General features: G+C 41.7%; 14 protein-coding genes and 1 long non-coding RNA gene across 30 annotated transcripts; 7 read left to right on the top strand and 8 right to left on the bottom strand.

Moving 5' to 3' along the window:
- Positions 1 to 13,280: 13,280 nt before the first annotated feature.
- sox17 (SRY-box transcription factor 17) lies at positions 13,281 to 15,407 on the bottom strand. The gene is made up of 2 exons (XM_047612110.1): positions 14,909 to 15,407; positions 13,281 to 14,540 (listed from the first exon to the last, which is right to left on the bottom strand). The coding sequence occupies exons 1-2, from the start codon at positions 15,204 to 15,206 to the stop codon at positions 13,636 to 13,638; spliced, it is 1,203 nt and encodes a 400-aa protein (XP_047468066.1). The 5' UTR covers positions 15,207 to 15,407; the 3' UTR covers positions 13,281 to 13,635.
- A 19,953-nt stretch (positions 15,408 to 35,360) lies between these two features.
- Positions 35,361 to 36,769, bottom strand: sox32 (SRY-box transcription factor 32). The gene is made up of 2 exons (XM_047568541.1): positions 36,326 to 36,769; positions 35,361 to 36,093 (listed from the first exon to the last, which is right to left on the bottom strand). Exons 1-2 carry the CDS (start codon positions 36,633 to 36,635, stop codon positions 35,441 to 35,443), a joined length of 963 nt encoding a protein of 320 aa, XP_047424497.1. The 5' UTR covers positions 36,636 to 36,769; the 3' UTR covers positions 35,361 to 35,440.
- Positions 36,770 to 42,673: 5,904 nt separating this feature from the next.
- Positions 42,674 to 45,961, bottom strand: mrpl15 (mitochondrial ribosomal protein L15). The gene is made up of 6 exons (XM_047568198.1): positions 45,938 to 45,961; positions 44,748 to 44,962; positions 44,444 to 44,601; positions 43,983 to 44,148; positions 43,207 to 43,330; positions 42,674 to 43,117 (listed from the first exon to the last, which is right to left on the bottom strand). Exons 2-6 carry the CDS (start codon positions 44,850 to 44,852, stop codon positions 42,780 to 42,782), a joined length of 891 nt encoding a protein of 296 aa, XP_047424154.1. The 5' UTR covers positions 44,853 to 44,962; positions 45,938 to 45,961; the 3' UTR covers positions 42,674 to 42,779.
- lypla1 (lysophospholipase 1) lies at positions 45,632 to 49,321 on the top strand. Its single transcript, XM_047568199.1, has 9 exons — positions 45,632 to 45,975; positions 46,106 to 46,137; positions 46,258 to 46,323; positions 46,474 to 46,521; positions 46,596 to 46,666; positions 46,757 to 46,830; positions 47,683 to 47,784; positions 48,084 to 48,260; positions 48,348 to 49,321. The coding sequence occupies exons 1-9, from the start codon at positions 45,907 to 45,909 to the stop codon at positions 48,405 to 48,407; spliced, it is 699 nt and encodes a 232-aa protein (XP_047424155.1). The 5' UTR covers positions 45,632 to 45,906; the 3' UTR covers positions 48,408 to 49,321.
- On the bottom strand, positions 48,569 to 56,576 carry LOC124995658 (regulator of G-protein signaling 20). 2 transcript variants are annotated; one of them, XM_047568201.1, is made up of 5 exons: positions 56,427 to 56,576; positions 55,309 to 55,469; positions 52,219 to 52,302; positions 51,870 to 52,104; positions 48,569 to 50,166 (listed from the first exon to the last, which is right to left on the bottom strand). In XM_047568201.1, exons 2-5 carry the CDS (start codon positions 55,464 to 55,466, stop codon positions 49,978 to 49,980), a joined length of 666 nt encoding a protein of 221 aa, XP_047424157.1. In that variant the 5' UTR covers positions 55,467 to 55,469; positions 56,427 to 56,576; the 3' UTR covers positions 48,569 to 49,977. The 2 variants fall into 2 exon arrangements, with proteins under 2 accessions (XP_047424157.1, XP_047424158.1); XM_047568202.1 differs by lacking the exon at positions 56,427 to 56,576 and adding an exon at positions 55,547 to 55,602.
- A 21-nt stretch (positions 56,577 to 56,597) lies between these two features.
- LOC124995659 lies at positions 56,598 to 63,966 on the top strand. Its single transcript, XR_007110747.1, has 3 exons — positions 56,598 to 56,750; positions 56,963 to 57,141; positions 63,852 to 63,966. It is a non-coding gene; the product is annotated as an uncharacterized LOC124995659 (long non-coding RNA).
- A 36,574-nt stretch (positions 63,967 to 100,540) lies between these two features.
- On the top strand, positions 100,541 to 107,676 carry LOC125024419 (delta-type opioid receptor-like). Its single transcript, XM_047612166.1, has 4 exons — positions 100,541 to 100,718; positions 101,037 to 101,304; positions 104,263 to 104,615; positions 104,928 to 107,676. Exons 2-4 carry the CDS (start codon positions 101,057 to 101,059, stop codon positions 105,455 to 105,457), a joined length of 1,131 nt encoding a protein of 376 aa, XP_047468122.1. The 5' UTR covers positions 100,541 to 100,718; positions 101,037 to 101,056; the 3' UTR covers positions 105,458 to 107,676.
- Positions 107,677 to 109,056: 1,380 nt separating this feature from the next.
- Positions 109,057 to 112,174, top strand: chmp5b (charged multivesicular body protein 5b). The gene is made up of 8 exons (XM_047567945.1): positions 109,057 to 109,222; positions 109,807 to 109,911; positions 110,303 to 110,349; positions 110,492 to 110,585; positions 110,661 to 110,732; positions 111,173 to 111,281; positions 111,615 to 111,730; positions 111,828 to 112,174. The coding sequence occupies exons 1-8, from the start codon at positions 109,154 to 109,156 to the stop codon at positions 111,876 to 111,878; spliced, it is 663 nt and encodes a 220-aa protein (XP_047423901.1). The 5' UTR covers positions 109,057 to 109,153; the 3' UTR covers positions 111,879 to 112,174.
- Positions 112,175 to 112,218: 44 nt separating this feature from the next.
- Positions 112,219 to 116,207, bottom strand: fastkd3 (FAST kinase domains 3). Its single transcript, XM_047567944.1, has 7 exons — positions 116,113 to 116,207; positions 113,960 to 115,450; positions 113,784 to 113,872; positions 112,910 to 113,084; positions 112,757 to 112,826; positions 112,548 to 112,662; positions 112,219 to 112,470 (listed from the first exon to the last, which is right to left on the bottom strand). The coding sequence occupies exons 2-7, from the start codon at positions 115,419 to 115,421 to the stop codon at positions 112,372 to 112,374; spliced, it is 2,010 nt and encodes a 669-aa protein (XP_047423900.1). The 5' UTR covers positions 115,422 to 115,450; positions 116,113 to 116,207; the 3' UTR covers positions 112,219 to 112,371.
- Positions 116,208 to 117,037: 830 nt separating this feature from the next.
- On the bottom strand, positions 117,038 to 120,047 carry myl12.1 (myosin, light chain 12, genome duplicate 1). Its single transcript, XM_047567947.1, has 4 exons — positions 119,922 to 120,047; positions 118,251 to 118,450; positions 117,723 to 117,884; positions 117,038 to 117,547 (listed from the first exon to the last, which is right to left on the bottom strand). Exons 2-4 carry the CDS (start codon positions 118,432 to 118,434, stop codon positions 117,375 to 117,377), a joined length of 519 nt encoding a protein of 172 aa, XP_047423903.1. The 5' UTR covers positions 118,435 to 118,450; positions 119,922 to 120,047; the 3' UTR covers positions 117,038 to 117,374.
- Positions 120,048 to 124,102: 4,055 nt separating this feature from the next.
- myom1b (myomesin 1b) lies at positions 124,103 to 149,221 on the top strand. 9 transcript variants are annotated; one of them, XM_047568287.1, is made up of 42 exons: positions 124,103 to 124,259; positions 124,534 to 124,738; positions 126,325 to 126,459; positions 126,592 to 126,766; positions 127,446 to 127,603; positions 127,774 to 127,866; positions 129,095 to 129,183; positions 129,438 to 129,479; positions 130,412 to 130,426; positions 131,013 to 131,174; positions 131,272 to 131,433; positions 132,948 to 133,089; positions 133,588 to 133,787; positions 134,058 to 134,111; positions 134,217 to 134,341; positions 134,428 to 134,611; positions 134,786 to 134,960; positions 135,041 to 135,162; positions 137,463 to 137,480; positions 139,607 to 139,803; positions 139,888 to 140,014; positions 140,171 to 140,355; positions 140,446 to 140,560; positions 140,647 to 140,803; positions 140,880 to 140,986; positions 141,075 to 141,119; positions 141,214 to 141,350; positions 141,451 to 141,595; positions 143,050 to 143,109; positions 143,296 to 143,363; positions 143,450 to 143,563; positions 143,931 to 143,972; positions 144,219 to 144,306; positions 144,382 to 144,420; positions 144,515 to 144,620; positions 144,732 to 144,895; positions 145,084 to 145,120; positions 145,260 to 145,282; positions 145,417 to 145,472; positions 145,599 to 145,814; positions 148,514 to 148,655; positions 148,773 to 149,221. In XM_047568287.1, the coding sequence occupies exons 2-42, from the start codon at positions 124,593 to 124,595 to the stop codon at positions 149,006 to 149,008; spliced, it is 4,803 nt and encodes a 1,600-aa protein (XP_047424243.1). In that variant the 5' UTR covers positions 124,103 to 124,259; positions 124,534 to 124,592; the 3' UTR covers positions 149,009 to 149,221. The 9 variants fall into 9 exon arrangements, with proteins under 9 accessions (XP_047424243.1, XP_047424245.1, XP_047424246.1 ...); XM_047568288.1 differs by having other exon boundaries at positions 124,126 to 124,259; positions 124,538 to 124,738; XM_047568289.1 differs by lacking the exon at positions 130,412 to 130,426.
- Positions 149,222 to 150,818: 1,597 nt separating this feature from the next.
- LOC124995887 (phosphatidate phosphatase LPIN2-like) lies at positions 150,819 to 165,620 on the top strand. 2 transcript variants are annotated; one of them, XM_047568629.1, is made up of 20 exons: positions 150,819 to 150,885; positions 155,275 to 155,475; positions 156,326 to 156,421; positions 156,510 to 156,787; positions 156,863 to 156,979; positions 157,078 to 157,201; positions 157,309 to 157,780; positions 158,428 to 158,527; positions 158,993 to 159,180; positions 160,351 to 160,444; positions 160,527 to 160,596; positions 160,701 to 160,784; positions 161,062 to 161,141; positions 161,516 to 161,672; positions 162,116 to 162,264; positions 163,057 to 163,143; positions 163,233 to 163,385; positions 163,658 to 163,772; positions 163,858 to 163,961; positions 164,050 to 165,620. In XM_047568629.1, exons 2-20 carry the CDS (start codon positions 155,284 to 155,286, stop codon positions 164,192 to 164,194), a joined length of 2,805 nt encoding a protein of 934 aa, XP_047424585.1. In that variant the 5' UTR covers positions 150,819 to 150,885; positions 155,275 to 155,283; the 3' UTR covers positions 164,195 to 165,620. The 2 variants fall into 2 exon arrangements, with proteins under 2 accessions (XP_047424585.1, XP_047424584.1); XM_047568628.1 differs by lacking the exon at positions 150,819 to 150,885 and adding an exon at positions 153,412 to 153,649.
- A 132-nt stretch (positions 165,621 to 165,752) lies between these two features.
- On the bottom strand, positions 165,753 to 175,402 carry emilin2b (elastin microfibril interfacer 2b). Of its 4 annotated transcripts, none has more exons than XM_047568623.1 (9): positions 175,151 to 175,402; positions 174,867 to 174,992; positions 174,150 to 174,331; positions 172,268 to 174,058; positions 167,465 to 167,677; positions 167,334 to 167,387; positions 167,199 to 167,255; positions 166,994 to 167,110; positions 165,753 to 166,808 (listed from the first exon to the last, which is right to left on the bottom strand). In XM_047568623.1, the coding sequence occupies exons 1-9, from the start codon at positions 175,258 to 175,260 to the stop codon at positions 166,477 to 166,479; spliced, it is 2,982 nt and encodes a 993-aa protein (XP_047424579.1). In that variant the 5' UTR covers positions 175,261 to 175,402; the 3' UTR covers positions 165,753 to 166,476. The 4 variants fall into 4 exon arrangements, with proteins under 4 accessions (XP_047424579.1, XP_047424581.1, XP_047424580.1 ...); XM_047568625.1 differs by having other exon boundaries at positions 167,199 to 167,249; XM_047568624.1 differs by having other exon boundaries at positions 172,268 to 174,055.
- A 281-nt stretch (positions 175,403 to 175,683) lies between these two features.
- Positions 175,684 to 197,409, bottom strand: smchd1 (structural maintenance of chromosomes flexible hinge domain containing 1). 2 transcript variants are annotated; one of them, XM_047568675.1, is made up of 49 exons: positions 197,020 to 197,409; positions 195,592 to 195,667; positions 195,239 to 195,397; positions 195,069 to 195,151; positions 194,857 to 194,990; positions 194,620 to 194,734; positions 193,547 to 193,666; positions 193,265 to 193,431; positions 193,081 to 193,177; positions 192,764 to 192,977; positions 192,563 to 192,683; positions 190,027 to 190,210; positions 189,826 to 189,874; positions 189,641 to 189,714; positions 189,215 to 189,418; positions 188,986 to 189,099; positions 188,789 to 188,895; positions 188,342 to 188,424; positions 188,132 to 188,245; positions 187,869 to 187,946; positions 187,650 to 187,769; positions 187,417 to 187,561; positions 187,185 to 187,287; positions 186,478 to 186,550; positions 185,914 to 186,053; positions 185,566 to 185,694; positions 185,257 to 185,481; positions 184,979 to 185,121; positions 184,395 to 184,480; positions 184,204 to 184,322; positions 182,517 to 182,678; positions 182,280 to 182,408; positions 181,939 to 182,018; positions 181,659 to 181,816; positions 181,463 to 181,578; positions 181,312 to 181,373; positions 180,640 to 180,727; positions 180,347 to 180,478; positions 180,080 to 180,235; positions 179,869 to 179,995; positions 178,933 to 179,052; positions 178,754 to 178,839; positions 178,532 to 178,654; positions 178,266 to 178,447; positions 177,011 to 177,120; positions 176,555 to 176,625; positions 176,303 to 176,471; positions 176,054 to 176,212; positions 175,684 to 175,975 (listed from the first exon to the last, which is right to left on the bottom strand). In XM_047568675.1, exons 1-49 carry the CDS (start codon positions 197,188 to 197,190, stop codon positions 175,887 to 175,889), a joined length of 6,066 nt encoding a protein of 2,021 aa, XP_047424631.1. In that variant the 5' UTR covers positions 197,191 to 197,409; the 3' UTR covers positions 175,684 to 175,886. The 2 variants fall into 2 exon arrangements, with proteins under 2 accessions (XP_047424631.1, XP_047424632.1); XM_047568676.1 differs by lacking the exons at positions 189,641 to 189,714; positions 189,826 to 189,874 and having other exon boundaries at positions 197,020 to 197,408.
- A 147-nt stretch (positions 197,410 to 197,556) lies between these two features.
- mettl4 (methyltransferase 4, N6-adenosine) lies at positions 197,557 to 206,838 on the top strand. Of its 2 annotated transcripts, XM_047568380.1 has the most exons (9): positions 197,557 to 198,247; positions 198,536 to 198,601; positions 200,318 to 200,401; positions 200,483 to 200,672; positions 200,937 to 201,006; positions 201,467 to 201,641; positions 201,727 to 201,833; positions 201,913 to 202,004; positions 206,526 to 206,838. In XM_047568380.1, the coding sequence occupies exons 1-9, from the start codon at positions 198,011 to 198,013 to the stop codon at positions 206,720 to 206,722; spliced, it is 1,218 nt and encodes a 405-aa protein (XP_047424336.1). In that variant the 5' UTR covers positions 197,557 to 198,010; the 3' UTR covers positions 206,723 to 206,838. The 2 variants fall into 2 exon arrangements, with proteins under 2 accessions (XP_047424336.1, XP_047424335.1); XM_047568379.1 differs by having other exon boundaries at positions 197,559 to 198,247; positions 200,318 to 200,672.
- Positions 206,839 to 213,125: the final 6,287 nt, after the last annotated feature.

Below are 213,125 nucleotides of genomic sequence, written 5' to 3'. Positions count from 1 at the left end.
AAAATTAGAAGTGCTTAAAACATTTTTGTTTGTGGTGATCTTCTCCCGTTTAAGACTAAAATAGGAAGTCGCATGGGCTAAAATGTGAGGGGGGTCTCTGCGCTAGTGGCAGCAGATGGTAACCACTGGTGACCACTTGACCACAATATTCGTGCAAGGTTGTAATCTCATTGGGGACATCTTAAGGTAATGAGGATTAAGGGGCTCTCCCTTCTCTTGACCCTCAATGAAAAGCATGAAAGGTGTAAACGTTCCCTTTCTTTCATCTAAATAATGAGAAATCAGTTATGTTTTATTTCATTTCACAGATTAGTTGTGTTTTTGGATATTTGCTTTGACCCTGTGTGACATGAACACATACACTGCAGACTGGTGTAAAATAAGAATGTTTAAAATACCATTATAACAGCAGACAAACGCTTATCTTTCCTAAAATGTACTATGCATACAACAAAATAGAATTTGTCCTAGAAATACAATTAAGTTTAGAAGCGTAGTGGACTCTAGTAGATTAGCTTGAACCTTATTACTGGGGGGGTATTAGCTGCTCGCATATATCCTAAACCACGAACTATCACGAGTTACGTAACAGTTACCAAAACCGGACTGAACCAAGTCTATTTCTGTAGTGAACGGGATTAGTGCACATGGGATGACTTCATTCCACAGTAAACCTGAGGCTACAGTGAAGGAATCAAAGGAATATACAAAAGTTATCAGGTTTCAGCTCAGTATAAAAAGATAAAGTGATGACACGCTGTCACACTAGTTTACGGCTGTAAAAATATCTCAGGTGTGCATGAAACAGACGATATGCGGCGTAGGAAAGAATTCCCGCCGAGCCAGACGAGACAGAGGTTCAGGAATGCCGCAGGAGGCTCCCATGATCCGAGCCCGTGACCTGTTCCCAAAACAACAGCGAGCACAAAAATGTGAAAAATCCTTCAAAGGAAGCCGGGGAGGGGAAACAGCGGAGGAAGCCCTCAGCGTAAACAGGTAGGCCCCCGAAGCCTGCGTGCCCCTCATGCCGGCCCTCCGCAGCAGAGATAAGAGACGAGCAAATGCCGAAGCCGAGAGGGTAAAAGCGGCCGGTCACACTGATAGAGCGGCGCGGATCCTGCCAAACATACCTGAATCGGACTGAAAATAGACTCGAGACGAGGCCCTGCACTCAATGCGGCATGACAGGTAACGGCAACAAATGTCTGGAGCTCCATTTGTCACATAGCCCTCCACGTCACAGAGTCAGAACAAACCAGCTGGTGATATGAATGCTGTTATTTTTCCTTCACATGAATACATGTAAAATCACACGCCGCCATGACAGAGACGTCTGTCTCTGCGTTCCGGGTCTATTGCCGCCCTCGCCATGCTCTATTTTTAAACGCTTGCTCCTATACTGCAACTAATTGGCGCCACGTTAGATTCAAACCTATGCTGTTAATGGGAAAAAATGTGTGATATGTTTTGGCCCTTGTCCCCTTTCTATATTTGGCCCAGTGTCCTCTATGCAGCTGCTCCTCCAGATCTCTCTCCCCGTGTTCCCATCAAACACCTCTCTTCAGTCTGTACATATTGCCTCAATTCAGGAGGCAAAGAGTCTCAGTCAGCTCCTGCTTTTAAAGGCCCGAAACACATTGGTGGCCGCACAGAAAATAACAACGGTTCGTTCTGATGTCAAGCCAGGTTTAGCCTTTGTAGTGTCATGTAAAATAAAACTAGCCCATAGAACTGGTTAAAATTCCTAGCATTGCAGCTGCCAGGGAATTCAATTATAAGTGATACAGCTGCACTGTGACCAAAAACATTCGCTTCAATTAAAAGCCAGGCAGCTGATCCTGCAAAATACGAGCTCCCTTTTAACATTTCTCGCACCTGGAATCACAATTTTATTCCTCTAGAAATTTAAAACATGCGCAAAATAATGTTGATGCATTCCAGTTTTCCTTCGGGGAGCATTTAGCGCACACCAAAAAAATGTAGCCTGGCAAATGTTGAGACAAAAATGTGCTTACTATTCAAAATTCTTTTCAAGTGACATGATGTTGCTTGAGTTTTCCCCACCCAACTTCCAGTGGAATTCCCAGATTTTGAATGAATCCCTGCCAAACAGGACTCATAAGGTCGCGCCGCCGCCTCTCCCCTCCCCTCCAAAACCCCTCGCACAGCAGTCAGAGGTCCCCACCCCATCCATTTTGAGCACTGCGTATCAGCTGTGCCAAGCTTTTAATCTGCCTGGTGACATCCCAGTGTTTCCTGCATGGGACACTGGGAGAGATAAGCACGCTTCTCTGTGCGGTAAATCACTCTGCACTCCCCCTCGTTCGCTGATATCACTATTATTCAATTAGGCCGCACTTAAACCGACCACAATTCTTTGTCGTTGCAATCAGGAACTTGGGGGATGTGTGCAAATGATTTTCACGTCCCTGTTCCCGTTTCTCCCTCAATATCACCTGCTTTAAGTGCTCAGTAACAGACCACACCATTGTTGTATTTTTTTATTTTTTTTTTAAATTCCACATTTAGACACTAAAATGGAAAAATAAATCAGCATAAATCAATCAATAACGTATTAGTGTAGTTTGCAGTTTGTCAGACTCTTATCATTAGCTAATAAAATTAAACGTAACCCACATAGCATCTAGCTACACTGACCAGTGTGACCAATGTCAGCCAACATCAGTCAATTAGCATCATTAAACTTAGCTCTTTTTAAAGATTAAGATTTTTTATAAATTATATAACTGGGACCACGGCTTTTGCACAACATTAACTATCCACTCTAGTAATCGTTAAGTAAGTTACCTTCATATATGCTTTAAAATGGATAACCCTCATTGAAATCCCCTTAACTGGTTTACCAGTGTGGCTAATTAGTGACCGTAACCAAGCTGCTTTGCTGAAAATTATCTTTGGTAAAAGCTGAAGGTGTACTCACGAAAAACATTTCTGTGACACAAATCGTGCGTGAACTTGACATTTTCTGTCAAATATTGCTGTTAAGCAAACCATCAACCATCTAACTCTTTAGCTAGCGAACCATTAGCCAAAACTAGCACATGATGCCTTCGAATGGTGTTGTGTCTTCTTGAGTAAACTCTGAAACATATAAATTAACCTCTTGTGTTCTCGTTAATGGAGAGTTTTGACAGAGATGACTGGTGTGTGGTAAGCTAATACAGTGTATTGTAATTTTGTCACACACGACTTCACAAACACAAAAAGTTCCAGAGTAGACGTCATGCTAATATAATGTTTTTCCATTTTATACTACTAAGTTTTAGAAAAAAAATAAAAAATAAAATGCTACGCTATCACAGTTGTAGGTAAATTGGCCGACAAACAACATGCAACTTTCACTTCCTGGTAAAATGCTGCTCATAATTTATCAGTATAATGACTTAAAATCATAATCATAATAAAACATTTCCTGCTACATTTACCTAAGTCATATTTTGACATGTGTGATTAAAGTCAGCTCATTGTATCTGAATGTTATCTGCGAATCTCTCTTTTTTTGACAGTGTTGTTTAAAGAAATGAATCAAACCATAAAAGCACATATCATTTGCAGCTTAATAAAGACCACAGGAAGGGATGGAGACAGTGTGGAGTGAAAATATAATTATATTAAAGCGATAAAGACCAAATACAATGGAAGATTAGAAAATAGTACCAAGCCAGTGTCATGCCTACAGATTGTGATGATACAGTGCATCAACAACCTGGCCCCTCAACAGAAATATAAATACTGATATGCACAGAATGCGGACTATTATTCTCCAGAGGGCAATGGCAGGCAGGGTCCTCCTCACCAAAGGGCTCAGTACCGCGTGGCTGTTAGCTTTGGAGGGCCCGGGCTGAGGGCCAGTCCGCTGACGGGACAACCTGGCTACGCGCAAACCCAGATAGCAGCCCGGGGGTGAGGAGTGATTTATCCGTCTGTGCTCACATCAGACAACCTTCCTCTGATTAAGGGTCAGTCACTGAGCGACAGAGCCGAGTGGAGAGGGCGAGACAGGCAGCCTCCCTGTGTGAGACACTGGCATCCTGACCGCCGCACAAATGGACTTTCCAGACCCTGCAGGCAGCACATGCACTGCGCTGCCGTGAACACACACTTTTAGCAGCGGGCATATACACAGGAATGTGCACGTAGTCATTATTTCTACCCGTCTCTCCTTTATTCATAAGCGCTGGATGAGGACACGCACTTAAACACACACACACACAGACACACACACATACACCAAAGCCAAGATAAAGACTCATTGAGTTGGCCTTGACTTTCTCTGAACCTGACAACAGAAGGATGTGGTGAGTCTGAGTCGCCCACTGTTTGACTTGTCTCCGTGGGCAGTTAAAGATCAGTGTTCCTGATGTACAGGGTTCACAAACAGGTTACTGCCTCCCACAGTTCCTCTGGAGATGATGTCTGTTTTACTCATATGAATCTGCTGAAAGGTTTACGGCCAAATTCTAAAGAAAAGTTTAAATTTAGCTCTTTAGCTTTCACGTGAAAACAAAAATCTCTTCTCTGGTTTTGAGAAGGATAAACACGTCCCACACATCGTCCCCACTAACTCCTAGATATGTTCAGTATTTCTTTGTTGTTGTTGATGTGAATAAGCGTAGGTCTTCTTTTCAATCGTGCAAAGAGCGCCTGCTTGGGCCTTGGAATTTAACGTCAGTATCCGCTCCAGATTTAATTGCGCACTTAGTAAAATTACTCTTATAATCTCTTCGTTATCCTCACAATTTACAGAAGTTGGGAAGAGGAATTGTTTGCATGTTTCTGTTTCATGTGAGGTATTCATCCCAAATTGTTTTAAGGGAGTGGTCAGGCTTGGCTTTTACCACCTCATGGTAGTGGTTGAGTGCTGCATTCAAAGACCCTTCAGCGAGGAAGGGTCGCAGTTGAAAGATGTTCTCCCTACTTTCTTATGCCACGTTCAAAATAATATTTAATTTTACATTTGTTATAATGACATTTACTTAATCTGAAGATATAGTCATTTTAAACCATCTAGTGTGATGAAACGCTTTAGATTTGGGCGAGCGACACACATTTTCACACAACAAATGCACAGACAACAGCTGCTAAAGGAAACTGTAAATGCTTATCAGCACAGATTAACATTTTGAACAATACATTATACAACAAACCTCCCCTCGTCCATATTTTTATGGCCACATCCGCCATCTGATTTTTTTTTTTTTTTTTTTTTTTTACAGTCTTCAAAACACTCAAGGAAATAGGACAAAACCAGGAAAGGATGATGTCAGATGTAGAAATTATGCAATATTCAGAGAACTTCACTACTGGTTTCCTCCAGATACAAGTAGATTTTTCCTCGGAGCAGTGTACGTCCAGGCGGCCTGAACCGCTCGCAGGACTAAATAAAGAGTGTGACGGCATTAATACAGTTTGGGATCCAATTTAAATCCAACTTCTACTGTAGCTACACGAAGCATCGTGTCCCGAGCAGAGCGTGTCAACAGATAATAAGCGGCACTCACATGCATACATATTTATACCGGTTTCAAGGAAAGAATTATATGCGTTGACCTGTATGTTCTTTACAACTTTAATTATACCACTCAGCAAATGTCATAATACACTTGGGCTTCATCATGTTTTATGACCGTTATAAATAAAGCATCTCTATATGCATCGTCTTTCTCTCGTAGGCTGTAGAAATACGCGGTTCATAAATATTTCTGGAACTCGGTCGTAAATTTAGACTGACATTACATTAACTGTCAAAGCAAACTTTAAATGTCAGTGTCTACGTTGTTACACTTTCATTATCAAATTATAATATTGTCATGTAATTGATGTAAATGATGATTTGCAGCGTTTCAGTGATGTGTTTACCTTACCAGTGATGGTAAAAAAAAAAAAAAGTGACAACCGAGCTGGAGCTTGAAATGCCAGACTGAGAGATCACAGCAGGACATCTGTCAGGGATTACTGGACCTTGCCACCTCACCTGGATCTGTATGGGACTCCCAGTGGGCTCACGTGCTCTCAACTTGCCAACTTATAATTCTTCAAGGATGACCTCGCTCTGTAACATCAAAGTCACTGTTTAAAATATCGCTGGGTGGCTCTTTATTCAAGGCTCCATACTGCATCTTCACGACATTAAACTTAAACCATTTAAGTCTCAGTCTTATCTTATATTAACCTTATTTTCTTCTGCATATTTTCATACCTCTACCTGCACATCTGCTTGTTATTTTTCAAGCAAGTCTAAAGTGTGTCAGATAAATTTAACTGCAACAGGATTTTATTTGTAAATTTAAAAAATTGTGATGAGGGCTTTTATTGTGGGAAAAAAAAAAGCTAAATGCTATTGACACAGACACTGACTATCAGTCAAAATGCAAAGGAAGAATCACATTGAAAATACAATAAAATCAAATATGTTATAAAAGTAACTTGGGCTTTTATTGTGTAAGCAGAAAATAATAAAATATCAACCTTTTTATCTTTATTCTTTTTCTTGTTCACCATTCATTCATTTCATTATGTTTTTTACAACTGCACATCAAGTGGAGGTTGGTGTAGTCCTGTGCACAGCTGACCCCTGGTGGCCACAATCGACAGCACAACTTGCTCGTTGATAGCCACTGGATAAGCCAGCTACTTAAAACAACACTGACATCAAAAAGCGTGATGCGCTTTTTTAGAAATGTTTGAACATTTTACTTGAGCATATCTTTGCTGCAGATTGTTGCTGACAGACCTAACAGGACAGGCCGGGCCCACGGCGGAGGAGACAGGGCCCACAGATGGAGGAACCCACCGAGGAACTGGAAGTAGACTGTTTGCTATTCCAGTGGAAACGTGTTTGATATTTGTTTGAAGTTCATAATCCAATAACATGAGCACAAATACTCTTCCTGTGTAAGAGACAGCCTTCAGACTGATAGTGTTATTGAGAAAAAAAAACACCAAATACTGTCTAGACATTCTTGTGCTGTGGTTTTACTTCAGTAAAACATTTATCTTTAAACATATTACTTACAAAGTTTATTTTTCTTCAGAATTTTCAAAATTCTCCTGAAGCCAGAAAAGACAGATTTATATTTTATAATGATGTTATGTACTTCACATTAGTCACCAGACAGAGAGCTACACTTTATTTTAAGGAGTCCTCGTTTTGTTATATTTATTTGTTGATTTGACAACACCTGGCAGCCCCTTTCTGTTGGTTTTGTTATTAATATCCGAATTAAATACATGTTTAATTCCATCAGATTGAACGAGCTAAAAGTTGGAGATGCCACCAAGATTATTAAAAGTACAATATATTATGTAAATCAATAATTTGGTCTTTATCAAACAACAGAGAATGAGACTGAACTGAAACAATTAATAAAAATAGATATTTTGAAATCTTAATAAAGTCAAGTTTACCCACAAGTAGCAAATAAACTGATTTTGTCAAATGTACATAAGTAAAATGTGTCACCGCTCACACATAAATGCGGACGAAGACACGCAAATATCCCACCATGAGACAACAAAGGCAGTTGACCCGGGTCGTGACACTCTGCCCTCTCCCTGCTTTATTTAGACTACATTTTTTTATGTATTTTTATTTTTTAGGAAGTCCTACCGGTGATTCTCAAAATGGAGCGAGTGGTGTGAATTTCACAGAGCATGACTTCCTCTCGGATAGAGGATGTTCCCAGACAATCTTTCATGGATGGAGCAAACAGGAGTCATCAGAACAAGGAAGTGGGGACAGGTGCTCTCTGGAAGATTCAAAGATCGACGGCCAGAAAGAAAAAAAAAAAAAAAAAAACACAGACGCACAATGGTCCACATTTATCTTGTGCTGCACCTCTGCTGTGGCGGGTATTTATGCTGTCATTAGATCAGTTTAAATCAATCAAATCAGGAAGTCAGTTCAATCAAATAAATCTATGCTTCGAATATTTTTGTAGGACCTGGAAAAAGTCACATCTTCATTTACAACCATTAATCTATTTCTTTTAGCTAACCATCATCAACCATTTTAAATATATATATATAGCTCAGGATATTACCTGAGCTGTTAAACATTTAATCAATTACTTTAGCTATTTAAAGAGTTTCCACTAATGATTGTCCTGCTTTTATTTTTTATCCATGATACTCTTGGCCATTACTCTTTGCTTGCTGGCTAACTTTTACATGAGTTGTTTCACTATCGTTTTTAACTTTTTATTAATTTAATTTTAAGTTCCACTTATTGAAACATGTACCCATTTTAGCTGGCGTATCAAGTTTAAGTTTACATATTAGTTTAGCAAACTAATGAAAATATGTACCCTTTAGGTAATTTTACTAATTGCTTTTACTGCATTTATTTTAGCTAGCTTTTTACATTAGCTGTCTCACCATTAATCCTTATTGTCCTTTAGGCTAGCTATTTCTATACATTCATTACCTAATCTTAGCTATAAAACTATTTTAATTTTAGCCGTTCCAGGTATTTAAAATATGTAGCTATCCTTTAGCTGCTTTGCTATTTTGATCGCTTGGCCTGTCTCATACTTTTAGCTAAAAATTGCAAACTGTGCTGCTTCATTATCTAGCTAGCTAATTTAGCCAAAAATTTAAACATGTATCCTTTACCTAGTTTTACTGCACTCACTGTGCAGTGAACCATTTCAGTCACTTACGTTACTTTTGTCTAACTATTTCAAACCATTTCAAGTTAGCTGCTTTAACTTGTTTCTTTTAGCTAACTTCCACATATCCATTTGTTTTAGCAAAACAACAACAGCTAGCTAGCTAAAACTGTTTCGGCAATTTATTTATTAGCTAAATTTGAGCTATTTCACAGGTCTGTTTAATACCTTTAGCTTGCTATTATCGGCTTGTTTGTTATTTGTGGTTATTTTGTCATGTTAGCTAACTAATTTAACTGGCTAGTCAGCCAACTAAACAGTTTACAACTTTTGACAGTTTACCCATTGTTTTTTCAATGTTTACTCTGCAATTCACTTAAAAACAAACAAAAAAGAGCTAATGTTTACATCTATCCTACACTATTAGTTTTAATTTTCAGTATTTTAAATGTAATTATAATGTGTTTTTTCTGGTAAGCTGGATACTGTCAAACTCAAGTTAGTCATAAATGCTGTTGAGTCACATTATGTGCTGTTCTTTGTCCTCATCAGCATTGCTCACTTTCCTTGCGGGTTTCCTAAGAACTGAGGTCCACAGCTCTCCATTGGGAGGACGTCAGACTTAAAGAGAGCAAAGTGTGGCCCACACCTTTTAGCCTCCCAAAGAAAAACACAGCAGAGAGGAAACTGACTGCTGATGTAGTCATCTTATACTCACTACCCGCCTGGACACAAGCTAAAAATTGTCCTGAATGCCACAAGGGGATTCAAACAAAAGAACGGAGAGTGCTGAGCTGATCAGGAGAGGCCTGGAGTTGATTCGGTTCCCTGAGTCGATTCCTGGCTGTGAAACAAATGTGTCAGCCAACTTGAAAAATGGTCTCTGGCACCAAACGAGCATTTTATAATCAGTGCGCACTTCTGTTTGTCTTATCTGATTCATTTGTTCTGCAACACCTTTATCATATTTGAATGTTTTTTTAGTCTCTGTAGAACTGACTCTAAGAATAATCATTATTATTTCACCACGGCTCTGGTTTGAAAAGTTCAATACAGACATCAATAACTTGCTATTGACATTTCCTGTTGCCACAAAATATATGAATCATCTCATAGGTTAATAAACAACTAATATATTATTAGTATGTGTTTTATACAAACTGATACAAACTGCGAGTTTATACAGATCTTTTATTCATGTGGAGTTCATGTTTAACAGATAATTTTGTGATGATTTACTGGTCATTTCTTTTGTATAATTTGAAAAAACCAGAGGTGTATTTCAGTAAGGGACTTTTTTCCTTGTACTGTACGTCCGTGTGGTGCTAGCTTTTATGTGCATGGCACAATCAATAAAATAAAATAACTAACTAGTGTCCGTGAAGTTCCAAAACTCGGCATCTTCAAAATGCAATAAAACAAAACTCCTTCCTGCTCAAAATAAGACGTAAAAGTCAAAGAAAACAATAGCTGCACGACGCTATTACACCTCATAATAATGTTGCAGCCCCGCATTGAATTTGTGAATAATGACGAGTGTGAATTTTGACACAGCAGCTGACATCCTAGCGTGATAGGTACAGGTGCCTGTTTAATTTATCGATTCACAAGAGAACTATTTATACCGGGATGTGTTACAAAAGCCAGGCCTGGAATCAGAGGAAAAATAAAACTATTGAGCCGCAGCGCTGAGCGGAGATTGACTGTATCTGTGAAACTATATATAGTGGGAGCACAACTGGACGGTGGTGTGACAGGCAGAGACCATAAAAGCGATCAGGCCAGAAAGGGACAGCATATGCCTGGGATTATGAGCAACCAGCCCTGCTTTAGACAAGGGACACACCCTCCCCTGCAGCTGTCTCACATGCTGTATTTGCAATCTACTATCAATGACTTAATCAGTTTGAGCCTCTCTCTGAAACGGGACCGGAGGAGGGGGGGTGATCTTTACTTTGACGAGTTTACAGTGAGTGTTGGTTTTGATTCATGTAGGTCATCGGGTGATGTTTATATTGAAGATCACTCTTTTTGCAAGTCACTGTCTAGCTCATAAAATCTCGTTCACGTTGTGAGCCTTGAAGAAGTCTTGAAATGGCTTGTTGTGTCAAACCATTGTCAAAAAAAAAAAGATCTTTAAAAGAATTTGCAACTAGATGACGTTTTTATTTTGTGTTTATTTTGTTCTGTTGTCATGTTGTGAACCATAAAATAATAAGATGGTGATGAATAAATTGTGGAGCAGAATCTATTTCGCCTTTTTTCTAACAGATAAGACGGACTACAAGAATTCATATTATTATTAACTCTATGTTAAGTGAATCTTGTCCAACAAGTGGATCCATGAATATGCAAAAATAAAATCCAGACTACTCTCCAGCTCAGCTGATAATTGCTTACACCTGGATTCAGCTCAACAAGTACATGACCCGCTCTGTGCATTGAATGTTTATTTAATATCCAGTCAGCTTTAATCATGCCTGGATATCTTGCTTAAACCCTCTCACCAAACTTCACCGCGTTTGAGTCAGTCAAACAAGCAGCTGATCCAACTGCAGCCGACTTTGTGGGTAGCTGCCTGCTTGTCGCCGTGTTTGAGAAAGGCAGCTACCTGAGATGAGATTAGCGCCGCGCCATGATTAAGCGCCGCTGTGTTAATGTAGCCGGCCCATGCCGCTGTAATCTCTGAGTGGCTCTCTGCAGACTGCTGGCAGCGAAGCCCCCGGAGCACGCGCTCACACAAACACATGCAGTCACACGCGAAGAGGCGCACACACTGCTGAAAGCAGTGGGAACACCATGAAAGCCCTGATTTCCTGAGCTTTGAGCTGTGTTCCCGTTGCTCTGACTGGATATCTTGCTTTTTACCTGGAAACATCTTGGTGCTTGATACAAACATGTCTGCTATAAATAGGCTGTAAAAGATTCCTACAATTACAGATGCATATTTTCTCATGTGGAATAACATGAAAATAAGAGTATGTATATATATATATAAAACGAGAGTATAAAAAGGGCATCCGTTTACGTATATTTTGGGTAGAAACATACAAAATTTATGTGCAAGAGCATTTTGTCTGTTAATAATGCCTCCTGTCCTATATTTTAGACTTGGAAATATACACATAATGCCACTTTGACATATAAAACATAGAAGCATTTATATTAAATCTGGATAAAAGTATAAATCCAAGGTGTAAATTCGCATATATATTTTTATGCCATGTTTTTATTCAAGATTTTAAGAGTGTATCAAGTCATATTTAAATAAGTCTCCAACGTACAGTACGTATGTATATTTTATCTACCTCACTGAGCTCTTCCTCGTCAATTAGCCCAGATCAATTAGTGCGTGAAGATAATATCACGGCTGACATGGGGGGTCCCTCTCTGCCCTAAGCCCGTGCAGGTGACCCCCACCCACTCTGCCGCTGCCTCGGGGATCGTGGCCTGATCCTGTTGTTATGCACCCATTAGCTGTAACAACAGGCAGGATAAACCGGCCACTCAGCTGCAGACTGAATTTAAACACATTCACGCCAATTACAGTGGATTCTCCCGCACGGCCCGAGGGCAAAGAAGCCTGTCTGGGTGGGAGAAGGGAAGTGCAAACATGTGACAACACCTTCCACATATCAGACATACTTTGAATGGACCAAAATAAAAAAATAGGAAAATTGGAAATTTCTTCGGCCGAATTGACATCATTAATACGACCGTGGGAAGAGCTGGCTGTATTTACCTTGCCTCCCTGCCGCCTGCTTCTATAAGAGAATACTTTAAAACATCCAGCATGAACAAAGCATGTGAATATATACACCTCTGGAACATGTTTCCTCTGAAGTACTAAAAATGGATCGGGAGGTCAGGGTGATTGACCCCTCGGAGACGAACCTCTTCCTTTTAAAATAGGGAAAAAATATCTATTTATAATACGTGACTCTTTCTGAGTTATAAATACACCGATTTATCCTCTGGGTTCGGCCTGATCTCTTAAAGATTTTTACCTGATACGTTTGATTCATGTCAAAGCAACAGGCGGGCATTAGTGGATAAATATATCATAGACATACCCACGGAAATAAAACCTGATGTCATGGCTGTGTTAGTGCGCACAGCTGGAGGAGAGATATTGAAGTATACCTCGTGTTCTGCTGTGAAAACACACTAAATAAAGCGTCACCATTGTTACGTGGAGGTGTAGTGGAGGACGCCGAGTTTTAATGGCCTCCACCATTAATCAGAAGAGACTAAATCATTTACAGACAGGATGTCCGGAGCATAAACTGCTCTCACACGCTGCGAAAACAAGGCGCCATGTGTAACGCGGACACTGAGATTACCTCCACCGTGTCCGGGCCAGGAAGCCGGGTCGCAGCCCTCTGTTGCCCCGCTTCCAGGTGAGCAGCCGCTCCGGCCGGGAGCCCATTCAGCTCCATGTGGAAGTTGGAAAAACAATCCGTGCAATTCGGAGCTAGCACCGAACGAATAATAATGGTCGGAGAGAAGCTTTTAAAGTTAATTTGTGTGTGTAAATCCCTTTTTTTTTTAATGAGAAACTCCCACTACTTTGATGCATAAGTCGACAAGGCTTCACAAAATGTATTTAAAAGGATATAAGCAATGAAACAACACAAGAGAGGACAAAACTACTTGCAAACATTTATTTCTCAAAAGTGCAAAAGTATAAAAAAAAAGAAACATGATCAGTATATACACAACTTTAAAATAGTGACTTTACATTATTTATTATCACAAAATGAACTTATATCCCTGCAAGAGAGGAACAATTAAAACCAGTGTTCAAATAGTTCATGGCTATATTAACTGTTCTTACACAGATACAGTACAAAGTCTTCTTCGGAGCGGCATTCAAAACCTGACGAGCCTCCTGTATCAGTAGTGAGCGAATGAAAAAGTAAGAACATTTTCGTTCAAATTTAGCTACAGAGATTTGAGGTCAGATCACGTGTCCTTGCAGCAGGGTAACGGGCCAGGCAGGAGGTTAGGAGTTGTTGTAGCTACAGTAATACACAGCTGTGCTGGCGTCTGACAGCACCGATGATATGAGGCTTTCAGGTCCCTGCATGCCAGCCTCGTGCGGCCCGTACGGCAAGCCTGTCATGTCCCCGCGCGCCGAAGAGGAGCTCAAATACTGCTCGAACTCGCTGCGGTCTACCTCAGCCAGCAGGTCAGAGTGGTGCATCTGCTCCACGCTGTCCGCCGAGTGAGAGTGGGAGTCGGGAGGAGGGGAGAGCTGTCCTGCCCCGCCGGGGTGCCGTTTCGGGTGGCTGGGACTGCAATGCTGGGTGTAATACATGGCCAGAGGGTTGGGGCATCCCATGTAGGAGGGGGGAAGGGCGGCATTCTGAGGGGACTGCTCCGGGGCCGAACCTGGGTGTCGGTGCAGGATGGGGTTGCCGTGGTGGTTGGAGAGCGGGTCCTGGGCCTGGTACTCTGCCGCTTGAGAGTGGTAAGAGTACGCCGGCATCATGTGGCAGTCCTCCTGTGAATGTGGAGTAAAGTACATGGAGTCTGACTCCACAGCGTCCAGAGGAGAGGTGTCAGGTGTGGGGAGGCTGTAGGATTCATAAGAAGGGCCCCCGAGGGCCTGAGCGTCCCGGAAGTGACTAAGCGGCTGAGGAGGAACCTGGAAGCCGTGCTCGTGGTAGCTGAGGCCCAGACTGTCCACGCACACTCTGCCGTCCCCGGACATGGACGGGGCCTGGTGATCAGACACGCCGTGGACCAGAAAGCCAGAGTCCAGCCTCTTAATCCTCTTCACCTGCTTCCGCCGCCGGGGACGGTACTTGTAGTTGGGGTGGTCTTGCATGTGCTGAACCCGCAGCCGCTCGGCCTCTTCCACAAAAGGCTGCTTTTCTGTGACAGGAAGGGCTTTCCACGATTTCCCTGCAGGTCAAGAGGAGAGCGCACATCAGTGATATGTCAGCAGATACTGTACGCAGTCTGGTGATGCACACAAAAATAGCCTGTTGCCATTTTAGGGGGCAGGGACAGATTTTTGAGGTTACATCTGTAGCTGAACTCAGAGTAACTTTTTTAAAATAATAATAAAAAAAAAATGTATCATCTGCAACCCACAACAACTAGTACATCCATTCTGAACTAATCGTTACAGCAAAAAGAACAAAATCCATTTTAAATAAAACATAAAATTTAAAGAAATCGAAGTAGAAACTCGGACACTGTGAGATAATGCGATAAAGTAATAACTGATCTGGCAGGTGTGGTGTTAAACCTTTAAAATAAGTACTTACCCAGCATTTTGCTCAGCTCCGCGTTGTGCAGGTCCGGGTTTTGCTGCGCCAGTCTCTTGCGCTCATCCTTCGCCCAGACCATGAACGCGTTCATGGGCCGCCGGATCCGCGGCTCGCTCTTCCCCCGATTCTGGCTGCCGGAACTGGACGCGCACGGCTCGTTTTTCACTTTGGTTTCCCCGAGAGGACTGAGAGGATCGGCCCACGGGCAGTGTCCCATTCCAGGCATCATGACTGACATCGTACACCTTGCCTGGGTCTGATCGTCGCTGGCGTAACCCGCATCGGGACTACTCATCTCTGTCCAGCTGAGAGGGTTGGAGAGCCACCGGACAGCGCGCGGAGGAGGCAGTACACTTACAGCAAGCGCGTAGATGAATTTGTTTTTAAATAAAAGTATCTAGGGAAATTAAAATCTGTCTGGCTTTCAGGCTTGAATGAAAAATAATTAGTCACATCCATTGGCTGCTCCCAGGAGCCACACGCACTGAAAGGTACCGACAACTCAGCAGTGAACGTGAATGTTGGTGAGCTATAAACGCACAGGCAGCCAATCACGGCGCGGAGGGAGTGCCCACTGTTACAAAGGTGTAAAAAAGTTCAGAGTATCCCGCCTCCGACCCTTGTTTGGAGCGGTGAGACCCTCTGAGGGGAGAAGCAGCCGCATTTCAAACAGATGGGGCACTTTAAATGGAAGAAAATATTGGAATGTATTGAGATTATAACTCCAGCAGCGGGATTAAATATTTAATTAAGATTTAGTGCAAGGTTTTTAAAATTGTCATTATCTACTTCTGGAGCGAAAAAAAAACGTGAAATAAACTCACCACACTCGTCCAGCTTTAATTCTCACCCGGGTAATATGAAATCAAGGATTCTCAGACACCAAACACTTGATCACCAGTCTGTGTATTGGGCGGTTAACAGCGTTAAAGTCTTGAATATCAGGTTACGCGTGGAGTTAATGGCTCCCTCATTCTCGACTTTTACGCACGGTCGTCTCGGTGGAGACTCTCTTTGATTGCAGCTTAATGGACAAAAGGCGTTAATTGAGGATTTGAATTGTCCAAGAGTGAAATCGCCAAGAGTGGTTAAAGCTTAAATAAACAAGAAAACCGCAAGATGTTGTGATACCGGTGCTGCTTTTGTCTCAGACTGAGGCGTTCAAATGTCAGAACGGTTTCTGCTAATGTGGATCTTTGGCCGCGTAGACGCCGGTCTGGGATGTTAATGAACCAAATAAACCGCTGATTGATTAAGTCAGTCGGTCTGAAGCACATTTTCTTACAGCTTTAATGGAGACACTCTTTGATTCAGTTTATTTTACATGGAAGACAAGGCAACAGAGAATGGGGCAATTGAAAAGAAAACTACTAGGGTTTATTAGATTTGACTACCAGCTATTATACATCATTCAACAGCTCACACCAAGCTTTAAATGACATTTATGTTAACAATTATAATGTCTTACACGTATTATTTCACCTCATTAGATGTGCATTCCACTCTCTGTCTGCTTCATTCTCCTTTGTGTGTGATTAAAAAGTTAAAAAATAAAGTCTAATCTTTTTTATTTGTGCTCTTTGAGGCTTGAATTTTCACACTGAGGATGCGGTTTAACTTTTGACCTGCTTCACTGAGCAGCGCTCCTTTGGATATACAGATGACATCAGTCAGTAGTCAGACATAAACTTCATAAACTCTGGTGCGTGCGTGCCGCAGAAATGTGCGAGAGCGGGCTCCTTTGTCTTTGGAGCATCTGTCCCAGATCAGGACAGTGGCACGAGTGAAAAGGTTAAAGCAACCTGTTGCAACCACAAATATCCAGACTCGGTGTGTTTATGTAGCAGAGAATGAAGCCCCTGTTTGTGGCCAGAAAGCCAAACATCACCCATGGGCTGCAGGGCTCCTTATCTGAGCCTGCAGACCCCTGCCTGTCAGCTCCGGCTTTTTCTCGGACCGTTCCCGTCTCGCTGCGGCCTACGTTTTCTCTGACACGTCAAAAGGGGCTGACAGAAATATGAGAGATGCTTATGCAACCTTTTTTGTGCTCCGAGCAGACACCAGCGGGGACTCCAGAGCATGCCGGGTGACCCTCTGGGGGTTGGTGGGAGGGTGTTTTGGATGGAGGTCCAGCCAGGCACTGCACAGGATCTGGACTATAATACTGTCGTCGTCTATTTTACCGCTGATGACCTGATAGGGTTTTCCCCCTAGATCCTAGACCGGAGAAAGAGGGACTCCGTGTGTGTATGTGTGTGCGCCGTGTCTTTGTGTGTCCCTGTGATGTGCGTGTGTTGACATGGGCGTGGGTATGAGTGTGCCCTGGCCGCCTCTCTCTCTGTGTGGGAGTGAAAAATCCTGGCTTTTGATGGGAGAAGTCATAAAGTCTGGAGTCGCAGCCACATTTCCTCTACAAGGTGAGGTTCAGAGTCAACCCAAAGGAGGGGAGGTGGTGGTGGCGGGCGGTGGGTTGGGGGATAAGGGGAGGTGACACGCCTCATACCCCCCCTCCTCCTCCGCCTCTGTCCATTCCTCCGCCTGTCCCTCCAACAAGTCCCCCGCCCCGTGCCTGGGGAGTCTGGGGCTGGGTGGGGGCCAGGGCTCTCGACGCCAGCCTCTGGACTCTGCGCTCAGGGAGAGGTCACTTGGCTTGCTTACACAATGGCATTATCTCAGTTCCAGCTCGGCTACTGCAGCGGTGAGCACTTCCTGTCCCTCTGCAAGCACTTCCTGTCCTTGGCGTAGCAGCACAAACTGTCCGCCTTCCAAGTGAGTTCTGAAACACAGTTGAGCTGCTGGTCGCCAGTCTTGCTGTATAAATGTCTGTGGGTGGCTTTCTTGGGAATTGCACAATGTGTTTGTTGGCTCCTTTGTGCCGAGCTGCAAGGCAGGAGTGTTAGTTTAAATCACAGGGACGGAAGGTATATATATGTTAGCACTCCACACTGATCCCCACCCCCCACCCCCAAGCCCCCAGAGCTGCACAGGCCTGAGCTGGACAAAGCCACAGAGTCAAAACAATACTCTGCTAATTAGCAGCAAGCGGGTTTTTGGTTTTCTGTCCTATTCTTAAAAGGACCATTGATTTGTAGATTCATCAATTGGCTGTGAGTTTGATTACGGATTTATCAGTCAAACCACATCATGCAAAAATAAATAAATAAAATTTTTTATTTTTATTTAATTTATTTTGCAAAGACAAAGCTTTTAAAGTTGTAATCTTGGGTTATGGGAATTTGTATGTTGTTCATTTTTGTCAACATTTGGCACCATACGATCTATCTATTCTGCATTAGCTCCATGTGGCAACATTCATTGGTTACGTAAAACACACATGTCGGATGATAAAAAAAAATTAAACGTGAAATGGATCTGATTGAGGGAAGCACAATGACCACCACATTTCCATTCAGTCGGGCTTCATGTTTCTACTGTCTGGTGAAAGTAGGTCCAGTATGCGCTCCACTTTTTGCTATGTTTTTGGTCTCCACCATCGCAAAAAAAATTGTCCGTTTAATTGCTAAAACCTCCACCTCCTTGCGTTTTTTGAAGAAAAAAAAGCTTTAAAAACAAAAATCTCTCTCTAATTACAAAAGACTGACAGTTCACCTAAATGCACAGTGAAATTACGGTTGGTTAGTTGCAACTTGCATCGCATCACCTATTTCTTTCTTTGTCGCTGAAGCTGAAATATAAATACGATCTTGGACTTTTCCAGAAATTTACAGACATGTCATTATCGGCAGTGAGACGACAACTGTTTAGATTGTCTGATTAGACTATGACTTCCTCCAACACCTGCTCTGGTAGCGGGAGGTGTTTTAGGGTGGGGGAGGGGAGGGCCTCATCAGCGGGACAGAATGAGGAGGTTCAGGCGGGGGGAATATAACAGGTGTGCTGGAGAGAAAGGAGGAGAGAAGAGTCTTGACAGAGGCTGATTCTGTAAATAGAAGTCGCACCTTTTTATATTTTTTTTCCCTCTAAAACTGGATCATTTCAAGTGGATAATGATGTCAATTGGAAATTCTATTCTGCCATCATCTGTCGGTCGTCTCCACAAGTGGTAATATGTAACTGAAAAGCATTAGGTTTCGCTCATTCAGACGTGGCCTTTCATTTGGCGGTTGATCTGCAGCGAGTTGAAAAATCACGCCACATGGGAGATTGCAGATATGAAAGATCATCCACAGGCTGAGGCGGTTAAATTATGATCACATGTGGGATATGAGAGTCTACGTTGGGTCATGTTTTTTCCAGAGAGTACTATGCAAGAGTCTCTGGTCACAGAAATTGAGGACTTGAAATTGCGGCAAATTACACTAAAAGCAAAAATAGAAACAGATCACACAGCGTGAAACTTTTGGGTCTCTGTCACATTTAGCAAACAACACAGATGTTTTCATACGTTATTGGTGGTATGGCCTTTCCTCCCCCTCAGGGGATTGCTGGGAAAGTTTCCTTGCCCGAGAGCACACACCCCAACCCTGCTGAAAGGGTAGCACGGGGATGTTGTCCGCCGCAGACAAGTGGGGACACAGAGGAAGTTGTCTCCACTCTCGTCTCATTGTTCTGGAGGCGTTAATCTGTCAGGGATCTGCTGGGAATCAGGTGGGAATCTACTCAGCCCTGTCGTGTTTATTGGCCCGGTTCGCTCCACGTTTAGCAGAAAAAGGACATTCTGGCGCGTTCACGTTGTGCCCCTCCGCAGCAGCGTCCTGCCCCCGCCTCGCCAAGATGCTCTCATGATAAAACCATTTCTTGTTTGTTTCTCTGCTGCTCAGTTTGGAGATGAGCACATCCGCCTTATCTTCTCGTCGCGGCCTCATTCTCCGCATGTTTTACAAAACTGAAGCCCGGTGTCCAAGACAAATCTTAAATATGCCTTTAGTCATGCTAACATGAGGATGTTTGGAAACTGTTCACCGCAAGTTGTGGTGACCTCCGCGTTTGGGCTCTGCCAGGGGTCAGCCAACAATAAAGAGGAAGCAACAAGTAAAATAATCAAAGTCTCTTTCCTGAGAACATCCATGGAGCTTTTAGTTTCACTCGGGCGACTTACCGCAACGCAAAATGATGATGTCAAGGATGTTGTGTTAGGCCTTGAAGCAGCCAAATCAAATGAATGCACCATCCAAAGTGGAACATGAACAGAAAAACTGTTGCCTTTACGTGTATTTATTTTACACTACCACAAGTCCAGGTTTGTGAGCTAATATCACAAAGGTGGATTTTGAAATAGTCAATGTCAGTTTAGATTAACGTACGTCTCGGAATAGTAAGCAGCTAGCCTATATTTAAAAGTGCTGGTATGTGCACAAATCCATACACTCCTTTCTAGCTGTTAATCTCAACCAGGAAAGTGGAAATCTTCTGTGTATACAAGTTGTATCGTGTTGTTTTCAGAAATAGTGGGGGACATAAAAGCTTCTTTTTGGGTGAATTTTAAGTTAATAAACTGGACATTTAAACTGGTACCCACAATTGTATTTCCCACTACATTAGCAACACGACTTGTTCACATGTCAAGTGTAAACGGAAGGCCGAATCTCTGCAAAATCTTAACAAAACTGGATCAGCATATTTTTCAAAATGTCAAACATATTGGTCTAACCCTATGAGCAGCTTACACAGGCTTGTTCTCAGGGTGACGTTCAATCTTTTTAAAAAAAGAAGTGTTCCCACTTTTGTTATTCCTGCAAATAAAATCTATTAATACAATGTCTTGATTGACTGATGAATCACCATTAGTATATGGAGAACGGGAAAACCCAGGTTTCCTTAGCGAAACGAGCAGCGGGGTCAGCCACGCGGGAGCACGGACTCTTTCATCTCTTCACTTTTACTGGCCCGACCCTACTCCTCCACACCAGCGAGCGACTCATTGTCCTGACTGACGCTAATTGAAACTCGTGTTTATCATTTTTATGACTTTATCCAAGAAGACAGAGGTTCGGTCGGTTTCCTGTTCTCCTGGTTCCTTGACAGACCAGTCGCATTATTAGGGTCAAGCTCAGCTCCCATCTTGCCACTGCCATTGTTTTCAGTGGTGCTATGACCATTCCCAAACTGATAAGATTTGTCTATTTTGGGTCTTTCTTTTCTTTTTGACCTTGGCACATGAGTATGAGCCTGAAATAACTTTTTTTTAGTTATTAAAGAGACTTGAAGTACAAGGAATCATAGCACTAAAATCACAAAATTTTTAACCGTTAGCATAATTAAGTTAACTTGGTAATGCTCCCAAACAATAGGTAGTCCACTTTTGAGCCAACGATTTTCTCATTTTCATCATAATTCCTGCACCTATTGTAGCCTTTGTGCAGCATAATAAGGAACTGCTTTCTAACTATTGGTAAGAAAACAAATGATAGTTTATGTTCAAGCCGCATTATTGTTTTTCTGACAGCCACCAGCCACATAAATATTGTTCTCCACAACTTGACCTGCATCTGACCCCTCCGCCCAAAGAAGTCCCTCAATTCATCTAATCTGCTTTGCAGCGACATGATAATGCAGGCTGAAGAGATTGCACTTTAATTTCCCAGAAAGTAGCCATCACCGCAGCATCTAGACTTTAAAATCGGCCACGAAAAACGGACAAGTTAATTACTGATCAAACCCTCTGGGCCAGGATTTTGGGAAGAGGGACAGTGAGGCCTTTGTATATGACAATCAGGGTGTGAATTGATCCTTCAGTCGCTCAAACACTCAGAATCCTTTCATGTGTGGCCTTTGCCTTGTTGAGGCGCTAAAGCGTCACCACGGAACAAAACGCTGATACCCCAAGGGTGCTAACAGGACGCAATGTTGGTCCAGGGTGGCCTGTCTCGATCAATAATAGCGTGTGTGATCAGTGGCATCGCAGCTAGCAGGAATCTGGATCAATAAAGGCAAGCAGTGGAGCTTCAGAGACAGAAGATAAGAGAAAAGATCATAGTGCTGCACAGCAAAAATCATGGGACTTTTTTTATATATATATATATATGTGTGTGTATATAGGTTTTCACTAGGCTGTAAAATAATTTACGGACATTTCTGGAGATTACAGAACAAATACTCCAAAACCCATGGCTGGAACTTCCTCATACACACAGCAACTTCTCTTTTGATGGATTGTGGTTAAAAGCTCCTTAAAACAGTTTTCACACATCAATTTTGATCTTTAAATGGCTACCAGTGATGCAAGACTATGATCCTTTTGCACTGTCACTGAAAAGTCGGTCACGCATGCAGGAAAATCAGTTTGCAATCAAGTCAGGTGCAGCCACAATGAAGAGGCTACGGTGCTCTGCAGAGCCAGTTGTTTTTTTTGTTGTGTAAAGTAAGAGAAATGGCTGAGGAATGTGTTGTTTCACACAGCTGTGGTTTTATGGGGGAAATGCACTGTGTGTGTGGGTGCTTCCTCCCTGCGTTGTTCCCTTTACACTAACGCTGAACAGAAACAAGTATCACTGATAGGAAGAACTGGCTCACTTTTAATCGGATTCACACATATTTTCTGCTAAGCTGCCTCTTCGGGTTGAAAAAACACCACCTAACTTTTCTCACTGAAGCCTCTGCGTCGAATTAACGTCCCATCATACTAACAATCGCAAAGCAGATGGATGGGTGTTAAGTTAACAATGGTGTGGAGTGGAATATTAATCAACCTCAGGTGTGAAAACTTTGCTTTCACCTTTTTTTTTTCTAATTTTCCTTGTAGGGATTGATATTAACATGTTCAAAAAGCACATGCTTAAGGTGAAACCTAGACTTTCAATCTAAATTCACGGATATCACTGTAAACTGTACGCCCTGGGATCATTTTATCAATACATTATCTCACATATCTGGGCTATCTTAAACTTCAAGGAGTTCCTGTGTTTGACTAAACCTCCCTGTGCCTGAGTTCACCTGATGGAGATTATCTTGTGAGTTCATTTACACACAATGGTCTGGATCATCAATATCAACTACCTGAGGTTGTAACGTACCAGAGGGGTACTGCTGCCTGTGTTTAAAAGAATAGTCTTGCAAAGAGAAATTAGCTGTTTTGCTGTCTTGCTGATAGTTAGATGGGAAAGCACCTTACTCTGGATGCCTGCACAGTAGCTATATGACGCTAGCAACTGCAGGCGGTTGGTTTAATTTAGTGCAAAGATTGGAAACAGATGGGAACACTTGGAAACAAGTGTTAGCATAGTAGCAGGTGGAAAGTGCTAGCAGAGTAGCAAAGGTAATAGCATTCGCCACCCAATACACCTAAAGCTCACAAATGTGTACACATATATATACTATTATGTTACACGCAAAACTGTACCTGTGAACATCCAAAGTCTGAGCTAAAGTGAGAGTTTGTTAGAGTATGAAGCTGCTGGTTAGCTTAGCTTAGTGCAAAGACTGGAAACATGGTAAGGTTTTAGCATAGCTCTGTCCAAAGTTAACAATTTGCCCCACCATCACCTCTAAACCACAAAAATCTATCAGTCATATACTGTTTAAAACACACTGGGGTTTAGTGGTGGTATATGTAGTCGGACAGCTAAAAAAAAATGAGCAAAATGAGTGTTTTAGATTGATGATGTGGGCAGCTACTGTCGCTAGTGGTTAGCTGCAGTTAGCACAAAGAATGGAAACAGCTAGCGAAACGGCTAGCATAACTCTGTCCAAAGTTATCCCCGTCTAGCACCTTTAAAACTAACTAACTTGCAATAAATTATATACAGTATATTCTATGCACAACAGAGTGGTTTCTACAATGGTTAACAACCGAAACTTAAAATGAGGTCGATAGCCGTGATAAGTTTAGCTTAGTGCACAGACTAGAAAGAGAGGGACACCGCTACTATAGCTTCATGCAAAGTTTTTAACATTTTATGCTAAGCTACGCTAACAGACTGCTGTCACTAGCTTCAAATTTTCCTTGCAGATTTTACAAATATGTTAAGAATCTTATATTACTCATCCTTAGGAAAGGACTCGAAATGAGTGTATCAACTTATAGATACATAAAAAATTTAAATCACATATTTTTAAGCAATCACTGTCAGTCAATTAGGCTTCCAGAGGATTATTCCTATATGATAACCTGGGAAAAGCTCATATCAGGAAACTCGGGGGGAAAGTCCCTCCTGATATCATCACTAGCTGCATTCAGACAAAAGCCTGCTACCTGTGCTGACACGCCGCAGTGTGTGTGAAACAATGGAGACCCAAGAGGATCCAATGTGCAGCTGAAAAATGGCATCCAGATTTTCTGATCAATGCCCGTGCTGTGGACTTTGAACTTTGCAGTAATTGTTGCATTCTGTGCAGCGGCAGGTTCAGCTCTGCTGGACTGGTACCATCCAAAACATGTGCTATCACAGAAGGCTGTGGAGCACGAGGTCTTATCAGATGGCCTCGTGGCCTTACAATAACAGGGGCTCTATCGTGCCTTAGCAGGCCTCTATCTGGCAGCGATGTCATAGAACGACAGTAAATACAGGCTCCAAGGTGTGCACGTAATATTACTCCAAGTAATATGTTCCAAAAAGATGGAAGGACCATTAGACAAATTGGAAGTAGATTTCAGTAGGCAAGGAAGATGATCCTTATTTTGAGGTATATGTTGTATATCTTATATAAACCATGAAAAAAAATGCTACCTCAAGCATGATTTTGCATTATTTAACCACAAACCACAGCCAAACCAAGCCATAGCCGTGGCCTTGGACCATCTCCTGTCTCTGTGTTACAATGCACAGATTTACTGAGTAAATCAAAGCAGACAATTTCCTCAGCTCAGAGGAAAACCCCTCAGAGGAGAATGAGCTGATAATGTCCCAACATGCCCGCAGTTTCCTCTCAGATAAATAAATACATAAATAAAAACACGCCTGGCCACTTCAGATTTATTGTTCCTCTGTAGGCTGTGAAGTAGAGGCTATATTGTTTATAATAAATAAGTCCATTAACAGATTTGGCCCAGGTGGGTGACAGGGTGCTCCGTGATCCCCCCCTCCTATAAGAACCTAGATCCCAGGAGCGTGGACTACTTCCATTTAAGGCAGCGATGGCCGAGGCAAAAGCGGGACTGCAGAGGTTAGTGGTGGTTTGACGGGGGTTAGACTGTGTCAGGTTTTCTGGAGTGATAAGAGCCGGAGCAGGAAGCTGTGAGAGGGCAGGAAGGAAGAGAGCTTAGGTCTGGAAGGAGAGAGGGGAACTGTGGAGATGGAGGATGAGGGCAAAGAGAGATGTAGGAGAAGCAAAAAAAAAAAAAAAAAAAGTATCCAAGGAAATACAGCAAATCTTAAATACACACAATTGTATGTGGTACATAATCTCTAGTCTGTTTCGTGCATGCAGGGAGGAGGGAGGGAGAGCCGAGCTCTGCTGGGAAATGCAGAGGGAACCTGGGGTCCAGGGGGAAGTGAGTGGATGACTAAATTTGGTCTGAAAGGCCACACTAACATACACCTGCTTCCCGCAATCAAACGGGCCACACAATGACGACGATATTAAGCATCAGGCTTTTGTCTGCAAGCGGTGTGGAAAAATCAAACGCAAAACTGCAGCTTTTTCAAAACTTCTGCACCAAACTGTTGTTTGCTCGAAATAAAAAAAAGGAGCTCCAAGCTCAACAGAGTTTCTGAAACTGAAATTTGTGGTTATGCAGACGTGCAACCGTGTCTTACGTGTGTGTTGGAGCGTTCTGCAGAATTCATCTACCGTTTCCTTTTGTGCCTTGAAATCAGTGATAGGTTGTGAATAAATGCTGCATTACTCCTCCGTCCACCATCGGTTTCATTTTGGTGAGATTAAATATTGCACGACAATAGGAAAATGTGGGTTTTTAAAAGTGCACTACCACCAAAACAAATCAGCCGGCCACCAAATCAACAGCCCACCCTCCAATGAATGAGAAGCCTTTAAAAGTCAGGCTGTTTAAATTCAGACAAGAATCGTCCGACTGTCTTGAAGCACTTGACTGCTCAGGTTAAATCAGCAAAGGTTGACTTTCACCATTTGAGAACTCCCAGGTGAGAACACGAGCCGCTCGGTTCCACCACACACTCATCTTTCCCCCTTTTTAATCAACCTGTTCATCTAAAAAGGATTTCTCTATTTTGAGATTTTAATCCAGTGTCTGAGTTAATCTCTGAAACTGAGGGATTGGAGGGCCGGGAACGGACGGGGGCATCAAAGCCACTCAGCGTCAGCCCCTGCTCTCACAATTACACCCACAAGGTATCAAGGCGACCAATAAATCACTCACTCTTAATGCCTCTCGGAAAATTAATTTTTTGAGGCTCTGGGCTCGGACATGTAGGTCAGATAGTCGACGCTGGTTGAGTCGAGATTTCCAGGCATTTTACAGTCAGATTAAAGCATGGAAGGAAACTAGAGGAAGTGACAATCAAGCATCTGCCAGACTCCGTTACAAAAATAGCTGGATATAAAACGTGAGGTTTGACCTTTGGTCCAAAGATACGGAGAACAAAAGGTTACTCATTTGACCTTTTATAGGGAATGCTGATATTGACATGGAATAAATGATAATTCAAGTTAAGTAGTTTGTCTGTATCAGACCAGCAGCCCTGCTTCACTAATCTGCTTACTAATTTTTACTGTTTTACAGATGGTTTATGAACTGTGTCTGATTTGGACAGCCAGAATGACAGTGAGAGCCCTCTGCTGGAACTCTCAGGTATTACGCTTTAACGCTGGAGCCTTGCTGTAATACAGTGTGGAATAAACAACTATCTGCACTGGATACTTCTACGCACACGCAACTCTGTGATGTCAGGGATCTTAAAATAGAGAACCCAGTGTGCGTGAATTCTGTGTCAAGATGCCCACTATTAAATGTAAAATGTAGTCATTCATTTGAAACAGGACGTGTGCAGATGATTACTGCAGGATTAAAACAAGTGGCTGCCCGAATACTGGTCACAGGTGCCTGTAGAGAATTGAACACTCACTCAAAACAGTGCAGCCAATGCAAAAAAAAAGAAAAGAAATAAAAGTTTTTAACATATTTGTGCCACTGTGGATTTGTCTAATTTAATTTAGACTTGTCAAAAGTCTCATGAATGAGGCTCAAGAACAGGGAGAAATGTTTGGAGGCAGGTTATAATTCTCAGGCTCATGTGCAAAAAAGACAGATAAATTACACACAAGGTAAGATCCCTCTTCAAACCCACAGACAAAGTAGACATATATACTATATAATTAGAAAGGCATAGCTGTGCATATTTCTGTATAGACTGCATAATAAATTAAAATATCAAATAAACCTGATCATCTATTGAAGCTGGGTTTCAGTCTAAAAAACTGAAGGAATCAATCATCATTTAGCCTGAAGAGATTTCTGAGTGCAGTTAACATTGTGGAGATGATTTATTCTATAAAAGACAAATTAGTTTCAGAAGCTAAAATCAAAGGCTGAAAAAGTTGAGAGCTGTCAAGCAATCAACTATTAAATGTCAGTTATGCTACTTATAATTCATAATTATCTTAGTTTTTATGTATTTCATTACTTTGTAATGTCCCACATTGCAGACAGAGCCAGAGAGTCTAGCCTCTACTTGCCCTCTGAGGTCTTTATTAGTGGCCTATTACTGTAAAGCTGCTATCAGCAACTGGGGGGTTGGGAGGGTCTCCCTGGCTGCCACTAAGCAGTAAATAAATATGAGCCTATTGTATTCCTGTAGCCTCACTGTCCTTGCTCTCCCATGCTGAGTAAACGCTCACGTACAATGGGAGGCCGGACTGCCGTGTCATTCCCGATCCCCCCTACATTGCCGTTGCGGGTCCTCTGCCTGGGAACGCAGCGGCGGAGGAAAGAGGAAGCAATGAAAAGGGGATCTGACATTAGAATATTTGACCGTGTGTGTCATGCCAGAAATAAGATCTGAAAGTGGTTTTCGCTTTTATCTGCGGCATCAAAGATGACGCCATCTGAGCCGACTCGACGACTCGTGAGACCCGAAATCACGACCTTGTTTTTGTTGACAGCAGAAGTGCTGAAGTAACTGAAGGCAGTCACTAAAGTCAAGATAAAAGACGGCTGCAAACGTCTGCTAATATTAAATGTTTTTGTCTATTCTGAAGTCTTATTTTTTTACCACAGGACTCATTTGCACTCACTGTTAAATTATGTAACTTCTGTTAAATATTTTATTATTATATCATAACTGAATGAGTAGTGTCTGCTCTTCAGGTTGGAGGTTAACAGCTTGATTTTAAGCTAGCATTTCTCATTTACAGTTGTGTGTTTCCACAGTGCAGTATTGTTGCTTTTCACTCCAATCCGTGTAATTGTGCGGTCTAACTGCAGCGAGAAATTGAAAGTTGCGGAGACTTGTGGCCACCTCAGGCTGCCTGGTGGAGCTTCCTCTCCAGTTTCTCCACAGGAAGAGCTCTGACAAGGCTGCATGGACTCACGGAGTTCCTCGCATGAAAGCAGAAGCGAGGCCTTGAGAGAGGTGGGGTGCGCAGCATCGCACCCTTGGGATAGCATTATTCAGTCCTGCCCCGGCCCCCGCGGGCCCCCCGGGCCTGAAGCTGCCAGTACCAGGAGCAGGCGGACGCTGTCGTCCTGTAATTACCGATGACATACATGAAGTAGTTTTCCAGATCGGTTTTCCTGTCCGTCCAGCTGAGAGTGGGGCAAACAGCACAGGAAGAATAACACCAGTCGCGGCCCGGCTCAGGGAATGTGGCCTTTACAAACACAGCACAAATAAAAAAGTTAAAAGGCACACTGCTCTCCTCCTGAGAGCCTCCGAGCGAGGGAAGTGAGGCTATGTCCTGAGAGAAGGTTCAACCTTCCTCGGCACCCCCACAGACTCAACAATAACCTGCCACTCAAACCGAACGCTGTTTACTCTGAGCTACCTGCCAGAGCTGGGGCTTGAAATCAAGACCATTTTTTCTGACATGTTGGGCTTGTCTCGTATGTATATTGTCCCAGACTTATCTTTATCTCGGTCGCCTCTGGGTGTTGAATCAGCTTTTTCCTGCTAATCTTAATATTTGCAAAGGCAACTTTAAACACCGCTAATGCTGTGGAAACACCGCAATTATTCTAACTCATGTACGAGGCGATCGGTCAACTGGGATGTGGGGCTCAAGGCAGGAGATGCTCAGTTTTACACTTGGAAAGAGCGGATTTGGGCTCTCCTCCAAACACGCACAATTAATTAACACTCTTCATAGCCATGCAGTGGTTTTGCATCCAAATTTCTACCCAGAGACAGAGCTTAATTTTGTGTATGCAAATAAGTTAATTTCTGCCTTCCCACTATGCTAACCAAGGGCCACAAATATCTTGCGACCCTTGGCGGGGGCTCTTACCATGAAGCCCCTCTGTAACCACAATATCAGTGCACTATACCCAAAGTGGTTCTACTGAAGCAGCAGCTTAGCACACAATGCGTCGCCGTCAGGTGCCACCAGCTTACTTCATGCACACAGTCCACTACCTGCTGAGGGGCCCGGGGAGCTGTTGGGATTTCACCCCGCTAAGTCAATCAGCAGAGGCGTTAAAGACGCCACGTCAACACAAACACGCAGGTGCCCCCTGACAAGGTGGAGGAGGACGGACACAGAGGAGGTGGATCAACCGTAACTTCAATACAGAGCGGCCGCTGTCATCACTGTATGGAAATAAAGCGTAGTTACAAAGAAAGGAGCACGCGCTCACATTACATGTAAATTCCAAACAGCTGAATACTGATCATTGTGTGTTTTGCATGCTAAGGAAAACAAAGCCCCGCGGCATCTGCGCGCACCTGAGCAACTCACAAAGATGCGTATGCGATAACATAAACAGTTTTAACATCCAAAGGCCTTCAATAAAATTCGCAGTAACCCAGGAATCGTTGTCCTGTCGTAATATGGCAACCTAGCTTTGGATTCTAGCCAAATATGTCACACTGAAAGAGTCTGGATGGTCATTCCTTGTTTTAAAGCGTCTCCGAAATCAAAAACCTTTGTGCAAAAGTAAGACGAATCAGTCAAAATATGTGTTTATCTGCTGTAACCTGGCATGGCCAGCTAGCTAACTCACAACTAGTCAGCGTCCAACATTAGAGTGCATACTAAAATGTTTCTCTTTTGAATATGAAAGTGAAACCATCCAGTGTGGAAACAGACACAATTAACTTTACTTGTTATGCTTTTAAAACTAGGACTAACCACTACCGCTACCACTGTGGTGCAAGAACAACACTTTACACGTGCTATTCCCCACATGTAGACAACTGCACACATTTAGACATCAGATTCTTATGCAGCCGGAGTCACTTCACAGCAACAAACGTGCGTTGCGAGAAAGTTTGACTGGTGCAGCAGCTTTGTTTTCTACTGAACCTAACGAGCGCCAAAAATGTAAATGAGAGAAAAAGGAAATATAAATAGCTTAAGCCTTCCCCACAGCTCTTTTGTTTCATTCCAGAGAAAGGGCACAGCGGTTAAAAAAAAAAAAAAAAAAAAAAAAAAAGGGAAACTCTTTGACAGAATATTGAATATTGAAATCGTGACCTGGACTAGCTCCGAGATTTGCATCTCAATGCATAGTTCATTGCGCACAAACATGTGTGCACTTATGTGTAAACTGCAGACAAGGTGCTGGACATTCTCGCTGACTGAGTCACGAAGCATCGGGAGACGCTGAGGAAGAACATCTGACGTTATTTCCACACATAAAAATCTGGTAGGAATGTCACCTAAAAGATGGAAAAGAATGTTCACACAGGGGTTTCTAAATTTAAAGAAACAGTACATGATATATAAAAGGAGGCCAGACACAAAAGGACACACACACACACACACTTCAGGTCAGTTTGAGGATTGTGTTAATCATCCTCTGAGTGTTTGTTGACAGGCGTTAGTTTCTTTGCTGAGAGACCCTGATAGAGTATTGTATCTGCACAGCAGGTCACGGGGCCACACCCAGCAGCTTGTCTGTCGGACCCTGTTTCAGTAATCATCTGTCTGGCAGTCACCGACTGTCTGTCTCTGGCTGGAAACAGGGCTGAGGTCATAATAACCACACTGAAGATTGTTTTCTGTCACTTTCTGCACAATGGCGTGAGACTCCCCCTCCCCCTCCCAACCTCTTAAATTATAAAACATGTTCTATTGTCATATTAAAGCAACACACATCATTCTGCATGAAGTGAACTTTTACTTTTACGTAACTTCCGTAATAGTTTTATTGTGGCTGCAAGTGCCACTACAGATATAACGGCCTGCATCTAAATCGTTAAAATACAGTAAACGAACATAAGCCACAAGCCATTCCACACCATATGAGACTGTTTATCCTTCTTGAAATAGCCACAGTCAGTCTTTAAGTATAGAATTTGAAGTTTGTCACCACCACCGATGGGTTCTTTGCAGAAACAACCTCAGAATGATCCAGAATTCCACATGGAAACTTTTCATTTAATTCATTTTCAGCAACTAAAGTCCAACCAGTTCATCTCATCTTCTGTAAATGCATGTTCTCTAGAGAGTCGCGGGCTGTGACCTGGAGCCTGGACAGGTCGCCCATTTCAAACTGTTCATATTCAGTTATCTGAATTACAACAGGATGCAGAGAACCTGGACGAACATGTCACAGGAGATGGGCAAAAGATTGTCTTTTATGAAGGTTTTAAGAAAAGGAGATGTTCATGTCTCACCTTGAATTTTAAATCATACTTATTTCTAAGGTTTATTGTTTCAATCTTCTGAGGTGTACTGCACCTAAGGGCGCCGCTGTAGCTGTAGCCATGAAGGCGATGGCTTGATCTTATCAGTTGTTGAGGATGCAAAAAGCTGTGAGACATGCAGGTGAGTGAAAAGCAGCTGAAGCTCCAGTGCAGGACTGGTCTGATGAGGTTATAGTAATCTGATAGGCCCAATTAGTGCTTGATTAGACTGACTCATAATGAAGTGATCAGACAGACACATTCAATTCAACCGGAGGTTCTTCCCTCTGCGAGCTCACGTGATCTCCTCAGGGTTTGCTGCGTGGAACCACATTTAACTTTACGTTCACGAGGAAAATAATAAAACCTTCAACCTTTACTTTGACTTTTTTTTTTTTTTTTGTTAAGGATAAGAAACTGTTGAGTATCTCACTTCACGGCTCTTCCTGTTTGAGTTTCCTCCTCGCAGAGCAGACGTCCCTGCAGGATAATACTCGGATGAGCATTATCTGCAGACGGCAGCCTCGAATTTACCCAAACTGCGTGCGGGACAGGAAACTATTGATGACCTTCGTGTGGAAGGTAAAGTCAAGAAGAACCTAATTATGGCTCACGCAATCTCAAGAATGTCACAAGTTAGTGAAGGCAGATCTTTTTTTAGGTTTAATATAAACTCCAGCTATTCCCATGTCAATACTGGACACACACAGAGCTGGCATATTTACATATTTAACCTCTAACAAGGAAAGTATTTTATGGTTGAGGAATGTTTCCTCTGTATTACAGCATGTTTGACAGGTTGAGATTCCTCGCATTCCTCACCGGTGATAAGCGCGGACGTGCACATTTCTGATATAAGCATCGATTTGTGCAGAAATAACTCAGAGCTACGATGATATAATGTCTTTTAAGACGATCCAGACACTATTTTAATCTTTGAACATTTATGTATTCTCATTTAATAAACTCCGTCAAATCTCTGCCGCCTAAATATTTGAAAAGTGTCACGAAAGCAACGCAGATATCTCGGCTTGTCCCACTGCTGTTTATTGTTGGTGATATTTTCACCTGAACCTCTGATATCATCCACTTGTTTTTCCTTCAGGAAGTTCCTGCAACTGGTCATTAATTGTTGCTGAGGGGCAGACGTTTGAGGAAAACAACAAGTTGAACCAGCAGCTTCGGGTTCAAGTGAATAAAAGAGGAAATATAAGCACTGAAGGTCAATTTTATTGCCGCGCTACCGTAAGTATCTTGCGGCAAACATGTTGTGTTTTGTTTCTGCATTTCGCAACGTGTTTTGCAATATTGTCCTGGGAGTTGAACTGACGTCATATTTCTTCCGCTCATTCAGGTGGCGTTGGGCTGCAGCAGGTCTTCACTTTCCTAAGCAGCTCGTCTCTGCTCCCTCTTCCGAGCCAGGTCGTCCTTCCCTCGGCCTCTGTGCTCATCCATTTCCTTCCAGCACTTTGAGATCTGATGCCTCCGCTGCAGCGCGGTCAAGCACATTTCAAGCAGTGAAATATTAGCTGTGGAAATTAGTGTAAGAGTGCGGCAAAAACATCCTCAGGTGTGATGGACCTGAGCCAGGCCTCTGCAAAAACACAAGTGGTAAAGACACTAATGACATCTTTGCCAGTAAAAGGTTATTTAACTTCCGTGTTACAGTGTTACAGAGGGATGTCTAACACATTTGGTTCAAACCTATGTGGCCCGCAGAAAAAAAAAAAGTAGAAACATAGGATCTCAAGGGAACAATTTGACAGAATATTCTTTCTTGCAGGATCTGACAAGTTGGAGAGACGTCAGGCTCCTGTCTCCTTATATATTCATCCAGGACAAGAGTTCAGCCCGGAGGCTCTGACTCAGAAAATATGGGACAGGGAAGTAAACATTCTCCTAAATGGGTAAACATTTGGCAGCCAAAGTCGAATGAGTTTGGAGATATGTGGATTTTGGGGCATATTTTTAGAGCCTTTGTGAAATGTTTTAAAATGAAACAGGAAGTTGGGAAGTTTATGCCCCTGGCGCCCACCCTACTTCCCTCGTTGGGCCAAGAAAGACATGTGGATGGAGATAAAACAGCGTGTCAACAGTTTGCCAAAGAGCAGGAGGTATAGGCCCGACACTAATGCAACAGATATTTAAATTCATTTGAAGTCATCTTAAAGGGAAACTCAGTTTGCTTTACACGTCGGGTCGGTTTATGCGTCTCATGTGTGAGAGTAATTGGGTTTCTATGTCTCTCTCTATGTCTGTCGTCTTCCTTGTATGTCGCGATTCCTTGTATTATATGATCATCTGCAACCACATGTTAGAATTTAGAGAAGAATAATCAATGTATCTCAGGCAGGAAGAGTCAAATTTCTTGTTTTATGCAGTAAACACACATTTAAATATCTTCCAGGCTCATTCCAATATAAAAAATACTCGATATTTAATGCTTATTTGTATTTGATGTGTTTTTGCCCCATTAAAAGAAAATTAAATTACCTAATTGTAAATTCTTAAAATAAAAATATGTCTCTTTCCTTATAGAAGGAATGTATTAACGTCACTTCCGCCTTAAGCCACGCCCCCCAAGGCGGCAGTAGTAATGTAATTTAGTAGTAAATACAGCGAGACCGGGAAAAATGTGGATTATCCGATCAAATTAAGGACAGCTGGACTCGACAAAGATCCAAACGAACTAGTATGGGTATGGAAAAGTGGATTAGCCTCAGTTTCAGTTAGTTCAAGTTAGTTTTAGGTCTTTTCAGTCATGATAAATGTAGCTAAATAAAAGATGCTAATGCTAAGAGCTCTACTGAGATAAGTAAGTTAACGTTAGCCATACAACGGATGACAAGGAGTGATCACAAATACAACAACATCCACAAACTTATGTGGCAGCCCTCCAGAACGTGACTTAAGGTATGACTTAATAAAATTAATAAATAAATAAATACAGTATAAATTAATATTAGCTGACACTAAATGTGGACCACAACACCAGGTTTTTGTGCTTAGATTCGTCTCTTCTTTTTTTGCGTATTTGAGATATCTCTAACTGCTTTGCAAATCTGTTGGCACAGTCAAAACATTTTTTCAATTATTTTTTACCATTTAGATGCCATAAATGCCCATAATTCAAACCAATGCGATTAATCTTCATGTTCATCTGTCACTTTTTGTCGCTCAGTGACCGTAACCATGGAGACATAGCTTGCTGTGACGTCACGTGCTTCCCTTCCCTTCAAATTTCTTAATTACATCAGTGAAAGTTGTCTATTCGACCAGGTCTGTCCAAACTAGATGCAAAGCTTATACCTTATACTTTAACCTAACTGAGAGAAACTCTTCGAATGCAACAATGCACTCCAATAAATGCTCCACAACCCAATTGAATGTAGTCATATGACAGGAGATAATCAAAGGGTGACTGGCATTTGTCAGAAAATATCAGATTTTTGTGTCAAATTTTTTAGAAATATTAGTTAATATTAATTTGACAGTATAACAGCATTAAAATCCTTCAACTAGAATTTGCATTCAAGTTGCATTGTGGAAAGTGTTTCTTGCAGCCTGAACCCATAAATTTGTGTTGTTTTTTAGCCGCTGCTTCTAAAATGTGGATAATATGTATTAATTTTCGCTATTTTAAAGTGCAATTCTCAAAAATGCACAAGTAAAATAGTCTGTTCTTAAGATCATAATAAGAACATGAGCATTAGGAGCTGAGTTATGGGTTATTTATTGGTACATAATTACATTGCAAAACAAAACACTTATTTTAGATCAGAACATGGCAAAAAAACAAATGCACAATATACATTTCCAGCAGCCAACGCTGAAATAATTTAAATAAATACACAATTTTGGAGCAGTCTCATGACACTGAGCGTCCCTCTCTGTGACCGCTCTGCTGCTGGTAGCAGCTGGGATCCACTGACTCGGGCCTGTGAGTCTTCGGACCCAGATACTGTTCGAACTCGCTGCGGTCCAGGTCGTACAGCATGTCCAGCTGAACCCGTTCTAAATAAAACTCCAGCGAGGGCCCGGCGGGGTACTGCAGGCCCCCGTATAGTCTGGAGTCCCCCTGCTCCACGAGGGGTGCTGCGGTGCTGGAGAAACCGTACTGCATGGGAGCGCCAAAATACACCTGGGGCTCTGCAGAGGAGTACGGAGAAAGGTTTGAGTACATGACGGGACTGTCTGAGAAGTCATCCACCGCGTGTGGAAAGACGGGGGTGCTGGTGTAGCCGCTGTGTAAAGGGGTGACGTTGTTCGTAGGGTGTGGGAAGGTCTGCTGCTGGTTCTGGAGGAGGTAGGTGAGGTTGTAGGGCACGTTGAAGGCCGAGCTGCAGAGCGACGGCAGGGGAGCTTCTGCGGAGACGTTCTTGGAGCTCTTCTTCAGCTGCTTCCTCCGGCGCGGCCTGTACTTGTAGTTGGGATAGTCGATGGTGTGCTGGACCCGCAGACGCTCAGCCTCCTGCATGTATGGACGCTTGTCAGCCAAGGACATGGCCTTCCAGGTTTTTCCTGCAGGAACAGAGAGCGGTTAATAATCTATTCGTTGACCGGTTCAATAAAACTGACCTTTAAGAGACAGTAAATTCTGAAGGAGTGACTGAAACATGCTATAATGAGATGTAATTATTACATTTATACTAAGAAATTAGTCAAAGTATATTAGTTATTTGTGAAGAGGAGGACTCCTATATTGCTATACTCCTATATATTTATTAAGTTATATGTATAACAAATCTCTTACCGAGTATTTTGCTCAGATCCGTGTTCTCTAGGTCAGGGTTGAGCTGCGCCAGCCGTCTGCGCTCCTCTTTGGTCCAGATGATGAAGGCGTTCAGGGGCCTCCTGACCCTCGGCTGAGTCGTCGCAGTCTTTCCCTTGGGGCTGGCGCAGCTGGAGTCCGAGTTCTCGGACAGCGGGCTGGAGGGCCCCGAACTCGGCGACAGCTCCTCGGCCGCATGCTCCCCGTCAGCGGAGCCCAGCTCCTCGACCTCGTACACGGCGCCGTGGTTCGCGCAAAGCTGGAACGGAGCAGGGTCGTGGCTGAAACGCATGGCTGTGGTGTTGGTGGTTTGACTGTGCCGAAGGCCGCATCCATCCTCCCGGTCGACGCGCACGGATATATGTGGCCGCTCCGCCAATGGGAGGCCGGGAGGAGTGGATTTAAGGTGTGAATTCCAGGTGTTTTCTCAGGACGGTGATAGGCCAATCAACGGTCTCACGAAACTTCAGACTCATGAGTCGGTAGTAAACGTCACAACTGAAGCCATTCGATTAATTAAGCTAAATAAAATCTAATAACTCACAATTATACATCTGGTATAGAAAAACAAGTCACCGTAATTACATTTCCTCTCATTCTGTTCACAAAAAAATGTGGTGAACTGATAAACAATGAGTTAACGCTTATTTAGTACTTTTAATAGCAAATTATTATTTCAGACAAATGTCTGTTGTATTGGTTGAGCATAAACGCTGACACTTTCCGTGATTTTGTTTTGATTCACTTAATAAACGCGCATTAAATAAACCAAGTGACACCTTTACGCACCGGAGAGAAACGGGCGAAAGATGAGAGGCTGAGAGGGAACTGATGAGTGAACATCAAAGTTTTGGGCTGGTTACTAATTACATTGAGGCTCTCGTCTCTTATCGGCCATCCACTGTCTTTATCAGGGTGCATTTTACAGGACTGAAACAAACATGATCAATGCGTGTTTATTACGCGATTACCACGCACAAATATTTGTCTTAAAAAAAGGGGCATGATGAACTCACCTCCGGGCAAGTAAAAAAAAAAGAAAAAAAGAAAAATAACTTGGGTCGTATTATCGGTTCAAAGTTAAATTAAATTAAATTAAATTAAATGAATAAAAAAAAAGATGAGAGGGAAACAACTAAACAGACTGTCAGACTTTACAGAAGGAAACAGACTCTGACGCTAATCAAAAGTGTATTGAAATCAGTGACATTCAGACTCATAGAAACTATTTCGGGATGTTTGTTGGGACCCTGTCCCTCAAATTCAGCATCGTTTCTGTATAATTTCTCGTGCATTTTTCTTAATATCTAATTTGAAATAGCCTCAACGTGTGAATTACACAAAGACTTATTTTCTTTAAACGTTGAAATAAATAACAACCATCTTTCACAACAGGATCACTGGAGGAAAATAATTTCATCACTGATCAATAGCGAATTAAGGGTTTACTGTGCAGGATGTTTTGTGTACATAAAAGAGGCGACTCTGTAAAGTGTTAATCCATTAAATTAAATATAATATGAATATTAAAGGAATAAAGGTGACTTTAAATGTTGTGTATCCTCTGTTAATGACTAGAAACTCCAGAGGCGTGTGAGCCCACTTACGATTCCATTACAGGTGCTCGCTCCTCCTGTACGGTTTCAATGAATATCTTTGGCAGTGACGAGCAGCGTTACACAAACAATAGATGCCATTACGGCAACGTTGAATCTGCAATACACGGACCGACTGGTGAGACCTGCACCTGCTTTGTCCGCTGCGTTACGCGGCCTCTTTCACTTGTAAACACTGCGCACAGAGGGTTAATACACAAGGACTAGCAAGAGGGCGCGTTTTCTTCGAGAATAAACATATCGCATAAAACATCTCAAACTATTTGAGCAGCGACCCTTAAAACGATCATTTTTTGGACTTTGCGCTCAGCAGCAGCGGTTAAATCAGGCCTGTAGCTGGATATCTTAATGAAAAGGCCGGATGGATCAATACTGCGCCATTGGCAAATTCAATAGCAGAGGTGATTACTTTTAAACCGTGATCCTCATCTACCTTTGACAGCTTAAACCTTTTTTTTTTTTTTTTTTATTCTATCAGCTGAAACTGATACGCCTGCGTGCGGCTTTGTGAGGGAGATAACATTAAATCAGGACTTTGATTTTTTTCGGCGCTACACATTCATCCCAATAAACTGTGTATTATATATATATATATATATGTGTGTGTGTGTGTGTGTGTGTGTGTGTGTACTTGGTATTTGGTGGAGGTGTCCTTGTTTCGCGGGTTGTCAGAATTAGAGGTTGAATCCACATCCTCGGTGTTAAACGGGACGCACGCTCCAATGCGCCTGTGAAAAGCGCTAATGGATTTGATCAATTAGCTTGAACGACACAGCGTGAATACAATAACGTTGGTTTCGGCTGACCTTCCGCAGTGAGTCGAGTGGAGTGAACGTGTTGGAAAGAAACGATTCTTTGCCACCATACGTTTGCCTCTGGAAAGCTTTCATTTGCTGAATTAAAAACGACTAAATGCTCCTTTACTTCTGCCCTAATAATGAACCCTAATCTGTGGGGTATCAATGCATTGTCTCATGGCCAAACAAGCAGAGGGGCTTGCAGCAGAATGGGCACTGTGCTTTCTGAATGGGGATTGTCTCTGTGGCTTTCTGATCACAATGTGCCATTGTATTGGACAGAACTCATATATGGGACACTCCTCTCCTTCCTCAGTTTGGATCAGTGGATGAGCAGGCCGGCACAGGTGGAGCTGCAGAGATGGGACAGCTGAGCGGTTTTTTACCTCTGGACGGTGTGTGCATGGATATTCGCTACATTTGGATTGTGATTTGTCCGTCAACGGAGAACATTTTAATATCCGCAGCCTCTCCTCTTTTTTATTTTTTATTTTTGCGGATGCTAGAGCTGCAGGCCTCGCCGACTCTCTTTTCAGACTTCTAACCAGGAGAGAATATTGAGGTGAAAAATCGGGAGCAGGCCGGTGACTTGACCTCTGATAATGAAGCACTGTATTCCTCCTCGGCTTCAGCGCCATCCCACCACCTTTCCCTACAGTGGCTCATTCATAGAGAGCTGCATTGTTTCATAGCTGGAAGGTGTGAAGAGGAGGATATAACCACTGTTGTCTCAGGTGACCACCATCTCCGCAGCGAGGGTACTGTATTGCATTGTGTTGTATTGTATGGGCACAGCAGGCCAGCATCAAGATATACTCTGTCAAGTCTCAGACAGCATTCTATGCAGCGGCCCGTGTCCCTGCCACTCCACCTCCGCCTCCGCCTCCACCTCCACCTCTTAATGTTTGAGCGGATTCAGGCCGAGGCCCGCTGGGGGCCAGCCTCCACGCTCCAGGTGCAAACAGCGCCCTGCCCGGCCCTACGTCAGGCCAGCTGAGAGGATTACATGCCCCCCTGGAGTAGACAGGCTTAATGTATAGCCTCATTAACAGAACACAATGACGCCCCCACCTCTGAGCACAGATAACGGTCCGGGCTCAGCCAGACTTCAAACACAGCTTACAAGTTCGGAAAGAGCTGAGGAAATTTTTTCTCTCCCCCCCACTGGTATTCGGCATTTTGAGCCCGAAAAAAGAAACTTATCAATATTAGAAATATATGAAACATTTGTTGTTTGGAACTTCATTTATGTAATTTTCAGTTTTGTGTCAGCGTGTTCCAACGGAACAAGCTGAAAAATACGACCTTTGACCTTTTGAAAACCTTGTTTGCAATGTTGCTTTAAATAAATAGTGACAATTATATATATATATTACTTAAAATTTAAGGGACTTATTGATCAGAAACAATTCTCCACCTAGATTTCAAATAGACTAAAGCCATAATTATGAAGTATAGAGTATTATAACTAAAATAAATAAATAAAAAAGATGAGACACTGGATCTTGCAAATATCTAAGTGAAGGTTTAACATCAAAAATATTATCACTGAATCCTCAGTGTTAAGTATCGTGGTTACATATTGTTGTAAATGGATGATGTGACTTTTGATATTTTAGAAACTTTATTTATTGAAAGGTTCTACCAGACAGAATGAATTATCCAGATAAATGCAAAATCTGAATCAACGCTTTCAGAAGAAAAAAACTCTTGTAAAAGTCTGAGATAATTTCTAATGGACTTCAGATGCTTTCATTCTCACACATGGTCAATAAACAGCACTTTGAATTTGTGTTTTGCATTTTCTTTTTTTGTGTTTTTTACATTTTATTTTCATAGTTCACCAGTAAAAATGTGTCAGCAATTCAAATAACCATCATATGAAGCCCTGTCCCGTTTTAAAAAATCTGATATCCAGGTCAGATGATTGATTCTTGTGAGACTACACTCTGCATTCAGTCTTCAATCTAACCTCCTTTCCTCCTCAAGCTCCAATCAGACCTCTTTCTAATTTTATTTCATTTGTCTACCAAGCAGCCCTGCTCAGACTGAGACTGGCTAATGAGGCAGAGCTCGACTCATGCTGCAAATACAGCACTACTATTCTTTGCAAATTAGGAATTGTATTCTATGCTGATAAGAATCTTATCTGCCGCACTGAATAGGTCTTTTTCTCTGCCTTTTACGGTCCAGACAGCTTTGGATATCTTGCTATAACATCCACGCTGTCTTCCCCACGATTCAATGCATAATTCTGACCTCGATCCCAGACTTCCGCCACACGTCTCTCCTCTGCAGACAGAGGGGAAAGAGGCCGTAATTAGCCCTAATTATTAACTGGAACTCCACTTGTGAGACTTGTGAGACACCATGATATCTGTGTCTGTCTTAAACGGCTCATTCAAGGCGAGCAGATAACCAAAACAATCCGCTCGACGTCGGCGACAATGCCTGAATGTTTAATTAGCCAGTGTGAACTGGTTAGACTCAGACATTAGATTATTTGGAGCACAAACCGCAGACTATGGAACGGGCTAACAAATCTCTTCAGGCAACCTGAGAGAAAAACACTTCTCGATTCTTTTTTATGTAAACCTCCAGAAACAAGGTTGATGTTTGTGTCTCTCTGAACAAAAAAAAAAAACAAAAAAGCAACAACTCTCAGCTCCCTTCTTCTACTATTTCTCCCTCTTTGCTGCTCGTCTGAGACCTGATACAAATTCAAAAGGATCTGCTGCTTTGAAGATAAGCGCCGTGGTTCTGCCATAAACAATGATTGTGCTGTTTCTTTCCTGTGGTGTGATTTATTTAAAGTATTATGCTGTAAGGATTTGGGCTGGTTTTCCTGTATGTATCCACTACTCGTGGAGCTCAGTGGATACTTGAGCTTCAGGAAAACACTCAGGGAACCACAGGCGAAGCCATCAAAGTGAAGCCTTTCGGCCCAGAGGGGGTAACAAATCATAACATTCACTAATTATGTCAGAAATCCACCTTATGGACGAGCTTTTAAACGCAAAAGCCGACTTAATGCGAGGACTCAGGTTGTTACTCGCCCTTCTTTGCTGAAGCGAGAGCTGTCGGCGCGCAACTGACAAGGCAGAGGGGGGTTTTATAAAAACACAATGCTTGTGGTCTTGCGCACACTCACAAACATATGCTTCCTTTGATAAAGTGTTTTTAAACCACCAGAAATTGTATGCCAGCATCCCTTAAAACAATATCAGCGTGAAATACCAAGTTATTTATAGCGAGTGTGCCATTTTGTGTTCAAAAAATAAACACGTAGGTAGCGGAGAGTTCAAATACACAAGTGCGATTACCCAGTCGAACACTGTGAGGGTGCATTGGGGTACAGGAAGAAGGCGAATTATCTTTTGTGTAAAAAAAAAAAATTTAAAAGAGATTCTGCAACAGTCTGCGTTTTATTTGAAATCTCTGGAGTGTGAACGAGTGTGAAGACCGGGAAGGTGGAGGACGTCTGTGAGTGATAAACATCGTCCCATTTAAAAGCATAAACATGTCTTTGTGGTATTTTTATGTCTCTGGAGCAGCCGGGCAAAGCTGTACGTATGTGTTTGCCTGTGATTGTATTCCAAGAGGAGGGGGTACACGGATCTTTTGAACGTCCACACCAGGATACAGCTGCCTATGACTAATTTCAAACTCCCCTTCTAGGGCCTAGGCAACCCATTACACAAGTAACACACATCACCAGGCATCTGTTTCCTGTTTTCATTCTTTGAGTTATCTTATTTTCCTTATTTCCCCCTCACCTGTTACAAGTTCACGTTCCTTCCATCATGCAGCACGGGCCAACTAGGCTCAGACACGAGGCCGTCAGACGTTAGTCACTCGGAAATTTAAATAAAAATGATCATTAATGTGGAAAACCTAAAGCATCACAGTGGAACGTCTTAGTTTTCAAAGTAAAGTTTAATGACAATACACAGAATGCTGTTCTTCCCACAGAAAATGATTTTCAACATGAGACGCTCTACATGAACACACACTATTTAACACCTATGAGGAGTAATATTTCAGCAGCTTCTTGTCCGTAGGTTTAAGGATCTTCTTCTCCGGCATGTTAACGACCCAGCCTGGAGAGAGGCCAAAGAAGATCTGTCGAACATCCTTCCTCATGGCCAGCATGTGATACAGTTCATCCTTTGAAATGTCTGGCAAAACGTAGCCGTACTTCTGAGCCAGGTCGAGTCGAGCCTGCTGGATTTTTTTTGGGTCTGCCAAGTAACCCCGGTTTTCAGCACCTGTGTAGTACGGGACCATATCCTCCCCGGGCAGCATGCGCTTTGGAATAGGCTGTCCACGCATGAAGAACGGGACGGGCTTTATGAGAATCCCTGCAAGGATCAGAATATATGTAATCAAGCCTTTTATCTAAAGCATTAAGAGGTGGTTAAGTGCATGAGACTGATCACTGATTAGTTACCAAGACTTATAGGGTCGTAGTAACTGTTGGTGATGACGCCTCCGTTCCTTTCGATTGCAGCTATGGCTCCTTCGGACGCTCTCTGAACCTCAATGTTGATTTTTGCTGCAAATATGTCGGCACCCTGAAACAGAACAAACGGATGAACTTCAGGGAGAAAATCAGAGGTCGATAACATCGCCTCAATCAGGCAGGTGGTGCCACCTGCTGGTATGACAAGATCAAAGAGCCACAGATCGGCCTGGAGACATGGTTTGATTATTCAGCAATTAAACACAAACAGTTCCATCTCCTTTATACCTTTTACTGATATGAATCTCTACTCAAGTTGTAATTTAATGACCTGTCAGTGTTGTTACACAGAAAATGTCACTGTCATCTATGCAATATTCACTATCTACAAAGAACAGCAACAAAAACGCATCACTTTTACATTACAACCAACTGGTTTTCCCACAGTGTTTGCAGTGCAGCCATTCAACACTCTGAGTAAATGTTATTTGACAATAAAGTGGCACCGTTATTATTATTATTTTTTAGTAAATAATACTAAAGAAAAACAGGATATACAAGGAAATGAGTTTCTCTCCTGTCAACCGTCTTTTGTTTCTATTTTCATGACAGCAAGAAAACAGTGGTTCCCACTGCAATAATATGCTCTCGTTCTGATATGCACTTAGTGTTTGTTTAATCTGGTTTCTCCCACTGTCAATAAACGCACCAGGCAGTATCTACACCATGGATCAAGAATATGCTTTTATACATGCAGTGACTACCTCGTCAACCAGCTGGACGCCGTAGTCCCTCTTCAGAGGCTGAACAGTAACTCCTCTGGCGTTGACAAGCTGGGTCAGGTCTATGGGCTGGGTCGGGTCCAGTCGGCCCAGATCGATCAGGTACTGCAGTCGCTTCAGGGACAGAGGCTGGTACTGTGGACGACGACTGAGGAGGAGCACAAATGCAAGATGTTTTAATTGATCAGAAAACAATAACCGCCCCCCCCCTCCAAAAAAAAAAGATTAACGTCAAGCCTTTATCCCTAATTCTCTTGTGATACTAAATGTCTTGACCAATGCAACAACACATTTTTTTGTTTTTTTAGGATGTGATGGTTACAAACAAATGACAGCTATTAAACCATTGGGATTGGGGATGATGCTTTGCAAGTGCATGACAAAAATGCCATATTCGTCACAGGTTAATTTCAAATTGTGACCGTTTTGTGTTTTCCTTTTACCTGTGCCCTTCATTGAATCCGTATTGAGGAATAGCCAGATAAAAGGGAATGTTGCCCCCCTCAAAGCCCAGCCTGGGTCGAGTTCCTCTCTGCCGCTCGCCTTTGTGTCCTCGGCCGCTTCTGTTCCCACCATGCTGGCCTCTGCCCCGACGTTTCTCCTACAACACAGCATCATCAAGAAACTTTTACAGCAGGACATCATGTCACGAAAACAACTGGGAGAAGGTTAGCAGTTTCTTAACGGGCTAACCAGACATGCTAACCAGGGTGCAGGGCTAAATATAAAGAGCACGTTAAAACTCACCGTCTTTGTGGATCCCGGTTCGGGCCGCAAGTTTGCTAAAGATATCCGCGGCAGATTCTGCAAGACATCTAATCCTTTGCGGCCGGGGTTTTTAGGGAAAGACATGTTTCTGCTTCTCACATGTCAAAGTTAGCAAACCAAGGACACACTGGTCACGTGACACGCCAGGACACCGGAAGTACTTTGAGTTGGCTCCGTAACGTGTCAAAGTAAAACTGCGGCAAACAAAAGGTACACAACTGTTGATCTTTTAGTCCGATTTCGATAATATATATGATATATACATCATGCCAAAGACAAAAACTTAAATATAAGATAAAATAAGTTAGGTCTTTATTTATCCCACAATGAGGAAATTCACGTTGTTTGTAGCAGCGGAAACGTTAAACACCCACACAAACAGTGCACACAATTCACATATAGGTGGAATATGTATGGAGAAAAATAAATAAAACAAAAAGAAAGATGTAGAGAAAAGTGTGCTTTGTCGCCACCCAAAAGGCGCGATTAAAAGGGCAACTGGATTTGTAAAGTGTAGCTTCTTCAGTTCTGGTCATTGGTTCAAACATCAAGCAAGTTTCTGATGGGTTATAACGTTACCCACAGAGTTTCCTATTTAAACCTCAACTTCCTACCAGTCTCTTACAACTGAAGAAGCTACTCGAATACGTTTTGAAACGTCTAAACTGTGCAACTCCAGTTGCCTTTCGGATTATCATGACCTGGATGACTGAGAACCTTCACAGATTGCTTTGTGGGGCTACTGTCAAGGATTTAAATGTCATTTAAGACGCCATTATTGACAGCTCGCTGAACCAATCGCTGACTTTCAATCCTACGCGGCCTCCGGTGACAGCCAATCACATAGCAGAGGGGGCGGGGCTACAGAGAGTGGCATGCTGCTAACCCCTGGTGCTAACCGTCGGTGCTAACCACTGTCACCCGGCGGCGTCTCATTTTCCACAAAACTCAACTTCCAAGAAGAAGAATATTTTGACCAGCTACATCTAAGAGGAGGCGGTGGTACGTCGCCCTCCGTCCGTCGTCGGTCAGTGTTCGTCCTTGAGCTGTTTTGTGTACGGCAGCCGGAGTTGGACTAGTATCGATATTAGCCAACACTAGCTACCTTCTCCCGACATACCAGCTGCCTCAGCGCTGTATGTGCGGCAATAACATGTCAGCGCCTTTACCTGCCATTGTGCCTGCTGCCCGGAAAGCCACTGCGGCGGTGAGTTACACTGCTTCTACACTTTATTTCGAGTTACTCCTAATACAGTTTCTGACTCAACGGGTGAAACAATTCAGGGTTTGATTACCCAGCGCCAGAATGCGTAAAGAGGTGTTTTTGTTATTTACAGGTCATATTTCTGCATGGCCTCGGTGACACTGGGTACGTAGAAAGAGTTTTACACGTGTTTAAGTGTCTTGTCAATGTGCAAAGTAAGTCGATTGTTTTTTTATTATTATTATTATTATTTATAATATTGTTTATTTTGGACTAATATGACAGGCATGGCTGGGCAGAAGCCTTCGCAGGCATCAGGATGCCACATGTGAAATACATCTGTCCACATGCGTAAGTATTTGCAGCAACATTGACAAGGGCAGAAAGTCCTGGGAAAGTTTTACAAAGTCTCTAAGCGCTTCATTTCAAGTCATTATATTAATGTCCTGGTTTACCCTATTAAAAATGTGACATACTTTTTCTTTTTTTCCCACTGATTAGTCCCACCATGCCAGTTTCTTTGAACATGAGGATGTCCATGCCTTCCTGGTAAGCGTTTGCTCTCATATCTAGACTTAATAGACTGTGACCATGAACCTCACGTTTATGTTTTGTCCCTGAAGGTTTGATATCTACGGCTTGAGCCCAGACGCGGACGAAGACGAGTCTGGTATTAAGAGAGCGTCAGAGAACAGTATGTCTGTCAGACGGTTTTGAAGTTTCGTATTTATATTAGGAGACGGTCGAATTTGTCTGCAAGGAGTTTCATTTGATTTCTCCACAGTTAAAGCCTTGATAGACCAAGAAGTGAAGAATGGCATACCGTCACACAGAATTATCCTCGGTGGATTTTCACAGGTACATGTGGAATGTGAGGCAGATGATGTGTTATGCAACAACCTTTTTTTTTTTTTCCTTTTGCTGTGATTCACCGTAATGCACATAATGAATATAAATAACCAAATTCCAAAGACGTCCACGTGCAAGTGCACCTTCTCAGAGTGTAGTCTGAAAATATAAATGTATATGTATTTGTTTATATTGCACGGCTAATTTAAAATTTCAATGCAGAGATGCAGCGATGCTTGAGATACTTTCAAAAACATACGGTAGTGTACAGTAGCATTTGTAGCATTATCCTGGGCTGTCTTTTTTTATTTAATATTAACCACAAACGCTAGAACTATTTTGAAATTGAAACAAAGCATCAGAGAAGCAATAAAACCAAAAAAAATTATTTAAACTATTTACAGTTTAAGTGTATTAAGCTACAACCAGCAGCCAATTAACTTGGAAAGTGGGTGAAACAACTAAACTAAATTCTTATTAATAAAATAATATTGCTAATAAACAGATTCTTGCCACTGAGCAACAGAGTCTTCAGGAAGTTGCAAGAAATAAATTGGTTCACAACTGTCTGAAACTTTGCTTTGTAAAATGTAGCATTTTAGTTTTTTTTTTTTAATCCTATAAATGAATTGACTGTATGATGGTCATACAAATCCAGATCTGCACCAAAATACATGTGTGCGTACATATAACCATTTCTTAACATATGGAAATGGAGAAGTCTTAAGTTAATGACAGTTCAAGCAGAAAAGAGTTTGAAGCGGTTGATGTTGATCCAGGTTATTTCACACTTTTTGTCCGTGTTAATAACAGATGTACAATTTGTGGTTTTCTGACTATTCTGTCGGTTTGTTTTTCTAGGGTGGAGCTTTGTCTCTCTACACGGCTCTGACAACTCAGCAGAAGCTCGGTGGAGTGGTTGCTCTAAGCTGCTGGCTACCTCTCCGCAAATCCTTCCCTCAGGTAACAAAAACAACGACACACCCTGTTTGTATTTTGACTGTTTTTTAAGTGCGTAATGTTGATGAGCACTTAAAACTTCCAGTAACGTCAAAAAAGAAACATTAAAGACTTATTTACCTGTAAGTTGAAATTTATCGCCTTGTTTTGCAGTTGCTTTAAAATGTGCGTGTTATATCTTGAATATTAATTTTCTGCAATCTATTCCTTTAATTAATTTACACTGCAGGGGAATCCCGTCGTCTATTCATAATCTGTTGTAATCTGATAATGAGACTAATCCTAATCACTTCTGTTCTCAGGCGTCTGCCAACAGTGCTAACAAGGACATGCATGTCCTACAGTGCCACGGGGATGCCGACCCCCTGGTCCCTTTTGTATTTGGCAGCCAGACAGCGGAGAAGATGAAAGGCCTCATCAACCCTGCCAACATCACCTTCAAGTCGTACAGGGGTCTACCTCACAGCGCCTGTCCAGAGGTAAGTGTGAAGAAGCACGCATTTGAAATGGAGCTCCGGTCGCTGTTATGTTTGAGATATTTTATGCTCTGTTTTGCTACCCTGCAGGAAATGGTGGACGTCAAGCGATTCATAGAGAAGCAGCTTCCTCCCATCAGTGATGAATGAGCCCGAGAGTGTCCGCTCAGCACCATCAGAGTCCCTTCGTCTCCGGTGAGACTCTGTGGACTCATGGACCACTAACTTACTTGACAATAAAACCAACGCTGCTACTCTTAGATCCAGACCGGACTGGGGCTGCTAAAGTGTTAGCCCAGGAAAGGCATGATTTAAAAAAAAAAAAAAAAAAGGATGCTGCATCCTGACCTGGAGCCACACACAACCCTCAGTGTTACAGTAGAGTAACATTAGTTGCTTGATTGTAAAGCTATTTGCCATTGAGACGAGCCATTTCTCACAGGAAATGTATGTTTCGAAAATAACTAGGGCTGCACATTATGGTTTAATACCTGCTGTCTCACAATAAATGGCCTGTTAAATGTTTTTTTCCCCCATTAATATAGTTAACGTGTAGTGGTGCTAAGTTTAGTAGCTAATCAAGAAAATAATTTAATTAATGCATTTTATGAAGCCAAGTTGCCAAATATCTGTTGCTTCCAGCTTCTTAAAATTTAAGTATTTCTTGTTAGTTTTTTTTTTTTTTTCCATTTTACATTAATGTAAATATAATAATAGGGCTTTCAATTTGCTTACAGATGAAACAACCAGCTTAAGAACAAAAACTAGGACTTTCACAACACCTCACACACCTAGTGTTCTTCACATGGAACGGTGAATTTATAAAAGATTTTTTTAAAGTCAATTATTTCTCAATGTAAAGCTTGTGCAAACCGCACATAGGCAGCTTTATATGCAATCCACGCTCAAAGCACCTAATAATGAATATTGGCTTAAGAGAGTGTAAATTAGTCTGTGAACGTTCACACAGGACAGCGAAAACAACATATGATTGTGCTTTATTTAATTTGTGAGAATTCAAATAACTATTTAACACAAATTAAAATTTTTTAAATACACAAATATATCAGTGGTCATGGTCATGTGTTCATTTTTATCTTTCCCTGTTTTGTTCAAATTAAATATATGACTAAATATCACAGTATTGAAACGCACAGACAAGATCTATATCCGGGTATCAGCTCGTCGAATTGTAAAAACTTTTGTCTTTGAGAAGAGCTGAAAGCACCAACATGTGAAGTCGCACCGTTCATGTTAGACCAAAGGTGCTCGTGTAGAAGATCTTATTTACCAAGGCACTTTCCTTCTTCTTAAGTTACCGTTAAATAAAACCTACGAGTTTCTACAAGAACTGGATATGCATTAAGGCTCACGATATACCTAAATACAAATGCAGTGCTCACAGATAACATGCGTTCCCTCATTAAACAAGGTAGAAAAGTGCAATGTCAAGCGCTAGGGAATATATAAAAATATAGATATGTTTCTGAACTGATGCTGAACTTAGCATTTGTTCTTGTTTGCTCCGAGGGTTTTGGTAAGCTAATCATGGGTAAATAAACAGCAGTTACAGCTGGATAAAGACCGGTTTTAAGTAGTGTTCATTTTCCTGTCTGTCTTTCTCTAAATAGCAGTACTCCGACATGAGCGCGCAACTCCTTCGGGTGGGGGGGGCGGGGTTGCGTGTGCCAGAAAGCTAACTTGTGTGGCAGTGGGGAGTCTACGCCTCGGGGGGAGGCTCCTCCAGGCTCTTGAGCAGATCCGTGTACGCGGACGAGTTGATGAAGCGAGGGTACGAGTCTCTCTGCATCAACGTGTAGATCTGCTGCTGAGCGTCGTCGAACGTTTGCGAAGTCGGCTCGAGCATATTGCGGTTTATCACCTCTCGGACGCGCGAGTCCAAACTGACCTGGGGAGGATGGGGGGGGGGGAGAAAAGAGCGAGGGTTCAATCAGGACTCGTAAATACTTGATGTTAAACTGAATGTATTAATCTACTGGATTAAAAGGTAGGTACACACTGATTTATGCCAACCCACTACGAGCCGGAAATTTAAAAATACAGTGAGTGTTGTGGGCAGAAACAGTTGATAGGCATCTCCTATAGTGTGCAGTATATTACAACCTACACTTTAAGGACTAGTGTGTCAAAAACTGCCCTTCTGCAAGTGACTCTAAAAGTAAGTAACGCTTAACTTCACTGCAGGAAAAGGACATGTTTGCATCCTGGTATAAAATAAATGCAATTTCCCTGTTTTCTATGTAACTCACCTGTTTAAAAATGTATTAAAGCTTAAAGATGTGCATCATTCTTCGTGACCACTTTGAGTGACAGATATGTGCTAGCTTGTCTGTCTCCGTCAGGGACCAAGATGGCCACGGCCAGAGACACCACACTGAGATTCAAAGAGTTCTGCAGGAGCTTGGTAAAGTACGAAACACTACAGTACACTACCAATACACATCAGTATGTGTACACAACTATTTGTCTTAATCACATGTCCATAAGTTCAGTTAGAAAGTTGCATTTATATTGTCTAAGTTAATGGTGAAATATGAAAGTTTACTACTATAGACAGAGTCTTGTACAACATAGCAGGCTCAGCAGATAAAGACCAGGTCCATATTTAAATATCAAGTGCTCATATAAATAAATGAAAACACTCGGTATCCTACACACTTCTCCTCTTGGTGAGGGGTCAGTGTTGGACTTGGATCTTTCCTCATAAAATCCGCCTACATGCTCATATAGAGCAGCAAAAACAATTTTACATGTTTGAAAGGTACATTCTTGTAATATAAGATGGAAACTGAAATGTATGCTACGATATGTATAGCATCGTAAATTTACCACTGTTTTCACCACACATTAATCTTAACCTTAGTTTTTAAAACTACACCTAGAAAACTACTATCGTATTGGTAGCTTAGCTGAGCATAAAGGCTGGACATGGGGAAACAGCTGTCCCAATTTAATTATTAAAGAACACATAATATTGTATGCTCTGTATTAAATACACAAACTAAAAAGCTTTTATTTAGTTAGTAGTTATGATAAATTACCATTTAGCTTTAGAGGTGCTAGCTAGCGGCTAGCTTAGGCTTTTATTGGCAGGTTAAAAGCTAACCAGCTCCTAGCTAGCTTGACAAACACGAGGATGTTGTTGACCTTCTCATTTCACTCTTAAATCAGATAATTGTACTCTAAATTAAGACTTAAATGTTTTCAACTGCAATTTGAAGAAATTAGTGTAATCTAGTAAATTATAAGTGGACATCTCTAAAATAGTGAGATTACCACATAATAACCAAATGTTTGTATTCACTATAAAACATAATGTATCTTAAGGTGTCTGCTGTACATGTCTCACAGCCTTAAATGTCCTTTATTTGTCTCATCAACAGTCTAAAACAAAAGAAAATGAATGTATGAAAATCCAAAAATGAGAAAAGCATAAAAACCATCTTGATATTTAAACAGGAAAGAATTAATCTATAATAATTAGACTTTTCGGTTATGAAGTGATGGATTGACTAACCGACCAGTTTCCTAATGGATCAGCTCTAATTTTAGCCTTCATACCTTTTTTAGCGCTCAGCCCTGGTGTCTCACCTCTTTAGGGGAGAGGATGGAGATGAAGTCCTCGTAGATTTGACGGACTTTCTCCTCCACCACAGTCTTGTTGGTCTCCTTCTTGAGCTCCTCACACGCGAGCCAAAACATCATGTTCTCCTCGCTGAACTCTGTCCTCAGGAACTGCCTGAAGCAGCTTCGCCCGGCTGCACTTTTCATCACCTTTTCAAATGAAATTGACCAGCAGCGAGCGTCTTCCAGAGTGGGCTTCAGGCTACAACAAAAATACAAAATAAATAAACAAATAGTGCAGATGCCGGCTTGTCATTTAATTTTCACAAAAGACTCTGCGGTGCTTCTCAAGTGTTTCTCGGAGGGGTCGCATTACCTTTCTTCGCAATTATTGGTTCCCTCCATCCTGCGCTCAAACGTGGTCCTCTGTATTGTTTCATCTTCACTCCTAACAGTCAAACTGGAAGATATATATAAAAAAATGCACTGAGAGCTGGTTTGCTTTGAACGTCGAGCTCTTTTAAGTAGCCCATCATCCAGGTTTGATTTCTCCACCTAGATGGTAGAACATTTAAAAAGTTCTTTTGATGTCAACATTTCTTACAAAAAATGCTGAGTAACGTTGAAAATAAGCCTGTACACGTCCATTTTGAGCATCCCATGGACTTTATGTGCAATTTTAAAGCCTACAAACGTCTGGTTTCAGGCTTTTCATGAGATTTTTGAAGCTAGATGGAAGGTTTGTCTACCATTCATCCAAAAACATCTGGAAGAATGGGCGTGGGTCAATTAGAGATGTTGGGCTAGTCACAAACAGCTGTTAAGTTTCAACCCAAATGTGTTGGTCCACACCAAACTGGGATTATCATGACTACACGGACCTGGCTTCTCCAAACCGACGCCACAAAGCAGGTAAAAATAAATTTGAGTCGTAAGATGAATGAAAAAAAAAAATTAATGCTTTTTTCTGTCTTTCTGAATTTTAGCAAACACAAATGTGATTTCATACGTGCTATGAGATGCACTGTATACTGTATATGTTGTTTGTTCTACATTCGAAACGACAGAACGCCTTATAGCACATTCAGGCTGGTCCGCCGGGAACGCGTGCGTAAACAGTAAAGTGTGTCAACTGTCCACCTCATCCTGTGGGGCTCGCCTGTGCGTAATTAAAATGTTCCCAATACCTGAAGTGGCAGCTGGCTGTGAACTAATTGGTTCAGGTGAGAGTCCACCGTGAGCCGCCCCATCTGGGAGTTTTGCTGCCGAAAGCCGCACGACAATTAAATGGCATTCATATAGATGTAGAGGCTAAACGTATTACCCATCCCCAGCGGAGTGAATTAACGCGGCCGTGTTCTGCACACGGCGGCGTGGCCGTCCTCAGAGGAAGCGCAAGTAAACGGTGGATGATTCCAAAACAGATTGAAACTCCCAAGGCCTTTGTCCGGTGGGAGCCACCGCGGGTCACAAGACCACTGAGTATCTGTTTTTCTGGGTGTTGCGGTGGACGCGTGGAGGCAAAAGGAAGTTGCATCTATTGAGCTGCTGCTACGTAACAAACCCAAGGGACATGTCCCCATATTGCTATACAGCTTGAAACAGTTTATTGATCAGATATGTCCTGTTATACACCGTCTTATTACCTGCAAGCTAACAAATAGACCCTTTAGAAGAATTAATCTCAGACTCATTGTAATAACGAACTGATGACGAAAAGTTAAGTATTCTCATCTTTATTTAATATATTTAAAGTATTTTGTCCTTCAGTCATATCTTATTACAAAAAGGGCCATTCTGTTTTTTCTTACTGATATTATTCCAGTTGATACACATGTTTAGTACAGAATCATCCGTTATTGATTTCTAACCCTTTTTTTTTTCATCTTCAGTTGCTTCTGTGCCGTAATTGGTTTCCACTGAGCAGCAATGTTTATGCCACAGTTGCTATATGCCCCAGTGTGCAGTGTGTTGCTGTGTGCACTGTAATTTCATGTAGTTCACTGAACGTGTTGTTTGGCAGTGAGAGATGGAGTCATATAGCGTTGAGAAACTACCAAAGGAATTCTTTATTTTCAACAAACAAGAATGTAAAGATTTGATTTTCTGCAGTGTTACTGCTGCTCCTCAGTGGAAGCGATGTGTGAATGCGGTGCGGCTATATTTAATATTTGGGCATTCGTTTTTTAACTTTAGGGTCAGGAATTCAAGCTAGCAACTAGAACGTGGAAAACTAGACATTTCTAATAGCTAAATGCTAATATTTGATGTTTCCTATGTGTTTATCTCTATTTCTATTGGAAACATGAAACTAGCTTTTATAATAATACTGTGGTTTTAAAGAAATAAGCTAAATGACTCCTTAGCTACTAGCCGCACAATGTAGCTAATAAACAGGTTATAGTGTATCGGCTATCGCTGCCTTTAGATGAAACTTGACGGATCCTGTTGTTACGACATGGGAAGTTGTGGAGACGCAAACCATCAAACAAAAAATTTAAATATCTGCCTTCAAACAGCGTCATGTTTAGTGTTCACAAGAAAATAGCATATAAACTGCGCCCTATTGTGGTACTCACATTCACAACCTTGTAACTGACCATTTTTGCTTCGCTTTTGCTTGCTTTGAATTCACCCACATGTTGACTTTTTTTTCAGAAATGACATAAGCAAGGATTCTTTGCAGTTTTGCAATAAGTCTGACGAAAACATTTTTGTCTCATTCGTCCCCCTTATGTCTGCCCACTTCCTACATTAAGTTACCAGTGGTTAGCCAGCAACTTTTTTTTATGTCTTCACCACAAGTTCACTCGTTCCATTTGAAGGCAGCATTTGTGCACAAAATGACACAAATAATGACAAAGATGACTAATCAGTTAATAAGAGAAAACTTTAAGCAGAAATTGGACTGGAACCATATTTAACTTGATCACGTGATCAGGTGGAAATTCGCAGAGGGGTTTCAGAAATGAGGGAACTGAATGGCGAGTTAATATATTAGCTACATAGCGGTTTCTTATAATATGCATGAGTGAGCTGCTGATATTCCCAACGGCCTCATCTGTTTCCTATGCCTGAAATTTCCTTTCATTAAGCTAGCCTGCTACCTGTAGGTGCCAACAGTTGTGTTCTCACGTTCACAGCTGATGTTATGTGCACGTGTCTCCCACATGTCAAACCACAGGATCACAAATTCCAACTGAAGGTGGCATATCTGCACAGCATGTTGTATGAAGGTCCGACGACAGCATGAGCGCAGGTTTAACTGCCACCAGAGGATAAATAACTCTATGGATGTTTTGAATAAGAAAAATTACGTGTAAATATGTTTGAACCTGCAGCATGCTTCCTGTCATGTCTACATCTTCACAAAAACGTGCTCCTATCTCCCCCTTTTACGCCCTGTACCTCATCTCCCCCGTCTGCATCCCTGCATGCTGTGTGGGAACCAGTGGGGTGTTATTACCAGGAGCAGCTACAGCAGCAGCACCAGCAGAAGCAGCAGGCGTTTGAGGCGTTGGTGGGGGTGTTTCCCATGCTGTGGCGCGCTTGGAGGACACTGGCAGCTGCTTCCTGATGAACCTGCATCTGTCTCTTACGCATTTCCACCCGCTCTGAGCCCATGGACTGCGGGGAGAAGACCACAGTGGGAGAGATGGGCGGAAAAACAAGGAGACACGAAGGCTTAACATAAAGATTATTACCGCATTAAGAGGAAAAGCATCATCACAGTCTGAGAAACCACAAGGGATTAAAGGACCTGTCAGAGAGCGTGCAGATCTAAGGAGGCCTGAGAAACACAGGCATGAATCATAGAACCATATATAGTTTGCAAAAGGTAACTATAACACCATGAAAAAAAAAACGTCTTGCGGAATGCGCGACCATCTCACGATCTTTACGCACGGGGTTAACTTCTGTGCAACGTGAGTACCAGAAATAAGATGCAGAATAGCAAACGTCTCCGCCAGTTTGTTGAGTCGCGCCAAATGTAACAAAACCCAAATATGATGAGCGTCAACCCTCCCCTGTCTTCCTCTCCCACATCTACCCTTCCTCTCCCTTGTCTGTGGATGAGCGGTAATGATAGCGACAAGGCGTTACTCTTGGACCGCAGCAATCGCATCCATCAGTCGCATCCTCCGGAGGATGCACACACGCACGCACGCACTCACGCAACCACATTATTATTATTATGGTCGATAGAAGGAAAGCACTCACCCAAAAGGAAGTAGCCATTTATAGAAAAATAATGAAATTTGATATGAAGGCTGATAATGTAATGTCCAATCACAGGATGTTTTTCTTCAGAGGCAAAAACAAGCAGCATATGGGCCTATTTACATTCATTTAAGCGCCCACGTTATTACTGCAAGTATGATATGCACAAATTGTCCAAAACGAATCCTAATATTTCTGCTTGCATGAATATCCAGATAAAGATGCTCACTGGATCCTGAATTGCCCGCCTTCTTTCTCCCTTCCAAAAAAAACCCCAACAAAAAAACAAACGCGAGATGATACACTAGTTTTAAAAGGCGTGCACTGTGCTGTAATAAAAAACAAATATAGACGTGTACTCACTGTGTCACCATGAATGCCAGAATACAGGTGATTTTTGGCTCGATCACATCCGTCTGCCTCGACTTGACACAAGCCAGTTGGTTCCCTCTACGCGCATGCGTCTCTTTGCAAGTGTGAAAAGATTTTTCTGCGTCCGTGCATTAGCGGCCAGAACACAATGTGCGCGGTCTGTTATAGCAATGGCTTCTCCAGGATAGACTGGGGCTGGCGCAGAGATGCCTCTGATTGATCATTGATCGTTTTAGGAGACAGGCAGCTGCTGCTCGTTTATTATCAGTGGATTGTAGTCTTAATGTCTGTTGCTACAATCAAGACTCACAGCAGGTATCACTCACAAATCTGCATGCAAACATAGAAATACATCAGTAATATAAGGTTGCTCCTTTATATTTGCAAATGCCGAACTGTCAGTGCTTTGGATTAGCAGATGCAGAGACGACGATCTAAATATTTTAACCAAACATCTGGAAACCCCAGTTCCAGGATATTCTGGCATCTGCAACTTTATCTGTCCTTGTTTGACCTACATCCACCAGGTGGCAGTAGTGATCCGTCCAAAAGGGCCCGGTTTACCAGCAGACACCCAAGATGAGTGGAGAGAACATCGAGACCGACCCAAAACTCGATTAATAAGCGGCTCTTCAATCAACAGAGATCGGATTATAAATTCTAATGCTCAGATTCTGGTTGACCTTCAAGCTCCGTCTAATTGCAAGTGAGTGTCCACAACCCTGAACTCACCACCATTCATTTAGACCTGGAGAAACTACTTGGATGAGTGGTGAAACATCTCCAGGAAAACGCAACAAATCCAGCTGTCTGAGTAAATGAACTGTTTTTGAACTTTTTATATTTCAGAAGGAGATCATGTTCTCTCTACTAAACTGCATTCACTGGAGTTAGTTACTTTTAATCTGCTCTTAAATAAACCGAGCACATATTTGCTGTTGTAAAACTCAAAAAGTCTTCGATATCTGTAAGACTTCATAATTCGAATGACACTTTCAAGCACAATGAGGTGAACAATTATTAATTTTTTAAGCATAGATGAGCGACGTGTTTCCGTATGGACACAGATCTGTGAAGCAGAGCACTCTCCCTTCTTCCCTTGTTCCACATTAATCATCTCATGTATCTGTTGAGCCTCCAGAGGACGAAACCACGGCGGTAACTACTTAAAAAGAGCTCCATCTCAACCGAACACAACTATAAAAGCTGCTTATGCATTAATGCATTATGCAACGCTATTTTTATATATAAGTCAGGGAGGCCACTTCTGCAGAACCCTCGATAAAAAAAATACACGACAAAGTGCTTCAGTATTTTAACTTGACGGCAGGATTTTGAGGAATTTTACTTTAAATGACGTAAACGTTGAGTTCTTCCTCCACCAATTGGATCCTGTTTAATTTCATTTACTCGCTGACAAACACAGACAAATTTTGAATGTGGAGTCCAAAAAGAATTTCAGAGTGAGTCTCAGGTCATAAACCTCCCCCCACAAACCCTAGAGAAAATCCAGAGGATGCGATTTCCGTGTCTCCAATTATAGCTTCAGCCCCCTCTTGAATTTGTGGCCACCAATTAAAGAGGTTACATTTACTCTGGATGCCTTTCGTGAATATGTCTTTCACGAATGCGCCTTTAAGAATCCCAGCGCTGCGTAATCTGACCAGAAGGTAATATAAATATATATATATGTCTCCCCGCTGCACAGCCACATACTGTACTTTTCTATCTCGCCAACACTCATAAATCAGGGGAGGAAAAACGAATCAGACTGAATGCACGCTCTTATTACCGATCCCCACTTTCATTGTGCACCACACTGCAGAATGAGATTATCCACCTCAGCTGAATTTGCAAATAAAGTCGTGGAAATCTGCTAAACGGCGACGGCAGCTGCAGCGGAGAGGAAATGCCCCCTTTTTCTACTTTGTCAGTGTGACACAGCCTATAAAACAAATTCAATACACAGAAGCCTGTCCCTCTGAGCTTCGCTATAAATCGCGTGTCTCGTGGATGTAGTAATCGTTGAGAGGAATTGCCTCTTGTAATGGGCCCTGCTCTCTGGTGAGATAACTAGCCACTGTGATCTATAGCTGGAACGCACCACGCGCCGGAACACACATGGGAATCTCTCACACGTAGATGTGAGCACCTCACTTGCTGCCAGCAAAATCTGGCTCTACTGTCTACGGCATCGGGTTTCTGAGCTCGCGGCCTTGTGCAGAAAGATCCAGCCCTCCAAAAAAAATAAATAAATAAAAAATGCGCTCGGTAAATCTCCACCTAGCTGTCCGCAGAGGCAGCTTCCATCAGAGTGGAGCGCACAAAATGTTCAGTTACAGTCACTCTGGTTATTATGGTTCCCACTTCAGCAGCGTGCAACTCCATTCATTAAAAGTCATTATTCCTGCCTTGGCAGTGAGTGAAAATCTTTTAATGAGTCTGGGATCAAAAGTAATTGTTTTTCACCTTTTTTTTTCTTTTTTTGCCCCGTAATTTAAAGTCGAGTTCACACTGTCGACCCTTCATCAAAGTTTATCTCATAGACACAGAGGTTTCCGCTGTAATGACTCCACCTCTTCTCTCTCTTTTTTTCCCCATCATCTCGCCTGTTAAATGCCTCTCTTGCACCGCCCCTCCATCTTGGGTGGACTGTTGAATATGTGAGTGGGAGGGAGCCAGAAATGGCCCGAAGGTTGCCGCAGGGCTCTGCTGCAAATCAGGCTTTTTTTTTTTTTTTTTTTTTTTGGAGTCGCGAGGACAACGGGATGTGTCCACAAATAGTTCATCGAGGATTTGGGTGCATTCAGGACTTTTTTTTACGTGAAGGAAGAAATACCAGAGATGCATAGACCCAGGAAAGAAATGCATTACAAGAGTGGAATACATTTCACTTAAATGTTGCTCCTGCTATAGATGGATACCTGCAATTACTTTAGTATGGATTTCCTTGAACCATACTTCTGGATAGTGGATAGTTGTAGCGATATTAAACAAAGTGAACAGATAGTTAATGATTAAAAATGATGAATGACTTGTGTAACTACAGACCAACTTCTGCTTTCTGGGAAGTCAGTCTGGGATGAAGGCTTAAATTCGTCCATTTTTACCTGTAAAAAAATGTGATGCTGAAAATAAGATCATAAGAGCAATGATAATAAACCAAAACAGTAAAGTTGTGCACAAAATGAGCTGAAACTCATATCAAAATATAAAATGCGTCGTGTTTTACAGTTTAGAGGAAGTATTTTTTCCCCCATTTTAAGCTTCAGTGCACACACAGGAATTTAATAACTGACCATTCCTGCTGTTAGTTTCCAATTAGACTCAGGGCAATGTGAAGAAACTGGTTCTCTATCTTTCTAGCCAGCCTCCGTGGCTGGTTATACTACAGGGTGTAATCAGAAGCTACAGGTGACCTCCGACCTCATTCATCACACTCTCGCCTTGATCAAATTAAGACTTTTGTTTTCCTCCGGAGACGTTTCGGCTGCAGCTTTCATTTACTTTACTCAATACAACGAGACAGAGTCTCAGAATAAATATCGTTCATATTATTCTTTTCCACAAGGAGGTGGAATCATGAATGGATATCAGCTTTCTTCCAGTAGAGTTTTATTTTTTATTCAGGACTTAAATAAAAAATGTATGTTTCCTGACTTTATTATCTACAATGCGGAGGCATGGTGAATAATGCTACAGCTGCCAGCTCCCTATATGTATGCATTTACTGCATACACGTCTATATTGTGGTGAAATGTTCTTATTTTGCAAAGTTTCTCTTTCTCTGTGGGTTTGATCCACCTGATGACAGTAATAGCACCGATTTTCAACACGGTGTTCACCCAAACGTTACACTCAAACGGCATGATTAAATGTAAGCTAAGGGCATTAACTGATTCTGTAACAGCGTTTCCTTATCTGTTAATGCCTTGCACATGGTTTTGAGTCCCGGCTGCCGGGGTTTGGACACTAATGGACGCTGATGTTCGGTGGTAGCGGTTTGCCTCGCAGTCGGTGAGATACTAATAGCACTGGACATGGTTCAAATCAGGACTCTGTGCAGGTCAGTTCAGTTCTTCCACCTCAAATTACTTTCAACAAAAAAATAAAAATAAATCTGGCATAAGCCCTCGTTCTGGTTAAATTAAAAATGAGTTTTTGCCTTTTCTCAAGCCTCTTTCTTTCTCCAACAAGGGGGTAAGGACATGAAGATTTATTGTGTCTCCCAAGGGTTTCCGATCCACAGCTTTTTCATCTCAGCCTGATCATTTTCATTACCTGCTGTTTTTTTGTCATTTGCAAAAGGACGTGGACTTAAAGGAGCAAACACAACAATCCGACATCAAAGAACTCGCGGCAATGAAGGACAACAGTGTCACGTGTCTGGACTTGAACGCATTGAAATGCTAATAGCTAGTAGGCACATATGTATTAGACCTGCGGGAAAGGCAAATAACTCTTCATACCAGCAGGTGGCAGTAGTCTGTAATCGTCATCAACCCTACGGGGCGGATGTGCTATGTTGAAGTAAATGTCTTATTTTCACCATTAACTGGACTATAAATGTTGTTGCCAAAATTTGCGAATATGTAAAAGGCCCTCACTTAAATATCCTAGCGTCTACTTACTTTAAATATCTTAAATGTGCCTGTAAAATGCTTTGTAGCCCAATCGCCTCATCAGTCATGGAGCTGTGTTTACCTTCTCCTCAGTCTCCCCCGTCCATCCATGGCACCATAGCCATAATGCCTTATAATACTATCTACATCTATATAAATTACATGCACACATGGGTTTCACAGTATATACGACGGTAGCTATTTTTCTAAGCCTTTAGTCTAGATAACTAGCTAGCATAAGGCTACGTTAACTTCAGGTTAATTCATTTGTAAAGCGGTGTTGGGGTTTTTGAGATCAAGGTTCACATTAATCACTTTATTTTTCCTATATAAAATCTTAACAAATGTCAAAGACAGACATTGACATTTACCTCACATAATAGGGACAAATGGGTTGACATCCAGTTCTTCCATTTAACCCCCTGCTCCCAGAACTCCCTCCATTTTTGTTCACTGGATGGCATATTTTAACCTTTAATCCAATTTCTCTTTTATTGCCACTTCTCTGTGGATCAATATTGGTTAGATGCATCTAACATGGCGCCCATGAAACACGTGACCAGCTCAGAGGCAGTCAGCATAGCGGGATAGCTCAGACGGTCCATTCCCTAGTCGACTCTCTAATGTACAGCTCTGATCATTATTATTGGCTTATAGGCTAGGAAGCTAAGAAGCTTTTGTACAGAGCTGGTCTCTCCTGAATTGCGCTGATCAATTGGTCTACATCCAAGAATGTACTCTACAAGTTACCTTTTTAAACGCCTTTTGGATTACCATGACCTGGATGACTGAGAACCTTCACAGATAGTTGGTCTACAGTTCATTTAATCTACTCCATCTCATTCCTCTTTGCAGGTTGCAAAGATGAACCAATGATGCAGACAATCGATAACTATGACCCAAGGCGAATGTGTGGTAATAAAAGGAAAAACATTGGGGAGTGAGAGCAAAATACCAAATGCAAGGTCCAAAAAGCAAAGGTGAGCCAATCCTATGCTTTTCTGGAGCTCACATGGGGCAAACTTCTAATTCCCACCTGCAGGAAAAGAGGGAGACAGGGACATACCATCCACTTTTTCACCACTCTGTTATGTATTTTTTCCTGTGGTGGAACCAAAATAATCTAATGACATTATATAATATGATTTTGAACACTCTGTTATGTCCTTTTCTGTCCACCAAGTACTTAAACGTGTTTGCCCATGTAGTATATGCACACACTCAGGGGCAAGGAATAATAGAAACACCTAGCATAATGTAATCCAATACAATAGCCCTGCAGTCAGAGTGCATTCCCCGGAGAAGAGGCTTTAATGAGAAGCACAGAGAGCAGGTAATGGAGTGACGAGGACCGAAATGCTTCACATTCACGCCTCATTCACTGCCCGCGCAGCAAACGGTGTCGGTGAGAGTCTCAAGGCAAACGCACAAAAAGAGGAAAATATGGATATTTCCTGTCACCGTTGATTATTTGACGCGTTTTTCTCCAACCACCTGGGAAACTGAAATCATTTGCTCGAAACACCTTCTGAGTTCGAGCTAATAAAACTTGTATGTCTTCCAGTTGTCACGATAAACGGAAGGAATGTCCTCCTGCGCTCTGCCTCTAAATGCTCATACATCCCAGTCTGTGGTTGACACCGCGCGCCTCCGTGTTTTCACCTCAAGCAGAAAGGTGGGCTCGGGCTGTCTTTAACATTTAACATTCGTCCGTTGCCCCACACAAGGCGTGCAGTCGCCTCCTGCGGACTTGAAAAATATGGCACCTAATTAGAGATCTCTCAGGAATAAAACGAAGGTTTGCAGAAATGGAATATGTTCCTCTAAAATAATTGGAGCGAGACAGTGATGGCTTGCTGATATACGGCTGCAGTGTGGCACTATATAAAAGAGCCGGCGTCTCTCCTTCCACCTCCTTCGTGCCAAATGGTCTCATATTTTAGCATTTGTCAAAGATCCGTCTTATTGGTTCATTACTAGCGATAGATATAGTACTGTAGATGTAGAGCAGCCTCTCCAGTAAGCATTGCACTCATTTCCACTGCGCAAAAGAATGGGGGAAAAAAAATGTTCAGAGCAATGTTTTCAGACAAGACAGCAAACTGTGGCAGACATTGCATTACTTTTGCTTTATGCATTTTTCAGACCACAGAAGCGAAGGGCATTTTGCCTTGATATGCAGCTACCGCTCTAGAATTTTATGCCTACAAGGAGCAGAACAAATCCAATATTTAGCTGCTAATCTTAACGAATTAAATGTTTCAAATGTGAACATTGCTTTCTTTTACAGCTGACAGGAGTTTATAATGATGCGCTACCTTACATTAGACACTTGCTTGCACACTCCTTGCTGACTGTTGCACACACAGTTGGTGCAGCTCATGTTTTTATTATCACATTTTCACATACGTCCCTTTTTATCATTATTTGTCTTTTTTTTTTTACATTACATTGCGTGGCATTCATTGAGGACGGAATAAAGAGACTTTCACATACACGTACTGCTGCTTCGCTAATAGCTAACAGGTTAGCTTTGGATTTTTGCTTTTTTCTTGTGTTTCTTTTCTGTTTATAGAGCCATTTTGTTTTGGAGAATGACAAACTGATTTACATATGTTGTTTTCTTAAATAACAGCTAAAAACATGAGGTAAATTTATCTTTAAAGTTAGCTAGTTTATCTTGCTTGCTAGCCCTCCTAATGTAGCGTGTTGTCTGTTTTTAACTGCGGACAGTGTGACTGCAGCATAATGGTAACGCTAATACTTTTTTTTTCTTCTTCTTTTTGCATTATAGGTAACTATGTCGAGTCCATTCCATTATTCGTCCATTTTGTTCGACAACGCTGGAAGCAAAGGAAGTTACTTCAAGGATCCTGCCTGAAAACCTGCCTCGTTGCATCATCGTGAGCGCCCACAGCACAGCAGGTAATTCACAGCTAACACCAGTGACCTTTTCTTTTCATTTTCAGCAGTTTGTTCGTAACAAAAGGAGCAGGAGGATGACACAGCCGTGCCCACACACATGCAACGGGTCATTTACCCCCGGAGTCCCGTGTGTACATCCCACCAGTAAAGGGGATCCATAATGCTACAATTGCACCGTTTGTGTTATTTCGAAAAAACAAAACAAAAAAACATTTGCTGAGTTTGTACAGTAAGCCTCTTTAAATAGAAGCTAGGTCAAGACGCTTTCAGAACTCCCCAAAGCTGAGTTCAAAAGCTGCTGTTTGAATAATTTTCCTCGAGAGTGCCCTGTAATGCAAAAAGAAGAAGCTTGAGAGGTTTAACAGGAAGCGGTGAATACTGTGGATAGACATGGACAAATGGGCTGGAGTGAAGAAGTAGTTGCAGCATTTTGTAATGAGCCAGGCATGTGGTTCACTGGATGAATGAAAAAAATAAAAAAAATTGTTTCATTTTACCTGCACCCAGAAGGCGAAACAATGTTTTGTTGTTTTTTTCTCATTTTATCAACCGCAGTAAGATACAGTGACTCATGTTTGGTGTTAAAAAGTTTGACACTAATAGCAGAAAATGGGAGTTTATTTCTTGAGGGACGACTTTGCTATTTTGGACCAGAACCTCGAGACTTAAATGTCACCTGAGATGATTTTTTATGATTAACTACTATTTCAAAATCTCTCTTTTTTTTTTTTCTTATCGACTGCGGGTATGCTGACTTAATTCAGCCATGGAGTTAAGCTTCCTTCAATCGGAAGCTCTAGAAATCAAAGGACAGGTGCAAATCAATCTAATCATTTGAAGGAGTCATCACCCACAGAGACGCACATTCCTGATTTGCAAATTTTGCGTTGCCTGCTCGTTGTGTGACATTTCCCGTTCCATTCGTGCTTGCAATCACAAGCTGGATATTGAAATGACTATATCTGCCTGCTCTGTAGGGTATTACATTCCTATGCACTATCCACTCAAGCATACTGTTTTAAAATAATGCGTATATAAATTCACCAAGGAAGCACAGTCCTACTTCATGAGTGTGCTGTGATTGGGTCAAATAACGACTGGATGTCAGCAGGTCACAAAGCCCAAGGCACGAAAATTAAGGTTGCTGGGGTAAAATCTACCTATTTAAATAAGAAAAATCATTGTGTCTTTAATGTTACACGTTCTTACAGAATACAGGTTAATGCAGAGGCTCCAGTGAGCATTCGTGTAAGCCGCTCATTGCAATTCAAAGCTACGTTTTATTTGATCGAGCTAAACCATTCTTATTCGCTCTTTTACAATCAAGCGGCGGCGAGGCCTCCTCGCAGAAGACGCTCAATCAATCAAATCCGTGGGGAAAAAGGGAGAAAATTGGGGTGGGTGGATGCATTGACAAATCACCGGACTAAAGTGATAATAAATGTTTCAGCCTTGATCGTTTTGTCGCACCTCTTATGTATTTATTTGAGTCATTTCTCCCGTTGACAGCCTGCTCCTATGGGTCGTATCAGATAGAAGGAAAAATTACCCGTGTGGTCGTTTAGACTTTCTTCAGACCTCCGGTTGCCCAGTCTCTCTTCAGTCGACTAACCTTATGATTGAGTTGTGAGAGAGGTCCTGGGCAGCCTTGTGTATGCGGAAGTAATTTAAGGGGAATCGATGACCTGAAGATGATTCAGAGCGACAGATAAGCTCAAGAAGTAGGTACATTTTTGGAGTCAGAGGAATTGGGTTGTGTGTTTACTTTCCTTTAAAAAGAAATTTACTAATCTTGCCCCAGTCTTTGTTTTTTTCAATTAGCCACGAAAGCCAGATGAATAAGAAGTTATCGTGACCCAGCATTTTAAATCTTTAGAATGCAGCAACGCAGAAAGACGAGAGGGACAAGAGAAGACAATTACACAAGGTTGCTATTAGACAATATTCAAACGCGGAGCCGAGCTGTGAAAATTGCTGGAAAGAGGCCAAATGGCACGAGGATTATATCTTGTTGCTGGGGAACACAACAACCATTTAGTCTCTGTTTAATTAGCACAAGCAAGATGAGAAGAAAAGATGCATAAATGAAAAGTACGCTCAGTGAGAAGCCGGAGCAGTGGACGTTTTTCTATCAAAAGCGGCCAAGATTTCTGCCTACAGAGTTTTGATAAAGCTGAGAAACATTACCCGTGGAAACGCAAAAAAAAAAATCTGAACTGACTGCGAGCAAACTAAAGAAAACAGCACCGTCCCAATTCAGCGCCGGAGTCTTCATGAATAAAATTCCTCCATTATTCTCTCGCCAGGGTTCTAGGTCGGCGTGTACGTTCAACAATGCAGCACGGACACAAAGACGGACATGCTTTGTGCGACTTTTTGTTGCAGCGATGACAATGAGAAGAACTTGCTGGCTGTTGTTTCCTCAAGTCAAACGAGGACCACAACGTTGCCTCACGTTGACTGTTTCTGGACTAAACAGTTGCACATAAAGACTGCAGGCAGTGGTAAGATTGTGCGTCTATTGTGTTACTGAGTGAATAGAAATAACTCTTCGTACCAGCTGGAGGCTGTTACGGAAGAGTATTAGGGCCACCCATGAGAAAAAAGTCGAAATTTCAAGAAAAATTTCCAGAAATAAAAGTCGAAATACAATTTCAACTGACAGTACCATTACGTACCGCCGATACTCCGCGGAAGAGTATTGGGGCTTGATTAATAATTAATATTAAGACTGTATCCTGATTATTTTTTCTGTTATATTGCTCATATATTATATTGGACTGTTGCATGTCAACAGTGGCAACACAATGTTGGAGCAGCCACACAGAGCTTTAAATGTTCAATTTGACCCTAAAGTATGGTAAATATGATCGTAGGATGTCAGGATTTTAATTAAACTATATACTTGCACAGTAAAAAGTAAAATACTCTCCGTCTTTTAAAAGGTGAGTCTGGAATAGCTGGGATTAGCTTAACTGGGAAGTGCTATGAACCTCATTTATTGACTGTAGATGATCATATTGAGACAATATTTGTGTCTTTCAGTTCTCCGTCCAAGATTCCTGTTATACTCACAAACTGTCTCACAGATCATCAGCTATGTGTTATATTACTAGATCCTACATGTTTCCTTTAGCTTGATGTATGTATCTATGACATAAGTTTGTTTATCTTGTTTCTCTTGTTCTTCTTTTCTCTCTGTCTTCTCTGTTTCTACCCGGCTGGCCTTCAGCAGATGGGTCCCTACATATGAGCTGGGTTCTGCTCAAGGTTTCTTCCTGTAAAAAGGGAGTTTTGAATTGAATTGATACTGAATTTGCCACTTCATGCGCATTTGTTGGTTCAAGCTAAACGGCTTCAACACAGATTCAACACACTAACACAAGAAGCTGATGACAGTGGTCCAACTAATGCCAACAGTCCAGGGCATACCACAAAAAATCAATGGGTGAAACCTTCCTTCCATACCTCCTTTTGTTTTTGTTTTTTTTAGCCATGCTTGCAAAAGGTGTAGCTTATTTTCCACAACTACTGGGCTATTTCACAAAGGCTGGTGTTCCAGATCTCACTGTAATAATTCAGCACACCTGCGAGAGCCTGAGAAGCTGTCAGAGTGGATCTGATCTGACGACCGTCGGAGCCGTTTGACTGTACACCTGCTAGGGCTGAGTGAACACGGCCTAAAAATACTGTAACAGCCGGGAGCAGTGTTTGTGTTGGATTTCAAATTACTATAATAATATAAAGGAAGGAAGAAGAGGAGTCTGCCTTAATGAGATTCGCCTATAAGGCACCGTATTGGTTTTATATATAGTGACTTCTTTGGAGGAATAAAATCCCTGGCGTGTGTGAGTGAAAAATCATTGAGGAGTGTTTTCTACAGTTAAGAAAGTAAATTGGAAAAACTGCCTGAAATGCAAAACCGGACAAAGAAAAATATTCAAAGCAGCGCGAAAATGTAGCATGATTCACAGCTGATAAAACGTCTATTGAAATTGCCTTTTCATACAAGTCTCAGTCAAGCTATTCCATGAGAGAGGACAAAGGTACTAAAACGTCGGGCGGGCAGGATATTAGACTGGATCGTTTATGAAGCAGAATCCAATTAAGAGCTCCTCCATGTTCCCACCGAATAATAAGTTAGAGGCGAAAGACAATATGAAAATATCAGGCAAAATAAGATACAGTGAGCGAGAAAAAAAAAGAAAAACAGAAAATAATCATCATCACAGAGAATGCTTCAGCGTGTGCAGGGTCGGATTTAATGAAAGATGTGTGAGTCGTTTTGTGTCCACTACGGCAAGAGTGAGAATTTGTGGTGCTGAACTGAAACATTTCTCTTTAAATCCATATTGCTCTAATATTGTCCTTCAGTCTGTTTGAACTAACGGACTGAAGGACAAGGAAAGTGAAACACCTCTGCAAGTATTGAATTGATTTCCTTAAAACATCGGTACATTCGCGATTAAAGCGAAATGACTTTGGTATCTCTGTTCTCTCTGTTACCTGTAAAAATGCTTTATCTTCCACCTGTATGCATGTTCTACTTGTCTTTTTCCAGTTTGGAAACGGCACGAAATATCCGGCTCAATACAAGACACCACAGGAGCCCTGCAAGTAATGTAAATGTAATATGAATATTAAACGTGTTGACAAGTGTTTGTTATTCTCGGATCCAGTTGAATTTTAAACATGCGTGCACACCACACAGTTACAGCTGAAAACGCGTTTAAAATCAATGTTGCATAAACAACACTACGGGGCTTATCTTATCTTTAGTTTTCTAGCTTTCAAATTTGATCATTTGTCTGTTGTGTGGGAGCAAGCACGTGCCGCGAGTTTGTATATGCGGGAGTAACGTCCCCATCTCGCCAGTGCATTGGAGGTGAGTCAGAGACGAGGAAGACCAAGGATTTTTTTGGGGGGGGTTAACCTTCGAAACTATTGACAGAAATGGAAATTAATTTAGCTTGATTTAAAATTGAATTAATTTGGTCCGTGAACAAGCTGCTTGGGCTTCGGACCTCTATTCATTTTCATTAGAAGCGCACGGCCAACTCGTTCCTGTTAAATAAACAAAGCTTCATCCCGACCGCAGTCAGCGCTCCATAATTCACTTTTACACACTGTCGTGTTATCGTCTGGTCGCTCTCATCACTGTTGTTTCCAGCTGCAGCAGGCGGCTGATTTTTAACAAACAAGCTCTGATAGACCCACTGTGCACAAACTGCTTGGCTCTGGAAGGCAAACAGACAAGAAGCCGTACATAAAAGCCTGTCATTGGTTTGCAGTTAGGCCAAACCGAGGCCCCGTTGATCACTTCGTCAGCTGGATGGCAGATTTCGACACATGGCCGTTTAATTTAGAGGCTGATTTGTTGTATCCTTTTGGGTGAAGGTCAAAATTATGTGTCCAAAGTACGAAATAACAGCCTAAAGCCATATTACACATGCTTCACTAGAGTAACACAAGCCTAGTGGTGAAACACTGATCAGAAGGAGCAGAGTTTAGCTTTTGCAACTCAGTTTCACAACACATTTCCCACCAAAGTTCAGAGTAATCTGTTCATCAAGAGGAACCATTAAGTAGATAAATATCCACACACTGCCCCCAAGAACAGGCAAACAAAAAGGACATTGATTCTCTTGAAGTTTGCAAGGTAATTACAGGTTTTCTTACAAAAAAAATCTAAAAACACATTACTTACAAAACAAAGTAAAACTGAAACCCTATTTCATTTTCCTGTCCTGTTGATTGTAAATGTGGGTATCTCCTCAGTGTGTCTGTCTATGTCCACTGTTTCAGGCAGATAAATCCTTCGGGTTTGGCCCTCAGCCCGGCCGTTAAACAACAGCAGCCGAATACGAACATGGACGTCCAATAAACGCAAACTTATATACCAGTTTTATATAAAAGTTTAACAAGTGAAAGGTGGGCCCCACTCTCTCTCAGGAGCTGATGCCGTGTGGAGTCTCCTTTTATATTATTTGGATCCTCTGGCCACAGTTTACTCTCCAGCAGGTTACGCATGCGGCACTGAGTGCTGTGGTGATCAGTCCTTCTTAGAGGAAACCAGCCCGTGTGACCGGGAAGCCCAGCGTCATCTGGCTCATCCACTTTGTGAGAGAACTGTGTGAACATTTAACCTGACTGAGATAAGTTTTGTACTCAGTGGTTTAGTTTGAAGCTGCCACCAGTTCAGTGGTCAAATTGCGGTTAATTTGAAATTAGTTCACAATCTAAATTATCGGGGTTACGTCGTGAAACGTCCTCTTGAAACGACTAGTTAAGCTTTCTCCACTCCACTTTGTTTAAAACCTCTATCTTTCATCTGGCTCTGCAGCAGAAGTTTGTTTTTCTTCTCACTCGTGGAAGGGAAAGGGCAACTGGTCCGACACACCTAGGACGCCTGCTTCAATCACCTCTAAATGAGCTCGCTGACGGTGGCTGACAGTGATCCCCACGGCAGAGCGGGACGGAGGTGGCACAGTACAGCCAGACAGGACAGGAGGAGCACATTTTATTGATCTGACCTGAACTGTCTTCACTGTTCCTGCTGTGGAACAATTGCTTTTACTTTGCAAAGTAATTTTCTTTGGTAGTTTCTGGATGGCTGGCTATTGTTGAAAAAAACATGTAATTGCCAAGTAAAGATCTGGTCCTTTTTGTCTCGATCGCACTCTGACTTTAAGGTATAACACGGTTCAGTGGAAAAGGTAAAGAGATTTTTTGTATGCTACCCACAGCCACTGGGGCAACAGCATGAAATCCCACAGTGTAAAAGAAAAAAAAAAGCCATTTCCAAGCTATTGCAGCTTGTGCATCTGTGTCAACACCTCATGAGTTTCTCTTCTGAAACCAACAAAACAAATAACTCTGCTGACTGAGATATTTGTCTGGTGAATCAATTTACAATCAGAGCAGCAGTGAGCGAACCGGCCTGCCTTTGAATAATTCAGCCCTTTGAGTATGTGAATTATTAAACTTTCATATTTCAAAGGCAGAAAAGCCATCTGACATTAACGACTTGATTTAAAGATCTCAGGAAGTGAAGCGGACAAAGGCTCTCTGCTGTGAAAGTGCAACTCAGACGGAGGAGATTTTTACTTCGACGAGGGTTTTCAGACTTGATTTACATTTTTTATTTTTTTAAACTTTTATTATTATTTTAATTTAAGCAAATCCATTTGTGATTTTTATGTGGACCAAGCCATTGATCAGCCATTTGCCACCTTTGTTTAGTGCAGTTGTCATACCCCTGTCACCCTGTATCGGCAAGGTGTAGACCTACAGTAGGCTAACTATCACTAATGCTACCTTACACAATAAAGGCATTTTACTGAAATCAGGCAAGTTATGATTGCAAAATACAGTATTATGCTGACTTTGGGTTTGAATAACTGCACATTTTTATACGAAAGCTGAAACACTTAAACCACTCTCATTATACAAATGTGATTCTAAACTACTCATTTCACTTACAAATGATTGGCAGTTGAGTTTAATGCATTTAGTCTCTTTGGTCTTTTGTATTTTTTTCTACTGCGCCAAAATTTCCAATGGAAAACTACTACTTAAATCTTTACAAAGACATTTCTTACCTTTGTTCTAATGTTGGCGCTTATGAGAATTAATGCTAGCGAGGGGCTAACTGAAAATGGCTTTTTGTACGAACTTAGTGATGGATTTAAAGTATTTATCTGGTGCGGTGCAATCCTGCAGATCAGAGGAACAAGGCCAACTACATTCAAACCAACCGACATCACTCAGGCGGAGACGTCTTCCTTGGTGCGCGGACATAAATACAGTATTATCACTGACGTACAGAGGAATGGAACAATAAAACTGAGAAGTGCAATGCCTCACTTGGAAAACTCCCTCAGTTGATTGGTTGGTATTGGCATCACTAGATGGATGCAACGCATGAGATTTAGACTGCCACATTAAGCGTTATAGAGGAGGGTAAACACATGTATAAATGCTTTTTAGCTGCCTCGCAGATTGTCAAAATTGAGTAAATGCATGTGCCCCTATGGGATTTGTGTTAAAGGTCTGCAGTGGTTGATGCTGTTTTTTTTTGTTTTTTTTAAATTCTGGGGTCACTTGTTCTGGATTATATCATCCTCTTCTGAGCACAGAACAACCCACCCACCACTTTTTCTTTTCCGAGGCGAGGCTAGAAAATGAACCATCTGCTGAAGTGAGCAAAAAAAAAAAAACACAAACTAGTGATCACTCAGTGGGTGAAGACCCACCATGGTCGACTGAATTAAAACCCACAGAAGAAAGCGGATTACATTTTTCTCAGACGAAACTGGACTCTGGACAAACAACAAGAGCAAAACCTGTAAGTCACCATAAAAGTGGAAATGGTGGCAAATACCCGAGTGAGTGATTATCAGCAGTGAATATATTTAGTTTGTTAGTTTCATTAGATTATGGTTAATAAGCACAATGTACGTAAATGAAAACCCATTCAAAGGTCATTAAAGACAAACATCCTCCCGGTTTCAGGAAAAGATTTGTCATTTTTTGTTTTTTGGATTTTAGGCTGGTACAGTATCTACAGTGTCTCTTATATGGATCCAAATACTGCAATTACAGACTATTCCTTTTCCCAAACCATTCGAAAGTCTTGTAAATTGGAAAGAAGCCAGGTTTCGCTCTGTCTGCACAATACTCTGTCTGGACATAATACGCAGTGACGTTCCAGTGATGTTCCCTCAGCTGGTCTGTGGCGCTGCGGAGAGCTTGTTTTTAACAACTCTGAAATAACTAGACATTATCGCACGCTTAGACAACAAAGAAAAGAGGAAAAAAAATAGAAATATTGAATTGTTTAAAAGGATCAATCAGAAATTCACTGGGATAGACTGAAGCATGGAACAAATTCGGAACTGCTGGAAAACCTTGGGTGGATATGGCCACCACAGACTTTCCGAATCAAGCTGTCGCTTTAACAATACAACTGTAAAACCAGTAGCAGCTACTGCTGATTAGACGAGAGACCTCCATCTTCGATCGGTCACTGGATGTCATACGTCCAGCGACCACACTCTGATTAAAAGTAGAGCTACATCAGATCGGAATAGATCATCTCACATGTAAACAACTCACCGGAAACTTTCAACTGGAATGAGAAAAAAGTCTCATTCCAGTTGAAACCCGACTCCTGTGCCGCCTTGTATTACCTTTATTAAAATTACCTTTATTATTTCATCCAATGCCTGGTTCCTTGTGTCTCCTGCGTTTGGGTCCTCCTACCTCGTTGCTACTCATTGTCAGAAGAACATTAAAACAGCAGAGCTGATTGACAGTGTCATTTAATAACGAGTCAAGGATGCACGCAGAGTAAAGGAACTTTTTTCACAAGCCCGAAGAAGAAAAAACCTGAGCAAACTGAAAAATAACGTTTTTTTCGTGGACTCTGTCAAAGGGATGTTAAATGACGTTTGTTTGTTTCAGTATCAGCGTTGGGATCATCATTATACCTACTGATACTGTGTGTGGAGTACTAACAAATGTACAATTTAATGTGTCTGACTGTGTCGACCTGAACTACTTGACTGATTGTATTGAGCAACCTAGTCACGACCCTCCAGCTTTAGCTGCTTGCGTTCAGTCTTTCTAAACACTTCCTCTGCAGACTTTCGTCCAATTTGCACTCATCAAACATGTTTGAAAGCTGTGCCTCTGGGTGGAAAACTTGTGTTAGTTCGAGTTGTTCCAAAGACCTTAGTTGTTTTCCCTCATGAGAAGACACAGTGTTCCTGTGGATTTTTATATATGTTATCTTCACATGCTTTTCTAGTTAGATACTTAGATTACTTTGCTGTAGTTTTACCATATGTTTGTTCATATATTCTACATACAGATAATTCTGCTTGACATGAACAATCCTGCAACACGCTGCAGGTTTTTGTGGAATACTCATCTCAACAGCACAAATTTACAATGTATTTTACAATGTAGTTTTCATTGGGCAGTGGATGCTTTACACACTTATGGTTATCATTTCATACTTATTATATAAATTAATCTATCTATACGTAGAAAAAAATTCGGTTGAATAGTTCTGCAGCCAATAACAATCACTCAGTTGAAATTAAAATTCGACACAACCGCAGCATAGTGTATCACTACACTATGCTGCTGTTACTCTACTGTCCATTTCTGCACAAACACAAACATGTTAATTAGCCCAGCAAATCTTTCACCAGAATGGCTGCATGCTAGGGTTACACTGTGGTATTTTAAGCTGAAGTTAAAGCTAGGTGAAAGTTTTAAAGTTTTACCCATAAATAAACATTAGTTACATCAGCGTGCTGGTCTATTATTAAAAGACTTAGACACCGAACAGCCCATTCAATATTTAACAGTCATTCCAACTGTTTTTTGGGGTTTTTTTTTTTTTTTTTCCCAATTTAATCCCTCGTCAAATTGTTTTACATCGTCTTGTTTGTCTGACTCACTCACTGCTGACACGTTTTCATTTTCCACGTACATGTACAATTTGTTTTATGTCAAATCTGAACCACAAACTGTAAGAAAAGTAGGCTTAATGCGCAGTCATTGTCCGAGTTTATCTGTGGTGATAATGAGATTTTTTTTATGCGGGCAGAGATGGTTATTTTTTTTTTAAGGTGTCATGTTGCTGTCCTCCTGAAGTGTGTACCCTGGAGATGAGAGTTTTCTAGATGCTTTTGCTAAAACCCTAATTGCCTCAGGCATGTAATTTAGAGGATGTAAAGTCAGACAGGTATCTGGATGAGGGGTACAAAGGCCATTAGCAGACTAAGCTGATCTGGCCGATGACCATTAAAATGATGGTACTTGACCACTATAACTGTCATTAGCTTAAAGAGCAGTCTGAGCGGCCCCTGGCCCCAAAGGGTCTGAATAATATTAAGCTGGTTGATGGTGAATAATAGCACAAATGCTAATAAATTATTCAGAGCTTGAATATAAGAATCCCCATGTGTTTGGCTCTTAAACATAATCAAAACTTAATCGATAAATAATAAAATAAATCACTGGTTTTGTAATGATGCAGACTTCAGCAGTTTCCACTTGAATACAGATGAATTCTTTTCATAGATCTTGTCGCTGAAGCATGCATGAGCAAGAAGGATATTGACGTCATTATTGATGGTTTGTCAAACTGACACAATAATATCTTGTGGTAATCTGCCTGGCTCTGACTGTGTCTTGGGTGAATTATTTGCACAGTCTTTGCTGTTGTCTGACAGCGCTTGATCTGCCTGAATTCCCATCTGGTGGTGTCTGAAATTGATGTTGGTATTTTTTAAATTGTCGGCCTGGCACCAGGGAGCAATGTCAAGGATCAATTACGCCAGAAAAAGCATAGCGGCGCTTATGCCTTTATTTTCAATAGGTGGTTCACAGTAAAACAGTAAAATATGAAAGGTTTTTAGTTTGTCCAGGGACAGAGTCCAGGTCAGTTAATTGCGGACTGAGACTTGTAAAAGAGTGTGGGGTCTTTCTTCCCCCTTAAATTTAAAGATTATTTAGATTATCAAGCAGCCCGTTTACATGTACAGCTTGTGCTCAAAATTCAACTTTCTGACTACGGTCCTTGTCCCAGTTGACATGCAACGGAAAAAAATTGAATAACTGACAGGAAAACATGTCCTCCTCCTCCACACTAGGTGGCGATACGTGTCTTTTCAGCAGGTTAATACGGCCGGCCCCCATTTCTGGTCAACCCATTAAGTCATATAATAAATAACCGGAGTCTAATGACTGGCCTTTCAAACAATAACAAGATGGATAATAGTACAGCTTTTTTAATCTCGTATGTAATGTGTGCACTACAATCCCTCAGGTGGTTCTTATACCAGCTCTGTTTACCTTCTTCTGCTGCGACCGGTGTCGGTACCAGATCTGCTCGGGTGAGTATCCAGCGCTTTCAGATGACGTCACGATGTAGGTAGGGATTTGTAATTGGTTAAACAACAGGAAGAAGCAGAGGCGTAAGTGAGGCTAGCAGTTAGTGTTAGCGGCTGTTATTGAAGCAGAGCAGTTTTGTTTTTTCCTTTTATTCTTTGGATAAATTGATAAAAAGCTATATTATTATTTAATCTTTTTCAGGATAAAACTTCTTAAATCTTTTTGTGCCATCTATACAGATGAATGGTTTGAATTCAAATTATTTTGTCATTTTATTACTTTATTTTTTTTTATGAATAATGTGCTGTCGTCTGATTTTTTGTGTTTTGTCGAAAGTTATAAATTATAAATGAAAAACTTTATCGAGCTGCCTTTTCCAAACATATTGTGATAAATAAATTAAACTCGTGTTGTCTAACCATGAACCGATCTTGCAGTCTGAGCCGAATGAAGCCGAACGTAGCTGAACAAACAGGCCGAACATATAGTTGACGTAATCTAGAAGCCAAATGTTGCCAAACATATAGTTGACGTCATCTGGAAGATACTCATTCAAGCAGATCTGGTACCTTTACCAGCTTTTTTGGATGTTTTTGTTCTGAAGTCATCTGCCAGCACAGCGGTTGTGGAGCATGAGCACACGCATTGTCTAGTTAAAGTTCAATTAAGCAGAGAAAATCCATTTCCAGTCGCATTATCTGGGCGTCTTAACCGGATAAGGAGAACGCAGATATTACTCAGAGTAATGTGTTTATGTGCACTTAAGTTGTTCAGTTAAAGTTGGATCCTGGCAATAATAATTTATTTTTTCACGTGCATGTAAACATACTGATGTTACTTTGAAAAATTAATCAGTTTCTGCATTTCCATTCACAGTAGCCTTCTACCAACTTTGTCCTTGTCAAATGTAGATTTTTGAAGGAAAAATCAAGTGTTTGTGAATAGTGTGTACAACTTCAGAAACACTCCAGAATCATGTGACCATTCAGCTCTAGCCTCAAACTTAACTCCCTCATCAGGTGGCTGTAACTGGGAGAAACTTCCTCGAAGCAACATCTATTAAACGTACTCCACATCGGTCTGTGTGTTATTGTACACAAGGTAGACGGTTTAGTCATTGGCTGATGGATGTGTGGCCTGTTCCTCTTTGACAGGGCTTATTAGTAAGAGTAATGGCGTCTGTCTGTAGGCCACCTCTGCCCTCCAAGCGGTTACATGTGTTGCTGCGTTGGATGCGCTATTTGGGTTTGTTCGTCACAGTTAAGAATAGCGTGTGTGTGATGGCGGATGTGTGAAGATCTCAGCGACAAATCAGAAGAACATCTGTTGCCTCCCTTCTGCTCGATTTGATATGAAGAGAGAGCCTTCAGAGCGAATGAATGCATCACTGTTCGAGTTGTCCTACAGTTATTTTACAAGTGTAACTGACTTGCATAATACACGGTAGTAACAGAGCTATATTTTAAGATCTGTTGCCACCTTCCACTTCCTGGAACAAACTGATTCAGTCTTCGCCGGACCACATAAAAACTGACAGAACCACCACCGATCTGAGAGTAAACCAGCCCATCTGGCCGTCATCCTCTAATGGAAATCACAGTGATTTAAATTTGATCCCTTCTTGATGCAGTGTTCAAGCTGAAATGATTATTTTACGAGAAAATTACGGTGCCTGGATACGAGCAAAATTATGTAACCTTGACTCGCAGCTAAATGTGTGCAATTACTTCAAAAGAAAGCTTTTAAAATGAGAAAAAGGGGGGAAGAAATTGCCTTGTGTGTTTTCCATCAGTGGAGATTTACCTTTTTTTTGTATAATTTTTAACAAAATTACCAGCAATTTGCTTCAAATTGTAGACAGAATTTAATTTTTTTAAGCTGTGGTTAGTTTCATATTTAAAAAGATTACTTTACATCCAAACATATTTTTATTAATATTCACATAAAACATATATTGGACTGTATGCATGCATGTTTTTCCAGATTTTTTAATTTGTTTTTGTACAAGACCAACACTCCAGTTCTCCTTAAAGACCCATGAGAGAAAGCAGTAGATCACATTATCAGACTCACATTATTTCTCAACATCGCAAAGAACTATAGACTAGAAGTGCCTTGATGTAACAGATGATTGTGTTTTTCTCTTTCCTCTCTTGAGATAATGTCTTCATGACTTTAGATTATTATTGCTTTTTTTGAAATCAGATGTTTTAATGAAGCAACCTAATGATGTGTGATGGAAGAATTCTTCACAAAAATTAGTTCAGATCCAATTTTAAGCTTTTCAAACTTTCATCATCATCATTGTAAAGCTTCAAGTGGTTCAGTAAATTATTTGATTCCATTTAACTCATATGAGCCTTTAATGCCTGAATGGGTTTGTTTGTTCTGACTGAAACGTGGATAACCTTTCAACCTGTGAAAGGCTGTGAGACACCTGTGACTCTAATCCAACCTGAGTTGACTCTGTCAGTGCAACAGGGATGTCTGCAGTGGTGCCACATCGAATGCTTTCAGGCGTATTTCACAAGTCTGTGTCTTTCATTTCCAAATATACAAAAGATCTCAACTGGAACAGGTGCAGCTTGTTATCTTTATGTGCATCTGCACCTGCATCCTGCTCAGTCTCCCCTCCACGCGCTGCCTTAAACAGTATCAAGGAGGTCTTCTGACAACTACGTGAAACCATGAAATCAATACCGCGCTGCAGTTCTGACATCCTTCTATTTCATTGTCAGGAGTCCCGTGAGGATCCCAGTGGTACTACCGGACGTAGAACCCATGAACATTTAATATCGCTCCTCTGCTGATTGCATCAGGGGAGCAACTTGAAGCTTGAGGGAATGGATTTCACAGAGATTTCACATTTCATGAAGGAATATCACACTAAACAGGAGCTCTCTGGGGGGTGCTCTTCAATAAAATATCTGAAGAGACATGATTTTGATGATGAGCTAAAGATAAAGTAAAGTAACAGATATTTTCTCAGGAGTGGAAATGTGAATGATTGCAGGCCACAAGATGCGCTGTAATTTATCTTTAGAAGAAGCGAAGTGATTAATATAGTCTCAGAGCCTCAGAGTTTCAGAAAACTGCGGATATTTGACTCTTTCTTCTTTCTTCCAAGCATTATGAACATTACAGTGATCTTCGGCTCATTATTGGTAAGTGAAGTTGGACGAAACCTCTGTGAGCTCACTCTTACTTTTCCTCAGTGTGGTTTGCTGGTGTTTGTTTCCGCTGTGCAAGAGGGTGTACGCCCTCTTCTCATCCTCTCGCACACCTGGGATTCCCTCCTCCAGAGATAGATAGATAGATAGATAGATAGATAGATAGATAGATAGATAGATAGATAGATAGATAGATAGATAGATAGATAGATAGATAGATGTGCACGTCAAGTGTTGGGCACTCACCTGTGCTTGTGTTGCCAGTGCTCTGCCTTCATCCCACAGTCCAGACATAAGCACGTTAACACCATCATCCCGGACATACTGTGCTAATCCATAAATTGTCGAACCTGGACTTTCCCCGAGCTGCATGCGCCTGGATAAGTGACTTCCTCACAAACCCGCCTCAGACTGTGAAGATGGGCTCCTCTATCCTCTATCTGTGTGCTGAGCCCCTACTCTACTCCATATACACTCAAGACTGTACTCCTACCCACCCCTCTAATACCATCATTAAATGACGCCACTATGGTGGGCGGACAAAACAAAGTAAGTGCGGGGTCGGAGTGGAGGATCTCACCTGGCCAGCAAACACCACAGGCCTGGTGAAGAAGGCCCAGCGGCGGTTGCAGGAATGGCCTCAACCAACAGCTGCTTGTTTCTTTCTAGACACCGCTCCACCACTGAGAGTGTACTGATGCTACGCGTCTCCCTGTGGCGCTGTGGCTGTTCGGGAACAGACACAAAAGCTCTGCAGAGGGCAATAAAGATGGCAGAGAAAGCCATCGGTCGCACTCTGCCCACCCTGAAGGCCATTTCTTCCTCCCGCTGCCTCTGCAGAGCCGAGAACATTGTAAAGGACAGCAGGACTCACCCCGGCCACAGACTGTTTTCCATCCTACCAACTGGCAGGAGATACAGAAGTCAAAAAACAGAAGAGTCAAAAAAACATTTTCTACCCCTGGGCCATCAGGCTTATCAACCAGAGCAACTAGATCTGAATTGGTGCTTCTGCTTTCTGGGAGCATTGCTGTCTTTTTTTGTATATAAATTCATTCATTATTTATTCTGAATACAGTACAGTATGTGTTGTTGTTTCTGTTGTTAATGTGAGTGTTAATGACTGTAGATCTCTTTGTGTTAACTACTATTACGTCGACTGTACGAGTAGCAGTGTAGCTCATCTTTGATTTATAGTGTGTCACACCTGTCTGATAATAATAATAATAAGACTGGTAGTTAGTTGCTTTCTCGCTGTACGTGTCTACACAGCCTTAGGGTTCATGACTTAATCATCAAGTCTGTTTTCGTCGCATTTATCAAGGCGCCTGGATCAAAGACGCTACCATTGTTCAAATTTCTGTTCCTCTAACTCCCACGTCTTCAAATTTTCTACTTCTCCAGCAAGTTTCTGGACTTTCTTTTTTTTTTTTTTGGATTAAAATGATAGCTCCGGGTCCTGTTTCCCCCTAAAGTATTCATCTTCTCTGCAGAGGAATCTTTGAAAGGACTGTGTTACACTGTTGAACATGTCAGGTATGATTGTAGCTCTCACTAGCTTTCTCTCTTCTTTGCAATCCCTTACCACGGACTACTGTGGGTAATTTTCCAGCTCTTTAATCAGATCATCGTGTTTGCTATTTCGACTGAGCTCGGTAAAGGGGTATTCTAAAAACCGGAGAAAGGCTCACAGGGTGGAGATCTCATCCCGACTCTCAGTCGAATAACTTCCTTTAAAAACACATTAATTACATCATTGCAATGCTGCTTTGCAGAAATGGGATTTGCAGGCTGCCCACAGTGATGGATTTACCACAACCAGCCTCATTAGGTCCCCCCCTTATTTTACTGTCTAGAATGAAAGAGAAATGAATGAGCTTGGACTCCAAAATGTCTTAATTTTGGCACAAGCACGAGGCATATTTCAGATAGTGTAATGAACAGGTGGAACTGGGGGAAAAAAAAAAAAGCTCTTTAATTATTTCAGGCTTTACATTATGCAAAATGGCTCAGTGGAGGTCGATTCTGTGACTCATTTGGTGACATCGAATGTTTTCCTGCACCGTGTGGTAGGCTTTCGTATCAGGTCTACAGAACAAGATCATTAATCAGCCAGTGTTTTATTTATCTAGAATAAGGACACGTTTGCTGAGATTGATTTGTACCCCTGCAAAGTGCTGTAATAGTTGGTGAACATACACTGTTTCTTGTTTATGCCTTTTTATGGAGATGCACTGTTCAGTTAAAGGTTTTAAAGTATTTAATTCATCGGTCTGTAGCATTTCACGCCTTGCAGTCCATGATTTCACTTTACAGCTAAAATACTTGTCTGTTTGATGTTTTCGCTCTGGTTTTAAAGTGGACGCTTGAATGGCGCATCATAAGCTTTGAACATCATTTTGCTTTTTTTTTTTTGCTTTTTACGCCTGAGATTAAGTGTTGATGTCCCCTTCTTTCGATCTTTTAAAGTCTCTCTGCTGTATTCAGATTCAGACACGCATTCAGTCTCTCTGTTCACAGCGGCTCAGCATCCTGTCATTATTCATCCAGAAGCACTCTCTGGTCATTTACAGCTCCCGGTGCCATTTCAGATGAGAGTCAGAATCGTCGGAGCCAAAGCCCTAATTTCTCAGCGGCAGATGCAGCTGATGTGTCAAGTCCATGTTTAGATTTAATTGTTGGAGCAGCTGGGCTTTTAGAAAAGCGCTCGGAATATGACTCCACGCATCTCAGCCTCCATAGAAAGGGCCGTCCCTCTGTTCGTCTTCAAAACGTGACTTATCGCATATGGGTAGTCCATCACGACTTCATTTAAAGTTTCTTATCAGGAGCAAAAATTTAATTAATTTAAACATGCATGGGAAGGACAAAAAAGGCAAATATACGCCGATTAAGCATAACTTTATGACCACTCTGAGCATAAAGCGCGAATAATAATTGACCATCTTGTGACAATGCAATGTTCTGCTGGGAAACATTTGTGTAGATGTTACTTAGACATGTAGCACCCACCTAGACCAGACCAGGCACCCCCACCCCATAGCAAAGATACTCCTCGATGACTGCAGCCATCCACAGCAGGATGCAGACTGACACAGACACAAAAACAGTTTAGGAACAACTCAACAAAAACATGACAAACAGTGCAAGGTGTTGACCTCGAGTCCTCCCTTCAACCCACAGGACCCAAGGACCCACACTTACAACCTGCTCCCAGACACCACGGTCATAACGTTATGCTTGATCAGTGTATGGATGGATTCAGGATAAAAAGTGAAGTGAGTGAATGTGTAGGAAACTGCAGCGGGGGTTCCCACGAGGCCTCTGCTCCCTCCCTTTGTCAGAACTTCAAAGAGCCATGTCTCACGGGGGAATGGTCTTTTCCTTCTCCTCCTCCCCTCATGAGATCTGACAGTCCATAGGACCCCATTTCCTTTGTGCTCCGTGAGAGTCGTGACGTTCAAATTCTGCTTTGGGCTGGGATTTCAGTAGCTCGAAAGAGCTTGTAATCAGGTGTTAGATTAGTTAGGAACTAATTCCAAAGACACCTAGTGATTTAAGAAGACAAAATAGGCTCTTGACTCATTTACTTAAAATCTATGTTTTCGTTCTGTCCTCCTCTGCAGATGTAGTTTCCTCAGTGTTGAATTGAATTGTTCCTTGATCTTCCTCTGTCTGATCGATGCTGATGCTTGTCTTGCACCCCATTCCAGGAAAAGTTGAAACATGCAAAGAAACGAGGCACTACGCACACACTCAATCCCTAATCTAACCCCAGTAATCTACCCACCTTCATCATAATATCTGTCTATTGTTATCCTCTTATCTGAGGCCTGGTCACCGTGGACATAGACTACACATCTATCTCACACAGAGATACACACAGTCAAACTTAACAGTATTTACACAGACTTTAAATAAAATAACTTTTTTGACATGAGGAGTTTTGCTGCTTTAAAGCGCCAACTGTTCTGATGGAGATGGTTACGCAAAGCAATATTATTCTGATTATTAGTGGACCGGCTGTGTCCATGTCTTGCTAATATTTGCATCAGATACAGGAAACGTTTCTATTGGTATTTTTATTTATTTATTTATTTATTTTTTTCCCAGGCTGGAGATTCACAGTGTGACATGAAATTACTCGGTAAAAATACACCACTCAGTAATGGCTATGTACGAAGGAAACCTGCAGGAGGTAGTTTCAACACAGAGGACACACTGTATCAGAGTCAGAATCAGCTTTATTGGCCAAGTATGAGTGAGTGCACATACAAGGAATCTGACTCCGGTCACTTTGCTCAATGGTACAAGACAAGCACTTAAATAAACATAGTAAAAAGCGTGAAAAATAGAAAAACTGTAGGACATAGACTATCAGAATAAAGAATTTAGAGAAACAAAAATAAAGGGCAGAAGCAGATACATACATACCTACAATTTATAAGGAGCTATTGTGTGAGAATGGTCATGCATTCATCAGAGCCACAGCCCGGGGGAAGAAGCTGTTTTTGTGCCGGGTGGTTACGTACTGCAGATTACCAGATGCAGGGTAATCAATCTCAGTCTTTGCATTAAAGTCTTGCCCATCCTCACATTCACGCATTGTCTGAATATTGATTGCAGGTAAATATTTATCTCGTTTCTGACGCTGTTGACGTGATTGTTTCCAACTGTACGACCGTCACGCCGTGCGTGGAACAGAATTGCATGGATTCAATAAATGATGCTATATTTGCTGCAAATATTGCACAGAGGACACAATTACTTTACAATCTCTGTGATTCACGGAACGAACACAATGTATTCTCACGCATTTAAATGCATCAATCGTCCATACGCTTGCTACAAAGACACCTTCGAGAAAGACATTTGCCGTTCAACCAGAGAACAGAGAGCAAAGAAAGATGAAATTCAGTCGCCAAACCGGCCTTTACACACATACAGTATGAGTGACATCCCATTCTTAATCCACAGGGTTTAATGTAGCTATTGACTCTGCAGAAAGTTTGCGACCTCTGAGCACTATGTGTCCACTGACCCCACTCGTTCCCTTTTGTTATAATACCACTGAGAGTTGACCGTGGGATATTTAGTAGTGAGGAAATTTCACGACTGGGCTTGTCGCGCTGGAATTCACAGAGCTCCTGAGAGGGACCCATTCTTTCACAAATGTCTGCAAAAGCAGTCTGCCTGCCTACATGCTTGATTTTATACACCTGTGTCCATGGAAGTGATTGGAACACCTGAATTCAGTTATTTGGATGGAAGATTGAATACTTTTGGCAATATAGTGTAGTCTGTGTGACCGTTTATTTCTGTTCCTCTGGTCTTGCCTGACTTTGTGCTGGTTAGCCTAACAAACGCACCTGGGGTCAAGAGGAAGCCATGGAGACGCTGAACACTTCACAATACCTTCACCGTAATTTGTCTCGGCGCGGCCGAAGTGGTTCGCTCTGATGTATCGGTTTCATACACGGAGCTCAGATAGAGGATTATGAGGATGTAGGAGGGTTACACGCGGCAGAAATGGGGCTCAAATTGGGTTTCGGTTTGACAGGCCTGCAGGGAGACTGTCACAGGCGGCGCGGTGACTTTTTCACCTGCGCTCCTCGTGTTCTTGATCTACACACAAGCATCATTCTCCAACGGGGCAAATTATGAGGGATAACCAGGGCGCGAGATCTTTACGTCTCAGCCTTCACACGTCCAGTAGAAAAACTCAATAACCAGCCTGGAGCACCCGTTTCGTTCCATCGCCGTTCTCCCATAGACCCCGCTGAGAAGCAGCACACGAGCCGCGGAGTGTTAACGAACCTGTCATTTGCAGAGCTTTTAGGATCAAAGCACTCGTGCTCAGGAGCAAAAGGCATGCTCATGGTCAAATTTGGCCCGACAACTCCGCACTAACTCCAAGCCATTTGTGCAGCGCCGCATACTTCATTAAGCTGTAGCTCGGGGTAATTGGCGAAAGTAAGGTAAGAGCATGTGTGTCTAACCTCTCGGTGTGGTGTTGGCAGAGAAATTTCTCCATTTGTGTTTCACTCCCTCTTTCCATATTGCTGCCGGTCTATCACTCTGCTCTGATTGTGGTGGCTGTTGAGCCGGGCATGAATCTATAACTGCACACCGAGCCAGCCCCTCGCACTCCTCCTCTGACCGTCTTTATGCTCTGATAATTCAAACACTGCTGACAGGACTTAATAGAAATGCACTTCTGGCACCTTTAACGCTCCTCCGTGCCTGATATATTTATTAATATGTGCCTCGCCAGTTGTCTGCTGTATAATGTTTGTCAAGAAATGACTGAAGTTGGGTGTGCTTCGGAAAATATGCAAAAACGCTTTAACGATCCTTATGGGTGACATGGATCATTAGCTTTCCTTAATTATGGGTTTTTAACGTGCAGTATTGACAAGAGCAGGCCCAGAGAACATTAACATTTTATTTTTTGGTAAAAAAAATAAATAAATAAAAAAACAGAAAGACTATAATACCACATGTTCAAATTTAGCATGTTAAAAAAGACTGTGGGGCAGAATTTTAAAGTAGAAAATATCATGAAAGGAATATATTTGGTGGCTGCGTCCTGGTGGGATGCTGAGTGAAAGAGAGCAACAGCTGTTTTCACAGTGCTTTCAGGTCTGAGATCATTTCAGGACGTCTATTAAAACTGCATTCATTTTCTGTGAGGTAAGTTATCTAATGAAACGGCACCATTAAAATCCTCAAAGTGTCACACACTTTTGTTAATATGCCTCGGTGCCACCAGACAGTGCCCCCGCAGCCTCGGCGCATCATCAGCAGCGCCGGCGCAACCGCATTAATGATGGAGCTACACAAAAGCTTTTCAGCCTGATCACTTATTCTCCTGGCCTAATGCGCCGCAGCATTAGCCTCGGCGCACCTTTTATGAAATGTAAAGTCAATTCAGCGCCGCTCCAGCCATATGTTATCAAGTCGGAATAAAACAGCCCGCGGCCTTGGCGATCCGTTTAAGGCCGGAGCGCCGCCAACAAACCCACGTGGAGGCTTAAAGTGTGTGCGACAGAACAGATTGTGAAGCCGTAATAAGGACACAGCCACATTAAACTCCGCTAGTGATATCTGAGTTTCTTCTGTTCAAGTTCAAACTGACTGCAGCTGGTCTGTCCGGCGACCGTGTTTTTATATTTAAATGGCGTGAGTGAACTGTAAATCTTTTCTAAAGGTCACTTATCGTTGTTGTGGAAACGCAGACGTGACTGAGACAGCGAGTGAGTCAGTGCACGGCCGACATACCACATCACTACCTCCATCTGTCTGCTGTGTGGCGCGCAGCTCCGTAGACGGGGGAGGAAGACGCACGATGAAGAAGCACTAAAATATAAACACTGAGAGGAAGCGTGTCTCAAATGTGCGGCACACAGTAAATCATTGTATGTGGCAAGTAAGTAAGTAAAACTTTATTTCTATAGCACCCGAGTGCTTTACAGTGACGAAATATAAAAATCAACGGTCAACAATACAACCAATACAAATGACAATTTAAAGGGTGAAACCAGCTAACGCCTAAAAGGTTGGTTTTCAGTTTGGGCTTACAAGGGGATTTCTGTGGTGTTGATTTTCGCTGATCGATCGCGTTCCTTAGCTCGTGGATGTGTTGATTTCTCAAAACATTTGATGCTTATTACCAGACAAATGTGATCCCTCCAGTTCCGTTGTTTGTCTAGTTAATGTTAGCCAAATACAGTACAAGGTATTGAAATGAAATACTTTCCTCATTCTCTCCTTGAAACATAAAAGAACGAAACATGGGACTCGGGTCTCGGCGTGATAATAAATATGAATCAAATCACTGCTTCCATGTGTGGATGGAGTCCTTGGTTAATAATAAAGGCAATTAAAAACTGAAGGAGGCTTCTGATGTCTGAGCTTCTCCATGAAGTTACTGTTCTTGTTGAAAATCAATCCTTAACTGATCCAGTATGTTCTGTCCAGGTGGATTCCACATACATTATGTTTATGCACAATGCAACTGTGCAAACACATATTTAGAACTGGAATCAGTTAATATATGACACTCGAAGCAACAACTTAAATTAAAGAGAAGGATCAACCACATGATGTCTAGTTAGCTAGATGGTAGCTTAGCAAACTGTTGCTACACTTTTAAAACCCACACAGGATTTCTCAGGAGTGATTTTGAGACTGAACATGGCGGCAGCAGACGTCTCCGTGTTGGATGTGCCTGACTCTTAACTCACATCTGGGCTGCGAGGGAGACAGACTGTGCCAGCAGCCTGCGACCGCATCGGCTTTCCATTTAATGCGGCCGTGCCCCCAAATTATGTATAAGTTTAAGCCTTGAAGCCGAGTTATGTAAATATTCAGCCCTGTGCTGTTGAGTGGATGACTTTGATAATAGAGACCAAAACAGTTTTAAGTACCAAGCTGCAAACCTGTTTATTTTGGCTGCAAAATCCTTCGTTTTAACCTCGACTGAACCGATTAAAACCACTTGAGAGCTGAAGGAAATAACTAATACTTTTGGTCCTGGTCTTTGTGTTACTTAGACATGGAAGCGCAAGGGAGATCTACACAATAGTGGAAAAGCGGTCATGATGCTATGCCTGACTGGTACAGCTAATAACGAAGAGAAGAGGCGCTTTTCCAGGGAACCAAGGACAACATTGGGTTTGTAATACACAACAATACCAGTGTCAACCCCCCCCTCACTGTAAATGTGGCTCCTAGCCTTTGCCTCATCTCCTGTCTTGATCCTACTCTTGGATTGTTTATGGTCATCTGTCCTCTCTCTCAGCATGTCAGCATTCGCCAAATTCACCACTTTTCTCCAGCTCGGATTACTCCCTTTTACCCCATCTGCCGTTTTTTCTTCCTGCATCTTGTACACAGGCACCAGCACCTCCTGCTGTTGTGGCTGGTGTTGTGTTCATCCCTCCAGGCCACGCGCAGAGCCAGGGCCCGTGCTGTGTACAAAAACACTGTATTTTTCTGCTGGATGCAGAACAGTCAACTAGCCGACCGTGAGGAGATATTCACTGCAATGGCCGAACAGCGTATTGAATTAGAATGGCTGGCTCTATCTTTACGGGCAGAGAATGAAACAAACAATTTCACCTACTGTGTCCAATTAAATTTCAAAGCAAAAGTCTTCTTAACGCCCCGAGTGCAACATGAGACACTTTTCATGAAGTCATTACATGTTGAGGCACACTTGAAACGCTAGGAAAGCCGAATAATGAAAAAAGAGGCCTTAATAAGAAAAGACTCAATCAAGGTTTCTCTCACCTGTAAAATTCCCCTTCCTCACGACTCCTCTGTGCTTTTAAATAACCATTAAACTTAATAAAGCTCAGTTTTGGTGCACTATTTTTGATTTGATTTATTTTCTCAATTTGAATTTTATCATTTCATCTCCAGCGCGAACAAAACGCAACCAATAAAAGGATCAGCGCTGCTGCCAAAAATAACCTGCTGCTGCAAAAAAAGAGGTGTGGGTGCTGTGAATGCTTTCACATGTCTCTTGTCTTCATGGTGTGTCCATGCGTCCAAGGCCTGTCCCCGCTCATATAGAGCATGGGCTGTGATATTTTCGTCCGTTTTTAGAGACATGTGATTGGAAAATAAATAAATAAATAAATAAGGTGCCAACGTTGTTTTCAGAAAAGCCGACTGTGCAGACAAACATAATTTGTATGAGCGGTGGCTGCAGTATTTATGGCTGCATAATAAGACAGTTTTTAATAACGCAACAAATTTGTTTTTACAGAAACAAGACTAAATATAAGAATATAGACCCAGATAAGAGGATGAAAATGGACAGATTGGTGTAGATTTATTTATTTTCAATGTTAAATAATAAAACTGAGAAATGCATTTCTTTTTCTGAGATAATACAAATGCACTGAACTGGACTTTTTACCTCAGTTCAAAGCTGTCAATAAAACTTAAGCTTATACTCACAGATTGTTTGTGTACGCAGCTTATTAGGACTCATTGTTTAGTTTCATTATGAGCGGTAACAGTAATTATGATAGAAGCAAAGAAGAAAAGGAAGTGTCCGTAGGAAGGACGTCAGGGTGGATGGATGGGTCTGCAAAACACTTTCCTTTAGCACAGGAGATTGTTGTTTGACTTATAGACAGGATTTCTTTGTGCTGCCAACCAGACAGCAGGGGCATTATATTTCTGGACTCACTGTCCATCCATTCACATGTCTTTCCAAAGGTCCCACTCCTGCAAAAATTACATCTCAGGAACATCCTGAGGCGACCGATTGGAGCTTGTTGGTCAAGGTCAACGTGATCTCACTACACATTTTGACCCACAACTCGACAAACTGTACTCTAGTCATGACAACATTTCACACACATACATGCAGATAAAACGATGAAGTGACATGTCTTTTAATTGTTCTGCACATGGGGACCTATAAGGTAGTTGTTAGATGCATAGATAGTGAATTCTGTGGCAGTAACCAAAGTTCTGGACGGTGTTTGGAAATGTTTGGAGGACTTTGTGTTCATATACCAATGAGACGGTGTCAGTCGTCCCCGTTAATCATTGCCTCACGGGTAAGATTAGCTCAACTTGGACATGACCAAAGATTTTTCTGCCAATCATCACTATAACTCGCTGATTTGCCTCAAAACACCATATTTGTTTACCAGATTAAAAGAGTTTACAACTCATCGCACCATTTTTGTGTGTGGAAAAAAAGTTGTTTTATAAAGTAAAACAGGATAAATTCACAATCAGACTTGCAATTGGTGTAAAATTAGGAAAATCTAGGAAAAAAGTACAATGTTATCATACATTTTTTAAATATATATTCTTCTCATCTATGTGGTAAAATGCAAAACATAATAAATCATATAAGTCATATAATAAGCGCTGTCTGTGACAAATATTGAGAATAACTAAGCCAACAATAAAACTATATAACTATATGAACTGAAACATCTAATTCTTAGCTTTAACTAGAGTGTGTTGACTATATTAAAAGCATGTCCACATACTGAATGTATTCTCCTTCACAGTAGGCAAGGCCGTATCTGCCGAGGGCTTTACATCCGTATGGATGTGTGTGTGTGTGTGTGTGTGTGTGTGTGTGTGTGTGTGTGTGTGTGTGTGTGTGTGTGTGTGTGCATTTAGGGCTACATGGGGGGTAGTGCTGCCTGGCCTTGGCTCAAGGATGAATATGTGTGTCTGCAAAGCCAGGATGCTGAGATTCGCTCCGGCGCGCCCATTGATCCTGCCTATTGACAGCTCTCACTTCTCATTAAGTCGCAGGCATCCATCAAAAAGCCGGAGGTTCCTCTAGTGACTGTGGGTGGAGGACTGCAACAGGAGGCTTCGTCACTGAGGTTGAGAGAGAGAACAAAGACTCTCAGGCGTGTGGAAACACAAGCTCTCTATGCAGTTTGGATCATGGTGTGGACGAACAGTGTGGGCTTTCGGATTGTGCACGGCTCCATACTGGCTGCTAACAAGTTTTAAGGCCGGGGTGCAAATCAATGTTGTCCTGCCCCTTCATTTGATTGGTTTAAATGTAGATGTGCATTATATTTTCTAGATTTGTTGAGAGGCAGAGTCCTACCCCTTCCAGTGGACACACTTGGACCTCATTTGGAAAAAGGGAGTCAATGATAGTATTAGTGTTGCGAGTTGTTTAAGTTGTCACAACACTGTTGAAGTTTTAGGGCTGTGACACACCAAGCTGACTGTTATCCAATGTGTTGGACTGTCAGTATGTGTGGCCCTAGTTCTGGTGGCACATCGGGCACCGTTGGCACTGGCATCTCAGTAGTTTCAGCATGTTGACATCGAGACATAAAATACTTTTTCCATTAAAATACATGAAAATGTTAACAACATGATCAGCTAGAAATGATCAACTGTAGCGCAACTGGCCTGCATGATTCTGCAGAGGTCTGTATGGTGTTTGCAGCTCTTACTAGCCTCCCAGCTAATAGATCAGATCAGATCAGATCAGATCAGATCAGATCAGATCAGATCAGATCAGATCAGATCAGATCAGATTAGATTAGATTAGATTAGATTAGATTAGATTAGATTGATATTATTTGGTGTCCTGGATCTGCAGTATTGGCAGCAATGACCACAGTCCAGTTGTTTCCTCACAGGAAGGTGTTGTAGTGTCGTATGTCCTGAGGGACAAACAACCTCCTCAGCGTGTCCATGGAGCAGGACGGAGACAGCAGCCTGTCACTGAACAAGCTTCACTGCCTGACTATTGTGTAGAGGGTGGTGGACACAGCACACCACAGTTCAGAAGAGGACACCAGCAATGAACATGTCCAACAGGTTCCAGCAGATATTAAACCATCTGATTTCCTTACATGTATGTGCAGAATGTAAATTCCAGCTGGTCAGTGTTTTCACTGTGTGCAAGTGCAAAGTCTTTAATAGATGATTGTTCAGTGGTGTCGGTTTTGTGCGTCCCCACCATAAGCCTGTGAACATGCTGCATGTTATCAGAAGAACTGCCCATCCAAAACGTTTTAATCACTAAAACTACTCCCTTGTAACAGCACCGTTCACCGCTGAATGTCATTAGACTTGCTTCATATGCTTGTTGATGGTGGTTTTATATTGTTAATTCAGATGTTCATGGGCTAAGCATCACAGCTCGACAATAAAAGACGAGTCTACAGGTGAGTCTAGGGAAACACCGGAAAGACTGACTCACAGAATATAGTGAATATAGCTAGCGTCGTCGTGATTTAATTCAGCTAAATTAAACTCCCCTTGTCCTCTCCTGCCGCGTGATTTCTGGCTCCTGTCTGAACTGTCCATCAGTTCTGCCTCCTTCTCCAACTTTTTCTTCGCACCCACCCCTAAATTTTCCCATTTTCCCCTTCATTCTCTTTGATGTAGAGGACCGGCTGTGAGCAGTCCAATTGCTCGGTCATTGATTGTGGAGGTCCCTCTCGCTCTTAGTGCACATTCAGCGTTTTTGGAGATGATCAGCTGTTCCCCACAGTCATAGATCATAAACAGAGTTTGCCTCCGGCTCCAGACCTCAAAATGGATCTCATAAACAACTACAGTATGGAGGGATTTTTGTTTTGTGTTCACATATATGTATGTGTTGGAATAGTGAGTAATAAGATATGCTCTTACATGCGCTTTTTTTCTTGTCAAATACACTGTGAACCCTGATATGAAGAAAAGAAAAATGGCTGGAGCGCTACTGGTGCACTTTAAACCAATGGTACACTGCACTGGAAAGGGACTCAAACACAACCAAAACAAAAAGAAGAGAGGTCAAAGTCCCTCCCTTGTCCCCTCCCCTGGCATCAGAATTTATAACTTCAATCCCTGACACTTTTAGGGTTGAATCACGTCCGTGCTGTGTTCCTAGAAAGTGTTTGGCCATGGGATAGTTCAACTTTCCAATCCGTGTGGCATATCTGTGCTTTTGGTGCGGCCGACATACAAACAACCACAGATGCATTCTGGTCAGTACGCAAGATTTATGAAGCTGGTGATAGAATGAGTTTTGTTACATCTCTGAAGGTGTCAGTTGTCAACATATTCACACATTACTTGGAGTTACCACAGCATAAATTGCCCTTCAGACACTGATGTCTGGGGGCCTTCTAAATCTTATACCTGGGGCTTTAGTGAAAATCTCCAGTAAGGAAACATCACTCTTAATGATGTCCCAACTTTTCTTCATGATGTGTTAGATCTGGACAGATTCTCTGCTCTTTCGCGTAACAAAGTAAAGTTTCTGTTCTCTCTCTTGCTTAGGATTAGGACTGAGCAATTTTCTTTTTATATGTTGGTGATTTTACACCTTGTAGTTTTGTGCTTACTTTCTACAGTAGATTTTATTTCTTGTCCACACTGAGCATGGAAAATTTGTCAGAATGACTTTTGTGTGAGGCTCATGGGGATCAGAGAGAGAATACTTTTTATGCTTTTTTTTTTGCATGATTTTTCCATTTTCCTTCAGTCATACTGTACCTCTGGTTCGTCTTGGCTTGAGCGAGCTCTATAACCAATTTCATCACTGTTTGACATCTTTACTGTATTGATAGTGATGTTGTAACTTTCAGAATCGTGAGGCAACTGCTTTCATTTAAAAAAAAAAATTAAAATTGTGCAGCTTTTGAGTTGATTAAAACCAAACACAGGGCTAAAAAAAGAATATTCTCTTTTAACTCGGCAGATGACCAGAAAGAATAAATTCTAATCATACTCCATAAAGAGTAAATGACGTTGAGTCGGTTCATAAGGATGGACAAACCCTCAGAGACACACAGATTTTCCGAAGAGCTGTTTTAAAGCTCTGTATCTCCAACAGGCAGATGATAAAGACTGGTGAAGTGCGAGTGGAGCAACCTGTTATGGCACCCAGTTGCCCTTTTTTAGCTACAGACTGACTTATTTCTGTAAAAAACATTTTTTTTTAACAGTTTAACATGGAAGTCTATGACGATTCACTCACTTTTGGAGCCAGCCTCAAGTGGCCGTTTGAGGAACTGCAGGTTTCTGCAGCCCTCACTGCATCCTTCTGCGCCCACAATTCTTCTGTGTGATCCTTCGTTTGAGAAAGCTCGGCCTGACAATGTTCCTTGTAATCCAACATGTGGAGATTTAAGCAACGCTGCAGTTGAGCCAAATTGAGCAATAAAATTAAATGAGCATTAGAAAGCATTCCCACTTTAACACTAGGCGGAGGGAAGTGAACACCTTCCCCCCAATGAACGGCTTGTCTGTGTACCAGAATGTAAGATTATTTAAACAGTAAAAGGTCAAACTGATAGTGCTGGCTCACCTAGCACCACCAGATAGCTATGGGTCAGGCCACAGGCGCTGCCACGAATTTTGGGTCCCATAATTAAAAAAAACTAAAACTTTTCATCATGTGAAAACAAAGAGATTACTTATTTTACTACCACATTTTATTATATTACAAAATGCGGGTAATAATGGTAGTAAATGTGACTGACCTCTACCATACACACGATGAAAAGGGGCATGTTTTCTAAAAATGTTTACTCAAACAACACAATGCTGGCTACAACGCTTCCCATTACACATCCGTGTGGTCACAGCCTTTGACTCAGCAGCTCAGGCTGACACAATTTACACCTTCAACCTCAGGGGTGGAGATTATTGCTGTAAGGTTGTCTTTTTTTGTTTTTTTCTATTTTTTTTTGTTGTTTTTTTCCAGTCGCACAGAATTGCATTTTTTTTTTCTCACTACGTTGGGAAAAACTCCAATAACTCACAGCGGCAGAGCAGCGCACGCGGTTTCCCACACATATATATACTGAATCCAGCAGGGAAAACCTGCAGCCTCAAATAGCTGCTCTCACACTGTCTGAACCCACACATTTTCCATCTGCGCTCACCAAGTGCAGCTCCGGAGGTATCAGGAACCACGGCTCTGACCTTTATCACCATTTGTTTCTAGGGAGACGATTTAGAAAAGAAAAAATAAATAAATAAATAAATAAATGAAAACGGTTGGTTGATTCTAACAGAGGAAAATTAATTCACAAGCAATCAATACATAATAAGCATCGTTATTATGCAGATTATGGAGAACAGATTAACACGGTGGAGTTTAATCAAACCAGGAATGAAAGTTTGGGGGCGGGACTGTGTATGAGTGGTGAAAGCACAAGAATAATGAACATGAACATTAGTTGCATTTTTCATTTTTGAATTTGTGTCTCTGGTTTAATTTGTGCCACTCTGTTTACATTATTTCTAGGAATTAAACTGAATAAGGTCCTAGATTCCTCGCTGCTCCGCTCACATCTCAGCACAGGCTAAGAATACATTTTTCTGGACTTCACGCGTCCTTCATGTCTGTCTGTCTTAACAAAAGCTGCAAATTACAGCCAAGCTGTGAATGTCATCAGCACGATATCAATCAGGCCTCGCTGCTTAGATAAATCATTTTTAATGCCATGGGGAACTTGAGTCGAAAATATCTGCAACTGAGAAGCTGAAAGAAGGAAATTGATCTGGTCGTCGATAATCTTTACGTCGTCGTGAGTTTGTTTTTAGGAGATTAGTTGAGCCGTCGTTGAGCTCCAGCACGAAAACACTTGTGACGAAATCCTAGGTTTTCGCATTTGCTCTTAAAAATTGGCTAAAGGCGCAATCTCTGATTGATGCTGGTTACTGATGAGCCCAGAGACGGACTTCTTTAATCCTCACGTGTAGATGTAGCCTTGAAATTCTTACACTGCGTCTGGTCATGTAGAAATAGATATTTTCTTTGAGCTCAGCTCACTGTGTGGGGGGAGAATGGGATTTACGTTGAATATTAATGCGATGTATTGATTCCTGAAGGGGAACTCTTCTCGGCTCGTTCGTGTCATCGTTGTTGTTGTTGTTTCATTTTAAACGTAAATGTGGAAGGGAAAATGAGTGATGGCCTATTAGGGCTACTGCCATGCATAAACATACCCGTCATCCTGCATCTCTTGAGCTTTTTGGTCTCGTCGCAAAATCCATTTTCGCCTGCAACATAATGTCTGTACACTTGGCAAAATAATATACCGGCCTCTGCAGTTGGTTGTTGTGGATAGGAGCTGCGATGTTTTAGCCAATAATTGCTTGCAAAATTGATCGCACAAGGTTCGTAGGTGAAGTAAATGTCATAGTTTTTTTTTTGTTTTTTTTTTTGTTTTTTTATTCATCAAAGTATCTTTTTGAATAATATTGCAGCATGTGTCCTTGCATCTGGGATCTTTTGCATTGATGCATTTCTGATTGACAGAAAACATCTTCTGCCTTCATTCATCTCTTCGCTACAATATGTTGGATTCATGCTAATGTGCATTTAAAGACATTTTTGGAGAAAAACTTTCCCAGCCCCCTGCTAGCTCCACGTTATATAATAGAATATTATATAACTATAGCTAATTAGCCTTTAAGCCTTTAAGCAGAAGGAATGGGTGCATCTGTACATGGCATGAAGTTTGTGCTCGTAACAGGATGTGGCAAAACATCCTCTTCAGTTGAGCTGTGACACTAGCCAGAAAAAAAAAAAAAAAAAAAAAAAAAAAGAGAGAGAGCCTACTAGGGCTACTGCCATGCATAAACATACTGAAGAGCCAAAAGCAGCATTGTCTCAAGTGGCCGCTTGAGGCTGGCTCCAAAATCGAGTCAGTGCCCTTAGACCTTCAGGTCAAAATGCCCAATTTTACAGCAGAAATAGGTTCAGCCTAGTAAAAAAAATGGATTATATTATAGCTAATTCCTCAATTCATAACAGCAATGCAGGGGTTAAACATTCACATAGCTCCCCTGTTTAAAATGATATGTAACTAAGGATGGCTGCTTTGCAGGTGTCTCCCTATAGACACCACCAACCTGCCTCAGCTCCGCTTCACCGTTATTTTCTATGTCCTACGGGTGATGTTACGGAGGTTCAGTGGGTGCCACTATCACCCCAGTGCTTCTGACTCTGGCTGCCTCAAGTTTTGGGTGTATGCGTAGAACAGAATATGTAATAGAACAGGCAGGCACGAAACAGAGGGTACGCATGTGACGTCACAGCGAGCGAGGTCTCCGTGGTTACAGCCACTGAGCGGCAAAAAAGTGAGCTTGGATGAGCATGGAGATTAGCAGCATTAGTTTGAATCACAGGATTTAATAGCGTCTAAACTGTAAAATTAATTAAAAAAGGCGACGAGCTGTTGTGCGACTGACTGAGCTGACAGATTTGAAAAGCTCTGGCGTGTTATTGGACGTCAGCACGTACCCTCTGATGCCTCAAGCAGCACGAGCATGTGCTAGTGAGTTCCATTATAGCTGAGAAAAAGAAGAAATCTCTACCGCCAATGTCTCCAAGACTTGACAGCTCAAATCAAAACAACCTAGATGGATGAATAACACAGCAGGTCAAAGGGAAGCCATGCTGGTTTGACTGTTAGAGTCCTATATGTTTGGACACTTCTTCTCGCCGAATTGAACGAGAAGGCATGTCCAAACTTTTGACTGGTAGTGTTCTGTCTTAAGGAAGCGTCCGCATAATCTTCTGTGGATTCTGTGCGCACAAAACACACAGTTTCACCACCAGACATGTACACACTTTTGACAGATTCGGTTTTCATCCGACTTCCTAGATCGTCTCATTTCTATTCACTGCCAAAGCCTGTCCCAGCATGCACCAGGTGAGAAGCGCATTTCGCCCGATTCATTTTATTCTCCTCTGAGAAGCGCCGGGGATGTCGAAAGACTGTGGCCCGAGAGTTTCATCCTTTTCAAACATTTACTCGTGTCGCCTCTGAGCCCCGAGACAGGTTCAAGCAGCGCCTGTCAACTTGCTTCAGCCGCAGCTGAAGGAGACGGTCGGCAAAAACAAAACAAAAAAAATTGCGCTTGCCCGATGACAAATGAAGTAATGACTTAGTGGAGCCATGAGATGGAAATTCTGAGCCGTCACACTAAAATGGAGTGCTCTAATTAACATTCAAAGAGCAATTCTCCAGTCTCTGGCTGCAGGGAAGAGAACTGCCTCACAATCACAAATCCCACGAAAAAGATCAATGCAGTCGTAACAGTTTTCTTAAAAGTTTATAATTTTCAGTTACTTAATGATTTTCAAAATGAATTAGATCTGTGTGGGTAGATGAGAAACAATTAAATAAGTTGACCTTGCTTGCTGCATGGGGAAATGTCCCGACTAGAGGAATGTAATGAAAGCAGATCCTCATGGCAGAAGTGAGCTCATTCATTAGAGTCAGCAGCGATACAGTTTGAACTCTTCAGGTTTTATTTGTTTTGTTTTTTTTGGCTTTATATTCACAGAAGCCCACAGATACGTGGCTTCCTCAAGCCCTCGAGGACTCAACAAAAGAAAGCTTTTTATATCCTCAGACGTTAGCGGCAGCGTAGTAGTTGGCTACTGCCCCGCGGATGACTTGCTGAGGATGATTCACATTATGATCCAGCGTTAGTCAGCCCTGCGTTACATTCACACAAAGACTCGTCCAAATTCAGCTAATGTAAACACGAATGCATAGAGTTGTCGTGGTCTGAAGAGGTTTGCATTCATTGATACGACCGGAGAACATAATATTGTGTAATGTTGGGCTCAGAGATGTTTGTACAGTGACACCATCTTCATGACGCCTCCACATTGGATTTCAAATGAAATGACTGAGCGAGATTTCAGGTTTAATTCAAGGAAAAATATCCTATTAAATATTTGGGAATAGCAACCATGTTTAAACAAAGTCTCCCCATTTCAGGGGCTCAAAAGTAATTGGAAAAATTGACATTGACATAAATAAAATGTTCATTTTTAATTATTGTTGAGAATGCTTTGCTTTGTTTCCTCCTCAGTGAAGCTTTGCCAGGTCTTTGCTGCAGCAGCCTTCAGCTGTTGCTTGCTTGTGGGTCTTTCTGCCCTACGCTTTGTCTTAAGGAAGTGAAATGCATGCTCAGTCAGATTGAGATCTGGTGATTGATTTGGTTATTCCAAGGATTCATGAGGGAATGGCCCATGATACCCATGGAATAGCTTTCGAGTCAATTGTCAAAGGGCCAATTGACCTTTGGTCCCTAGAAAAAGAGAGAAATTTAATTCCTAAAGCCTTAATCCAATTTGGATGTAAAGACCCCCCGAAACACAGTGGGGTCTTTACGCCCATGTTGATTAATTGTATCTTGAACATGTTTTGGTAAACAGCTGAAATAACAAACTTGTGTCAGTATCTATAAAACAGAGAGGAGCAAGACAGGAAATTAGTAAAAACGATTCTTAATCTAGACAACGATATAGCGTTGAACAACTGGCAATGAACAAATAAGATAAAAAAAATAATAATAATCATTCTTTTGTGTCATCTTTGTTTTTATAAAGTGTGGTTGCCCTTCACTTTGAAAAAAACTGCTACTAAATACAGAAAAGGAGAATCCCAGTTCAATAGTTTTTGGTGTATTTTCACTTAATGTGTGAATGCATATAATTGCTTTCCTTGCAAAGATGTAATTTATTGTGTCCATATTAGAACTCCTAACCTGCCTTTTTATTAGAACGCCTTCTATTTAACTATTATATTTCTTTTTACTCATTAACTCTGATAGGATCTTCTATCTCTTTAATGTTTTTAATGTCATTTTCATTCCAACAGTATCAAATGCATTTATATTTTTACTATCATGCTGAACTTCTCTGCAGAATTTTATTGAACCATTGTGAAAGAAATTAAAGTGAAATAAATTACGAGTTTTGGAGTCTAATAATGCAGGGCAGAAGATCATCTCTATTTACTGTTTTGTCAACAGAAATACGCAATACATGCAATTCTGGTTTACAAGTTATTATCTCAGGCGATAAAACTTAATGCGGATTAGATAGATAGATAGATAGATAGATAGATAGATAGATAGATAGATAGATAGATAGATAGATAGATAGATAGATAGATAGATAGATAGATAGATAGATAGATAGATAGATAGATAGATGCACCTCCAGTGTCTGTGCAGCTCTGCCTCAAAACATTCCTCGCTTGCTGATCATAATAGTTAGTTCCCTGTGGGGTCAGTATTGCAGTATATATATATATATATATATATATATATATATATATATATATATATATATATATATATATAGAAAAAGAGCAGTTTTCTGGGAGCTGGGGATCCTTTAGAGAGAAAAACAAACTCAGTTTGTCAGGTTAGAGGGGAGGCTTCACAGTTTAAGACAACGCTGCACACTTCTATACTGTATAAGGGCTCTGTTTATTTAGAAAGAATGAAGGGATAAACTAAATCTCCATGCGTATCCTCTAATCCTTAATCTTTAAAATAAAACCACTGTAAAGGTTTCTTCTCTGAAAATCAAGGGAATTAATCCGTCAAGCTTCATAGGGTCACACATGGGGTCGTTCCGCTTTGGGGCTCGATGGTCTGAACCCGGCTGTGTCAGACCTTGGTCATATATCATTGCTCCTCTCTGTGTCCCTGGATTGTACCCTGTCCACTGAAACAGAAACGCTCTGAAGTGTGCAGTGCTGTGTCCAGTGAAAGCGGTTATGACCCCCATCACTGCACAGACACCAGGCTGAACATCTCCAGATTCATGTCTCCTGCGCATGCTGCACTCTCACTAAATTTTAAATGTGTTTTCTCCGCCCGCGGAACAGATTATCTGACAGTGTTTTTAGGTTATTGTACACCATCAGGGGCGATGATCTGATTACATGTACATGTGTTTTAATCTCTTCTAATTTACAAATCATGGATGTTGTAGTTAATGATGCTCAACAGTTTTTACACTGCTGTGACATAATGACTGTGGGAAGATCTGTGGCTGCCTGCAGGTTATTGTCATCACTCTGTCATCTCTGTATTTTTGGTGAATGTTAGCTCGTCTGTGTGTCTGTGTGTGTGTGTGTGTGTGTGAGTCTAGCCTGATTGCGCGCCACCTCTCCATCAGTGCGTGTGCACGAGTGTCCGCAAAGCTGCTGCTGCTCCTCTCCAGGCGCGCAGTATCATCCACAAACTTTGATGAGCTGTAACCTTCACCAAGGCAACAAAACGAGTCGGGCTGCAGGAGTAATTGAAACAAGGAAGATATACATATATATATATATTTAAAACATATCATTTCTGGGCGTCACTAATTTCGGGCGATTAAGGTGAGTAACCTGTGCGCTTGGCGTGTTTACAGCGCGCGTTTATCCTCTGATCCACCGGGGCTCTGATTATTTGTTTCCGATGTTTTACACGATCTACAAGTGTCACTAGAGCGAAAGTGTGTTTGTGCATGTCCAATGTGTTTGCATTAACGCCATCACACACGCGTATCTTGATATATTTGCATCTTCATCAGGAATTAAGTGTGTCTTTACGTGCGTATTTGTGGCTGAGTTGCGCTGGTATCGCCTTTTTCTCCCCCCCATGCCTCGTATGGTGATTTCTCCGGCTTGAAGTCTAATTCCCGAAGCTTTTCTCAGCCTAACGAACAGGTGCCAAAATGGAAAACACTCCGGTTGAAATTTTCAAAGACAACAACGAGTGCCTGTCCACGTTGGTGCAAGACTGTCCGGGGAATTCTTCTGCATGGGTGTCCGGATACTCTGATAGCCGCAACGTGACCCACGATGATGATGGCTGGGAGCAGGAGAGCATGTCTCCCATTATCCCCATCATCACTGCAGTCTACTCCGTGGTGTTCGTGGTCGGCTTGTTGGGAAACTGCCTCGTCATGTATGTCATCATCAGGTAAAGCCAATTAGATTATTAATTCATATGGTATGTTGTGCCAAAATGAACTTACCGTAGAGTAATTAGAGGGAGACAATGACTTTTGGCACATAAGAGGATCAGACCACTTCTTTCTTTTTTTAGAGAAAACTAGGTTCAACCAGGATTCTGGAAGGAATTTGTTTCTCCATTGACTTTGTAAATGTTATTACTTGAGAATGAAGCACTGGCATCAACCACTGTGCTTTTACTATGATCTTCAGGCCGCCTGGTCTGTGTCAGTTCTTGAAAGCACTTCAGAAACAGATCCTTTGCAAGAAGAAAGGCTGTTGCTCTTAGCTTATCAGAGCAGTGACCACCTAAAGTGCATGATGAAAACAGGCTTGCACTGCACTGTAGCAAAGAGAGGATTGAGATGAATTGTTGTCATTTCTAATCCAACATTTAATGTGCAAAGAATACAAATACAGAGAGGGTTTTACCTCCTCTTCGACACTGTCCTCTTTATGAATCCCATAACTCTCAAAATTGCTAAGACTTAACACCAGCATTCCATAAATTTCTCCAAATTTCTCCAGCGGATATGATATTAATTTTAGTTGAAACCAGGGGTGCTTCATCAAGCTGATGACCTGCTTGCACCTCACTGAGCGCTATTTACGGTCCGCAACAGATCTCATGTGACATAATGTGAAAGGCCGTGTCATCCAGAACGATTCACTCCATCGACGACAATTACCCCCCATCAGATTGACTGTTGCGCCTGTCGCAGAAGTCAATTTTATCACTTCAGACAATATGTTCTAAGCGTGTAGTTGCTCAGCGGAGGACGATTCAGCTGAAGGAAGATGAGTTTTATGTTGATTCATTGTAAATGCTTCCAGTAATGTAAGATGTACAAAGTCAGCATGACCCAGTTATGAGGATTTAGTTGGAGAATTGACAGGAGAGTGGCCCTTTCACACAATATGGTTTGCACTATTAAACCTGCTCTAATCAACATTTGTAGATTAACTCTGGATCAAAAGAAGTACACATAATTGTTTTTGTTTCACCTCTCCAAACTTTACATTTTTTTATTCATCAGCGTCATTTCTGTTCAGCTGTTTTCCAAAACGCTCTGAATTAATGCTACTTGCCCGGCACCAGAATGGTGGCAAAGGTAGCAAACAACTGGTGAAAAGATAGTTGAGCACTCAGCAGCTAATGCGATGTAATGACCTGTCCTGTTTGACAACTGTAGTTGTGTGGGAACACACAGACCCGAGGTGCGTTTGGCGTGAGCCATAACTGTCAGGATAGACAAGATAAGAGGATTGTTATTAAAACCTAATAACACTGTTGAACCTTGCCCTTCCTCTACTTTCAAATTAAACATGGTAATGACTTGGGAAGTTGCGTACACAAAATACCCCCAATAGACAGCTGTTGTTGTCCAGAAGCTACCGAAGCTAACGGTAACAACCACCAGGCTTGCTAGCTTGTTAGCTTGCTGAAACTTAAACTTAATGCAGCACACGTATAATAAAGGTATTTTGGGAATATCAACATTTCTCTTTCAAGGATATAATAAAATTACAAAAGGAACCCCATACAATTCAATTACATTGTATTAATTTACTATCCAGCGTCACCATTTTGGAAAACATTCGCAAACTGGTGTCACAACTTGTGAACTCAAACTGTACCAGTTTGATGGGACTCTTCTAATGAACACAGTTAACACAACTCATTCAAACCCCAAAAGTGATTTTTGGGAGTTGGTGGAGACCAAATCCGAGCTAAAAGAGAAATTGGGCTTTTCTCATTTCTCTATTTTGTACCATCCGTCCTCCTGCCTGCGACTGGGAAATCAATCTCAGTCCGTCATCTTGAAGGATGCCTCCATTCTTAAAAAAACAACATGTCAAGGAGAGGGCTGTGAGAGACGACACGCAGGTGCACCCTTTTCAGAAACCGCGACGTATTGAAGAGGTGTGAGGTGACGTGCAGCTGGAATATTCTGCGAAGTTAATTGAAAGTAAATATAGTAATTCTGCTACTTGTTGTGTTTAATTGATTTTTGGCGAGTCTGAAGCGAGGATGTCTCACCAGGTTAAATGCATGTTGCTTCAGTCCCTCTCTCATCGTGTCACTTGCTTTCTTCCTCAGCCGGAGTTTTGCTTTGGTCTCTAAACTGACAAATAAGAGGTGGAAATGAATGATAATCACTCACTTTTCTGCCTGGTGTGCTGTACTTCCACCAAGTGGATAAAAGGTCATTTAATACAGCTTTAAGGGAGTACTGTTTATATTTGGGGAAAAGCACTTTAGCTAAAAGGTTAGCGTTGTCCATTAAATCATGAATACAGAAGCAGACGTCAGTTCGTTTAAAACCAAAGATGCTGTTACAGATGATCCTAACTAACTATTTCCTGATTTTTCCAGTCTTAATGCCACGCTTAAACAGCTAACAGTTAGCTGTAGCGTCATGTTTAGAGTCAAAACATTCCTGGAACGATGAGAAGAATTCATTAAACAAAAGAAAATGATGCTTGATATTTAGATCAATTACATTTCAGGAGATAATATTGACACTATAGCACAAGTCTGAGCATAAGCATAAGAGTCAAAAAGAGTGTTTTGTGCGCAAACTTTCACGATGTTCATTATCATTCATTTTTTTAATTAACACATTCTTATTATAGATTAATTTATCCTGAAGGTGCTGCCACGGGTATAATTAAAAACGTTTAATTAATAAGAATAAAATTTTCAGTAAAAGTCGTCACCTATGCTATGAGAATTTAATGTAGTGTAAACACGTTGATTAAGTGTGGCTACGAGCAGTGGACGTTAGTGATTCCAAGACGTTTCCTGAGCAGAAAGGTTTTCTGCAGAGTCAAGTATTAAATGGCTGCTAATCCTGTCTATGTAGAATGTTAGCTCTTATCACAGCTCTAGTTATAACAACCTCGTGTTCTCCATATATAACAGGTACACAAAGATGAAGACAGCCACCAACATTTACATTTTTAACCTGGCGCTCGCCGACGCCCTCGTCACCACCACGATGCCCTTCCAGAGTACAGACTATCTTCTGAACACCTGGCCCTTCGGAGAGGTAGTCTGCAAGGTCTTCATCTCCATTGACTACTACAACATGTTCACCAGCATCTTCACTCTCACCATGATGAGCGTGGATCGCTACGTGGCCGTGTGCCACCCCGTGAAGGCCCTGGATTTCCGCACGCCCATTAAAGCCAAGATGATCAACGTGTGCATCTGGATCTTGTCCTCGGCGGCGGGGATACCTGCGTTCGTGCTCGGCGGAACCCAGACCAACAGCGGTGAGGAGGCCCTCTCGATTTGCGGAAGTTTAATAGCCTCAGCCAATTTTCAAAACATGAAAACATTCACCTTGAGCATGTACTAATACAGTTGCAGCAGCGGAAATATATTCTGCGTGCATCCATCAGAGAAGAGTTTTCCATTAGTGACACAACGCGCAAATCCATCATGATTATAAATTATGTAAAAAAAAAAAAAAAGAGAGAGAACAAAATGTTCCCAGAATGGTACAAAGTGGATTTTTATTTATAAATGTAAATGTGCACTTTGTCATTTCGTGCGCTTTTTTTCTCCTCTCGTTCCTTCTGCAGACATAACTGAATGTGCCTTGCAGTTCCCAGAGCCGTACGCTTACTGGGACACGCTGATGAAGATATGCGTGTTTGTCTGCGCCTTCGTGGTGCCCGTGCTCATCATCACCGTGTGCTACTCCCTCATGGTCCTGAGGCTCAAGAGCGTCCGGATGCTGTCCGGTTCCCGGGAGAAGGACCGCAACCTGCGGCGCATCACGCGGCTGGTCGTGGTCGTGGTCGCGGTGTTCGTGGTGTGCTGGACGCCCATTCACATCTTCATCCTGGTCAAGGCCCTCGTGAGCGTGCCTGAAACCACCGCCATCATGGCCGCCTACTTCTTCTGCGTGGCCCTGGGCTACACCAACAGCAGCCTCAACCCCGTCCTCTACGCCTTCCTGGACGAGAACTTCAAGCGCTGCTTCAAGGACTTCTGCCTCTCGGCCAAACTGAACAGGGAGAAGGCGTCCGGGAGCAAAAAGAATCCCAGCACTGTGCGGGAGGCGGCCGTCGCCCTGCAGAACCAAGATGGGACTAGGAGGCCTTCATGACTAGCCGTGGAGCTGTCAACAATATCACACATTGGAAAAGAAGACTCACATGACCTGGGCTTAACCCACATCACATCGACAATGTAGTCGGACATCTTGAGTTCTTTTCACCAGATTAAGCAGTGCCAACAGTGAAACAAGTTCATTTCACTCTAATCAGAGGAACATTTATAGTTATATTCAATCTCTGCATGACAGTAATTTCATCCTCAAACTTTTGAAACTGTTCCCTCATAGCGGGCAGTTGTTGTAATCTGTGAAAGATATTGGTCTTTTATTATTTATACTGTGTTGGTTCATTTTTCTTCTTTGGAAAACATCCAAGATACATGTTGAGATGATTATTTTACTACACTTTGACTGTTGTAAAGTAACATTTGCATATATAAAAAAATACATTTAAAATAACTGTCTTCACCCAAGTAGATAATTGGGGAAGTTTCATGGCGATGTCCATGAGCTGAAACGTGTAAATAGTGGTTTTTATAGTAAATATCCAAGGGCCATATTTCTTGAACTAAGTTTTTCTCGTGGTTCAGTACATGCAGCAAACTTTACAGATTTTTTATTTTCTCCCCCTATTGATTTTCTGAGTTTGTTTACGGACGAGTTCGCTCATGAATAATTTATGGTTTGAATTATAGAACATTCTATTCCTAAAAAAATGACATTAGGTAGATTTTTTTTTTTTTTTGCAGGTTTTCAGCTATGAAAAGAGACATCCAACATTAACTCTGTAAAATTTCTGACTTTGTAAAATGAAGCAAGATTTATGAACTTGAACTTTTTACACAATGTCCAAATGTTACTAGACAATGCCTGTTTTTTAATTTTCTCAATGTAAATAATCAGCTGAAGTTTCATGACATTCTGTATATAAGTTAAAGATGTTTTACCTTATTCACCTGTAGTGTTGTCAACAACAGTGTCATTTCTTAGATAGCGTTCCTAAGAATGTGCTGCTCATCCTTTCAATGGATTTCTGCAATGAAAGAGGAAATTGGAGTTATTTAAACAGCTGTATAATTTATTTCATGAGTTTTCACTTCCACTCCAGGTGGCTTCTTCAGTTCTAAATGACTGTTTTTTAACTCAGAAAATCACCCAAATCAAAAATCATTTGAGCGTCAGGTGCAAACCACAGATGCTCTGAAATAAAAGCCTCGATTTAGAAAAGACCTCTTACGTGATTGATGAAAGGTCTTTACGAAAGGTCTTAACTTTATGTTTAGATATACCTTTATGGCCAAAACCATTAAATAAGAGCCATGTTACTCAATAGAAGGAAAACCGTCATTAAAATAACAATTTCAGGAGAATTTGTCATTGTTTAAAGGAAAAATTAAAATTCTGACAATATTGGTGCATGTGAAGTCTCATCGCGTTTTGATGTATGTGTTTCTTTATTGTTATTATTTAATTTCCTCCTGTTACTGTCCCGTTGCCATTTGTGCCTTTAACAGTCCAGGATGTTTGTAGCAGCAGGATAAAAAGATGGATCGGGTCTAACAGCACCTCATGTATAATATTTAACATGTCAGTGATGGCTGCATGGATCACTGACAACAGACACGTGCCAAAATCGATCGCTGATTGACCGGAATGTGAGAAACAACCGACTCATGGTGGACGTTAAAACATTCAGCTGCGTCAAGTTTGTCAGTGGGGGGGGAGATGAAAGGGGAAAATCCTGGACCTGAATGTGCATTAAAATTTGACAGAGGGCTCTCTATCAGCTTTGACCCTGGCATAGTGTCCAGACCGATAAGTTGTTCTGTTTATGGATTAACTACTCACATGTTCTGTGTATGGCTTCTACCGTGATACACATAGTGAACCGTCAAGCTACTATTTCTGTGCATTCTGAATATGTGAAGTTGCGCACAATGTTAAATACAGTATATTCTAACAGCTGTACAGTATGTTAGTATGCACACAATACCTTATTTTGTATAGATTCCCTAGAGCCCATGCACAAGCATCATTGAAATATATTGTATTTGTAGCATGTTAAATGACCATTGCATAAAAGCAAAATCAGCAGCCATATTATGCTTGATGGACTGTGCTTTTTTTATTGAATGTACTGCAAATAGACTCTGTGTAAGGGAATTAATGATGGCATAAATGCATCTGTTTCATTAAAGCACAACTCTTAAAAAACAAATGAATTCACAGCTATGACATGCATACATACAGAAATAAAAATATACAAAGATCACATGTTTCATTACATTTTAAAGAAAATAAGAGACTTGCTTCTGAGGAGCTACACTGTGACCAAGGCATTTTTTTTTCTATCTCTGCGCTCACTGTTTAAATCTGTACACCGGCTTTGTCTGCTGTCGTGCAGTGTATGTCGGACGTGTATTGATGGCGACATCCTGTCCGAGAAGTGCTTAATATTAAAACAAGTAAAACAAATCCTCAGTGATTCTTTTTCTCGTGCGGCGACAACCTCATCTTGCTGTCGGTTTTATTTTGTGAATGCTCTGCGTGTTTGCAACAGGGACGTTTTCCTGTGTGAGGTGGTTTTAGTATTTTACTGTGAGCCAGCTGCTCCCTCCAGAGGATGTTGGCTGGAGTTACCAGAATACACTTATAAAGAGGAGGCCATAAAGTGATTAATTGGTACATTAACAGAACTTGGCGTGAGCAGAAGGCCGGTGTTTGGGTGATTGGCAGATAGTTATCCCAATTTTTCAACCAATTAAAAACAGCTATAGTGGCTTCAGAGATGTAAACTTCATAAATTAAAGGGAACAACTGATTGAGGTCTAAAATGTGAGCTGACCGTCCTTTATAATTCCATTTGCACCAATTTAGCAGCTCCTTCACACATCCTTTAATTTGGCAATCCTACCTCAGTTATTTATATGCATGTATATAGCATGGCTGGTTTTTGTTTTCACGTTAGATTACTAAGTCTGTTTACTTGAACTATCTTCCCCTTTCAGCCAGGTTTCTAAAAATAATAACGTCAAAATTCAACTGTTGAGGAATACCTTTGTAAAGCTTAGAAAAACTTTGACTTATTTTCCTATTTTTACTACACTCTTTTCAACAACTTTCTGTAATTTGTTTCATTACTTTAACCTGTGTCCATATTTTGCGCTTCAAATTATGTTGAGCAGCATTTCTGTTTGAAGGAAACATACCATGCAAAGAAATAAGAATGAAATCACTTCTGTCAGAAATATTCTGCCATGATGATAGTGAGTTACCTCCAGTGAAGAACATTTCTGCAGGCTTTCTGTGACTTATTCCAGTTTTAAATGTACAAATTCCTTGAAGTACAGTCACGTGTTCACTCTGGAAAGAAATGCAAGGCAAAATCAAAACATTTTCCTTGTACAGATACTTTGAAGATTGAAGATCTGCAGACATGTGAATGTTTATTGTAAGAAAATGGTACATTTGAAAATAAAATCTGAAATAATTCGAAATTGAAATTAGGAAAGGGGAAACAGAGAAACAAACATAAACACCTTATAAGAAGTAATAAATTATAAAGACTGTCAGAAAAACTATGGAGGGCTCCGGAGGGCGTGGCAGAGTGCGTAAGGATCATGTGACCATGTGACTCTCTTTACGTCATAACTAAAGTCTCTTCCGGGTGTATACGTTCAGTTAAGGTGCTCAGCTGCCGAGTAGCGTAGCCTCTCTTTTACCGTTTTAGCCTTCGTTTTTGCCGAAATGAATCGTATTTTTGGAAGAGGTAAACCCAAAGGTCCGCCACCGAACCTGACGGACTGCATAGGAAATGTAAGTACTGTCCTTAAGTAACTTTTTTCTTGTCGCCGCGTCGAACAAAGTAAACAAACATGGATTCCTCCTCGGCTCAGCTAGCTAACTGTTAGCCAACTTTATGAGCACAATAATAGGCCACAGTTGGCCATGGTTAACTGGTTAAAATAAATCATCGTAGTGTGTAAATTATTATTATAATGATATGTATTGATAATTAGATTAACAAATATATTTTCTGACTCGACACGTTGACTTAACGCCTTGTATTGGGAGTGTCATGTGAGAATAAACTAGACATTTAAACAATCAGAAGTCTGTTCAGGTAGTGAATCAGCATTATATGACTTCAAGCATTAATTGGAGCCATTTGACTGGTAGAGGGCAGAAGCCATGTTGATCTGTGAGGGAAATGCATGACGTCAACCAGTTATACTGGTTGGTTATCTGGGCAGAGCTATTGTTGTGGTTGGAGTAGTTTTTTCCTTGTTGTGTATGCGTTGAAGTTCAATTCAAAGTTAAAAAAAATGTATATATCCCTGTTAAGGTTATACTACTTTCATCACACAGAAGTTAATGTCCTGTCTCTTTCCTACTTTCAGGTTGATGGTCGGGCGGAGTCCGTCGACAAGAAAATCGCCAGGTTAGATGCTGAACTTGTCAAGTACAAGGATCAGATGAAAAAGATGAGAGACGGACCCTCGAAGGTGAGATTCACTGCCGTAGAAAATATAAAAGTTCATTCACCTCACACATAAGCAGAGTCAGCGTAGTCATTTTATTTACGTGAATTACTGTGTGTGTTTTCAACCTTTTTAAAAACATAACACAGTCTTATGTATCGTCTCGAATCAAAGTATCACCTTTATGCCATGCTTAGAGATGTATGGTGTATGTTTATCCACAAACCACCACATTTAGACACTGAGGTGAGTCTAAATACAGTTTAAAAACTCCACCAAAGTCTGAACTCATGATTAAGAAGTAAAGAAATGCACAAATCTGACAGGCACTTTGTGACGTGTTTCGATACTTATCCTATTCTTGTGTCCACTTCATATTGAACATCAGCATTAACTTTTTTTTTTCTTTCACTAGAACATGGTCAAGCAAAAGGCGTTGAGAGTTCTCAAACAGAAGCGAATGTAAGTCATTGTATTTTCCAAAGTCAGTGTCGGTTTGACTGCACGCATGAAAAATAAACCTTAAAAGCGTCAAATGTTTTCCTCCTCGGGTGGTTCATTTTCTAACTCACCTGTAATAACGTCACATTTATGTATTTTCCAGGTATGAAGGCCAAAGAGACAATCTCATGCAGCAGTCGTTCAACATGGAACAAGCCAACTACACAATCCAAACCCTTAAAGACACTAAAACAACAGTAAGATGCATGAAATTATGAACGCCGGCAACTTAAGATAACGTGGTTTGTTACTAACATCAAGTTTCTTCTCAGGTTGATGCCATGAAGGTCGGCCTGAAAGACATGAAGAAAGCGTACAAGAATGTCAAAATTGATCAGATCGAGGTATTTATCATTTGGTTTGACTGCAGCTTCATTTAATGACACGGTGACAAAATATATCGACCATAACCGAGGGTTGTTAATGTTTAATATCATATCTGATCTGATTTGAAATATCATGACATGGCAGTTGGTAACATTAAGTGAACTGGTTCAGTCCAATGAATGACTATCCCAACACATAGTGTAACATGACATAAATAAGAGGAGTGAGTCATAGTCCGTGACACTCTATTGCTGTGAGATGTCATTCCACAGTAATACAATTACACTTCTTGTGTAACATGGCATTCCATGAAATTACATTGATTTAATCCATTTGATGTGGAATTTACACAGATAATTCTATCAGCACTCTCTTATAAAAGTGTAAAGGGTCAGATTTTTTTTTTTAATGTTAACAACAAACACTTTAATTCTTTTAAATTGTCTGTAATATTCAGGATATCCAGGATCAGCTGGAGGACATGATGGAGGACGCCAATGAGATCCAGGAGGCGATGGGCAGAAGCTACGGCACGCCTGAAATCGATGAGGACGACTTGGAAGCAGGTCAGGAAAACATCACCAGTGTGCCAGGATTCCCTTTAGATTTTATAATAAATACACATTTGAGTCTAACATTGCAGTGGACGTATACCATCATATATGTAAATACAGAACTGACTAGTTAATGTGTAGATTTAATGAACGTTTGAATGCAATAACAGTTATGACAGAACAAATGTTCTTGTAGGGGATTTTATTTTGAAGCCAGAAACAAATGGAGAATAGATGGGGTCGCAGCCAATAAAAAAAAAAAAAAGAAAAAAAGAGGCCAGTTACAAGTGTAGTTAACTGGAAGTGATAGAGCTCCTCATTTTTTATTTTTGGGTGCGTTCACAGAGCTGGATGCTCTGGGAGACGAGCTCCTTATGGACGACGACAGCTCCTACCTGGATGAGGCCTCAACTGCTCCGTCCATTCCAGAGGGCGTCCCTGGAGACAGATCAGCCAACCGGGTACTGAACACTTTCATCATATTTCAGCTTTGCAGAAATTTGATCAATTTGGTTTTCAGTGCTTATATTAATGGGTATTTTTCCATTTGTGTTTTAGGATGGTGTCCTGGTGGACGAGTTTGGACTTCCTCAGATTCCTGCTACATAGATGAGCCTACTCAGAAAATGCGACTCTCTAGTTTTACATGTATCATAGCCCTTTTTCTATTTATCCAACTGACACTCCTGGCCTTAGAGGGCAGCGATGGAAACCAAAGCGCCTGCTATCCTACTAATTATAGACTCTGTAATGTAAAATCAGCCTTCTTTAAATGACTTTCTTCTTGACTGAGCTTGTTTCAATATATCTGAGGTGATTGTTGGAACTGGGATTTTCTTAATTTTGTACAGTTTCCGCAGCACTGAGTTGCTAAGAACAAAATAAATTATATTTTCCAAACAATACTCAACTTTGTGTGAAATGCTGAAGTCATTAAGAAGTCATCCACTCTCTACAAAAGTCACTTTTATTGCCAAGTTAAATATGCAGCAGTGCAGAATCAATAACTTAAATGTGTTTATTTGGCAATGGGTGTTTCTAGCAAAAATAATTAGGGATTTCTTTAAAAAGTCCAACGTGATGGCGTTGCAGCATTTTATCATCACCAGCTCAGCCTGTAAGTGTGAGGGAAGATTTTTCGATGCAGATACTCCACCACATCGGTCTGGTTTTGAAGTTTCTCAAACTCGTAGAAAGGAATCTGGAAAAGGATAATGCTGTTAGTCATTTCATCACACAATGATCCAGTTTAGTCCTGGAGGGAGGGGGGGGTCTTACCTGAACAACTTCATATCCTAGGAGCCGCAGATGTCGCTGCTTGATGGACTCTTTTCCAAGCAGCTGCCTCAGGCCTGTAGTGAATCTCTTCTGTCCATCGATGCAAACAGCCAACCTGTAAGACGCCAAACAACACAGTTTGTGTGACTATCCAGCTCTCAAATATCAGTTAACATCACAACCTGAGCAGATCACAAGAAACCATTTACCTTTTGTGTACATCGTCAGTATGGCTGGCAGGCAGCACAAATCCCTCTTCATCCAGTTTTATCTCCACATCTGAGACAAAAAAAATACTGTGTTACACCCTCAAAACTGAAAATAAACTACACGAAACATATACAATATTTGTCGTGCATTACCAAGTGTGTAGCAGTACGGTGTCAGAACTTTGGATCCAAAATACGAACGATCCCCGAGCAAATCCACCAGTCCGTTTTTCACCAAGTTGTACAGATGTGGATCCACTGGCGTTTCCAGAGAGCGACCAGTCGTGAGAAAAGACTTGACGCGGTACTTTGGAAAGAGCATGGGACCCTGATGGGGAGAAAAAGAGGCGTATGAACACATCATACATCAAAACACAGTGTACGACTTTAACCTTGCTTTTAAGTCATTTTATATCTCTCATCTTAAAGCTGAAATCAAGAACACACATTTACAAATGTTCATTACAAGCAAAGTAACTCTCAAAAATAACATTTAGATTTAACATTTTGGACCAGATCAGACATATAATGTCATATTTAAACAGAAATGCTGTGGTACTCAAAGCAAAATGGTGAACTTGTGAAACTTTTTCATTTAAATTTATAAAATTTCTAAATGTTATGCAACTTTAGATAAAATCAAGTGACAAAGTTTACCAAGTTCTTCATTTTCATCGAATGTTCTCCTTTTGCTGTGTCGCATGGAGTGAGATACATTAGCTCTTCTTTGATACTAGGAGCATAAAAGCATAAATGAATGACTAAAGAAAATATAATGCTCACAAATAGGGGGGAAAAAAACAGCTAATGAACCCAACAAGTTGACGTCTGCGTTTATTCTTTTGCAACGACTCTGGTGAAAGCAGGCGCCCACTAAGATGACAAGTGTAGGTTTGATCACAGATATCTGAAACTCACTGAACCTCACGTACCGATGGCACGTTAAGCCAGAGGGTGTGTATTCAGGTTCCTGACGCTGTTCTTTTGTGAGAGCGTTCAACCCTCGACTTTGTTTTAATTACTTCACCTTGTAGAAGGGACATTCCAACTTCATAGTCATGTAGAGCTGAGTCAGCTGTGCCAGAAGGAACCAGTCAATTCCAGCCTCGTCCTCCACTGCACAGAACACAACACACGCAGACAGTCGTTTCACGCGTTCGTGGAAAGCTGTGAGCACTGCGGCGTATTTGCAACGTATTTTACCTTGCAGCTGCTGGAGGAAGTAACTGCTGAAAACTTTGGAGACGAAGTTGACAGGGAACCTCTCCACCAGGGTGCAGGCGTGGAGCAGGTTGAGCAACGTTTGAGGCTGGAACTGGGAAAAGCGTGTGTGCAGGACCCTTTCTACTTTCCTGAACACTTGGGCCGCGTTGGGCGGGAGGTATCCCAGCTTCCCAAAAGTCGCGATCTGCCTGGCCACCTGGCTGGTGCTGTAGTCGTCTGCTCGATACACGAAGCTCTCAGCGACGGCATCGAACACGGTCGTGGACAGGATGTTCCTGCGCCCAAAGAACTGCATGACTTTGGAAATTGTCTCAGGTTGGGAGGTGAAGGCCACTGTGGGAACGTACTTCTCCATCGCCTCCACAAAGTACCGATCGCTGTGGCCGAAGTGCATTAGAGCCCCGAGTACGTGGTTGAGCTCCTCATCAGTGAAGTAAGGAACGTGCCGCACAGCCTGCTTGCACAGATTGATTACAAGAGGCATGGCCTGCATCTGATTCAGAGTTACGAGAGCATTAAGCAGCCCGCTAACGGCGGCAGGATCCATGCTGGAGGTGGCAGTCACAGCGCGGGCGTGCATGTCATTCAGCAAGTCCCTGTACTTCCCTTCTTCACCCACGCTACCTTGAAGAAGTCTATAAACAGCAACGAGTTGTGATATGCTCCACTGGGCCGGCCCTTGCCTCTGAATTTGCTCCATCACCTGTTCCAGGGCCGCGCTGCCTGGACCCTCCATGGCCAGCGTCGCCTGTCCCAGCGTGCACAGCTGCTCTACACTCATCTTCCCCGTGTCCAGCCTGGCCCGGCTCTCGGACACCAGCCGCACCATCAGCGTGCTCTGGGGATCCACGTAGAGGCGCGTGCAGGCCAGGAGAGCCGACACCAGCCCGGCATCCGTCAGACGTCCAGAGTCTTGCTCCAGCTGGAAGCACAGGCCCTTGATGGAGTCCTTCTCCAGCACCGTGGGATCTTTCAGCGCGCTATCCTCCCGCTCTAGGTCGGCCACGCGGTGAAGCGCTGCAGCGGCCATGGTGTCAGATAGCATCTCCACTGAGCAAAGAAGTTTGAGGACCTGCCGGGAGGAGGAGCAGGTCGAGAGTTCATCCTGAAAACCCTGCTCCTCTGCAGCGGTGGGTCGGTGCAGCTGGGTCAGACGGAACCGAGGAACTGAATCTCGGTGAAGACCTACAGAGCTGCTGGCAACAAAACAGGGTTCCCTAATGATGGTGGTCAGGGTCCTTATCCCAGAGGATCGCTTTAGCTTCTGGCATCCCTGTATCCGGATACACCGGGCGGCTGATGTGCACAGGCAGGCTACACACAAGGGCCGATCCACGGTTTTGACGCTCTGGAGCCTGGGCGGGCAGAAAAGCCCAGTGGGGTAATGCTGGATCCAGGACTGCCTGAGCAGTGGGAACCTCTGGACCAGCCTCAGAACCATGACCCCGGTCCAGGACTCCTCCGTCCCCGCTGAGTGGCAAACAACAAAAAAACAAAAAGGTTCGAGTTGTGGATATAACACAACACTGAGACCTAGAACTAAACAGTAATTATTTTTCTTTAGAAATGTCCCCATGCAATGTATTAGATCTCTAATTGTTTTTTTGTTTTTTCTTGTCATTATATTTAATGGATTTTCCTAATTTAACAGGCACACTGGCACGGACACTAGATAATATAGATTATTATTCTGTAAAATAATTATGAGGATGTTAAAAAAACGGAAAGTAATGGGAGGATTATATGTAAACACTTTCACAATGTGCTTCTTTGCACTTAAACAAACGGGAACATTTAGAGTTGTCGTTATTTATAGGCCACTACGTTATTGCGTTACTGGTTCAGCCCCGTTGAGATCAAACTTGGCTGAATTAAACTGCACTAAAATCAGTTTGACGAACGCAATTTAGCAAAACCACGCGCAGTGGGAGTCCTCATCGTCCTCCCTCCATCTTTACTGTTAACTAACCAACCTTGGAGGCTAATAGCTGTTAGCTTCCTGCTACTACAAGAGTCGCGGTTCTGCTCCGGTTGTTTACTAGTCGTGATGCCGACACTTGAGCTCGGAGTGATAAATATACATTATATGACAAATACAATGCATGACACGATGAAACTGGTAGAACTCATACCTGGTGGACCTCCAGTTAAACAAAACGCTGAGCGCACGGATGATATTAAACGTGCTTCCGGCACGAGCGTGAGGCGTTCAGGTCACCACGCAAATATGTGGCATTGGGTAATTTAACAAGTCAATGAATTGACCCGGCGTTTCATGAATAAATACAAACCTTATACCTCACAAACTGTAAGAATGATCTTAACTAAGGGAAGTGTAAACGCAGTTTAAATAAATATTTTTATCATGGCATCTTAAAAAGTACTTTCATACCATCGCCTCCTTGCTAAATCATACGCTCTGGTTCCTATGTCTTTGGGCAGTAAGTGAAGGCAGCACCATGCAGTTGGAAACTTCAATTCAGCCACTAGAGGGCGATGTGATCCATGACTCCAACTCAAAAGGATCAATATTGTAGGATTATTTAAAGGTTTTATGCATTCTAAATATATTTTTAACATAAACCTTGAGGGTCGAACTCTAGGAAAATAATCCACAATTAATTTGACCTACGATGCAACTACTAAGACCACAGCATGTTCACCAACTTCAGAGCTAACCATTGTAGTTTTCATTGTGTTGAAGAAATGAGCAGTCATCATAGGATGGAATTACCTTTATCATTCTTATCTGATGGCTCATTGTTCTCATATCTACTCAATAAAGATTTTTATTATGAGATATAAGAGTTTCTATTCAGCCACAACAGGTTTCCCCAGAAGCCTTCAGTGTGTTCACCCTTTTGCAGAAAGAATTCGGCTAATGCTAGTCAGTACATGCTGGATGAGTTTGTTATGGTGGGAGAACACACCTGTCAAGACTTGACAAACTCCAGATAAGGGGAAAATGGTGCACGAGAGCTTTGGTTTTACCTCAGAGAAAATAAAGACAGAATAACACTTATTTCAGTCGTCATTTATGGAAGGGAAACAGCAAAGTACAACTTGATAGAGGGCTTTATTTAAAAAGTTTATATTATAAAATGTAAAAATCCAGCTGAACCTGATCACATGAATGGCAAAAACTTATCCCTTAGAACTTCCAAAGTGCTGCCACTTTTTACATCTTTATATGGCAGATTTTTTTTTTTTCCTTTCATCAGAGACATGTAAATTTGGCAATACTGGAAGTTCACAGCAAACAGAGTGAAAATTTATTGCTTTGGTTTGTTTAAACTGGGTTTTATAACTGTTGAGAGCTGGGACATGCAGCATCGTGATCTAGCCGACGGTAGAAAGGCGGAGGCGCTTCACAGGAAAATGCTGGCACGGCTCCTCAATCGTCCTTATCCTTGGCACCGTGCTTTAGAATGCGCGTGAACTCCACATAGTTGAAGTTACTCTTCTTGTCGATGGGGGCCTCCCTGAAGAGCTCGTCCACCTCCTCATCTGTAAACCGGTCACCCATTGTTGTGAGCAGCTCTCTGAGGTAATCTTCCTGGATGAAACCTGCAGGGGAGAGAAAACACGACTTTGATCAGATAAGGCTTGGATCAGAAACATCTGAAGAATGTCCTTTTGTTTAGAGTTAGACAATGACCACATCTGACTTTATAAAGGCAGAAATTATCTGACATCTTGGTATTACAGCTTGATATTTGTGTGTCAACAGGACGTGATTTACCTGTCCCCTCCTCATCAAAGCAAGCGAACGCATTTCTGATCACATCCTCAGGGTCTGTGCCATTGAGTTTCTCTCCAAACATGGTGAGGAACATGGTGAAGTTAATGGGTCCTGGAGCTTCGTTCATCATGGCCTCCAGGTAGTCTTCATTTGGGTTTTTCCCTGCATGAATAAAATGGGCATAATATAGTTCAACAGGCTGTGTGATAAAATGGGAGGTAAACCTATATGAAATATAACTTTGTGCTCTTCAAGTTTGAGCTTTAAGCAGCAGCAGCATTTGAAGGCATCAGATTGCAAAGTAATCCGGTTATTAGTTAGTTTAGACCCTTTTCAACTCTACTTTTTCCTCGCTACCATTTTCAAAAACAACTTTCCCCCCAAAACCCAGATGGTTTTAAAATTCAAATAAGATTGCATGTAGAACTAGTTCTAACACAACAAATGAAAGGTTCACACCCACATAAGTACAGTGCAGTAGTGTTTACATCTTTTAATGAATTAATATTGACAGAGATTCTCACTCACCCAGTGAGGCAAGCATGTCGTGGAGATCCTCTTTGTCAACAAACCCATCACGGTTCTGGTCGATCATGTTGAAGGCCTCCTTGAACTCCTGAATTTGAGACTGGTCAAACATGGCGAAGACATTGGAGGTGGCGCGCTGAGGACGCTTCTTTGTGGTCTTTCCCTTAGCTCTTTTGCTCGACATTGTGAATGCTTTATTTCTGTGGTTGCAAAAAAGAAAAACTTGTTATTTACCCTGTTTCTGCATTGCTACTGTGACAGCATAGCTTAGCAAAGAGTAACATTATTAAACATCAATCTTAACATAACTGGTGAACAACAACCTGACTGTGCTGTCATGGTGCTGTCGTGTTTATACAGTTCTTGGTCAGAAAATACAAGTACAGCATTCATTTTATTTTCTTCTAAATGACTTTAAGCAAACAAACCAAAGAAATAACTTTGAGTAATCAACTAACTAAACATACAGTTCAATTCATCTTTGTACAGTGCAGAACAAAGCCACAACAGAGAGGAACATAATCTAAAAGATAGGCAAAGTAGATCAATGGTGCTACTCAAAGTAAGATTTTATCTGCGATGTGTCGAACACAGCAGTAGCCTAATTAAATCCTCTGGCAGTGACTCCCTGGTGTGGTGTCCCTCTCACTGAGCTATAAATGGAAATATTTCCAGGCTGATCAACTCACTGCCTTCACAGAGAAAAGTAAGTGATGTGAGGACAGATGCCCATATGAGGCAATATCTTTAAGCTACATGCAAGTTGTCCGACACTTGAGATTTTGCCATTTTGTGTTCATGGAAAATTGACCATCTACAGCTGGGCCGGATGTACTGTAGTCATGGCGATGTGGACTGATAATGTCCAGGATCCTGGTAATTACAGGGGCTGCATTAAAGTTACGTGAATTAATGCCCACTTTCCTAAACGCATGCACATTGAAAATGCTTCTTAGCTTTAAAAGCGGAAGACAAAGAAGAGCAATCTATTTAAGCAGTTTAAGACAGGATGTATAAAACCACAATGGGGCTGTTATTTTCCACCTTAAAAACACGACTAATTAACCGACTATCGAAATGACTGAATCATTAAACGCCTATTGAGTAGTTAACCGAGTAATCAATAAACTTACAAATGCAAATGTTTCCAATAAAAAAATGCACATTGTTTATAACCAACACTTTCTATTGCTAATGTTGCGCATTTTATAAGCTGTACCAACTCAACCATTAACTAATAAAAACTGTTCATCTTCCTGTTAATTAGTTTCGCCACCACACCTCAAAGCGTACGATTACGTACCTGCACCGTCTTAATGGTCTGCGGCCTATTTTTAACCCACATTAACCACTAATGTTGAACACCAAGCAACTGAAAAACACTAAGTCTATTGGTATATTCTCATCTTTGTAATGCTAATAACTACTCTTGAACTCGGAAAATACCTCTTTATTAGCCATACATTTGACACCTCTGCGTTAGCGATCGCGCTTTTAGCTACGCAGCTAACAGCTATCAAACGGAGCAATAAAACTGGTTCGTTGACGAGCTGTTCACATAACAAAACAACAACAACGGAAAATATAACCGTGTGGTACAAACGTGGTAAACAGGTATAATGTAGGCAATTAACAGAGGGGAAGAAAAACAAAGAGTTTGAAGCATCTTACCTGACAACAAACAGAAACTGGTCAGCTAGCCCGATGCTGCTCTTTTTCTCAACCACCGCCCTTCACTTCCTGATAATAAGACAGAACAAACCATCTGAAATAAATAGGGGTAACTGCGAAATAAACACCTATTCTATTTAATTTAATGAGAACTAATGTTTAGTTTTAGTTTAAATAAAACTAATGTGACCAGTAAATCTAAAATAGTTTGATAATTTATCGAAATTATCCACATTTTCTTGCTAACAATATACATAATTTATCTTTGCACCCCTCAAAAGCGTAATTGTAACTTCCACAGACACTCCCTTTGCCTGCGTTGACATTCCTGAATATGCCCTTTTAAGGAAAGAAAGAACACATCCTCCTTCGCTTTGCGCAATTAGGACCAGATAGTTTTGGGGACAAAAATTAAATTGTCATGTAATAGCACACATTCCCATTCCCATCATTGTATGTTTGTGAGATGAACATAAGAGTTTTCACCACATTATTGTTATTGGTTTGAAGTAAAATTACAGTTTGCCATTAAATGCTTGTAATTTTTACAATTAACAAAATGTAAACATGTGGTACTTACATTAGCGTATTTACATTATATTGGTGTTAAATATGTTTTTGCAGCCTTCCTGGTTGGATTTTGATTGAAAGGGGAAAGTTGAGATGCCAGGTAAGGTAAACTGAACAAACAATAAAAGGAATGTTATCTAATAAAACCAGAACAATAGAGGAAAAAATGTTGAGAGGTTGGCTAATTATAGATACTGACAGTCAAACTTGGGTCAGACAACAGTTGGTATTGTAGTCATTGCTGTAAACAGGGGCTTACTGCTGCACGGACATCAAATGCAATCATACAACTGTTGAGTCACGGGTTAAAACAGATTGTCCGGCTGTCATATCACTTTCAAAGCTGACCGTGAAATGGATGAAAATGTGCCATGAGTCAATTACAGTCATGTAACAACTACACACACCAGGTTCAGAGCTGCCCTGACCAAAAATGGTGAAAAAAGTGGAGATACATACATTACAATACATTTCTTCCAGCTACGCCATGTGTAACCAGTATATCATTTAGCTCTGTATTTTGCTCAGTGCTCATCCAGTGGGCGACATAATTATATTTTATCTCCATTCATAACAAATTAGTTGCCTTCTTCCACATAACACCTATCTCTTGCTGGGTAGCACCTCCATCCTTTATATCAAAAGCTCTTAGTTAACCCTCATGTCCTGACAGGGATAAAAGTGTCCTTTTCCATTTTATTATTATTTATTTGACGTTTTAGTGGCCATTATGCTTTTTACTATCATATTCGGCAAAGGTGTGTATTTTTTTTTTTTTTAGCAGATTTTGATATTTGAAACTTATCCACTACAAAATAAATAAAAATCCATCAAAATCATTGTTGCTATTAACCATTGATATGCCCAAGGCCCTAATAATCCTTCCCAAGAAAAATCCACTTTGCATTTTGATTTTTGAAAATATTCCAAGTTTTGTGTGTGTTTTAGAAAAAAACAAAAACAAAAAACAAAACGAATAAATAAATAAACAAATAAATAAATTGATGCCATCACAAATACTGGCATATAAAGGTTTAAAAGGCAGAAATTAATCATGTTTTTATTTAAAAAATAATAATAATAAAATAAAATAGGGCGTTTTTGAAGAGGACACTTTTGTCCCTTAATTGTAACCACATCACGATTTTAAAATCAGGTGTGAGGGTTAACCTAGATCTAGATGTAATGTGATTTTATTAACTATTAACTTAAAGAGGTCATTTGGTGAATTTCTATTGATTGATTGATGGCTTACACTGTATGGTGTAACCTCGTGTTTTGTTTCTAGGGTTTTTGAAGTTTTTTTCTAGTTTAGAACAAAGCTATTAAATCTATGATGTTGTATTACTTTCATGAAGTAGAAATATTTACCCTTTCATATAATTTTACATCTACAGCACATACCAATGGTGATTAGCGCTTCTATTGCCTTATTAAACCACTAGAGTGCGGTATTTTCCTGCGAAAGTTTCCTTTGTTGAGTGACTTTTAAATCAACGCTTGAGATATTTCATAGTTTGTCTCAGCATGTTGTCCAAGTCCTGCTGGAGCTCATTGAATGTGTTCATGTATAGAAGTGTTCACGCCCTATAGCCTCGCTGCATGGAGGCAACACAAAGCAGTACATAAAAATAGTCTCAATAGATCCCATGAGACATCCATACAGTTGGAATTTCCTGGACAGCTGGACAAAACAAGATCCGTTCAAACCTTCCTCAGGCCCAGCTTATGAATACAATATTTGAAAAGGCATTTCTATATGAAGCGAAATAACACAACTCAAATTGTGTACAGCAGATTATGTAAGGTACTCTTTAACTACAAGGGTATGAAGTTATTTGTGATGTTCATAGAAAGTCCTTCAGTTTTGAGCTTCAGACTCTTTTGTATCTGCTGTGAGTGATGATTATATGATGATTGGGCCTTATTGCCAGATCAGGGTCAAGACAACAACAAGTAATAAGAATAAACAGTGTGCGTTGTGTTCAAGCTTTATGTTTATTTAATCAATAAAAAAGTGTAAAAAGTCCTGGGAGTCACAGTCCCCAGCCAAAAAAATATAACCCAATTTATTATGACCACCTTCCTAATATTGTGTAGGTCTCCCTTCTCCCTCCAAAACAGTTCATCAAAGAATGGACATGGGTCTTCTGAGTGTGTCCCGTGGTGTCTGGTAACAGGATGTTGTTAGTTGGGGCCTTTGGGTCCTATGGGGATGAGGGGAGGGGCCTCTGTGGATCAGGCTTGTGCCAGTGCATTGCACAGATACTTTACCAGTTCGTCACCATGTCAACACCTTGTCCCGTTTTTCATGTTTTTTTTAGCCAAACTGTTTTTGTTTGTGTGCCTGCGTCAGGCTTCGTCCTTTATATATGGTTCACTTGTGTCATGGATTTCCACCAGTGAAAGCAGCTGTGAACATACTCACTGCTGTTTATCTGATAATCACTGCAACTCTCATTTTTCAGCTAAGCTTTGCTTGCCGTTGATTTAGTGGCTTGTACCATAATGATGATAATGCCGTAATAAAATGTGTCATGTATTCATCAGGTAGCACGAAGTACTGTGACCCTGCCTGATGTCATCTCTCAGCTTCCGTCATAATGAACGGCTGATCTTTTAATGGGCTCACACTCCACATTGCAGCCATGACATTTGAGGTATGACGTTGTCCTGACTGTTGCATTGACCGTTATAATATGCACGTGGATGAGGTCCACTAAGGACAAATGTTCAACGCAGAAGTCACATCAGTGTTCAAGAGTAAATCTTCCTCCCAAATTACCCGGAGAATACTTTGTTTAAACAGTAGAGGCATTTATATCCATGACAACTTTCCGTTCGTGTCCATGTGTCATCAACATGGCCTCAATATCGGCCTCCAGGCTCCCAGTCTTTGATTTATAGTAGCTGGTCATGACAAGAGGGGACGATTGTGTACTGAAAGAGAGAGTGACAGAGAGACAGTAGCTGGCATTTGTTGTATGCAAAGCAAGTAACAATAGCATAGCTAAAGTAAGCGACAGCCACAGCTGAGACTGCTGCATTAAAAAGACAAAAGACAAGACAAAGGCTGCTGGAGGTTAATGAGCTGTGGCTTATTATAATTATTATTATCGCTATTATTTTATCTTGTCTTATTGTGAGATTTTAATGGACTTAAAAAATAAATTAGAACTAAATATAAGATAAAGAAAATAAACATGTAGGATCACTGAGCAGTGGAAAATAAAGTTGGATGATGCTGATGTTAAAGTTTTTCATATTGTGGGTCTTATCCTTAGATAGACTGAACAGATTTGTCCTAGGAATAAATTAATGTACGTAAATAAAATTCATAATCATCCTGAAATGCACGTAATGTCAAATCAAAAGCAGAGCCTGTACATTTCATTCATCAATAAAATGGGCAGAAAGGTCAAAAAGGACCTGAATGACTAATGAATGACAGTGAACAATAACACAAGTCTTCTCCTTAGTTTGTTTACCTGCTCATTGGCGGAGACCTGCACCCATAAATGTGTTGCACTGCTGGACATGTCTTGCCCCCCAACCCAACAGCTCCGCTCTGCGCTATATTTATCTCCACCCTCACCATAAAAGGCTGTGACTGCTGCCTGGACACCCTGGCAAGAGCCAACATTATTTTTGTTGTGTAGACCGCAGCCCTGTGCACACCTACCTGTAGGTTTGCTGGGATATCAAGGTTTGGGCCAGCTTTTCTTTTGACGCTTGGAGTCTGAGCCAGGGTACACGGCCTCTGCAGGGGTAAGATCTGACGGCGGCAGGTCATTGTAATTGTTGCATATTGAATGTCACAGCATGTTGAAAATGCGCCTGACTGCCTGGAAATCATATTATGTCTTGATATGTTGCAGGTTTGAATGTAAAGGTTTTAAAAACAAGGAAATGTTGACTAGAATACTTCTTTCACAGTTTCTATGTTCAGCAAATATGAAGCTTATCACGTTGAAGTTCTGATGAATGTGTAATATATTACAATAACAGTAAGTCCACCTACTCTTGAACACTAACTAACTAGACAGACAAACAGACAGGCAGGAAGAGATTCAGGGGCTCGCACAAGGAGCGACCTGCAGGATGTCTGGATCTATACCGTTCTACCAGAAGCACCACCGCCACTACGACCGTGGCTACCGTAGCAAGGAGTCGGAGTCTAAAATGAGCCTCTACCAGTCCAGCGCCAGATACGCTGCTGGCAGCAGCAGCACCTCCAGGAGCAGGGGGTAAGGAGGAGGAAGGGTACTAGGAGGGTGGAGGATTATACCTTCATCAATACACTTCTTTGTCATCAGGAAAACCCTAGCAGCTCCCTAACACCACCATCTACCCCTCCCCAGCTGATCAAGTTCACCTACATCACCCTTGTTGGATCACTTCCCCATGACAGCTTTGGGATCAAGTAACCAAATCTTTCCCCCCTTCTTTCACCTCTTTCAACGCACACCTGAGGATTATTGCTCTTTACAACGTCTGAGGACGGCTTTGAATCCTGCACGAAGCTCTTTGCATGAGACTGCACGCTTTCATGCATGCCGACTACATCTTAAATTAACCATCCCCATGTAACAAAAGTGCTTTATGGGAAACAACGCGTCCAGTCGTTGGATAAGCTGAATAGAGGCGCATTGTTACGGAGCATTGTAATGGAGTTGTTACTATTTTAAGTAATCTTGACCTGCGCATACCACGCCACAGTGAAAATAAGAAGTGATAGTGTATCAGTCTTGTCCACTTGGAAACAAGCACCGTGTTTTGGATCTTAAAACCTGGCTGCATTCATATTGATTATTGTGTCTTGAAAACTGTTGTTGCTTCCTTTAAGTGTTAGTGGTCACATCTGGTGACCACAGTTGTTGAATGTGTTGGTCAGCTAACAAGTGTTTGTATGAGAGATAATACCTGGAATGCGCCCGTTACTGGGAAAACATCCATATTTTTGCAGTTAAAAAGTCAAAATCAACAAAACAAAAGAAACATATGACAAATATCATCGTAGATTCTGTACTCTGTCATCTGCATATCTATATCTTTTCTGTCCGCGGAATAACAAAACACCCAGTTTATATTGATCCTATCTTTCACAGTGTCTGCCAAATCTTTAAATAGACTGGCCTGGAGAGTGTGAACAGGTCAGAGGGCTTAGGTTTTACTAACACCATCTGATCGTTGTCTTTACACTCACCGCGTGGAAGCCCACCACCCCTCAAATCAGTGCCGAGCTGAGGAGAGGACGATTATGATGTGGCATGATGTGGTGTTGACCAGTTTTTCTGGAAAGTCAAGAGCACACACTCGGCCCAGAGCTAGAAGGACACTGACCCAGATAGATGCGGGGCGAAACGAGGCCAGCTGACCCGTCACCTTTCTTGCCCCTGCCTCCTTATCAAGCTCTTGAAATCTCACACTATGAATCCATGTCTCCCCCCTTTTCCAAGGCTCCAGATAGGGTTGCCAGTGAGAAACTGAGTGGCCTGTGTGATTGATATAATGGTCATTATAAAGACTGGAGGTAGATTCTGAGAGAGTTTCATGTCTTTGAACGTGGTTCGGGTTAAAATGGTTGTTGCACTCTTCAAGTTGCTGTAAAACTGTTGATTAGTGTCTGAATAATTGCTGTTTTCAAAGTTCCTCTGTGACTGTCTGATGAAAAGGTTTCCGGTGTAAAATGCTATAATCAAAACTAAACCATCTCCACCATCTCCTTTAATCGACACCTCATCAACCCTTGGCTTTATCGCACACAAACACACATGTTGTTGGCTGCGCTGTCTGGCTGTGCACAAGACTTATTTTATTCTGTGTCTCTCAGTCTTAAAGTGTCTTCCCACTCTGGACTGGAAGAGAGCAGACTAAGCCCCATACCAAAGAGAGCCAAGCCAAGTTACTTGGCTGTGGATAAAGAGAACCAAATCATCGGCTATGTAGTGCCGATCTTCAGGGGCAGGTAAAAAAAAAACTTGTCGCCGTATAGAGCTGCAAATCCAAGAATGCTTTGCAACAATTTATTTTAATTTGAATCCTATTCCTTGCCCCCTCCCCCCATATCCATCACTGGCTCTGCACGATCAACTCCTAGCGAAGAGTTTGCTACAGGATATTCAAATACAGAGGAAACAAGAGTGAGGGGCACTTCTGCACGCATGGCTCGCAGAGATTTGTTCACCAGTGGGTTGGAGATGGAGAGGTCAGAGCTGATCTCCAGGAAGGAGGCCATGCGCGAGTCGGCCCAGCGCATCTCGCTGAGCAAAACGGTCAGTGGAGGATTTCTCGTTGTGTTCAAATCACACGGGGAAAGTTGAAATGCAATGGATGGCATAATTAAATCATATTCACAGTAGTGTAACTGGGATTAATTGCAGTGGCGCATGGGACTGCCTGTGGTTAAGTGGTTGTTATTACTACCCCTTACACAAGGGAGTTATTTATGTCCCTGGGTGATTATGTGAAGTAGTACCCGATCATTCAGTGAGCATCATAAAAGCCCCAGTTACTTCCTCACTGCATTTATCTGTCTCCACTCTGCCAGATAGCAGCCTAACTACTGGGTGACAAATTCCTGAGGAGATCAAATTTCTTGAGACACAGGGAAGCAGCTTCCCAGCGGTGCTGTCATATTATTTGCTGAGTTACTTGCTGTATATTGCACAACTAGATGGGCCCTCAGCATCCTCAGCTATTCATAATACACGATGAACTGCAAACCATCAAACGCAGTAACATAACACAGAGAAAAGTGCATACGTGAAACTGATTTTATATGTGTAAAACACATAAAAAAATCAGTTTCTGCAAGTTTGTGGATGTAAAAGATGTGTTTTTGTTTCTGGCATGTTGTGTGAGTTCTTTGAGAAATCATGCACAATTGTGTTTGGTTTGAGAGTTTATGACACAGATAAGCCTGCTCTGAGTGCTTTACTTTGCTGTCATCAGATCCATGAACACGAGGAGCACTTCAAGCGTATGAACGAAGACAGCCTGATGCACGCCCCGGAGTTTGTGATTAAACCTCGCTCCCACACTGTGTGGGAGAAGCAGTGTGTGAGGCTGCATTGCACTGTCAGCGGCTGGCCTGACCCCCGGGTCGTCTGGTAGGTCACAGACACACAGCAAACACCAACAATACAAACGTCTTCCTCATTCGTTTATTATGAACCTGGTTTTCATACACTTTCTCTTCGTTATTCTGGTTCAGACTTTTCAAGTCTTTTCTGCTTCCGTTTGTCTGTCTCCTTTCATGTTCTCTGCCTCTCACCACAAGGTACAAAAACAATGTGGCTATTGACCCCCTTGCCAGTCCTGGCAAGTATAAACTTGAGAGCAGATACAGTGTGCACTCACTGGAAATCAACAGGTAGGTGTAGCTTTGCTCATCCACTGTAAACCTTAAATACATTGTTATAAATAGGAAATATTTTCTCCCAGATCTTAATAATTAATAACATGATAATGATTTTACCAGATCCAAAGTAAACTGTACAAAATCAGACCATTTTCATAGTTTGTGTAGCCAAATGTGAGACACAGCCGGTGAGATTATTTACCTTGATACCAGAGATAAATAATCTGTAGAAGATTGTTGTGTTGGTGTAACTTTTTATAGTGTTTTCTGTGTAGGGATTGTGTAATGTTTAGATTTGTGTCTATCACCGTCTGCCATGTTTGAAAGTTTTTGGCACCAAAACAAAGAGAGAAGCCTCATAAATAGAAACCTAGGAACTTAGAGACCAAGATGGCATCCAAAAAGTTTTCCAATGTTCCAGATAAATGCGTAAATGTCTAAAAAATTCTAATCAGCTGCAAGGACAAACACAGGGAACCACTTGTGTGCCTTTCTTTGTCGCAGATGAAAGAAAAGAAGAGAAGAATGGGCTACAAACTCTAGTAATACACAAGTGCAGTGTTGGTGTAATTACTCTCTCTACCTGTAGGGGGAGAAAAATAATCCTCGCTGTTGCTTTAATATTTTTAGTAATATAAAATGTTGACCTTCAGGAGGACAGTAAGCATCAACCCACGCTCCTCTGGCTTCAACTTTCATCCATCATTGGGCTCATTCGGAAATTACATGACTGTACAACCAAAGCCTTAATTTGTGGTGTGGCAGGTGTTGACATATGCCTTTGACTTTGTTTGACTTGCCAAAACGTACTCACGCCAGAGGCCTGTGAGCCAGATAACTTCCACATCTTTTTCCTGTCTGCAATAAATATCAACAAGTGTGTCCAAAAATAGTCAAAACTACACTGGAGCATTTCAATAAACAACCATGATTTAGTATCGCCTGTCTACTTTAAATTCATTGTTTCTGTACCTCACTTTCACGATTAGATATGCTCACGTACAGAGACACACAACACCTGGTGCAAATGACATCACCAGGGGTTTCTATTTATTGCCAGAGTATTCCTGGCCAGGAGTTATGGAACGCTTTACAGTGGAGGCTCACATAGTTGGTATAATTTACATGGCTGAGAGGGCTGAGGTTGGCTTGTGGGGGGAAGGGCACCGTACACGTGAATCCTTAAGTGACAGAATGTGCATATCAGGGACACTGATCAGCTGATGCTCTCATTTTTCAGGTGTGATTTCGATGATACGGCGCAGTATCGTGTTTCCGCCATGAACTCCAAGGGAGAGCTGTCTGCGTTTGCCTCCGTTGTCGTCAAGAGTAGGTTTCCAAGAAACCCCAATACCATCGTTAATCCCCAGTCCTATCATGATCACAGAGGGATAATTAATAAGAAGGAATGCGGTCGTTACGACCTCCAAATTATTTAAAGATTGTGTATCTGTGTGAAATGTGTATTTTCAAAATTGTACATGAGATTGGCAAACGATTTTTTAATGTGGTCCATCAGCAGTGTCATACAATATCCTCTCTGTGCTGTATGTATTAATAGCGACTGCTACTATCCTCCATAGGGTTCAAAGGTGAAATTGATGAGTCCCTGCCATCTCCTAGACGTAAGTGTAAATCTGCTGTTTGTCAGTTTTTATGTTTTTAGACCGACAGGCATTTGAAATAATCCAAAATAATTCTAAGCAAGTCTAAGTAATAATAAAGTGATAAAGTCAGCAGGCAAGCAGAACATTAGCACAGAACACACTCTTCTGGTCTGCACCAGATCCTCAAAAGAATATCTGTCTTTTTACCTCTAAGGCATCTTCAACAGCAGGTCTGTGACCCCTAGGGGGTCCACGTAGGCACTGCAGGGGGGTCGCAAAATCTTTGGTTGATTAGATATTTTGTATATATATTTTATTGTATTTTTTAAAATTTCTTTAAACACACATTAGCATGAATCCAACATATTTTAGTAAAGGGATAATACTGAAAAACGATAATAATAATGTATATTTATAAAGAGCACTAAGAGGAGTTTACTTAATCTCTCCATCTTTTGGGGGTCCTTGGCCTGAAAAACGTTGAAGACACCTGCACTAATGCTAAATTTTTCTTTTTTTTATTTTGTATGTGTGCTGTTTGCTATTGTGCATGTACCACACAATTGTTTTATAAGAGCTTTGCAAAAAAAAAAAAAAAAAAAAACGGCTGCTTGGTTAGGATAAAAAATGAGTGAAAAGTAGCTAAAAAGGCTTCACAATCCTAAATTGTTGTGTGATAATGCTCAACTGATTTGTCGTAATTTGTCGTTAACAATATCACATAATCATTTGGTTTCATGCTAAAACAATGCATTATTAATTCAGCATTAGTCATCTGCGAAATATGTCTTCTTCATTAACTTTTTCTCTTCCTGGGTTGTTGATGGCTCAGTACAGTTCATACTGTAAGTGACTGTGAGTGCCGGGTGGTGGGATGCTGGGTGCACACATGTGGGGTGTTTCTGCGCTAACAACCTTTTTGTTTCTTTGATGCCGTGGCACCAACGCAGGTTCCCTTACTGGAGGTAACAGGTTCACAGGAGTCTGGTTTGAACATATTTTGGTGAACTTGATATTTCCACTGAGTATGAGTTAATGCATGGCCACCGGTTTTCTGTGTAGAAATTTCACAGTATTCTCCTGAAACTGTGTGTTTGTAAATAGTTTGAAAAAAGATTTTCAGCGTTTCTGATTCAAAATGAGCACACAATGTTGTACATTTTACATGTAGGCGCTGTCAGTATGTATATGAATATATACATATCTTGCATTAAATAAGAGTACAGTTTGTTGCTATGATTAGAGCACTTCTCTTTTTATTTCAGATTTATAAAGTATTATTTAATTCCGGACACATAGTAAATGTGTTAAATGCACAAATGACTAACATCACAATGAAGATCCTACTGAATTATTGACTGTGGAGTGCTTTTTAAAGTAGGATTTTATACGTCTGTTGTGTTTCACCATGCATGACAATAAAAAAAAGTATGTCACTTATTTAGTTTACTTTAATCTTTATTGAGACTCTGTCTGTCTGTAAGCTAAAGGTTTGATGAGCTCGTATTCCAGCCAAAGCTCTAACTCAGCTGTTTCATGCTTCATCTATAGATGGCCCAGTGTCTGAATATGGCATCACCTTCCAGACTCACATTGTGGATAAGTTTGGCGTGTCATTTGGAAGAGAGGGCGAGACCATGAGTCTGGGGTGCACGGTCATCATCTATCCTGCCCTGCACCGCTACCAGCCGGAGGTGCAGTGGTACAGGGATGGTACGTAGACGACTCTGACCCTGACAGTTTTTGACAATGTCTAAAGTGTATCGTGCAGATAAAACTCAGAATCTAACTTCAACTTCTTGTGCCCCAGATGTTCTGCTGACTCCTTCTAAGTGGCATCACATGCGCTGGAGCGGAGACCGAGCCACGCTGACCATGACGCACCTCAACAAAGAGGACGAGGGGCTCTACACTCTGCGTGTCACCACCAAGTCTGGATATGAAACCTACTCGGCCTATGTCTTTGTCAGAGGTGGGTACACTCTCTATGAAAGCTGAAATTTAAAATCAGTGGATAAAATATAAAATACTGAAGTATGTGCGTCTAAATCCTCACAGCATGGTTGCATGCTGCTAGCCAAATTTGAAATACAGCACAAAGATTTACAGTTGCAGCTTAAAGTCCTCATACAAACTGGATGCATATGAGTTTTTACTGTACATGATATGGCAAGCACTACTGTATCTGTGGCCTAGACATTGGTTTCTGGACAAATAAAATAAACTGCCAAGTAAATAAGCATTCTTAACGGTATTTTAGCTTTTTTCACTTCCTGTAAAACATCAAAAAGTGCTGGTGACTCATCTTGCACTTGGGGTTGTACACTAATTTCACATCCAATAGGTCCTTTCCTCCCACTGCATCTATTTCGCTAGTAGCAGAGTTCATACAAAATGGTGGGACGAGCCCTCTTATGCCACTGGAGCTGACCAATCACAGCACACGGGCTATTATGGGCGGGGCCTTCCAAGTTTCCTGTTTTACATGTAAATATGTAACTATACAGAAACAAATAGCACTTTGCTATCTCTTTCATGTGACTCAAAGATGCCAAGCTTTGACCTATTTATGAATACATATCTCACATTAATAATGTCTGGTATAACATTAACAGCCTTTAAATCTTTACAACGTTCTAATAATCCAGTAGATTTGTTTCCATAGCTCATCAAATCAAGGTCAAAGTCACAACAGCGCGTCCCCTGGCACCCGATGATAATACCACATTTGACAAAGCGTTTGTATGCGAGTGGTTTTAAATAGGATACCTCTAATAGAGACACCACTGAGTGGCAACTCCCTGGCATCTGTTTGAATACCATGGAAAAAGTGGTCAGGGAAGCTTATCTTTGTTGTCTTCAGAGACAATCTGACCTTTGATGCTCAAGCTAATACACAAGAACCATGTTGAGCATGAAGAGGCCAGAAAATAGACTCTGTTGTTGTAACAGGGTCTCCGAGAAAAAACACACCAGGTACAGTCTCCATAACAAATCGCTATATGATCCTGGCTGCTGTCATGCTATTCTCAGAGAGCTCAACTGTGGAATGAAACTGGCTTCTAGTGAAGACTGATCCAGGAATTATCTGCTTCTCGGAGGCGCAAAAGGCTGCTCGGATCTTTTTATTGTCTGGACACCTTAATGAGCCAACACATGTATAAACACATGTTGTTTTTAAAGATATAAAATACTTCATATTATACCCAGCGAATACACATGGTGAGGCTTTACCTACAGGCTGCATAACGTATTGTGTTTCTTAAAGAGTCACCAGTTTTATCCCCTTTCACTTCGAGGAGGGCTAATTCTGTCTTCTTGTGGGCTTGTGTTTGACTTAAAGACCTTTCTTGGCATCAATCCCTGCAGCTACGCAGGACACACTCACTGTAAAACAAACATCTAGTCAAACTATTACAAATGTAGCTTTGTATGTACGTTCTACGTGTATGTGTTCATGCTAATGAGCCTAATGCTATCTGCTAGATGCTGATGCTGAGGTTGAAGGAGCCCCTGGAGCCCCTCTGGATGTGCGCTGTCTGGATGCCAACAAGGATTACATTATTGTCGCGTGGAAGCAGCCGGCTGTCGATGGCGGTAACTCCATCCTGGGCTACTTTGTGGATAGGTCAGTCAATGCGTAGCTGCCTGTTACATCAAGTACTTTCACAAATGTCTGTCATACATGTCTCATTAGCAATGTTAGTCATGTGATGTGGTGTTTTTTTTTTATGATTTGACAAGAATGATTTTATGCTTTTCACTCCATTGCAAGTTTTTCTTTGAGAAAATTACCCAACATACACAAAACGCTCAATATTTCTTGTGCTACAAGACAAACATGATGGATACAACCACAAGAAAGTATCTCATCTCATTTTACATGTATGCCAATTCGTAGTCATAAAAATATAACTAAATGAAGGCCTTTGGATATAAAATGTAATCTCTTCGTCACTATTAGATTTACATGACACATTTTAAGTGTTTTATCTACCAAACTATTAGGCTCATTTGACCTTTGACACACAAAATTAGTTAATTTCTGTATGAAAATCTCTACCAAATATGACATCTTTATTAAAAGCTAAGTGTTACTGAGTGATGTTTTAATATATGTGCACAGGTGTGAGGTTGGAACCACCCACTGGTTCCAGTGCAATGACACCCCGGTCAAGTTTGCCCGTTTCCCCGTCACCGGTTTAGTGGAGGGCCGCTCTTACGTCTTCCGCGTCCGCGCTGTCAACAAGAGCGGCATGAGCCGCCCGTCCAGAGTGTCCGAGGCAGTGGCTGCTATGGACCCGGCTGACCGCGCACGTATGAGAGGTACTGCAGCCTGGGAATCTGACTTTACAGTTTACCCGGTCAAAGACATCCTATCCCTTAGAGCTTTGTGAACTCATAAAACTAAGTATGGCAGATAAACAGCAATAAATAGAGTTGGCCAAAGAATTAGAGTAGCATATCTGATGATAGTAGCTCCATCATGAAATAGTTGTTTTTTTCTTCGATTGTTTTTAGAAAAATGCGTAATTTCCTCGCTGTAATTGGCTTTCAAAATAAAATACAAGATTTTGATCATATTTCTCTTCTCAGGTACTTCCGCTCCCTGGACCGGACAAATTATCGTCACAGAAGAGGAGCCCGCAGGTAGGAAACCACATTTTATTTTTTACAAGTCCTGGATAGATGGTCAAATTTTCCATTTTTCTGCTGTTCATCTGCTGACTTAATTGTCTATCTTCTGACTATCAGAGAGCGTTGTTCCTGGCAGACCTCTTGAGCTGCAGGTGACTGAGGCCACCAAGAATTATGTGGTGCTGAGCTGGAAGCCGCCAGGAGAGAAAGGCCTTGAGGGCGTCATGTACTATGTGGAAAAGGTAAATTTAACTGGAAACATTTATAATAATAAAACACTTAAATGGCTTTTCCTGCATCTGAAATCTCCTTGTTTTTTGTTTGTCAGTGTGTGTCCGGCACTGACAGCTGGCAGAGGGTGAACACGGAGATCCCGGTGAAATCTCCTCGCTTTGCGCTGTTCGATCTCGCCGAGGGGAAGTCCTACAGCTTCCGCGTCCGCTGCTGCAACTCTGCCGGTGTAGGAGAGCCATCCGACCCAACTGAGGCCACCACAGTTGGAGACAAGCTTGGTCAGGAGCCACACAAAAAACAAATACACGGGACTGTGCATTAAAGCCTAGACAAATATTCATTTCATTTTGTACGACATAAAAAAACGTTCATGGTAAACCTTTGCAAAGTCCTGCACATGCATGATTTTTCAAAAGCAGGAGAGTTAAATGTTATAATGTTCTTGTCCTCAGATATCCCATCTGCCCCAGGAAAAGTTATTCCCACCAGAAACACGGACACGTCCGTTGTCGTGTCCTGGGAGGCGTCTCGCGATGCCAAAGAGTTGGTGGGATACTACATCGAGGCCAGTGTTGTGGACAGCCACGTGTGGGAGCCATGCAACAACAAGCCTGTAAAAGGAACCAGGTAAAGTTACCCTTCTGTCTTTTTATTCATCCAGTTACCCCACATGGGCACTGTGTGCATTAAATCAAATATATTTGCAGGTTCATCTGCCACGGGCTGATGACAGGAGAGAAGTACATGTTCAGGGTGAGGGCAGTGAATGCAGCGGGGCTCAGCCAGTTCTCCCCGGAGTCAGAGGCTGTGGAGGTGAAGGCTGCTATAGGTGAGTGAAATGGAAGGGTTAATTCAGTAAATCTGACACGGTAGCAGTCAGAGGGTCTTAGAAGAAGATCAGGTACTGGTGTGTTGTAGAGTGCATCTCTAAATGTTTTTCGGTTGTGTACTTTTTGTACAGATAAGCAGAGACAACTGTTTCTTTGTGTTAATAAATATTTCCATTAATTTAAATGTATTTATCCTGAACAAAATGACTCCATGAATGCACTTTACACCACTTTTCATCCTCAGGGTAGTTTATTTAGCATGATGGAAAAATGTTGTAAAAGTAAAGAAACATTTAGCGTTTTGTTAATGTGTTTTGGACTGTTCTTAGCTCTTTATATCATCCACACTTCCACACTTCCTCCACCATGGTCCCTCTCTGTCATTCCCTCCCACGTTAGTCTACACTGCACTACTCCACCTACCCACCAACCCGTCCAGCCACATCTACCCCACCACCACCTCCCCCCTCCTCCTCCTCTCCGCACAGCCTGAGGCGGGGTCGGGGTCAGGACTTGTAGACTTCCTCTAATTTGGGTCAGTGCGATCCAGTTCAGCGGTAGTTGCAAACCGGGAAATGTTACACTCTACCACTATCCCCAACCCCCTCTTTCACCTCACCTATCCTGGGCACAAGATGTGCCGGCAACCCCCCCACACGGTGCTAAAGGTACCAAGACAAGGACTGATCCCAGTCTTAAACTGCACTGAGGTTCTCTGTACTAACATCTCCGTCGGCAGCTAATCATGATGGCTAATGAAAATAATGTATTCTTTAATATGATCTTTATTTAAAATTGCACACAGAACCATTATAGTTATTATACAGAATACTACTTTTTATGTGACTGTCCAGCTAAAATTGCATTATTGAGTCTAGCTTTGTATAAGCAACGGGCAAAAAATTTAAATGCTAATGCCAATATTCCAAAGACATTTATGTTTATTGAATCTAACTTTTAATTACATGAAATAATGCAATGAACAATTTGGAAAAGCTGAAAAAGACCATCTAAATCATTTCAGCGTTACATAAAATATGTACATATATTAATGAAAAAATATATTATTTTGGCAAATTATTCTAAAAAGACACAGAAATTATTAAACTATTGAACTTTTTTTTACCTTAAGAACACAAGAAGCCTCAAAATTCTCAGCTGCAAAGACAGAAAAAGACTATTAGGTTTCAGCTGGATTTGGCAGCATTGCGCTAAATCACATTGAATAATCAAAAAGCTTTTTTTTATCCATAATCCTTTACAACAAAATAAATAAATAAATAAACAGTGACAAAAACTATGCTGCTGCTTCGAGAAGCGCTCTTTCTGACCTCCTGCATGTGTTTCCCTAAAATCTCTCTACGCATTATCACTAACACATCTTTCCTTCCAGCCTCCGGATGTTTCGCGTGCACTGGCCAGCTTTGTGCTGAGCAGCATGCTCGGTTTTCCCTTTTGAAACACACTCAGTAAGAATGCCAACAGATTTCTAATGCAGGCTGATACGCTGGTAATGTCACATAATATCATCTGATACCAAAGATCAAGGGTCAAAGAGGTTTTTTTTTATCTTCATTTCAACAGTATAAACCAGAGGCAGTAGTTAGTGAGAAGAGAGGACATTCCTCCGAGAACATTGTGCACCGTGTGCGAGCTTATGCAGACGATAGAAAACCGTGCAAATGGTGCCAACGGTGCAAAGATGAGAGACAGTGCAAAGACAGACAATACAAAACACTGAGGAGACAATGCACTTATAAAGATGCAATACACAATTGCAAACCTACTTCTTATTCTCCGAGTAATACTGTTTATTTACAGTTTTATATGGTATGTCAGTACTCGCTGATCTAAAAACACTCACTTCTTCATGAGAATTAGATCATGCTTCGCTGCAGCCTTCAGTCTCAATATACAAGTTACATCATCTTTTGAAATGTAAGAGGTGATGAAATCTGTTGGCGTCTTTACTTAAGTATTTTTATAAAAGGCCGGCACAAAGCCACACACTCGCTCTATTTGGCTGCTCTGCTCTACACGCCTGCATGCACTCATAATCCCAAATGAAGCTTCCTCACACAGATGTCACTTTTTGGTCATCTTGTCTTCATTTCCACTCCCAGTCAGATGAAGACATTCTGTTGTATTTGATAGGCTGATGTGATAAATATAGCTTGTGTTAATGTTGATGCTTCATCATTGTGTTCGCTAAATGTTGTTGTGAATGGATTTTTTTTGTTTGTTTTTTGTCTGTTTTAAAAAAAAAGCTTCTTCTGCTCTTCTCTGCTAACACCCGTAGGGGGCGGCATCCCACACGGTGTGTTGTCGAAGATGGGGCCGGGGGGTAACGTGGGCCAACTAACTGAGCACAGGCCACGCTGGACGGACACGCATGAAACTGTCCAGTCCCCCTCTGACACTGTTCAAAAGTGCGATAAAGCTCAGACTGACACTGAAGCCAGTTCAGGCCTTGCCCAGCCCAAGGAGTGTAAAAATAAGTGGGGCAAACGAGGCAGCGTGACCCGTGCCCCTGACCTAGTACAAGACCTGCTCTCAGAGTCTGTGTCAGGCTTAGTTTCTGACCCACTTACTGACACAATCACGGCTGAGCACTTAGACCCAGTCACTGCTGAGGTTCGGGATCAAGGTGCGGAGGCGGCCACTGAGCCTGAGGCCCGTCAGGCACGTAAGTTCTCTATAGACGCGTCTGCTAACCGAGAGAGAGCGAGGCCCGGCACAGAGTCGGCAGGTGAGCAAAGAGGTGAAATCCAGGTGAAACCCAAATGAAACCACGGAAATAAAAACCCACCCTTTAAGATCCATGAAAATATTCTATCCAGACTTTTCAAGTAACAACGATTAATAGGATTTCCCATGTCACATCAATTTCTGTTTGACCTATATTAACAAATGAACAGTACTGTAACTCCTCTGCTGACATACATTTTAAGGTAAGTCACTGTAAAACGCAACATAACCAGGACTTAACTCAACACAGTCACGCTTCCCAGACACCACTTCCAACAACACGCTCTCAGTCACCTCAGAGCCTGTCAACCCTCTGAGTACCCAGAGCACTTTAACGCACTTCACCGAGACCCAGTTAATCACACACTGTGCTTAACTGGATCATCCAACCATCACAAGAGCAGGACTCTTTTTGGACACATTCAAGTTCACATGGCTATTTGTGTATGACAGGCAAATTAATGTGCGCTGTGTTACATGATCCTGCTTTTGTAGAGACCTCTCTGAAATCACTGTGTATTTTTACACCCTAAGGACTGTGCTATATGTAACTGCTTTACCCCTAATAATTAATTATGTTAAGAAAATAGTTTGAGATTAAAAAAAGAAATGCTTATTTGTTTACTCGTTAAGTTTAGTACTGCACTCATTTTAGGCATGAAGCAGCCAGAATACCTTGGCTTCAAACTAGTATAATAACAAATTAACTTTTTGTTTGTCCAGCCAAGCTGTGTATTGGTAACACACAATGGTCTCATTCAAGAAAATAATCATTTTTAATATATATACAGGTATTGATATATTTTTTATTTTAAAACCAAGTAATTAAGTTTTAGAGGTACTGGATGTTGGATTATGTAGCTATTTCTGCAAAACTAAGCTAAAGACTATTTGGCAGTGGCTTCATATTTAGAGTACCAACATAAAGAGTTGTCAAGTTTGATACCACTCTCATTTTTGTCTTTTAGATGTGAAGTTGCTACCAGTATACACAGCAACAACACAGAATGAAGCATAGCTTAGCTTAAATGCTGGAAGGTGGATTTGTTGATACAAACCAGCGGAGTAGCAGTTTTTTTAGGCTAAGCTAATTGACAGCTGGCGTCAAATAATAATGTTTCTTGTCTGGTTTGATATCGTTCTTTTTTCTGTGATTTAAGAAGTTAGCCAGAATTTAACGTAGCTTATCCTATTTTAGCCTTATATACCTTAGCACAGATTAAAACTGGTAAAATAGCTAATTAACCTGTTAATCATGTTCATTTAGTCCATACATGTTGTGTGTCTATGGTTTTATTACCAAGGCACATTGTTTTATCCATATTTTACTATGCTAAGCTAGGCTACGCTAACATGTTGCTGGCTGTGGCTTCATATTTAGTGCACAGATATTAAGAGTTGTAATCAAATAAGCATATTTATCAACATTTGTAATCGTAATAAAGTCTAACAGAGACCATACGTTGTGTTTTCCAACTTTATAGCAGTAAACTGTTTTCAGTAATGGAACATTGAAGCCCAACAATATATCCAGAGCTGCAATAAAACCATTTCAAAAATGTAAATTTCCAAATGAGTTACAACAGATGTGCAGCTGCGAAAACGAACCTTGGCGACATTTTAGTGCTTCAGTTTCCCATTACATCAGTTGCCCTGCAGAGGCTCCACGGGGTTAATTTAAATCTTCTGTCTCAGCCTCTCCTACTCCGCCCTATGGCATCACTGTGCTGGAGTGTGTGCGCGACTCCATGGTGCTGGCCTGGAAACAGCCAACATTCATAGGAGGTGCTGACATTACCGGATACTTTGTGGATTACCGTGAGGTCATTGATGGCGTTCCGGGCAAGTGGCATGAGGGCAACGTCAAGGCTATTAGCGAGAGGGCCTACAGGGTGAGTTGACATGAAATCCATGTTTAATGGAGTTGACAGTTTTATGGGAAAAAAAAAAGAAGTTCTGTTTGGTTGCGTCTACAGGTGTCTGACCTGAAGGAGAACAAGAAGTACCAGTTCCAGGTACGAGCGGCTAACATGGCAGGTGTTGGTATCCCGTCACTGCCCAGCAACACCTTCCTGTGTGAGGAATGGACCATTGCGGTACCAGGTTAGTTAGACCTTTTCCTTCATGTGCTGTCCGTGGAGTCCTTGAGCAGGTATTGTCATGCAACACGTAGATTAAAGGCTAACAAAGAGACTGATCTTAAATCTTAAAGTCAAAGTTTTTCATTACGTGTGTCTGGCTGTGTGCTCTGGACTATAGGACCACCTCATGATCTGCAGATTAGAGAGGTGCGAAGCGACTCCCTGGTGTTGCTGTGGAAACCGCCCGTGTACCAGGGCCGCGATCCTGTGAACGGCTTCTACATTGACATCAAGGAAGCGGACGCACCAGAGGAGGCCTGGAGAGGAGTCAACACCAAGGCTACAGAGAAGAACTTCATGACGGTCATTATCTGTTTTTTCCAGGGGGGAGATTCATGCTCACGTGTGGCGGCAGCTGATGTTTTATCAGGTTGTCTTCTGTCAATTTCGCAGATCAAGAACCTTAAAGAAGGAGAGACGTATGTGTTCCGTGTGCGCGCTCAGAATAAAGCCGGCGTTGGAAAAACTTCAGAGGTGACCGAACCAGTTCCCGCTGTGACCAAACCAGGTAAGATGATGAAGATGGTGGTGAACACTTTGCAAAATTGAAACAATTTATTTCCCTTTTCCTTCTGTGTTTTTTTTATTTTTTAGGCACCAAGGAGATTTCTGTGGATGTGGATGATAATGGTATCATCTCCATGAACTTTGAATGCTGCGACATGACTGCCGACTCCAAATTTGTGTGGTCCAAGAATTACGAAGAAATCACAGACACCTCCCGCTTGACTACAGAAACCCACGGAAACAAGTGAGATGACTTAGAGTTGAGAGTCACTGAGGGCAAACTCCTCACATTTTCTTCAACGTTATGTTTCATTCTGCAGGTCCAAAGCTGTTTTCAACGCTCCTGGGGAGGAGGACATTGGCATTTACTCATGTCTCGTCACTCACACTGACGGGGCTTCATCCAGCTACACTCTCTCTGAGGAAGGTAGCCTAAAAACTCCAGAGAACAACCATTCAGCTGTTGCTTTCTTTATCATTTCTTGCAATGTTTCTCTTTCTCTCATTATTGTCAGAGTTGAAGAGGCTGCTGGTGATCAGTCATGATCACAAATTCCCAAGTGAGTTCTTCACGTCTCCTCTCTGCTGTTATTAAGTGTTTCATAAACTGGCTCTCACTCCTTCTTCTCTTCTTCGCTCCCTTCTGCACACCAGTTATTCCCCTGAAGTCAGAGTTGGCCGTGGAGCTGATGGAGAAAGGCAGAGTTCGCTTCTGGCTGCAGGCGGAGAAGATTTCAACCAACGGCAAAGTCGATTACGTTTTCAATGACAATGCTCTTTCTCAGGGGGAGGTAAACAATGCTTTGCTCTATTTCTTTCTTCTTCTTTTTTTTTTTAGTAGTGTTTGTATAACAGTTTCTGTTGTTAACCGCTCTCCTTATTGTTTTGCAGAAATACAAGATGAACTTCGACAAGAACACTGGTGTGATTGAGATGATCATGGAGTGTCTGACCCCGGCAGATGAGGGCACCTACACCTTCCAGATGCAGGACGGGAAAGCCACCAACCAGTCCAGCTTGGTGCTGATCGGAGACGGTACATTCAAATCAAATCACAATCAAGTCTAAGGTTTGGAAGACAGTCAAATAAACAGATCCATAGATCTAGATAGTAAGGTCAATATATATATATATATATTATTATTATATTTTATTTATAAAATATACTTTTTGAGTTTAACATAGTTGACATTTTGGCTGTTTTCAGGGCTAAAATCAACATGGCCGTCTATAACCAATCAACACATGGCATTTTCACAGAAAGATTCCTCTAAATATTATATATACAATTGACTAAATTCAAATTTAAAGTTATTTATAGATATATTGTAGTAACATTGTTGACACTTGATAAATCCACACTTGACTCACACACTACTTTATATTAAATAACTAATAAAGTGGAGGAAGAACCCACCGTGGAGCATGTCATGTGATTTGGATATAAAACACTTCCTTGAGAGGTGAAACGCCATGTGTTTATAATTTAGCTGAAAGTGGTTTCTCAAACACAGATACAATTTTCCATATAAAATTTCATATATTGCCAAAAAAAGAAATATCTGTCATGATTATCTCAACTTAACAATAACAGCACAATCAAAACAAGCTTATTTTATAATTGTTTAGATAATTAGAAAGTGGTTATTTTGTTGACATTTTAGTGATATCTAGTCATTTTTTTTTAAATTAATGATCGATTGTTTCTATAATAAATAATTATGTATTTTGTGAAGACATGATCATAATGAACATAAAAATGTCGATCAAGGTGCTGTACAGAAGAGAGCACAGGATATATACAAAGAGTAGCAAAAAAGATGAATAGATTACAATAAAAGCAATAAAAGTACAGTACAGAATAAAAACTACAATATATAAAATTACAGTATGCTCATTAAGGAAATGACAGGGGGAAGAAATGGGTTTTTTAGGGAGGATTTATACGTCTCTAGGGATTGGGAGGTTCTTAATAATAATAATTCTAACATTAAGGCTGTGGTTGGGGTGTGGCGACACAGGAGCTCATTCAAATATAACAGACACACACACACACAAAAACTTTTATTTCAACCCCAAGACAAAACTTTTCTAAGAATCTATGTGACTATTACTTGTAATCAGCTGACAGAATAAAAACAAGGTTTTCAGCACTTTAAGGTGGACTTTGGCCAAAGTATTTAACTATTTACTACAGAAACTGAGATTTGTAGAGATTTAGGGCATATTTTAAAAATGACAGCCCAGATGTAAAATATATTAAAAATGATGTCAGCTTTTGGCGGATCATGTCAGCCTCCCAAAACGAAAAATTACGTAGAGTTCAATTTCTCGACACTAGGGGGCAGTAAAAACATGAAGAATCCAAGCATCTGAGCAGCTCAAACTTCTCCTGTATGTTAATTTAATGGCAACAGCACATGTCATGGTGATGATTGAATAATCTCAGCCGTTTTGAGCCATCAGTCTGTAAACTATCTCTATTTGCAGTGTTCAAGCAGCTGCAGAAAGAATCCGAGTTCCAGAGAAAAGAATGGGTCAGAAAGCAAGGTATGGCACTTATGACAGACTGATTTGAAACGTTCTCGATCCGTTGTTGTTTCACATTTAACAAGACCCTGAATCAACCAATGATTGGTGTCTTTGCTTAAAAAGATGGCTATCTAAGTGCCAAGACACTTGGAACTAAGCACAACTTGTTTGCGTTTTAGTTCAGTATTTATAAATTTCTTCCAGGTCCTCACTTCATCGAGTACTTGGGCTACGAGGTGACACCAGAGTGCTGCGTTGTGCTCAAGTGCAAGGTGAGTCTGAGCTCCACCGGCGTGTGCAGCTGTGCTTCATTCAGTGATTCTCTGACGTCCCCCTCTGCCGCTGCGCTGCATGTCAGGTGGGCAACATGAAGAAGGAGACCACCGCCATGTGGTACAAAGACGGACACCAGATCAAAGCGGACGAGCACCTCGGCTTCGCAGAGGGGGTCCTGAAACTGGAGATTGCTCAGGTGAGAATATGAGAGAAGGAATCCGGGTGTATACTGTGCAATGTATTGGCATATGTGACTGGTGCAGCTTTGATTTTTTTCTATCACCTCAAGGCCCAAGGAGTTGGAATAATAACCAGGAGGTGTTGAAACATTTACATTTCTCTGGAAAACTCCTTTAACTTCATATTATCAGACCGACCTGTACCATTGCCATAAAACTAACTCCTACTACACGCTTTAGGATCACTTCCTTTCTGCTTCCATTTCTTTCATTTCATTCAAGCTTCATTCACATCTCACTCTGTTTTCTGTTTACATCTGTCCGAGTACAGTGACGTGCCACCTTCATGTGATTAACACCTAAACATGATGTGTCCTGTTGCAGCGCGACTCCCCCGCCGACAGCCTGACGTGGAGAAGACTAAAAGTTGGGCTCAGTTATCTCTAATCACCACAGGCCAAAAAGGCCACTTCTGGTTTTGCCTGAGAATGCTTTATGTTTTTACTTTGTTTAAATGTTTGTTTGTTTGTTTGTTTGTGTGTTGGCTTTTTTGCATTCACGTCATACATGTGTAATCTGCAGCATCCCTAGCAGAAGAGTCTTTTCAGATGATTTATTTATGAAATGTCGGTGACGTTTGGGCGAATCTGACTCCGCTGCTCTCTGTGACAGATTTCTAAGAAGGATGCGGGCGTGTACGAGGTTATTCTGAAGGATGACAGGGGACAGGACAAGTCCACACTCAACCTGACGGATCAAGGTAACTTGACGCCCGGGGTCACACTCAACTTTACTGGATCAAGAAATACAACTTACGCGTTTTGCTCTCTTTCAGGTTTCAAAGACTTGATGAATGAAGTTTTCAGTTTTATTGGTAAGCAGATATACTGTATGTAGTACAGCTACAAGGCAAAACGATGCATCTGATTCATGTTGTATTTAAATGTTTTATTTTTTTGTGATTGCAGCCAATTCCTCCACTCCACTGAAGATCACAACCACGGATGAGGGCATCCGACTCTACACCTTCGTCAGCTACTATAACGATTTGCTCCAAGTGACATGGCACTACAAGTGGGTTTTTGATTTGTTACATTATACATTAATATTTCCTTCAGGATGAAGTCGTGCGTGTGCCCTGACAGGTCTGGATTGTGTGATTTTTCTGTGTCGTGCCTCCAACAGGGACTCAGCGATATCCTTCTCCGACCGCCTAAAGAGCGGCGTGGTTGGAGAGCAGCTGTGGCTCCAGATCACAGAGCCCACGGAGAAAGACATGGGCAAATACGCCATCGAGTTCAATGATGGAAAGGGAGGCCTGAGGAGGACTGTTGATCTCTGTGGTCAAGGTGAGGATGTATAAATGTTTTATTTCAAACCTTTTTGTTGGTGATATTGACTTTAATAGCGCAATTAGCCAGGTTTTATGCGCATATAATGGGCAGACATGTATTTTATATGGACTTTTATGGACGTTTCTTGACCATTACACCACATTCAGATTTATGCAACTTTCTTTTTTTGTTTTGTTTTGCAGCATTTGATGATGCTTTTGCAGAATTCCAGAGACTGAAGTAAGTTAGAAACCCTGTCATAGCTATCAAGTTGTTAGCTTTATGTATCCACCAAGCATGAAGTTTCACACGATTTTCACTTCTGATTCTCTGAACCTTTGATCTAATTTGTTATTCCCTATTTTTCTTACTTCCTCAGAGCTGCTGCCACTGCAGAGAGAAGTAAGTGTTACCATGTTTACACTGGCCTCACTGCTTTAACATTGGGTCAGATGCTGCAGCTACAGGTTTATCTGGACCAAAATAAAATCAAAGCTAAAATTATCTTACTTTTCTCCCGTCATTGCTTCATTTAGATCGTGCTCGAGTAGCAGGAGGCCTGCCTGATGTGGTGACTATACAGGAGGGCAAGGTAAACCATTTCATCCGAGTTAATGCAACAGCAAAATAACACATGCACACTTAACCTCTGTGTGCTCTCGGACTGATAGAAAGGCCTCATATGGTTGGTGTGCGTTGCCCCTTATCCACTTCGCAGGCTCTCAACCTCACCTGCAACATTTCCGGCAACCCTGTGCCAGAAGTCACCTGGCTGAAGAACGACAGAGAGATCACGTCCGACGAGCACTGCATCCTCAAGTTCGAGTCGGGCAAGTTCGCCAGCTTCACCATCACCGCGGTAAACACGTCAGACTCCGGCAAGTACAGCATCCTGGTGAAGAACAAGTACGGCACGGAGAGCGGGGACTTCACCGTAAGTGTCTTCATCCCCGACGAGGCGGCCGGCAAGAAAAAGTAAAAAGCGGTCCAAATCTTGTCGCAAATATGTAGGGTCTAACATATTTGTGTAGGATAGAAAAACTATAAAAACTAGAGGTGCTGAATCTGAACCTGCAGTTAACAGTCAAGAGTCGTAACTTTAAAATTGTACACATTTGGTCCAGCGATAAGAAATCCAGCCAGAACAAGACAAAGTTATTTGTCACACTCAAATTATTACAGGTGCAAATTTTTGTTTGTGTAAAGCTGTGACATGCCCTGAAGCAAACGTTGGCTTTAGATGGAGATGCCAAGGAAACAAGGTAACAGGCTCAATGTTGTGTAGATATAGTAGGTGCAACTCATAAACACACAAAGCCAGTGTTAAATAACTTTAGATAAAAATGTCTACTAAGCAGAGAATACCTAAATCTGATCACTGCCACTTTTAGTTTGACTGTAACTTTTGCCTGTGGAGACCTGGTGAGTGTTAGGCTGTCTCGTTGTGTGCAAACAAAACGAGTAGCAAATGGGTAAAAATCATTTGCAATTTCATCTGTGTTTGTTCCACTGTATTCCCAATCACTTTGTCTGCCCGTCTGTAGTGAACACTGAATGTCAGCCCTCCCACTGTCCCCACATTGTTATTGATGTTATTCACCACTGTTACGACGTCCCCTTCACAGTGCATCATTAATGATTAATGATTACGGTGATGTTAATGTAATGATGACTGTGAGGTCACACCAATAGTGATGACTGCTTCACTTCCTGTTCCCCTGTTGTTGTTTTTTTTTTTTTTTGATGAGACTAATAATAAATGAAACGCATGTACTTCCCACACTTCCTCCTCCTCCTCTTCATTTATTTAAAGTCTTGGTTTAAACCCTTCACCATTCACACCGTTCATACTCATGTTTCGGTTTCCTCTTCACTCTTTCACCCCCAGTCACACTTTTTGTAGCGTTGGACAGCGTGAAGATCAACCACCAGCATGGACACCACCCATTCAGACTACTATAATCCAGCCTGGATCCAGATACTTGCAGCTTGGATGCAGATGTAGCCTAAAAAAACACTAATGTTTCTCCTCATTCAGTCACCATTCAACACTAAAGTCATTCAGTAGATAGATTAAGATAAAGCTTATACATAGTTTAATAATTTAATTAATAGTAGAAAAGCCCTACTATCATCATCACCTCCTTTTTTTGTCAGATTCACCTCTCATAAAATCCAAAATTGCACTTGAACCTGATGCAGGTTTGAACTGATGGAATCGTGAATGAGGTGAAAAAAAAGAATATTTTACCTCCTATCAATAGACAAAATCAGCCAATAACTAGTGAACCAGGCAGAATGTTTCACAGCTAACTAGACTGTGAAAAAGACCCTGTATATTGGACTTAGAATTAATTCAAATGTTCTCCAGGATTTGCCAAATGTGTAAAAAAGGCTTCTGAGCCAAATAGTAAGTTATGCAGGATTCAAGTTTGCAAAACATTTTTAAAACATTTGTCTCCTGTGGATCTCCCAATGTCAGGTATTCTTTTAAAGCAGCTAACCCTAGGGGTCCCTTGCATCCACGCTGTGACAGATTTAGTTTTTGACGGCATTGCGGGCACAAATATAATAATACATAAAAAGAATAATATTAATAGATCTGAACAGGCTGATATGATATCCAGCACATCACGAGGTAACACACTGATGAAGAACTGGGTGCAACATGTTCCCCAAAATCACAAGCTGTGCACATTCAGCGACAATTTTCTTTTTCCATAACAATACATTTGTATGTTTTTTATTTTTTATTTTTTGGGAAATGTATGGAAAGCGTATCATGGCCAGGTGCTTGGCTCTCCTAGAAGTGAGATGCAAAAAAACCTTACACTTGCAAGTACTGTCTTTGACCATAGATGTCGCCAAATATCATGAAACAGATCTTCATGATTGATACTTTTGTATCACCTTGATCAGTTTTGAACATGGACAGAAACCGGCAACCCCTGACAGTGCTACATACAGACCGTATCCAGATATGAAATGGAGACTATGGAGAGCTTACCTACACATGCCTTGCCTAAAAACCCTCTTAAATTTCTATGTTCATTTCAGTCGTGTCAGTATGGATACAGGTGATGCTGCTGTACTCAATCTTATCTTATTCTGACCCAGATGCATTTTATAGTTCTCAGAGTTTGTTCTCCAGGTTTGAAACCTTCTAAATAGTGATCTGAAACTGCTATGTGCATACTTGCGCATACAAAATATTTTGAAATCTTGAAACTTTAGTTATAAGAATGAAACTGTGGAAACTTTGAAGAAGTAGATGTGCACTGCATGATGCTGCTCTTTCTCGTGTACAGTAACTTTATCAGACCTATTTTTCAAAGATTTTGAAACAAAAAACAAATGTATAAATTACGGGAAAACCATAATCCCATATCTGACAAGTTTATTACTAGTCAAATATGCAGTAGAATTGTGTTATATGTTGTAAAACTTTTATAATATCTAGAGGACTTACATTCTGAATATTTCTATTATTTGCTCTTTGGGATGTATTGCTTTGGCTGTCAGTGGTAGGTCTGACCTCACTGAACCTCCTGGGTAAGTAGTGATGATTGATTCCGATTATAGAATTTCCTTAAACATGACAACATCTCATTTAGATTTTGTTTCTCCGCTCAGCTGGAGATCACGGAGGGAACACCTGACTTGGGGATCACCTCTTATTCGACTGATGCAGATGGAAATGTTGTGTTTGGCCCAAACACCCCAAAGGAAAAGATGAAAACCACAGTGACTGGTACAAAAATGCAGAAGCGAAAGGGTGGGGCTCTTTAAATATAACATGTCTATATGTGTTTGTGACATCTGAAACATTACAGTACGGTGTAATTACGCTGTGATAGAGATTAAAGGTTTACTAATAAATATTCTCTTGCAGAGTCTGTTACAAAGACACCTCCAGTGGAGAAGGTAGAAGACAAGAAGAAGAGCAAGGGATTAAAAGAGGGGAAAAAAGAGGAAAATGTTGTAGATGATGTTGCGGCAGAGCAAACTAAAGATGTAAAAGTGGATTTGGCTGATGAGCTGTTGACTGCTGACCAATCACATGGCCCTGAGCAGACAGCAGACTCTGTGGAGGAACCTGAACCAAAGGCTGAGACAGTGAATGAGTGAAAACAGCAGAGCAAAGCATGTAGTGTGACGTGGCTTGTCATGATATAGACATTATGTTTTCTCTTACATAAAATGTTACTATAAACACATTTGAACTAATGGAAATGATAATGGGTTTAGTAGTATTATAATAACCGCACATCATTTACTGTTTGGATGTACTCTGTGTTTAATCATATACGCTTCAATAAAGAAGTCATGTTTATCAGTTAGCATTGTCGCCCTCCTTTGTGTATTGTGCTTGAAGATTTAGAAATACACTGAGTGACGCAGGATTAGAGGTCTAAAGGGACACGGTGCTCTCTCGTTTGAAGTAGGAACAAAGCAAACACGAGAAATTCTTGGTGTGAAACAGAGCGGAATTAATGCAAATCAACAAGTGTGAAAGTTGTAGAGGTCCAGTAAAGATGCTGGTCCTGCAAGTAGAGTACGCATCTACATTTCTAATGTATCTCAACTGAATTTGCACATGCTGAGCTTTCATTGTATCACTTGTAATAATTTGGTGTGTCTGAGGGCAAATTAAAAGCAGCACATATTTATGCATTTCGCAACAAATGGTGCATTAACATATAGATTTTATCAAGACAAATTCAAAATTTTTGTTATTTGAGCTCCTCAGTCTTAAAAATTCCTCTGTAAAACAATCAGTCATGAGGAAACCTAACTTACTCAGCTGGTATTTTGTGGGGAAATGAAAGTTGCTACTTCCCTCCCATGCAGGGTCAGTGCTCTTCATTTGTTCCTGTTACATGCATTTATTTGTAGGACAGTCTGGTGGAACATTGCCTTTAAGAGTCATGTTCTGCTGACCTCATAAATTTCCTTTTCAGAATGCATTGAGAACTTTCCTACTTCAATTCCATGAAGTATCAGGCTTGTTCACCTAAATGCAGCTGTAGACAGAGCATATGACCACCGGACTAATCCCCCAAAACACCCTGACTTGTCGAAGCATGTCCTCCTCTAGACCCCTGAAGGTGTACTGTGATATCTGTCATTAAGACGTTATCAGCAGATCCTTTAAGTCCCATATGGATCAGACTTGTTTTTCTAGCAAACTCCAGTGATGTTGGATTGGACTGATGTCTGGAGATCCTGGAGGCCACAACAACACCTTGAACTCATTGTTGTGTTTCTCAAACCCTTCTTGAACCATCTTGGTGGTATGTGTCAAAGGGACCCAAAGAACCGCACTTCCTCCGCTGGCTTTCTCTCTTCCCATATTGCATCCTGGTATGACATGTTCCAGCCACTGACTAACTTGTCACCATTCATCATATTTCTGTTGTCCACTTGCCCAAAAAAGGTCACTTCCTGGCTTCCTAGTGCATCCCACCCACTGAGAGGTGGCATCAGAACCAGATTATCACCTGTCAGTCGTCATAATACTTTGTATTTGACCAGTCAACTTAACTGTCAACTAACCTGAAACAGTTATAATTGTGGAATAATTATTGTACAAGTTTAATTTTTTATCTGCCCAACAACCTGTACCATACCATTTATATACCACACTATGTACATGCTACATGCACTTACTGCTTATTGCACTTCTGGTTAGATGTTAAACTGCATTCTGTTGCTCAGTAACTGTACATGTGGAATAACAATAAAGTTTAAATCTAATTTAATCTAAAAGAGAAAAGGTTCGAGTAGTTATATATATATATATTATTATATATTTATATATATATTTGATTTTAATTACATTTTTTTGTAACAATGGACAATAAACTAATAATTAACCTCATCAAATCCTCCTGCTCTGTAATCACGTGCGGGCTCCGGGCTGCGGGGTCACGTGATGTGCTGCCTTCACAGTCGTCGAGCCTCTGACGGAGGAGCCCAGTGACGGTGAGCCTCTACTCCGGCAGGTAGGTTCATTTAAACGCTCCTTCTCTTCGGCGCGTTCAGACTAATAAAGACAGACAAAATGTGTTCCTTAATTAGCATTAATGTCACTCTTCACGGCGACTGCGGAGCCCTTGAAGTGTCATTTAGCGGCTTGTTTGTAACTCGCGTGTCCTGTTTGATATTGACTATGAAGTATTATGATATTTGCTATTGACGCTGAGTAACAGCTATTTTTTGCACCTTATCAACAGTATAGAACATATAAATGGAGCATTTGCTACGTTACTGCTATTGTAATTATATATTACCACCCAAGATACCTCTTTATAACATTGAAACCTTTTCGTGTGTCCCTGAACGCCTCGTATTTTGTAAATTCGTAAATGACGTTACACAACTAAAGATTTTCTGACTAAAATTAGAAAGGTTTTCATTACATATACTCTACAAGTGGATATGAACCCCTTTGTGTAGATTTCGACGGTGTCACGAACGTATTTTATCATATATGCACCATACCATCAAACATGTCATATTTTAAGATATTGTGACTGTGCTGATACTAGGCAGGTTTTTAGAATAATAATAGTGTTGAATCTTATGTTTTATCTTATTGTATCTTCAACAAATGTAGGTATTGGAGTGTCTGTTAGATAAAAGAAAGTCATTTGAAGACATCCCACTGAGATATTAATTTAAAAAAAAAACTAAAACATTCAAATAAATCTGGGTTGATGATGCTAGGATGCACTCCTGTGAGCTGAGTGAAAACATAGCGGCATTTAATGTGCAAACTGAAACTTGTGGTTCACGCTGACGCAGAATCACGTTGGACACTTGGACGTAGTGAGCAGGAGAAACGTGCCGAGACAGGGAAAGCTATAGCTTTGTACTAATCTTGTAAACAGGATTAACACCTCTTAAAGTCCTGTCATCCCACAGACAGAGAGAGAGCGAGAGTGTTGGGGATGAGTAACTGGCTGTGCTGGATTTGTATCATGGGGTCATTTTGTAATGTGGTCCATAAAGGGTCTTAAAAACAAAGCTTTTAATTAGGTTGTGTGAGGATGAAACCCAGTAATGATCAGACAGGAAACCGGAGAAACAAAACCTTATAGTGATAGCTCAAGTTCCTTTTCACCAATTTATGAATTTATGAAAGTGGTCTTTGCTCGTTTTTGTGAATAAAACCTCTCCCTCTCCCTAAACCTCTCTAAACCCTCTCACTCTTTGTTTAACAAATTGAACACATTAGCATAGACACTTTTAAAACCAAATAGTTTATTAGCAAGTCAAAATATATCAACATATAATTCAAAACCCAGAACTTGAAATTGTATAAATTTAAGCTTAATTTTTTCTGGGCATTTTGTGTTCGAATCAGATATGATACATGTAAGAATATACAATGCATGTCCAAACCAGGTATACTACCAGTCAGAAGTTTGGAGACACCTTCTCACTGAATTGAATGAGAAGGTGTCTCCTAACTTCTGACTGTATTGTATGTCCCAGAGCGAGCACAAATACTTAACATTTGCCTGTGCAGCGTTGCCGAGCACTGTTCAAATACTTAATTATAACCTTAATTACATGTGCACACATGCAGGTTAAATTTTTTCTTCTGGAAACATGAAACATTTAGAGGTCATATGCAAACCCAAGTATTCCCACAACTTACTTCCTGGTCAGTGAGAGACTGCAGCATCATGCTGTTAGCATTTAGAACGTGTTGCTCCAGCTGGTGGGTATGTCACGCTCGAATCTGTTTATTTTCTGGTTGAGCTTCACCTGAGTGTTTTCCTGGTGGCAGTGGACTGATATGTTGTTTAGGCTATTTTACATGCAACTGCCACCACATCAGCAACACTTCCCTTTTGCCAAAATAAAATCCTTGCTAACAATCAGCTAACTTGTCTGTAGCTGAATAATTCTTTTTGGGTTTCTGTATTGTTGTATTAATCCTTGAAGTTGACCTGTTAGTAATCAGGGCGTGTTCTCATTTTCTTCTTGATATATCCGTTTTTAACACACTTTGTCGCGCTATGCAGTGCAGACCATGTAGCGAGTCCGTAGTCGACAAAGGGAGACGCGCTTGTGCAGAGTTGCCATCGCATCCCGATGACTCTCATCTGGACACTTCTGCTTTGTTCATTAAACGAGGCATTGCACTTTCACAGGCTACAATGCGCCGTGGTTCACTGAGGGTAAATCCACAGCCTATTAAAGCTACACTGCGTCCGGAGTAGCACTGCTATCAGCTTGTGTAATACACAGCCACAAAATTACCATTAATAACCATGGCGGCCTTATCACCAATAAATAACCAAATACCATCCAGTCATTGGATGGACGGTCATTGTTTCCAGTGGACGACTCTGATTTTTATACCTTACAAGTCAAATATAGTTTAGTTCCTGCTGTTAATGCTCTGACGTGTGTTGATCAGTGTCAGTTTTCACATTTTATTGACAAAGTGATTCAACTCTTGTTCAGAAAAATAACCGACAAGTTTAACCGTCCCCTCGAGCTGTTCTGACATGTTCATAAAGACGTTTGGTGGTGACGCTAATATGGATTATGTAAGCGTTTTAGGGCTAAGGCTTGGGGTAATTTTCCCTCAGACTGCTGGTAGAAGGGTCACAGGAGCTGTGGTGCATGGCACAGACCAGGAGCAGAGGGGGGAGAGATGGCCGTAGTTGAGCTCAATGCTGTCTGTGTAACATGGAGCTATTAGGGAAGATACCGGCAGAGCTGCAGGACCAAAAGTCGCCCTGGACTCTGGTGAGTTGAGGTGATGTTAGCCGTTTTCCTTCATAGTGCTGATTAATTATAACAAAACGCGTGATCCCTCTTTTTGGTTTGGAGACTGAATGGTTTCAAAGTCCGTTCAGCTAGAATGTGGTTCTGATTTAATCGGTATAAACTGTATAAACAGCTGCCGAAAACAAATCTGTAATACAGGTCTGCCGTGCCATTGCTCGGGCCACACAAACACGGAACATTTGGACATGCTTCAAAGAGCATATCTGAAATATTTTGAGCTTACATCGAAAACTGTGTTTTGGTCAACTGCAGTAACCAGAGGTTCTGAGAAAGGTGAGCTCACACAATGACGCTCACGCGATGAGACATAGTCTAAGGAGTGAACCTGCGTCTTGTTGTAGCAGATGAAGCCTTGGAAATGGATTTGAGTTCAGATACTGAGGCTTTGGTTTTGTGTGTTGTGTAGAAAACTAGGAAACACCCAACATGTGACATGAATGTGTAATGTGACACCAGGCAAACACAGTTCACCACTCTGATAAACATGACCACGATCAGGTTGAACCAGGTGAACATACAGTCACTGTTCATTCATTTCATGAGTCTCAAATAACACTTTTTTTTTAGTCATTTTATACTTTAAATATTGAATGGAAGAAATTTAGTCACAGACACTGGTCTAAACTGGATTACTAGACTGGAGTTTCAATTTTACATTGCAGATTTTACAGATTTTCCCTAAAAACTTTTAAAGTTCCTTTTTTTTTTTGAAACCGACATCTCTGATGTCACATAATATGTTGCAACTACCGACTAAGAGCCATTCACCCTGGCACACAGAAAAGAACTAAAAGAACGATCAGACCTTCCTACCCTTTCTGTCTTTCTCCTTGCAAAACTATACTTTGAATTGATGATGCGTTATTAGTGGCACAATTCAAAAGGGATCAAAAATGATTTGTCTGTTGACACTGACTCATTCGCATCTGGTCTCAGTGTATTTGTGATGTCCATATCAAACAAAACAAAACAAAAAAAAACATAACATAACCAAGTTACATAATTTTCTACAGTACAGTCCCATTGTGGTTCACTGGCACCTTCTCTATTGTCATTATACAAACAATATTCTACGACTACAGGTTTGGCTTCTTTCAGTGGAGAAATTCAATTCTCCAGAAATAATCAAAGCTAACATCTAATCCTGATCTGAAAAGAATGAAATAGTATATTTACCCTCCACGTTGTGAACAGACAACTGTAAGATCTCCCATGACTGTATGGGACGGCCTTGTCATTAGCACTCGGTAAAAAGCATTGACGTGTATGCTTCTAAAGAGCTGGAGCAGCAGGTTATATTGAACCAGATAGGCCTAAATTTGTCCCCATTGATCGTTTTTGTGTTCCTCCTTGAGGGGACACACTGTCCTCTCTGCTCTGCAGCTTTGTTGCTGCAGTCAAAGACCCAGATTAAGACTCGTTCAGGACTCTTTTGAGGAAAATGGGACAGACCCACTTTGGGCGTGCATTTCAGACTATTCTGAACAACAATAGCCTGGCCACAGGGACACTGTCCTAAAAAAAAAAAGTACAACATGATCAGGAGGTAAACTAGAACTGACATCAGTTTTGTTTCTAAACAGGTGGACACCATGAACTATGTGGGGCAGCTGGCGGGCCAGGTGCTGGTGACAGTAAAGGAGCTGTATAAAGGAATCAATCAGGCCACCTTGTCGGGCTGCATCGACGTGATTGTGGTCCGACAGCCTAATGGGACGTTCCAGTGCTCCCCGTTCCACGTGCGCTTCGGAAAACTGGGGGTGCTGCGCTCCAGGGAGAAAGTGGTGAGTGTAAAAAAAACTGCAGCTACACATTTGTGTCTGTGATAATACCGTCGATAATCTGCTCTGAATGTTGCATTTTTGAAGAAACTGGGCTGGACACTTAAAGAGACAGGTGCTAAAATGGCAAGAAGCCCCCTTTAAAGCATGTATATACAATAATGATTCACTCTTCCTGCAAAGGAACATTTTAAAAGATGCGACTGAACCAAACATTTCTTAACAGGGAGCTTCACAGCAGATTTCCTGTTTTTCTAACAGAGCCCTGCTTCTCTCCCTCAGCCTCATGTGCGTTAATATCCAATCCACGCTCTCCTTCCCACAAGAGGAGATTGCTCAGTCTCTCTATTTATAGGCTGAGGACTGGGATATAAAGACTAAAGCTCAGTTCAGCCTCTTGTTCTTAGGGAAGAGTCGTACTGGTTGTTGACATACAGATGAGCCAGACAGTGCAGGAAGTAGAGTGTGGTTGACACAAGTGTTGACGACAATGGTCCTGGAAGTCATGTGACTTACAGGCAAAGCATTTTCGTCACTGTAGATAAACCCAGCACTATTTCTCAGCCTCACATCAGACCGTGCTGAGTTTCAATACATAGTTTAATGAGTTCACTCACACTGTAAATTGTTGACCTCTTTAAAGAACCCAATTCCACTCGGCCAGTCAAGTTTGAGCCTGTTTGTTTCATTCATGCTCCGAAGCCGAGCCTGTTTTCTCTGCAGCACGTGCATATTGTGCTTTTCTGTTAAGCCCTATTAGTCCATGCGAGGCCTTTTGAGGAGAACACGGTGACCTGTGAACACAGTGAAGCATTGTGAACAATGTGTACAACTTTCCTACCTAACTCCACAGATTGATATAGAGATCAATGGAGAACCTGTGGAGCTACACATGAAGCTTGGAGACAACGGAGAGGCCTTTTTTGTCCAGGAGACAGAGCAGCACAATGTAAGATTTGCACATTTGATGATGAAAATAAAGATGATCGATGATCGACAAGTCTTAAATTGCGCCATTTACCAATTTGTCCCTCCAGGAGATTGTTCCCGCACATCTGGTGACCTCACCCATCCCCACGGAAGAAGCTTTGTTGAAAAGCAGGTCAACCGTGGAGCTCAGTCAACCCGTCAGTCCAGAAGATCCGACCTCTGGAAACCTCCAGCTTTGCTCCAACTCAGTTGGAAAGAAGAGGAAGAGGCGCAAGAGGAAGCACAAAGCAGAGCCGCGCAAGGAGGAACAGACGCAATCTGTAGGTGGGGAGCTGGAGCTGTGTGAGCTCAGTTCAGATGAGGAGCAAAATGCACACAATGGACGGTGAGTAGATTGTCCAATTTGAAACGTGTAGTTCATGGTAACTGCGGTGTTAAATGACCCGTTTGCTGTCATCAGAGCATGTCTGCTGTCCACGACGAAGGACAGCAAGGACCACAGGCAGCATTCCCCTCTTGTTAGCCTTGAATGGGACAGCTACCCTTTCTCTGATGGAGACTGGTCGCCCTGCACTACGTACGACCCTTTCCAGGCTGTCAATTCAAATATTTACATAGTTCATACAAGCAGACAGAGCTGACTCAGTGGAAACGTGTCTTTTTTGCTTTCATCAGGGAGCTGTCCGAGCCCATGTCGCCCAAGAGCGACTCGGAGCTGATGGTGAAGCCGACAGAGAGCATGCTCAGAGCCGACTCACACATGCAGTGGACGTGGGGGGAGTTTCCAGAATCCACCAGGGTATGGCACATAAAATTATACATGTGATATTTAGAACGTCAGTGTAGTTTGCATACTTTATGATATAAAGACTTCAGAGACTCGAAGTTATATATCTGTATTTTCAGGTCAACAGGAAGGACAAATCAGAGCCACAGCCGTTGACCATCACTCCCTCAGAGAACACACATTTCAGGGTTATTCTGAGCTCGGAAGCCATGGAGGACGAGTCAAGAGGAGAACAGATGCCCACAGATCCTGTTTGCAGTATTGTAAAACCAGAACCTCGCACCATCAAACCCGATCAGTGCAGCTGCAAACCGCAGCCCCCCGAAGCTACGTGTCACGATACAAGCGTAGCTGAGCCCAAGGCGGACCTTTCAGATTTAATGTCTGGGAGCTTTGCTTCTGAGCCATGTCCCAGCAACTCTGACCTCAGCGCAAAAAACACACGCAAGGCCAGGTGGACGTCCTCACCGCCCAGTCGCAGGGACAGCGGCTCTGCTGCCAGAAGAGGTAGCACCGAGGCTGGAGACTCCACAGCTGTTTGTCCTGATACAAGGACCTCCAAAGTCACCGACTCACCCAAAGAGAGGAGGGGTAACTTCCTTTTTTACCTTAACCTGAAAGCATCTGTTGGTAGGACGTGTTTTAGACTGAAGGAACTGTCAGCATAAGTGACTAAAGATATTTAGTTGTTTGTTTCTGCAGAAGTTGGTGTGGTGACTGTGTGAAAATGATTGGGATGGGTAAGGGCGGTTAAATTGCTCGTGCAACTTTAGTGCAGAGCGAGGTCCTAGAAGAAATAGACTGATTTAAAGGGAGGTTTTTCGTTTAAATCCGTCTATTTTTCTTGAAAAGCAAAAGAAAACCCAAATATGTTTGCTCTATTTCTGAGCTGCCAGTTTCATACATAGCTACCCCCATGTAAGATTAAATGCTTTAGAATAAGGATACTTCTTCTTAAAAAGAAATGAGGATAATATTTTAAGTGTTCTTCTTCTCCATCTGGTTAGGCATAGTGTATGACCTTGCTCCAGATTTGTGCCTGTGAAGAACTACAACCAGCCTCAATGTAAATGATGTTAACAGGAAGGATGTGGTTTCCTTTCAGGCCTGAGAAAAAGCGTCTGGGGTGTCTCCGCATTCACATGCAGAAATGAAAATGAAGAAGAAGCGTACAAAAACAAACACGGCACAGACAGCAGTTATTTAAATAGACGTCTTCTGTTTTACTTTCACTGAAGGTGTGAGGAAGAGGAGTCAACACCAGGGACCTGAAGATATTTACCTGGAAGACTTGAATGTACTTGAACCTGATGTCGCTGCTCGCTACTTCCCAAAAAGGTACAAACGTGAGAATCCTTTCAGAGTAAAAGTCCTGTTTCTTCAGTTTGGATTACGTAATAATGTAGATGACAAAAAATTACTTCATAGCCTACAACCCTACCTATAAATGGAGCCTCTAAAATAGTGAAAATAACAGAAACAACTGTGCAAATCAAGTAAATATCCCTCTTAAAAATTAGTGATGTTCAATACCACCAATTTCCTTTAAAATCCGATACTGAGTAAAATTCAGTAATTCAATATTTCAAATTTCAAAATTCATAAAAACCCCTATTAGCCGAGCTAATAGAATAAAAGAAAAGCCAAACAGAGGACACGATATTTCGATCTGAGAATTGATTTTAGAGCTTGAAGACCTGGTATCTGACGTATCAATATTTCAGTATCGATCCTCACATCACTATTAAAAATCATCGTGATTCCAGCGTCTGAAACTAAACGGTCTGTGTGTGTGTGTTTCAGTGAGTCTGAGCAGGTTCCTAAACACTGGGTGGAGACGGGACGGCGCTCCGGGTCCCAGTCGCCTCAGTCAGTGGGCAGCGCTGCAGCAGACAGCGGCACCGAGTGTCTGTCCGACTCTGCTGGTGACCTGCCAGACGTCACACTGTCGCTGTGTGGGGGCGTTGGTGAGAACTCGGAGATCTCTAAAGGTAATTAATTATCTCTGTTATCAGCTATATTATTAATTGGAGAAGCAACAAATGTTGCTTCAGTATTCCTCTTCAAATTCCAGTGGGTGCATTTTTCCTTCTATAAACAAAGAGACGAAGGTTATGTTGCTCATTAGGAATGGGACATTGCGCGATAAATGTGATAAACACAACCTGATGATGTAGACGTGTGGGACGTACTCCACGTCTTCGTAGCCGCACACATAATGGCTAAGGAAAGCAACACAACAAATTTATTGTTTATTACCACCTGAAGTACAACCACAAGCCGGAGTACGACGTGAGTCAGCAAATGCGTCAGGAGAAAGCAGCCGCATCCTCTGGGAAATTAGGGTTACCAGGCGTCCCTGATTTCCGGGGACAGTCCCCAATTTGGATGACCTGTCCTCCGGGTAAAGCCGTCCCCGAAAATGTCCCAGATTTTAAGCATTTTATGAATGAGAAAAAAGAAAAAAATGTTGTTAGGTACGGACGTGCTGCTATTGACATTATAGACATAGCTGTTTAAATATGAATAAATATGTCAAAATAAATGAAAACGTAATTGTCCCCATTTCTTCATTTCATCTCGACAACGTTAAATTAGTTTTTATCTTCTGCTCATTACAGAAATCAGGTCACCTTACGGTAAATTGACATTCAGTCGGTCCATTCTGTATAAGAAGCAAAGTAAGAGATGTAAAGATAGAACTGAAGGGATTTTGCATTTTACCTGAGACATGTTGCTGTTTTCACATTTCAGACTTGTCACAAGTCACTACAATTTTCTCCACAACTTAAACCTGTAGTTCAACAGCTTATTGGACTATAACTGGTCAGTATCATCTTAGAGCTCTCAGGACAGATTGAGTCAAAAACATGGATTAGAATTAGAATATTTTTACTGTGAATTTTATTATTATCGCCAGAAATTTATTGTGATACCTTTTTTAGCCCATATCACATGTCCCTATTGTTCATGCTTATTGCCAATGGTTGTTTTGTGTTATGGAGGTGGGAATACACCTTTATATTGCAGAATTTCAGTGGTGACAAGCAAAGTGCATTATATTTTTAACTCACATTTCCCTGCACCGCCCTTTTTATTTGTTATCAGTAGAGGTTGTCGACTTAATTTACAGTCAAGTTTTTGTGTTTGTTTTCCTCCAGAAAAATTCCTGGAGCACATCATCACATACAACGAGTTTGCAGAGAATCCAGCAATTATCGACAACCCCAATCTGGTGGTCAAAATTGCCAACAGGTGCAGCCACTCATCACAACTGTACCGATGTAAGATGTAACAATATGTGCATCCAAGTTAAAGAAACTTCTTTTTCTTCCAGGTATTACAACTGGACACTGGCAGCACCGTTGATACTCTGTATGCAAGCTTTCCAGAAGAACCTGCCTAAGGTAACCTCTTGTCTGAACAGAGGACAGAGTGAGCAGCGTATACTTATACTGTACATAAATTGAGCCTACTGTATAAATACACCACTGTGTTATTTGAATGTCAGGCTACAGAAGAAGCCTGGGTGAAGGAGAGAATGCCAAAAAAGTCTGGACGCTGGTGGTTCTGGAGAAAGAGCAGCACGAAGCAGGTTGTGACTCTAAACAATTAATAACTTCCATCTCTAAAGTATAGCGGAAGCCCCGGGGACTCCGAGTACAGTTTGAGTAACTTTGCATTGTAAATGAGTCTAGAGAGATGAGGAACAGGTTTCATAAAGTCATCAGTAAACATTACGTGACTGTTTTGCATCACACTCTCTTATGAAACACACTTTCTCTCGAGTCGTTTAATCTGCTCCAGTTTTTTTATTTCGAGATACTTTGCCAGGTCTCACATGGCTAACAAATGTTTCTTCCCCTTTTAAGCTGTCATCAGAGACCAAGTTGGAGAGACAGGAGTCTCTGACCAGAGAGAGCCCTGCCCTCCACCAGGCCCCAGAAACACAGTGAGTCAGCAGCAACGCTTTGGTTTCCTCACAACACTACAGTCGCACACCAACGCAAGCAGTGTTGGGTAAACATGTCTCCCGCAGGGCGGATCAGCATGTTAGTCACTGAGCTGTGCTCTCATCTTGCGGATTATGAATTTTAGTAAAACAATCCAAAAAAGCATTAAATATTATTTAAACCAGAAGATTCTAGTTTTAATTGTTAGACGTTTAAGTGCAAATTAAAGCATCATAAACAAACATCTTTCAGATAAGTAGCTCTGCTGCCCTCTTGTGATCTTAAATGACTCTGCATGCTTAACCCTTGACAGTTTGCAGACTTTTCTTTCAGACTATATATATATATACCATATATATTCTCTGTCCTACAGGCAGAAAGCTGCAGAGTGGTCCAGCGATGATGAAACTAAAGAGCTGAACTCTGCTGCACCTGCTCTGACACCCACTGAGCGCGTGCAGACGGACGGCCCAGCACCGACCCCGTGCTTCTCGTACAAGAAATCCCTCCGCCTGTCGTCTGACCAGATCGTAAGACCACCGGGGGGTTCATGTCACATAGCTGTGGGGTTAATTGAACAGAACTCATCATCCGTCTTTCTAAACCTACGGGACGGCTGTAAGGAATTAAAGGCCAGACTAAATTATGTGTCCAGGCCACTCTTGCTTCTTCAAAAGAAAAAGAAAAAAAGGTTCAGTGAACAAATTTAAAATACTAATTTTCAACTATTTCTTTGCATTTGTCCCAGGTTATAAAGTACTCTGTGAGTTTTCAGAGTGTTTTTGCCATGAAATTCCCTCACTATTTTGCAATGTTGAGTACAATTAATCCTCAATCCTCTAGCGGGCTCTATATTATGTCAGGGTGACTGAGGTCTACATGTTGATCAAAGCGCTGTCTAATTTCTGACACTGTGACCACATCCCTATAATATTAGCTTAAATTAACTCCAGCCGTCTCGTGTCTGGCACAGGCCAGCCTGAAGCTGAGAGAGGGGCCAAACGCCGTCACCTTCAGCATCACCACTCAGTACCAGGGAACGTGCCGCTGCGAGGGCACCATCTACCTGTGGAACTGGGACGACAAGGTCATCATCTCTGACATCGATGGCACCATCACCAAGTACGGAAAATATTCACACCTCTTCTTTATACTTGGTTTGACGGTGTAAATGAACATAATAGGGCTAAACTGTTCTTTACACAATGTTCCCTTCAGAACGATACTTAGGGAGTGTGACCTGAAACGTTTTGGCAGTACATCCCTTACATGATCAGTTTTAGCATGGTAGCAAGGTTAGCGATGAAAGTAGAGCAGAGCAGAGCAGAGTTCATTCCTCTTTTACTTCACACCACACACACATTTCACTTGGTCTTCTCTGCTCAAACTATGAGTGTTCAGTTCAGTTTGGAGTTTAGATTGACTGGAGCTAAGCATGGCTTTGTCCTAGATGTAAAAAAAAAAAAGAGAAGTTAATTCAGAATATGCTTATTTATGGAGCTTTATACTGGTGAGATGATTAAATTTAGCCTGGCATTGGTGTACTCAGTTATTATCGGAGCCATTTGGATTTCATTGTGGACCGTGTTTCAACTGATGCAGAGGAAAAGAATACGTGCATTCAGTTGGATGGATAGTCCAATCGATACAACCAATCGCAGCAACAAATTATGTGACAAATACCTTCATCTAACTTTAAAGTTATTTAGTTCCTTTTACACAGTAGCTTGATGGGGGAACTCTGGTCTGGCTTCCAGGCTTGTACAGATATGATACTTACACTGAGTAACTGCTTATATTGGTGTCATTATTTAGATTTTCTTTATGGCAACATACAGCATAGGGCGCTGTTTGATTTCTGATTAGAAGAATCTACTAACAGACACATCGTCATCTCTCCTATTTTCTCCACAGGTCAGACGTGTTTGGTCAGATTCTGCCTCAGCTTGGTAAAGACTGGACTCACCAGGGCATCGCGAAGCTTTATCACTCAGTTCACGAGTAAGACACGATAATCTCATTCTGTTTGTCCTTTAAATACAAACAGTGAGCGAGTTAGAGTTAACCGGTGATTGTCTCAACCCCCGCAGGAACGGTTACAAGTTCCTGTACTGTTCAGCCCGAGCCATCGGCATGGCCGACATGACCCGAGGTTATCTGCACTGGGTGAACGACAGAGGGACTCTGCTGCCTCAGGGGCCGCTCATGCTCTCCCCGAGCAGCCTCTTCTCAGCCTTCCACCGGTAAGAAACCCTCTTCTTCTTTTTGCTTGATGAGACACAATAAACCTGAGATTCATTGGTGGATGTGAGTAATAGATGTTTATCAACCTCAAAGATTTGCAGCAGCATAGCACAAACAGAGACATCACAGTGGAAACGATAGTGATTTTAGGTTTTAGCTTAAAATAAAACGTTATTTCAACAGTGGTCACACTTTAAAGTCGATGTGGACTTTTAAAAGCCATTTTTAAAGTTATACATTACCTAACTTAAATCCTTTTCATTTTTATTAGAGAGATCATAGAAAAGAAGCCTGAGAAGTTCAAGATCGAATGCCTGACAGACATAAAGAACCTGTTTTACCCAAACACACAGCCCTTCTACGCCGCCTTCGGAAACAGAGAAAGTGTGAGTGAAACAGTTTTGAGTGTTTTCTTTCAGTATTTAATCACCGGATAAAGAAAGTGAAATGACTGTTTTCCCTAAACATCAGGACGTGTTTGCCTACAAGCAAGTGGGTGTTTCTATGTGCCGGATATTCACCGTGAACCCCAGAGGGGAGCTGATCCTGGAACAGGCCAAAGGCAATAAAACATCGTAAGTAGCGAACCCGTCTCTGGAGCCTTTGTTTCTCTTCCAGACGGAATCCTGATGTTTTGTTTCTGTCGCTGCTGGTTTTCGGCAGATACAGCCGGCTGAGCGAGCTGGTGGAGCACGTCTTTCCTTTGCGAAACACGCAGCACAGCGCCACCTTCAGCTGCCCGGAGTTCAGCTCCTTCTGTTACTGGAGACAACCGATCCCTGAGGTCTGCTTTGAGGAGCTGCTGTAACGTTTCCAAATGAAACCAACGTGGAGCAGCAGCTTCCGCCGTGATTACATGCACTGGTTTGTCTGAATCTTTGTCACTTTATGGATAATTTGATATCAACACGTTCTGCTGTGATGGAAAGTCTTGGGATATAGGGTATATATTATATACTGTATATATCTTTAGCCTAATAGCATAATCGCCCAAGTCATTTTTTGACTTACTGTTAAAATAGCATTAAAAATACCAATAAGCTTGCTAAAAAAAAATTCTTGTTTTCTGAAAACATTCAAATATGATTTAGGCAATAATGCTATTAGGCTAATGATATGCACAGATCAGCCACAACATTAAAACCACCCACCTTGGCCAAACCAGGCACCTGCACCCCATAGCAATGACACACACAAAAACAGAACAACTAAAAAAAGAAAAAGAAAGAAAACAGCACAAGGTGGTGTTGACCTGGCCTCCAAATTCTCTAGATCCCAAACTGATCAAGTCAACCCACAGGACCCAAAGACCCCCACTAACAATACTCTGTCTCCAGACACCAATATTAGCAAGGTGGTCATAATGTTATGCCTGATCTGTGTATGTATAGTCCATATTTTCGAAAGCACAACATGTCTTCATGGTGTATTGTTTAAGTTTAAGCCACACAGACTAGAGTTGAAGACTTGAGTGCGACACAGCTGCTGTCGTTGTGACCATTTTAACATTTTTGTAACAGTACACGTGGGCGGATGGTGCCTCAGAACTTATTCGGGCGGTGCAAGTTAGAAACAAAGAAAAAGACTGATTGTAGCGTTGTTTTGCTGCCTTAGAACAGCTGTGTAGCCGTCTCCTTCAGGCCTTATTCGCTCTGTAATGTTCATATTTAATGTATTTTGCTCCAAAGCTGAAGGACGTTGCACTAAGAAGAAATATGACATGATTGTTTTCACACTTAATAACTGCACAATCACTTTCTGAAAGGTAGATGCTGTTAAGTATTTTTTTTAAAGATGGAGTCGAATGTATTTTTGATGAAGTCTGAGTCCTTGCTGGCCAGGTCGTTGAGAATACTGCAGCACGTTCATGTCTTGCCTCTGGTTTTCGTTTGTATTCTTCTCATGCTCAGTAATAGCCGTTGGTAAAAAATTCTTTCTGTGAAAGTGTCGAACTCTTGTGTGACGAGATCACACTGTATTTCCACAGGTTTATGAAGTTAATGTTCACTTTTAAAACGAAGAACCTTTGCTGCTGCTCTTTTCTGTAGATTGTTGTGATCCAGTCTACATTAGGATGTAACTATGGAGGAGGTTTCGATAAATACAAACTGTCACTTTTAAAGGGTCAGAACTGTAGATCCGCTGAACACGTGGTTAGAATATTTAATGTCTGGATAGTATTGTAACGATATACAGGTAAAACAGATGCTTAAATAAAAAGATTGTATTTGAAAGAGTGGTTAAAACTTGTTTTGTACATTTTAGCACCAACAAAAAGATGTGTGTGTGTGTGTGTGTGTGTGTACTTGGAGAGAGTACTTTGTGAGGACCATCAGTGACATGAGGACGTTTGGGCCGGTCCTCATAAACCTTCAAATGGTTCTTTGAAGATTAAGATTTGAATTTAAGATTAAGGTTAGAATTATTTTTAGGTTAGGTTTAGACGCAGATGTGATGGTGCTGTCTACGCCGCTGTGAGAAAGTGTGTCCGCTTGTCCTCTAGAGGGCCACAGTGGGGGGCTGGAGCCTGTCATATACAAAAATTTGCTAAAAATTAGTCAACAACCTGTGAGACCTCCAGTCCTCTGTGACATGACCCTAAGGCTAAAGCTTCGTGAAGTCAGCTACCAGCGAACTGACAAGCTCGTGAAATGAATGAATGAAACAACATGTAAAAAAAGAAAAACATAAAAGTGCGGCTGGCTAATGTATCATTTGTAGCGATGCTGTCACTCTCAATACTTTGGTTCACACGCTGGAGTGTAGATTTCTGAGTGTGTGTGTGTGAATTCAGCTTTTCTTTGATAGAGTCGAGTAAAAAAAAAGGTAAAAAGATGGTGAATCACTCAGGAAAGGAATGCAATACTTTCTGTCCAACAGAGCCAAGTCAAAAACAAGTATAAAATAACTGCAAGGCAATCTATATATTAACACTTATATGATAGAAACATTTCTCTTTTTTGATGCTTTTCCTTACAATAAGTAGGTCGCTCTTCCCTCCTGACATCATAACATCCCCATGAGCCTTCAGGGGCTCATATTACACTCATGGCTTGTGAATGGCGTGTATTTTCTCTGGGTGTGGATGAGCTACCGTTTTGCCGGGCTGGGGTAAAGGAGCACGGCGCTGAAAGACGACAGGACCTCCGGAGAGGCCGAGATGGCGAGCTTTCCGGCGACCGCGACGAGTCCCGCTCTGTCCCCTCGCTTCAGGGAGAGAACCAGGCTCAGCGAGGCCGCACTGCCGCAGTTGCACTGATCTGGAGAGGGCGGCGCCGCGGCTCCAGGCAAGAAGCCGGCGGAGTCCAGCCTCTGGATGCTGCGATTGGACACGGACAGGACCGCCTCGATCTTCTCGCCGCGCTGGGCTGCCAGCACGGCGGTCACCAGGTAGCGGCCATCTGTGGGAGCTGTGAAGATACCTGGGAACGCAGGCGAATACACTGATTCTTACCGGAGACAGACGCTTCATGATCATTAATGGTCTCCTGAGGATTCATTCTACTGATTGATTTAATTTCTTGGTAACTCTTACAATCACTAGTTTCTATAATTTACAGCCAAAACAATATGATATTTTAGCATGTCTGTTGCTGTTGTACCGCACCTGTGCCAGGGTCATAATGTCCTCCATCATTGACCAGCACCTTGTCGAAGCGAATGATCCCAACCTCTCCATGGAACGGCGGAAGCGTTAGTCCGGCTGAGAACGACACCTTCTCACCTGAACAGACGACGGGAAGTGAGCACGCTTGCACAAACACGAGCGCAGAAGGAAGGGAAGGAAGGTGAGGAAAGAATAAAAACCTGACCTGACGCAGTGTCCGGCTTCTGTGGTGGAAGGATGTGGGGCACGTTCACATCTGTCACTAAAATGAAAATATTTTAGTTCCCTCTTAAAAGGCTCAGTTGCTATGAAACGCTTATAATGTATGAGGAATATTTACCTGGGATGAGAGGCGTGCTGGTCTTCAGGGAGTCCGAGGATTTGGGCGGGGAAGCTTCGAAGCAGAAGAAGATATAAGTAAAGCTGAAAAGCAGGCAGAGCAGAGTGGACGTACATGAGGCCGCATCTCACCTGGAGCCCCGGCGAAACCCTGAACGGGCAACGTGCTGCCATCAGTGCCCTTGGGCAACTCGGATGAGGTCATCCTGCCTGCCGGGGGGCCCGCCACTCCGGTCTCCATCACAGGCGGCTGCAGGAAGGGGGTGTCCAAGGGGCCAAACGACACCGCGGGGCTCTTGCGCGAAACCTGGGGAAGTGTGGCGTCCTCCACCGCAACCTGAGCACCTGAACGCAACACATACGGAGTGAGTGATGAGGCTGAGGCTGTAGGTCACACAGCGGGACAGATGTTTGGAGGTCAGACATGTCAAAAAAAAAAAAAACCCAAAACAGCTGGTTACATACCAGTCACAATCCTAGAAATTATGAGCAGAGCAAAAAAAATAACCACTCCCCCCACACTTCTCACTTCTTACACATGTGCTGTTCTTGCTAGAACAAGAGTCCGCTGACGTTTGTGAACACCTTCAAACTAGAAAGATTAATATCAGCACTAACGGTTGACACGAAGCGTATATGCTTGAACATATGAAGGACAGTCTAGCCCTAAATGTTTCTTTGCAAATTGGGATTCGCCGTCGCATGAATAACATTTTGTGTATTTGTTCTGAAGAATATTATAGTGTGAAATATTTGAATTATGGATGAAATGTAAAAACAACAATCATAATAAAATGACCTTAAATATTTTATCTCAATATAATGGGATATAATGTGCTTTGTGTCTAAAAACCCAACATTTGGGGAAGTTTATCTTGTTTTTTTTATTTTTTTTTTGCAATTTAAGTGCCATTAAAACCATGCTAGTTCCAGTCTAAAAATATGACAAACACCCCGTTGTTCAACTTGTCTTTCATTGTAATGAGATAAAGATGCGCATTCTGTGTCTGAAAACCCAACTTCTAGGGATCCCCCCCCCCCATCAAATAGTGATTGATGACTTTTTAAATTCTTAACATGCTTCAAAGACACCAACAAACCTCATAAGAAGAATTACGTGTCATTTTAATTATTTTGTTTTTTTCTGTTGGGATATCTACTTTTCCCACTTCTAAGCATTTGTCTTGATTTTTATGGCGGGACTACTGTTCGAGCCTCCTTAACACCGGTGAGTGATAACACGAGGCTGTTATTATGGACATAAACAGAGAAAATGACAGAGCACTGACACGTCTGCCATCATACGGCGCTCAGCCCTGAGTGGCCACATTCCTGAGAGCCGCAGTTATCAACTAATCATCCCTCCTGGCCGGGGGGGTGGTGCAGGGTGGGGGTTTGGGTGGTGCGGGGGGGTACAATTACAAAAAAATAGGCCCCAACTTTGTTGTTCAGAAAGGGAAACCAGCACATAAAAGGCATACCAGGAGCAGACCACGGCACGGCCACATGTTCAATCACCAGACGGCTCGTCCCCTCACCCCCGAGGAAAAGGGTCACTTAGCGTAAAACCCGGAGAAGCCGGGCCATTAACCGCAGCATGTGCGGAGAGACTGGCATGTAGCTGTAAAACAACACAGGGGGTAAGTCTGTGAACATGCACATGTGTGTTCACTGCCGCGTCTTTGTCCTGTTGCCCCCATGAAGGCAGAAGGTAGCGTTTGATGTGAGGGATTCAAACTCATTTCATACCCAGAGCCACATGAGCAAAAAGCAGGCGAACGTGGGACGCACGTCTCCTCGAGGGTTGAGCCTTTGTCCTGATCTGAGAGGTGAGCGGTAAACGAGTGCAGCTGGATCGGCTGTCGACCACAAGGCAGATTGAGAAATCCTCCCTTTGTTGCTACTCAGTAAAGTCGTCAGTTCCAGGACGCAACCGTCCCTTGTGTCACGAGAAATGCCACTTTCTACGTAGCACACCACATTTGTAATGACTGTAATTTGCTGACATTCGTGAGACCCCAAAGAGCACTGGGTTCCTTGGCGTGAGATGTTAGTTCCCGAAGAACCACTCGAGAGAGAGGGAGCGCAGGCAGAAAGGATGAACGGGACAAACGAACAGCTGCAGCTACAACTCCACACAAGCACCGTAGACGTTTTTAAAAGGTCTCGAGGGCTTTCTGACAGGTCCCGTCTTGTTTTAGGTTCACGGGGGGTTATCACGCTTGACCGCAGACCACTGTGTGTGTCCGCCTTATCTCTCGCAGGTTATTAACCCACAAGCCGAACCAATGAGCCTCTGCACAATCAGGGGATTTCTTATCTTAAAAGGTTTCCATAACAGAGCTCTTGCGTCGAGTACATCGAGGCCTCCTCAAAAGGTTGTGCGTTAACACGAGAAGCACGCACGGAACTGATGAAGTGGCACCTCAGAGTTTATGGCTCCTATATGTAAACACTTGAACGAAACTACTAAAAACATTTATATAATAAGAGAGCCCGGGGGGGGGTCACACGATGCACAGACCCAATGCCGACGCCAGTGTTTACCCACACGGCCACTCAAAACTGAGAGTTAAATGATGAGCTCTCTCGTAAAGTTATTCTCACAGAAACACAGTGTGTGACATGTCAAAGTATTTATTTATGGACGACATTCTGCGCTGAAATTTAACAGAAGATGGAGAGGGTGATTTTACCCAACTTTTCTGAAAACACAAAATTCTTTAAACAGAAAATATGACCGAGACGGAGCCACGATTTCAGCATTGCTGCCCACGTCGACTCTGGTTTTCTACATATTATTACTGAAGGAACTGAGATTTACTCCATGTTGGGGCAAACAGATGAAATGTGTTTATTTTGTCGAGATAGAAACCATTAGATTCAGTGTCTACATGATTATCAGATGCTTATTTTACTAGTGAACAGTTTATCAAATGTTTACACCACCACTCGTAATCCAGTTGAATATTATTTGTGATTGGTCCAGTTTATTCTGGCTGAATGAAGTATTTATAATCTAACTGTAAAATGTAACGTCCATGTCCACAGCAGCCACTGTTTGCAAAGTGGTCAAAAACGCCATTAAGGGCCTTTTAATGGTTGTGGAAACTGCTTGAATTAGATTAAAAATGTCCCACAACCTTCATCGATGGATAAAGTTTGGAGCGTTTTCACTGGTGAAAACTGAAATGCAGTCTAAGAAGTTAAGTATTTATAAGAAGCTTTGGATGAAAGTAACTTCACTGCTACAAAGTCAAAACTTCTAATGCTTGTTAGTCAGCTTGGAGGAAATGAGCTGTGATGTATTACTTCATGAAAACACGTCACCGGCTAGGAGTGTATATTTCTTTCATGGCTTGTCAACAAGGAACAATAAATCCATCCAAAAACATCAATGTTTTCATGCCTTGAAGCCAACTAAATTATTTACGAAATGACAATGCTCCAGCTCCTTCCCTCCGTTTCCCGACCCCCTCGCTGAAGGTTAACAACTGCTATGACATCATGGTAAGCACACTGACGAATGGCCTCTGGGACCCCGGCGTCGCTTTGAGAGCTGGCAGTGTTTATTTCTGCGGAAAAGGAACTCAACTGTGGACCCGGAGAAATGTGAGAGGAGCGCAGATGGGACTGGAGGAGAAGAGGCCGAAAGGCGCGTTCATCCAGTAGCACCTAATCTAAACACGCTGTTGGCTCTGGAATAAAGAGGGATGCCTGTGAGTGCATCCCTCGATAAGCAGCATTTTCCAGCCTCTCCAGATAAGCATAGAGGGGAGACGAGGCCAAGCCCCGAGTGGCCTCTAACTTCTCTGAGAGCGAGTGGAAATCTTGAATAACCGTGCTCCCGCTTGCAAAACTTCCCAATGACAAATTTTAAGAAATAGGGAGGAGTGACAACATTTCAGTTATTACACCCTGAGTGAGCAAACTGCCCAATCTGGAGCAAATTACACGTTTCTGCAAGCCCTTTGTTTTCACTTAACCAGACTTATTTTATTCTGGATTAGACTAAACGCTGCATCACCTGCCTCATAAACCAGTAACTCCAACTAGCTGGACGCGGAGGAAGAGCTGTGGCTTGTAAACATCAGGGGCGTTAGTCTAGTTCACATTTACAACTGTGCAAGTCAGTGAAGCCCAGCTGGGTCTCATAGGGGCCATTAATGAGGAGGCTAAGACGAGAATTATGCAACATATGCACCGAGATGAAAATTGTAACTCTCAGCATAAATAAAATCCACCTTCAGCCATGAACAAACAGCAGTAGATCCACAGGCTATTGAGCAAGAAGAAGGAAGATCGTACCACCCTGAGAATGCAGCAGACACAGGTACAGAGCTTAACACACACAAATGCCTCCAGAGGCAGAAACGAGCCTGGCGAGCGATCTTTATGCCAAGGCATTGCTCAACACAAGTGGGGTCTATTAAATGAAGCATGTGTCTTCAATCAGGCCAACCTGCTTTAACAGAGAGCACGGTTAAAGAGAAAATCCAACTTCCTCTCTCACACATGCGCTGAAAAACACTCCCAATGTTCGGCCTCTTTAATAATACAGTCAACCTGTGATAAATTAATGGGCTCCAGTCCAGACGATGATCTAAAAGGCCCGGAGCTATTACAGCTATTAGATCCCTACCTAAAGCTTCTACTATTTAACATTTTGTGGCCAATATTTTTAGCCTTTTAAAAACAAGAACAAGTGATGTAAAGTAAGATTACGTAGCTATGAAGAGTGACCTGTAGAGGAGGTTGGTGAAGATAAAAGTAAAAGATAGTTAGACACACCAGTGGCTAAAGTTGAACTAGTGGCTTGAGCATGGGTGTGTTTTATTGCTGTGGTTAGACCCTAATTAGAAATGTGGCTTTAAAACAACACATCTAAGTGACTGTTCACTCTTCAAGCCTTGGGTTACAGCACGGACAGCTTACCTTCGTTCCCAGGAGAGCTGTTCGTTAACACCTGGAGGTCCCTGGCGACATTTGAGATGTGGTTCTGGAGAGTCTGGCAGGTTCCCTTCAGTCCCCCTATATCTCGGCCATGAGCTCTAACCGTGCCGTTTAGCTGGCTCACACAAGTCCACAACGCAGTGACGTGCTTGTTCAGGCCCTCTTTGATCCTCTGGAGGCTGCCAGAGATGGGATCGAGCTTGCTGCACAAAGTCTCCACGTTAACAATGCGTCTGTCTATGTGGGCGACCTCCTGTCCCACGTCTTGTGTTTTTTCCCTGCAGCCGTCGGCCTCGGCTCTCACCTCCCGGCCCAGCTCGTCCAGCCGCTGCTTCAGCTCCTGATGCTGTTTTCTGTGGAGCTCCAAAAGGTCCTTGGCTTCCTGTTCAGCTCCTGTTTTAACTTGACCCCAGGTAGAGTTTACGCTCTTCAATGTCTCAGGCTGCCGCTGGGCTACATCTGAAAGCGAGTCCTCCAGTCTGCCAACACGTCCTTTAAGAAACTTTAACTCGTTGTGTACATTCTCAATGCCACTGCTGTTGCTGAGGAGTTGCCCCTCTGTGTCTTCATTACCACTTAGCTGGGCTTTTAGGTGAGTCTGTATAGCATCAATAGCAGCTTTGCAGCTCTGGACATCCTGCTGAAGGTTTTCAGCAACGGTGAAGTTAGCCTTGCACTCTTTTGGACACATCTGGTCCAAGCCATTGAGTCTACGCTCTAGAGTTTGAACAGAACCCTTCAGAGAGTTCACATCCCCCTGAAGGGAGTCTGGGTTCTCTGACAGACCACCAGACGGGAAGCTGCTGCTTGTGTTTACCAAAAGGGTAGCGAGTTTATCCTTCACAGAAACCAGCTTGCCTTCTAAGGTGTCCCTGAGGTCCTCGATAGCTTCTGTGTGTTCTTTCCTCAGCTTTTCCTCTACAGAGAGGCACTGTGCCACCACAGTCTTCTCTGATGAGTTGAAACGCATTTCAAGATTCTCCACACGAACCAGAACCGAGCTGGACTCACTGTCCGCTCTCCCCGGATCAGCCAGCTTGGTCTTCAGGTCCTCCATCTCACTGCGGAGGTCGCTCTCCTTTGAGTCCATGAGCTCGGCCAGGCTGAGATAGTTGGCTTCCTGTCCTTCACACTGTTCCTGAACTGACATGATTTTATAATCACAAGAGTTCTTCAAATCCGCAAATTTGATTTCCATGCCCTCCATCAGCTCCTCTCTCAGCGCGCTGAGCTTTTTGTCCACGTAGGTGCGCAGGTCCGCATCATTGGTTGGAGGAGGGGGAGAGGACGTGGACAGCGGGGGGTGGGCGGCCGCCATTAAGAGACGAATTTGTCCATCATGGAGGGTGACGAGACCCAGCACGTCTTCCAGGGTGTTACTCTTGGACTCCAGATCATCTGCGACCTGCTTAACCTTGCTCATGACCTCATCCATCTGCGACGTGTCCTGGACGAAGGAGAAGTCCTGCACTTGAACGGTCTGGGTTTCCACACCGCGTGCACTGACCGGCTGCTTGAGGTTATTCAACAGCGTAATCAGCATTTTACTGGCGTCCTCCTGGAAGTCAAGTCTAAGGTTGGAGGACATGTCCGTCATTCTTGCCTGCATGTCGAGGACCATCTGGGACAGTCGCTGCACCTCCTCTTCCAGGTGTTGTGGACTTTGAGAACCTGCGTGACCCTCTAGTGGCCTGTGACCTGCCTGACCTCCAAACTGTCTCTCCCCTCCCCATGTGTGGTGTCTCTGGCCTTCGGTCCGCTGTCCTGGAGCTACTTTGAGAAATAAAAGACTGTCAGACAAGATACATTTAACTTTTTTTTTTTTTTTTTGGAAGAAACTGCTTGATTTATTTAGCATTTTTACCTTTTGGGGCAGGAAAGTGTCCAGAGGGAGAGGGAGGATTGGGCAAACGTTCCACTTGGAGCAGCCTAAAGTCTTTCACCTCCCTGCAGTCGTGACCCTGGTAGCCCGGGCAGCACCTCCACTCCAGCTCGGTCACAGTCTTGTAGCCAATTTTGTACATGGGCCTGAAGTGTGTTCGATATCTAAGAGGGAAGAGGCAAACCAAGAATTCTCATATACAAATATTTATTCTGCTCATTAGATGCCAATTAAGATTAACCTCCTCAGCAATACAATGTAAACTTGGAATAACACAGCAGTAAAATCTGTTGACAGCAAAGACCTAAACACCAGCCACATTAGTTATCATTTAATCATGGAGTATGAAGCAGCTATGTATTTTCCACAACTTCGTCTCGTGGGGACTGTTGTCCTCATGATTAATGTCACCCAGTGTAATTCTTGCTCAATGACCACTGCAGCTAAACAGTCAGAGAAATGCAAGTCCCTGTTTGCCATTCATAAATTATGCCTTTTCATGGGATTAATCTCATTTTATTTGTCCTCATTAAGACACGAAACGCCAAAGTTTAATACCATATAAAACAGGGGGCACTGAGCACCGAGGACGACAGCAATCGCTGTAAACAGGTAAGACTATGCAAAAGTATTGCTTCACAGACAAAAAGCAAAGATGATTCGCCCTCCACCCAAAGTCCAAAGCGTTTGGGGACTTACATCACTTGTTGCGCACAGTTTGGCAGCTCCGGTGGACACGGTAGAACCTCCGGCTGCACGAAACTCTCCGAGCCTCCTACGACGGCACAGCTCACGTTCTTCTGCACGACGTAGGCGCACCAGTTTCTGCAGAAAACGACTCGTTAATCCCATCTCACCCTCTCATGCACAGCAGAAAGTTCGCGGTGCGTGTTCGCCGCCCGAGAGGCCGGATTACGCACAATTACGCACGGAAAACTAAACTTGCCAACACGTTAGAAATGGTCCACATCCAGTTTACTCACTTGTTCCTTTGTCGCGATTCGGCGCTGGGATACGTGTTGGGCTGGAAAGGTGAAGCGCCGACCAGAGGGATGGTTATTAAAAAGTGGATAAGTGGCAGCCCGCACTTCATGATTGAACTATTGCAAAATCCCGCCGTGGACTACAGTGAGCAGTGAGAATCACTGTTCTGGAGATCAGTCAAAGCACTGCTCCCGCTCTGTGGTGCGCTAATCTAAACGAGCTCCTTCCAGCGCCCTCGAAGTTTCGGTCTCGGGAACCTCTCCAGTACTGACAGATGCCTTTTTTCCGTTTCTCAGATCTCTCTCTCTCACACACACACAGACACACCCACTAACCAAAGTCTCGATCCAGCTGTTTTCATGAATATAAAAACAATGGGCCTACATAATCACTTCAGTTTGGATGTTTGTATTTGAGTTCGCAGTGATTGTCCCTGGCCTAAAATGTGCGTGAAGGTCTTTCTGTCCAGATCCATTAGTGTAAAGTTTTATATTAACCCGAGTGGAAATAAGGACACAAGCAAAGACAGCTCTCAGGATAAATCTTTTTTTTTTTTTATATATATAAACAGTACTGAACGTGATACACTTTTAACATTGTGCCAACAAAGTACACAGGCAGTTCTGGCTGTAAAAAAAAAAGCATTAAAATATACAAAACAACAGAGCAACACCCCGGAAATAAAAAGAAATGTAATTAGAAAGAACACTTGCTCTGAAGATAATCTGTCTCTTATTAACAAGGCCTTGTCCTTTTTGTACTGATGCCAGATGGCTCCCCAGCGTTCCCAGGGCCCCGTTTCCGTGCTCTCCCTGATGCCGATGCTAAAAGAAGAAGAAGAAGAATCAAAAATCAGCCATATTAAAAGAATAAAACACCCAAGTCCAAGTCGGCAACCATACCAAGTTGTTGGTCAATCTCTTGCAGGTGCTTCTTGGCTTCCTCCATCTCCTTTTGATTTTTCAGCATTTCAGGAGAGTTCATATGTTTTATGTGGGTTTCTCTGTCTTTCTCTGCATCCACTTTCTTCTTCAGAGCTGACTGGTACTTAGTCAGCAGGTCTGAGCAATGACAGGATTTAAAGAAATTGAATAATAGTCTCATGGAACTTCAAGAAAAAAGCTTGAAAACATGCCTATGAGAGACGTCACCTATATGTTCGTTCAGGGCGTAGTACTGCTGTGGGAGGGGAGCTCCAAACGTTGGTTCTCGGCTCCTCTCCGGGGCCCTGTTCTGCGCTCCTCCGAACTTGCCCTTGCCACTGACCCTGTGTCCCTGCCTGGTGAGAATGGTGGGACACGGTGCCTTGGTTTGCACCACCTGTAAGCAACAGCTCATTTATAGGAAAAATAACCACCAGCCAGTTAATCTGCCAGCGCCCCTCCGGCCACAGCATTACTCACCGCATTTCTGTAGTTCTGTGCCGAGGTCAGGTCATCGATCACGATTGTATCTCCGAGGAGGTTTTTAAATGCTAGAAAGGAAACACAAAGGGGAAACTTTCAGCTCCGATGTACTGATGTAGCAACTCTTTTTTTTAACTATGCCGACTACTATTAAAGCCTTAATATTTCTGTGTAAATGAGCAATAAATGCAGCCAAAAAGATATTTTAATTTGGTGAAAGAAGCCAGATTTCTGCTTCATTAACAGCGCTCCGCCCCCCCACTCCTTCAGTCCCAGAAGGAAACATTTACTGAAAACTCTACAGGAGTAAAGTGGCGGGATATCAAGGAAGTAACCCAACAACAACACACAGAAACACCTGTTAAGTATCTAGACAACCACAAAAAGCCTTGATTCTTGGAATCAAACTGCAATGACAAGACAGAAACCATGAAATCATTTCAGGCCGCTCACCGATGTCACAGCTCATAGGGTCTTGGGGGTAAATCAGCAGATCTCTGGCAAAGACTGGGTTCCCAGGAGGATCAAAGAGCCTGCGGCCGTTTCTTATGTGTGGCAGTGGCCTGCAAGCAATTCAGAAGCTTAAATCCCTTTGTTAAAAAAAAAAAAAACACTTGTTCATGCCATCATATTTGTGAAAACTGAGCAGAAGTTTAATTGAAATATACTGTGTGTTTCTCCCCAGCTGATTCATACTCTTGAAAATTGCGATTTATTACATTTAACATCAAGTCTGCCTTACTTTGGGTCATTGTTTGTATCTATCCGGGCTGTAACTATCATTTATTGGCTTTGTTTACATGTAAACTAACACTCCACTAGATTTCTTTCCTATTAAACAATTACACATAATAATAACTTTTAAGAGCTTATACATCAAACAATCTGCTTTCAGATTATCGTGCGTGATTTAAGTATTTTTTACATGTGGAACTGCTGGTAAGATCTCCACTTTATTTCCACTCTCAAAGCATTCATTCATTTGCATGAGAATTTCCTTTGTTGTCACTGAAGGCGTTCTTGTTGCTTCCTTTGAACCTCGCAGACGATCTTTAAATTACTGTTGTTGCTAGACTCTGGATAGGAGAAGGCTTAAAAATAAAAGACTGTAATAAAAGGACACACACACTTTACGGAAGCCACTCAGACACCGACACAAACACTGAAAAGTACGACGGTACTTGAAGGTACAGTACAGCAACGTTCACGTCTGGTTCTGAATAAAAAACACTGATCAGGTCTCAGGTCAAATAATTTGGGGCACACTGCAACTTCTTTTAGAATTTTTACAAAACAAGTTATCTGTATCTAACATTATTTCTGAATCATGAACAGTGATGTCTGTTGTGTCTGTGTTGTTGAGTTGTTAAAGCATCTAAACTAAGGGAAAGTGAAATAAATTATTTAATTTGTTCATTTATTTTTGTTTAGATTTTATTAGTCTTATTTTGTTAAAAGCTATGAGGGAAAAAAAAGATATTCAAAAGCTTTTTTATTGTTTTCTTTTTAAGTACACCCATACTTTAAAAGCGAAATGCAAAACCGATGCGCACAATGAAAACGACCAATCAGTGCGTCACATGTGGCCCAAACCACCTAAAATTTGGGTTTGAGCATCACGGGTTAAGTTCACATCTAAACTTGAAGACGCTTGCTTATAATTGACTCTCCCTGTACGACCGTGGAAATATGCCGTGAGCTGCTGTACCTTTGTCCCGGTGGCACATAAACGCTGTCCAGGGGTATGACCTGCTGCCTCCCATGCGTGTCCTCAAAGATCTTCCGAGCTGCCGCCGTTGTCTTGGTGATGACACAGTCCATGTCGCCCCTGATGTGCCAAGAGATAACCCAAGCAGCAGCGTCGTCCTCCACAAAAGCCAGGTGTCCAACCTGCATTCAGGAGTCAAAAACACTCACTCATGGAAAAAAGAATCCGGAGAAGCTACTCAGAGGGTTTTTGACGGATTCCGTTACCATTCCTAAAACATCCTGCTGCCCCCTGAAGTTGTCACGGAGAGTGCAGACTCTTCTGGACGTTTTCAAAATCTGATCAGCTTCGGTTTTCTTCTCCTTTAGGATTCTGTCAATACTTGTGCTCTGAAAGAATTATAAATACACATCGTCAATGCACATCTAATACATTCATATAGGTATTTGCATTACAGCATTTAGGTGTCTGTAGAACTAATGCCTTACGGATGCAGGTTGTGGAATTTTCAGGTTTCTTCGGTCCAGCTCATTTCTAAAGTAAGCCTCTTTCATAGATAGATCTTGGTGAAGAGCTAGTATGGGAGAGATATTTATGATAACAATCGTACTGAAATAAGTCAGAGTTAAAAGCAGCATCTCATTTAAAAAACAAGCCAAAATCTTACCTGTCAACATTTGGAGGAGTTCCTTCTGCATACTGAAGGTCTCCGTGTGAGACATAATGGTCCTGGTGAACTCATCTTTCTTCTTGGTCAGCTCAGACATTTTCTGTTGGCAGTCTGCATCTAAAGCAGAAAAAGAAACGCAGACAAACACCAGAGGAGACATTTGAGCAATGTACCTACTTTGCAAGTAGTTTAAAAGGCAGCAGCGGGTAGGCAGGGTGGCCGAGAGGAAAAACTAGCATGGCCTCCTCATCAACCGCCAACGTTGAGGGATTTATCCACTCTGGGGCCGGTTACGACGAAAAACTTTGGCGTATACTCCTAAACCCGTCTCTTTGTGTACAGGACCCTTTTACAGAAACACACCTTTAAGACAGTGATCTGTCCAATACTGACTATTACAGGCCAAATAAAGAAGTTGCACTGTAAGGAGCTTTGACAGCAGTGAGTCTAGCTAAGCAGTTAGCATGTTGGTAGATGAAATCGTTACTATCAACAATTTTTTTTTATTGATTTTTCCATTAGAATAACCATACATGTGTTTGCAGCATGTCTTGAAAGCATTGATAAGAATAAAGTGGTTGCAGCATTCAAGTGATTACAATTCTGATAATTATCAGATCCAGATGAGGGTTCTGCACAAAATATGAGCATTGTTGGAAACATCTGTGATAATGTGCCACCAAACATGTAATTACGTGATGAGCCAACTAGGATCTGATCAGAACCGTCTGTGTGGCTGGATACAAAGGACAATTCATTCAGTAAATCGCCTCAGCCGACTGTTTTAATGCAAATGTAGTTTTACTTTCACTTTGTATACTTGAACTTGACTCCATGTATTGACTAATGTTGCCTTCACAGACCGCTGTCCACGTGAGAGACGTTACACTGATGAACCAGGGTTTTGCTAGTGAATGCAGTTTTATAACATACCATTGTAAAAACGGAAGGAGAGCTCAAAAGGAGCCAGGGGCGTTGGAAGCATCGGCACTTCAGGCTTGAAGACGAGGACGTATGAGCTGCCGTTCTCACCGGGGCTATTTTCCACGACAGCCAGCCTCTGAGGAGAGGAAATGTGAAGTTATCACATACATCCACAGCAAATGCCAAACTAAAGCGCGTCCTATGAGGAGCGGGTACTCACAGTTATGTGGGCTTTTCCTCCTTCCAAGTTAATCTGAAAGTTATTTGCTTCTCCTTCAAGCTGAGGAAGTGTTTTGTTTCTCTGTCCATTAGGGCACTTTATAGAGACGACCACTTTCCCGTCCAGGTCCTGCCCCGCTGGGTTTCCATACAAATCCTGGAATCAATCAAGTCAACTCTGAATGTGTATTTATTTATTTAATAACCTAAAGCTCTTTCTCCTTAATGCGTTAATGATATTTTCTGCCTTCTGGGGATTAAAGCTCACCATTATCCTCAGAGTCATATCTTCCACCAAGGTTCGGCTGGTGATGTCCTTACTGTAGGAAACAACTGGGGTTGGAGGCTGAGAGTCCGGTCCCAGTTTGACAGGCTGATTGGCCACCACATTGATAAAAATCTAGCACATGAGAAACAACGCTAAGGTCATTGATTTCCCTCAGCCAGCCAGGACCTACCGCCCTGAAACAACTGAAAGAATCACCTCCTGAGACACGAAGGGCAGCTTTAGGTTCCTGTTCGCTTTATGGCAGATACGTAAGGTAATATGTTCAAACGAACCTGATCACTGCACAGGAAGTTTTCTTTGTCAATACGCAGAAAAAACTGAATGGTGTGCTTCCCAACATGCTCTGGGATTTCTTTATCTCTGCAGACGAAACACACACAAAAAAACAAAAACAAGAGTTAGTTATTTCGTAAAATGTAGAAATGTACTCTAAAATCTCACTTGCAATGTTACTCAGAGTTAGATGAAAAGAAATGGAACAGCTGTATCTCATTAATATGTAGCTACCGCCACCCAGAGGTTTGCTTAGCATAGCATGAAGAGTGAAAACAGAAAGAAAGTGTTAGAAAGTAGCTATGGACAAAGATGAGAAAATGTGCCTATAGCAGAGCCTGATACTGTGATACTGAACGTGGGTGGTATCACACCGCTAAATCTTCACACATAATCTTCTTTCTAATCTCAAAGTTGCACCCGCTACACGATTTGAATCAGGGCATCCATTTATCAGTAGCTAATGTTAGCATCAAGAGGTACATTGTTTATAATTGCTTGATAACACCAGCTGCTCTGTGTCATGTAAGACTAAACATCCACATTTTAAATCCTTAGTATCAAACATGTATTTTGCTGTAACTTTATCATTTACTGTTCACACAGACGATCGGTATCAGTGTTCCCAGCTAACTCTCAATGGTAAAGCGGTTTTCCCAAAAATATCTCACCTAAAGCGAAAACAGTCGTTCTTTTCATTTTCCATGGGTTTACTACATTTGAACTCAGTGGCCTGGACAAAAGATGCAGAAGAATGTTAGTCGGGATATTAGACGTGATAACAAATAATATCGAGCACGTCCGCGTCTGTTAGTCACTCACCGTTTGTGGGCACGTTTTTCCTGAGGACTCTCCGCTCCACAGCCTCATGGACACATGAGCTGGGTTAAAAGTCGTAATCGGGCTTCCTTCGTCAGACACCACGGTCACTGAGAAAACTGAACAGACGGAGATAATGTCAGTGTGCTGCACAAGTAAGTGCATGAACTGATTCAAAAATAAAAACACAAAAGCAAACCTGGGAAGGTTCCTCCAGCGAGACATTTAGCACTAGTGTCGTACTCTACTGACAGGCCGACAGGTTTGTTAGGATCAGGGATGACAATGAGGTTCACTGATGGACCAGGGATGGGCTTCTTGTTGAAGGAACCTTTAAATACCAGCTGATAGTACCCCCTAGTGAAAGAACAGGTTATCATCACTCCCACTTTTAACTGCTCTAACTCAAGACTGGAAATATAAATATAGAGATGGGCCACACACATATACATATTTATGCATTACAAAGTGGCACTTACTTTGGACCACTCACACCTTTAACAGTGAAAGAGGCTTTCCCGTCTGCATTCACAGGTTGTGAAGTAACATCTGCCTTCACCTAAAATAAGAAGATCTTGGTGTAAACTGTTTGTATTCCTGTCTGTAATTTAAAACTTGCAATCATCAAATCTTAAAATACATAAGTGCTTACTCTTATATTTAAAAGAATAGAGATATCCGGTACATATAAAACACAGAGCTCAACCCATGCTGACTATTCATTAGACAGAAAACAGGAAACGCAGAGGCCTCGGCTGTGACGGGTAAATTAAACAAAGCCCCAGAGGAGGAGGCATTGCCTCTCCCTTTTCTAGCTAACCTTGAGCGTTGACGGTGAAGACTTCAAATCTACCACAACCCTCTGGTCCGAGGACGGATTTCCCCACTGGTCCAACAGTTGGATGAGGAACGGCTCAGAGATGCAATCGTCATTTAACACCTGAAAAGGCTGAAAAAGAAGAACGAGATTCATTTGTTAGGTGGGAATCAAAAACTCTGATCTGTGAGAGGACAAAATCAACACTTTATTGTTTTTTTTGTTTTGTTTTGTTTTTACCTGTGCAGGTCCACTGACTAGTTCAAGCTTTGCAGGGACCCCCGGGGACACTTTAACTATGACACGCTCCACGTAGTCACAGTAGCTAAAGCACATTTCTCTGGCGCCGGGTGATCCTCCCTGGAAACGCACGCCCGTCACTACAACAGAACCGCTGCTCTCCTGATGCAACACACAAAGGGGAAAGCTCATCAACTTTATATGCACACGGCAACGAAACAAGGCCCCACTGTCCCCAGTGTCGTGGAACCTGAAGACTCAGGTGGCTTATGCTGAAGTCAGGTTTAGTGATACCAGGACAAATGCATTCGGATAGAAGATGTGAAATTAGGTGGGAGGTCAAATGCTGACGATCACCATCTGTGGTGGCAGTGGAGTCTCTCTGGCTAACCTTGGACACCCTGTTTGGTCTATGGAATGTAAATAAGACCAGGTCAAAGAGACCCGTAACAGTGAGGTTTTCCTTCACAGATCTCCCTTTGTGACCAACAGGTCAACAATAAATAATTTTTTTCAGAAGGAAAAGTTGCTACAACCAATCAAACTGGCAGAGGAGACTCACAGAATGAATGTTGGCTCATTCATTACCGTATTTTCCGGACTATAAGCCGCTACTTTTTTCCCACGCTTTGAACCATGCGGCTTATGCAAAGATGCGGCTTTTCTGTGTTTTTTTTTTTTTTTTTTGGAATAAATCCTTCATAAAAACTGGCTGCATGAGAAAAGCATAATTTTCAGCCAGCTTTACCCTGGGATGACAACGACACGGAGAGTGACACTGACATAGACACAGAAAAGGTATGTGACGAAGCTCTTCTGAGGCTGTTCAACTTGGTGACTTCAGTGGTTTCAGTGTGCAGAAGAAGGATGAATAAACCAATCAATAACTTTGTTTGATCAGCACTTTTACTTTTATGTTACAGGCACCGTTCGCAAACTGATCAGTTATGTTCAGTTAAACTAATCAGTTCAGTAGATATCAGCGGCTTATAGCCCGGTGCGGCTTATATATGTACATTTCCATTTTTTTTTTTAAAACTTTGTGGGTGCGGCTTATATTGTGGTGCGCTCTATAGTCCGGAAAATACGGTACTCAAAATAACAGACTATACACCCCAAAGGTTATGCAGGTAGGAAGGAAAACCCAGTGGGAAAAACTTTCCTACCGCTCCCTGATAATTTTAGAAATGGATTTTAAGACTCAAATCACTGGGCAGAGATCTCAGTCTGTCAATCAGAAGTGTCTAACTAGGAAGGAGAGGTTACTAGCTACACATCACTTCCACCAGACGTCTCTACCACGCCTGTCTCCACCTACATTAAGGCACAACATTAGAGAAATGGTCTGATGATTGATGTTCTTGTCAGCATCACAATAACGTATGTTCGTTTATTTGATAACCTATCTATTATCTTGTGCTTTATGTAAGAATAAAAGCATACAGCAGCAGATTTCTGTGAACTTTTTTTAGTTCTGAGTAACCAAGCAAAAAGAGGAATCATCACTTTCCTTTTTAGACCTGCCTTACCTGACCTCCCTTATCTCTTAAAGTTTTATTACCTCACCTGTATTCTACATTTTATGAGAGAGACTGTGCCTCGTGTTCTACACTGTTTTATTGGAAGAAATAGTTTAGACACAGCAAGAAAGTGAATCTTAGTAAACTTAAATCTGTTTATCTCTCACCTGCCATTTAAAAGTGACGGCTGATTTGTCCAAGCCCTCGGCATCCACTGCCATTTGTTCCACACAGGTGGGCTTAAGCGCCTTGGTTGAATTGTCGTACTGGTCAACAAGCTCCAAGACTGCGCAGAGAGATCACATGAAGCAAGCAAGCATCAACTAAGAAAGCTTTGAATGATCGGGTTCATACTCACATATGTTTCCAGGCAGGGTTTCACCGAGCCTCACTGTGTTTTGGTGAAGGGTTACTTGTAGCCGTGCTGGTTCATCCGGATGAGGCCTTCAAACAAGACGAGGATGCAGATGTTTGGCATTTTGTAAAATATACCTATTCACCTTTTTTTTTTTTTGCAATTTGAGAGTTAAATGAGATATACTATAAGAGATGGATTTAAATTTGAATGAATGTCTGTTAAGTGGAAAGCTTTATCGCCAATAGATTTTTGTTAAATTGTCGTCACCAGTGACCACAGGTGTCACCAAAATCCACACAGACTGAGATGTTTGAGAATGGCACTAATAATAAAAAATTACTGCCAGGAGATGATTTGCTTAGATTAATACAAACATTGTGAATAGCTAATTTGGGATAGTCTGAACTACGAACAAAAACAACTATGTCATTTTGTTATCTTTGATTAAAGCTAGGAACATTTCTAGCCATTATGCTAACTACTAAGCTGCAGGACTGTGAAGCTTCATATTTAGCTTGCAGCCACAAGAGAAGTATCTACTGCAAACACTGAATCACAGCTTTGAAGTTCTGGATGTTGCTTACACTATGGTGAAGGAGACAGATACACTCTGGTCTTGGTAGGACACCTGGTAGAAGCGCCGGTCCTTCACCTGCGTGGGCACCTTTATATCAGGCAGCTTCCCCTTGACCAGATCTTCCAGATTGACATCTCCAGTCCAGTTAACCTTAAACACATTCAGAGTTCACAGTAAAGAGTCAGCAGAAAGCTCGGAAGTGTTCAAACGCATGGCTGAGCGCTGCTTGGTTTCATTTAATACCACACAACAGGAAACCATACAGCAAACATTTAGAAGATGCACCTTGATCATGGAGGCTATTTCAGCAGTGAGCAGTACTTCCCTGCCGGCCTCATCATACAGCTTATAGAACAAGTTCTCCAGCTGTCCTCCAGCTGGCCATTCTATAATTTCATTGTTCCTCAGCACCAGCTTGTCATCAACCTGACTGCAGAGCTCCATCACGGAGACCCGTGTGCTAGGCAGCACCTTCAGCTCCCGCATCACCAGCGCTATGTTCTTCTGATTCTAGCAGAAAAAACAAAGAGGACATGGAAACTTTACTAACAATCTTCACATCTGAGGACACTCATCCTGTCTTTCTTTACTAACCGGCATGTCAAAGTGAAGTTTGAGCATTTCTGGTTCTCCTTCGGTTATGTCCACGTTTATAGGTTGTGTCGTAAGGTGGCCTGTTCCTGTGCTGCTGCAGTCAATAAATTCAGCAGGAATCCCATGAACCTGCAAATGTGCAAAGAGGAAACGTTAACCAAGACAAAACATTTTAATATACTCATTCAGATTATACTAAAACATACGTTAATCCTTAATCCCGACAAATCAAAATGATGACCAAGGAGAGCATCATCTTCCACTGGCAGTTTTGGGGATTCTAACTCTGAGGCTTTCTGCATGACTTTTCCCTTAGACACCTGATCATTTGCCAACAAATGTTCATACCTGGCAGCGAACAATCTGCTTGGGTCGAGCTGTGATGTTCCCTGCCTCATCATGAATCTCAAAATGAAAAGCGACCGAGTTTCCATTCTCGATTTTGACTGGGTTTTGTTCAGGCCTCACAAGAAGGGAATGCGCGTTACCTGAAAATTAAAAGAAATATAAATATTTTATCAAGTTAGTTATTAACTCAGTGAAGGACAAGATGACAGACTGGACACTGCAAATGTTAACACTAGCATGAATGTTTAAAAGTCAGCAGGTACATTTACACAGCACTGGCTGAGAAATCTCACAGGAGGCCAGTTTTTCTGTAATTCTATTGCACACAAAAGTTTGTTTGTTCTCAATGGCAACCATTTTGACTAAAATGGCACCAGTGTAAAAAAATGTTTTCAAACACAATTAGTCAAATGTTTGGAAAGGAAAAGAAAGAGTAAATAATTTAATTTGACAAACAGGTACTATCAAAAAATATTTCATAGAGTCTCTTTTACCCCTCATGTTAAATGTAGATTCTTGTAAAATAAATGCAACTAAATACAAGATGGCTAATTGTTCTTTTACCAGGAAGAAGACCGATCTTAGCAATCTTCGTGTCATTTTTTAGGCCAGGCAGGGTCACTTTCAGGTCGTAAGTCTGCAAAATGAAATACAGGACAGAAAACAGAATAACTGTTCGTTCTTCATGTCAAGTGTCTATTACTCAACTATTCATACTTCACAAACCTCTTCCTTCAGTGGCAACATTTAAACGGAGTGATGATAGTGAGTAAAAATGCCCCATGTAATTACCTCAGTGGGAACACACTGGACTTCTCAATCGGATTGAGAGGGGTGGTCTAACCCGTTGTCAAGAAGTTCAATAGGTGAATATTAGAGCCGAATAACAACATAAAAGATTGGTCCAATCGTTTCGCTCTGAGCGAACTAAATAAATATTCTTTCTGAGTTTCCCAGAGGGATGGAAACTTGGTGGTAGAACAACAAGGAGTTTTTCAAACAAGAGTTTGTCAGTTTGTCAACACATAGTTCGGCCTCTGTTGAATGATTTCGAGGTCAATAAAATATATATAAATATATTGTTCTGTGAAATTTCAAGGATATTAGCTTAGGGAGTCATAAAGGTTCTGCTGTAATTGATGTTTTGGGGCATGTTAACATGTAAATGTCATTGGATCAGTTTAGCAAGCATCCATGTAAGCATTTACTGTAATCAGAATGATATATTATCGGACTGAATAATTATTATCCATCTTGGAGATTATTCTAACCGTGGACTCGGGGTAATTCTGGACTTTTCCTCTTGCTCTAACACCTTTGATGGTAAACATGGTCCCGCTGATGTGCACTGTGTCGTAGTTCAGCTCCAGGTCACTAAACAATGACATTGACAAATTAAAGACATGATGATGAGAGTTCAAATAAACCTTTTCAGGTTGTAGCTAGTGAAACATTTACTACATGTGCAAACATTTGAAGGAACATGAAACTAAAGTGACTCACCTGCATGAAAGTGTAAATTTGAGGTTGGGAGGAGGATTTGTCGGGTGGCAATAAGAATCCTTGATGTGCACAGGAATGTCAAATGGCACCCCTACAGGAATAGTTGGGCCGAACGTACCCAATTCAAAGCTCTCCGCATTTCCCTCTGAGGATATTTGGTGTGTTTATTTGGGGAATTGAGAAGGAATTATAAGTGTGAGAGTAAGCGTACTGTGAGCACTGGATCTCCATACCTTTGATGGTGAAATCCAGTGAGTAGCTTGGAAGTGGTTTGCCTCCAAAGACGGTAACATTACTTTCACTAATCATGGCGTTCAGCTTCAGTGTGTACTTCCCCAGCTTACTCAGAGTCTCTGCCAAGGATGAAAAGTTTGCTTGTAAATGATCTTTCAGCAGACATAAAAATGGTCATCTGAAAATTAACAACAGGTGAAATATGACAAATAATATACCAATTTTTTTGAACCAGAATGCCCACTTTGATGTATATGGTGCGATAAAAGTATCAACCTCTTGGTCTCCTTTAGGATCTACATTTGAAAGAGAAAACAGATTTACTGCATCAGCCAGGGAGGACAAACACTATCATAAACTCTATAACAAGGGATTGAACAATCATGAATTAAAAACAGCACATTATTGTATTTTTAGCAAAAAAAAAAGTAAATCATTTCATTTTAAAAAGCCAACATTACAACAAAACTTTGCACCTTACCATGGCGGACTATGCTGAGCTTAACACTCAGTTTCAGCCCTTGTCCCTGGCCTGTTGATGGCATCTTGGATAACGACTCTCCATTCTTGTTCAGAATTTTAACACTGACAGGCCCTAGAATGGTATAACGTGACATTTTCACCACAATGTGATCCAAGCTAAAGACTGCTAAGTGAACTAGTGTGGTGTGGAAACAATGCAACATTTTACCCAAAGGGGTCCCAGCAGCATAGGCGGCCTTTGTTAGCCAAGGGTTGCCTTCTGGCCACTCTACTTGCAGCTCCTCTGGAAGCCTGGAATAAATACCATTTAGTTAATGCAAGTTTTTCCAGGATAAAACAACAAAAGTAAGTTCATTTATTTAGCTTAGCACCTTTCATAGCAAAAACGTCACACATTGCTTCACAAAAGTAAAATATATATGTAAAATAATATGACTTAAAGGTAGTATATAAAGAGAAAATAGTATCGGACCCAGGACAGTACCTTGGGGGACACCAATGCAAAGAGTAATAGTTAAAGAACTCCTCAAGGCTTTTTATCGTGATCAACAGTGTCAACAGCTGCAGTGATCCAGGTTACACCAGTGAATCACAAAGTTTGATATTGAAGATGACTGGTTTGATTGAATTGAATTTCACCTAACTGCATACTCACTTGGCGAGGTCATTGTCGATCACTTTCTTAATGGATTCATCAGTGGCAGTTTTATCAATCTTGGAAATGGGTATGATCTTCGTCGCGTCGTGAAGTGCTCTGGGCTCCTAGGAAGGACATTTATTTGCTTTAGACAGTTTGTGTGTGGAGCATTTTTATTATTTGCACAAATCCAAGCTCCACAATTCGTTCCTTACGAGAGACAGTTCCACTAGTCCTCCTGTGGCAAAGACATCTACGTCGTAATTTCCAAACAGCAAAAAACGAACCACGGTACCATACAGAATGCGCTGCGTCTTCTGAGACTTAACCTGTTTCAAGACACGCAGAGTAGTGAATGATAAATGTAGAATACAGAATGATAGAAAAGCAAAAAAACAAACAAATAAACAAAAAAAAAAAACACTAATTAAAACAAATACTCACAAGTTGTCCTGTTTTGTACGTTTTGCCGTCCCACTCAATGGAGGAGAACGTGGCCCAGGGCTGCTGCATTTTCTTCGTAGGTACATCTGTTCGTGTTATTTTCCCTTTGTAGCCCAGAAATTTCACTTGTTTGTCCAATTGCGCATGACAGTTTTGAAGCCACTGCAGGAAGTCCTTCTCGATTTTACTTCTTTTGGAAGATTTCTTTTGAAGTCAGAAGGAAAAAATGTTTAGAAATCTATTGTGTGCTTAAATTTAAACAAATGCCCATCAAGAGATTTTTCATTACTAGGAAAGAAAAATTGTCCTACGTAGGTCTCTAACTGAGACACTGAGACATGTTATTCAAAATGGCAACCTATGGGTTCATGCAACTTCATGGAATCCGTATTCTGTCAACATGTGTTGCTGAACTTGTTATAGCACCTGGTCTGGTGAGCAAAGCAGTGGCAGACCTGTTCTCTTAGCCTGCTTTTCTTCCTCTCTTATACTGTCGCTGACTGGGGAAATTTGACATATGAAGAACGTCAAGACAAGCTTACATATGGACTCTAAAATGTACCACAAACAATATTTTTAATATCTCCTGTTTCTGAGCTATTGCTGGGCACCTTGTGCGGGGATGGAGGGAACTGCAGAGCTGATCTCTTCCTGCGGACACTTCAATTTGTGCATAGAATTAGCAATATATAAAAATATAACAATAACCGTGTAACTTGTGGAACATCAATGTAGAATATAGCACTATGTTGAATGTTGAGCTGCAGTTAGTTTAAATAATCAAAGAACCAGAGAGAAACTAAAGCAGTCACCTGTCCGCTAACAACGGTTGTGAAGATCGTGTCGTTGTTCGCTAGTTTCTGTTCCAGGTCGATGAAGGTGAGCTTGTTTGTGGTGACCTGGAATCTGTCGTCAGTGAAAAGCACGCCTGAAAACCGATTGTAACACTCCACAGGCAGCGTAGCACCTTTACTGGGCCGAGCACACCAGCGTAACCTGTAACAAATGGATGGCAAGTTATTAGAATTATAAATGAAGAGGTGAAGTGATGCATGACATTTCTAATATAATGTTGACGTGCATTTAAGGTTTCAACTTCACTGCCTTTTTGGCCGGATGAGGACCGCATCATTGTGACGTGTAATTAATGGGCTGAGTTTTAGGGAAAACACCACCACCAAAGGAGGAACATTTTGTTGTATAAACCGAGACGAAACATAAAGACAAATCGGTTGCGATCTGGAGGTGAATCGAGCTTATGTATGTATAACTTGCACTGGAATAAACTCTTTTCTTTACATCTGAATCTCACTGCTCCAGAGCCAGAAGCCTTCTCTTCTCCAGTTACCTGGAGATGTTTACTAAACAGCGTCTTTACTACACACAGTGGTGTTAAGAAGTGTTTGCCCCCTACCTGATTTCTCTTTTTTTTTTTTTGCATGTTTGTCACACCTAAATGTTTCAGATCATCAAACATTTTTTAATGAGACAAAAATAACACAAGTAAACAAAAACTTCAGCTTTTAAATGAAGTTTTTTATTATTAAGTGAAAACAGATCCAAACCTTCATGACCGTGTGTGAAAAAGTGTTGAAACCCCCTTGTTGAAACATAACTGTGGTTTATCACACTGAGTTCAACTTCTGGAGCCACAAAGAAACTAATTGAGATCCATCAGTCTGGAAAAGGTTATAAAGCCATATCAAAAGCTTTGGGACGCCAGAGAACCACAGTGAGAGCCATCATCCACACATGGAGAAAACATGGAGCAGTGGTGAACCTTCCCAGGAGTGTGCGAACAAATTTACCTCAACAACTCAATTCAGAAAAAGAACATCATACTATCAGGTGGTAGTGTGATGGTCTGGGACTGTTTTGCTGCTTCAGGACCTGGAAGACTTGCTGTGATGAATGGAACCATGAATTCTGGTGTCCATCAAAAAAATCTTGAAGGAGAATGTTCGTATACAGTAGACTGTATAGGCCTATTATTTTCAGTACCTCATTCTCATTTTTATTCTATTTTTTGATTATTTTATCTTATTTTATTTGAATCTTATTCTTATGTCTGTGTCTGGTTCATATATGTTCTTTGTCATCTTGGGACACTTGGACAAAACTATTTCCCTGTGGGGATCAATAAAGTGATCTTGAATCTTGCACCAGACCATCTGTTTGTGACCACAAGATGAAGAGAACCTGGATTCTACAGCAGGACAATGATCCAAAACACACCAGCATGTCCACCTCTGACCTGAATCCTACGGCAATGCTGTGACATGAACTTAAAAAGGCAGTTCATGCTGGGAAATCCTTCAATGACACTGAATTAAAGCAATTCTAGAAATATGAGCGGGCCAAAACTGCTCTACAGTACTGTAAAAGACTCACTGCAAGTTATCACAGACCCTTGATTGCAGTCGTTGCTGCTAAGGGTGGCCCAACCAGTTCAATCACACAGGACCATGTAAGTTTGGATTTTGTTTTCCCTTAATAATAAAAACCTTCATTTAAAACTGCTTTATTTCTCATGTGTTCTGTGACTAATATTCAAATTAGTTTGATCTGAAACATTTAAGTGTGACAAACATGCAAAAAGAAATCAGGAAAGTGGGCAACACATTTTGACACCACTGTGGTTCAGCCGAGAGAGACAGGAAGTAATGGGCGAGAGAGAACAGACGAACTGAAGCGCAACTGAACTTGCATTGCTGCGGTTAGAACTACAAGATGCATGCTCAGTAAAAATGAACCCCCCACAGAAAAGCACCCGCCACACCCAAGTACATCAAAGGTGAACATCAATCAGCTAGCACCAGATTTGGACCATTACAGAGATTTTGGTTGGATTTTTAGATCGTCCTCATCAGTTGGTTTATAGACAAAATCTCTTCATCTAGAGTCGTCTATAGAAGATGCTAATGGATAACATTGCTGCACTGCTTTGTAGAGCATTTCCTAGATGTAAACAGTTTGTTTATGAGCATATATACCTATAAGTGGGTGTTAACCTGTTAAACAAAGGTCTTGTAGCATCAAAGAAATAACTCTTGCATATGGAGTTTAAGCCCTAAGGGCTGTATTATGAGAGCCAATATGCTTGCAGAGTAAAAGCTAATATGCAGGCAAAATGTTGACCATGTTATAATCTTACTATAATTCAGCCTGTTTGTTAACTTTCCTCTCTAATTAAATAATGATAGGAATGTCATTAGTTACTAGAGTCTCACCAGCAACCTTTCTGGTTTCCTTGTACTAGCCTTTGTGCTAAGCTAAGCTAACCACTTGTTATATTTAGAATCATCACAGACGAGTGTTATAAAGTTTTATAAAACATGTAGTACTTACTCAGACACTGTGGTGTAAGGGATGAGCCTTCCATTCCAGAAACATTCAAAGATCGGCCTCTTTCCTTTTGTCTGATTCACGAGTACAGACTCATTATCCAAGTCATCATCATCCGGGGATGCTGATAAACAAAAGAAAAATAATTAAATCTTAGGCTGCGACTCGTTATGAAGCACTTTCAGTACGTCAGAGTTTGAATACCTTGTGCAGAATATGGGTCTTCGGGGTAAGTCTCCTTGTCATAGAGGAAGGGATGATAGCGGATGATTCCCTCCACTGTGCCGGTGTCCAACCCAGTGGAGGCCTTGAACTCAAACGTGTCTGCAGCAGCTTTAATGTACAGACTCTGCATGTCGTCTTCAATGTCCCTGAGATTGATCACGCGTTGTTTGAGAGGCCTTTCGGATAAAGTGATCTGATAAGAATGGAAGGGTTAAATAGATGGCATTTAGTTATATCTGGAAAAAAGTAGAAAGATTGAAATCACTGTGAGAAATATTCAAGATGAGCAGCCTTACCTGAATGTCAATTTTAGGGGATTCATCTGAGGTAGTTGAGCTGCTACTGCTACTAACGTTACCATTGACTCCATGAATGTAATAGTGATACACGTGCCTGCAATAAAGACAACACTTTTTACATGTCAACAACTCTGGACCTATCAAGACACATATGTGGTATGATGTCGATGAGTGAGCTCACGCAAGCTGTCTGGTCCACGCATCAAAACCGTTTTTCAGGGTGGCGATATGCTCAGGCAGGACCCCCGTGATGACCACGGCTGTGAAGCTTTCTTTCCCTTTTTCTTCAGCAATGAGGGAATGGAGGAAGGTCTCTTCTTTCTTAGTCACGTGTGCAGAGTCGCAAGGCTGCAGCAGGAGAATGAAACATCACAGGGAGGTTTAAAAAAAAAACGCACAGATTACTAAGTTATGTTATAAAACACAATGCGTTTGCTTGTACTTGATCTACGGGCGCATTTACCTTTCTGTTTTTGATGAATCCCCTATAAATGTCCTCTTTGCTCCTCTCTTTTTTCTCAAATTCCTCTTTCGACAGAATCAGTTCATGAACATCTGGAGAGCCTTTTGGTTTGCTGATCATCTACAAAGAAAAAAAACAAACACATTTTTGGAATAACCGTTTTTACACATTCAAACACTGTGATGAAATGATCTTTGTTACTACTACTAATTTGTGGACCTTGACTGCTGTATTCTAACTGGCTGCACAATGTGGATTAACATTTCATAACTGGTCCTGGGGGTTATCTCTACAGTGATAGCTGGTCTTTCTCAGTAGAGGAGATCAAAAACAGTGGGAAGCACCAATTGATAATTTAAGTTGATAATATATTTTTGTCAGTAAGTGAAAGTGAATAAAGCAACTTCTACAACCTCTGTCCCAAAGGCAATTCAGTTTGACAGCGATAAGCAGTGCCCACGCCTACATGGACGGCAACCAACACTCAACATTCAACAATATTGACACCAACCACACTAACACTGTCAGAGATAACATGCAGGTGTCCTCCTATGTTTCCCAAGAATGCACAACAGCCAGGTGCATTAACAGAAAATGAACAATCATGTAAATTGTACTTAATAGAAGTAAATATTAAAAGTGGTTCTGTAAGAAATCAGGGGTTCATTCCGACATAGACAGATTTAGATTTAACAGTGTAATAGCAGAGGGGATAAAAGACCCGGAATAACGATTTGTTTTCTTAGATGGAGCTTTAAAACGCCTTCCTGAGGACATGAGCTGAAAGTTTGCAGCTAGGATGTGGTTGTGTTGCGCAAAAATAGCTCTGGCTTTGTCTGTCGATGACGCATTCTGCACTTGCATGGAATGAAATACTCTCATGTTTTCATGTGGCCCCCTCTTTTATCAGCTCTCAGGGTAAATGTATGAATGTGAATGTGTGAATGGGCACCTAATATTTGTTGATACAGGAAACATAGGCGGATGCAAATAACATCCTGAAGCCATTTGGCGACTCTCACGTGTGTTATAATGTGTGCAACAGGTTTGAACAGGTTTGCCTGAAGACATACCCTTGCTGAATCTCCAATGTAGAAAATGGCCTGTTTGCCTCCAACTCCAAAGTAGGATATATCGCTATTAAGACTGCGAGGTACAGGATCAGGCCGAACATAACCCTCTCCCTGACTGGAATGAAGGAATAAGCAAAAACATAAAACAATCACATACCTATTTTTTTTTTCCTAAGTAAAAATATCAGTTGGACATATAACATCTAATCTCAGGATCTTAAAATAATGCACACCAACCTCGCAAATGTGCCGTTATCCCTTGTAAATTTGGAGAGTCTATACACTGCCCAGTTCTTGAGCTGTACAGAGGTCATGCCACACCCATTATCAAGGACAATGACAGCAGGTTTCCCAAAAGTTTCATCAAACATCTGGTAAACAGAAACAGGAATGAGTCACACATTCACTGTTAATACGACATTAATGATGAACCAGTATGCAGAACCAACCATTCGTATTTCTATCGTCCTAACTCCACTGGTTTTAGCTGTGGCTGAAAGACTGTTGTCAATGAGCTCAGCAAGCGCATAGGCTGGAACAGAAAACAATAAACGTGTTAAAACTGAAAGTTAAAACGATAGGACCTTGATACCTGTGCCCGTCTCACGTTAGCACTTACGTAATGACGTCTGGCCCTCACTGGCGTAGTACTCATACATGCCACACTGGGTTATCGTGTTATAATGAGGCGTGAAACTTATCTGCTCCTCTATTGCCCTCGGCAGAGCCTGTGTCTCCTGTTTTAACAAATAGAGGGTGCTGCCATCCGGAAGCTCCTCTATAATAGTAATAAAAAACAAAACAAAATTATATTCAAGTTTTATTTGTCAGACGAAAATATTGACAAATTATGTGAACCACATTTAAACGGGACGGTAAATTCAGGATAAAGTCAGACTCGGTTATTGGGCATGACATTTAAAGCACAAATAAATCTGCACTTATTGCATCAACACAGACAGATTTACTCACTAAATTTGTCAGAATCCAGGAGTGTCCTATCAGTCGTGGTCAAGACAAATACCTCATAGGAACGGATTTCAAATTCCTGTGAAAGCGATGTAGAAAGAGTCATTGGTTATTTTTCTGAGTTAGGGCTAGAACAACATTCTCATCGACAGAAAATTAACTGATGTCTCCAGTGTATGATGTGACTCTGACTATGAAACAAAGTAATTTAAAGCCACAAGAATTTGGTTAGAAACACCTTCACACGGGAGTTCTTGTAGGAAGTTATCTTTCAGTCAGTTTTGATTTGCATTTTAAAGGACACACATAAATGAACATGAGCATTACACTTATAACCAATAACTGTTTTCATTGCACATTTACCCTGAATTATAAAGGGTTGTAGCCTTATAACCATTGGTTTTTTTTTTTGCTCTCATATGTATTGATGGGTCCTGGGGGAATTATACGGAGGTTCTATGATGGCAAAACTTGGTTACCCTAATGCTATGGTGACCTGTGATTTTGATCCGCGAGTTAAGAGTGCGAGACTTTTTTGCTACCACAAATTCAGCCTTTTGGAAACTAACTAAAACTTGTTTGAATATTTTAATTATTGAATTGCACCGTTTTTAGAATTTGAAAAAAACGTAATGGCGTTTGCTCACCTCACTGTGACATGTTTGCTCTGTAAGGCAGTGTGAAATGCAAAAGAAATTACTGAATTCACTGGAAACTGAAGCTTAAATAGCCTACTTACTTCTGCTCATATTCTTACAAACTGAATATCTCTATCATAATCAGGTCCTGTTACTGGAAGAAAATATGGGGACGGCTGCACCAACCGACGTACAGCTGGTTGTAAAAAGAGGCTTGGTGTAAAATGCACTTTAAGCCCTAAAGATAGGCCTAGTCAGAGGCAGGTGAAAGATACTGACCAGTTTTCATGGTGAAAATAAAAATATTCAAGTACGGAAAGACTGCACCAATCCTCAAATGGAGACAGAGCTACCTGTAATCTTAGCTACATGTGCTTTAATATGGTGCAATAGCTTCCACTTCCACTAGAAATCCTATTAAATGACTCTATTCTGTATTCGTCAAAAACAGCAGCTCATTTGTGTTGTAGCTGTAATTCTTTACTGAATAATTAAGTGTTATTTTAGCGCGCAAAATAAAAAAAAATAAATTAATTAAAAAAAGGGGTGAATGTTACCATGGAGATGTTTTGAGAGCCCAAATCTTGATGTAAAATTTAAAACTAAACTTTTTTTTTCTCTTTACATTTTTCAAACTGCAACCATGGGTTTTACTGTGTGAGAATACTTTACGACTGAAAAGACCAACTACAAACAGTACAATTCTTAATAGCTAGAACATAACTATTAAAAACCACACCGCTCTGTGCGGTCGCCCACGCCCCCAACCCCAAACAGACATAGGTAACATTGCCTTGTGCAGAGCCTGACAAAAGTTATTGAAGTCCGAACTCGTTTTCACGGTCTTCTCCTTAGGCTCCTTCTCGTTGAAGCGGAGGTCATATACACGGATCCTCTTCACGTCTCGTCCCAGCTGCAGGGAGGATGCAGCAGCAGGAGGACACTGAGATCCACTGCGCCTCATCTTCACAACAACTTTTCACTCAGCCAGACAGCTACTTTAACCACATGAGCGTATGGAAGTGGCTAGCAATATGGCGGCAGAAAACCGTGCAATGTCGAAAAGGTTTGCCAAGTTGCACCGGTATATGTGAAATACAGCCTTAGCGACGCGAAAAGGGTGTTACCAAGCTGATACGTTAACTATCACTATTGTTGTTCGACGTAGGCACACAGGACTCCTAAAGTTTACCGCAGGGAAACAACGTCTATGTCATTGGTTCCTTTCATCAAATAGAGCACACCGATTCTCATGCCGGTTTGTAGCATTGAATGAACCCAGAAAGAACAGCTAAGTCGTTGGCAGCATTTTATTTTCGAATATACAGAGCGCCGAAGACAAGAAATTCTTGAAAGGTCCATACACTCATAGTTTTTTTGTGTTCCGCTAGTTTCACCCGGAAACATTTGAGATAGGAAATATACAAGACGGTTACCTAGGCGACCAGAGCCTAGAACGTCTGCTAACGTGAATAACAATCGTCTACAAAGCTTTATGTGGAGATTAGGTTTAAGTCTGAGCCTTTATGTCGTTATTTTTTCATATATTTCTTTTTATATATGTGTGTATAAATCACAAGCGTGTCTACGGAAGCTCTTAGGGGCGGAAATGTGAGTCTATTTCCGCGATGCATTAACAGGGGTCATCCTCGCTTCCATACTTCCAGTATCGTTTTTGAAGAAATGCAGTTGTTTGTGCACATTTGGCGAAGATCCAGTCAACTACACTGAAATAGAAACTGGCGATAGAAACGCATTAGGTCGCATTATTATAGTTCAAAACAATGTCGGTGGTGCTTCAGAGCAACTATGGCTGTGTTTTAGATGCACGCTCACTCATTGATCAGGGCTATGCACGATGCATCCGATGGAGGGATAAACAGAAGTCACGTGTAAAGTGTTGTTTTAAAAGGCAGTGTTTTCAGATTTTAAAGAGTCATTATGGTACTAATGTGAATGTCAGTGCCGCGGTGGATGCAGGAAATTCGGAAATGATGCAGAAAACAGCCAAATCTTCAAAGGTAAAGGGCCCACACAACACTTTGTCCACACTCTGACTTTGTAGGGCCTCGGGACTTAAGTTTGTTGTTGGGCCGTGTAATTTCATTGATAGCAACTTTTCAAATGTAATGGAATTACAGCTCAGGATTCATTCATTAAACTGGGATCTGATAATTCAGTGTTAAAATATTAGCCGATTGCATATAGGCACACTACAGGGTTGTTTTATTATTTTATTGACGCAATACATTCATAAGTGGCTGTTAAATTTTTCCTAAAACGATTGTAAGTATCAATTTGACTTGCAGAAAAGGAAACGAAAGCATAGTGAACTCAACCAGGGGGAGATCGATTCACAGGCCTTCCATGAAAAGGTAGGTTGACTCTCTCTTTACTTAATGTTTACCTGCTGTGGCCTTTTTTTGGTCTTCTGTCTCTTTCATCATCTTTGCTACATCTTTCCTCTTTCTTCACCAAAGTTTTATAGGACATTTGGAAGGAAATATCTACCATATGTCAAAAACTATGTACTTATCAATGAAGGACCTTTCCACAGTTCCAAATCAGCACGTCTTGATGCATCTTCTACTTAGGTGGGTTCATTGGGAGAACACTAACAGCCTACAACACATGCCTAGTACAAAAGCATAAACACATGATATGACAACATGATAAATGTCGTCATTGTCAATCACCATATTAGGCCAGCTTTATTATCTCTTGACACTCTATCACTACACTCCATCATGTATCATTTCCAGTCAGCCCATAACAGAATCACTATCCACAGAACGAAGTTTCATATATGTAGAACACATATACTATGATGAATGAAATTAAATACTGAATATAATATTACGTGTAATAAAAACAATATAATCATGTGCAGTATAAAATAAGAATGACTCAAACATAATATATCATGAATAAACGATAATATCAGTACAAAAAGGTCTATTATGCCTAGGTCTTAAACATCCCCTATATCGTTAGCCTAATAGCATAATTGCCATTGTCATTTTTTTGACTTACTGTTACAATATCAATAAAAATACCAATGTGCTTGCTAAAAATGTAGTTTTTTCTTGTTTTCCGAAAACTTTCAAATATGACTTAGGTGGTTATGCTATTAGGCTAACAATATACAGGACATTCTTTTAGAGATACATGTGTGCTGGCAGAAACCAAAGTACGTGTCATGAAATTAAATCATCACAGAGAGAACAGCTTCCAGCTTTCATTGGACGAGAGGTGGGGTACAACCTGGACAGGTCTCTGGTCTCGCACAGGGCTAACACAGAGAGCAAGTCACAACAACTCTGCCAACTCAGTAAGAATAAGAAGGAGACTTTGATTTCAGTATGCGTAGAAATGGTAATTTCCAAGTGAAAGTTGTGAATTCAACGTTTTACTGAAAGTGTAAGTCCGTGAATTAAACATCGACATCAGTTTTTTTATTTAAAGCTCAGGGTTCGCTCATTGAACTTTGAACTGATCATTCGGTGTTATATGCATATTACAGGGTTGTTTTATTATTTTATAGAGGCAGTAAGTTCACCGGAGGCTGTTACATCTTTCATATAAAGATTCTAAATATCAATCCAACTTGCAGGAAAGGAAACGTAAGGACAGTGATACAGAGGCCTTAATTAATCCCGGCATCTATCTTTTTAAAATATGAAGTGCAGAAGTAAAAGTTGTGGATGTGTGATTTACAAGAAGAGACTATTGCACATGGTGCTACAATCACTAATATAAGCTACAGGAGACTTTAAACAAACTGTCAGCGGTTGAGGTTCATTGGGGGTCACAGTATATAACTCTGTGGTGAGTCTGACAGTGTTATAGGAGTGTAATGTAAAATCCGAGGAGCACGAAAACGATGCTGATCATAAACCTCTGTACGGTATCTATTATAATGCATAATAATTTACTGTGTATGTTTTTTATATATATATATATAATCAGATTCTAAAGTAACTAGTTGTAATTATGATGAAATAACAGGGCAATAAAATACAAATTCAACATGTTGTTTCATACTTTCACCCTAAAGACAAAAATAATCCCTGTAATGTGCCATGACGCAGATCAGGAGTGTTATTCTGGAAGGAACCAAGTCCTTGGTGGATTCGGCCCGATCTCTGGGATTTCTGACTGGAGACACCGACGCGGTGAGGGAGCCTCTTCCTTCCCAGGAGTGCCGCCTTGCTGCTCTTTGTGAAATGGCTAAAGATCTTCCTCTGGTGGACCAGGAGGACCAGGAGGACTGCACTCAGTTGCTTGTTGCTGAGAATACTTCACCCGTGGACCTGTTTTCTCGGGTGACCGAGAGCCGGGCGGACTGGGCTGCAGTGGTTACGCTGATGGGAGAGGAGTATGTCATACCGCCTCACACGGCTTTCTTGCTTTCTGATTTCACAAGAATACAGCCGCTAGTCCAATGTGAGTATAATCCTGCATAAGAAAATACATCTGGATCAGAAATTAAAATTTTTTCACCGCAAGACATCTGGATTAAAATGCCACACTGCATACTTGTGGCAACATTTTTTTGGCAGTAGACAAAAGCATCAAAGACAATACAAATATAGTCACATATTAGACGTAAATAGTTGTGGTATGACTCATAAGTCATTTCTCAACATTTCAGGCGGCAGCATGTTTGTTGTTCCCCAGTCTGACTTTGTTCTCTTGTTTCTCACACAGATGGAAGGAGCTTTGACTTAATAGTTATGGATCCACCGTGGGAAAATAAGTCTGTGAAAAGGAGTCGCAGGTAATTTGGTGTTCAGGCATTTTAAGTGTGAAGCAGAGAAGATATATTAGAATAAAGGTGCAACCTAGATGACAAGGTTAGGCTAAATTGGCCGTAGGTGTATGAATGTTCAGACCTTGATGTTCTGATTAAAGCACTAATGTGTGCGCCAAATTTCCTGCAAATTCATTTTAGTTAAAATCACAAGCGTTAACCCCAAGGTGACACTAGAATTCTTCATCCACAGGATATTTTTGAGTGGAAGTCAGTCCAGTCTTAAGAAACTGACTTCTAATGTATTGACTGAAGTTTCTATAAATTATTATTTTGGGAGCTTGTGTCAAATTTCATCCAGCAGTCGTCAAGATAATCCACTCTGAGCCACGTTCAGACGTCACAGTGATGGTAGCACAAGAAAAGGTTTAGCGTGCCTTAAAGTAAGAAAAGTAACAGTGATTTTATTCATTTTTTCCCACTGAAGATACGGTTCTCTGCCTTCAACCCAGCTGAAACGGCTCCCTATACCCCTCCTGGCGTCTCCAAACTGTTTAGTGGTTGCCTGGGTGACGAACCGGCCGAGCCACCTGCGATTTGTCCGTGATGAACTGTATCCGCACTGGGGGGTCGAAGTTGTGGCGGAGTGGTTCTGGGTCAAGGTACAGAACTGTTAAACTAATAAAACTTTTAAGTGCCTGTCGGGGTCACTTCAAATGTCTCATGGTGGTTACCCCCCCCCCTCAGGTCACTGCATCTGGGCAGTTTGTGTTTCCACTGGATTCACCGCACAAGAAGCCATATGAAATACTGGTGCTGGGCAGATATCGTCCCTCTGCTGGTCCCTCAGCAAGGTGGGAAGTGTTTAATGTGTGTGTCACTATAATACTTGTGACATATTTTGTTTATAATTTGACTTTTAACAACTTTCAGCTCTTCGGAGAAGCCGGAGGTTCCCGTGGAGGATCGGCGTTTGATTGTCAGCGTCCCATCAGCTCTGCACTCCCAGAAGCCCTCGCTATCAGGTACATTTTCAGATACAGTGTTTTACTGTTCCACCAGAGGGCAATGCTGCAACATGTATGATTGTTATCTGGACATAGAGCTTGAGTGATAAGCTCTCCTATAACAACCTACTGTCGTGGACGTTAAAGCAATAACCCCGCGTCTGTCAGATCCTTAGATTTGGATGTAATGAAATTTGAAATGTCTTGATTTTATTCGATTACAACCAGAGTTGTTCCTACTTTAGTGCAGGAAATAAAGTAAATCATTATGAATTATAAATCACACATCGTAGAAATACTACACTTTTTAATATATAACATGCCACTGGAGAAACTTGTTACTACAGGCTGCAGATGACCACACTGGAGGAAAGAAAATTCCTTAAAAACATAACGTGTGGTCTATTTATAATACCCAGAGCTGAGTCTGTGACAGGTTTGATTTGTCAGAGTGTGAACCTTTGCTGCTTACATGTCACATTTGTCCTGCCTGCTCTGATTGTGGTTTGGCTGAGCCTTGACTCCGCCGTGCACTCCGCTACGTATAAGCAATGTAAAACCTTGACAATGAATATGCAGAGACCGTGAATAAGAAAGGCTTGACGTCATTTCACTCCCTCTCGGGGGAGCGCGATTTATTGTGCAGTATGGACAGCAAAACACGGCCTGTGTTTGCTGGTGCCCTGCCGGTGCAACGGGGAAAAAAAAGAGCCTTAATCTTGCGAAAGTAGCTGGATATTGTTAAAGTGCGTTGATTTAAATCATAATTATGTTCTTGTGGAGCTATGATACCACAGAGGTTTAGTAGGTTAAGACCGCGCTCTGTCTCCATGTGTGATTTGTGATTCTTTGTTCATGGCAAAGCCTCTCAGCAGGGTTAATCAGACCTGGTTTGTTCAGTCCAGCTGGTTTATTTGTAGCTGTGCAGGGTTTCATTCATAGTTTGCAACACTTGTAGTGTGCACAACATCACCTTTATTTACAGATAGATAGATAGAAATATGTATACAGATATATATATATTTCCCCCCCGGGAGGTGTTGCATAGTCTTATGTCCTGAAGACAAACTGATATTAGGGACTCAGCTTTGCCCCTACCACAGAGCCCGTCTTCTTTAACAGTTTGTCCAGCTGCGAAGTGTCCTTCTTCTTAGTGCTGTCTCCCCAGCCCACCACAGCTTAGAAGATGGTTCACCCCGCACCATGACACGAAGTTGTTCCCCATGTTCTTGTGCTCCTGCTCTTGTCCATCCCTGATACACCCCACAATTGCAGTGTCATCTGAGGACTTCTGCAGGTGACATGACTTTGTGTTGTGCTTGTGTCCTACTAGTACAGGGTGAATAGGACAGTCCCCTGTGGTGCTCCAGTGCTGCTGACAATAGTTCACCAACCTGACATAGTGTGGTCTCCCATTGAGATATCAAGGAAGTGAGGTGTGAGTCCACTCCCATATCTATTAGCTTGTCCCTATTAGCTTATCCCACGGTAACAAGGGACGGATGGATTTATTTGTCGTAGACTTTGCTTGTTCATTGTAAATAAATTGCTAAATGGCCAGAATGAGCAGGATCTACTCTTCTGTTACTATGCATGTTCTTTTACTCTGCAAGAAGTGAGAAATCTCAGCTGGCATTGGGTGTGTCTCAGTGTGTCTGTCAGTGAAATAGGTGAAAATTGCAGTATGTAGTGTAATATTAATATATTTTCTTCATTTTCGCTCCTGCAGTATGTACAACCGCCTCTCCTGTAATCCTGCAATAGGTCACGCAACTGCTACAAAATTCAAACGTGGCCCACAACCTTTGGTGTGATCCAACCTGAGCTTTCTTTCTTTCTTTCGAGCTAGCTATCGTCCCCGTAGTTCGGCCGCACTTTCTTTGTATTGAGCGTGTCAGGTCTGCTCCCGTCAGTGGGCAGCGTCAGCGGCGTGAAGCCACGGCCCCCGAGACCACGGCGCTGAGAAGCTCTGCCCCACTTCTGTTCTCCTCTCAGATGTCCTGTCACTGACATTCTCGGTTGCCATGGAGAGATAAGAGACAGCATTACTACAAAACATCCTCGCCAGATGGTCGTGCTGCAGGAAAAAAAGAAGTGTTTGTCCTGAAAGACGTGTTTTTTTTATTAATTAGGGCCCCATGCAACTTGTGAACGTCCCTTTCCGAATTTGGGATTATAATCAGTGACTTCTTGCTTCTTGGCCTACAGTTTTGGGACTTACTTTACTTATGACTGAGTTTGTTATCTGTATGTTTATTTGGTTACTTTTTATACAAGACACATTATCTACATCTATTTCAAACTAATCAAGGCGGTGTACAAGGATAATGAAACTCTGATTTAAAAAGACAAAAAAAAGGGGTCACTGTCTTTTGCTTTTAGCTAAATTTAGATAAATACTCTTCAATTAATAGAAACCAGAATGAATGGGTCTTTTAAAGGCACATTTGAAAGCTCAATAAGCTCCAGCTGCTTCATTTTTTTTAGCTGTTGTTACTTAGTTGGGAATAATTAATGGATTTTAAATGGATTTTAATGCAGATATATGGTATCAGATAAGTGAGTCGCCACGGTGCAGTGAAGTTTGCTTGTGTTATCTGTAATATGTCCCTTTAGAAGTAAATGAATGTGGATCCAAAATGAGACCTCACGGGACTACACATGTGCACTAAAAATCAAAGCAATTGATCACTATCATTGATCTGTATAATTAATGTCACGTGTATGTCGCATATACTTGATTTACAAAATAATGTAAATACGAGATGAGCAGTGTGTCAAGGGATTGTTTATTTGCGATCGATATTATTGACTACTGTACTGTGAATTAACTAATGGAGCGTAATCAGTTTTGTAAGTCTCAATAGTTATTCCTGGAGAGAATACGAGGAGCCTGCAAGGCAGGGCATCTAAGACTGAATGTGTTACTCGTCGAGACAGTAGTAGGTAGCACCTTCCTATGCCTCGGGGCCGTTCTTGGCAGAAGTTTGATACAGTGTCCCATTTGAAAGTTAAGACGATAATTAGACCTTTTATGCTCTATTCAACTTTGAGAGCTGAGTCACCAGTTGGGGCTGCATTAGCCGGAGAGCTGCATGTTTGGCCTTTCCTGACTCTGACTTTGTCTCTCTGACGTCCATAGGAGGGAAAAAAAGAGAGAGAGTTAGGACAGCACATTGTTCAGCCTGGATCGGTTTGGGGTTCAGGCTTTTGAGCTCATTAACTCCCTGAGTGTTGGCTGAGGCGAGTGTCATGGTGGTTTGAGCCTGCACAAGAGCAGACAGAGCAGCACAGGGGCAGAGGAAGTGAAACGTATCTGTCAGGTGTGCCTCTCCTGGAATATCATCACTTATAAAGCCAAGGTCACTGCCAGTTTCCACACAAAGAAATCTGTGCTGTGGTGTGAAGGAGCTGGGAAGCTGCCAGTGCTGTTCTCTGTCTGTTACAAGGTAACAAGCAAAGAACTCAAATAAGGCGTGGATGCAGTGCAGTATAAAAAACACCCAAACTTTCAGTCTGTTAACACGTCTCAAAAAAAAAAATAGGGCTTGTCCAGTCATTTGTACTTCATTAATAATGTGTTTTCTGAATGTGTATCACTCAAGTATCATCTTAAGTGCTGACATTGATCCGACGGCTTCGACAGCGTTGGTGTAAACCCTTATAGAGATGTTCGGCTACAACAAACGACCAAAGCTACGTCCAAGCTACATAAGTGTTCCTTGACGCTGCTGGAAGTTGTTATCACTGGTGGAAAAAACACATATGATTGGTTGACGCTCGACTGTTTCATTGAAGCGCTGAAAAGTTGAAGAAAACTGTCAAAGCAAACTGAGAGTTATGCATTTAAAATGTGGTTGTTTTTTTACTGGTTTAAAAATGAAAGGAAAATGGAGACAAAGGAAACATTGCAGTTCAGACATGAATGTTTTTGCCACTTTGCACTTGCATGAAACCTCAGCCACGAACAATATGACAGATTTGTTGTTATTTGTTCAGCTTTGAATAGAAGGAATTCTCACCAACAGATGTCTAGAATGGGTGGTGTTAGTCTTTCAGGAGCTAAAACTGAACCTCACGTCATCTGTGTCCGTGCCAAAAAAACGTTGCACTTGAACACACCACAAAGACTCCAGCTAACTCCACCAACAAAGTCCCATGTCTGTGTAAAAAGGAAATAACTCTCCCAACCAGCAGGTGGCAGGAGTCTGTATTCCTTTTTCAAAGGGGGAAACTGGAAGAGCTACTACTGTTAGCTGGGAGGCTAGAAAGCTAGAAAGATCTAAAAACCTGTCGTACAAAGCTGACATCTCCTGTGTATTAATGTATTAAATTTGGGCGCTGACAAGGGTCTGACCACTGGCAACAGTTTGGGACCCCAAAAACTGCACACCGCTTGGTGGGACAGCCCTAAGGCAATGCTGATTGTTTCTAGGGAAATTAAAATGTGCTGTTTGAACAGTGCTGAGTGCATACCCAGTAAGGTGTATAGACTCCGGCCCTATTAAACCATTAATTATGTTTGCTTCCTCCTCACAGAGGTGTTGAAGCCGTACGTTGGAGCCGAGGGCAAGTGCTTGGAGCTGTTTGCCAGGAGCCTTCAACCAGGATGGACCAGCTGGGGCAACGAGGTGCTTAAATTTCAACACACGAGCTATTTTACTTTGACGCCAGCGGATGACGTTCGTGAAGACGAGGCCACGGACGACTGCACAGACAAACCTGGTACCACATAAATCTCCGTACACCTGTCTTCCCCATCAGATTGTCTCTGCTGTCAACCAGCGGCTGACCTTCAACCCCTGTCACGTCAGCACGTCGCTTTGTTTTAATAAAGATTTGTGCCAGAATACGTCTGTACCAGTTCCTTTTGATCTGAGCTCTTCATGCATGCCGGACCTTTGATTTCTCTTTCTTTTTTTCTTTTTCTGGGTACATATTTAAGACAGCGAAACACAAGTCTGATCATGTACTTGGTGAGATGAAAGTGCATTTATGTGCAGCTGTTTTGAACCCAACTTCCCGCACTGCAATCAGATAAACAACACACAAGGTTTTTTTTTTTATATATATATATACTTGCCTTTTGAGTAAACTCTGGCACAATGTGCGTCTTAAGGAGGATCAAAGTATTTCTATTTTTACTCCTTTCATGTCGTTTTGTGCTGAATTTCAAAATGTTTTCCAATCACAAAGAAAGAAACAGCACTTTCCCACCAAACACGTAGCGGTTTGCTTTGCTTTGAGAGGCGATTTGCCGAAGGTTTAACACTCGTGTATCCTCCACTCTGCTTTTGCACTGTCACGAACAACCGTTTCTATCCTCGGACAATTTGTCCCTGAATTTTCCTTGTTTCCAGTGAAAGATGATCTCTTCTTGTCGGCTAACCTGCCTCTTCCTGGCCGGGTGGGGCCTCTCTAATGAGTCTGGTGGTGTTGTGCGGACGAGCGGGGCTGCCTCTGAGGCAGATGAGGATGAGTTACGGCCCCTGCGGCGCAGTACACATCACGGCTAATGAAGCCAGAGTGTGACTCCGGCAGGATCACTTACACATTACCTCGTCACGCTCTCCGCCTCGCTCTCTCTCTCTTTAACACACACACACACACACACAGCAAACACACTGGTCTATATGTCAATTTCTCCTTATCGGTACCATCTCACTGGAAATTAGAATGAGAAACAGAGGCCTACTTTGTTGGGAAAAGTTTTTGTATCGATGTTTTTTTGTTTTATTTGACATATTTTCTACCTTAATTGATCGACTCTTAATTCTTTGGTGTATCATGCTAAAGGTTGAGTTTCAAGTGGATATTTTTCTGGTTTGTTCAACAAAAGCTAATGTGTTATTTCTGGTTCATTCAGCTTGTGATGCAAATGATCATAACTTCTGGCTATTCAAAAAAAGAAAATATACATGGAAATCCACTTTGGTGTGTCTTTAAAGAATCAGTGCGGGACTTTTGTCTCCCCCTTCTGGCAGTGAGAGTAACTGCATATACGTCCAGTCTTTCAGTCCCTCCTCTTCTTCCAGCGCCAGATGACGTAGGAAAAACTTTCCCAGTAGTGGTCCATACATGTCTTCGCCTCTCATCATTTGTGACTTTATAACGTGACCTTCTCTCTGAATGCTGAGTTTCTTTTATACCTGGAAAGTCAGAAACTCTTCTTGGATATGAACCAAGTTTGTTCCAACATAGTCTCCTCCATGCCGTTAGTTTCTGAAGGATACTCCATCATCATTGTTCCCTTCTGCACCTCTGACAAATCAATCATTGGTGGTCGGCGTACAGTAAAATGAATCCTCACCGATGTGTTTCGGGAATGGCAGAGGCACTGTGTGAATTTGTTTAGCTAGGTCTGGAATGCAACTGTAATTTTATTTATTTATTTAATTCCCACACAATAGCTTTAAGGCCTTACGCATTTTGACCAAAACTGTTTGCACACATCTTTGATATTCTGCTCTTTTTACACCTTTTGCTTGAAAATCGGATCGGATCATTATTTAGTCGCTGTGCGCACAAATCTGATGTCGTTGTTTGCCGAGGACGTTTGCTTTGTAACAAGTAAAAGCTAAGAACGCTTTTGAAAATGGATTTATCCGTATTTTTGTGTGCTGTATGGATATGCATAGATGAGTATGTGCGTCTTGCTTAAGAAATCAGGTTTTCTAATTTGCTGTCACAATGCGCGCATGCTTTCATTTAAATGAATCAAATTCAACTGATACGACTGAGATTAAACGCCTTTTGTGAAGTCGAGGTGAAGAGGTACTTGAGCGGTGCCAGCCGGGGTCTTCAAGAATTTCCCGTTATTGTCTGCGTTCCCACGGAAACAACAGTCAATCAAAGAAAAGGTCCTTGAAGTTCTCTGTCTCTTCATAAAACCCACCATAAAAGATCACATTCGAGCAAGTCACGCAATTTGAAGTTGCCCGCATGACGCATCGTCCAGCACTCTCCACGGTGAAGGTTCAGAAACTTTGCCAACTCCTTATCTGCAAAAGTTTAAAATGCATCTGATATACATTTCCAACAGGACTAAGACAGCTGTGGAAGAGCTTCTGTTGCTGGTTTCCTTTTATGGCAGAAATATCCAGAGCCTACCTGAAATCTGACTCTGTCACCGTCTATTTTTTTTTTTTTCCCCTTTCCCTTATTGTTCTCGCTCATCAGTGGATTTTTTTTTTTTTTTTTTGCTGCATCTCAGACTACGCAATCGGCCTCTAAAAGCCCACAACACACTGCAGAATGAAGTCACCGCCGTCATCATCTCTCTTCCAGGCGCCAGTGAAAGCAGGGTGTCCTGTCAAACTCAAGACAAAGCACCAGCATCAAGACCCAGTCGCCCCCTTCTTCCTCCAGCTTTCCCTACCCCTGCGTCAAAACCAGAGCAAAATAATGAATAAAAAAAAAAGATAAAAGCAATCCCTTTGTTATACGGATGTTTTGCTTTACCGGTAGCTCATTAGACGTTGTGAATCTTGAACACAGGAGCAGGACAGCTTCACCTCAAATTGTCCATCAGCTGATTGCGGTATTGGCTTTGTGGGTGGCGGCTGGCGGAGACGGAAGACTAAGAGCGTCCGTGCATCCGATTTCCTTCAAACTTACGTCAGTTTCACCTAATGTGCCATACTCTCAGTCATAAAAGGGATCCATTAAGAACATCATCGAGTCGGCCGCCTCATCCCTCTTAAAGGCTGATGGCCTGTAATTGACACAAGCAACAAATGACACAAATCAACACGTGGATAACCGACACTTTAAAGTCGGCACGGTCACAATAAAACCGGGGTTTGAGATTACTTGAGGTTTTTTTTTTTTTTGGTCAACAATGGCAAATGATTCTGAGCCGGGATCAGCCACAACTTTAAAACCACTGACAGGAGACGTGAATAAACATACAATACAATGTTCTGCTGGGAAACGTTTGGACCTGATATGCATGTGAATGCACTGGAACAACAACCTTTTTTAACTGGTTAGCGTTAGCATTCTCAATCTTAATGTAAAACAGTGAAAGTTTGCTTCCAAATCTTTTGGGTGTTCCTTAAACAAGCAGTTGATTTTGGAAAAGACATCCCCACTTCTTTATGCACCGTGCGTCTCTAAAACACATTTATTCTTAATTTTGCGGCGAGAAACCACATGCACCGTGCCTTGACAAGTTTTCTTTGAGTCTTTGCTCATTGCACTGAAGTTGTCTTGAATTATTCTGGCGCAGCAGTGTGTAAGCTGCCACGAGAGATCCGGCGGTAAAACTGCCGGCCACGTAATTCAGGGTTTTAGAGAGAATTTTGTTGAAAACAGTCAGAGGCTTTGTCAACAACTCCGCTCACGGAGGGAAAGCAAAGTCTTTGCTTTAGAGACGGGCAAACTGGCAGCCATCACGGGCCGATCTCTCAGAGGAGGCCGCGGGGGAATGAGAGAGATAATTATTTCCTAAGAGGTGCTGCCGCTGCTGCTGCCGCTCCTCCTCGTCTGCCTCGGTCCCACGGCCCTGTCCTCTGCGCTGTCTTCGCCAGACACGCTCCAGCTTCTAAAAAGCAGAAACTACAATGAGCGAGCAGCGGCGCCGCTTTGGTAGTTTCGTCAGTCAGCGTCTTCAGAGGGAATGTGAAATCGGAAGTGTGCGGACGTAGAGGCGATTCCCTAGATGTAAATGTATTACCATTAGCTCTAAATGTTTATGGCTGCCGCTTTCAAACATTTTCTAAGGAAGAGTTGTGCGGTAAAAAGACCACCACAAGATGTTAATAACGGAGCACGCTCTCTCTTTCTTGTCTTTGTACAGCCAAAGAATCGGCATCGCAACACATTCTTATTGTTATTTAGTTCATCGCGGACGCTTATTTCCTATTCTCAGATTCTTTATTCATGCAGCTCCTTGTACAGGCAGTGTGGCGAGCTTTGATTTCCTTTCCGATACACATTCAGATGATAATTTTATCTTCTCAAAGGGATTAGTTCAATCAACGCCAAATGTTTTGCCGAATATCCCGAATGTATTTATGAAGACGCAGGCTCCTGGTAATATAATCTGATTTAACGTAGCGCCGCGTACTTTATGCAACGTTTCAAAGTCACCCAAGGGGACAAGATATATCTGGCTGCCATTAAATATACATATGAAGAGAAAGAGAAGGACAGAAGAGCGTGTTTCAGATCTAAATCGAGACACGCTGCAGAGGTTGTACTTTTTACGAGAACACGCTGTGGCTCGAAGATCTCGCACTTTTATCCTGACCGGGATGCTGAGCAGCCACATTATCTGAATGTTTGTGCGACAGGATGCACAATGCGAACATCACCGATTGTTCCCGCGACGTAAGTAAGTAAGATAAGACTTGGATAAAAGTTTATTTTTACCTTTTTTGCACTGTTTTAATTTTAAGTTTTAATCGAGTAGCTGCAAACTCCTTAAAGCCTCAGTGGACACAGCATCTTGAACTATTGTTCAAGAATGGCAACTCGATGTTATTTTATTTCCACGGACTACAGCCGTGGTATAGCTTTATCTTCCTCTCAGTGGGAGAAGGTTTGCAGGTCCGCTGCAGTGAACACGCAAAAGAAATGTCAGAGCGAATACTCCTCTGTTTAACAGTATTTCCTTGATTATGCCCTGCTGTCAAAATATGTTTAGTGTCCTTTCAAAATGAAAACACAGCTCGTTTTTTTTTTTCTTCTTTGTTTTGTTTTTACAACGTATCGGCTCATTAATCCTCACGATTGTGCAAAAACAAATCTGCTGACGTACCTGTTTCAACTGCGACCCGTGTCTGGTCCTTTCATTTTGCTTTCGGTGTAGCTGTGCACTGTCGTGCCGGTGAGAAGACAACCGGTCTGACATTTTGTGCACAGGTGGACAGATAATTTACGCCAACAGTGCATCACAACACCATGTTAATGTTTTCAGCTAAAAATATGTTTTACCTCAGGAATGATCAATGAGCAAAAACACATCTGAAATGATGCTGTTGCATGACTGCTGCACCTTCATTTCTTTATGTGTGAGATAATTTAGTTTGAGATTTGCACCAAAAACAAAGCCACGCATCTAAACATTGTTAGACTAATTGGCCAAAGATGACTCCAGCCAAAGCAGCGATGACGAGTCCGTTCGTTAGCCAACAGCTGAACACACCAATAAGCTGCCAAATAACGAGATGACAGCGGTAAAAAGATCTGATGTCCTCTAGTCCTCTGAATAACAGATGCAGCATTGTGATTATTTATTTACACTTTTGCTGTTCAATTATAATTTGATTTACATTAATTAGTCCTTCCTGTCACGGTGTGGGTTTTCGCTTCATGCTGTGTTCCTCTCACCACACATCCGTAGAAAATGCATGTCAGGTTGGAGTGGAGGCTCCTAATTGCCCACTGGTCTAAATGTGAGCGTTAGTACATTTTGTCCTCTGACTCTTAACCCACCGTTCCAGGTATTTTCCTGCCTTTTTTACCCCCGTGCGTGCCGGGAAAGGCTGCAGCTCTGCACAAACGTGTTCATTTGTGCGCCCATCTCTTCGTCTGTATAGTTTCACCACTCACACTTCCTCCCTTCGCTTTACGAGGAGCATGAATGAAACTGATCCCTGCGGCGGATTTGTGCTGTCCCCCGGGATTCTCTTGTAAAAATATTTGCGCCTCGTTCGCATCAAGCTGATTTTCAGATTCCCTTCAAGCGCTCGCTGAACGCTGTCAGCATTCAGTGTCAGCGGAGCTTAATGGTCGATGGACAGATGGACGGGCCCATCCATATTCATTTGCAGGATAACTCGTGTCTCTCATGTAAAGATCTGTCTGTCGGCGGGGCAGCATGTGCCAGCGAGTCGATTGAAAAGTGTCAGGGAGGGGAAAAAAAAAAAGGAGTGTCTGAACATCCGAACATGAGCAGCCAGTCCAAAACAGTCACTGAAGGAGATAAATTGAGGGATATTAACAGTTTAGGTGTCAAAATGGCTGACAGGTGGATGGCAGCAGGCAGGAAATCACTCTGTGCCAGATTTACAAATCTCTTGGCTTAGTTAAAGAGAAAGATTTGTGACAGCTCCGTTTGCCAGTATGAAGCTCTGTTAGCTGCTTTTTTTTTATATACCACACGGTGCCATAGCAGGTTCACAATAGGACATC

Source organism: Mugil cephalus, chromosome 18 (genome assembly GCF_022458985.1).
Source record: "Mugil cephalus isolate CIBA_MC_2020 chromosome 18, CIBA_Mcephalus_1.1, whole genome shotgun sequence".
NCBI lineage: Eukaryota > Metazoa > Chordata > Actinopteri > Mugiliformes > Mugilidae > Mugil > Mugil cephalus.
Note: the sequence above shows the minus strand (reverse complement) of the source record. Positions and strands in the feature narration are given on the sequence as shown.

Excerpts from the sequence above, each read along its gene's own strand:
- sox17 (XM_047612110.1), bottom strand. The coding sequence starts at position 15,206 with ATGAGTAGTCCCGATGCGGGTTACGCCAGCGACGATCAGACCCAGGCA. Across the intron at positions 14,541-14,908 it reads GGAGCTGAGCAAAATGCTGG|GGAAATCGTGGAAAGCCCTT; the intron begins GTAAGTACTTAT and ends CTTGACCTGCAG.
- sox32 (XM_047568541.1), bottom strand. The coding sequence starts at position 36,635 with ATGCGTTTCAGCCACGACCCTGCTCCGTTCCAGCTTTGCGCGAACCAC. Across the intron at positions 36,094-36,325 it reads GGATCTGAGCAAAATACTCG|GAAAAACCTGGAAGGCCATG; the intron begins GTAAGAGATTTG and ends CTGTTCCTGCAG.
- mrpl15 (XM_047568198.1), bottom strand. The coding sequence starts at position 44,852 with ATGTCTTTCCCTAAAAACCCCGGCCGCAAAGGATTAGATGTCTTGCAG. Across the intron at positions 44,602-44,747 it reads AACCGGGATCCACAAAGACG|GAGAAACGTCGGGGCAGAGG; the intron begins GTGAGTTTTAAC and ends GCTGTGTTGTAG. Across the intron at positions 44,149-44,443 it reads GGATTCAATGAAGGGCACAG|TCGTCGTCCACAGTACCAGC; the intron begins GTAAAAGGAAAA and ends GCTCCTCCTCAG.
- lypla1 (XM_047568199.1), top strand. The coding sequence starts at position 45,907 with ATGTGCGGCAATAACATGTCAGCGCCTTTACCTGCCATTGTGCCTGCT. Across the intron at positions 45,976-46,105 it reads CCCGGAAAGCCACTGCGGCG|GTCATATTTCTGCATGGCCT; the intron begins GTGAGTTACACT and ends TGTTATTTACAG. Across the intron at positions 46,831-47,682 it reads TCCTCGGTGGATTTTCACAG|GGTGGAGCTTTGTCTCTCTA; the intron begins GTACATGTGGAA and ends TTGTTTTTCTAG.
- LOC124995658 (XM_047568201.1), bottom strand. The coding sequence starts at position 55,466 with ATGGGCTCAGAGCGGGTGGAAATGCGTAAGAGACAGATGCAGGTTCAT. Across the intron at positions 52,303-55,308 it reads TGCTGCTGTAGCTGCTCCTG|TTTGACTGTTAGGAGTGAAG; the intron begins GTAATAACACCC and ends TATATCTTCCAG. Across the intron at positions 52,105-52,218 it reads ACCAATAATTGCGAAGAAAG|CCTGAAGCCCACTCTGGAAG; the intron begins GTAATGCGACCC and ends TTTTTGTTGTAG.
- LOC125024419 (XM_047612166.1), top strand. The coding sequence starts at position 101,057 with ATGGAAAACACTCCGGTTGAAATTTTCAAAGACAACAACGAGTGCCTG. Across the intron at positions 101,305-104,262 it reads GTCATGTATGTCATCATCAG|GTACACAAAGATGAAGACAG; the intron begins GTAAAGCCAATT and ends CATATATAACAG. Across the intron at positions 104,616-104,927 it reads CGGAACCCAGACCAACAGCG|ACATAACTGAATGTGCCTTG; the intron begins GTGAGGAGGCCC and ends TTCCTTCTGCAG.
- chmp5b (XM_047567945.1), top strand. The coding sequence starts at position 109,154 with ATGAATCGTATTTTTGGAAGAGGTAAACCCAAAGGTCCGCCACCGAAC. Across the intron at positions 110,586-110,660 it reads TTAAAGACACTAAAACAACA|GTTGATGCCATGAAGGTCGG; the intron begins GTAAGATGCATG and ends GTTTCTTCTCAG. Across the intron at positions 111,731-111,827 it reads GAGACAGATCAGCCAACCGG|GATGGTGTCCTGGTGGACGA; the intron begins GTACTGAACACT and ends TTTGTGTTTTAG.
- fastkd3 (XM_047567944.1), bottom strand. The coding sequence starts at position 115,421 with ATGGTTCTGAGGCTGGTCCAGAGGTTCCCACTGCTCAGGCAGTCCTGG. Across the intron at positions 113,873-113,959 it reads CTTCCTCCAGCAGCTGCAAG|TGGAGGACGAGGCTGGAATT; the intron begins GTAAAATACGTT and ends TGTTCTGTGCAG. Across the intron at positions 112,827-112,909 it reads ACCGTACTGCTACACACTTG|ATGTGGAGATAAAACTGGAT; the intron begins GTAATGCACGAC and ends TTTTTGTCTCAG.
- myl12.1 (XM_047567947.1), bottom strand. The coding sequence starts at position 118,434 with ATGTCGAGCAAAAGAGCTAAGGGAAAGACCACAAAGAAGCGTCCTCAG. Across the intron at positions 117,885-118,250 it reads CGACATGCTTGCCTCACTGG|GGAAAAACCCAAATGAAGAC; the intron begins GTGAGTGAGAAT and ends TTATTCATGCAG. Across the intron at positions 117,548-117,722 it reads CTTTGATGAGGAGGGGACAG|GTTTCATCCAGGAAGATTAC; the intron begins GTAAATCACGTC and ends TCTCCCCTGCAG.
- myom1b (XM_047568287.1), top strand. The coding sequence starts at position 124,593 with ATGTCTGGATCTATACCGTTCTACCAGAAGCACCACCGCCACTACGAC. Across the intron at positions 133,788-134,057 it reads TGACCGCGCACGTATGAGAG|GTACTTCCGCTCCCTGGACC; the intron begins GTACTGCAGCCT and ends TTCTCTTCTCAG. Across the intron at positions 144,421-144,514 it reads TGAAGTTTTCAGTTTTATTG|CCAATTCCTCCACTCCACTG; the intron begins GTAAGCAGATAT and ends TTGTGATTGCAG.
- LOC124995887 (XM_047568628.1), top strand. The coding sequence starts at position 153,590 with ATGGAGCTATTAGGGAAGATACCGGCAGAGCTGCAGGACCAAAAGTCG. Across the intron at positions 157,202-157,308 it reads AGTTTCCAGAATCCACCAGG|GTCAACAGGAAGGACAAATC; the intron begins GTATGGCACATA and ends CTGTATTTTCAG. Across the intron at positions 163,773-163,857 it reads CCTTCGGAAACAGAGAAAGT|GACGTGTTTGCCTACAAGCA; the intron begins GTGAGTGAAACA and ends CCTAAACATCAG.
- emilin2b (XM_047568623.1), bottom strand. The coding sequence starts at position 175,260 with ATGAAGTGCGGGCTGCCACTTATCCACTTTTTAATAACCATCCCTCTG. Across the intron at positions 174,993-175,150 it reads GAATCGCGACAAAGGAACAA|AAACTGGTGCGCCTACGTCG; the intron begins GTGAGTAAACTG and ends CGTTTTCTGCAG. Across the intron at positions 174,332-174,866 it reads AACTGTGCGCAACAAGTGAT|ATATCGAACACACTTCAGGC; the intron begins GTAAGTCCCCAA and ends CTTCCCTCTTAG.
- smchd1 (XM_047568675.1), bottom strand. The coding sequence starts at position 197,190 with ATGAGGCGCAGTGGATCTCAGTGTCCTCCTGCTGCTGCATCCTCCCTG. Across the intron at positions 193,178-193,264 it reads GCGTGGACCAGACAGCTTGC|GCACGTGTATCACTATTACA; the intron begins GTGAGCTCACTC and ends TCTTTATTGCAG. Across the intron at positions 178,448-178,531 it reads AGCAGGATGTTTTAGGAATG|GTTGGACACCTGGCTTTTGT; the intron begins GTAACGGAATCC and ends TCCTGAATGCAG.
- mettl4 (XM_047568379.1), top strand. The coding sequence starts at position 198,011 with ATGTCGGTGGTGCTTCAGAGCAACTATGGCTGTGTTTTAGATGCACGC. Across the intron at positions 198,602-200,317 it reads CACAGGCCTTCCATGAAAAG|ATCAGGAGTGTTATTCTGGA; the intron begins GTAGGTTGACTC and ends GCCATGACGCAG. Across the intron at positions 202,005-206,525 it reads CCAGAAGCCCTCGCTATCAG|AGGTGTTGAAGCCGTACGTT; the intron begins GTACATTTTCAG and ends TCCTCCTCACAG.